General features: G+C 38.5%; 2 protein-coding genes, 1 long non-coding RNA gene and 1 other non-coding gene across 28 annotated transcripts, besides 14 other annotated features; 1 reads left to right on the top strand and 3 right to left on the bottom strand.

Moving 5' to 3' along the window:
• On the bottom strand, window positions 26692-175896 carry ANKRD12 (ankyrin repeat domain 12). Of its 22 annotated transcripts, none has more exons than XM_047437386.1 (14): window positions 175088-175175; window positions 174804-174953; window positions 130158-130295; window positions 116979-117126; window positions 108133-108201; window positions 103874-104020; window positions 100893-101093; window positions 95777-95919; window positions 90678-90825; window positions 53746-58466; window positions 48789-48887; window positions 37010-37153; window positions 33033-33128; window positions 26692-31736 (listed from the first exon to the last, which is right to left on the bottom strand). In XM_047437386.1, exons 3-14 carry the CDS (start codon window positions 130242-130244, stop codon window positions 31551-31553), a joined length of 6189 nt encoding a protein of 2062 aa, XP_047293342.1. In that variant the 5' UTR covers window positions 130245-130295; window positions 174804-174953; window positions 175088-175175; the 3' UTR covers window positions 26692-31550. The 22 variants fall into 22 exon arrangements, with proteins under 22 accessions (XP_047293342.1, XP_047293343.1, XP_005258150.1 ...); XM_047437387.1 differs by having other exon boundaries at window positions 103880-104020; XM_005258093.5 differs by lacking the exons at window positions 174804-174953; window positions 175088-175175 and adding an exon at window positions 175581-175896.
• Window positions 34598-34698, bottom strand: LOC124904369 (small nucleolar RNA U13). The gene has a single exon (XR_007066487.1). It is a non-coding gene; the product is annotated as a small nucleolar RNA U13 (small nucleolar RNA).
• Window positions 47575-48177: an enhancer, noted in NCBI's record as "NANOG-H3K27ac-H3K4me1 hESC enhancer chr18:9264498-9265100 (GRCh37/hg19 assembly coordinates)". NCBI's record gives its function as "activates a minimal SCP1, AML or CMV promoter by ChIP-STARR-seq in primed H9 embryonic stem cells {active_cell/tissue: H9 hESC(primed)}" and the evidence as "EXISTENCE:reporter gene assay evidence [ECO:0000049][PMID:30033119]".
• Window positions 175129-175178: a silencer, noted in NCBI's record as "silent region_9281". NCBI's record gives its function as "represses an Ori minimal core promoter by ATAC-STARR-seq in GM12878 lymphoblastoid cells {active_cell/tissue: GM12878}" and the evidence as "EXISTENCE:reporter gene assay evidence [ECO:0000049][PMID:35858748]".
• Window positions 175219-175618: a silencer, noted in NCBI's record as "silent region_9280". NCBI's record gives its function as "represses an Ori minimal core promoter by ATAC-STARR-seq in GM12878 lymphoblastoid cells {active_cell/tissue: GM12878}" and the evidence as "EXISTENCE:reporter gene assay evidence [ECO:0000049][PMID:35858748]".
• Window positions 175749-175798: an enhancer, noted in NCBI's record as "active region_13072". NCBI's record gives its function as "activates an Ori minimal core promoter by ATAC-STARR-seq in GM12878 lymphoblastoid cells {active_cell/tissue: GM12878}" and the evidence as "EXISTENCE:reporter gene assay evidence [ECO:0000049][PMID:35858748]".
• Window positions 175829-176178: a silencer, noted in NCBI's record as "silent region_9279". NCBI's record gives its function as "represses an Ori minimal core promoter by ATAC-STARR-seq in GM12878 lymphoblastoid cells {active_cell/tissue: GM12878}" and the evidence as "EXISTENCE:reporter gene assay evidence [ECO:0000049][PMID:35858748]".
• Window positions 175957-191412, top strand: NDUFV2-AS1 (NDUFV2 antisense RNA 1). 2 transcript variants are annotated; one of them, NR_110771.1, is made up of 4 exons: window positions 175957-176313; window positions 179167-179286; window positions 180279-180454; window positions 191221-191412. It is a non-coding gene; the product is annotated as an NDUFV2 antisense RNA 1 (long non-coding RNA). The 2 variants fall into 2 exon arrangements; NR_110772.1 differs by lacking the exon at window positions 180279-180454.
• Window positions 176289-176338: an enhancer, noted in NCBI's record as "active region_13071". NCBI's record gives its function as "activates an Ori minimal core promoter by ATAC-STARR-seq in GM12878 lymphoblastoid cells {active_cell/tissue: GM12878}" and the evidence as "EXISTENCE:reporter gene assay evidence [ECO:0000049][PMID:35858748]".
• Window positions 176529-176618: a silencer, noted in NCBI's record as "silent region_9278". NCBI's record gives its function as "represses an Ori minimal core promoter by ATAC-STARR-seq in GM12878 lymphoblastoid cells {active_cell/tissue: GM12878}" and the evidence as "EXISTENCE:reporter gene assay evidence [ECO:0000049][PMID:35858748]".
• Window positions 176621-176794: a silencer, noted in NCBI's record as "fragment chr18:9135881-9136054 (GRCh37/hg19 assembly coordinates)". NCBI's record gives its function as "represses an EF-1alpha promoter that drives an FKBP-Casp9 reporter gene in an ReSE screen in K562 erythroleukemia cells {active_cell/tissue: K562}" and the evidence as "EXISTENCE:reporter gene assay evidence [ECO:0000049][PMID:32094911]".
• On the bottom strand, window positions 178336-209978 carry NDUFV2 (NADH:ubiquinone oxidoreductase core subunit V2). Of its 3 annotated transcripts, none has more exons than XR_243808.4 (8): window positions 209880-209978; window positions 194774-194839; window positions 193289-193351; window positions 193087-193203; window positions 189996-190164; window positions 187681-187803; window positions 185770-185846; window positions 178336-178491 (listed from the first exon to the last, which is right to left on the bottom strand). XR_243808.4 is itself a non-coding variant. In NM_021074.5 (8 exons), exons 1-8 carry the CDS (start codon window positions 209931-209933, stop codon window positions 178398-178400), a joined length of 750 nt encoding a protein of 249 aa, NP_066552.2. In that variant the 5' UTR covers window positions 209934-209978; the 3' UTR covers window positions 178336-178397. The 3 variants fall into 3 exon arrangements, 2 of the variants coding, with proteins under 2 accessions (NP_066552.2, XP_016881271.1); NM_021074.5 differs by having other exon boundaries at window positions 187694-187803; XM_017025782.2 differs by lacking the exon at window positions 209880-209978 and adding an exon at window positions 195039-200639 and having other exon boundaries at window positions 187694-187803.
• Window positions 198780-199029: an enhancer, noted in NCBI's record as "active region_13070". NCBI's record gives its function as "activates an Ori minimal core promoter by ATAC-STARR-seq in GM12878 lymphoblastoid cells {active_cell/tissue: GM12878}" and the evidence as "EXISTENCE:reporter gene assay evidence [ECO:0000049][PMID:35858748]".
• Window positions 208909-209618: an enhancer, noted in NCBI's record as "NANOG-H3K27ac-H3K4me1 hESC enhancer chr18:9103057-9103766 (GRCh37/hg19 assembly coordinates)". NCBI's record gives its function as "activates a minimal SCP1, AML or CMV promoter by ChIP-STARR-seq in naive H9 embryonic stem cells {active_cell/tissue: H9 hESC(naive)}" and the evidence as "EXISTENCE:reporter gene assay evidence [ECO:0000049][PMID:30033119]".
• Window positions 209891-210250: a silencer, noted in NCBI's record as "silent region_9277". NCBI's record gives its function as "represses an Ori minimal core promoter by ATAC-STARR-seq in GM12878 lymphoblastoid cells {active_cell/tissue: GM12878}" and the evidence as "EXISTENCE:reporter gene assay evidence [ECO:0000049][PMID:35858748]".
• Window positions 216465-216634: an enhancer, noted in NCBI's record as "active region_13069". NCBI's record gives its function as "activates an Ori minimal core promoter by ATAC-STARR-seq in GM12878 lymphoblastoid cells {active_cell/tissue: GM12878}" and the evidence as "EXISTENCE:reporter gene assay evidence [ECO:0000049][PMID:35858748]".
• Window positions 217115-217184: an enhancer, noted in NCBI's record as "active region_13068". NCBI's record gives its function as "activates an Ori minimal core promoter by ATAC-STARR-seq in GM12878 lymphoblastoid cells {active_cell/tissue: GM12878}" and the evidence as "EXISTENCE:reporter gene assay evidence [ECO:0000049][PMID:35858748]".
• Window positions 217235-217324: an enhancer, noted in NCBI's record as "active region_13067". NCBI's record gives its function as "activates an Ori minimal core promoter by ATAC-STARR-seq in GM12878 lymphoblastoid cells {active_cell/tissue: GM12878}" and the evidence as "EXISTENCE:reporter gene assay evidence [ECO:0000049][PMID:35858748]".

The following is a 243933-nucleotide window of genomic DNA, read 5'->3' as shown; positions in this document are numbered from 1 at the left end:
TAATATGGTGAATTACATTGACTTTCGAATGTTAAACCAATCTTGCATTCCTGGGACAAACCCCACCTTGCATTGATGTATTATAATTCTAATGTTACTGGATTTGATTTGCAAAATTTTTGTTAAGAATTTTTGTGACTATGTTCATAATAAATGTTTTCTTTTCTTTTCTTTTTTTTTTTTTTTTGAGACGGAGTCTTTCTCTGTTGCCCAGGCTGGAGTGCAGTGGTGTGATCTCGGCTCACCGCAACCTCCGCCTCCAGGTTCAAGCAATTCTCCTGCCTCAGCCTCCCAAGTAGCCGGGACTACAATCATGTACCACCATACCCAGCTAATTTTTGTATTTTTAGTAGAGACGGGGTTTCACCATGTTGCCCAGGATGGTCTCAATCTCCTGAGCTTGTGATCCACCCATCTCAGCCTCCCAAAGTGCTGGGATTACAGGCATGAGCCACGGCGCCCAGCCAAGAAATGTTTTCTAGTTTTTTTGTTTTCTTTGTTTTTTTTCTGGTTTTTGGTATAGGGTTTCTAGCCTGTTAACATGAGCTGGAAAGCATTTCTTTTCTTTTTTTCCTCTGAATTTTTCTTCTATTTTCTAATTAGCATAGAGTTGATATTGTTTATTCCTAAAATGTTTGGTAGAATTCACTACTTGGGACTGGAGATTCCTTTGTTCAAAGGATTTTAAATGCAAATTCACTTTTTAAAATAGATACAGGACTATTCAGGTTATCTATTTCTTCTTCAGATTTGGTAGATTGTGTCTTTCAAAGAATTTCTCCATTTCACTCAAATTACAGAATTTATTGCAGAATTTATAAAATTCTTTATAATATTATGAGCCGTTCAATGACCACAGGATTTGCAGTGATGTCTACTCTTCTGCATATAATATTGATCATTTTTATCTTCTCTCTTTTTTTCCACCTGATCACTGGCTGGAGGCTTATTAATTTTATTAATCATTTTGAAAGACCCAGGTTTTGGTTTCATGGATTTTCTGTATTGTTTTCCAGTTTTCTACCTTATTGATTTCAGCTCTTAACTTTATTACCTTTGTTTTGCTTACTTGTGTCTAATTAGCTCTTATTTTTCTAGTTTCTTAACATGGGAACCTAGATAATTGGTTTGAGTACTTTCTTTTCTAATATTTTCCTTGAAGAAACTATCTTAGCTGCCTCATAAGTTTTAATATGTCATGTTTTCATTTTTAGCCTGTTCAAAATACTTTATAATTTCCCTGTGTAATGTCTTCATTGATACAGTGATTATTTAGAAGTGTGATGTTTAATTTCTAAGTATTAGGAATTTTGTGGATTTCTTTCTGTTATTAATTTCTAATTTGATTATATTGTGCTTAGAGAATAAACATTGTATAATCCTTTCATTAACACATCCTGGTCGGGCGCGGTGGCTCACGCCTGTAATCCCAGCACTTTGGGAGGCCGAGGCGGGCAGATCACGAGGTCAGGAGATCGAAACCATCCTGGCTAACACAGTGAAACCCCATCTCTACTAAAAATACAAAAAATTAGCCAGGCGTGGTGGCGGGCGCCTGTAGTCCCAGCTACTCGGGAGGTTGAGGCAGGAGAATGGCGTGAACCTGGGAGGTGGAGCTTGCAGTGAGCCAAGATTGCACCACTGCACTCCAGCCTGGGCGACAGAGCAAGACTCCGTCTCAAAAAAAAAAAAAGAACACATCCTATGGCCTCAAATATAGTCCATTTTGATAGATATTCTATGTGCACTTGAAAAGCATGTATATTTTGCTATTATTGGGCATGTTCTATAAATGTTAATGTGGGAAAATTGGGTTGACTTTGTCCATATGTTCTGTATCCTTACTGATTTTCTTTCTATTTAGTCCATACAATTTTGAGGCCAGGCATGGTAGCTCACATCTGTAATCCCAGCACTTTGGGATGCCAAGGCGGGCAGATAACTTGAGGCCAGGAGATCAAGACCAGCCTGGCCAATATGGTGAAACCCTATCTCTACTAAAAATACAATTAGCTGGGCATGGTGGCACGTGTTTGTAATCCCAGCTACTTGGGAGGCTGAGGCATGAGAATCTCTTGAACCTGGGAGGTGGAGGTTGCAGTGAACTGAGATCACACCACTGCACTCCAGCCTGGGCAACAGAGTGAGCCTCCATCTCAAAAAAAAAAAAAAAAAAAAAAATTGAGATAGAATTGTTGAAATCTTGAACTACAATTGTGAATGATTCATTTCTCCTTTCAGTTTGCTCAATTTTGCTTCATATAATTTGAAACTTTGTTATTAGGTACATAAAAATTTACTATTGTTATATCCTCTTAATGAATTGACTCTTTTGTCATTATGAAGTTACCCTTTTAGTGACTGGCAATATTTCTTGCTGTGAAATCTAGATTCGTGATATGAATAAAGCCATTTGCATCTTTCAGTTAATTAATATTAGCATGTTATACATTTTTCCATCCTTTTACTTTTTAAAATGTAGACTTTTTGGGCGCAGTGGCTCATGCCTGTAATCCCAGCACTTTGGGAGGCTGAGACGGGCAGTCACGAGGTCAGGAGATCGAGACCATCCTGGCTAACCCAGTGAAACCTCGTCTCCACTAAAAAAAAAAAAAAATAGCCGGGTGTGGTGGCGGGCACCTGTAGTCCCAGCTACTCAGAAGGCTGAGGCAGGAGAATGGCATGAACCCGGGAGGCGGAGCTTGGAGTGAGCCAAGATCGCAACAGTGCACTCCAGCCTGGGAGATAGAGCAAGGCTCTGTCTCAAAAAAAAAGAAAAAAAAAATAGACTCTTTGGAGCAGTTCTACGTTACAGCAAAATTGAGTAGAAAGTACAGAGACTTACTATATACTCTTCCCAACACACCCCCACAGCCTTCCCAACTATCAGCATTCTGAACCAGTATATTTGTTATTGTCAATGAACCAACATCCACACATCACTATCACCCAAATTCCACAGTTTACATTAGGGTTTACTCTTCATATTGTACATTCTATGGGTTTTGACAAATAAGTAATGACATGTGTCCATCATTACAGTATCATACACAAGAATTTTATACCCTAAAAATCCCTTGTGCTCTGCCTATGCCTGCTCATCCCTCTCCTTCCTCTAACCACTGGCAACCACTGATCCTTTTACTATAGTAGTTTTGCCTTTTCCAGAATATCAGAGATGAAATCACAGAGTATGAAGCCTTTTCAGTTTGGCTTCTTTCGTGTAGTAATAGGCATTTAAGGTATCTCCAAGTTTTTTCATGACTTGATAACTAATTTAATTTTTTTTTTTGAGACAGAGTCTTGCTCTGTTGCCCAGGCTGGAGTGCAGTGGCGTGATCTCAGCTCACTGCAATCTCTGCCTCCCAGTTTCAAGCACTTCTCCTGCCTCAGACTCCTTAGTAGCTGGGATTACAGGCGTGCACCACCACGCCTGGCTAATTTTTTTGTATTTTTAGTAGAGATGAGGTTTCACCATATTGGCCAGGCTGGTCTCGAACTCCTGACCTTGTGATCTGCCCACCTTGGCCTGCCAAAGTGCTGGGATTACAGGTGTGAGCTACCATGTCTGGCCGATAACTAATTTCTTTTTGGTGTTGAATAATATTCCATTGTTTAGGTATACCACAGTTTATCCATTTACTTACTGAAAAGCATCTTGGTTGCTTCCAAGTTTTGTCAACCATGAGTAAAGCTGTTATAAATATCCACGTGCAGCTTTTTGTGTGGACATAAGTTTTAATTCATTTGGGCGAATACCAAGGAGTATGGTGGCTGGATCATATTATAAGAGTATGTTTAGTTTTGTAAGAAACTGCCAAAGTATCTTTCAAAGTGGCTGTTCCATATTGCATTCACATCAGCAATGAATGAGAATTTCTGTTGCTCCACGTCATCACCAGCATTTGATACTGTCAGCATTTCGGGTTTTGGCCATTCTAATAGGCATGCAAGGTATCCCCTTGTTTTTATCCTTTTAACTTCTCTTTGCATTTTCATTTAAAGTGGGTTTCTTATAAATACCCTATAGTTAGGGCTTGCTTTTTAATACAGTCAATCTTTGCCTTTAAATATAAATTTACATTTAATGTGATCATCAATAAGGTTACGTTTAAATTCACAATCTTGTTATTTCTTTTCTAAGTGTTCCCTCTGTTCTTTATTCCTTTTTCCTCATTTACTGCCTTGTTTTTAATAATTCCATTAATCTTCATTATTGTATTATTAGCCATACAATTTTTTATTTTTTATTTTTCCATAAGTTATTGGGGTACATGTGGTGTTTGGTTACATTAGTAAGTTCTTTAGTGGCGATTAGTGAGATTTTGGTTCACCCATCACCCAAGCAGTATACACGGCACCCTATTTGTAGTCTTTTATCTCTCGCCCCCTCCCACACTTCCCTCCAAGTCCCCAAAGTCCATTGTATCATTCTTATGTTTTTGTGTCCTCACAGCTTAGCTGATATGTTCTCACATATCAGTGAGAACATACGATGTTTGGTTTTCCGTTCCTGAGTTACTTCACTTAGAATAATATTCTCCAATCTGGCTGCGCGCGGTGGCTTACACCTGTAATTCCAGCACTTAGGGAGGCTGAGGTGGGTAGGTCACCTGAGGTCAGGAGTTCGAGACCAGCCTGGCCAACATGGTGAAACCCCCTCTCTACTAAAAATACAAAAATTAGGTGGATCTGGTGGCGCATGCCTGTAGTCCCAACTACTTGAGAAGCTGAGGCAGGAGAACTGCTTGAATCAGGAGGCGGAGGTTGCAGTGAGCCGAGATCGCACCACTGTGCTCCAGCCAGTATTACCGATTTGGATGCCCTTTATTTCTTTCTTTTGTTTGATTGCTCTGGCTAGACTTCCAGTACTATGTTGAAGACGAGTGGTGAGAGTGGGCATCCCTGTCTTGTTCCAGCTCTCGGAGGGAATGCTTTCAACTTTTCCCCATTCAGTATTATGATGGCTGTGGGTTTGTCATAAATGGCTTAAATTACATTGAGGTATGTCCCTTGTATGCCAATTTTGCTGAGAGTTTTAATCATAAAGTGATGCTGGATTTTGTCTAATGCTTTTTCTGCGTCTATTGAGATGATCATGTGATTTTTGTTTTTAATTCTGTTTATGTGGTGTATCACATTTATCGACTTGCCTATGTTAAAACCATCCCTGCATCCCTCGTATGAAACCCACTTGATCATGGTGGATTATATTTTTGATATGTTGTTGGATTCAGTTAGCTAGTATTTTGTTAAGGATTTAGCATCTATGTTCATCAAGGATATCGGTCTGTAGTTTTCTTTTTTGGTTATGTCCTTTCCTGGTTGTGGTATTAGGGTGATTCTGGCTTCATAGAATGAATTAAGGAGTGTTCCCTCTTTCTCTATCTTGTGGAATAGTGTCAAAAGGATTGGTACTAATTCATCTTTGAATGTCTGGTAGAATTCTGTTGTGAATCTGTCTGGTCCTGGGGTTTTCTTTTGTCGGTAATTTTTAAATTACCATTTCAATCTTGCTGCTTGTTATTGATCTGTTCAGGGTATCTGATTCTTCCTGATTTAAGCTAGGAGGGTTGTATTTTTCCAGGAATTTATCCAATTCTTTTAGGTCTTCTAGTTTATGTGCTTAAAGGTGTTCATAGTAGCCTTGAATGATCTTTTGTATTTCTGTAGTGTCAGTTGTAATATCTCTCGTTTCGTTTCTTGGTGGGGTTATTTGGATTTTCTCTCTTCTTTTCTTGGTTAATCTTGCTAATGGTCTATCAATTTTATTTATCTTTTCAAAGAACCAGCTTTTCATTTCATTTATCTTTTGTATTTTTTTGTTTCAATTTCATTTAGTTCTGCTCTGATTTTGGTTATTTCCTTTCTTCTGCTGGGTTTGGGCTTGGTTTGTTCTTGTTTCTCTAGTTCTTTGAGGTGTGACCTTAGAGTGTCAGTTTGTGCTCTTTCAGTCTTTTTGATGTAGGTGTTTAGGGCCATGAACTTTCCTCTTAGCACCGCCTTGGCTGTATCCCAGAGGTTTTGATAGGTTGTGTCACTATTATCTTTCAATTTGAATAATTTTTAAATTTCCATTTTCATTTCGTTTTTAACCCAGTGATAATTCAGGAGCAGGTTATTTAATTTCCATGTATTTGCATGGTTTTGAAGGTTCCCTTTGGAGTTGATTACAAGCTTTATTACACTGTGGTCTGACAGAGTGCTTGACATAATTTCAATTTTCTTAAATTTATTGAGGCTCGTTTTGTGCCATATAATATGGTCTATCTTGGAGAAAGTTCCATGCACTGTTGAATAGAATGTATATTCTGTGGTTGCTGGATGGAATGTTCTGTATAAATCTGTTAAGTCCATTTGTTCCAAGGTATAAAATACATTGTTTCTTTGTTGACTTTCTGTTTTGGTGACCTGTCTAGTGCTATCAGTGGAGTATCGAGGTTCCCTACTATTATTGTGTTGCTGTCTATCTCATTTCTTAGGTCTGTTAGTAACTGTTTTATAAATTTGGGAGCTCCAGTGTCAGGTGCATATATGTTTAGGATTGTAATATTTTCTTGTTGGACAAGGCCTTTTACCATTACTTAATGTTCCTCTTTGTCTTTTTTAACTGCTGTTGCTTTAAAGTTTGTTTTGTCTGATATAAGAATAGCTACCTCTGCTCACCTCTGGTGTCCATTTGCATTAAATGCATTTTTCCACCCCTTTACTTTAAGTTTATGTGAGTCCTTATGTGTTAGGTGAATCTCCTGAAGGCAGCAGATAGTTGGTTGGTGAATTCTTATCCATTCTGCAATTCTGTATTTTTTAAGTGGGGCATTTAGAACATTCACATTCAATGTTAGTATTGAGATGTGAGGTACCATTCCATTCATCGTGCTATTTGTTGCCCATGTACTTTGTTTTTTTTGTTTTTTGTTTTTGCTTTTTAACTTGTATTTTTGTTTTATAGGTCCTGTGAAATTTACGCTTTAGAGGTTCTGTTTTGATGTATTTCCAGGATTTGTTTCAAGATTTAGAATTCCTTTTAGCTGTTCTCGTAGTGGTGGCTTGGTAGTGGCAAATTCTCTCAGCATTTGTTTGTCGGAAAAATACTGTTTTGTTTTGTTTTGTTTTGTTTTGTTTTGTTTTTGAGACAGAGTCTCACAGTGTCTCCCAGGCTGGAGTGCAGTGGCACGATCTTGGCTCACTGCAACCTCCACCTCCTGGGTTCAAGCGATTCTCCTGCCTCAGCCTCCCAAGTAGCTGGAATTACAGGCACCCGCCACCACGCCCAGCTAATTTTTTTGTATTTTTAGTAGAGACGGGGTTTCACTATGTTGGCCAGGCTGGTCTCAAACTCCTGACCTCGTGATCTGCCTGCCTTGGCCTCCCAAAGTACTGGGATTACAGGCTTGAGCCACCACACCTGGCCAAGACTGTATCTTTCCTTCATATATGATGCTTAGTTTCACTGAATAAAAAATTCTTGGCTGATAATTGTTTTGTTTGAGGAGTCTGAAGATAGAGTCCCAATCCCTTCTATCTTGCAGGGTTTCTGCTGAGAAATCTGCTGTTAATCTGATAGGTTTTCCTTTATAAGTTACCTGGTGCTTTTGTCCCACAGCTGTTGGATACAGTGAATTCTAGATTTCTCTTCAAAGAATCAGTATGTCAGTATGTTCAGTTCTTTATCCTCTATTTTAGAGTTTAACTTCCTTGTAGTTTCAGTTAACAGCCTTTTCCATCAGTTTTAATCAGTAGTACACATCTGTTCCCCTGGTCACCTGCATCATCCTGACTCATCCCAGTCACCTGCTTTGACCTGAGTCACCCCTGGTCACCTGCTCTGACTTAAGTCACCTTTAGTTACCTGTTCCTAACTGTCCTTCCTGCCAAATTACTCACCCTGCCACTCTGCTCCCTTTAAAATAGCCAATCGGAATTAGCTTAGACTTTGCGGTCCAACCCTAGCCAGTAGGGGAATGACACAGCAGTAGGCGCCATCTGCGTCAGGAATAAGAACCCCTTCCCCTCGCTTGTTCAGGTGTGCCCTCACCATTACTCCATTCGTGAGTCATACCCTTCTATAAATTAAAAATTGCCTTGCTGAGAAAATTAAATTTATGTTTGAATGCTATTTCTTTGTGGCACCAAGGAACAAGCATTTTGTTTCTAACACAGCTCTTAAGGTTATTTCTTTCATCTTAACTTTAGATAACCTGATGACAATGTGCCTAGGTGATGATTTTTTTTTTTTTAATGAAACTTCCAGGTGTTCTTTGTTCTTCTTGTATTTGGATGTCTAGGTCTCTAGCAAGGCCAGAGAAGTTTTCCTCAATTATTCCCCCAAATATGTTTTCCAAGCTTTTAGATTTCTTTTCTTCCTCAGAAGCACCGATTATTCTTAGGTCTGGTCATTTAACATAATCCCAGACTTCTTGGAGTCTTTGTTCATATTTTCATATTCTTTTTTCTTTGTCTTTGTTGGATCAGATTGATTTGAAGACCTTGTCTTCAAGCTCTGAATTTCTTTCTTCTACTTGTTCAATTCTATTGCTGAGATTTCCAGAGTATTTTGCATTTCTATTAGTGTGTCCAATGTTTCCTGAAGTTTTGATTGTTCTTCCTTTATGCTATCTATTATCTTGAATATTTTTCCCTTCACTTCTTATATCATTTTTTGGATTTCCTTGCATTGGGCTTTGCCTTTCTCTGATGCCTCCCTGATTAGCTTAATAACTAACCTCCTGAATTCTATTTCAGGTAAATCAGGGATTTCTTCTTGGTTTGGATGCATTGCTGGTGAGCTAGTGTGATTTTTTGGAGGTGTTAAAGGGCCTTGTTTTGTCATATTACCAGAGTTGGTTTTCTGGTTCCTTCTCATTTGGGTAGGATCTGTCAGAGGGAAGGTCTAGGGCTGAAGGCTGTTGTTCAGATTATTTTGTCCAATGGGGTGTTCCCTTGATGTAGTACTCTCCCCCTTTTCCTATGGATATGGCTTCCTAAGAGCCACGCTGTAGTGATTGTTATTTCTCTTCTGGGTCCAGCCACCCAGCAAGTGTACCAGGCTGCAGGGTGGTACTGGGCGTTGTCAGCACAGAGTCCTGTGATGTGAACACAAAGGACACAAAGACATAAGAATGGTACAGTGGACTTTGGGGACATGGGGGGAAGGATGGGAGGGGGCAAGGGATAAAAGTCTACAAATAGGGTGCAGTGTATACTGCTTGGGTGATGGGTGAACCAAATCTCACAAATCACCAGTAAAGAACTTACTCATGTAACCAAACACCACATGTACCCCCAATAACTTATGGAAAAATAAAAAATAAAAAAATATGGCTAATAACACAATAATGAAAATTAATGGTATTATTAAAAATAAGACAGGAAATGAGGAAAAAAGAATGAAGAACAGAGGGAACACATAGAAAAGAAATACCTTGTGAATTTAAACTTAATCCTATAGATGATCACATTAAATGTAAATTTATATTTAAAGGCAAAGATTGAGTGTATTAAAAAGCAAGTCCCAACCATATGGTATCTCTCAGCCGTGGATAACGGCATAGTATTTGGGGTGTCTCCTGGGTCCTGCAAGAGCAGTCCACTTCCTTCAGAAGGTCTGTGGGTCCTTTTGGGATTCCTGATTTATTGCTGCAGTAATTCTGGAGGTAAAATTCATGATGGAAGCCTCCACACGCTGCTCTGTCTGTCCGAGTCGGGGCTGCAGTCTAGTCCTGTTTGATCCCCAAGGCCTTTTTTTCAGAATCCGTAATATTTGGCCTCGTCCACTTTAACATGCCCAAGACACTTGGAGGGGTCAGTGGGAAGAGGAACTAAGCCTTTCCAAGTGGCTGATCTCTGTCGCCATCCTGCTACTTTCCCCAGCTCTTCAGGTAAATGCAATTTATTACATCTGACAGCTGGCTCTGCAGCTGTGGTGCAAGCAAGCCATCTCTTCTTTCATCTCAGCATACATTTCTTGAGTGACTGCTCTAACATTTATAGTATACATCTTACAACTTACCACAATGTACCTTCAACTAATATCATACTACTTCCTGCATTTTATAAGGACATACAACAGTATACTTCCTTTTCCCTCTCCCAGACTTTGTACCATTGTTGAAATACATTTTATTTCTATACACATTATAATCCTTACGGTATTTTTTGCTGTTTTGGGTACTTTTCATTCCTTTGCATAGATGCAAATTTTTATCTTTCCACTTTTGTAAAAATTACTTATTTTGCTTTTATTCTGAAAGATGTTTTTGGTAGATACAAATTCTAAGTTGATAGTTTTTTTCCCAGATATTATTTCTTGAAATCTTTTTTTATTGCCCCTTCTTTTCCTCTCCTTCTGGGATTCTAATTACATGTATGAGGCCAGGCCACTTGATATTGTCTTATAGCTTACTGGTGCTCTGTTCATTTTTTTTCAGTCTTTTATCTGTTTTACATTTTGGATAATTTTTTATTGCTATGTTTTAAAACCCACTGGTCTTTACTTTTGCAGTGTCTAATCTGTTTATCTCATCTAGTGTGTTTTTCATTTCAGATATTGTATTTTTTTTTATTTCTCCAGAAGTTTGATTTGGGATTTAAAAAATTTGTCTCTTATTCTTTGTTTGCCACCATGACTGCAATTTTGTACTTTTTGTAGAGATGAGGTTTCACCACATTGCCTAGGCTGGTCGCAAACTCCTGAGCTCAAGCGATCCATCCACCTCGACCTCCCAAAGTGTGGGATTGCAGGTATGAGTCACCATGCCTGGCCACATCTTTCTTTAATAATAAAACTTTAGGCTGGGCACAGTGGCTCATGCCTATAATCCCAGCACTTTGGGAAGCCAAGGCAGGAGGATCACTCGAGGCCAGGAGTTCAAGAGCAGCCTGGGCAACATATTTGAGACTCCATCTTTACAGAAAATTTAAAAATTACCCGGGCATGGTGAGACATACCTATAGTCCTTGCTACTCAGGAGGCTGAGGTGGGAGAATCTCTTGAGCCCAGAAGTTTGAGGTTATAGTGAGCTGTGGTCACACCACTGTGATCACTCCACTCTAGGCAAAAGAGTGAGACTTTGTCTCAAAAAACTTTTTTTAAATAAAATATCTAAATGTCCAGGAGAGGACTGATTAAATAAATTATGGTGCAGTCATAGGATGAATGTTTAAGGAAATCAGTAAGTTATTTTGCTACTGAGGCAAGTGAAAAAAATTATAGCAATTTTACTTTTGTAAATTTTTAAAAAAGTATGCCTCTGTGTGTGTGTGTGTGTGTGTGTGTGTCTGTGTGTCTGTGTCTGTGTGTGTTTCAGATACTACTAGCTGCCTAACTGATATATACTTCCCACTAGTCCTATACTAACAGAGCCTGATTTTGAGTGAGGTACCTAGGCTATACATATTCACTTGCCCAGACTCTCTTGCTGCAAAGTGCCAAGGAATCCAGTTGTGACCAATGAGACAAAGGTAAAGTTGCTGTGTTGGGCTTCTGGGAAAGTTTTAAAAAAGAAAATGAATTCAGTGTCGGAGAATGCAGCAATTATTTTGTGTTCTTGAAGATAATAGCCAAATACCAGTGATCATTATTGGAAAGAAATAGCCTGGGTTTTTTGGTTTGTTTGCATTTGTTTTAGTTTTAAGAACATCCCTGAACAGTTGAATCATCCTTTGACTGTCTACAGAAATGCACAAAGAATAAAATAAAACCATCTGTAATGTCTACCTTCATAAATATCTGCTGATGACTTTTTTTTGTTGTCTTTTTTTTGAGACAGGGTCTCGCTCTGTTGCCCAGGCTGAAGTACAGTGGTGCAATCTTGGCTCACTGCAACCTCCGCCTCCTGGGCTCAAGCTATCCTCTCACCTCAGCCTCCTGAGTAGCTGGGACTACAGGCATACACCACTATGCCCAGATAAATTTTGTAGAAACGGGATTTCACCATATTGCGCAGGCTGGTCTCAAACTCCTGAGCTCAAGGTATCCATCTGCCTTAGCCTCCCAAAGTGCTGGGATTATAGGCATAAGCCACTGCGCCCAGCCCTGCTGATGACTTTTTAAAAATTTTATTTAATTTTATCTGTATTTAATACAAGAAAAGGAATTTAATGTTAAGCTAAAGGAATTACAAAGAATTTGTTAAGTATCCATTGAAAATAGGAATTATAAGAAAAGGTTTGTTCCTAAAATTTTACTCTAAATTTAAAATGGTAGTATGAAAATCACGTGGCTAGAATTACATATTTTTAAATGAATGTTTTAAAATGAGCATAGATGTAGGCTTCCAGTTTGTAAAAATTGTTCAACTGTCTCATAATAATCAGAAAATACCATTGATGTGAGAACAACCTGCTTTTGTAAATTAAGAAAATGAAATAAAGGTTAAAAAACACTAGTCTAGGCCAAACGCAGTAGCTCATTCCTGTAATCCCAGCATTTTGGGAGGTCAAGGCAGGCAATCGCTTGAGCTCAGAAGTTTGAGACCAGCCTGGGCAACATGGTGGAACCCAATCTCTACAAAATCTACAAAAGTTATCTGGGTGTGGTGGCGGCTGCTTGTAATCCCAGCTACTTGGGAGGTTGAGAGGAGAGAATCACTTGAACCAGGGAGGTGGAGGTTGCAGTGAGCTGAGATCACACCACCACCCTCCAGCCTGGGCAACAGAGGCTCTGTCAGAAAAAGAAGAAGAAGAAAAAAGCCTTATTTAAAAATAATTCGCTAAGATAAATTTAAAAGAAGTTGTCAATCTTTTTTTAGCCTAATTTAAAAATAATTTGCTAAGACAAACTTAAAAGAAATTGTCAATCTTTTATTTTTTGAGATGGAGTCTCCCTCTATCGCCCAGGCTGCCAGGCTGGAGTTCTGCTGCCTCAGCCTCCTGGGTAGCTGGGACTACAGGGCCCGCCACCACACCTGGCTAATTTTGTTTTTGTATTTTTCGTAGAGATGGGGTTTCACCGTGTTAGCCAGGATGGTCTCGATCTCCTGACCTCGTGATCCACCCACCTTGGCCTCCCAAAGTGCTGGGATTACAGGTGTGAGCCACTGCACCCTGCCAGAAATTGTCAATCCTTAAGCAAAATGTCAACTCTCTTTTAGGGTACAAAGCAAGTATGCACACCAGAGAAAATGATTCTCGGCGGTACTATTATACATTTAAAAATTAAAAGTATACATGTGTGAATTCAAAGCATCACATTTGTCTTCTCATCTGAATGAATTACTTTAAGCAACAGAGGTTTGACTTTAGTTTTAAAGTCATTGTTTCTTATATTCCACCTGTTACTTGAAATTGCACCTGCTTTCTCCGTATTTGCAACACAAACAGGACATTTTACTTTACCAGACATGTGCCTTGAGCACAGCCATTGTCTCTTCCAGTTCCTTCCTGGGCTGTGAGTACAATACATATCTGCTGTCTTTTGGAAGCCGTTAGCATTCATAGAACCTCTCCACTTTGTTTCTTCATTTTTTGCTAGAATACATTCTTAAATTTTGTTTTCCAGGAAGGCCACATGGATTTATATGTTGCCAAAAAAAGAGAAGATCTGAATTTTAAGGGGAATAGGATTTCAGTTTCACAATGCAGTAAGCAGAATTCTAAAGTGACCTTTCCCCAGGTGTGATCTCATCCTTTGAACCTCGGCAGGTCCTGTGAAGATGATGAGATATCACTCTGTCACTATAGTAAAGGAAGTTTTGCAGATGTAATTAGTTGATCTTAAGATAGTGAGATTGTTTGGTAGGCCTGGCCTAATCACAGGAGCCTCTCACAGAGATTGTGTAAGTCAGAAATTTAATGCACGAGAATGGCCTGAAAATGGAGGCCTTGTGTCAAGGACACAGGTGACCTTTAGGATCCGAACAACCCTAGCTAACAGTCAGCCAGGCAACAGTGACTTCAGTCCTACAACTGCAAGGAGCTGAATAACTGCTAACAAGAAGGAGGTTGGAAATGGAGTTTTCCTAGGAGCCTCCAGACCAGGCTCATTCAGCTAGGTGGACTCCTTGATTCCAGTCTCAAGATTCCTGAGAGATCTCAGAGAACACAGCCATGCTGTGCCAGACTTTGGCCTCCAGAAGAGTTTTTTTTTTTTTTAGTTGAGACAGGGTCTCACTCTGTCACCCAGGCTGAAGTGCAGTGGTGAAATGACAGCTCATTGCAGCCTCAACCTCCTGGGCTGAAGCAATCCTGCCACCTCAGCCTCCCGAGTAGCTGGGACTACCAGCATGCACCACCAAGTCCAGCTAATTTTTGTATTTTTGTAGAGACAGGGTTTTGCCATGTTGCTCAGGCTGGTCTTGAACTCCTGGGCTCAGGCAATCCTCCTTGAGCCCATCTGCCTTTGCCTCCCAAAATGCTGGTGTGTCCGGAATTGGTGGATTCTTGGTCTCGCTGACTTCAAGAATGAAGCCGTGGACCCTCGCGGTGAGTGTTACAGTTCTTAATGATGATGTGTCTGGACTTTGTTCCTTCAGATGTTCAGATGTGTCTGGAGTTTCTTCCTTCTGGTGGGTTCATGGTCTTGTTGGCTTCAGGAGTAAAGCTGCAGACCTTCGCAGTGAGTGTCACAGTTCTTAAAAGCAGCGCATCTGGAGTTGTTTGTTGCTCCTGTCTGGAGTTGTTCGTCCCTCCCGGTGGGTTTGTGGTCTCGCTGGCTTCAAGAGTGAAGCTGCAGACCTTCACAGTGAGTGTTACAGCTCATAAAGGCGGTGTGGACCCAAAGAGTGAACAGCAGCAAGATTTAGTGCAAAAAGCAAAAGAACACAGCTTCTGCAGTGTGGAAGCAGACCTGAGCGGGTTGCCGTTGGGGCTGGGGCAGCCTGCTTTTATTCCCTTATGGAGCCCCACCCACATCCTGCTGATTGGTCCATTTTACAGAGAGCTGATTGATCCGTTTTCCAGAGAGCTGATTGGTCCATTTTGACAGGGTGCTGATTGGTGCGTTTACAATCCTCTAGCTAGACACAGAGTGTTGATTGGTGCATTTACAATCCTCTAGCTAGACATTAAAGTTCTCCAAGTCCCCACTAGATTGGCTAGACACAGAGCACCAATTGGTGCATTTACAAACCTTTAGCTAGACACAGAGTGCTGATTGGTGTATTTACAAACCTTTAGCTAGACATAAAAGTTCTCCAAGTCCCCACTGGATTAGCTGGATACAGGGTGCTGATTGGTGCATCCACAAACCCTGAGCTAGACACAGAGTGCTGATTGGTGCATATACAATCCTCCCACTAGACAGAAAAGGTCTCCAAGTCCCCACCTGATTCAGGAGCCCAGCTGGCTTCCCCTAGTGGATCACCTGCCCACCAGGGCCACAGGCGGAGCAGCCCACCAGTCCTGTGCCCCGTGCCTGCACTCCTCAGCCCTCGGGCAGTCGATGGGACGGGGCCGCGGAGCAGGGGTGGCACCCGTCGGGGAGGCTCAGGCTGCGAGGGAGCCCACAGGGCAGGGGTTGGGGGGCTCAGGCATGTCGGGCTTCAGATCCCGAGCCCTGCCCCACGGGGAGGCAGCTGAGGCCCGGCGAGAATTCCAGTGCGGCGTGGGCCGGCGGGCAGTGCTGAGGAACCCGGTGCACCCTCTGCATCTGCTGGCCCGGGTGCTAATCCCCTCACTGCCTGGGGCCAGTGGCACCAGCCGGCCGCTCTGAGTGTGGGGCCCACCGAGCCTGCGACAGATCCGGGAGAAGCCGGCAGGAGCCCAGAGGAAAGTTTTCTTTGTGAAGGGCAGGGCGCCCTGGAATGGGTTCGCGAGCCAGCGCCCACCTGGAACTTGCACTGGCCCATGAGTGCCATGCGCAGCGCTGGTTCCTGCCTGTGCCTCTCCCTCCACACCTCCCTGCAAGCAGAGGGAGCCAGCTGCAGCCACGGCCAGCCCAGAGAGGGGCTCCCACAGTGCAGCGGCAGGCTGACGGGCTCCTCAAGCATGGCCAGAGTGGACTCTGAGGCCAAGGAGGGCTGAGAGCGAGCAAGGGCTACTAGCATGTTGTCACCTCTCACTGGGACTATAGGCATGAGCCACTGCACCAGACCCAGTGTGTTGTTTTAACCTGCTAAATTTATAGTAATTTGTTATTAGTAATTTTTGTTTGTTCGTTTTTGTTTAGAGACTTGCTGTGTTGCCCAGGCTGGTCTCAAATTTCTGACTTCAAGCAATACTCCCATCTCGGCCTTCCAAGTAGCTAGAATTACAAGCTCATGCCACTATGCCCAGTTTATTAGTAATTTGATATGTAGTAATTTGATACTAGTGTAGCAGCAATAGAAATCTAATACAAAAAGCCTTTCAGAACTTTGAAGACTTTCCACTAGAGGCCATAGAGCATAGTTATTATCACACACTCTGGAGCCAGACTGCCTATGTTTGAATCTAACTCAGCCACTTTTTAGCTGGGTAATGTGTACTCTTCAGCAAGCTATTTAACCCCTCTGTGCCTCAGTTTCTTCAGCTGTAAAAGGGGCAGCATAATAAGAGTAATCCTATCTCATAGGTTTGTTGTAAGGATAAAATAAGTTAATATAATAAAGTGCTTATAATAGTGCTGATGGATATAACAGCAACCATATACATATAGATATGCTTGCTATTTTTTTTTCTTTTTTCTTTTTTCTTTTTTTTTTTTGAGACTGAGTCTCGCTCTGTCTCCCAGGTTGGAGTGCAGTGGTGTGATCTCAGCTCACTGCAACCTCCACTTCCCAGGTTCAAGTGATTCTCCTGCCTCAGCCTCCTGAGTAGCTGGGATTACAGACGTGTGCCACCACGCCCTAGTTAATTTTTGTATTTTTAGTAGAGGTGGGGTTTCACCATGTTTGCCAGGCTGTCTTGAACTCCCAACCTCAGGTGATCTGCCCACCTCGGCCTCCCAAAGTGCTGGGATTACAGGCATGAGCCACTGTGCCCGACTCACTTGCTATTATTATTCCATTGCCTTTTAGCATCCTGTTTTAGATGAGAAGTCTATGAGCTGATTTCATGCTCATTCTTTGTAGTTTATCTGCTCTTTCTCCCCAGATGGTTTTAGAATTTTCTCTTTAGGGTTTAGAAATGTCATCAAGGTGAGCCTAGCTAGGTATATGTCTTTGCATTATTTCCATTTGCCATTAAGCCCTGTAGACCTGAACACTCAGATCTTTATTAAGCTAATAATTATTTTTTCTTTGTCTTTGTGTGTGTGTGTGTGTGTGTGTGTGTGTGTGTGTGTGTGTGTGTGTGTGTGACAAAGAGTCTTGTTCTGTCACCCAGGCTGGAGTGCAGTGGTGCGATCACAGCTCACAGCAGCCTCGACCTCCTGGGCTAAAGCGATTCTCCCGCCTCAGCCTCCTGAGTAGGTGGGAATACAGGTGTACACCACCACACTCATCTAATTTTTAAAATTTTTTGGTAGAGATAGGGTTTTGCCACATTGCTCATGCTGGTCTTGAACTCCTGAGCTCAAGTGATGCACCCGCCTCAGCCTCCCAAGGTGCTGAGATTACAGGCGTGAGTCACCATGGCCAGCCTTTTGTCTCCTTTAAAAAAAAATTATCCTTTCCCTGTTTCTATGCACAGTCTCTGTAATGACTACTCTATTTATAATGGAACTCCTGGTTCACCTATTTATGTTTTCTTTCTTTCTTTCTTTTTTAAGACGGAGTTTCGCTCTTGTTGCCCAAGCTGGAGTGCAATGGCGTGATCTCGGCTCACTGCAACCTCCACCTCCCAGGTTCAAGCAATTCTTCTGCCTCAGCCTCCCGAGTAGCTGGGATTACAGGCATGTGCCACCACGCCCAGCTAATTTTGTATTTTTAGTAGAGATGGGGTTTCTCCATGTTGGTCAGGCTGGTCTTGAACTCCCAACCTCAGGTGATCTACCTGCCTCAGCCTTCCAAAGTGCTGGGATTACAAGCATGAGCCACTGTGCCAGGCCTTATGTTTTCTTAATTTTCCATTTAAAATTTACATTTCTTTTGTAGGAGATGGCAAGTGCCCATGGACTCTCATGGATGCTTCAAACAATCCTAATGTACTTTTTTTTTTTTTTAATTTGAACAAGTTGATTTAAAATTTCAACTGAAGACTGAATATTTAGGAACAGGCATGAGATTTTTTTTAAAAAAGGGTCGTATTGAACTGACACATAAAAGAATATATAAATATTTCTTTTATATTTTTTATATGTCATATAAAAATCATTTTATATGACATATAAAAATGATTTCATATTGGTAGCAAACAAATAGATTAAATAGAGCGAATCCTAAAACACATTCATATCTATTCAACTTTAATACCATGGTAGAATCAGTATTTCAGATTGGTGAATTTGTGCAAAAAGCAGATGAATTCCCAGATATTCTCCTAATCCAGACTGTGTAGCAATGGTAGTCTCTTTTCTCTATCCTGACAGATAGAGTTTTCTAATAGCTCTTGATTTTCAGAGTAAAAATAGAGTAAAATTATAGTATGGCCACCCAATAGATTCATTTTGCCCACTGCCCATATAGAGCCAATTTATCAAGACAGGGGAATTGCAACAGAGAAAGAGTTTAATTCACACAGAGATGGCTGCATGAATTAAACTCTTTATGGGATACCAGAGTTTTATTATGACTCAAATCAGCGTCTCTGAATTCAGAGGCTAGGGTTTTTCAGTGATAGTTTGGCAGACAAGGGAATGAGTGCTGCTGACTGGTTGGGGATACAGTTGCATGGGTGTGGAAAATGGTTCTCATGTGCTGAGTCTACTTCTGGGTGGGGCTGCAGGGCCAGTTGGTAGATCCAGGTGGAGCCATCAGTTGTCAGAAATGCAAAAACCTGGCCAGGCACGGTGGCTCACACCTGTAATCCCAGCAATTTGGGAGACTGAGCTGGGCGGATCACCTGAGGTCAGGAGTTCAAGACCAACCTGGCCAAAATGGCGAAGCCCTGTCTCCACTAAAAATACAAAAAATTAGCCAGATGTGGTGGTGCATGCCTGTAGTCCCAGCTACTCAGGAGGTTGAGGCAGGAGAATTGCTTGATCCTGGGAGGCAGAGGTTGCAGTGAGCCGAGATCACACCACTGCACTGCACTACCGCCTGGGCAACAGAGCAAGAATCTGCCTCAAAAAAAAAAAGTGCAAAAACCTGAAAAGACATCCCAAAAGGCCAACGTTAAGTTCTATAACAGTGATGTTATCTGCAGGAGTAATTAGGGAAGTTGTGAATCTTGTGAGATCTATAATAATGGCTCGTCATTTGTAGCTACCCCTTAGCAGAATTCAGGCTCCTCTCATTCTCCTAACCTGGTGGTCTTTCATTAGCTTTACAAAGGCAGTTTAGTTTGGGGGAAGAGCTATTATCATTTAAAGTATAATCCAAATTTCTCCCAAAGTTAGGTTAGCCCAAGCCCAGGAATGACTAAGGGCAGTTTGGAGGTTAAAATCAAGATGAGGGTTGATTAGATCAGATCTCTTTCACTGTCATAATTTTCTCACTGTTATAATTTTTACAAAGGCAGTTTCAATGGAGTACAAGTCTCTATGATGTTTCCCTTCTCTTCTCACTGCCAGCTCTGTTCTACACCTCAAGGACCCTTGTGTGAATGTCACCTTGTTTGAATGTCACCTTGAATGAATGACACCTTACGTGAATGTCCTCTTCCATGAATGATGATTCTGTACCTTGCATGAATGTCATCTTGCAAGAATGTTGCCTTGTGGGAATGACACCTTCCATGAATTATGTCTTCAGTGAATGACACCTTGTCTGAATGTCACCTTGCATGAACATCCCCTTGCATGAATGTCTCCTTCCATGAATTACACCTGTGAATGACACTTTGCATGAATGTTGCTTTGCATGAATGATGCCTTCCATGAATGATGCCTTCCATGAATGTTGCCTTGCATGGATGTCATCTTGCATGAATGTCCCAATTCTGTGCACGCTCTTCAAAACAGCAGCACCTTGGCCACCACTTGGGTGTTCACACCTGCAGAGAAATTCACCCTCAGAGAACAGATCCAGAGGAAGGAACCATACGGACCCTGAAAGTAGCTTCAGGGTTAACTGGGTAGGGAATTAGAGTCCGGGAAACTTGTAGCATGGTCAAGAAAGGGGCTAGAGGAGTGCGTGTGGAGTCAGTGAGCATGTTCCCTTGCCTGGCAGATACCCCATCCTGTGAGGACCTCTAAAGCACAAAGTCTAGGGCAGGGGCCCCTCCTGGTTGGGGCTAAGGCAGCTCTGCCCATACTGTCCAGTTTGCCCCAAACAGACTCTATTTACACCTACTGTCATGATGTACTTTTTAATAGAGCTTCCTTTCACTCATTAAAAATGTCCCAGTTTGGATGACAAATTCTATAGTCACTCCGCATATGTAGACTTCAGCTCTATGAAGGCAGGAACCACATCTATTTGGCGCCTAGCATAACATCTGGCACATAGTAAGGGCTAAAAAAAAAACTGCTGAATGAACAGTTTATCTTTCATCCATGTTGCTGACAAAAAGAGTCAAACTCTCCCCTAAAATATTTAAAGAGATTTATTCTGAGCCAAATATAAGTGATGAATGGCCTCTGACACAGCCCTCAGGAGATCCTGAGAACATGTGCCCAAGTTGGTTGGCCTACAGCTTGGTTTTAAATATTTTGGGGAGACATGAGGCATCAATCAATACATGTAAGATGTATGGTCTAGAAAGGAAGGACAACTCGAAGCAGGGGCTTCAGGTCATAGGCCAAATATTTTCTGACTGGCAATTGGTTGAAAGAGTAAAGTTATTGTCTAAAGACCTAGAACCAATAGATGGGAATGTCTGGGTTAAGTTAAGGGGTTGTGGAAACCAACTTCCCATGATGTAGAGGAAGCCTCTGGTAGTAGGCTTTAGAGAGAATAGATTGTAAATGTTCTTGTTTTGTTTGTTTTTGTTTTTGTTTGAGACGGAGTCTCACTCTGTCACCAGGCTGGAGTGCGGTGGTGTGATCTCAGCTCACTGCAATCTCCGCCTCCCAGGTTCAAGCCATTCTCCTGCCTCAGCCTCCAGAGTAGCTGGGATTACAAGTGCACGCCACCACACCCAGCTAATTTTTGTATTTTTAGTAGAGATGGGGTTCACCATGTTGGTCAGGATGGTCTCAATCTCCTGACCTTGTGATCTGCCCGCCTTGGCCTCCCAAAGTGCTGGAATTACAGGCATAAGCCACCGTGCCTGGCCTTTTTTTTTTGAGACGGCGTTTTGCTCTTATGGCCCAGCTGGAGTGCAATGGCACGATCTCAGCTCACTGTAACCTCCACCTCCTGTGTTCAAGCTATTCTCCTGCCTCAGCCTCCCAAGTAGCTGGAATTACAGGCGTGTGCCACCATGCCCGGCTAATTTTTTTTTTGTATTTTTAGTAGAGACGGGGTTTCACCATGTTGGCCAGGCTGATCTTGAACTCCTGACCTCAGGTGATCCACCTGCCTCAGCCTCCCAAAGTGCTGGGATTATAGGCGAGAGCCACTGCACCCAGCCTGTAAATGTGTCTTATCAGAGCTGATTCTCTTTCAGATCAGGAAAAAGGCCTGGGAAAGCCAACAGGATTCTCTTCAGAATGTAGATTTTCCCCACAAGAGACAGCTTTGCAAGACTACTTCAAGATATGGCAAAGAAACATAATATGGGGTAAAACACTTCAATTTCTTTCAGGGCCTGTGATCTGTCATGTAATGCTATACTAAAATCAGGCTGGAATTTGGTATCTTATTGTTACAAAGAGTCTTCTTTGTCAGTCTTAAGACCTGTTTTAATGTTAATGCTGGTCAGCTGGGCCTGACTTCCCAAAGGGAGGAGGGTATAATGATGGGTGTCCGACTCCACTTCCCACCATGGCCTGAACTAGTTTTTCAGGTTATCTTTGGAATGCCCTTGGCCAAGAGGGAGGGTCCATTCAGATGGTTGGGAGGCTTGGAATTTTATTTTTGATTTACAATATGAAGTTATATTTGAATTTGTCATGAAGTAGGGATCTATCATTTTATGTCTTCCAACTGACCCAGTACCATGTGTAATCATTATTGTCTGTTACACACCAATCGGAAATACTGCCTATATCATGGTACAAAAGTTCAATATATATGAATCTGTTTCAGGATTCTCTCAATTTGATCTATTTGTTCTGTACTAATAACATATTTTTTTTTGTTTAGCCCATTAGAGAATGTATATTTAAACCATTATTATTTATATTATCTGTTTATATAACACATCTGTAGAATATTTTTCTTACCAGAAGTGTTGTTCCAGAGGGCAGTCATGTCAACATGGGATGGGGGTTGAGGCTCTGGAGGAAAGAGTTTTCTAATAGCCACAGCTGTTCAGAAATAAACAACAGGCTGGGCATGCCTATAGGCATGTCCCAGCTATTCAGGAGGTTGAGGTGAAAGAATCACTTGAGCCCAAGAGGTTGCTGCTGCAGTGAGCTGAGATCAGGCCATTGCACTCCAGCCTGGGTGACAGAGTGAGACCCCATCTCTAACAACAAAACAAAACAAATTAAAAAAAAAAAGACTTAGAAAATTGTGCCTACAGTGTAAAGCATTAAAGCAAAGTGTCAGATCTCCAATTCAGGAAGCCACGGGGGAATTTAATTCTTATATAGCACCAGCAGCCATCAAGGAATTGGTGTGGGGGTAAATTTAGGTTTCCATTTAAATTTGGCAAAATCCAATCAACCAACCATATAAGTATAGTTTCTTTCCCTTCTGTTATATTTACACAGTAACTCATTGTGCAAATGTATAATGTATTTTTAGCTCACCTTTATTTTATAGAAGTGCTAAGTCAGCAGTTCTCAAAGTGTAGTCTACAGACTTTCCAATGATAGGAAAACATTCTTTATTATTTGCAATTGTAAGTGTTGCCATTTGTACCAAAACAATGGTACATGAAACTGTTGGTGCCTTAGCACAAACTGAGGCAGCTGCAGCCAACTGTACCAGGAATTATTGCATTCTCCATTGCCAAGCTCTCATTGTTAAAAGCAAAAACCAAACCAAAACAAAACAAACAAACAAACAAACAAACAAAAAAACACCACCAAATTAGCTGGGAGTGGTGGCACATGCCTGTAGTCCCAGCTGAGGTGGGAGGACCCAAAGAGCCCAAGAATACAAGGTTATAGTGAGCAGTGATTGTGGCACTGCACTCCAGCCTGGGTGACAGAGCAAGACGCTGTCTAAAAAAAATAAAAATGAATTAAAAACCCAACTTTATTTTTTTTGTTGTTGGAGGCGTAGTTTCACTTTGTTGCCCAGGCTGGAGTGCAGTGGCACGATCTTGGCTCACTGCAGCCTCCACCTCCTGGGTTCAAGCAATTCTCCTGCCTCAGCCTCCCAAGTAGCTAGGATTATAGGCATGCGCCACCACGTCCAGCCAATTTTGTATTTTTAGTAGAGACGGGGTTTCTCCATGTTGGTCAGGCTAGTCTCAAACTCCCGACCTCAGGTGATCTGCCCACCTCGGCCTCCCAAAGTGCTGAGATTACAGGCATGAGCCACTGCACCTGGCCATAAAGGCCAACTTTTTAATGTTGCTGATAAAACAGTAAAAATTATTGATTTTATTTAATCTCAATCCTTGGGTCCACATCTTTTTGTTACTCTGTTTAAAAAATGGGAGAATGCATAAAATACTTTTGTTGCATACCAAAGTAAAGTGATTGGAGAAAAGTCCTTGACTGAGTTGCAAATCTAACTGCTTTTTCCATGAGACTGACGAACTATGGTTATATAACCGAATATCCCAGCCTTGAAAGACATTTTGAAACCTTTGTCCCTTGGGCCAGGCGTGGTGGCTCACACCTGTAATCTCAGCACTTTGGGAGGCCGAGGCGGGCGGATCACGAGGTCAGGAGTTTGAGACCAGCCTGGCCAATATGGTGAAACCCGGTCTCTACTTAAAAAAAAAAAAAAATACAAAAATTAGCTGGGCATGGTGGTGGCGGGCGCCTGTAATCCCAGCTACTGGGGGAGGCCAAGGCAGGAGAATCATTCGAACCCAGGAGGCGGAGATTGCAATGAGCCGAGATCACGCCATTGCACTCCAGCCTGAGTGACCGGGCAAGACTCTGTCCCCCTCCCCGCCCCCACAAAAAAAAAAAAAAGTTTGCCCTCCTTTCATCACATGTGGGTTCTCATGTTTGGCCTCTGTGTGGCGTGCAGCCAGACTTGAGCAGGCTGCAGTTACGCACGCGTGGCTCCTTCACAGACATATTCTTGAAAATAAATGAAGCAAGCATGTCACTTTTTAAGGAAAACAATGGCAAGTGTTTGTTGCCAATGAGAAAGCCTATGCTTTCAAGTGAAAACTGGAATTTTGGAAAACTTGTATATGTCATATAGAGTTTAAGAGCTTCCCACTACTTAAACAATTTTTCTGATAAGATCACTGGTGATAAAATGTGAATTTTTTTTTGATTTTGTATAATGAAAGGTGTCAGCATTGGAAGATCTGAATACTTCAGTGAAACGTTATTTTCCAAATGATGAAGGCATGATGGTACAAAATAATGCACTGGCAAAAGATCCATTCAAAGTACAAGACAGTCAAATGAATTTTAATATAACAGAATTAGGAAAAGTTCATAAAAGCTCATGGATATGGTTTCTGATTCCACAAGGCAACTAACCTTTTAGAAACTGCTTGTCATGTTTTGATGTGGAATTAAAGAATAATGCCCATAATTATCTAAAAATCTATTAAAATATTTCTCTTTTCCTACTGCATATTTGTGATGTCATATTTTCTTTAACACCAAAAAAGCAAAACCAAAACAGATCCCGACACATTGAGTGTGGAAGCAGAAATGAAATTCCAGCTGTGGCTGGGCACAGTGGCTCACGCCTGTAATCCCAGCACTTTGGGAGGCTGAGGCGGGCGGATCACGAGGTCAGGAGATCAAGATCATCCTGGCTAACAAACACGGTGAAACCCCGTCTCTACTAAAAAACACAAAAAATTAGCCAGGCGTGGTGGCAGGCGCCTGTAGTCCCAGCTACTCGGGAGGCTGAGGCAGGAGAATGGCGTGAACCCGGGAGGCGGAGCTTGCAGTGAGCCGAAATCGTGCCACTGCACTCCAGCCTGGGCGACAGGGCGAGACTCCGTGTCAAAAAAAAAAGAAAGAAATTCCAGCTATCTCCTATTAGGCTAGACATTAAGAAGATTTGCCAAAATGTAAAATAATGTACTTTCCTAATTTTTCGTTTTGGAAATATATTTTTTATAAAAATAAACACAAAATAGGTTTACTGATTAATATTCTTTAAAATTGTTTTAATCTCTAATATAGTAAATATCAAGATATCTCACAAAGACAAAAGCTCTCAAAGTACTTTCGGAGTCCAGCGGGTACTATGACCAAAATGTTTGAGAACTGGGACCGAGGTAAATGCTGTGTAAATCCTCAAATGACACATATCCTGACACACCCCATGGAGTCCTAAGTGTGTGCTGGTTGATTTCATGCATAGATGCATGTAAATCAGCAGGACGGCTGGAAACTTGCCCACATGACCCGGTTCAGACAATTCATCTCCTTTCTAAAGTTCACTTATGATACCGGACTTTTTCATGACTATCCACCCTGTGCTTAAAAAACACACAGTATTAAGAACGACATAAATACTTGTTCTACAACTCAGGCAATATGGAAAGGGTGTCAAGAAGTAATAGGTTAATTCAGGAGGGGGTTTTGAAAACTTCTGAATGTCAAATACAAATGGCCTTACAATGAATAGAGGTGGTGCTCCTGAGACCTAAAGGTATTGTGTACCCATGTGGCCTCATGATTGCTAGTTATTAAAGGGAAAAACTTGTTTTTTGGGGTGACTTAAGACATCTACTAAATACTCTGGGACGATCGTTATCAATGTAAAGGAATTGTTAAAAGGTGAGGAAACTAGTCACTAAGAGAAACGGAAAGGCAAGCCACACACTGGGTAAAAACATCCATGATAATTGTATCTGACAAAGGACTTTTATGCGGCTTATAAAGGATTCCTACAAATGAATAATAAGAAGACAACCCAATTAAAAATAGGCAAAATTTCAAAAAATAAGACGTATAAATGGCCAATCAGCATATGAAAGGTATGCTCAATCTCTTTAATTACCAGAGAAATGTAAATTAAAACCACAAGATACCACTACACATCTAGGAGAATAGCTGAAATTGAAGACTGACAATGCCAAATATTGACGGGGATTCAGAGTAACTGGGCCTCCTACTGGTTGCTGATAGGGGTATAAAATGATACAACTGCTATTGAGAACTTTTTTTTTTCCTTTCTTTTCTTTTTTTTTTGAGACGGAGTCTTGTTCTGTTGCCCAGGCTGGAGTGCAGTGGCATGATCTTGTCTCGGCTCACTGCAACCTCTGCCTCCCAGGTTCAAGCGATTCTCATGCCTCAGCCTCCCTAATAGCTGGGACTACAGGCACGCACCACCATACCCAGCTAATTTTTGTATTGTAGAGACGGGGTTTCACCATGTTGATCAGGCTGGTCTGGAAGCCCAGATCTCAAGTGATCCACCCACCTTGGCTTCCCAAAGTGCTGGGATTACAGGCGTGAGCCACTGCGCCCAGCCGATAACTGTCAGTTTCTAATAAAGTGAAACATGCACCTACTCTATGACCTAGTGTTTGTACTCCATGGTATGTACCGAAGAGAAATGAAACAATATGTCCACAAAATAGGCTTGCAGATTCACAGGTTTATTAACAATAGTCCCAAACTGGAAACAATCCAAATACCAACAAGAGAACGAATAAACAAATTTGTACAATACACTACTACTCATTAATAAATTACGACTCATTACTGTTAGGTGCAACATGGATGAATTTCAAAACATCATGTTGAGAAACAAGGCAGACAAGGAAGTATGTATGACTCTATTTCTATGAAGTTCAAGGCTAGGTACAACTAATGTATGGTGATGGGAAATCAGCACAGTGGCTGCCTCAGGGGTAGTGACTGGAGAGAGGCATGAGTGAACTTTCTAGAGTAATGAAAATGTTTTACAATATCTTAATTTGGGTGATGGTAACATGAGTGTTTACATTTGTCAGGATTTATCAAACTGCCTAGTTAAGATCTGGGTAATTTTATTGAATACAGACTATAACAATGAAAAAAAACTGAGAAAGTTATTGATATTCTCTTGAGTGATGAGTGCATAGGTGGTGCCTTTTAAACTTGTAAACACATGCTACATATGTGATATACTTTTTTTTTTTTTTTTTTTTTTTGGAGACAGAGTTTCACTCTTGTTGCCCAGGCTGGGGTGCAGTGGCGTGAGCTCACTGCAACCTCCGCCTCCAGGCTTCAAGCGATTCTCCTGTCTCAACCTCCCAAGTAGCTAGGACTACAGGCAGGCACCGTCACGCTTGGCTAATTTTTGTATTTTTAGTAGAGAAAGGGTTTCACCATATTGGCCTATTTTCTTTTCTTTCTTTTTTTTTTTTTTTGAGACGGAGTCTCGCTCTGTCGCCCAGGCTGGAGTGCAGTGGCACGATCTCGGCTCACTGCAAGCTCCGCCTCCCAGGCTCACGCCATTCTCCTGCCTCAGCCTCCCGAGTAGCTGGAACTACAGGCGCCCGCGGCCACACCCGGCTGATTTTTTGCATTTTGTTTAGTAGAGACGGGGTTTCACCGTGTTAGCCAGGATGGTCTCGATCTCCTGACCTCGTGATCCGCCCGCCTTGGCCTCCCAAAGTGCTGGGATTACAGGCGCGAGCCACTGCGCCTGGCCTGGCCTATTTTCTTTTATGAGGACGCTGTCCATGTACAAAAAAACTTTTATTTGCAGTTATTATATAGCATTTAACCACTGGGAAAACCCAACCATTTTTTTAGTTGTACTTTTTGCTATTTTTATGCTAATACTTAATTTGTTTAAAGCCATTTTGATTAATGGAATTGTTTTAATTTGCCTCAGTTTTTTCTATGAATTCTACTTTTACTGACTGGAAATACTTTGGGTGACTATCTCTGTGGAGGCTTAAAAAAAAACTCCATTTTAGGTACAAAGACGGCTCCCAAGAAGTCACTTAAATAATGATGAATTACAAGATATTTTAACCACTAAACTCACACAAGCTTTTCCATTATTATCTAACAAAAATTTTGCCCTAAATATTTAAAAATAATTTTTACAAACGGTGAAAATGCTTCCTTTAAACTGTTTAAAAAGAGGACTATTTCATTGCGTTTTACAGAGTCAATTTCTTCTATATAAAATTTTGGGTTTTTATGTTTTAAGATATCAGAGACAATAATTTTCTTTTTGGAAAACTATGTATTTAGGTCTGCACTCAATTTCTAAAATAACTGTCTAATTGTTAAGTCCCATTCAAATGAGCTTCATGGGGTCTTTGAGATGTTTCCAGTTATGAAGTTTGTAGCATGTCTAATACAGGCAATCCTGTTCTATTGTGCTTTGCTTTATTGTGCTTTGTACATATTGGCGTTTTTTACAAATTGAAGGTTTGTGGCAACCCTGCTTCAAGCAAGTCTATTGGTGCTCTTTTTCCAACAGCATGTGCTCACTTTGTTACCATTTTTAGCAATAAAATATTTTTAAACTTATGTACATATTTTTAGACATAATGCTATTGCACACTTAATATAGTATAAACAAAACTTTTATATGCACTGGGAAACCAAAAAATTCCTCCTGACTCGCTTTGTTGTGGTATTTGCTTTACTGAGATGGTCTGGAACCTAAAGTACGTCTGAGGTATGCCTGTACTTAAAAATTCACTTGTGAGACTTCTCATTATTAAATAGATTTGAACTTGAAAGGCTAATTCTTCAAAGGCTGTTTCTTTTCCCAGGATGCATATTTCTGCAATTTTGCTAGCTGCCCAAGTAAAATTAAGTAAAAAAACAGTTAGCACACATTTCACTCTTTTTTTCTATAAAAATATAACTCTTTATTAAATAACATGCACAAATATCAACTAGTCATTAAACAGATATTTAGAACAAATTGTAAAGAAATACAAATCCTTAGGTACAATTTAGTATCTTGTTCATGATATTTGAAGAGTTTAAAAAGAATCACTGATTAAACTAACCATCCTTTTTCTTTCTGAATCCAAAACCTTTTCAGGCATATACTCCATTCCAAATTTTTTTCTAGCATTTCAGAGCTTCAGAATATCTTTAATACCAAAAGCCCTTAACTACTTATTTGATTATACATTTCCAATGAGAAGGCATTAACTTTTCTTTTAAGCTATCATTAGCTTTGAGTCTCTTTATAAAAGAAATTTGTAGAAGCATAATCATGGCAGAGAGGCTCCAGCTTTTTGAGGTACCATTTAAGAGAGTGAGAACTGTGGTTAAGACTAAAAAGCTGGGATGACTAAAATTCACCAGATTCCTTCTTGTCGCTTTTATCTTCTAAAAGCCTGTTCTGTTTGGGCCAACAGTGCTATTTCCCAGACCTCTGGTTGAACCATCAGAACAAAATGCCCTATAAACTTACCCCTCTCTGATTTTCTATAACTTCAAAGTTCAATTATCTGGTTTTTTATGATTTGCCACAGTATCCCATCCAATTTCCTTTTTAGGCAAAAGTATAAACAAACTTTGCAGTAAGTTTTCATATTAAAAAGTATTGCTTTTATAAATTAGCTTTTAATGTTCCCAGGCTTAATAAACTTAACTTCAACAGAACCAGTGCTTCGAAATCTACCCTGCCTTTCTGGCCCAATTTATCCAATAAAAAAGGCCAAAATCTCTCACCTAAATTTCTAAGGAAAACTACATCCAACCTTTATAATAAAGTCCTTGCACTGTGTATTTTTTTTTTACATGTGCTGCTTTATTGCGCATGCCAAGTACAGTAAGAATTAAAATATAAACTGACGTAAAAATTCAAAAATCCCTAAGCTTAATATGTACCTTTGCACATTTACATTCTCTCCCATTAGCTGGAATTACCAACTTGCACTAGATCACTTCATTCCTCACATATTTGCTTCACTTTTCTCTATCGGAACAGAAAACATTCAGTATTATAATTCAAGAAAGTACTGTGGAAAGTTTTGCAAATTTTACCTCATATATTTATGATAAATTGTACGCTAACCTAATTTTCCTTTCAAAAATGTCTAACAAGTTCAGCAGCAGATTTCAGACCTGAAATATTCCTGAATATTTAATTTACATCATGTTATAGGAGAAACTGGATTTTTTTTAAAGTATATTGCTAATTTATTATAAAACAGCATACCAAGTTTTATTTCAATTATAAAATTTTGCAAATTATGTTTTGCATCTTGATACAAGGAAAAAAATACAACATATTAACCTGTTTTTCATAAACATTTCAGAGATTGACTGGAATATTCCTATATTTCTTTTACTTATTTTGACTACCAAATATCTTTGATTTGCATACTTGGTTTTTATTTTAAAAGTGCAAAGGCTATTAAGCTTAAAACATTAAGCAATGTAAAAAAGTTTTACAATGATTTAACATGACCAATAAAATTTATTAAACGTATTTACATATATTCACAGATTCTTTCATAGGTGAATATTAAAATAGACATTTACAATTTCAGAATTTTCATTCAAAGGCATTTATTTTTTTCCTGGGGAAATAGGCTTTACTGTGAGATGAAAAAAGAGCTAAGTTTCTTTGTATGACTAAGTCTAAATAATATGTCCAACACAGTAAGTCACAGGTCTACTAGAGGAGACTAGTATGAAATGCCTTACACTACTGCAGGCATCAATTATGGAGAGTTAAATTATAGGAAGCATGCAATACAACTAAGCCACATCTTTGCAGTTATGGTGATGAAAACAAGCTAACTGAAACACCTGCATGCTGTATTTAAAAGTTTTCTACCTGTACACACTACTACTACACTCCATACAAACCACAACTTTGGTCCAATAAAACATGAGACAAAACAGTTTTACAGGTATTTCTTTGTACATGTTTTGACTACCAATCCCTTTATACAGTTTGACCATTAATTACAAGATTTACATCTGCACAATATGTATAAAATAAGTTATTAAAAAGGAAGACAATATTAAAACTTTCAAAAAGAAAACTGTACAATTTACAGATAATAAACTGAAGAAATTTTGTGCCAAGTTTTTCTCCCACATTAGAAACTATTTGGTAGGAATTGAACCTTTTAGTTTATTGATATATATTTTTTAATAAAACCTGAAAGAGATTTGAATACTAGTGGTTATCTTATTACTTAGAGCGCTAACAACTTCCAGCGCTGTTAGCAGATTCTCAACTTTTTAAATACCTACCAGTCTGCCAACATGCTCTAATGCAATAGTTACCTTTCCCAATATAAATAATAGTTTTCTATTAGAAACTGTGTTTGGATCTAAGATCCAAAATAATTCTCATTTTTTATAAAATGACAGTGTTTACTACATAACCAACTATAATCGAACTTTACTAACAATTGTAAAGGCATGAGTATTTTTGTCAAAAGGCAGTATTCCACAGTATAATGCTTGAGCATCACCAGTTTAGGACAATACCATCAGGAAGTACTGACTGCTATATAGGAGTCAATTCAAAGTCGTCGTTAACATCAACAAGGGGAACATAAAACTCCTGGATTTCGTAAATGCTGATAGATTTATAGGTGGCAGGATCAAGTTCCTGGAGTTTGAGCTGCCATTCTAACCTCTGGACAGCATTTAAAGCCGCAGCTTCATGTTGTTGCCTCATTAAAAGACAGGTCTATTTAAAAGAAGAGAAGAGTTACTTGATTATTCTGTTAACTTTGCTTTGTTTAAAAATTAATCTCATCCAGTTTCTTTAGGAACTAAAATGGACACATCAGGAGCATAAAAAGCATTTGAATTACAAGTCCATTTCTTTCTTTTTTTTTTGAGACAGAGTCTTGCTCTGTCTCCCAGGCTGGAGTGCAGTGGCGAGCTCTGGGCTCACTGCAACCTCCGCCTCCTGGGTTCAAGCGAGTCTCCTGCTTCAGCCTCCCAAGTAGCTGAGACTACAGGCATGTGCCACCACGCCCAGCTAATTTTTGTATTTTTCTTAGAGATGGGGTTTCACCATGTCGGCCGGGCTGGTTTTGAACTCCTGACCTCAGGTGATCTGCTCACGTAGGCCTTCCAAAGTTCTGGGATTACACGTGTGAACTGCCACACCCGGCCTACAAGTCCATTTCTGTTTTATCCTGTTTGTACACACATACCAACTATTTGTGGGTCTGCAACTTCATTTTCACCTTATACAGCACGGGTCCCCAACCCCCGGGTCACGGACTGGTACCGATCCATGGCCTGTTCAGAACTGGGCCACACCGCAGGAGGTGAGTGGCGGCAAGCAAGCATTACCACCTGAGCTCAGCCTCCTGTTAGATCAGCAACGGCATTAGATTCTCATAGCAGCTCAAACCCTATTGTGAACTGCACATGCGAGGGTTCTAGGTTGCATGCTCCTTATGAGAATCTAATGTCTGATGATCTGAGGTGAAAGTTTCATCCCCAAACCATCCTCCCACCCCAACCCATGGAAAAATTGTCTTCCACGAAACTGGTCCCTGGTGCCAAAAAGGTTGGGACTGCTGTTATAGATTTTAATTTGAAAATATTATTTCAAATTATGAGATTTCAAATTATCAAAAGAAACATGAAAATCTAGGGGGGAAAGACTTCTGAAATGATTCAAAATCTCAAATCAAATAATTTATAGATTTGAAAACTATATTCCTTTTCTTACCATTCTCCTATTCTTTCGTTATGTTCAAGCTATAACCAGACAGGTACATTGGATAGTAAGCATGAAGACCCACACTAGAAACTGCATTTTCTGTGGCAGTTTCCTCTTTCATACTACAACTAGTCCTTAAAATGGACTTGTGGTCTTTATCTTTCCAATTGTGGCCCAGTGTGAGGATTCATGACTAACCAGTATTTCCCCTCCTAATTATTTCTCCCTAATACAGCTGTAGAGTTTTTTTTTTTTTTAAGAAGGGGGAAGCATTCATTTAAACTGACTTCCAAACATACATACCTTTAATTTGTCAAATTTATCATCCACATCTTGTAACCAAGACATGAATTGTCTTGCATTAAAGCGATCCCTCACAGAAGTTTTACTGTCATCAGACTAAAAGAGAAAAGTGAGTATTATAAAATACAATAAATCACTTTAAAATCTATATGCCATTATAGTATTTTTATGGTATATGCTGCTTTCTTAGTAACGATGAAAATATATTTTGAGAAATATATAAATTGAATACTGCTGAAGTTGGTAAAACTTTTATTTCCACATTGTGTAGACAGATTGGTTATTAGAATTCTTGGGATGGTAGGTTTAATTATTAATTAAAATAGATTCCTATTGCTCTAAGTCAAAGACATTTCTCAAAAAGGCATGTTACATTAAGTACTGTGCCCGTGACATTATTACTGTATAACCAATTACAGATTTAATTTTAATGTTACAGTTTACTATCTGTAGGGACAAAAAGTATCCAGGTGGGAGAGAGCTGCCTTTGAGGCCAAAATTTCTTCCAGGACCAATATCTGCGGTGCTCATGAAGAAATTCTTTCTCATGAAGAAATTCTTTATCAACACTTAAGAATACCAGTTTTGGAATTAACAGACTATATTCAAATTCCAGCTCTGTATCTTACTACGTGATCTTGAACTAATTATACAGTTTCAGTCTTATACTCTGTAAAATGTGGTAACCTCTCTTCAGCTTGTTTTGAGAATGAAAAGTGTCTATAAAGCCCTCATCATAATGCTTAGGTACACAGGAAGCACTCAATGCAGCACTCACTCCATTACTACCACTACCAGTGCTGTCAAACTGACATCCAGGCAGCAGGTAGCTCCCACACTCACATTTTCTTTTTTTTTTTTGAGATGGAGTCTCTCTCTGTTACCCAGGCTGGAATCTTGACTCTCTGCAATCTCCACCTCCCAGGTTCAGGCGATTCTCCCGCCTCAGCCTCCCAGGTAGCTGGGATTACAGGCACCCGCCACCACACCTGGCTAATTTTTGTATTTTTACTAGAGATGTGGTTTCACCATATTGGCCAGGCTGGTCTCGAACTCCTGACCTCGTGATCTGCCCACCTCTGCCTTCCAAAGTGCTGGGAATACAGGCGTAAGCCACCGTGCCTGGCCACTACTCACATTTTTAGCAGTTATAATTTCTTCATTGGTGCCCCAAGTTAGATGTTTTGACTATTTAAAATGTTATTGTTGACTCTTAAGTATTACAAGTTTATTTATTTATTTTTCTTTACCACATTTCAGGTGCTCAAACAAGTTTATTTTGAAAAGGAAGAAGTGATAAGAGAGTAGACTAATGGATGATCTGAGCCTCTACCCAAAGAAAAGTAGACTTTTTTCCCTTTAGTTCCTTCCAAGGCTACTCCCATAGGAAATAACGCATGCTACTTGAGACCTTCTACTCTAAAGCCAGCTGTAAAAGGGTGGATAACAGTTCCATATTTAAATAAGTCACCAAAAATGCAGAAATGTTTTTAGCATAAGTTTCTCTCTGTCAAGAGAATACACCTCACATTTTGGTATCTCATCAAGCTGAATTTCTTCCCCCATGTCAGACAGGTAATGTGTGCACAATGCAACAAGGTTTGAGAGAGGCCTGTCTCACACAGTGTGAAAACCCAATCATCAGGCTTATGATCCACAAAAGGATCTCAGCAAGCTTAATTTAATCTAAAGTCAGGTGGTCTGGATCATTAAGAAAATCTGGGGCAGGGAAAATGAATTACTCAAGTTATCAAAATCCCTTTATAACTGAAAATTTATACTGTTCTAGGAAAACGCATTTATTTTTTAAATTCTCTTTTTAACCTGTATGATACTGGGCATTCCTCAACTCTGCTGTATTTGATTACCAATATGTTTTCATCTATTTTAAATCTTATCAGAAATTTCTTAATGTTTTTGTCTAACAGTTTCCCACCTCAATTTCCAGCTCTGCTATGAATTTGTTTTTATTTTTAATGAATTTAATTAATTACTTTACTTTTAAGAAACAGGGTGTCGGCCGGGCGCGGTGGCTCACGCCTGTAATCCTAGCACTTTGGGAGGCCGAGGCGGGTGGATCACGAGGTCAGGAGATCGAGACCATCCTGGCTAACATGGTGAAACCCCGTCTCTACTAAAAATACAAAAAATTAGCCGGGTGTGGTGGCGGGCGCCTGTAGTCCCAGCTACTCGGGAGGCTGAGGCAGGAGAATGGCATGAACCAGGGAGGCAGAGCTTGCAGTGAGCCGAGATCGTGCCACTGCACTCCAGCCTGGGCGACAGAGCCAGACTCTGCTTAAAAAAAAAAAAAAAAAAAAAAAAAGAAACAGGGTGTCACTCTGTCATCCAGGCTGGAGTGCAGCGGGCGCAATCATACCTCACTGCAGGCTCGAACTCCTTGGCTTAATCGATCCTCCCACCTTAGCCACCTGGGGTAGCTGGGGCTACAGGCATGTGCCACCATGCCAGGCTTTGAAATTTTTATGTCTTTTGTCATTTCAATGAGTTTTGGGAGAAAGAAGGAATCAACAGGTATGTATATATTTACTCAACCATTCTGAGCTAGAAATCAAGAGACTTTTCATTGTAGCTCGATTATAAACCTCAATTTATATTGCTCTAAAACTCATTTCTCTCTGATTGCTCAAAACTTAAAAAGATCTCAAGATACCACTGTTTAGTCCAGCCTATAAGAACATGGTTAAACTGTTAATTGCAGTTATTAAAAACCATCCATTCTTCCCTTTAAACATCTTTAAATATGAAAGTTCTAGAAAGTCCCTCAGTGGCCTCTCCAGTGCCTATTTCTTTAGTCACACAGTTCTTTCTGAAGAGACACAATTATTCATGTTAATAGCATCCTCAGATATCTCTGAACACTTTCATTTGAAATAAAAGTTGGAGACTTAAAGTTTTTTTTTTGTTTTTTTTTGAGACAGGGTCCCACTCTGTTGCCCAGGCTCGAGTGCAGTGGTACAATCCAGCTCACTGCAGCCTTGGCCTGCCAGGCTCAACAGATCCTCCTACCTCAGCCTCCCTGGTAGCTGGGACTACATGTGTGCCCCACCACACCCAGTTAATTTTTATATTTTTTGTAAAGACGGGGTTTCACCATGTTTCCCAAGCTGGTCTTGAACTCCTGAGCTCAAGTGATTGCCCACTTTGGCCTCCCAAAGTGCTGGGATTACAGGCATGAGCCACCACACCCATTCAGTGCCTTAAGTTTGAAACCTACCTATCTAGTTCAATCTTGATTTTTTTATAGATGAGAAAAATAAAGCTCAGAAGAGTCTAAAAATATTTTTCTGTGATATACCCTATTATCCTTTGTACTACTAGCTTATTTCCTTTAGAACAGCATTTCCTAGTCTGTTTTCAGGTGATAATCCTTCACTGTTTATTATAAAAATTTTAATCTTTAAATTCTTTCTTTTCTGGTTTATAAGCCATAAACAAATTCTGAAAACTAGTATGACTGGTTCTGAGTTCATGTAATTTATATGTGGCAGTAAACTTTATTGAAGATATTTCTCCAGTCTTCCACAGTTCATGTATTCCACCAACATTCAAAGTCAAACCAGAAGACTCGCTCTGTTTTTAGGACTGTCACAACCTAGAGGTGCCATCTAGCTGCACTATTTTTCAGTGTACAATAGCTTTCTAGCTGCCTGAAGGTCAGAACTAAAGGTATAAACATTCACTTTAGAAACAAATTATGTGTACCTGTAAGGGCACTATCCTAAATGTACAGGTGTTTTGTGATCATCTGCTTTTATAATAGAAACCTAATGTTTACAGTGCTTTAGAAAATGGAGGACCAGTTGATCTGGAAGTACTCTGGCTTGAAAGAGTTTTTTTTCTTCTTTGACCTTTAATGATTGTTGAGTTCAAGTTCTTTCTATGGAAATAGATTCTAAAAATAGCCAAGTTGCATTTTTTCAGACCATTACTTCTAAATGTATCAACAAACATTTTACCTGAGAGTCCAATGGTACATTGTATACTTCGGCATCCAGCAAAACAGTACAAGCACTAAATGGCAGTGTTTGATTTGCCAATGTTCTTGCAGCTCTGTAATGAACTCGCAAAACTTCTTGTTCGTTGGATACAATGAGTTTTTCCTAGTTGAATAAAGAATTAAAAAAAAATAAATTCTTCAACAAATTTTTGTTTAAGAACAGTCTTACTCTCTCGCCTAGGCTGGAGTGCAGTGGTGTGATCACAGCTCACTGCAGCCTTGACCTCCTGGGTTCAAGCAATCCTCCCACCTCAGCCTCCGTAGTAGTTGGGACTACAGGCATGTGCCATGAAGCACAGCTAATTAAAAATATATATATATATTTTTAGAGACAAAGTCTCACTAGGTTGCCCAAACTGGTTTCAAAATCCTGGGCTCAAGTGATCCTCCCACCTTAGCTTCTCAAAGTGCTGAGATTACAGGCCTGAGCCACTGTGCCTAGCCTCTTCTCACTCTGTCACCCAGGCTGGTGTGTAGGCATGATCCTAGTTCACTGTAATCTCGAAATCCTGGACTCAAGCAATCTTTCCACCTCAGCCTTCTGAGTAGCTAGTACTATAGGTGTGGACCACCACACTTGGCTAATTATTATTTTAATTTTTTTTTGTAGAAACAGGGGTCTCACTATGTTGCCCAGGCTGGTCACCATCTCCTGGGCTCAAGAGATCCTCCCCTCTCGGCCTCCCAAAGCGCTGGGATTACAGGTGTAACCCACATACCTGGCCAACATATTTTAAGTCATTTTATCTTATTCAAAAACAATTTGTTAGGCCAGGCATAGTGGCAAGACCCCATCTCTACAAACAAACAAGCTAAGTAACCCAAATTTCAGAGTAGTCTTTTCTTCACAGTAGGCTTGAGAAATTTGAGAACTCCCAGTGTTCCAAAAGTAGAAATACATTTTCTCTCTCCAAAACTACCAGTTTCTCTATTTTTAAATTATTTTTCCAAGTATGGTGGTATAAAATAGTGGCTTTTAGTGTATTTATCAAGATGTTCCACCATCACCAGAACATTTCCATCACTCCAAAAAGAAACCTGCTACCCATCAGCAGTCATTCCTTACTCCCTCCACCCCCTTCCTCTATGCTCCTAGTAACCAACAATCTAACTTTTGTCTCTATGAATTACCTATCTTGAACATTTAATATACATGGAATCACATAATATGCAATATGTGGTCTTTGGTGATTGGCTTCTTTCACTTGGCATAATGATTTCAAGGTTCATCCATGTTGTAGCATGCATCAGTACTTTATCCCATTTTGTGGCTGAAAAGTATGTTCTACTGCATGGATATACCACATTTTATTTATTCATCAGTTGATAGACATTTGGGCTTGAAGGGTGGCAGAAAACGCTACCCCAAAATATGCCACTTTGGCATAAACATTATTTTGAGCTAAAGGCAATCTGAAGTCAGCAGGCTCAAGAGTGCTCTGACCTCCCCTTTTCTACCTGAAAGCCAGAGATAAAACTCCCATGGGAAAGATGCTCTCCTGAAACCAGGAGGAAAGAAACATTCTTGTGACCAGTGACAGGGAATCAAGGCCAAGAGAATTCTGTACAAACAGACCTTGTTAAAATAACTTTCATCTTCCTTTAGCTGTCCAGTAGATTTTAGTTACTTTTCCACAGCTGCCTTTCTTTCTTCAACCTAGCATAAAATCACTCAGGTTTTGCCACGTCTTTGGCTCCCATGTGACATAAATCTTAAATAAATCTGCACATTTTTCTCCTGTTAATCTATGTCAGATGAAGTAAGATAAAATCACTTAAAATATGCTGGCCAGGCACAGTGGCTTTTGCCTGTAATCTCAATGCTCTGGGAGGCTAAGGTGACCTTAAGGCCCAGCTGGAGACCTTAAGATGGTGGAGGTCAACTTTTGCCTCCCCTACAGGCTGTTCACACTTTGAGGCTAATATGAAAAATGCTGCTATAAACGTTCACACTCAAGTTTTTGTTTGGATGCATGTTTTCATTTCTCTTGGATAAATAAGTAGAATGGAACTGTTGGGTCATCTGGTGACTCTGTTTAACTTGTTGAGGAACCACCAAACTGTTCCATAGTAGCCGTATCATTTCACATTCCTATCAGCAATGGGAGGGTTCTAATTTCTTCACATCCTCACCAGCACTTGTTACATATGTCTTTTTTATTACAGCCATTCTACTGGGCGTGAAGTGGTATGCCCTTGTGTTGGCAGTTTTATAATGAATATTTTTATAGAAATAAACATACTGTATGATGACATCAACTACTTGTAAACCTCTGACACACACAATAAAATCCTGTATTAAGTGGGGCCCAAAATTATTATGTAATATGCAGAGTCATTCTACCACAAGGTTCATAATATGACCTAGGCAATCTTCTGCATTTAGCAAACTGAGAATTCCTGGGGTCCAGCTGCAGATCCCAACCCATCCTAATATTTGCTACGGACTTGTGCCATCTGGTCCTAACTATATTCTTTGGCCTAAGTATCAATGGGGATAACCCTGGGACCTGTAGCTAGCTAGAACTTCATGGAGAAGTAAAGCGAGTCCAGGAACTCGCCAGTTTAATAACATACATCATTTTATTGGCCCTGTATGGAAGACTGGGCTGTGAGAATACAAAGAATGTGCCTAGTCTTCTAGGTTTCCCATTCTCCCCACCCCCACGTTTCCCATTCTCTCCTCTCCTCGACTCCCAGGAACTTTGGTCTTCTCCTGATGGAGAAAACAGGCCATATTATATCCAAAAATGTATTATTGCAGAGTTTTAATGTTTTTATAAATTCATGAAAAAAACAAAGAAACATGGTCCTAATTAACTTAATTCTTATATGACAAACGATATTCAAAGAGGTAGGCCTAACACTTTTGATTTATTAAGTACAATTTAAAGTGCAACTTGAAGTAATACATATCCAAAACCTTGATGCAAAATTAAAAATAGCCAGATGCGTCTTCCTAAAAAGTTGGTTGTAGTCCTGCAGAGATTAAAAGCAATAACCAAAAATCCCTCAAAAGCAAACACCATGTGAGAAATAACTTTTTCTTTTTTCTTTTTTTTTTTGAGATGGAGTCCCACTCTGTCGTCCAGGCTGGAGTGCAATGGTGTGATATCAGCTCACTGCAACCTCCGCCTCCCGGGTTCAAGTGATTCTCCTGCCTCAGATTCCAGAGTAGCTGGGATTACAGGTGCCCACCACCAAGCCTGGCTAATTTTGTATTTTTAGTAGAGATGCGATTTCACCAGGTTGGCCAGGCTGGTCTTGAACTCCTGACCTCAGGTGATCCACCTGCCTCAGCCTCCCAAAATGCTAGGATAACAGGCGTGAGCCACCATGCCCGGCCAAGAAATACATTTTCTAAAGTCAGAGCCTCTCTCCCCTAAAATAATTGAGATGTTATTTTATGATAAATGTTGCTTACCTGACAATCTAAATAGTACACTTTCGATCAGCATTCTTAATTTTGTGTTTTTAAACCCCTAGAGCAGAGCCTCTCAAACAGTGTCCTCTAAGGATAGGTTATGGGTGTGCCAATGTATTGCTTCCTCTTAGTTTCTTGGGTGATAGAGTGCAGCATGGGGAAGTTCTGAGGAAATGGGCAGGGATTCTGGCTGTAAACTTTGTTCATTTAGTATAGCATTCAAATGTTACCATTTTCTGTGGGGAAAATGACCCTTGAACAGCGTTGCTCTTAATTTGAGGTCCTCACACCCTCAAGAAACCTGAAGATAGAATAGGGGTAGGGTAGTCGGTGAACTTGGATTGGAAAAAATTATGTCTTTATTTTCACTAACTTCCAACTGGCATTTCTTTCAATCATGAATATGTCTACAAACCACAGTAGAATCATAAGTATCTGCAGCTTTGTCATTCATAGAAATCACAAATATTTCTAAATTATTAATATATTACAGATGTACTGATATCCTCCCAAATTTTTATACTAATTTCTTCTTCAAAATTCCTGGCTGGCCACAATGGCTCATACCTATAATCCCAGCACTTTGGGAGGCTAAGGCAGGAGGATTGCTTGAGCCCAGGAATTTGAGACCAGCCTGGGCAACACAGTGGGACCCCAACTCTATAAAAAAATTTTTTTTTTTGAGACGGAGTCTCACGCTCTGTCCCCCAGGCTGGAGTACAGTGGCATGATCTCGGCTCACTGCAACCTCCGCCTCCTGGGTTCACGCCGTTCTCCTGCCTCAGCCTCCCGAGTTGCTAAACGCGTGTGCCGCCACACCCGTCTAATTTTTTGTATTTTTAGTAGAGACGGGGTTTCACCATGTTAGCCAGGATGGTCTCGATCTCCTCACCTGCCTCAGCCTTCCAAAGTGCTGGGATTACAGGCATGAGCCACCACACCTGGCAAAAATTTTTTTAAAAAATTAGCTGGGTGTAGTGGTGCATGCTTGTAGTCCAAGCTATTTGGGAGGCTGAGGCAAAAGGATGGTTTGAGCCTGGAAGGTTGAGGCTGCAGTGAGCCATGATGATCACACCACTGCCAGCCTGGGTGACAGAGTGAGACTGTCTCAAAAAAACAAAAGAAAATCCCTGCAGTTGTGAGATCTGCTGCTATATGACACCTAACTGCAGTTCTGCGTAGAGATACTTCTATGACACAGCTGGCCGGAGATACTTGTATGACATAGCTGGCCAATATCAAGCAATTTTGCAGCTAGTAGTTACTGAGCCACCACACGGTAAAGTTGTTTGTTCTCGTATCAGTCAGACATTTAAAGTTGCCCTCAAGTATTATACAATTCTAAATTGTTTATTGGTCAAATACGAGTAAGATGTATCATTTTTTTATTAAAGTTCTACAAATTGCACAATTCAAGTAAGAATTTATTTTTTATATTATACTTTTAAGTTTTAGGGTACATGTGCACAACGTGCAGGTTTGTTACATATGTATACATGTGCCATGCTGGTGTGCTGCACCCATGAACTCATCATTTAATATTAGGTATCTCTCCTAATGCTATCCCTCCCCGCCTCCCTCCACCCCACAACAGGCCCTGGTGTGTGACATTCCCCTTCCTGTGTCCATGTGTTCTCATTGTTCAATTCCCACCTATGAGTGAGAACATGCACTGTTTGGTTTTTTGTCCTTGCGATAGTTTGCTGAGAATGATGGTTTCCAGCTTCATCCATGTCCCGACAGAGGACATAAACTCATCATTTTTTTTATGGCTGCATAGTATTGCACGGTGTATATGTGCCACATTTTCTTAATCCAGTCTATCATTGTTGGACATTTGGGTTGGTTCTAAGTCTTTGCTACTGTGAATAGTGCCGCAATAAACATACGTGTGCATGTGTCTTTATAGCAGCATGATTTATAATCCTTTCGGTATATACCCAGTAATGGGATGGCTGGGTCAAATGGTATTTCTAGTTCTAGATCCCTAAGGAATCGCCACACTGACTTCCACAATGGTTGAACTAGTTTACAGTCCCACCAACAGTGTAAAAGTATTCCTATTTCTCCACATTCTCTCCAGCACCTGTTGTTTCCTGACTTTTTAATGATCGCCATTCTAACTGGTGTGAGATGGTATCTCATTGTGGTTTTGATTTGCATTTCTCTGATGGCCAGTGATGATGAGCATTTTTTCATGTGTCTGTTGGCTGCACAAATGTCTTCTTTTGAGAAGTGTCTGTTCATATCCTTCACCCACTTGTTGATGGGGTTTTTTCTTGTAAATCTGTTTGAGTTCATTGTAGATTCTGGGTATTAGCCCTTTGTTAGATAAGTAGATTGCAAAAATTTTCTCCCATTTTGTAGGCTGCCTGTTCACTCTGATGGTAGTTTCTTTTGCTGTGCAGAAGCTCTTTAGTTTAATTAGATCCCATCTGTCAATTTTGACTTTTGTTCCCATTGCCTTTGGTGTTTCAGCCATGAAGTCCTTGCCCATGCCTATGTCCTGAATGGTATTGCCTAGGTTTTCTTCTAGGGTGTTTATGGTTTTAGGTCTAACATTTAAGTCTTTAATCCATCTTGAATTAATTTTTGTATAAGGTGTAAGGAAGGGATCCAGTTTCAGCTTTCTACATTTGGCTAGCCAGTTTTCCCAGCACCATTTATTAAATAGGGAATCCTTTCCCCATTGTTTGTTTTTGTCAGGTTTGTCAAAGATCAGATGGTTGTAGATATGTGGCACTATTTCTGAGGGCTCTGTTCTGTTCCATTGGTCTGTATCTCTGTTTTGGTACCAGTACCATGCTGTTTTGGTTACTGTAGCCTTGTAGTATAGTTTGAAGTCAGGTAGTGTGATGCCTCCAGCTTTGTTCTTTTGGCTTAGGACTGACTTGGCAATGCGAGGTCTTTTTTGGTTCCATATGAACTTTAAAGTAGTTTTTTCCAATTCTGTGAAGAAAGTCATTGGTAGCTTGATGGGGATGGCATTGATCTATAAATTACCTTGGGCAGTATGGCCATTTTCACGATATTGATTCTTCCTACCCATGAGCTTGGAATGTTCTTCTATTTGTTTGTATCCTCTTTTATTTCATTGAGCAGTGGTTTGTAGTTCTCCTTGAAGAGGTCCTTCACATCCCTTGTAAGTTGGATTCCTAGGTATTTTATTCTCTTTGAAGCAATTGTGAATGGGAGTTCACTCATGATTTGGCTCTGTTTGTCTGTTATTGGTGTATAAGAATGCTCGTGATTTTTGCACATTGATTTTGCATCCTGAGACTTTGCTGAAGTTGGTTATCAGCTTAAGGAGATTTGGGGCTGAGACGATGGGGTTTTCTAGATATACAATCATGTCATCTGCAAACAGGGACAATTTGACTTCCTCTTTTCCTAATTGAATACCCTTTATTTCCTTCTCCTGCCTGATTGCCCTGGCCACAACTTCCAACACTATGTTGAACAGGAGTGGTGAGAGAGAGCATGCCTGTCTTGTGCCAGTTTTCAAAGGGAATGCTTCCAGTTTTTGCCCATTCAGTATGATATTGGCTGTGGGTGTGTCATACATAGCTCTTATTATTTTGAGATACATCCCATCAATACCTAATTTATTGAGAGTTTTTAGCATGAAGGGTTGTTGAATTTTGTCAAAGGCCTTTTCTGCCTCTATTGAGATAATCATGTGGTTTTTGTCTTTGGTTTTGTTTATATGCTGGATTACGTTTATTGATTTGCGTATGCTGAACCAGCCTTGCATCCCAGGGATGAAGCCCACTTGATCATGGTGGATAAGCTTCTTGATGTGCTGCTGGATTCGGTTTGCCAGTATTTTATTGAGGATTTTTGCATCGATGTTCATCAGGGATATTGGTCTAAAATTCTCTTTTTTTGTTGTTGTGTCTCTGCCAGGCTTTGGTATCAGGATGATGCTGGCCTCATAAAATGAGTTAGGGAGGATTCCCTCTTTTTCTATTGATTGGAATAGTTTCAGAAGGAATGGTACCAGCTCCTCCTTGTACCTCTGGTAGAATCTGGCTGTGAATCCATCTGGTCCTGGACTTTTTTTCGTTGGTAAGCTATTAATTATTGCCTCAATTTCAGAGCCTGTTATTGGTCTATTCAGAGATTCAACTTCTTCCTGGTTTAGTCTTGGGAGGGTGTATGTGTTGAGGAATTTATCCATTTCTTCTAGATAATTCCAGTTTATTTGTGTAGAGGTGTTTATTCTCTGATGGTAGTTTGTGTTTCTGTGGGATGGGTGGTGATATCCCCTTTGTCATTTTTTATTGCGTCTACTTGATTCTTCTCTCTTTTCTTCTTTATTAGTCTTGCTAGTGGTCTATCAATTTTGTTGATCTTTTCAAAAAACCAGCTCCTGGATTCATTGATTTTTTGAAGGGTTTTTTGTGTCTCTATTTCCTTCAGTTCTGCTCTGATCTTAGTTATTTCTTGCCTTCTGCTACCTTTTGAATGTGTTTGCTCTTGCTTCTCTAGTTCTTTTAATTGTGATGTTAGGGTGTCAATTTTAGATCTTTCCTGCTTTCTCTTGGGGGCATTTAGTGCTATAAATTTCCCTCTACACACTGCTTTCAATGTGTCCCAGAGATTCTGGTATGTTGTGTCTTTGTTCTCGTTGGTCTCAAAGAACATCGTTATTTCTGCCTTCATTTCGTTATGTACCCAGTAGTCAGTCAGGAGCAGGTTGTTCAGTTTCCATGTAGCTGAGTGGTTTTGAGTGAGTTTCTTAATCCTGAGTTCTAGTTTAATTGCACTGTGGTCTGAGAGACAGTTTGTTATAATTTCTGTTCTTTCACATTTCCTGAGGAGTGCTTTACTTCCAACTATGTGGTCAATTTTGGAAGAAGTGCGGCGTGGTGCTGAGAAGAATGTATATTCTGTTGATTTGGGGTGGAGAGTTCTGTAAATGTCTATGAGGTCCGCTTGGTGCAGAGCTGAGTTCAATTCCTGGATATCCTTGTTAACTTTCTCTCGTTGATCTGTCTAATGTTGACAGTGGGGTGTTAACGTCTCCCATTATTAGTATTATTGTGTGGGAATCTAAGTCTCTTTCTAGGTCTCTAAGGACTTGCTTTATGAATCTGGGTGCTCCTGTATTGGGTGCATATATATTTAGGATAGTTAGCTCTTCTTGTTGAATTGATCCCTTTACCATTATGTAATGGCCTTCTTTGTCTCTTTTGATCTTTGTTGGTTTCAAGTCTGTTTTATCAGAGACTAGGATTGCAACCCCTGCCTTTTTTTGTTTTCCATTTGCTTGATAGATCTTCCTCCATCACTTTATTTTGAGCCTATGTGTGTCTCTGCACGTGAGATGGGTTTCCTGAATACAGCACACTGATGGGTCTTGACTCTTTATCCAATTTGCCAGTCTGTGTCTTTTAATTGGAGCATTTAGCCCATTTACATTTAAGGTTAATATTGTTATGTGTGAATTTGATCCTGTCATTATGATGTTAGCTGGTTATTTTGCTTGTTAGTTGATGCAATTTCTTCCTAGCATTGATGGTCTTTACAATTTGGCATGTTTTTGCAGTGGCTGGTACCGGTTGTTCCTTTCTATGTTTAGTGCTTCCTTCAGGAGCTCTTTTAGGGCAGGCCTGGTAGTGACAAAATCTCTCAGCATTTGCTTGTCTGTAAAGTATTTTATTTCTCCTTCACTTATGAAGCTTAGTTTGGCCGGATATGAAATTCTGGGTTGAAAATTATTTTCTTTAAGAATGTTGAATATTGGTCCCCACTCTCTTCTGGCTTGTAGAGTTTCTGCTGAGAGATCAGCTGTTAATCTGATGGGCTTCCCTTTGTGGGTAACCCAACCTTTCTCTCTGGCTGCCCTTAACATTTTTTCCTTCATTTCAACTTTGGTGAATCTGACAATTATGTGTCTTGGAGTTGCTCTTCTCAAGGAGTATCTTTGTGGTGTTCTCTGTATTTCCTGAATTTGAATGTTGGTCTGCCTTGCTAGATTGGGGAAGTTCTCCTGGATAATATCCTGCAGAGTGTTTTCCAACTTGGTTCCATTCTCCCCGTCACTTTCAGGTACACCAATCAGACGTAGATTTGGTCTTTTCACATAGCCCCATATTTCCTGGAGGCTTTGTTCGTTTCTTTTTATTCTTTTTTCTCTAAACTTCTTGCTTCATTTCATTCATTTGATCTTCCATCACTGATACCTTTTCTTCCAGCTGATCAAATCGGCTACTGAAGCTTGTGCATTCGTCATGTAGTTCTCGTGCCTTGGTTTTCAGTTCCATCAGGTCCTTTAAGGACTTCTCTGCATTGGTTATTCTAGTTAGCCATTCGTCTAATCTTTTTTCAAGGTTTTTAACTTCTTTGCCATGGGTTCGAACTTCCTCCTTTATCTCGGAGTAGTTTGATCATCTGAAGCCTTCTTCTCTTAACTCGTAAAAGTCATTATCCGTCCAGCTTTGTTCCGTTGCTGGTGAGGAGCTGCGTTCCTTTGGAGGAGGAGAGGCGCTCTGATTTTTAGTTTCCAGTTTTTCTGCTGTTTTTTTCCCATCTTTGTGGTTTTATCTACCTTTGGTCTTTGATGATGGGTGACATACTGATGGGGTTTTGGTGTGGATGTCCTTTCTGTTTGTTAGTTTTCCTTCTAACAGACAGGATCCTCACCTGCAGGTCTGTTGGAGTTTGCTGGAGGCCCACTCCAGACCGTTTGTGTGGGTAACAGCAGCGGAGACTGCAGAACAGCAGATATTGGTGAACAGCAAATGTTGCTGCCTGATCATTCCTCTGGAAGTTTTGTCTCAGAGGAGTACCCAGCCGTGTGAGGTGTCAGTCTGCACCTACTGGGGGGGTGCCTCCCAGTTAGGCTACTCGGGGGTCAGGGACCCACTTGAGAAGGCAGTCTGTCCGTTCTCAGATCTCCAGCTGTGTGCTGGGAGAACCACTACTCTCTTCAAAGCTGTCAGACAGGGACATTTAAGTCTGCAGAGAATTCTGCTGCCTTTTGTTTGGCTGTGCCCTGCTCCCAGAGGTGGAGTCTACAGAGGCAGGCAGGCCTCCTTGAGCTGCAGTGGGCTCCACCCACTTCGAGCTTCCTGGCCACTTTGTTCACCTACTCAAGCCTAGGCAATGGCGGGTGCCCCTCCCCCAGCCTCGCTCCCGCCTTGCGGTTTGATCTCAGACTGCTGTGCTAGCAATGAGCGAGGCTCCGTGGGCGTAGCACTCTCTTAGTCAGGCGCAGGAGATAATCTCCTGGTATGCCGTTTGCTCAGTGGGAAATGCAGAAATCACCCGTCTTCTGCGTCGCTCACGCTGGCAGCTGTAGACTGGAGCTGTTCCTATTCGGCCATCTTGGCTCCACCCCTCAAGAATTCTTAACTGTAAGGTGGCAAGACTTTCTGTAACCTGGACAGGTACACAGATGAATATATACTAGGTGGTTTCAAACGTCTTAATAGTTGAAATAGCTATTGATGTGTGTTATATTACCTGACTTCTTATTGCTAACAAATTGCTCATTGTCAATGGGTCATGCAGTGTTGTAAATTCTGTATTGTGCTTCTTTCTTTCATTTGTTGCTTCTCTTTGTAATTCTATGAATTTTTTAAATTTAAAAACATTCTGAGAAGAGGTTCTAAATTTCTTAGACTGTTACAGAAGTCCACAGTAGGAAAAAAATTAAGAACCTGTGCCAGGAAAATCAATCATGTATGAACCAAAGAAGTTATATACAAATTTTGTTTGCATATGAGTATGTATATATTTCTGTGAAGAAGGATCATAGTTTACACCACATTTTCAGAGGTCCTCAACCCTCCCCAAAGGTTAAACATATTTTTGTAAATCCAAGTGAAATGACTTATAATTCCTATAAATAACCCGATAAAGGTTTTTCTTCCTGTAATTTCACGCCAAGACTAACCATTGGAAGGCACATACTAAGGCCGACCTACGTGGACAAATAAGCATAGCCTTTATAAGTATTTTGCCCTTTTGCCTTAAAACAGCTGGTACCAAGCAATGATTCCAAAACTTGGAAAGCCAAATGTTCCACTAGGAATCTACTGCTATAGTTCTACAAATTCAACAAATAACAAGAAGTTATTAGAGACTTACATATTAAAAATATACTCAACATAAATTATAATATGGGAGCAGCTATCCTAAAATAGGCTTAAAATTTTTCCATCTAATAAACACAAGATAAAACCAAATCACTTCTCAAAATGGTTCTAAATTTTAAAAATCCACTAATAAAAAATTATAGGCCATTTTAATTTATTGCTAGAAACCAGTTATTTTTAGCATAAGTGTAAATTTAAACATTTCTTACCCTTTCAATACTGTGTTGCAAACGTAGTTTCATCCTTACAACTTCCTGTTGTCGAAAAAGCTCTTTAAGTGGATCTGACAGTGAAGGTGGTGGTGTAATCTAATTAAAAAGATATATATAGTTTAAAATATTAGGTTTTATTTACAATAATGGGCTATTCTTTTAAAATTAAACCCTTTTAGTGCATAAAAAAACAAATTCTGATGTCCTGTGAATTAAATAATACAGCACTAGTTATAGAACTGATTGTTACTTCTGTTTGGAAACATTGAGCACAGTTTAGATGTTTTGATTCTAAGGCCACAACAAATTTCAAAGAGCAAATTAGAAGGACTATGGAAGTTATTCCAGCGAGACACATTTTAGATCATCAGTAAGTGACAGCTCACAGACAAGGAGGGAAGGAGGAGTCACAAAACCAGAAAAGCTGGTATAAACATGCAGGAAACACTAGTAAAGATTAAAGCAGTTCAATTGGTATCTATATAGTGAGGTCTGTCTGCAGACATGATAAATATCAAACACTAAAGTCCTGAGTGTTACATTTAATTCTTTTATAAAAGCAGATGAAATGGTCTGAGAAATTGTTTTCAAACTTTATTACATGTAATATCCCAATGACTTTGTCTATCCATACTCCAAAAAGCTTCTGGTTCATCTCTAATTTGATATTGTAGTGTAATATCAAATTACACTACAAACCCAGAAGAGAGGTGTTTTCCGGTAGATGCTGGAGGTTAAGGAAGCTGATTCAATCTATGCGTGTAACTGCACTGTTACAATAAGATACACTGGCCGGGCATGGTGGTCCACACCTGTAATCCCAGCACTTTGGGAGGCCAAGATGGGTGGATCACGAGGTTAGTAGTTCGAGACCAGCCTGATTAAATGGTGAAGTCCTGTCTCTACTAAAAATACAAAAATTAGCCAGGTGTGGTGGCACATGCCTGTAATCCTAACTTCTCAGGAGGCTGAGGCAGGAAAATTGCTTGAACTCAGGAGGTGGAAGTTGCAGTGAGTTGAGATCATGCCACTGCATTCCAGCCTGGGTGACAGAGCGAGACTCTGTCTCAAAAAAAAAAAAAAAAAAAAAAAAAAAAAGGGACATCTTGGCTGGGCATGGTGGCTCTCGCCTGTAATCCCATCACTTTGGGAGGCTGAAGTAGGATTGCTTGAGACTAGGAGGATTGCTTGAGACCAGGAGTTTGAGACCAGCCTGGGCAACATATTGAGACCCCCATCTCAAAAAAAAAATTTAAAAATTAGCTGGATGTGGTGGTGTCTGCCTGTAGCCTCAGCAACTCAGGAGGCTGAGATGGGAGGATAGCTTGAGTCCAGAAGTTTGAGGCTGCAGTAAACTATGATTGCACCACTGCACTCCAGCCTGGGCAACACAGGGAGGCCCTGTCTCTTAAGTTAAAAACAAAACTAAAAACAAAACAAAACAAAAGATGTCCAAGAGATGGCAATAACCATCTGTGATCCCTACTCTTTTTCTACCCCTTGGAGAATTTGTATTTTCCCCCTTATTCTTGCTTATAATTACTGCCAGCATATTATGGCAAAGTAAGATATCTTAGCATGTTTTGGCAAGTTATAACACTTCTGGTTTAACAGTCAATTCCACATGAAAGTAGGACAACCAGGTATTTTCCACTTCTTGATGTAGTGCCACAGGAATCATGTAACACCATATATGAAAAGTTCTTGACAAAAATCACACCTGGCTCTACAGACTCTATAATCAGCATTATGAGAGACTGAAAACATGTTAAATAACACCACAAAGACTCAATCAGTTGAATCACAATGTGGAAAATTCTACAGGACAAACAACTTACTGGAACTGACCATTTCTCAGGCCTCTAATTGCAGTAATTCATTTGTTTAATTTCTGCGTCCTGTGAACTGCTTTAAACTTAGCATGAGTTGTAGGTAGTTTGGTGCTGTTTTAGTTTTGGAAAACCATATAGGCCTCTAGTTATTTCAAGGAATGTAGAGGACGGATATCTACTGTCTGACACTGAGGTGCCAGAGAAAGCTTCCTCAAGAGGGCAAATACCTGACCTGCATCTTAAAGGAAGAGCCAGAGTTAGAGTTAGTGAAACGAATCATGTGGGAAGAAAGGAAAAGGAGGGAGGGAGGTAATTCCCAAAAGAGGATGGCATGCAAAAACAAACAGAATGGTATCTGCAGACAACTCTAGGTTGGTGCAAAAGTAATTGCGGTTTTGCCATTACTCTCGTCGTCATCATTTCACACCATTTTGTCAAATTTGATGTTCTAAGAACTTAAGACCGCAGAAGAGATCAGCAGGGGCAAAATAATACAGGCTGCAGTCTACTCTGTAAATGTGCTTTTCTTAAAGTATGTTCCACAGAAGATTGGGCCCACAATTTCTCTTACAATTCTTTACAATCTTACAATTCTGTAAAGATCTACAAAAATGCTTCCAAGAACAAGTTTGGAAAACACTGTATACTTGTATAAATGTACCCACTTAGAAAACTCCCAATACATCAAAGGTTCTGGTAAGTTCTGCAGTGAACCTATTTTTAGATTAACAGTGCTTCCCAAACTTATTTGACCATGAAAGCCTCCCCCATTTGCACAGGAGGCATTTAAATAACATGCTGTGGAAGAGGTATTATGTAGAACATGTTAGGGTTAAGTAACAGAGAACCATGAAAGGTCTGACAGCTTGCTGCTCTGTGTGAACAGACACCATGGGGACAAGATTGTAGGCAGGGAATTGAGGAAGCAGCTTACTATTGTGTTGGTGTGAGATGGAGGAGGGAGTGAAGGAAATGGGTTCGAAAAATACTAGTGACTGGCCCAATAAACATAAACAAGAAGGAACACCTCAGAAGGACTTGAGGCTTAGTGTGAGAACGGGAGGGTGGTAAGGGACCACAGGAGGGAACAGGAAAGGAGAAAGAGAAGCAGGTCATTGGGTAAGTTCAGCTCAGTGCTGACTTACTGAGTTTCTGGAGCTTATGGACATTCAGGTGGAGCTATGCAGTTACAAAAAAGAAGCCAAGGAGAGAGATCTGGGCAGGATATTTAAATGTGGTAATCATTAACATAGATCACATACAGAAGAAAGGGAAAATCACCAAAGAGATATGGAGGTTTTCTGAGGAAACTTTCCCTCTGCTGTTTTCCCCATCTATCTTTTAAGTAAATCATGCTTGGAGATTTTCTCTTTCAATATCTGGGTCCCAGGAGTCTTGAGAATACTCGCTCCCCTGACAGCTTCTCATGGATGCACTTTCCTTTTATCACCCACTCTTGGAACCCCTCCAAGATTTCTGTAGTGTGTAATCAGTGGCCACAGTAGAGACTAGGTTGTAACAAATCTCGTTTTCCTCCCTGTTCATTTGATTTTGGAGATTTGACCTGCAGTTTTACTCCCCTTGATTTCCTCTGGAAAAATGGCAGCATTTTGATTAAATTATGATTAAAGTACTGGAAGGAAAAACAAACTGACTCTGGGTATGTTTTACCACATTTATTTTTTATTTTTGTAGACATCCTGTTGGTCTTGAACTCCTGGCCTCAAGTGGTCTTTCCACCTTGGCCTCCTAAAGTATTGGGATTACAGTTATTGTTATCAGGCCTGGCCTCCACTTTATAATTTCTAATGGGTTCTATAATTGGATTACATAAATGTGAGGGAAGATTACTTTTATAAAATGGCAATTAGTTGGCTGGGAGGAAACAAATGGATAAAGCCATATTGGAAAGTAAGAAAAAGAATGTAGGGCCCACAAGATTTTTGTTATTCTGGTCTTTATTATTTTTCAAACTAAATTTTAAACAAATGAGTTTCAGTCCAGTAAACTCAAACACACAGCATTTTATGTACAAAGTCTGGAGTTCTTATTATTAGCTTGAATAAATATGACCCTTACAGTGATTTGCAGCTGTATAAAATAACAGCAACCACCTTAAATCTATATAGTGTTCTAAAGTTTTAATGGGCTTTAGCATATACTATTTCAACCTGCCTTGAGGTAGGGGAGACATTTATTCTTGTTTTACAGATGTGAAAACTAAGGATCAGAGATGGGAAATGAATTAATTAAGATCACACAGTGGGTCTGTAGCAAAATCCACTCTGCAGTAATATATGCAAATTGGAAATCTACAGTGCTTTCTACTATATTGTGCTGTGTTTTGCTGCTTTAGTAATTCTCATTAAAAAATAAAAATTAAAAAAACTTCCCACTACATCCAGGAATATTTCTCACCTATGCTTTTAGTCTCTTTTAGAACAATATTTGACACAACTAAACTTCTAATATAACTAGACATATCCCGAGAATTGTTTCAAGGAAGTCAAACTTGAATTACATCACCTTTGCAAGAGTAAGAAAAGGTGACAGTATGAATATTACACACATTTATGTGTTTATATAGAGTCTGCATATGTATTGTAAACACATAAATGTGTCTATGTTAAACACATAAATGTGTCTATGTTAAACACATAAATGTGTTTATGTTGTTAAACACGTAAATGTGTTTGTTACATTAAACACGTGTTTAACATAAATGTGTATAAATTCCTGGATAAATTTATACAACAAATGTATACATATATAAAGTCAACAGATTGATTTAAGGCAGCAACATAATATGGTTCACCTGAAATGATTTTTACTGAAATAGTTTGTATAAAGTTCTAATTTAAATTTGTTCTTTATAGTTATACCTGTATTTGAAGCCTATGTCACTACATATTATTTCGGCTAAAATTTCTTACTCTTTAAGGGAAAATAAAGTTGGGGAATGAAAGAAACAAGAACGTTACTAGCTTTATATCTCGACTCACTGACAGATTATTTTGCTGAAATTATCTATCTACTAGAAAACTTCAAATTACGTATGTGGCTAGCATTATACTTCTATTGGGCAGTGTTACAGGTGTATAGCAAGTGATGATGTTACTTACTGTGGGAATACAAATCTTGCTTAAGGGGTTTCCATCCAGGAGATATGATCCGTTAAATGTTACATATTCGTCATAGTACTGAGGTGCTTGAGGAATCACACTACACAGTAATTTGCGTTTTTCTTCTATTTTTTTCCTTATGTGCAAGTATTCAAAATATGGATTTGCTCTCTCTGAACTGTATGGCTGAATCTCATCTAGTTTTAGAGAATCTACAATGGCTGCCAGAGATTGCTGAGTTTTCTCTTTTGCTTGTAGTAAAGAGGGACTCACTTGCACAGGCTGAGGTACACGTGACACTTTCCTTTTCCGTGGATGGTGAATTTGAGGATCGTCATCTTCAGTTAATCTTATTCTTCCTCTAGGAGATGAGGATTCACTGTCTTTTTCTGATAATAGTGTACAGCTAGCAAGAATCTGTTTGCTTTGATTTGCCATTGTATTTGCTTTGTTTCTAGTCATTCTTTGAGGGATTTGGTTTTCAGTTTTATCATCTTCGGCATTTTCTTCTAATTCTACTTTAACTAACTGACCATATTTATGCATTTCTGGTTGAGTTGACTGCTGTGAATGGTTTTCCAGACTTGATAAAATGCTTTGTTGAGATTCCTCATCTTCTATGGAAAGCAAACACTTTTCACTTTCAGGACAATGTTTTGGATCTTGTTCATTTAGGTTTCCTTTTGGCATCCCTGCATTCATTTCACATAAATCAGAATCACACCTACTCAAATGAGTTAAAACCAAACTCTCCAGTTTGTTTTCTTTTTCATGTGAAATGACCTGAGTATCAGTTGTGCTATTCTCAACTTCATGGCCACTGGAAGACTTGTAAGTTAGTTTGCTAAATGCATAATGTGTATTTAGCTGGGTAGAGGCATCACTTCCATTAAAGTCCTTTTCTGATGGTAACACAGGTAAAGTATAAGCTTTCTCAAAGTTTGGTGATGCTTCTTGAATAGTGCTGTCAGAGTACACTGGGACAAAGGCATCTGTTTTTTGAACATCTCCTAGGACAAAAGTATTTTCTGTATCTTTTGTAGATTCATTATCAGTATCTAAAGCAGAACTAATAATCTGAACTGCATTTTTTTGTTGTAAAATACCTGGCTCTTGATTAGCAACATATGACAAAGACATATGTTTAGAAATCGATTCAGCATCTGAAAGTGATTGGCTGGGGAAAGAGCAAGGCTGCTGTGGAGGCATAAAGGATGCCGGATCCTGAGCACAAGAGTTTCCTGGCAGTTCAGTCTGGCGCAGGGATAAAAAATCAGCATTTTCTTTCAATACCTTATTTTCAGAATTACAAAAACTCTGAAGAGAGGATTCTTGATCAGGTATGTTAGAATTTGGGCAGATAAAGTCTCTGGTGCTTAATGTCTCTAGTCTATCAACAGGCATCTCCCATGATTTATTCTGGATCACACCAACCTGACTAGATGGCTCTAAATGCACTGGACTGTCCATTACAGTGTTCACTGGGGCAGTATTCTTGATGAGATTTCTATCAGCTGAAACATACTTGCTGTTTGAAGCTCCAGTTGGAGAAGTTGCAAAACTGGAATGTATGTTAGATACATTTGAAAGGTCTCTTTCAGGCACATTTGAGAATACCTCAGGTTTGGGAGAAGGACTAGTATCTCCTGGCACAGTTAATAAGCTACCTTGATTGCTCTCTTCTGATATTGTTTGGAATTGTTTGGTATGTTCACAAATGACAGAAGGCATGCTACATCTTCGAACTTCTATGGTAGGTCTCCCCTCGCTTATAATTAGTTTAACATCTTCTACAGAAGATGACCTAAGATGGGATGTTGAAAGTCTGTTTGCATATGGTGGTTTAATCCGCTCCGGCAAGTCAGCCAGGCTGTCCAATTCCCTTTCATGAAGAGCAGGAGATTTGGCAATTGACAAAAAAGGTGACTGGGAAAAGGACATTTGGGATTCTGAACTCTCTAACATAAAGTCAGAGTCATACTCAACTGGAGGCCTTGGGGTTGTCACTGTAGTATGGCAGGAATCTTCTGAACTAGCAACAGAAATCATGGATACAGATCTGGAGCTGAGACCCGGCTTTTCATTTTCTGATCTAGGAGACCTGTTTAAGCTATTATCTGAAACAAAAGATGACTTCCCTAAAGTCATTACATTTTTGGTGTCAACAGATTGTGATCTGTTACTTACAGCATCTTTAGGTTGTTTCTCCTTGGTATATGCATCAGTCACTTCTGAACTCTTTGACCTAGTAAGTTCTTTATTTTTGGATTCAGTTGGTGTATGCTTTGTTTTTTCTTTATCTTTTATTTTAAGTTCTAAACAGTTTCGGTTTCTCAACCGTTCCTTTTCTTTTTGCTTAATTTTTTCCTTATGTTTTTTGTGCCACTGTTCTATTTCTAGGTCTTTAAGGCTTAGCATTCGTTCAAAACTTGTCTGCATTAAATCATCATTCACTAACCTCTTTTCTTTAGGTCGGGTATCTTTTGATGCTGGTGATGACTTAGGTTTAGGCTTATCTGCTTCAGATTTTAGTTTGAGTAAGCTATTTATTTGAATTTTATCTTTATGTTTGTCTCGTTCTTTGTATCTATCTATATCTTTATCTTTTTTATCTTTTTCTTTTCCATCTGGAGTTTTCAAAGGTTCATCTTTTGTTTTTTCTTTAAGGGATAAGGGTTTTTCATGTTGTGCTTTATTACCGTCTACTATACTTGATTTTTTTTCTTCCTGTATGTGTTTGGAGTTAGTTATATTTATACTTTCTTTATCTCTAGATTTTTCCTTTTTATCTAGCTCCCTGTCTTTTTCTTTATTTTTGCCTTTTTCTGATTTACTGTATTCACTATTATCTGATTGTTTATTTTTTTTCTCCATCAAGTGCTTTTCTTTGCTTTCTGCTAGATGCCTCTCTTTTTCAGGCTTTTCTTTGTCATGTTTCCTATCCATCTTTTCTCTACTTTTCTCTCTGTCGTCAGTTTTTTTAATAGCAGCAGTATTTTTGCTCTTCTCACCTTCTTTATGGCATTTTTCTGTGTGATGCGAATATAGCTTGTCCTTTTCTTTTATTTTATCAACACATTCACTAAGATCTAATTTGTCTTTTTCTGACTTATGCTCATGTTTTATCTTCTTTTCTTTTTCAAAGGTTTTTCTTTCCATCTTCTCAATGTCCTTTTCTTTAATTTGAGATCGCTTCTCAGGTTTTTCTTTACTTTCCTTTATATGCTTTTCTTGTTTTTCAATGTCTATTTCCTTTTCCACTAAATGAAGCCCTATAGATTCCTCAATGGCACTCATACCCAAAGAAGTAAATTCTGAGTCTTTATCTGTGGGTATGTTTTCTCTCTCTTCTTTTAGATCTTTTATTTTTTCCTCCCTAAAAGATTTCTCGCTTTCCTTTTTAATCTTGTCTCGTTCCTCTTTAAAGTTCCTCTCTTTTGACACATGCTTTTCCTTGGTTGATTTATCATCTTTGATGTTTTTTTCCAATTTTGATTTTTTTTCTAATGTTAAGGATTCATGTTCCATATTTAAAAAGAGATCTTCAGTTTCATCACTTTTAAAAAAATTCTCTTTCCAAAATTCTCTATCAAATTCCACACTCCTCTGCAGTTCTTTGGCACTATCCTTAGTTTTGTATTTTTCCTTTTCACCTTCAATTTCTTTTTTATGCTTTTCTTTTTCCCTCTCTTTATGCTTCAATTTATGTTTTTTTAATGTTTTACCTTCTTTATCCATTTTTTTCAGTGTGCAATCTGAATTTTCAAATGTTGGACTATGATCTTCATCCTTTATTTTGGCATTTGATTTTTCACCAAATTCTAAGTGGAAATCTTTCTGATGTTTGCTTTTTTCCTTATGCTTACAAGATTTTACACTTGAACTTTCTGGCAAGAATTCAGATTCTGTATTATCATACCGAACAAGATCAGGCTGTAATGACATTTCAGAACTTCCTGGTGATAAACATGTTTTAGTATGTTCTTGTTTTAGTGGTGTTGACTGTTTTTCACTTAATCCACAAGAATGTTTGGGAGATTTACCAGTGGAAATATGAAATAAATGTAATGAAGTATCATCTTTTGGGCTAAAAGATTTCCTAAAGTTCCCCTCCTCTCTGGTCTTTTCTGAACAATCTAGTCCAGTATTTACTGTCAAGTTTGTTATTCTTGTATTTTCTTTTCCTTCCTTTTCTTGCTTTAGCTCTTGGTTCTCTTTATTTTTATTCTGATTTTTCAATTTTCTTTTAACTTTGCCTTTCTGTTTGTGTTCACCTGAAACTACATATTCCTTTTTGGTTTGCATATCAGAATTTGATGTTTCAGGGATGACGGAACATGAAGTAGAAATCTTTTTATTCTGAAGAGCTTCTTCATCAGAACTTTCAGTACTTGAATATAAGACCCTAGATGGCTTTTGTTTTTTACTTTTAAATGATTTAGGATAGAAGGCTTTCTCCTGTTTTGCAAATAAATGAGTTTTTTCTGCTTCAGGTTCATTTTCTTTTCGTTGTTCTTTCCTAAGAATATGCCTATCATCAATCATCTTATTAATTTCTTCATCATCATCATCTTTGAACTCATACTCATCAAGGGCAGATGGAAGAGGTGTTTTACTGGGAAGTATCTGTTTACTTTCACAGATGAGAGAGTCTTTCTCTGTTTCAGAGTCAATATTTTCATCAACACTAGAAGGATTTACAGATTGAGCCTCTTCGGAATCTAGAATAAAAAAAAGAAAATGTGGTGTGGGTCAAACAAAACACAACTGCCAGAAAAATAATTTTTTTTTCTGAGAAAAAGATATAGCTTATACAATACATATTTCAAACAATTCATAATCACTTCAGATTTATATGGAAATAATGTAATAGCAATGTGTAAGAACTCTGATAGTGTTGTAGAACAGCTTTTCTAGAGAATATGCTTTATGGTGAGGCTCCTTTTGACACTTCTAAAAGCACAGTATATGTTAAAATCACAATATATAGTATAAAAACATAGTCCTGCAGTCAACATAGAAGCGTGTATCTCTTTGATATACTGATTTCCTTTCTTTTGGGTGTATACCCAGCAGTTGGATTGCTGAATCATATGGTAGCTCTATTTGTAGTTTTTTGGAGAACCTCCAAACTGTTCTCCAAAGTGGCTGTTTCTCACCAACAGTGTACAAGGGTTCCCCTTTCTCCGCATTTATGCCAGCATTCATTATTGCCTATCTTTTGGATAAAAGCCATTTCAAATGGGGTGAGAGGAAATTAGTATACTGAAGAGATAACCTGCACTCCCATGTTTACTGCAACACTATTCACAATAGCCAAGATATGGAATCAATCTTGTGTCCATCAACAGATGAATGGATAAAGAAAATGTGGTTCATATACACAGTGGAATATTATTCAGCCATAGAAAAGAATGAAATTCTATCATTTGTCACAACATGGATGGAACTGGAGGACAGTACTTTAAGTGAAATAAGCCAGACACACTAAGACAAATATAGCACTTTCTCACTTGTATGTGGGAGCAAAAAATTAAACTCATGGAAATAGTAGAATGACAGCTATCAAAGACTGGGAAGGGTTGTGGAAATGGGGAGATGAGAGTTAATGGGTACAAAAATACAGTTAGATAGAATAAATTAGATCTAGTGTTCAGTAGCACAATAGAGCAACTATAGTTATTTATTCCCTATTTCACCATAACTAAGAGAGTAATTAGAATGCCCTTACCACAAATAAATGATAAATGCTTGAGGTAAACCAATTACCTTGGTTTTTTACACATTGTATACTTGTAGCAAAATATCACATGTACCCCACAAATTATGTACAACTATTATGTATCCATAATTGTTAAACATTTAAAAAATTAACCAAAAATACACATATTTATATATACATTTATATACATGCATTTATATATATAATTACCCAGGGGTCTCGATTAAGGGGAAACATTAGCTACTAAAATGTTATGTAAATTCTGCACATATGCACTTTTTTTAGGAGAGAGAATATTTAACTCGAATAAGATCCTTTAATCCAAAACTGACTAAAAAACACTAACTTAAAGGATTTAATTATATAAACATCACAAATTATGTGTTTCAGAATATTTTTTGTATTTTTGGTAGAAACGGAGTTTCACAAATTGCCCAGGCTGGTCTTGAACACCTGAGCTCAAGTGATCCACTCACCTTGGCCTCCCAAAGTGCTGGGAATACAGGCACGAGCCACTGTACCCAGCACCCAGCCCTGTAAATTATCTTAAGGGAGTTAAACATAAACTGAGAGATCCATGGTTTGTCATTTGTGATCCTGATTCATCAATTTGAAGCAATGCATTCCAATTCAGATATGCCTTTTTTTCTAATGGTTCTTTTAAAAGATGCCTACTTTTTTAAAAGGAAAGAATGTAAATTCTAACATAAATAAGTTATCCTGACACTAATGTCCATGATGAAAGTGGAGAAATTTCTACAGGTGAATGACCCTCACCCTGGCTCTGGAACCTGGGCCACACATGCTCATCAGACTCATCTCTCTGCACGCTGGTTTCTCAGTGCCATCTGCAGTGACCCTGTGTTGCTCAACCAGAGGCTGGCCAGCCTGTGGGCCTCAGCAAAGACCACTACACCTCCATGATGCCATTTCACTTGCAGACCACTTCCCTTTCTTTACCTGAGCAGTCCCCAATTTTTAAATTTAATCACTCAAGAACATAGATCAACCTGATCCTGAGCTCTAGTGAGGCAGTAACTCTTCAAAAAATGTTTGTTCTGCCTTTCTTAGTAGATGACTGCTATGGTGAGAAAATCACCTAAAATCTGCAAATCCTCAAGTTCCCTTAAGTAAAAAATGGCCATGTTTATCGTTATACTAGTTGTTTTCTATTTTTCCAATTTTTAAAGTCTCTGCTATCTATAACTAAATTTAAACTTGTATTTAATAAAACATTTTATACAATTATTTCTAACAAAACGCTCTTTAAAAATTTTTAATGTTGATCATCTCAATTTATTCTCAACAGTTTATTCTTATTTGGGAAACCAGGAAGGAAAGTGAGAAATAGGTTAAGCAACTGTTAAAACATTTTATTAAAATTTTTATTAAGGCATTTTTCTTTTTTCTTTTTTTTGAGATGGAGTCTCGCTCCGTCGCCCAGGTGGAGTGCAGTGGCGTGATCGTGGCTCACTGCAACCTCCATCTCCTGGGTTCAAGCAGTTCTCCTGTCTCAGCCTCCCAAGTAGCTGGGACTACAGGCGCCTGCCACCACGCATGTCTAATTTTTGTATCTTCAGTAGAGACAGGGTTTCACCATGTTGGTCAGACTGGTCTCGAACTCCCGACCTCAGGTGATCCACCCACCTTGGCTTCCCAAAGTGCTGGGATTACAGGTGTGAGCCACCATGCCCAGCCAGCATTTTTCTTCTCCGTGAAAAAAAATTAAGCTCCATCTTATTATTTAAATGCATTTAAATACATTTGAAAGTTCTTGCACATCTCAAGGCGACTTCAGATATTTGCAACTAAGACTGTAACATTTAAAGCATGGTGAAAATGTATTTGAATTCTCTATTATCCTTAGGCTTAACTGTTCCCCTGAACCATCAATGTCCATCTTTTCTTGTATGGTATCCAAATGGAACAGCAACCAAATGAAGCAGATGTGGCTGATGCGGGGAGATAACAGTATATAGTGGAAATCCCTCCCTCAAAATCTCTTAAAAAATAATAGGCAGAGAGGTGTTGACACATGACATCTATTCTCATGTTGACATTTGACAAAGTAATTACATTTCACATGCCTAATGAGATGATTTTAAAACATCTGAATTGTACTAAATATATATTTTTAGAAAATATATTACTGTCACATATATTTCAGGAGTAGGTGATAATGATACAAAACTAAATATACCATAACTAAAAAAGAAACAAAAAACAAAAAACTTCTAGTCAACTAACCTGGATATTCCTGGACTCCTTACAACTACCTCAAAAACAAGACTAAAAACATTCAACTCATTACTTTTCCTTCCACAACTGCTTCCTCTTACTGCTTAAAGTCAGTATTCCTCACCTCCGTGGCATACCAACCAATCCAGCTATTCAAATTTTAAAATCTCAGAGCCATTTCAAACTCTCTCAATTCCTCAACTTCGAAATTCAGCCATTCAGAGTTTTGATTTCTGGAGTCTCTTGTTTTTTTGAGAGACAGGGTCTTGTTCTGTTGCCCAGGCTGGAATGCAGTGGTACAATCATAGCTCACTGCAGCCTCCTACCTGGGCTCAAACGATCTTTCTGCCTCAACCTCCCCAGTAGCTAGAACTACGGGTGTGCGCCACCATACCCGACTAGTTTCTTCTTTTTTTGTGGAGATGAGGACTCACTATGTTGCCCAGGGTGGTCTCGAATTCCTGGCCTCAAGTAATCCTCCCACCTCAGCCTCCCAAAGTGCTGGGAATACAGGTGTGAGCCACTGTGCCCAGCCTGGACTCTCTCTTAAATCCGTTTTCTCTCTATTCCCACTACTACTGTCTCAGCTCAGGGTCTCATCATTCCTTGGCTAGATCACCTTAAACAACGTGACCAGCACTATCTATCATATCTCTTCTCACCTGAGGGCTCCCCACTGTAGGATAACATAAAAACTCCAACAATGATAAAGAACTCTCAAAATCTGGACCATCATCTCCACTATTACCACCATTTTCTTTTAAGGCTAGTCAAGTGAAGTAGTGGGAATGGAACAGCAACAAAGACACCTGTAACTAGTTGTAATCAATTAGTTGTAAAGACCAATGGACTCAGAACAGCCACTACCACTATTTATTAAGCCCTATTATTAGCTGAGCAAATAATATTTGGTCTTTACAACAGGTGTTATTATCCCCATTTAAGAGACAAACTGAGCTACTAAGCAGTTTTTCCAAGGCCATCTACTAAGAGATGCAGCCCAGAGTATTTCTGTCTGATTTCACAGTGTGTTATACCATGACTCCCCTCTTTCATTGCTTCTTGCTACACACATTAGCCATAATAGTGGAGTACTTCCTCTTCCCCAAAATTCCATGCATATTTATATGGGTTCTAATCAGCTTCTCTTTATTATTTTCCAACTTTTTAGGAGATATTTCAGATTAATGGTCAGGGAGAGGAGCAGTTCAGGAATTTATACCTATGTTAGTCCAAGTGCAATGGTGTTTACAACTAATTGATCACACCCAGTTACAGATTTATTCTTTTCCTACTCTCACTGCTTCATTTAACTAGCCTTTTAAAAAAATGTATATATAGGAAGGGATTAGGGTAGTAATCTGTTGTGGGAAGGAAGACGGGAAGTAGACTTGTCTTGAGAGTGTATTTGCATTGGAATTTACTTATGTTTATTTGAAGTGGTTTGGAAGGAGGTAAAGTTAACCTCCCAATCACTCCTTGGGAACATCACTGGTTTAGAATCATTTCAAAGGTGTGTATTTTTACCACAATATCCCCAATGCATTCTGTGTATTCTAGATGAGTAAGTGCTTAAACACACACATTATTTAGCTTTCTGTAAACTTATCAAAGCATCACTTTATTAAGAGCACCATTTATAGCACCCAGGGAATGAGAAACTTTTATATGTTATATTATGTTCGGTGAAGGATGAGAGGGGTGAGAGTGTGGTTACTGAGGGAAAAGAAGACCCATTTATGGAATTTGGAAGTCTTCTGTAAGGAAGGTAACATCATTATGGTGGCTGTAAATTTCTCCTTTTGTTTTCCACATTATTCAGAAGTTACTTCCAACATAAGCCTGTGATCTACACAGAGGACTTTCGTAATGTCTAGCACATAGTAAGTGCTTAATGTTAAATTTATAATGAGTTTTAGAACTGTATTAAGATATCAAGAAATTAAGTGGGGGTGCTTATGGTGGGATAAGAGAGAAGTGTAGAAAGAGATACAAACATGAAATACAAATATATTCACTATATAATTTTGTGTAGTACCCAGATGGCAACTATCGTCTGGATAATTCATTGATGTTTCCTCTAAACTCAGCAATCTGAAGAGGTGCCAAACATTTCATCCATATGCCATGACTTCCCATACTAACTGCCATGCGGAGCACAGATATGCTATTTGATTTGCTTCCCATGCCATCCATAGCTATCATATAGCTTGCGCTTTCACACACGCACTGACTTGCCTGTCTTCCTACACTGAGCTCCTGGTTTTCTCAGCTGTTGAACATTTTTGCCAAACAAAATTTCTTATTTTATACAATGGAACCATGTTTATATAGTGGTGTTTGTATAATTATTTATATATGTACTTTATGAATATAAAATAACTGCAAACACAAGTAATAATACAATTAAGATAAAGGAGGAAATTAGGTAAAATGAATCTTTAGCCTCCTTCAGAAGCTCACTGAAAGACTGTTCAATTGTGAAGCAGAGGAAAATTAAAGAACGTATATGAAATACTTATTTCACTTAGATTGAGACACAGAGTCACTAAGTCTGTCAACATTTTGAGAAACAGCAATGAAAAATAAGGTTTTAAAATTATGGGCAAAATTGTTATGTAAATGATTTTAATAATTGTACAGCAAGTTTATGTCAATACTGAGTGCCACAAATGTTTCAAAAGAAGTCCGATGTTCATGTCAGTCTTGACAAAAATTAAGAAAATTGATCAGAACCATTAAAATTACGATCTCCTATTAAACCCCAGCAAAATCCCCACAAGCAAGTTCTTCTTCCCAACATTCAAATCACTACAGGTAAACTGTAAAAATTTGAAATAAGGTAAGAAAACACTTGAAAAAATGTGCTTTAAAAGAAACTATGGGTTGGGCACGGTGGCTCATGCCTGTAATCCCAGCACTTTGGGAGGCCGACGTGGGCTCATCACCTGAGGTCAGAAGTTCCGAGACCAGCCTGGCCAATGTGGTGAAACGCTGTCTCTACTAAAAACACAAAAATTAGGCAGGCGAGGTGGGGGGCGCCTGTAATCCCAGCTACTTGGGTGGCTAAGGCAGGAGAATCGCTTGAACCTGGGAGGTGGAAGTTGCACCATTGCACTCCAGCCTGGGCAACAAGAATGAAACTCCATCTCAAGAAAACAAAACAAAACAAAACAAAACAAAACAAAAAAACCCCAAAACTATGGAGATGCAATACTCAAAATCCAGACTCTGGGAAAATTTATCAGGGAGATTTATCAGGTTATTTCAACAGAAAATTCCAAGAACATAGGAAAGAAAGGAGGGGGAATATCTATAGATTAAAAGATACTAAGATATATTAACCAATAAAGATTTTTAAAACACATATTTTACGAGGCAATTAGAACTAGAAATTTTAAGATGATAAAAATTAATTAGCCTAAATATGATAATATTGTAGTACACTTAATCACAATTAGAAGCAGCCCTATAATTTAAAAAAATTTTTTTTTAGATAGGGTCTCCGTCCATTGCCCAGGCTGGAGTGCAGTGGCACGATCGCAGCTCACTGTAACCTTGAGCTCCTGGGCTCATGCGATCCTCCTGCCTCAGCCTCTCAAGTAGCTAGGACTACAGGTACACACCACCACATCCAGGCCATTTTTTTTTTTTTTTTGGTAGAGATGAGGTTGGCTGTTGCCCAGGTTAGTCTCAAACTCGAGGCCTCAAGCGATCCTCCTGCCTCTGCCTACTAAAGTGTTGGGATTACAGGCATGAGCCCAAAGATTTTAAATTAGTTAATAGTAGGCTCTATGGCAAAACAAACAAACAAACAAACAAACAAAATCATTATTTCATTTTCAGCATCCTTTTTGCCCAACAGAAAGTGTAACAGTCAAACATAATGAAGAACTGTCTTGGCACACTTCAAAATAGGTGTAATTAAATCAAATAAATGTATACAAAATTCATATTCCAGTTACATGCTAACAGCAGGATCATCTGACTCTGAACTTCCTATACTCAGTAACAATCAGCCTGGTGTAGTGCAAAGTCACATCGGTTCTGGCATTAGCCCTAGGTTCAAATCTCTGCTCTGCCATGTAAAAGATCAGTAATCTAGTATTAGGAATTAATACTCACAGGACTGTTTTAAGGATTAACTAATTTATGTAAAGTGCCTGACATATACCTGGCACATATACCATGCATGTGATAAATAGTAACTCACTGCCTACAAAAAAGAGACGAATGTATCATGTAAATTAAAAACTTATAAATAACATACTTTTGACATCAAATACTGCCAAATTCAATAAAGCACATACGTCAATTTTAAAAGGCCAAAGTCTAATCCCTTATTTGTTTAACATTGTACTATAAGATTGAAGACAAAAAGATTCAAGCTTGCTCCGGGCACTTATTTCACTTATTACAGGGCTACAATGGAAGTATGTGGTCCTTTAGAATAAGGGCAGTGGAAACCATCAGTCTTTCAAATAAATAATGGAAATATATAGATATAAACTTTTCATGGGCAGGGAAGGAGAGGTGCAGGGAGGCGTGAGGGCAAAGAAGAAGTAGAGTGAAACACGATACTTATTTTCTTGTATCTAATATTTCATGTATTAGTGTTTGGTGGAATTTATACTTTTATTATAAAAGTACTAGTCATAATTGACAGTTATTTGTGTAAAATATTTTCTAGCACTCCTTAGAAGGGAAAGGAAATGGAGTGGAGATAGTAAACAGGGGAGGGATACAATAATATCAACTTTGTTGCATTTGCTAACTACAATTTGATGCCAGTATATAATTTTTAAAAGTTTCTATAGCTAAGTAGAGAACTTTTCACTGAAAATAAGCATTAGTAAAAGGTTAAAATGAGTACTGTACTTATGCAATTCTATAAATTGTCTCATTCATCTATGTCCATCTTACATGTCTAGAATACCACTATGTAATGCTAATAATACATCTGTCATGACCATAAAGCTAGTAAGTGGCAGAGTTACATCTTCAAATCCAAGTTTCTCTGACTCCAAAATTGGTACAACCATCATGCTATGTTACTTCCTAGTATATAAAAGACACCAAATATATACTGTATAAACATCCAATAAAATGATGCCATACTTTGTGACCTTTCCGTAAGTATCTGAATATCTTCTACTTCTATCTTTATTTCATGATTGAGTATATTGACAAAACAACCCTGCCACAAAAATCTAGGCTCTAGAACAAAGTATTATTTTAAATGAGATTTACTAGTATTGATTTACATAAGTGTTTATGAGTTTTAAATTAAGAAAACAAAATGCTATGAAACATACTCACCTGAGATTAAAATTGAATTTCAAATGTGATTTGTGTTTGTCTATTCTTTACCTGATTCTGAGATATTCACGACTCAGACATAAATATCTTGATTTACCTATAAACTATTAATATAGTTTATAAAGAAAAAAGTCATGCCTTGACCTTAAACAATTACAAACTAGTGATTATAAACTGGTCTTTTTATTTTTTTGAGACAGGGTCTAGCTCTGTAGCCCCAGCTGGAGAGTGGTGGTATGATCACAGTGTTCACAGCTCACTGTAGCCTCAACCTCCTGGGCTCAAGTGATTCTCCCACCTCAGCTCCCTAAGTAGCTGGTACTACACGCGTGCCCCACCAAGCTTGGCTAATTTTTTTTTTTTTTTGTAGAAATGGGGTTTTGCCATGTTGCCCAGGCTGCTCTCGAACTCCTGGGCTCAAGTAATCTGCCTGCTTTGGCCTCCCAAAGGGCTGGGATTCCAGGTGTGAGCCACCACATCTGGCCAGGTATTCTTTCAACGGTAGAATTATTACTAAGAAAAAACTATCTTTACATTGGGAATGGTATTTGTTTATATGGCTTTTTTTATTCAGATGGGCTAAGTGCATAAAAAAGTCCTAAGCTATATTTTAGTGATATTTTATTTTAAAATAACATTTATTGTGCTTCTGTTATAAAACTTCATGGTAGAAAGTCACAAAAACAGAGAGATGGGTAAAAGAAAAGAATAAACGCTACCTATAAAATAATCCCACCACCCAGGAGAAACATTTTTAATAGCTTAAAGTATTACGCTTGATTTTATCTGACTTAATTAACTTGGAAATAATAAAGAGAACTTTGAAACCTTAGGCTTGTCCTCTTGGCCCTTTTAAATGACCTGATCTACTACTGTCATTTCAGAAAGCATGCTTATACTCCATGGAAAGTCCAAAATCATGCTATTATTTTAGCCTGCGTCATACTTACTGGAATTTTTGTCTCTGTTCTTGTTCATCAGCACAAAATGCCATCATATCCTCAACAGCATGACACAATGAACTCTCAGAATCGAAATCATACGAGTACTAGGAACTACTCTTTTCTTGGTAACACTCTTCACAAAGTTCTCTGAAATTTTGTTCTAAAGTATGTCAATTGCTTGTTGCTGTCATTCTGGATTTTTTTTAATCAAAATCTTGAGTTAGAGCTGGGCACAGTAGCACACATCTATAGTCCCAGCTACTCAGGAAGCTTCAACAGGAAGATCTCTTGAGCCCATCAGTTCAAGACCAGCCTGGGCAATATAGCAAGACCTCATCTCAAAAAAAAGAGTTAAGTCTCCATGTTGTTTAGTTTTATATTTTGTGTCACTAAAAAGCAATATATTTGAATAATTTTCCAGAAAAAGAATAGAAAGTATATCCAAGGATGTTTTTAGCCTTTTTACCTGATTGATGGTTGGCTGATGATAGCATTCTAGGTTTAAAATAATTCCCTTTGATCTAAAAGTAAGTCTTTCTTCAGTTAAGAGACACTTTCATTCATTCATTTTTTTGAGACGGAATTTCGCTCTTGTTGTCCAGGTTGGAGCGCAGTGGTGCGACCTCGGCTCACTGTAACCTCCGCCTCCCAGGTTCCAGTGATTCTCCTGCCTCAGCCTCCCAAGTAGCTGAGATTATAGTAGCCTGGCCAATTTTTCTTTGTATTTATTAGTAGAGACGGAAACCGGTTTCACCATGTTTGTCAGGCTGGTCTTGAACTCCTGACCTCAGGTGATCCACCCTCCTCAGCCTCCCCAAAGTGCTGGGATTACAGGCGTGGGCCACCGCACCCATCTCAAGACACTTTCTTCAATTTAAAAAACTATTTTCCTAACATTTGCATTTTGTAAGATAATGTATGTTTTGTCCATTTTTTAAAAACCATTTTCCTCATATTTCCAACATCTTTGTTTTCCACATTCTTCATATGTCATCAAATTAGATCTTCAGCAATGTCTAGTCTATTCTTTAGTCCTTGACAGAATATTTACTTTAGTAATCATATATTATCTTGAATTCCAAGGACTTTCTTGGTCTCTGATTACCCTCTTTCACTGCAGCTTTTTGTTATGGTTGGTGGATCCACTGCCCTGTGTAACCTCCAAGGATACTAGGAACTTACCCTGCTGCTTCCTACATTATTTATGTTTGAGGATCAACCGTTGTGTTTGTTCATGCTGTCCCTTCTTATCTGTCATTCACTTGATTTTCCTCAAATCTCTGGATTTCTTTTCATATTGATACAGGGGAAAACTCATTTTTCAGCAGTTTTGTGGAGAGTCTCCTCTGAGTGAGAGGCTTGTTAGTAGTGATCTCAGCTGAGGCTGGTTCCCTGAACCAGCTGACTCTGAATTTCAGAGATTCTCTGGGGCATCATTGGGAGGAACATTTCACATCTGCAGCAGGACTCTATGTCTCCTATTGAGTGGCTCCTTTGTTACACAAACAGCCCACTAACTAAAACTAATGTATTCAAGAATTATGTACATGTAACTGTTATTTATGTTGCCTAAACAAGTAACAGAAAAATGCACCTGCACTTTGGGAAACAAGTCTTTACAGCTTTCACATCCCCAAACTGATTGAGCAAGGTAGTTTAGAAACAGGAAAATAAAATATGAGGTAATTTTACAGAGTCTCTTCTAAATTTCCATTTCTAAATTTCAATTTTCTAAAGCAAAGGTTATGAATTTTAATTCTACTTTACAAAAGAAGTCATACACATCTGTTCAGAGGTAAGTATGCCAGATAAGAACTTATTTTCATTGTATTACTATAGTATTACATATTGGTAAGAGATTACAGTTAAGACTTTAAGTGTGAGATGGGAAGGAAGAGAATATAATCAATAGCTGAAAATATCTTAAGTCTAAAAGCAAAATCTACATACAAAATAAAATCAAGTACCACATCACTCTGTACTCCCCTCAATCATACGTCTTTCTACTAAATTATCAGTAAAACAGAATTTGATTCTATAATCAATCAAGAATTTTTCCTCTGAAAATAAGACTTGTATCACTACAAAAATTTTGATGTCGCTAAAGGAAACTGACAAAATTACCCAGTCTCGGCTATTCCATCATAAATATATACATTACATGGAGGTCCTTTTAACCCATGGCTAGATAAAACATTTTTCTGCAGACAGGATGAGATAGCTAAAGCTGAACTCATTTTTTTTTGTATGCATATATAATATTTTTAAGCCAAAGGTCATTTTTTGGTGTTCTGCCCAAATGTACCCTTTATGGAGAGTTTTAGTCTTAAATATTCAGCAACATCTCACTACTATAATTATGTGACAGACTCACTTTAAGTTGCTAGGCACTGGTAGAAATTCAGTTTCTAAGGAAAACACATCAAGTTAATATTTTAAACAAAAAACCTATTAGCTTTGGTATTTGCAATAAATAACTACATTTTTTGGGCAAATACATTTGAAATTTGTCTACATTTATATGAACTTCAAAGAAAGATACTTAATAGTCTTGTGTACCCTAAAGTTTAAAGACTTACATTAATTTGCAGCCATCCAGAAAACACTGCAGCTGCAAGCAGAATTTGCCATTTATTTTTCTGATATGTGTGTGTGTGTGTATATATATACATATGTGCAAGTCAAAGATATTTTGACTTATAGACACTGCTAAAAGTGATTTCTTACAGTGTATGTTAATTTAGGTATTCGCAATTTCTTTCCTTTTTTCCTCTAGGTAACATTGACATGTATTTTTCTTTTGAAAAAAAAAAAAAACTACCTGGAATTTAAAACTCTTGGGCTTTGGAGCTAGGCTGATATAATTAATTTACATCTGTATGTGTTCTGTTTGCTTAAGACAGAGGTAGAAGCAAGTTGGTGATATATACATTTAAAAAGTTTAAAAAACTAAGATTCAGAAATCTGTGTGTAAAGCACACCACATACGTTAGAAAGCAGAGGAGGAAAACTAAAGCATGCAAAACACTTGAAGTGTTCATTAAAGAATACCTCATTGCCTACCATGCTGTATGCTCAGCCCTCTGCACATAACAGATACCTAAGTGCCTATTTAATTTTTCTAAGCACTCACATCACAGGGATATGTGACAAAGGTGCTGAACACCAAACTTGATGCTTGCTGCTATTCAACAACCTCAGAAATAGGCTTAATCAAGGAGGTAGCTAATAGTCCTGCTTAAATAAAACAAGGTTCTTGGTTTACTAATGGATTGCAATTTTTTTGTACGAGACTTGAACTATTATCTAATAAATACACTGGAAGCTACTAAGACGTCATTTAAAAAGGACAAAAATAAAATACTATTTACATTTTAACTACATGTTAAATGAAAAATCTTTTATTATAGGTATACTCATATGCAAACTACTCTATAAAATGCTCTATCAAGTCTAGATTCCCGATCATCAAATTTGTTGATATATATATTTGGACATACTAAAAACACCCGATGTAACCTCTTCTTGTAGTCTTTATGCTTCTAGGTTAAAAAAATTTACTTTAAAACTTCCTAAGCTAATGCTTCTCCCTACTTATGGTGAACTGTTAACATCACATAATCCATTTGATAAAAAATTCTGGTACATTTTGACTTAAATAATTTTTTTTGGATCTCTTATTAACTATTAGAACTCCATTGTAAGTAAGTACCAACAGTTGTATTTTCATAGTTCCTGAAATATAAAACTGAGGAAATAAGTTGTACAAATTATGACAATATATTTATAATAGTACAATTTACTGTTATAACACTGAGAAAAGTAGGCTTCAAAGTCCTGGTCATTTTGTTTATTTTATGACACAGAAACGCACTCAGTAAACCAGTGGGTAACAACATACTACTGTAATTTCAAGTCTCCTAATCTGTCTTCAGTGAGCTCTAGAAGTAGCTTGCCTATTTATTAATGGAGCATTTTTCTTGATTAAGTTGAAGTATGCAAGTGAGGAGCATTTATAGGAGCCACTTAATAAAGCCAGTTTACTGACAAGGTAAGGTAGAAAATGGTGAATAGCTCTTTTGACAATGACTGGCATTTTAAACTTTGCTCATTAGACATTCTAAGTAATAAAACCAGTGTCTGGCAAAGTTGTTAACAAAACCTCTACTTTGGCAATTAATGAGTGTCAGTAAGTATGCGGGAGGGGTGTTATGTGACAAGTTACCCACTTCTCCATTTCCACGATTATGGTTTATGAGCAAGATCTGGTTTTCTGAATATGACTGAGTTCTCGCACCGTAGCAAGAAGCAATCATTTGAAGCAAACACTATTGCTGGACAGAATTTCTATAGAGGAAGGTAACATGGACTTAGACTAATGGAAAAAGGCAGAAGTTAGGGGAAAAAAGACTAAAGAATTATGCAAATTTAAAAGTGCCAAACATTTATACACAAATAAGCTGTATTAATCAGGACATGTATTCCTGCAACAATATCATAAATGTCTGATACACATGACATAAAACTGCTACTCAAAGTGTGGTCCATAAAGACAGGCAAACCTGCAAATTGTTTATTACTAAACCATCATAAAATAAAGAGCTGGTACCAAACATGGAAATCAATTACATCACAAAGCACACTACTTATTTTAGTGGACATTTTTTTCCATAATATTTTTTCCTTTCTGATTAAGGAAGCAATGTACTGACAGACATTCTGGCACAAGCTCCTTATCTTGAGGGCTGGTAACAAACAGTTAATGGAAAGGCTACTCTGAGTAGCACTGGCATAAAGCACAATGACTAATGAATAAACCACATTTAGAATGCTACGTACATGATACCCTCTTAGTTACTCCAAATTTATTAAGTTCTGAAATTAATAATCTTGGTTATTCTTTAACTTTCAACACTTAAAGTGTATCTGTCACATAGATGATGTGCTATATTATTAGATAATGCTATCTGGCTTCATATATACAAACATCTATGGGCAGTTACATGATTATATATTAGTATGTTCTGAATTTAGATTGGATGAAGTTTGGTACAGTTAAATCTAACAAGGACCTCATGTAAATTAAGTAATAAATTTTGGGTATTTTCATCAGTCTTTTTCAGCAACTCCAAAATCTTTATATGATACTTACTGATGATTTTTGTATCATTCCTTGAGGGACTTTGACCAAGCAATAATTCAGGCACATTCACCATGTGGAAAATAAATATTCTGAAAAATCAATACATAGCTGATGAACACATGAAACAATCAAGATCAGTGAAAATCAAAAAGGTTCTAGAAGGTGTGTTCTGCACTAATTAAACATGTAAGTTGAAATAAAATACCTCCCTTCTTCCGTGGGAAAATTTGTTGCAGCACTTCTTTCTAAAAGCAAGTTTATAACAAAGCTGCTTTTCATAGCTACAATTTTCAGAAGCGACAGCAATTAAAAGAATTAGTAGCGATTTTTGAGATTTCTTAATATCCAGAGGGCAGCCAAATATGTAATATTTAGAATAGCATAACAGTTAACATATCATATAAACAATTTTTACCTTTAAAATCTTATTTTCTTTCCTTTGAGACAGGGTCTCACTCTGTTGTCCAGGTTGGAGTACAGTGGTGCAAACACAGCTCATGGCAGCCTCGACCTCCCAGGCTCAAGTGAACCTCCTACCTCAGCCCCATCCCGAATAGCTGGGACTCCTGGTGCGTGCCACCATGCCCTGCTAATTTTTGTATTTTCTGTAAAGATGGGGTTTCACCATGTTGCCTGGGATGGTCTTGAACTCCTGGACTCAGGTGATTCACCCGTCTCGGCCTCCCAAAGTGCTGGGATTACAGGCGTGAGCCACTGCACCCAGCCTTAAAATATTACTCTCTTTCTCACCGAAGTTAATGCAATTTCAGCTATTATGATCTTTATTCCAGTTTAGACTGGACAAAAACGTTCAAAGGACTCTCAGTTTAGCTGGAAGATGGACTTACAAAAATTTTGAAAGCTGAAATTGACAGGAGTCAATTATGTTTTATGTTTTCTCCATTTTCTTAATCAGCTGTATCCTCAGTACCTAAGCAATGCCTAACCTATAATGAGTGCTCAAAAACAGCTGTTGAATAATTGAAAGAAGGAAAAGGAAGAAGAGGAGTTTAGATGACTCTCGAGTGTATGACTTATATGTGCAGATGAATGATGTTACACTAATTAAGATAGAACACGAAGAGGAGTGTAATGGTGGGGGTATGCTGATTTTTGAGATTTTGCTGAGGAAATCCAGGTGGAAATATTCAGAGAACAGCCAAATATGTAAGTTTGAAGCTTAAGAGAAATGTCTGAGATAGATGTATTTTAAAATCATTACATAAATGGTAGTAAAAACTCTAAGTGTGGGTGAAATTTACTTGAGAGAGTATGCAGCATGAGAAGAGGGTCCAGAAAGTAAAAATCTTGAGAAAACCAACACAGGGGTGTTTATGGAAAGGAAATGAGGAAGTTACGAAGACAAGAATCTAGGAGGAAATTGAGAAGGAAGAGTCTGGGGAGCTGGACGAAAGCCAAGGAGAACTTTGTCCCAAGAACCAAGGCAAGAGAATTTTAGGAAGAATATGGTCAACAGTGTCAAATTCTATGGAGAATTTCAAAGGATAAGGACTGAAATACCACTGAGGGGTCTGGCAGTGACAGCATGTGCAATCTTAGTAAAACTAGGTTCCATGGAGGAGTCAGTCTACAATGTACCTTAAGAAGCTTAGTTGTGAAGGGAAGGGCATAAATGATTAAATAAACGGGGATGCAGGGCAGGAGAAGATTTTGTTGAGTCTTGTAAATATATGTGTAAAAAAATTATCAATGATTGTGTCCGACTGTACTTTGACCTTTCCATCCATCCAAATCATCATCTCCTCTGCCACTAGCTACCTAAGACACGTCTCCTTAATGGCCTGGTATACATCCTTCCAGATTTCGCTCCATGCTAATAAAATTTTACACAAACATGTACGTAAACATACATACAGATTTTAAAAACACTGTTCATTTTACAAAAATGAGATATAACTATTCTTGATTTTTTGAACTCAACAATACCTTATAAAAATGTCTTCAAGTAACCCTACAACTCCAGGCACAGCACTGACATGCTTTTCCATGGCTGTGCAATAGTTTATGGTGAGGCTATACATTGATTTAATCAACCAATCCCCTAGTGATGGCTATATTTTTTGCCCCTAAAAAGAATGTTATAATAAACATAGGATACTCCCACAAGTTTGACTGCTAGATCATGAAGCATGAGTATTTTTAAGAGCATTTTTGTGATGGTAAATTTTGTACTTACACACAAGTGGACAGAATGTTATAGAGACAATTTGTCTCAGCTCCAGTGACCATCAATCTTTGACCAATTCACACCTCCATTCACCCCATCCATGTATCATTTTGAAGATCTTGTTCATATCCTATCATTTCATTGATAGATATTTCAAGTATGTATCTCTAGGACTCTTGAGTTTTGTTAGCTGTTGCTAGACTGTTTTTCAAAAAGATGGTAAAATTTGCATAACCTCCCTTTTTAACCCTTTCCTTATTAGGTAACCACTTCATAAGTTGTTGGTTTATTCTCCCACTATTTCTTTTTTTAAAATGTGTAAGAAAATATATGTATTTATATGCTTTTAAAATCTTTAAATGTTTGCAATTATCCTTTTACCCTGACAGGTGAGTAGTATCTCAGCCAGGTACAGGATTCTTATGTTGCAGTTCTTTTCTCTCAGTAGTCTATCTTCCAGTATTGCAAATCTGAAGTCCAGTGCCAACCTGACAGTATTTCTTTGCCCATAACTTGTCACTTCATAGCTAAAGAATCTGGCCAATGTATGTCAAGGGGTATATATGTGTGTTTTCATCAAATCAATCTGAAGCTCAGTGAACTTCAAAACTGATAGGCTTTTTCGGCTCAGAAAAATTTTCTTCTATTATTTGCATAAATATTATCTATCTTCCATCTGTTTTTCTCCTTTTTAAATTCCTATAAATAACTATTATACACGTTAGTTCTGTTACGTCTCCTGGATCTATTCCTTAGGTCTTTTACCTTTTCTTTCATGATTCTCTTTGAATTTTTGCTCTATGTTTTGGAGATTTATCTTATTTTTCCAGTCTAATAATTGAAGTCTCCAGTTGAATAATTTAAGTCTCCACAGTGACTATCCCCCACTTCATCAACTGAGTTTTAAGCTCAGAAAAGTATTTTTATGCTGTACTTGAATTTTCTTAAGTGCCCATTTTTTGTTGTTGTTGAAGCTGTTTCCTCTAATAGTTTCACTTAGGTGGGTTAACATTCTGTTTGTTTAAATTTATCATTCTCTCACTTTTCTAGGCAATCCTGGAGGGTTGGTAAGCTCACTTATTTTTATTGGATAGTGAAGAGGTGAAAATAGATACTAAAAGCAAAGTTGCCACCTTCACAATTTTTTCTATAGTTTTAGCTCCATTCGTTATTTCCTTCAAATATCGATGTCAATCCTTTACCATTGTTATATTTTTCTTCTTCATTCCCCACTTTCCCTGTCTCCTCTTCCTAAGTTAGTTCCACTTTTGGATGGGTGATAGTTTAGTTGAAGCCGTGATTGTTTCCTAAGTTAAACAAAAGAACTATCACTATTGCTGGTCCCTTCTCAAAAGCATAGAAAACATATAAGGCTTTTCCCTTAACATATAATCTTAAAAATTTCTTAGTACTAAAAAAAAAAAAAAGTCCCTCAATATCTAGATATTATATATGCCATTTATCTTACCTGAGTTTTCTATAAGATTTTCCCAGAGAAGAATAAATCAACTATTAAACACATATTTCTCAGTCTTGCCCATTAAAGTCTGATGAGCCTTTTAAATCATTTTTATTTTTTTCTACATGGTCTTCTTCTGTTTCTTTTCCACACAAAATATCTGTTAAAGAACCAAGGCTGTTTGGCTTTCTCACAATCTGGAATTTGCTGATTGCATACACTTGGTATAGTTCAACTTGCTCCGCTGAGCTTGGCATTTCCTGCAAATTGGTAGCTGGATCCTGAGGATGAAGAGACTAAGGTTTGATCCCTTTGATAAGGCCATAGCAGGAGTACAGTATATTCTTTCATCAGGTGTGCAAGTATATAGTATATTCTTTTTCTCTTTATGTGGTGTTAGCAACTGTTGATATTCAATGCTTAGAGATATATTAACTATGGCAAAATAGTAATATTTTAACTTTTTTTCTTTTTAGCTGGATTAATATTATAAAGATACTTCTCTTTACCTATGATGAAATTATCCAGTGACAGAGTTCATATAACGAAGGCAAGATAAATGATTTTTCTTCCTATTCAATTTTTGTTTTTGTTAACAGGCATGATCTTTCTATGTTGCCCAGGCTGGCCTCAAGGGATCTTCCCACCTCAGCCTTCTAAGTAACTAAGACATCAGGTATGCATCATTATGCCTAGCTATTGGCCTATTTTTTAAGATGACAAACTGGCTCTCTATCATCCTCTTATGATGATGAATTAATTTTTTAACTTATCATAAAGAATTAAACAAGATGGCAGACTATAGAGATATCAGACACCCACCCTCTCCAGAGTGAGCCAAAATTGCAAATAGGTAATCATACCTTGAATAGGGTATCTAGGAAGAGAACATTAAAGTCCAACAGAGAAGTCACAGGAAACTCTTGAGGCAGAGAAGGGGAAGGAACCAAGCAGCCTACTTGTCTGAGATCTGCTGGCAGCTGTGAGGGGCTCAATATTGGGCCAGGGGAAAGAGTAAGTGAGAACTTTAGTAGTCCACAACCCCATCACAAACTGCTGCAATCTGAACTACAAGAGAGCTCCTCTACCCATACCAACCCTGAAACTAGTGTGGGCAGCGATTTGGAGACCCTGCACAAGCATTGCACCAGACAGGGAACTTGCACTGGGTCACTATCCCCTTTCCCCGCCTCTGGTACCTAAGCGGCTGGAACTGGGCACCACCACGACAGCCCAGCTGTCAGGAGACTTCATCCTGCCCTGGGAACCATAGCCCCCATATCTCCACATCCCAGGAGCTTCCACTGACATTCCCCCAGTCTCCACCCAGAGGACTATAGTGGCACAGTGTTGGCTGGACCCAAAGGTGCTATGGGGTTTCTGGTACTCTAACTCAAGAGAGTATTCTCCAGGGAAATAATGGTGCACTGTACCAAAAACGAAGCCCCTGGGACAAAGGAAACTAAAGCAACAGCTTTCTAGAGCCCAGAGCTCCCTGCATACAGCTGTGAAAAGTGACCCCACCACCAGCAGCACAAACTGTGTGCTCAGCCTTGTGAGAGAGAGATCCCCCGTCGCCCCGCCACTGGTGGAGCAGCTTCTGTGCCTGGGCTCACATGTAGAGTGGGATCCCTTCTGCCGCTCCAAACACCATTGCAGGCACAGCTGTTGCTGCTACCACGGGAGGCTGGGGTGAGCGAAACAGAGAGCTGCCTGTCTAGGCCTGTGAGTGGTGACTGTGCCCCTACTGGTGGCATGGCCTTTGTGCTGGGGCCTGTGTACGAAGGGTGGATTCCTTCTCCATTCTGTGCGGCTCTGCTGAAGAGAGTGAGAAAGCCTGAGAGTTGTGTCTGGGACTGTGTGGTAACCCTGCACCACAGCCACTGCCAACACCAGCATTCACTACTTAGAATCCAGGGGATCATCCCACCACTGGCACTGCCCCTACCACGCTGGGACCTGAGAACCTGTTCACCTGCCCAGCCCACTGTGCCGTTACTGGCATCTAAGTAAGCTACCTGGACATCTAAGAATTGACCCACCTGGTCCTGCTGACACCAGTGCCAGAATATGATGGGCTGGGGCTCAGAATAAGGCATGTTCAGCCCACCACTGCCACCACTGGGGCCAAAGACTGGCCCACCTGACATGTCTGTCCCTAGCAAAACTTCACCATAAACTCCACTAACTGCACCCTAAACAACCAAGTAAATCACAGATACCAATGACATTGTTTATAGCCAAAGAAATCATACACATTACACTGCACTATCACGCGCACCCAGAATCAAAGCCAAAAGGCCCTATCCAACTAACACCATTGATATAATCTTTGGGAAGAAGCTCTCCCCTATGAAAGCAAACTCAAAAAGCTGGAAGAAGTAACTGTTACACCAGATACACAGGTATGAATGTAGGACAAAAGGAAACATGAAAAAAGAAGGAAATATGACACCCCCACAGTAATTCCTGAGCAACAGATCCCAATCAAAAAGAAATTCAAGAATCCTGGGGGAAAAAATTCAAAACTATGATACTAAGGAATCTCAGTGAGATATAAGAGAATTCCAAAGACAATACAAAGAAATCAGAAAAACCATTCAAGATAGGAATGAGAAATTTACCAGAAAGATATCATAAAAAAGAACCAAACAAAAATTCTGGAACTGAAGAACTCCTTGAATGAAATACAAAATACACTAAAAAAACTTCAACAACAGACTAGACCAAGCAGAAGAAACAATCTCAGAACTTGAAAATCGGTCTTGGCCAGGCACAGTGGCTCACATCTGTAATCACAGCACTTTGGGAGGCCGAGGTGGGTGGATCACTTGAGGCCAGAAGTTCGAGAGCAGCCTGGCCAACATGGTGAAACCCCTGTCTCTTTAAAAAATGCAAGAAATTATCCAGGCGTGGTGGTGCACACCAGTAATCCCAGCTACTCGGGAGGCTGAGGCACAAGAATTGCCTGGACCTGGGAGGCAGAGGTTGTAGTGAGCCGAGATCACACCACTGCACCCCAACCTGGGCAACAGAGCCAGATTCTGTCTTAAACAACAACAACAACAAAATCAGGTCTTTCAAAACTAACCAGACAAAAATAAAGAAAGAAAAAAAAAAGAATGAACAAAGTCTTTGTGATATATGGGATACTACAAGCAACCAAATATATGAATTACTGGTATCCCCAAAGGTGAGATGAGAACAAAAGGGATGAAAAACCTATTTATCAAAATAGCAGATGAAAACTTCCCAAGTCTAGCAAGAGATTCAGACATTCAGATGCAGGAGGCCCAGTGTTCCCCAATGCAAAAAGGTTTCCACAGCACATTATAGTCCAACTGTCTAAAGTCAATAACAGAGAGAAAATTCTAAAACACTAAGAGAAAAGTATCCAGTCACCTACAGAGAGGCCTCCCCCCACCACCATCAGACTAACAGCAGACTTCTCAGCAGAAACCTTATAGGCCAGGATATAATAGGAAAATAAGTGCTGAAAGAAAGAAAATGTCACCCAAAGATACTACATCCAACAAAATTATCCTTCATAAACGAAGAAGAAATAGAATCTTTCCCAGACAAGCAAATACTGAGAATTCATCACCACTAGACCTGCCTTAACAGAAATGCTCAAGGGAGTCCTAAACCTGGCAGTGAAAGAACAATAGTTACTACCATGAAAACACCTGAAAATATAAAACTCACTGGTAAAGCAAATACACAAATGAGAAAGAGAAAATAATCAAATGGTAGTACCACAGAAAATCAGCACACAACAAGGACAACCAAGACAAAAAGGAACAAAGAATAATACACAAAATAACCTGAAAACAACAATACAACAGAAACAAATCTTCACATATCAATAAAATTGAATATAAATGGGTTAAATTCTCCACTTAATAGACACAGACTAGCTGAATGGGTAAAAAAACATGATCCAACTATATGTTGCCTATAAGAAATGTATTTTACCTGTGAGGACACATACAGATTGAAAATAAAAGATATTCCACACAAATGGAAACCAAAAGCAAGCAAGAGTAGCTATAATAATTATATCGGATAAAATATCTTTTTTTTTTTTTTTTTTTGAGACAGAGTCTTGCTCTGTTGCCCAGGTTGGAGTGCAGTGGCATGATCTCAGCCCCCTGCAACCTCCGCCTCCCAGGTTCATGCTATCCTCCTGCCTCAGCCTCCCGAGTAGCTGGGACTACAGGCGCCTGCCACCATGCCTGGCTAATTTTTTGTATTTTTAGTAGAAACACAGTTTCACTGTTAGCAAGGATGGTTTTGATCTCCTGACCTCATGATCCACCCACCTCGGCCTCCCAAAGTGCTGGGATTACAGGCTCGAGCCACCGCGCCCGGCACGGATAAAATATCTTTAAGTCAAAAAAAGTTTAAAAAAAGACAAAAAAGGTAATCATATAATGATAAAGAGATCATTACAGCAAGAGAATATAACAATTCAAAATAATATATGAACCCAACACTGCAGTACCCAGATTTACAAAGCAAATACTCCTAGATACAAAGGAAGACTCCAATACAATAGTAACGGGGGACTTCAACACATCACTGTCAGCATTAGACAGATCATCTAGATAGAAAATAAAGAAACACTGGACTTATACTGGACTTCAGACCAAAGGACCTAACAGACACTTTCAGAACATTTTATCCAACAACTGCAGAATACACATTCTTCTCATCAGCACATGGAACATGTGACTGACCATGTTAGGCCACAAAACTAGTCTCAACAAATTTTTAAAACTTGAAATCACAGTGTATTCCACAATGGGATGAAACTAGAAATCAATACCAAAAGGAACTTTGAACACTATACAAATACACAAAAATTAAACAATATGCTCATGAACGACCACTAGATCAATGAAGAAATTAGATGGAAATAAAAAAAATTCTTGAAACAAATGAAAGTGGAGGCCAGGCATGGTGGCTTACGCCTGTAATCCTAGCACTTTGGGAGGCCGAAGCGGGCAGATCACTTGAGGTCAGGAGTTCAAGACCAGTCTGGCCAACATGGTGAAACCCCATCTCTACTAAAAAAAAAAAAAATACAAAAATTATCCAGGTGTGATGGCACGCATCTGTAGTCCCAGCTGCTCGGGAGGCTGAGGCAGGAGAATCTCTTGAGCCTGGGAGGCAAAGGTTGCAATAAGCCGAGATCGTGCCACTGCACTCAAGCCTGGGCAACAGAGCTAGACTCTGTCTCAAAGAAGAAAAAAAAAAAAAAGAAGAAAGTAGAAACACAACATACCAAAACCTGGGGACACAGCAAAAGCAATGCTAAAAAAGAGGTTTATAGCAATAAACACAAATAAATATTTTAAATAAACACTATAGTGATACACACCTCAAGGTACTAAAAAAAGCAAAAACAAACTAAACCTCATGCTAGCAGAAGAAATAATAAAGATCACAGCAGAACTAAACAAAATACAGAGACTTAAAAAAATGCAAAGGATCTATGGAATGAAAAATCAGTTCTCTGAAAAGATAAACTGCTAACTAGACTAACTAAGAAGAAAGGAGATCCAAACAAAATCAGAAATAAAAAAGGGGACATTACAACTGATATCACAGAAATACCGAAAATCACCAGAGACTATTATGAACTATATGCAACAAACTGAAAAACCTAGAGGGAATGGATACAGTCCTGGAAATATACAACCTGCCAAAATCAAACCAGAAAGTAACAGAAAATCTGAATAGACCAATTCAGTAATAAAAAGTCTCCTAACAAAGAAAAGCTGGGGACCAGATGGACTCACTGCAGAATTCTACCAAAGCATTACCACAAAGAAGTACAAAGAATTACAAATTAGTACAAAGAAGAACTAACACCAATCTTCTTGCAACTACTCCAAAAAATTGAAGAGGAGGGGATTCTCCCTAACCCATTCTACAAAGCCAGCATCACCCTGATTCCACAACCAGAGAAGGACACAACAAAAAAAGAAAACTATAGGCCAACATCCCTGATGAAAAGATGTAAAAATCCTCAACAAAATATTAGCAAACTGAATCCAATGGCACATCGAAAAGATAATACAACATGATCAAATGGAATTTATACCAGGGATGCAAGCATGGTTCAAAATATGCAAGTCAATAAACGTCATACATCACATAAACAGAATGAAGGACAAAAACCATATAATAATTTCAACACAAGCAGAAAACACATTTGACTAACAACTGATAATCAAATTCAGTAACGTTGCAGATACAAAGTCAAAATACAAAAATCAGTAGCATTTTTACACACCAATAATGAAACAGCTGAAAAAGAAATCAAGGCAATCTCATTTACAATAGCTATCAAAACAAACAACAACAACAACAACAAACAACTAGGAATAACTTTAACCAAGGAGGTGAAAGATCTCTACAAAGAAAACTACAAAACGCTGATGGAAGAAACTGAAGCAGACACAAACAAATGGAAAAACCTCCCATGCTCATAGATCAGAAGAATTAATGTCATTACAGTGACCAAGCTGCCCAAAGCAGTCTACAGACTCAATGTAATCCCCATCAAAATATCAATGTCATTTTTCACAGAAATAGAAAAAACAATCCATAAACATGTATGGAAACAAAAAAGAGCCTGAATAGCCAAAGCAATCCTGAGCAAATAGAACAAAGCTGGAGGAATCACTTCAAAATATATTACAGGGACTGAGAGAGCACAGTGTTGGTATAAAAACAGACACAGAGACCAATGAAACAGAACAGAGAACCCAGAAATAAATCTGCATATTTACAGCCAAATGATCTTTGATAAAGCCACCAACATACATACACTGAGGGACGAATACCATCTTCAATAAATGGTGCTGGGAAGACTGGATAACCATATGCAGAAGAATGAAACTGGATCCCTATTTCTCACCACATATAAAAGTCAACTCAAAATGAATTAAAGACTTAAATGTGAGACTCAAAATTATAAAACTAGTAAAAAAAAAAAAGCACATGGAAAACTCTTTAGGACATTGGTCTAGGCAAAGATTTTAGAGCTAAGACCTCAAATGCACAGGAAACAAAAAAGTAGACAAATGGGGCTATCAAACTATAAAACTCCTCCATAGCAAAAAGAATCAAGAGGGTAAAGAGACAACCCTCGAATGAGAGAAAATATTTGCAAATTACTCATCTGACAAGGGACTAATATCCAGAATATACAAGAAATTCAAGTACCTCAACAGTGAAGAAAACTCCAAATAATCCCATTAAAAAATGGGCAAAGGACTTGGAAGACATTTCTCAAAAAAGATACAAATGGCTAATATATGAAAAAATTCTCGACATCACTAATCATCAGGGAAAGGTATCAAAATCACAATGAGATAGCATCTCACCCCGGTTAGAATGGCTATTATCACAAAGACAAAAAATAACAGTTACTGGCGAGGGTGTGGAGAAAAGGGAACCTCTTTTACACTGTTAGTGGGAATGTAAATTAGTACAACTGCTATGGAAAAGTTTGGAGATTTCTCAGAAAATTAAAAATAGAATACCATCCAGCAATCCCACTACCAAGTATCCATCCAAAAGAAAGGAAATCAGTACATCAAAGGGATACCTGCACTTACAAGTTTATTGTAGCTCTGTTCCCGACAGCAAAGATATGGAATCAACCTAAATGCCCATCAACGGATGAATGGATAAAGAAAATGTGGTGCATATATACACTAGAGTACTATTCAGCCATACAAAGGAATGAAATCATGTCATTTGCAGCAACATGGATTTCATTTGCAGCAACATGGATGTCATTTGCAGCAACATGGATGGAATTAGTGAAGTCAGGCACAGAAAGACAAAGACAGCATGTTCTCTCACTCATATGTGGAAGCTAAGAAACTTAAATCTCATGGACATAGAGACTAGAATGACAGATACCAGAGAATGGGAAGGGGATTGGTGGGGGAGAGTGGGGAAGCAATGGATGTGGATACAAACATAGGGTTAGATGAAGTAAGTTCTAATGTTTGATAGCAGATTAAGGTGACTATACTTAGCAACAGTATTATGTATATTTCAAAGTAACTAGAAGAGATGACTTGAAATGATACCAACATATAAAAATAACACTTAAGGTGATGGATACCCCAATTACCCTCACTTGATCATTACACATTATTTGCATGTAACAAACTCACATGTACCTCATAAATATGCAAATGATTATATAGTGAAAAAAGGGGAAAATCATCATAATAAACTCATGGGTTTCAACATCTTTGATGGATTTCAAACCACGGCAATTTATTCTGTTCTTGAAGCTCACATTGTCCCATCTTTGGTCAATACAAAACTGCTCCAAATTGTCTCCTAACACCTTTCGGTAAGATCTTATATTAGTCTTTGATAGCTTCCCTGAAATCTGGAATTTTAAGATATTCCAAGCTCAAACATTTCCTGCCCCAGACCTGGAATCATCTTCTTCTATGAAATCTTGGTTTTCTTTTTGTAGAAAACATTTTAAGATCATAACCTGGAAGGTGGGAATGATAACTGCTATTTTAGTCATTCCTTTTAGTTATTTGTATAATTTAATTCAGAAATAATTTCACACTCACAAGAAGTTAGAGAAATAAATACTGAACACTATATATCTGTAACCCAGATTTATCCAGTTAATGTTTTACCTCCTTGCTTTATAACTTGTTCTCTTTCTATATATATGTATATATATTACATATCTTTTTCTAAAGTATATGAGTGTAAATTAAATGCATCATGGCCCTAAACCATATATATTTTAGTATTTCCTAAGACACAAGAATATTCTCTTCTGTCACCACAGTAATCAACTTCATAAATTTACACTGATATGACACCAATCTACTGTCCATTTCCTTGTTAAATGATCTAATAACGTCCTTTATAATCATTTTTCCCCTCCAGTACAGGATCCAGTCTAGGAGCAGGTATTGCCTTTAATTACCATCTCTGCGGATAATCTGGCATATTTCTACTGCCTTTATTGGTTTCTTACGAAAATTCCCATTTCTTAATCTTTCATGACACAAAACTGGCTTTATTTTTTTTAAAAAAGAGCATTTCTCATGATGATGCATTCTCAGCTGTAATACTAAAAAAGTGATGTTATATCCCTTTTAGGTATCACATCTGGAGGCAGATATGGCCATATCTCCTTCCTTTGATGATGTAAATGGAGTTCACACAGTCTAGGTGCTGCTGGATTTCTCTACCATATAATCACTGGTTTGTTTTTCCTCCACCCACCCTTTCTGATGTGAAAAGGGTATGTAAAAACCCTGCTTCTCAGTAAAAATCCACCCCCCCAAGTTTATCAGCCATTAGTCATTATTGTCTAATCATGTTTATCATGATGGGTATAAAATGATCAGTGGGAGGGGCAGGAACTGACTAGGAAGGGGCATCAAGGAACTTTCAGGAGTGATGGGAAATTTTTTTTTCTTTTTTTGAGACAGAGCATCACTCTTGTTGCCCAGGCTGGAGTGTAATGGTGCGAACTCAGCTTACTGCAACTTCTGCCTCCCAGGTTTAAGTGATTCTCCTGCCTCAGCCTCCTGAGTAGCTGGGACTACAGGCACGCACCACCACGCCCAGCTAAGTTTTTGTACCTTTAATAGAGATGGGGTTTCATCATGTTGCCCAGGCTAGTCTTGAACTCCTGACCTCAGGTGATCCACCCACCTCAGCCTCCCAGAGTCCTGGGATTACAGGCGTGAGCCACCGTGCCCGGCCTTGGAAATATTCTGTATCTTGATGGTGTTGGATTATACAGGTGGAGGCATTTCAAAAACTCATATATCTCATATATACATTATATTTAAGAATTACATCACAACCATGAATATTGCAAAAAAATTTAAACTCTAATGAAATGCATGCTTAAGTACTTAGGAATGTCTTCAACTTATAAAACATATCAAAAAATAATATGGATTGATGGATAGATATGTGATAGTGTAATAAAGGAAACAGAGCAAAAGATTAACAGCTGTTAAATGTAGTTAGTGGGTACAGGATGTTCATTATACAATTCTTTGAGCTTTGCTACATGTTTGAATATTTTCATAATAATGTATGGGGATTTTTAAAAAAGTACTGTAAGTGGTTATGTTATAAAAAGCACAAATTGTAAGTGGGTAATTTGGGATAAATTTTCCTATGGAATCATATTTGGATTTCGAAAGTATTGAGGATCTAAGGTTGTGGACAGAGAATTTAAGATGGAAGATCATTAGTGGCTAAAAGGTGGTTCTGGTGATGACGAAAACATTGATGTCAAAATAAGAGAACAGTGTTTACAAAATCATTTCAGGACAGAGTAGGGGGAAAAATTAGTATTTCTACATTAATACGTATGTTATCTCAAATGTATATATTTGAATACTTTTTTTTTTTTTTTTTAAAGATAGTCTGGCTCTGTCAGCCAGGCTGGAATGCAGTGGCACGACCTCAGCTCCTTGCAACCTCCGCCTCCTGGGCTCAAGACATTCTCCCACCTCAGCCTCCCAAGTAGCTGGTACTACAGACGCACGCCACCATGCCTGGCTAATTTTTGTATTTTTTGTAGAGATGGGGTTTCACCATGTTGCCCAGGCTGGTCTCGAACTCCTGGGCTCAAGTGATCTGTCCGCCTCGACTTCCCAAAAGTGCTGGGATTACAGGCATAAGTCACTGTGCCTGGCCAAATTAATACTTTAAATAGATGACTATTCTATCCCTATATTGTTTATTTATTCAAATAGTTCACAAGCCTTTTGTCTTTTTAAAAATCTTTATTTCCATCTGTTGTCTCTCTTAATTACTGAAGAGGTGTTTTTTTTGGAGGCAGGAGCTTGCTCTAATGCCCAGGCTAGTCTCAAACTCCTGGGTTCAGCTCCTGGAATAGCTGGAATTGCAGGCACATGCCACCATGCCCAGCCCACAAGACTTTTTAATTTTTTAATTCTTACTGGAGGAAAATGTAGATTATCTTATCTTTTGGTATATACCGTATATAGAAGATACTTAACCATATCATTAGAAAAATGTACAAACACAATGGCTACACAAGATACATAAACTTTAAAAATTATTTCTCTGCCCATTTTGGGGGCATTTAAGTCATTCTAAATTTTCAGTATTATAAGCACTAATATGTTAACAGCTTTACACACATATATATAGTCAGCACTTCTGGTTATATCTCTGCAGCACTTCTAGTTATATCTTTTTTAATTTTTCACACTTATTAACAAATTGTTTTCCAGAAAGCACTCTCAACAACAGTGTATGGTGCCAGCTTCACTCCAAGCTCACCAACATCCAAATACTATTATTTTAAAAATGTTTACCAATTTTATCGGGCAGTTTTTATTCAAGCACTTCTGTATGTTAATTACTGTGTTAAACTGAAGACTGTTCTGCAGTTTTCTAGTTATAGTCTTCCCTTCTCAAAGTATCAAGATTTTGCTGGCTTAAAAAAAAAAGCCGCAGCTGTTTCTACTTTTATACCATTAGACCATTTTAACAGTATGGCAACCTGAGTGTGCCTGCACCTACCCCTCTCTCTGTCTTCCAATCTTTCTCCTTTCATATCCCTCTTTCAGTCTGTGTTTCTGTCTGCTCTGTGTTTATCATTTTTAATTTTTTTTTGGTAAGATCTATATACAGTATTCTGTTAAAGTCTGAAAAAAATTTTATAACTTTTGTGGTTCTATCCATTTTCTTACTCATCAGTGATGTTTATGGATTTCCACTCACTTTTCCTTAATTAGATTTGCTAGATGTTCTAGTTAATCTTGTCAGAAAAGCAACTCCTGGTTTCATTCTGCTATATTGTCTAGAAATATTAGGACATTTGTTTCTTTATATAATACTTAGAAAACGTGCTTTCCAGTCATTATTATCTTGCTTTTCTCTGTGGATCTGCTTTTACTTTCTCTTCTTGATTTCTTAAGTTCACTTATTTTCATTCTTACCTAGTTTAATGAAGATAACTATGAACTTTTACTGAACACAGAACAACTCTGGTCTCGTCACGTAAGTACTAATGGTTACGTATACAATGTCTACAACTGAGACTTTCTACTTAATAAGAAACTGCATGTGCTGAAAAAACTTAAAGTTTCCAACTAGTATTCAGTATTCTGTTTCTGGTTAATTTTATCTTGTATTTCTAACAACTTTTGCTTTATATATTTTGACAGTGTTATCTAGTGTTTAAGGCAGTATACTTTTCTTATTTTTTTTCCCCACAACAAAAGCTACATTTAATTAAGAAGGCAATACACTTTTATCTTTGCTTTGTTCATATGCTTTTATTACCACAAAATTATCTTTTGTCATGCACTATTTCCTGACTTCAATTCTTTGTCTAACGTCAATACTGAAATTCTTACTTTGTCTTCAAAAGCATTTTTTTTGGTTTTGGGTTTTTTTTTGTATTTTTCATAGAGACGGGGTAAAAAACAATATTAGCCGGCATGGTGGCATGCGCCTGTAGTCCCAGCTACTCGGGGGAGGCTGAGGCAGGAGAATGGCATGAACCCGGGAGGCGGAGCTTGCAGTGAGCCGAGATCACGCCACTGCACTCCAGCCAGGGCGACAGAGCGAGACTCCACCTCAAAAAAAAAAAAGAGAGAGAGGTGGGGTTTCACCATGTTGGCCAGGCTGGTCTTGAACTCTCGGCCTCAAGTGATCTGGCCCACATTGGCCTCCCAAAGCGCTGGGATTACAGGTGTGAGCCACCACGCCCAACCCTGAGTTTACTATACTTTTATTATCACCTCTCAAATGTTGTTGTTGGTTTTAATTTTGTATTTAAATTTCAGATAATTAAATTTTTTCATTTTTCCCTTTTCAAGTATGATCTGATATTTACATTCAATTTGACAATATTTACCACAGTTATTTAATCATCTTGTCTGTAATCAGTGCTCACTGCCAAAAGTTTTTATTCCATGACTTCATTTTCTTTTGTTTATAATTTGGCAGCATCTCTTAATCAGTTGGAGTATATTTACAATTTTTGTTCAACAAGTAAAATGTTATATTCAGAAGGTGTGTTCTTTCAATTGCCTTTCCATGTGAAATATAATTTAACTATATTACATGAAAATAAAGGGTAGAACTTTCTGCCTCAAAACTATAAATGATCCATTGCCTTCTGGCAATGGCTGACATTAAATGAGTGAAGTATGGTTTTTATTCCCTCATGTGTAATATAAAAGTAGCATTACCTAATTGCTTATAGGAATTCTTTAAGATTTTACGAGGAAACAGCCATTTGTAAAACTGATGAAACTCTTTTTCACTGAATTTTGCCTGAAATATGGTAAACCCCTTTTATATAAAGACGACTTTCTTCAACACAGTAAATGTTTTTTTGTTATCTTTAAAAAAAAATTGTGTTTAAAAAAAAAAAAAAGAAAGAAATTGTCCTTCCCTGCAACAATGATCAGAATTCAACCATCTAAATCACAAAAGTAAAATCACAGAGATGACTCGTTAACACCAGGACACCGGAAAAAGACATGAAGTGTTTGGTTAGTAGCTCTGTAATTTATAATAGAATGAAAAGAAGTCAGAGTAGCAGTGGTGGTAGCTCTGCATGGGGAGAGGTTCTGCAGCAGGCTTAAAAGTAATAATGAATAGTTCAGCAATTTATAGAAAACAGAAATGGGGCAATGGCATTATGACTTCATTCACACAGGGTATATGTAGCAAACACCTAGGTTACTAACTTCATCATTCTTAGCTAGTTAGCTAAGCATTATTCTAGCTAGCCAGCATTATTCTAAAGTATTCAAACATTTTGTATATTACAAATGAATCCAGAATGTTCTATCAAATATCATGTCAAACGAACAGATGAATGTAGATTATCTGAAACAAACCTGTGTAACTTTCATCATCATCAGATAAAGGCACCTCTCTTTTTAGTAGCAACTCCAACTCCTCTGTTTCTGCTACATCCACTGGACGCTCCCCATGTTTATTAGCTTGAAATGGATTTCCACCGTGACGAAGTAACAGCTTTACTATCTGCAACAATAAAAAGCAGGAAGACTTAGTCCCTTCACAGATTGTTATCACTGCACCCATTCTCTTGATAATACTCATAGTATCCTTCTGAGTGTTACCTCATTTACTCTGCATCCATTCCTCACCATCTACTCTAAATCGTTATTCTCTTCAAGATCCATTTTCACTGACACTCCCCTATCTGATAACCTCAACTACTACAAAAAAATTTCCTCCTTAAAATTTAAACTGGGTTATTTTAGCAATTAATCTCATCATTTTTTCATCCTGTTCCATCATAAAGTCAAATATTTATTGAGAACCTATAATATCTACACTTCCGAGTTCTGCTAATAAACCCATGAACAAGAATAACAAGTTCCCTGGCCTCTTGAAATGTGTGTCTTAGAAAAAGTTTCAAAGAAGTATTTCCCTTCTGCTTTAGGCTAATATCACTGTCAATGCTCTTAATCTTACTCCATTTCCCATAGCCCAGGAATTTTAAGTATCATTAACTCCAAAGCTTAAACTTCAAGACCCTTCACTTTCATGGGTCCTTTACAGAAGGATGCTGTATCTAATGTTGTAGTCATCACTTTGAAAGGCCTTCTCTCCTTCTCTAACGAATTACGTAAGCTTCAAGTTCCACATAACCAGGTTCTGCTCTGTTAGTTATTACTTGTTTTTTCTTCATATCCTCTTCCTTTCATAGTTTTAACCTCTTTTTGGTTGGCTCCTTTTTAGAAGCCAATCTTTCCACAGTTCATATTTCTTGCACCTTAAAAAAATAATGGTATTAAAGAAATGAAACACGGACAAAACAAGGAAACTTTGCTGAAACCTATATCGTCCTACCCTAGCTAACCTTTCTTCTTCACTGTCCATCTCCTGAAAAGACATCTGCCCTTGCAGCTGTTACTTATTGGCCCTTCACTCTTTCACCTACAACTCTGCTACCATCAATCTTATGGAATGGCCCTTTTAAGACCTGAAAAGATCTAAACCAATGATGGTTTCCCTATGACTCTGTCCTTGATATACTCTCTCATGTTCTAATATATATCATCTCTTTGGAGAACTTATCCACTCTGAATGTGATGACAATTATGCGATCCATCCATTCATTCTCTTGTCTGCTTTCTCTCTCAGCCCTTTTGAGCTCCAAACCCAAACATTCAAATACTCACTGGACACATCCAACTGATTCTATGTGTATTTTAATACAAAAGCATAAAACCAACAGGACCCAAATGGAGTTCACTAAACCTGTACTATTATCTTTTATCTATTTCCATTCTCAGTAACTGGCACCAAAATTTTCCCAGTCACTGAAGCCTTGAAGCCAGAATTTGGGAGTCATCGTTAATTCTTTTTCACTCACACACATCAAAGAGGCAGCCAGGTGTTATTGATTCTGCCTCCTTACCATCTCTTCTTGTTTTGATATTTTGTGCATTTCCATTAACACTGGTGTGTTCTATCATACATAAGCCTATACCACATTCATTAACACATTTCCCCCCTTGGACTATAAGCTTCATATAAAATCAAGTCTCTATTCATCTCTGTATTTCGAGGACATAACTATGGTGTTTTCTGGTACTTAGAAAACATATCACACCTTAAAAAATACTTAAATGAATAACATGAAACAGATGAATATTAACTGCATTTACCATCAAAGGAACAATTTAAAACAAGATGCTGAAATTAGAAATTTGTAACAAATTATTTAAGAATGATTCACAATGAATAAAGAAAAAAACTTTTCTAGATTACTGCAGAAAATCTGAAATGTAATAATGTATAAAGAAAACAACTTACTCATGATACCAACTATTAACTGTTTAATTTTTATCAAATTACACATGCTTACGATTTTAAAAGATCAACTAGGTTTCCAAGTCTGCTGGTGAAGAACAGTTGTCCCTGATACTTATCTCCATATTCCAGTAATCTACCCAGGGTGAGAGAGGAGCAATTACTGGGCTGTGTAAGACTGGGGAGAGGATGTGAGAGCTAAAAAACCTTTGATCTAATAGTCGTTTCCATATCTTAAGAAGCACTTCCAGAGGTCATTGGTACTATCGATTCCTAAGCTTTTTTTTTTTTTTCTTTTCTTTCTAGGATTCTGTGTTGTATGGCTCTGGTTTCAATTTTCTTGTCTCTTTTAAATCAGAGGTGGGCAAATTATGACCTACGGGCCAACCTGGTCTGCCAGCTAAGAATAGTTTTTATATTTTTAAAGGACTGTTGAAGGAGAAGAGGAGAGGGAGGAGGCAAGAGGAGGTGAAGGAGGGAGTATGTGGCCTGCAAAGCCTAAAATATTTACTATTTGGCCCTTTATTGAAAAAAATTGTCAAACCCTGTTCTACATCAGTAACTGCTCATTTCTCCAATTTCTATCTTCCAAAATATTTGTTTCTTCTGTTCTTTGCCCTTGTGGGTCTATCCTTTGAAACTGCCCCTTACTGTCATTTTAGGGATTTGAGAAAGTAACTGAAATAAAAATCTTCTAGTCATTATAAATAATACTGTAGTGGATATCTTTATGAGCTGAAATTTTTCCAATTTTAGGCTTATTTCCTTAGACTAGAGCCCTAGAATGAGAAAACAGAATAAAGAATTTTGATATTGCTGAAAGCTTTCTATCCCCATCAGGAATACATCAATAAATACTTATTACATGACTATACAGAATCAGGTACAGCTGGTTCATTCACATATTACAAACACCCTAAATCAAATAATCAAGATTTTACAGCTCATCCTCAAATGCAAATAATTGTTCTTAAAGTTGCTTAAAACATAACAGTCAATAAATTAGAAGTAGGTAAAAATGATGACAAAAGATGATACGTATCTAAAATAGAACTAGAAATAAGGCTAGTATTAAAATGTGTATTATGGTGAGGTGCCACCGGTGGCTAATGCCCATAATCCCAACGCTTTGGGAGCCTGAGGCAGGAGGATCGCTTGAGCTCATGAGTTCAAGACCAGCCTGAACAACACAGGGTCTCTACAAAAAAAATTAAAAATTAGCCTAGCATGGTGTGCGTGCCTGTAGTCCAGCTACTTGGGAAGCTAAAGCAGGAGGATCACTTGAGCCCACGAGGTTGAGGCTGCAGTAATCTGTGATTGCACCACTACACTCTAGTGTGGGTGATACAGCAAGATGCTGTCTCAAAAAAAAGAAAAAAAAAAAAAGAAAAAAGAAGTGTTTTAGGAATTACTATACATTTACAAACAAGTCAAAAATTAGGTTCTTAGTAAGCTATGTTAATCCTCTCTATAATAATTTAGATCTGGCTACAGAACCGTTATATTTCTGCTTTTCCCATCTTAAAAAAATGCTTTATGGATGGCTGAAGTTGTCATGACTATTACTGAAAGAAAGAAATCTAATTATTTGGGAGTGGCTCAGAATACACATTAGGGATATACAGAAATGAATTTTTGGTGGCTCTCATTCTTCCTCCTAACGCACAAGTAAAAGGAACAAGGAGAAAATAGCTCTCAATAGCTCTTCAATGGTGACTCCTACTATCCTAGGCATGTTGGTAGGAGGAAAAGCAAAGGTCCCTCCCTCTGGGAAGAGACTGGAAATAGTGTGAGTCCTTGTAAGTACATGAGCTCAAAAGGTCAGCTTCTGGAAATATTCTGCAGCTATGTGCATATTTAGAAACTTGTGTTCACAGAAACCATGTCTTAGTCACAGGCATAATTCTTTAAAATTACACTTAGAAATCGGGAAACCTTTATTATCATATTCAAAGGAAAATCATTCATTCTTGGTAAACTATCAATAATATTTTTTAAAAGGGCACTATTTAAAATATCAAAGCCAGAAAGTAAGTCAGTTTCCGATAAATTCAAAGGAAAGGGCAATGTACCCTACATGTTGTCAGGCCTGATGGATTAAGTTTTTGTCATTCTGCCTATCCTCAGTCAGTTATCCATTCATCTACCTATCCATCTATCTACAAGTGCATCCATGATGGATATACTGAACATTTCTAGGTGACAAGCAGTTCCAGAGTAAATAACAGAAAACAACATAAAATGCCAGTATGCATGGTAGTACTTGCAGTCTAGTGCAGGAAACATGACACTAGACAAGAATATCAGTAAAAAATAAGGTAGTAAAATGCTATGATATAGGTTTGTACAAATTGCCAAAGGAGCACAGAGAAAAGAGTAGACCACTGGTAGGCAAGAATCAGTTTTAAAAAATTATAGGCTACATTTTTCTTCATTCAAAATAAGACTTCTTTGCTGAGAAACATGGAAAAATGCCTTATAGAAATGTAATTGAGAAAAATAGCATTTTTAATTTCTGAATTTTAGGTGTATTTGACTGCACCCACAAAGGCAGCTTTTTAATCTTTTACCCCTGATACTTCTAGACCATCTTAAATTTCAATGTGCATTTACATGTAGTGTCTTTTTTTCCTTTGAAATATCAATTTTAGATAGGTATTATTTATCATATAATTTAAAGATGAGGAAACGGAGGTTCCGAGGAGGGAAGTAACCTGTTCAAGATTACACAGCTAGTAAACTGGCCAGGCCAGAACTGCACTTGTATCTATCTTTACTCCAAATTCTATTTTTGTCTCAACTAAAGTAAAATGCCCTTCAAAAGATAGGCAATTCAACACTGTACAATTTTTACTATATATAAAGACTGCTTTAACACATCCAATTGTCTTATAAAGAATGCCTTGAAATAAAAATTTTGCCAAATTATTTAATCAACTGTCAAATTAAAAGGGTTTTATGAAAAGAAAATGCTAAATCTGACTATGAACTAATACTTAGTAGAAAAAAGGGAAAACAAAATATAGATGAGTTGTTCAAGCAATGAGTGGAATATGACACAGATCATATGACTAAGAAGTGAATGAAATTACTTTGGGTTGAATTTATATTTTGCAAATGTGTATTATTGATTTTTTTCTATCATACTTACATCTCTGTGCCCACTACTAGCAGAATCATGGAGTGGAGTGTCATCATCTAATCCTTGTGTGTTAACATCTGCTCCAGCTGCTATAAGTATCTTAGCAACATCGTAATATCCAACATTGCAAGCTTCATGCAGTGGTGTCCAACCTAAAGTTAGATTATTAATTTAACATGATTCACTTGCGCTACTTCAAAATATATGCTTTTCATATACATACCAATGTGTGACATATAAATTCTAAAACTGCACATCGTGCAAAAAAAAAGGAGTGATGAAGAAGCTACTAAAAATAAATAAGAACAATATCAATTTACTGAAGGTTCATTCAAGATAATATTACAGTTGACCCTTGAACAAGGTGAAGGTTAGGGGTGTTAACCCCCATGCAGTCAAAAATCCACATATAACTTTTGACTCCCCAAAACTTTACTAATAGCCTACTGTTAACTGGAAGCCTTACCAGTAACATGAACAGTTTGACTAACACATACTTTGTGTATGTATTATATACTGTACTCTTACAATAAAGCTAGAGAAAAATTGTTATTTAACAAAATCGTAAGAAAAATCTATTATTCATTAAGTAGAAGTGGATCATCAAAAAGGTCATCATCATCTTCACGGTGAGTAGGCTGAAGAGAAGGGAGAAGGGGTTGGTCTTGCTGTCTCAGAGGTGGCAGAGGGAGAAGAGGTAAAAGTAAAGGTGGGAGAGGCAGGCATATTTGGTGTAACTTCACAAAAATACATTGTAAATTTGTGTCTCACTTTTTTGCTTTTTCATTTCTCTAAAAATGTTTTAATACAGTGCCACCCTCCTTCTTCCACTGTTTGCTTTAGTTTCAGTGCCTGGATCATACAAGGATTGGTGTTTAAAAAAAAAAAAAAAAAGTAAAAGCAGCCTTAAATTATTGGAACCCTCTAAGGTCAATCTGTTTTCTGGCATGGCTTCTTCTGTCTTCTTCCTCATCACTTGAAACTGTTTTGGAAGCATTCAACTCCATCAAGTCACCTATTAATACCTCTGATGTGGTATCTACTAGCTCCTCAATTTCTCCAAGATCCATATTTTGAAACTTTTCACCCGCTACCTTTTTTGACATATCCACAATCTCTTTCATGATTTCCTTGACTGGTTCTGTGGTAAATCCTGTGACGTCATGACAACATCTGGACACAGTTTTCTCCAGGAGGAGAGAGCTTTCACAGCTTTTTCTTTAACAATGACAGCATCTTCAATGGTGTAATCCTTCCAGACTTTCATGACATTCTATCGGAGTTCTCTTCTACAGCGTTGACAATCCTTTCCCTGGAGTACCGTGTGTAATGAGCTTTAAAGTTCCTTATGACCCTCTAATTAGAGGCTGGTTTAGAAACACCATGTTTGTACACCACTTTAATGCCTTTGGTGTCGAAATCAATTGGTTCTGGGAGGCCAGAGGACACTAAAAGACAGCCTCCTTCCTGGCAAAGTACTTCCTGACTTCAGGAAGAAATTGATGACATCAATCCAGAAAAGAGTTCTCATTGTCCAGGCCTTCTTGTTATACAACCAAAAGACTGGCAGCTGGGTTTACCTTTTCCCTTCAGGGTTCAGGGGGCAGTCCTGATCATAAACCCAACTGTATTTACATAAAACAGGAGAGTTAGCTAATCCCTTCCTGCCCTAAATCTTGGTGCTTGCTTCTCTTCCTTACTAATAAATGTCCTTTGTGGATTTTTCTTTTTCCCAGAATAGGGTACTTTTGTCCACATTAAAAAACTGTTCAGGCAGATTTTCTTTTTTCCTCACTGATTTTCTTAATGGTATCTGGGAATTTATTTGCTGCCTATCAGTGGACTGAAGCCACTTCTCCTGTTATCTTGACATTTTTTTAAACGAAACCTTGTTCTAAAATTATTAAACCATCCTTTGCTGGCGTTAAATTCCCCAGCTTTAGATCCCTGATCTTCCTTAAAATTGTTGTATAATGACTTCATGTTTTCTTCAATCTAATCTATAGGTACGCCTTTTTTATAGCAATCTTGCATTCGCATAAAAGCTGCATGAGATAAAAGAATGTTTTACAAAAAAGTGCAACGTTTTCAAACCCACTAGCATAGCTCCATCAATGGCTTCACAAATTTCCTTTCCTTTTTTCCACTGGTCCTTATGCTGGATTCGTTCATCTTCAAATGGCAGGTAACCACAGCTGCAGACCTCAATTTATAGTACATTATCAAGCAATTCAATTTTTTCTTTTAATGTCGTAACTCTTCTGTTTCTTAGGAGCACTTCTAGTATCACTAGGAGCACTTAAAATGGGTCCCCTGGTATTATTCAAGGCTTACAGTATTCTACTAAACACGATGAAAAATATGCAAGAATCACACATTTCACTGTGGCATGCAACTTACTGGAGAGACGAACTGCTTATGTGGAGATGATTTGTGTCAGTCACATGGTGTTTTAAGCAGATAGTCCCAATATTTGAGCTCACCACAATGGTAACAGGAGGTAGCTATGCAATTATTACAGGAGTATAATATGTACTACAGTAAATTTTATGCAGCTATGATTTAATACTGCATCTTTATGTTTGTTTACATTTCTCCTGATTCTGAATGGTGCTATGTATAGCCTATGTCTGTATGCATATGTTTTAACTTTTTAGAACAGATTTGTGTATATTTTATGGTAGTAAGTGATAGAACAGACTAGTATGTAGGTATCTTTTATGCACTTATAATGTATTTAATTTTTTCCTATTTTCACTATTTCTAGGCTATGCAGTTCATCTATGAGTTTTTCCAAATTGTTCCAAATCTCAAAAAAAATTTCAAATATATTTACTGAAAAAAATCCACATATAAGTAGACCTACACAGTTCAAGGGTCAACAGTATTTCCACTGTGCTAAATTATTTGACAAAAGTATTAAATATTTAAGCTTTCCAATAAATATAAGCTTGATATAATTTTTAATAATCATTTAAACTATGAAAAAGAATTTTAAAGAGGCAAAATATTAGTAAGCTTGATTAGAGTCTTTCAGTAAACAAAAATCCTGATGTCTTAAGGGCTTTATTCTGTTGATACAATATTTTCTGGACTTAATACTTATTTTAACTAAAATAAACTTAATTACTTTTGTAATTAAAAAGTTACATGTTCACAAAAGAAATATTAGATAACTTAAAAATACAAAGAAAATAAACACTGTCCATAATCTCACCACCCAGAAATAATAATTTGAAGAATCCAACATAATATCTACTAGCTCTCCCACATATTTATAAAACTTAGATGAATAACAACCTGCTTCCTCTACTTACTAAAGTGAAAATAATTCCCTATGTCATTATACTTTTCTACAACATAGTATTGTACTAATCAAATATACCATAATTTCCTTCAACGAGTTCCTATTACTAAGGATACAGATTGTTGCTAGTTTTTAATTAGAAACAATGCTGTAACAAGTATCCTTACAACTAAATCTTCATGTACATCCATGATTAACTATTTAAAATAAATCCTTGAGAGTGGAATTGTCAGATGAAAGAAATATTTTTTAGGTTTCTGATAAATAATGTCAAGTTTTCCTCTAGAATAAATGCCATGCATTTTAAGTCTCACTCTTTAAGGTAGATACTGTATATCACACCATTCCCCACTCACAGCAAATAAAGACATAAATTCCAGGTGTATTATAATAGGGCTACATGTAAAAACAAAACAGAAACCAAATTTGAAAAACAGAAAATATAGGAATAGTTTTATGATACAGAGAAAGACAAGGCCTTCTTAAATAAAATACCAAACCAAGAACCCATAAAGCTCAATTGATATGATACATAAAAGATGAAAACTGTAGTACAATAAACACTGTAATGAGAGTGTATTCAACCTAAGCCACAGACTGTGAAAATCTTTACATATTTGATAGAGAAAATCTAGACTAAATAAAGGCTCTTGTAGATTAAAAACAGGACTAAACCAAAAGAAAATGAGCAAAGGAGTGGATCTAACAATTCATAAAATACACATAAGTTTATAATAAACATAAGAAATGTTTACCATCACTACTGATCATGAAAATCCAAATTAAGATTTTTTTCATTCTTCAGATTGTTAATAATTAAAAGTTGATAATATCCAGTTTTACTGAAGATATGAGGAAAATGGCTCTTTTATATACTCTTGATGGTAGTATGAATTGATACAGAATTTTGGGGGGGGCAATTTCCATTATTTCAAAAATCTAAAACATGTATCTCCATTGATTTAGCAATTTCACTTCTACTGAAATACTTCCATAAATATACACAAAGATGTTTCTATATAGGTATTTACTACAGTGTTGCCTACGGAATGCTATACCAGAAAATATTATGCAGCTATTAAAAATTAATGGAGTAGGCCTACCTATATATACTGTAAGAATATATAGAAATATCTGTAAGACATTAAGGCAGGTTGCAGAACTACAGATTGATACAGATGGAATGATTTCACTTTAAAAAGCCAATATATAAGTAAGTATTTGCTTTATACATATATAATAAAAATGAACTGAATGAGTAACCTCCTAAGCGTTAACCATAGTTCTATGGAAGAGAAAGAACCTGTGTGGGAGGGAGGGTAGGGTTGTGCAGTATGTGAAATTAAAGAAAATTTTTGAATTGTTCCCTACATACTTTTACTGTTGAATTATTTACAGCAAGAATGTACTGGTATGCTACTTGAATAATGAAAATGAAAGTAATAACACCACACTCTTACAGTCCTCATGGTTCAAGTTAATAAATGTTCTTAAAATACTTATGAATGAATCAACTACTTTGAAAACATATAACTCAAATTCATCTAGGGCAAAACCTAACTTGGATAAAGAACTATACAGCAAGTAATATGTCAACTAAAGTATAAGTTTAGTATATAAAAATATGAGTAATTATTGACATGGAATTGTAGTAGAAATCAGGGGTTTTATGTACGAACTCCAAAAGTTTTGTAATAAAGAGTATTTTTAGAACTCTTTCATTTCAGCAAAATGAATAAAAGAATGTAGATTAAATTGTAACCAGGATCTGTTTAAATTTTAGTGCCTGAATAGTAGGTATTGAATTACTAGTCTTACCTGCAAAATCTTTCACATTCACATTTGCCCCTAAACTTATTAATTCTTTAACTTGTTTCACATCTCCTCGAATAGCAGCCATGTGTAAAGGAGTTTCACCACGTTCATTTCTTTTATTAACTTTATCTTTCTGTCGAGATGAAGAACTGGGAGTTTTCTTTTGGGCAGGCGTTGTTTGTGATGGATGATTTGGTGTGGAATCTGTAAGAAAGAAGAAAGTTAGCAGAAGTTCTAGGCTAAATATTCTGTATACTTATTTAAATGTTTTTATTGGTAATATGCTAATCTCCTGAAACACAAGGAATGCCTTCTCACCCTAACAACCTAAACCTTGACTTGGATGATCCGTTAATGACCCAAATACACAGAGATCTTCCCTTCAGGGTTATCAAATATCATTAGCCAATTAAAAAAAATGTTTTGTCAATTCATAAAATTGGTTTAAAATGATAAAGTATCAAATACGTACTCTAAAATGTTTCCTTAATGAATGATGTGATGAACTATGAAACATTTTTCCTAGGTATGTTATGCTATTATTCTAAGACCTAGAGGAAGTGAAATTGAAGGCTGGAGTCCACACTTCTGACTCAGACAAAGCATTGGAGTTCTTCTGTTCTTATATTATGTGCAAATCAAGGTCATAACGATTTTACTATGAAAATGAAAGAGAAGAGCTACAAAAAATAAGGGTAGTCTGGAAAAGGGCCTTTAAAAACTGCTTTGCCTTGATTCTCATATTTTGATATTTGTTCTAGTTTCTATATTTAAAAAAAAAAAGTTAAATTAGATGATGCCCAAAGTCTCCTCTCCAATTTCAAAACTACAAAAAAACAAAAACTGGTTTCTTAATTAAGGATTCAAGACATATATACAGTGTTAATTAATTCTGAAAATTTACAACTATATAAAAGGAACTGCTCTAAGAGAAAAGAAATATATGGAAAATAATTTTTACCAGTTTAAAACCTGACACGATTAGAGCTCTAAGGCAATACCATCCTTTCCTCAATAAAAAAAAAAAGTGTAAGGTTCATCTTTTGGATTTTTTTTTTTTTTGAGACAGAGTCTCACTCTGTTGCCCAGGCTGGAGCGTGGTAGTTTGATCTAGGCTCACTGCAACCTCTACCTCCCGGGTTCAAGAAATGAAATTCTTCCACCTCAGCCTCCCGAGTGGCTGGATTACGGGCGTGTGCCACCATGCCCGGCTGATTTTTGTATTTTTTAGTAGAGACAGGGTTTCACCATGTTGGCCAGGCTGGTCTCAAACTCCTGGCCTCAAGTGATCTGCCTGCCTCAGCCTCCCAAAGTGCTGGGATTACAGGCTCGAGCTACCATGCCCGGCCCTACCTTTTGGATTTTAAAGTACATTGTCTCGGTAATAGTTTCCTACAGAAGTTTTTCTAGAAATTTACACTCCCAAAGAAAAGGGCCTTATCTATCTTACTCATCACTGCTTAGAAGACTTCTCATATACCACAGCGGTATTCAAGAAATATTTGTTGAATGAATAAATTTTAATGTAATCCTTATAGTCAAATTATTTGTGAAGAGAATTTGCTTGCTGAATTTCTTAAAATCTAAAGACTTATCTAATGAATAAAACAACCACAAACTCCAAGTATATCTGTATGATGGCAAACTGCTTGATATTTCAAAAGTTTTCCATTCTAATTCTATACATATTAATAGAGAGTTGACTAAGAATCACCCTTAAAAAGACCAACTGCAGAACAGTATTATAGTGTACTCCTATTTATACTAAAAAAGAAAAAAAAATTAACCCATAACAAAAGATACGTATTTGTAAGTTTATGCCTAGAAAAGCTACATAAATAAAGATAAGAAACTGTTAACAGTGGTCACCTCTTGAGGGGAGGTGATTGGAGATGAAAGACTTTTACTTTTTGTCTGTTGGTCTTTTAATTTACTTTAAGGACAAAGGTTCACGCTATTTTAAAAAATCAGTTTTAATAAATGTCTTTCCATTTAAAATATTAAATCAGACTTAAAGTCAAAGTCAAAATTTTACAGAAACAGTCAAAGTTTTTACATGGCAAAATGACTTTAATTTGGTCACAGACTTTCCCATGTTGGAGGTGGAAAAGGTAGGAGTGAGTAACCACAACGTACTCTATTTTTAAAAGCAGGAAGCCCTAAAACATTTTTTTAGCAGTGACAGATATTAGATACGCTCATGCTTTGAAATTATAATATTTAGAAACTCTTAAGAATTTAACCATGTCATCCCGTTTTTTAAAAAGAGGCAATACAGGAAAAACTCACTGAAAAATTATCTTTTTCAATGCATTTCAACATGGACTGTTACGTAACCCAGAGTCTTACATAAAATTGCTTTGAATTCAGGGCCAAAAGAAATTTTCTCCAGACAAAAGTGATTTACTTTCTTGAATCAGTCAATGAGAACTATGTAACTCAAAAATTTTCTTTTGTACTTTTAGCTGCCAGGATGTGAATAGTAATAACTATCTCAGGCCAGTTGCCTGGATTTTATCTACCTTTTTAGCTCCCTTTTATAAATTACCATGTTGTTTGGTTTGTTCCCTTTTTGTTTTTGTCCTGCTGGTAAGTCATCATCAATTATTTTTGGAGAACACAGTATATAAATAAACATACATACATGTGGCACAACACCTTAGCTGGAAATGTGACATGAAATATAAAATGACTGTTAATATACTGCTGACATTTTTCCTTATAAAAAAATTTAGATCTTAATAAAACATGGATTACACATGGTGTAAAGAGCCCTACTCTTGTATAGCTTCTACTTTAGCAGAGGATACAGATGATAAACTGTCACACAAATAATCATAAAATTACCACTGACTTACAAGTAATTCTGATTAAATCCAAGAAAGAATAAAAATTAAAAGTAGTTAAAATAATTGTTAAGACGAGACTACAGTTGCCTGAGGAAAACTAGGGATACACATTAACTCAATGATGGTAGGTATCACCTGGACTGTTGTCTCTTGCTGTCATCTGCATAAGAAGTGCCATCTGTTTTCGCTCAGAGAGTGGATAACCAAAAAGAATGCTAACTGGTGTGGATTTCTTATTTCCAGCTTCCTTTTTTGTCTTCTTCTTTTCTGGACCTTCTTTCTCTGGAATTATTAACAAATATGTAAGAATTTGAAACAAATCCAAGTACTCAAAAGCAAGTTTAAGATGAATTTTTTGATAGATGCTGTACATATATATGAGAAATGTGTACAATATATGAACTAGTAGTAGCCAGACAAAAGCACAATGGGTTTTATATTATATAAACAATTTTCTTCCTGACTGCTTTGAAAAAAATATATTCTTAATTCCACTGTTTTCAGAAAATTAGTAATACTTGGGAAATTTATTACTAGTAAAATTTTACCTTAATGACTTGTTCTAGTAAAATTTAATTCCTTGATAACAGTGCAGACATTCTTTAGTATTACATCTTTGAAACCTCTTTTATTCACTATAATTTTATTTGTAATTGCTGATAAGCCTATATAGCAATGCTCCTTCAAATTACTTCCTTAATTCCAGCAATGATTTATACAAACTTCCAACGAGCTAAATATTTAAGACAAGTCTTATCACACAGAACAACTATCGAAAAAAAGTACCAAATCATTTTATTCCAGTCATAGGATAGCTGAACATGAAATGACATTAGTCAAAGCCAAGAATGCGCAAATTAAAGATTCTGTGTGGCTATGGGTTAACAGATCTTGCAAAGATCCAAAAATTTTCAAGGACCTTTTCAAAGAGATCTGACCCATCATCAAGTTAGCTTTCAGATTTAACTATCTGGGAAACCCATTAGCAACGCAGCCTGCGTTCCCCATTAAGTGTCAGCAAATTCAGACTGAACTGAATTCTATAAGCAAGAGATACAGATGTTTGTCTTTTCTGTAAGACTTCTCTGGGAGTTAAGGCAGGTGCTCTGTGCAACCAAATGCAGAGGTCTGGCTATTACCTGTCCATCTATTTCTTGGGAAACCCTATACAAATATCTGGAATGTACTGATCCAGGTTTGAGGGTACCTGCAAAGAGGAGCTGCAAAAATAAATAAGTAAAATAAAGAATATTCAAAAATAGCAAAAATGGGAAAAGGAAAGGCTTAGTAGTCAAAATAGTGTCTTTTTTCAAGCAGATATGAAGAGCAGCTAAAATACTCTAAAAGAAAAGCATGTTTTAATCTAGCAAGTTTAGAAAACTAATTAAAACCTGATATTATTAGCAGGCATAAGAAATTAATAATTCTTCCAGTGTGCCACTTAATCAGGATACTCTGTCACCTTTATGGCTGAGAAAAATCAGAGCTCCTAATTTTAAAAACTCTGCTGTCCACAAATCTTTCAAAATTAAACATTTCCTAAAAAGTCCATTTTCTTGAATATTTGGTTTTGCATAAAAACAAAATTTCAAGACTTATTTAAATCAACTTTATTTTTTTCCAGTATAATCTTTTCATATTTATTATTTCATTATCATTAATGATCCAATTTAGCATAAATCCAATCTTAGCACAGTACTTTTCCTAACTTACGCTGCATTATAAAGCCCTAAACAGATTTTTGGAGAAGCCAATTTTTTCCTGAAGCATATATGGATTTTTTCTCCTAATTTTCTGCATATCTTGGTTCTCTAGTATTTAATAAGCAACTACAAGTGTTGTTGTTTTAATAGTTTTCCATTTGAATAACAAATCTTTAACTATAATGAATGTATTTCTCTCCTAAAATAAATATATTTAACATTGTGAAAATTTTATAGAAAATAGAAAAGATGTTTCAAAGACAAGAAATAAAATCTAGTAATTAGAGGAAACAAAAAATACTTAGCATCTATCCTCAAAATATTTTCTAAATATTGGGGAAAATTTTGCATTTTTGTTTGTAAAACAACTGCCTTTTTTGTTTTGACTGCATTTTAACACAAGGTTTTAAAAAAGCCAGTCTAACATGATAAAGTAATACATACTCAGGCAACAGTAAAAAGATACTTATATATGCATCATTAGAATGCCATGCTGCCAAATAAAGATGTAATTATTTTGGAAAGAAAGAAACAAATTGGATATATTCCAAATATTTAAAACAAAATTCGAATCAGATGCTAGCATCCAATATAAACTCTATTTTCTTTCAGTTACCATAGTCATATGTCTGAGTTCATATTCTGCATGAGACAGCAAAGTAAGAAAACAGCAGCCGGTGTAAGGCAGCTAGGATAGAGACAACTACACTGTGTGTTAAAACTGTGTTAGACTAGTATGTCCCAAAGTATGCGTTTTCAAGTTAAAAGCAGTCAACAAGACTATCTGGGATTTGTCCTGTAAAGAATTTGTTTCCTCTGACCCATCATAAGTAAAAAAATGATAATATATTATATATCTTATAAAGAGTTAGCTACTTCTCTTGTCAGGAAGGTGATTAAATAATACTTAAAAAGTTAGCTACTTCTCAAGATTCAGTACCTGCAAAATGTATTTACTTGCCCTAATAATAGACAAGAACTTTGAAGTTTAAATGTAAGTATACTGACAAATGTGTTCATTTAGCATAGTCTACTATAAACTTAAGTTCCATTCAGACAGCCTAGGGATTTTTTAAGAAAATATACAAGAGATTCACTTAAAGACTATTCAAAGCAAACAGAGAAATGGACTTTTCAACGCTCCAACATTCTTTCAAGGTTTAGAGGATCTTCAGATATACAAAGATGTTCCAGTTTTATAATGCTGAAAATTAATGCTTTCTTTTTAGGTCTTGCCAGAATAAATAGAAAGCTCAACATCTTCACATCCCAATTAAGTGTTAAGTACTTATTAAGGAGAAGAGACAAAATTGTTTTTCTTAGGGAACTTGGTTCATAAACCTATTAGTGTCTCAAAAATTAAAGAATACAACATCTTCCCACAAAGTAGTCACTATAAGAATCAAACAATGGAATCACAACTCAAATATAGATGAACATAATTAAGTCAATCCTGTTTGCAATGTACATACTTCAATTCTGAAAAAAAAATTTGCCATTACTCTCTGGTTCTAAAATATCTACGTGAATCTCCAATTGAATGTCTGCATCTTTTGATTTCCGGCAATGATACTCAGATTATGGATGGCTTCATATACATACAGCTCTTTCAGGGGCACTTTGGGTACTTAGAAGTCACCTTTTAGAAAAGCATGCCTAATTCCACAGTAACTGACTGTAAATATGCCCCACCCCCTCAATTTTGGTAACCAGGCACTACTGACTTATCAGCTCAATTAAAACTTTTGGGATAATTTTAAGAATTATTATTTGGTTCTTCCACTGCCCCTAACCCAACCCCACAAATGTATAAAATAAATAAAAAGTGTATAAAACAGGTTTACTTTAGTTTTTATAACTAAATGTCATATGCTGAAAACTAGACACTTAGACACCCAGGGACTAAAAAAAAATCATATTTTTATTTAAGCTCAGAGATAACAATGTTAGCCAATTTAAAAAAAGACAATCAAAAACATTTAACTAATTAGCTGTCACATACTAGAGAACACATTTACTCTTTATTTTAAGAGGACACAGTACTTGTATATCCTCTTGTATTCTATCTGGAGCAATTACTGACCATTAACATAAAATAACAGGTGCCATAGCTTAATAGAGAGGTTGCAACACAGTGGTAATGGCATTTCTCTAGGTAACCTGGTATTTTAATTCAGTTATAGTTAAATTTAACCTAGGCAACAAAGTCAATAACGGCTAATGAATTCAATGGAAAAAAATTGTATTAAATGTGTTTTTTAAAAAACATCACATGACTAAACGGTAAGATGACACTGTCTATTGAAATCAGTACACTTGGTATACCTTGTGAAGGGTATACAACGAAACACTTGGGGATCTTCCCATAGGAGTCACTACACTATGCACCACCAGGGGTTGACTTTCACATTGTTTTCTGCGTGAATGGTGTTCCCCACATTGTGCTGTAAAAAACTGGAGTGGAGGTATATGGCAGTCCTGCTACAAGGTTCACACATAGCTTGTGTTAGATATGATACACTGAGTACCTAGGAGCAAAAATGGGAAAATGTGGTGTCACCCACGTAGTTCATTTATTTAACCAAAGATATCTATATGCTGGTTTGAAAGTAAGTTACTTATAGTACAATAATTAATTGTAAATGTGACAGAAACCACTGGCTAAACAGGAACACCTGATAATCTAATTACCTGAGTATGTCCTGTAAGAAGATATAAGTCTCTCCCCCCAATTTTCACTTGTATGTCCTGGATCTGAATCTACAGAATGAGAAGAGACAGGAGAAGAGAAAAAAGCACACGGAGGGAAATGCAGAATTCAACAAACCAACATTTTTCAAAAGACCACCAGTTAATAAGCTATTATTGTTTTGCCAAAAGATTATTTTTAAAGTAAAGCCAAAATTATATTTAAAACACAGGTTTGGTCAACACCTAATATTTCAAATTTTTCAACAAAAATATCTTAAAGTTGGGAAATTCAACCATGCAGTTTCAATAACAGGTATTACTGATGTTATATATTAAAACACACTATCTTTTTTGAGGCTATATATTTTTTCAACTTCTGAATAACAGTAAAAGAGCCAGTACTCTATCGCTGGTTTTCTGTTTAGAACTTGTCTTACACTTTTTGTTCTATGAGTGCCAACTCGACTCTGGAGACAGTAAAACACTTTGGACTGCAACATCATCCTACACCACAGACCTTTCCACAAATTATATACACTTCAAATGGTATAAATTACTACAGTGATTACTACTGAAGACCGTCTGGAAAGAAAGTAACCTAAATCAAAACAAAGTTTATCAGTTAAGAACATGGAATTCTGGCCGGGCACAGTGGCTCACGCCTGTAATCCCAGCACTTCGGGAGGCCAAGGTGGGTGGATTACCTGAGGTCAGAAGTTCAAGACCAGTCTGGCCAACATGATGAAACCCCATCCCTACTAAAAATACAAAAATTAGACAGGTGTGGTGGCATATGCCTGTAATCCCACCTACTTGGGAGGCTGAGGCCAGAGAATCACTTGAACCCAGGTGGCCGGGGTTGCGGTAAGCTGAGATCATGCCATTGTACTCCAGCCTGGGTGACAGAGTGAGACTCTGCATTTAAAAAATAATAATAATAATATATATACACACACACACATATATATATATGGAATTCTGCCTAACAATTCATGACAGAGAAATATGAATATGGACAATTGACTTTGGCAATATGGCCAGAGCAGACATTTTTACTTATAAATATATTTTGACTTATAAATGCCATTTCAACTCACAATATTATTGTGTTCTTCATATCCTTAACTGTCAAACTTTTTTCCAGGATCACTGTTACACAGTATTCATGATTTCATTTAGGTATAAGTAACCAAGTGTTCAAAAAAAACAACTTAGAGAACAAGTAACCCCTAAGCATCGTATTTGAAAATTTTACAGATAAGCCTAAAAGTTTAGTGACGAGAAGGTTCACTCAACTGAAAGAGGAATCATCAATAACATTTAGACCAACTCTAAAGTAAACAGGTAAATGGGCTGAATGGTAAAACTTTCAATGAACACATATTTCAAAATGGAATACATTAAATTAGCAACCACAAAAATTTCATGAAAAATAATATTTGACAAAGACAAACAAAAAAATTTAAATAACCACCATAGATTGCAAAGCAAACCAGCAAACATTAAATTGTGCCAATTGGATTAAATGAATTATTGAAAGCAGATATTATTTTAATAGATTAAACCACAGTGAATAAACTAAGCTTTCAATTATATTAATGTAGTTTACCAGTTTATCCAAATCATCCTTTGGAAGTAAGCAACCACTCTGACCCCACACACTCTTTGGCTTTTACTCAAACAGGTATGTTTCTATTGGGGGCATCTGAATAGTCTATAAAGCTTTAACTCAGGAACTGGAAAATTAAAGCTTCTATTAACATTTCCCTGTCCCCTTCCTCAACTACTTCCTTTTATGCTGTACTGAGACTAGGCTGTATGAGACTACCACTGTTTATGAGATTGAGATTGATGCAAAACACTGAGTGCTAAGCAGAGCCATTCTCTCTCCCACATATGTTCCTTGTAGCGAGGCAAAACAAGTGACACTTGTATTTTAAAACCAATCTTTTTAAGTTAATACTTTGCTTGGGTTGCAAGGAAATAAGAGAAAAATACCAAAAATAATTTTAAAAGCCTGTACTGTATGTTTGAAATTTTTATAATGAAATATCAGGAAGGGGGCAGAAGTAAATCTATCATGAATAACTGCCATGAAAAAATCACCAAAGGTGATTATTCTTACTAAGCAAAGCACTAATTTTATCTATTTTAATATAGTTCCCAGAAAAATTATATCTATCTGTTTTGTTTTTAAAAGAAGCTCCTCTCCTCAAATTTGACTGAGTCACATTATAATATGGTAAACCCTTAAATGGCATCTAAAGTCTTAGGAAAATAGAACTAAGGCTGGCTGGCAGAGATTTTGTTAATAAAATTTCAACATATTCTACAGCTGCCTCTGTAGACTTTGTGAACACATCATACTGTGTTCTCTGAATTTTCTCATAACACATTATCTTTTTAAAATGCCAAAAAAGGCTGGGCGCGGTTGCTCACGCCTGTAATCCCAGCACTGGGAGGCTGAGGTGGGTGGATCAATTGAGGTCAGGAGTTTGAGACCAGCTTGGCCTACATGGTGAAACCCCATCTCTACTAAAAATACAAAAATTAGCTGGGTGTGGTGGCACACGCCTGTAATCCCAGCTATTGAGGAGGCTGAGACAGGAGAACTGCTTGAACCCAGGAGGCAGAGGTTGCAGTGAGCCGAGACTGTGCCACTGCACTCCAGCCTGGGTGAAAGAGCGACACTCTGTATCACCTTAAAAAAAAAAAAAGCGAAAAAAACTAGTAAACTATTTGCTTACTAATAATGCTAAGAGGAAACAATTATTCAAAGAAAAAAAGTGAAAGATATTCAATCTTTCTGATTATTTAAACATGCAAACTAAAATGACAAAGGACTACTGGTTTATCTCTACAGAACATCAGATTTATCAACCTAAAGAAAAACATGTCCCCCAATGCTATTTGAACTTAAAGAACATTCATATACTGCTGGAGGCTTTCTAACTAGGTATAATTATTTTGGAGAAACATGAAGAATCACAGAAATGTTTAACCCTTATAACACTGTAACCCTACTCTTGGGAACGAATAAAGAAATAACTCAGGGTATGACAAACATCACAATCTGCAAAGATGTCTTAATGGCATTTTTCATAACAAAAGAATTGTAAATTAAGTTTGAGGGCCAAGAAGAGACTCTCTCACATGTAGCCTCAAGACAGCTGTTTAACACTTTCACATTAAGAGATTTTGGCTTTCCCTTGGACACCGTTAAGACTAGGAAAGAAATTAAGTATGATTTTGTGACTGATAATGCAGGAATAAAGTTCACTTAGGTGGAAACTTTATTAATTATTAAAGATAACAAAAGTTATCAGTTACTGATTACACTTTATATATGGGGGCAGATATTATACGATACCTATACAATATTCATTCTCCTTTTCTTACCAGGAATACCCCAGTTTTGATCAGGGAAACAATATGCCCGGCTAAAAGTATGATTTTTCAGACTCCGCTGCAACTAGAATAGGCTAACTAATCAGATGCAGAAACAAAAAGGCCAAATCTCACCAGGAAAAAGACACTTTTGTCCTTGGTCTTTTCCCTCCTACTTTCTACCCAGGAAGAAGCAATAATCTTGTGATTATAAGGCAAAATGATTAAAGACAAAGCCCATGTATGAGCTAAGAGTGGCAGAGCATTAAGATGAAAAGAGATCAGTGCCTGATGGCATTACTGAACTGCTATGCCAACCCTGTACTGCCTATACCTGGCCTTCTTACTGCATTAAATTGTAAAATTCCTATGTATTTAAACCAGTGTTAGTTTTTGGTTATGTTTAATTTAGTTTTAAAAGCTAAATTTACATGCTATGTCACTTGAAGGTCACAATTCTCTGAAACTGATACTATTATATGTACTTTTACAGATAAGGAAGCTGGGACTTACAAAGAAGTCTAATTACTGGGCCAGTGCTCGTAGGGGGCTTAGGGTCAACACTAGTCAGATTCCAAAATCTTCAACAGTAAACACTGCCATGATTTACCTCTGTTACAACTATAAAATTTATCCTGTCAATTCTAGAGTAGGAGAGAATAAAAGGAAAAGGTAAAAATTAGTGATAAAGCAAGCTGATGTAGGTGTAAGAAATATCTTTTAGATAAGCAGTTGCTTTTTGCTTCCATAGGTTCAATGGGTCACTGTATACATTGGCTTAATATTCCACAGGACAAAATTTATGGGAATTCTTTGACAGAGTAAAATAATATGTTGGTGATTTGTTTAAATAAATTAATTCAGAATAAATATAGTACTACGATAGAGCTACAAGGACCCACTGGCCTGATTTCAAATTATGTTGTAATTCATTCCCTAATTTCTCCTGTCTAGCCAAGCAATTACTTTTCTAGAAAGTGTTTTCTTTTTTAAAAAAATTAGTAAGTATTAAATAATTGAGAATTTAGAAAGTTTAAGACACACTACGATATCTCGCAAAATGAAGGCTAGGAATCTCTCATTCAGTAGACAGCATTACTGCTGATTTGGGGTGCCAGTAGGCTTTCCTTGGACAATGCTATGAATACCTCTTTTAAAAAGTAGTGACTTTATAAAAGTAACATATGACCATTATCTCAAGAATTCAAGCCATACAAAAAGGACCAAGAAGGAAGTAATAAATACCCCACATCCAAGAAATAAAGTGTTAACCTCTGGCAAGCATCATTCCCAGCATCCCTCTAAACACATAAAACAACAAAGGAACTAGCAGAGACAGTAATAAATTTATGTAAGAACAAGAAAATAACATACATATGCTGTTTTGAAATAAAAGGCTTAAAGATTATTTTAATCCAACATTAAAAAAAACTAAAGGCATTGCTTCTTTATAAAAGACACTGTCTACTATAAAATATAAACAAAAATATAAAGGAATTTTAAATACAGGAACATTAAAAAGTTTATATAATCATTTTAAGAAACTATATACTTGTTTAGATAATATCAGTTAATCCCTTGCTAGAGATAAGATGATATGCTTTCTCCTTATTCCCTACCCTTTTTTCTGTTATTTCCTTACGTCAAGGTTTATAACATTTATATTTTGTTCTGTACCCAAAACACATCCAACAGGTACAGTTCCTACAGTGAAAAAAGTCTTAGTCTTAATCTTTCCATGTGTTAATATACATCATGTGTGCACGTATATACACACAGTAAATGTAAATACACAAATTACAATTTTAATGCAAATAGCACATACTGTTTCATAATCTAATTTTTTACTTCCAATATCATGATCACCTTCCCATATTACGTATTATTCTACAGCTGGAGTACAGTGGCATGATCACAGCTCACTGTAGCCTCGACCTACCAGGCCAAGCAATACTCATGCATCAGCATCCCGAGTAGCTGGGATTACAGGCACACACCACTAAGCCTGACTCATTTTTTAATTTTCTTATAGATATAGGGTCTCACTCTGCTGGCCAATCTGGTCTCAAACTCCTGGCCTCAAGTGATCCTCCTGCCTTGGCCTTCCAAAGTGCTGGGATTTCAGGTGTGAGCCACCATGCCCAGCCTTACTACATTATTTTTAAGGGTGAAAAATCTATTTCTTCATTGAATTTATCATAATTTAACAAATCCTATATTACTCAACACAATTTTCCTGATTTTTTTGCTATTATAAAGAAAGCTGAGATAAACATTCTTAAAGATAAATGCTCTCATCAGTAATTATTAGAGGCCAGGCATGTTGGCTCACTCCTGTAATCCCAGCACTTTGGGAGGCTGAGGCTGGCAGATCACTTGAGGTCGGGAGTTAACAGCCTGGCCAACATGGTGAAACTCCGTCTCTACTAAAAATATGAAAATTAGCCAGGCATCGTGGCAGGCGCCTGTAATCCCAGCTACTCGGAAGGCTGAGGCGGGAGAATCACTTGAACCCAGGAAGCAGAGGTTGCAGTGAGCTGAGATGGCACCACTGCACTCCAGCCTGGGCGACAGAGTGACTCTGTCTCAAAATAATAATAGTTATCATTATTATAATAAATGCCCAAAGAAAAAATTAGTCAGATGTTAAGAAACAACTTTTTATATACACTGTCCTATTTACCTTAAACAAAGTATTTCTATAATTTAGACCCACTAAAGCAAATTCCTATGTCCAACCCATAACCACTGGGTGATTCAGACCAAAAACAATTTTGTCATTCACCATAAATTGTATTTCTTGATTACTATTGATGTATTTTTTTCATGTATTTCTTTCCAAACTATAATTGTTCTGAACCACTTGTATTTTCTGGTCCATTTTCCCATTTTTGAGTTTCCTTTTCACACTTAGAAGATCTTTAAATACTACATATATTAAGGGTTTTGATATATGCTGTAAATGTTTCTCCCCTCTGTATCTTTATCTTCACAGTTTCAGCTAATAGTTTAAAATACAGAATACTACATAAAAAAGATCAATGTCAGATATGAAGTCTGATGCTGTATCTTTCATATGGGAAATATCACTTAATGGTACTGAATTCTACTTTTTAAAAAAAAATTATATAAAAGACACTTGAATCGTAAATAACACATTTTGTACTGGGACTAGGGAAATCCTCCTTAATGTTTTCACTGTGTTGTGATATGTTAAACCAAAGACGTCATCTATTACTAAAATTTATAAATAAAGCCTACCAAAAATATAAATACAATTGACCTTGAACCACCTGATTTTGAACTGCACAGATCCACTTACACAGGAATTTTCTTCTGCCTCCCTGCATCCCTGAGACAGCAAAATCAACCCCTCCTCTTCCTCAGTCTACTCAATGTGAAGACAATGAGGATGAAGATCTTTATAATGATACATTTCCATTTAATGAATAGTAAATATATTTTCTGTTCTTTATGATTTTCTTAAGTAACATTTTTTTCTCTAGCTTAAAGAGTACAGTATATAATAATATAACACGTCATCTCAGGTAACAGTAAAGAAAAAAATAACGTAACACACAAAAGATGTGTTAATTGACTGTTTATGTTATTGGTAAGGCTTTGGTCAAAAGCAGGCTATTAGTAGTTAAGTACTTGGGAAGTCAAAAGATACACAGATTTGACTGTGTGAAGGGGGAAAAAGGGGGTTGGCGCCCCTAGTCCCCACACCATTCGAGGGTCAATTGTGTTTTAAATCCATCAAAATTTTGTTTGGTGACAACATGTTAACTTTTCAAAAGGAAGAATAAGTGTTATGAAACAGTCTTATAGAGAGCTGCGATATCCCAACTAAAGTCCAACGGTAGAAAAAATCTAAGGGGGAAAAGTGTATATAACCCAATTTTAGACATATGAATTAGGTTACATTTATTCAATGCCTAAATTTCTTACCTTCCTAAGTAACATTTTCTCCTTAATTTTATTCTAAATAAAAGAAAAATAATCCATCTGATCTAATGACAAAGGCTCTCATGAAAAGATTATCTTGAAACTTTATTCCTTAAAAATATTAATATTTTTTGAATTTATCAAAATCCATTTTTCGAACAGCTATCAGAAATATACTCTCATTGGAAAACAAAACCCGAGTAATGTAATTTAAAAATGACTAGCAAAGAAACTTTTAACAATATGCGAGAAGAGTTCAATCTGAAATAGCTATCCCAAAGGCACATAAGCACCCTCTTCTCAGGTAAGCGATCCAGTAATTAGCTTGAGAGTATCACTTAGGATGCTTCGGGGGGAAAAAAAAAAGATTCTGAATCTCTCAAAGAAACCAGTGTAGCTTAAAATGAAAAAGCACATGATTTCGTAATCACTGCAAGACAGAGCAATCTTCAAAGTTTAAAAATGTCATGAGTGTTTAAGAACAATTTTTAATTCACACAACAGCAGTGGCAAAATACACAAAAGGAGACCTGGCTACCAAAAGCATACACTACATGATTTTCTAAAGCTATGTTAGCATAGAATGTTTCAAAAATCTTTATGAGTATTTTCAGTTTCCAGAGTCAAGATCATTTCTGAACTGACAATTAAAATGACTAGAAAGATATAGGCAGAATATAATCTATGTACGTAAACTCAGAATGGAATACTTTCTCTGAGGCTAAAACATTTTTAAGAACAGTTCATTATTAATATTTCATGCAATGACTAAAACTACAGTAAATACATACATTCAAGTTTATATTAGTTTCAAAAATCGGTTAGTTCAGGGCTAAAACACAACCTAGTAATTTATTAGATAGCAATAAAAAGAATCTCATCCGTTATGAATAACTGGGATTGGCTGATTTCAAGTATCAATTTCTGGTATATAGGAGTTTTGGGAAACAAAAATTCTATGAAAAGCACTGAGGCAGTTAGCCTCAGTGTGTGTGTGTGTGTGTGTGTGTGTGTGTGTGTAAAAATTCTATGAAAAGCACTGAGGCAGTTAGCCTCAATGTGTGTGTGTGTGTGTGTGTGTGTGTGTGTGTGTGTGTGTGTTTGCATGTTTCTAATTTATTTCTGAATCTAAAGTGCCTAAACTTCTTTGGGGTGTGACCATATGTTCACAAAAGCTCAACAACTTTTTCTCAAATCTGCATATCCCAATGCTTCCTTATCACTGAGTAATTTTTATTCATTTGAATGCTCCTCCCAAAATTAATTTCTTGATAAAGAAATTCACAATAAACATTCAAAGAGTAAGGAATAAAGAAAATTGTTTTTATCTCTGGTTAGAAATCACACTTGGCATGATAGATGGAATTCCTACCCCAAAATGATAAATCTGAAATAGTGAAATACAAATATTTCTCTATAAACTGGGGTGTCAAGAGGAGTGGTGTACAAGAAACAAAAATCAGAATTAAAGAATGGGCAAGATTTTACCAGAGAACAGCAAATTATTCTACCTGTGTCTGAATCTCGTTCTTCATTTCTTGATGGGCTAATAGTAAAAGGAAGTTTACGTTTCATGGATGATTTCTCTTTCATCTCCTTGCTCACATCACTTCGTTCAATTTTTGGAGTTTTGCTGTAGGATGCAATCTTGTCTTTACTCTATTAAAAAGTCAAATAGAGTAAAGTTATATCAATATTAGCTAAGCAATACAGTATAGAAACCCCTAAGGAAAATTTCAAACATACACAAAAAGAGATAGTATTACCTATCACTGTATTCAATGTACTCAAGACCCAGCTTCAACAAGTACATTTTTTCCTGTTTCATATTTCCCTACTCTTATTTAATAACATAATTTTATATTTATTTTTAAATATTTTACGTTCAGGGGTACCTGTGCAGGTTTGTTATGTAAGTAAATTGCATATCACTGGGGTTTGGTGTAAAGATTATTTCATTACCCAGGTAATAAGCATAGTACCTGATAGGCAGTTTTTTGATCCTCTCCCTCCTCCCACCCTCCACCCTCAAGTAAGCCCCAGTGTCTGCTGTTCCCTTCATGTCCATGTGTACTCAATGTTTAGCTCCCACTTATGAGATCATGTGGTATTTGGTGGTTTTCTATTCCTGCATTAGTTCACTTAGGATTATGGCCTCCAGCTCCATCCATGTTGCTGTGCAAAAAACATGATCTCATTCTTTTTAATGGCTGCATAGTGTTCCATGGTGTGTATATACCACATTTTCTTTATCCAGTCTACTGTTGATGCGCATTTAGGTTAATTCCATGTATTTGCTACTGTGAGTAGTGCTGCAATGAACATAGGCATGTATGTGTCTTTTTAATAGGACAATTTATATTCTTTTGGGTAAACAAAAATGGGATTGCTGGGTTGAATGGTACTTCTAATAACAATTTTAAAACAACAGTAAAACAAAATATTTTGAATAGAACCATTATATCTAGATGTAGCGCCAATGAATATGTAAATTTTAAAAAGCAATTCTGAATTGAATCAAACTGATGGTATTTTATTTAAAAAATAAAATTGGCTGGGTGTGGTGGCTCATGCCTGTTAATCCCGGCACTGTGGGAGGCCACAGCATGGGTATCACCTGAGGTCAGGAGTTTGAGACCAGCCTGGCCAATATGGTGAAATCCTGTCTCTACAAAAATACAAAAAATTAGCCAGGTGTGGTGGCAGGTGCCTATAATCCTAACTACTCAGGAGGCTGAGGCAGGAGAATCACTTGAATCTGGGAGGCAGGGGCTTCAGTGAGCTGAGATCATACCGTTGCACTCCAGCCTGGGCAACAAGAGCAAAACTCTGTCTCAATAAATAAATAAATAAATAAATAAATAAATAAATAAATAAATAAAATTATCTATATCAGTAGTTCTCAAATGGCTTCCTGACTAGCAGTATCAGCATCACCTAGAAACTTACTAGAAATGCAAAATCTCAGGCATCATCTCAGACCTACTGAATCAGAATCTCTGGGGCTAGGGCTTAATGATCTGTTTTAATAGTCCTGCCACATAATTTTGATGCATAGTAAAGTTTGAGAACCACTATTATTTACCAATAAAGAAGAAAATATGTAAGGATCACAGGAACCAAAGAATAATCTATCCAGGCCAGTAGATTACAACCCTATTTCTTAAATCAGAAAACCAGAAATGGATTTATAATTCATTTTAGAAAAAGAATGACATACCAAACAAAAATACTAAGTACTCGCCCAATCAGGTGAAGTGACCTATAGGTATTATAAAGTTCACTCCTATAATCAAAACATCCAAATTGATACAGCACATCTAAAACTGGGGTATGACAACTCCTTTGTGAGAAATGTGCTTCATACTGAGAACTAAGCCACACTGCCTTAGCAGGAGATCTTAAAAGAACATTCCCCAAGCTATGATAATAAGTGATAATTTATCATGATTGTAGAAACTCTCAAAAGCAAATGAAAAGTAGATTCAGACTATAAAAGATACCAGTTTTCAACCCAAGATGAAAAATAAAGGAGGGATGAGGAGGAAAAAGGGGCATAACAAATTAATGTCATTTTTTTTAAAGTAGCAATAAAACCAAAAGATGACTCTAAAAGAGCAAATAAATTAACAAACCTTTGGTGAACTTAATAATGAAAAACAGAGAAAAGATAAAAACAACCAAACAAACAAAAAAAAACCACTGAGATTGAGCCTGAATACAACTAGAGAGGGAATATTAAAAAGTTATGAAAGAATGCTGTTGGCTGGGCATGGTGGCTCATGCCTGTAATCCTAGCACTTTGGGAGGCAGAGGTGGGTGGATCACTTAAGCCTAGGAGTTTGAGACCAGCCTGGGCCACACAGGGGGACCCTGACCTTGTTTCTGTAAAAAAATTTAAAAATTAGCCAGGCATGGTGGCATGCGCCTGTGTTCCTAGCTACTTGGGAGGCTGAGGCAGGAGGACTGCTTGAGCTGGGAGGATTGAGGCTATAGTGAGCCATGTTCTTCGCCACTGTGCTCCAGGCTGGACAACAGAGTGAGATCCTGTATCCAAAAAAAAAAAAAAAAAAATGCTGTACTCAATTTTATACTATTAAAAAACTTACAGCCTGTAAAAATGGGTAATTTCCTTGGAATATATGGATTACTAAAAACTAGCTCATGACAGGATGACAGGAAGGGAAAACCAGAACAGACCAATTACCACAGAAAACAGTAAATCAGGCTGGGTGCAGTGGCTAAAATCTGTAATCCCAATGCTCTGGGAGGCTGAGGCGGATGGATCACTTGAGGACAGGAGTTTGAAACCATCCTGGGCAACGTGGTGAGACCTCATCGCCATAAAAAATTTTTAAAAACTAGCTGGGCGCAATGGCACACACCTGTAGTCCCAGCTACTCGGGAGGCTGAGGCAGAAGGCTGCAGTGACCTATAATCATGCCACTGCATTCCAGGCTGGGTGACAGAGCAGAGCAAGACCCTGTCTCTAAAAAAAAAGGAGGAAAAAAAAAGATAAATCCATAGTGAAATGTATGTTTAAAAAGGCACCTACTCCACAAGATTTTACAATAGAGTTTTAACCAAAAAAACAAAAATTCAAGAAGCAGGTATTTCCCATGTCTTATAAATACCAGAGCACAGAAAGATTAGAAGTTACCCAATTCATTTTAGAAGTCTAAAATGAAATTGATACCAAAAAACAGCACAAGATACAAAATTATAGACAAAAATCCACTTATGAACTTAAATGCAAAAGTCCTAAACAGACTATCAAGCCAAATTCAATTCTTAGAATATATTATAATCAAGCAGGGCTCATCTAGAGAATGCAAGGACAGTTCACTGATAGAAAACCTCTTAATTCATTGTATCAAAAGATTAAAGAAAACCCTATGATGGCAAGAACAAAGTGACAAGAATAACATCTACATTCATTCTTGATCAATTTCCAAGCTTTCAACTAACATCCTCGAGCTATTTTTTCACTTCTGCCAATGGAGCTTCAAAAACAAGGTGTTTTGCTTATAAGGTTACTTAAAATGTAGGTTTTATTATATGGTGAGACCAACAAATCAGGATATTACTGCTATGGAAAAGATTGTTACTCACAGTTCCAAGGGGTGGGGAGCATGCCATGCCACATCATGCCACTCCAGACCACACAGGGAAGTACCAGGGTGGTTGGTCAAGAGGTAAAAGAAGAAAGGTGAAATGTGAGCAAGAGCCTTTACTGTAGTTTCTACAGGAAAAAAAGTGTGAAGCAGGGTAAGCAGGCTTGGGATTGGCTACCTTGAATAATTTCAGTGGGTTCTGGGGTATGGGAGCTGTTTCTCTAATTGGTGCCTGGTTCTGGGGTGATTAGGACAGATGGCCAGTGGCCCAGAGTGTGAGAGCCCAACAAAGTTGGGGGTTTGGATGTGGGGTCTAGATAGGTCGGTCTGAGAGTGAAAGATTTGCTCACAGTGAGTTTATTATCTCTAGGAACTGGCTAGCCCTGGAAGATACAGTCTCTCAATGCTCAGCAAGGCCTCAGAAGTCAAAGCAACAGAAATACAGAAAACAAAAAGGCACAGCTAATACACAGGTTAACCAACAAAACTCCAGTAACTTGCCTCAGAAAATGAATCATTGTTACGAATAAAAGATTTAAGAATCATTTAAAAATCCCTTCTCCCTTGCAGCTACATAAGATACAGGTCTGTGCCACAAAATGAGTTAAAAAAAAAACCTATGTGATATTAAGTTGAAAGAAAACAGCAAAAGAGTATATGGAATATGTTCTCCTGTGCAATACGGTGATGTGTAACTATCATAACTGCTAACTACTTGTTATGTCATCTATAAAACTGTCCTTCAAGGCGTATTTGAACAAAGGGTTTCTTTTCTTTCAAAAGAAATGTTTTTGATAGACTTGAAATTTCTGTATTACCAAAGAGTAGAAATACTCTATCAAATTCACGAGAGGCTCATTAGCACATCCTAGGCCCATAACTCTGTTAGGTTTATTATCTTAAAATATTTCTAGAGTCTTTTTCATTTAACATTATTTTCCCAATAACTGGCAACAGCCATCACACGTAATAATGAAAGCATCAATGGTAAGAATGATCTTCTATTAATTCTGCTATTAAACAATGTATTGATAGCCTTTGTCATCTCAGTAAGATAGAAAAAATGGTAAAAGAAGTATCCAGAAAACAAGAATATATATACACACGTGCAAATATATAAACAGAAAACTCGGGAACAATATCAAGGCATACCTTGGAGATATGGCAGATTCAGTTCCAGACCACCACGATAAAGCAATTATAATGACAAAACAAGTCACACAAATTTTTTGGTTTCCCAGTACAAAAATCATGTTTACACTATGATGTAGTCTAGTAAGTGTGCAATACTATCATGTCTAAAATACATATATACCTACTTTAATTTTAAAGTACTAAATATACTAAAATATGCTAAAGATTGCATGGGCCATCGGTGAGTTGTAATCTCTTTGCTGGTGGAGGGTCTTGCCTTAGGTTGATGGCTGTTTGCTGATCAGGACAATTTTTGATGGTTGGGGTGGCTATTACAATTTCTTAAGACAACAATGAAGTTTGCCATGTGAATTGACTTTCTCTCACAAGAGATCTCTCTGGAGCATGCAATGCTGTTGATAGCACTTACCCACAGAACTTCTTTTCAAATTGGAGTCAATCTTATTTAACTCTGCTGCTGTTTTATCAACGAAGTTTATGTAATATACTAAATTATTTGCTGTCATTTCAACAATGTTTCTAGCATCTTCACCAAGAGTAGATTCCATCTCAAGAAATACTTTATTTGCTCATCCATAAGAAAGATGAGCTATTTTTCTCTTCTGCCAATGAAATGGAGCTTCAAACCAAGTGTTTTGCTTATAAGGTTGTTTTAAAAGTAGGTTTCAAGTTTGATCATGAGATTTCAGCAATTCAGTCACATCTTCAGGCTCCACTTGATTCTCATTCTCTTGCGTTTTCCAATCCCATCTACAGTTAGTTCCTCCACTAAAGTCTTGACCCTCTCAGTCATCCATGAGTGTTAGAATCAACTTTTCCAAACTCTGGTTAATATTGGTATTTTGACTTCCTCTCATGAATCACAAATGTTTTTAATGGCATCTAAAATGGTGAATCCTTTCAAGATGGTTTTCAATTTTTTTGCCCAAATCCATCAGAGGAATCACTCTCTATGGCAGCTACAGCCTTACAAAGCATACTTCTTTAATAAGACTTGTTTAAAAAGTTAAAATTATTCCTTGACCTATGGGCTGCAGAATGGACTGCATGTCAGCAGCCATGAAAACAACATTATTCTCTTTGTATGTCTCTGTCAGAGCTCTTGGGTGACAGCTCACTGACATGTTGTCAATGAGCAGTAATATTTTGAAAATAATCCTTTTTTCTTAGTAAGTCTCAACAGTAGGCTTAATCTATTCAGGAAACCATGCTGTGAACAGATGTGCTGTCATTAGGCACTGTTTTTCCATTGATAAGGTACAGGCAGAGTAAATTTCACGTAATTCTTATGGGTCTTGGCGTTTTTGCAATGGAAAAAGAGCACTGGCTTTAACTTAATAGTTGTCAGCTGCATTTGTCCCTAACAAGACAGTGAGCCTGTCCTCTGAAGCTTTGAAGCCAGGGATTGACTTCTCCTCTCTAGCTTTCAAAGTCCTACATGGTATCTTTTTCCAATAGAAGGCTATTTCATCTATACTGAAATCTGTAGTTTAGTGTAGCCATCTTCATCAAAGATCATAGCTAGATCTTCTGGATAACTTGCTGTAGCTTCCACATTAGCACTTGGTGCTTCACCTTGCACTTTTATGTTATGGAGACAGCTTCTTTCCTTAAACCTCATGAACCAACTTATGCTAGCTTCAGACTTTTCTTCTGCAGCTTCCAAACCTCTCTCAGCCTTCACAGAATTGAGGAGAGGGCCTTGATCTGGATTGAACTTTGGTTTAAGGGGATGTTGTAGCTGGTTTGATCTTCTATCCAGACCACTCCAAACTTCCTCCATATCAGCAATAAGACTGTTTTGCTTTCTTATGGTGTGTTCACTTTAACAGCACTTTTAGTGTTCTTCAAGAACTTTTCCTTGGCATTCCTCTCTTGGTTAACTGGCACAAGAGGCCTAGCTTTTGACCTCTCTCAGCCTTTGACATACCTTCCTCACTAAGCTTAATCATTTAGAGCTTTTGACTTAAAATGAGAGACATTCCACTCTTCACTTGAATACTTAGAGACCACTGAAACACAACAATTTCAAAATTGTTGTTTTAGGAAATAGGAAGGCCCAAGGAGGGGCGGAGTTGGGAGAGAAGCCAGTAAGTGGAGCAGTAGAACACATACAACATTAAGCTTGCCATCTTTTCTGCATACAGTGTGGTGCCCACAAAACAACTACAACAGTAACAAAGATCACTAATCATCATCATGATAATGAAAAAGTTGGAAATATGAAAATTATCAAGATGTGACATAGAGACAAGTGAGTACATGCTGTTGGAAAAATGTTGCCAATGAACTTGCTCAACACAGGGTTGCCACTAACCTTCAATTTGTAAAAAGCACAATTATCTGCAAAGCACAATAAAGTGAAGTGCAATAAAATGAGGTATGCCTGTAAACCAAAATGTTAATAGCTATCTGTAGGTGGTGCCATTACAGCTGTGTTGGGACATAATTCTCCATGTCTCTCTTGCATTTTTGCACATGTTGCGAGCAGACACACTAATTTCCTTTGTCCTGGACTATCTTTTCATGGGTATTTGTATGATAAACAGCCTCGAAAGACAGAGGTAGTGTCTCCCTCTAAAGCTAAGGACATACCTGTTTGCTGTCCAGTGTAATAATGTCTCCTTCTAGGGAAAAGTTCAGGCAGACTTACTGCCCATCATAAAAGATTTGGGGTTCCTACCCTGTAATACAACCCACTGCATATGCAGTTGTCATCTGCCCATCACTGCATCCCCCTTGTGAGAAGCGAGGCTCAGGGAACAGGCACAAACAATGATACTCTGGCTACTGCTATTGCTGAATAGCAAATATTCCTTCATCACTGACCTAGGAATTGTGTCTTCTGCCAGCATCCATGAAGCTAATTAGCTTACAAGTAGGGTAAAATCTCAGAACCTTCACAGTTGTTGACAAGGTAATAGGTAATTTCTATTTTCATTATTCTTATATGTATTTTCTAATTTTTTACAACAAACATGTATTATAATACTTGGATAATAAAAGAAAAAATTCTCAATAGTCACTTGGAGAGGAAATAATGAATGTCTGAACTACACTGATGACGAAAAGGATATAACAGAACTATTCAGATGGTTAAAATAATTAATATCCCCTCTCTCACATTTTATGAATTTAACCAGGTTTTAGACTATCTTAACAGAGTTTATAAAAGATTCTGCTTTGCAAATTTTAAATACTGATTTATAGCTAAAAGAGTAGTGGAGACATTTCTAAACTAAACTAGAATCAATGGGGGGAAAAGACCACAGATGAGCAGTGAAAGGTGTGAACATTCTTGTCAAAATCCTAACTATTTTAATATTTAATGAGAGGACTTTACATAAAAATTAAATTGCTATAAAATACAATTACTTAAGTTATGCTCTACTTAAATGAATTTAAGGAGTGAAATTTTGGTTTAGGTTATTTTATTAATTTAGGACCTCATAACAGCAATATTCTGTCATATTAAACTGTAAATGGGGTCTCTACTTACGTAAGAGAACTGTTAAAAAAAAATTAAAAATGAATAGAGACAGCAGGGTCCTGCTCTCTTGCCAGGCTGGAACGCAGTGGCACAAGCATAGCTCACTGTAGCTTAAAGCAATCCTTCTACTTCAGCCTCCCCAGTAGCTAGGAATACAGCTGTGTATCAACACATCCAGCTAATTTTTTTTTTTTGGTAGAGACGGGGGTCTTGCCCAGGCTGGTCTTGAACTCCTGGCCTCAAGCAATTCTCCTGCCTTGGTCTCCCCAAAGCACACATTATAGGCATGAGCCACCATGCCCAGCCTCATTTCTAAAAATGTTATGGGGAAAAACAACTTAGCAGAACCCAGAAGTTGACTTCAATGCCACTCACTATGAAAAGACAATCGGCCAGGCGCAGTGGCTCACGCCTGTAATCCCAGCACTTTGGGAGGCTGAGGTGGGCGGATCACGAGGTCAGGAGATTGAGACCATTCGAGACCATCCTGGCTAACACGGTGAAACCCCGTCTCTACTAAAAATACAAAAAATTAGCCAGGTGCGGTGGCGGGCACCTGTAGTCCCAGCTACTCGGGAGGCTGAGGCAGGAGAATGGCGTGAACCCAGGAGGTGGAGCTTGCAGTGAGCTGAGATCGCGCCACTCCACTCCGGCCCGGGGAAAAAGAGCGAGACTCCGTCAAAAAAAAAAAAAAAAAAAAGACAATCAAAGAAATACACATTGCAAATATACACATGAATGATGGTCATGCCTTCTACCCCCTACCCCAACTTCTTCACTTTGTCTTAAAAAGGAGCAGCAACATGGTCTATACCTAGCATCTTTGGAATAAAAACTACAGCCCTTCCTCTCAAGGTAAAATAAGGGGTTAAATATTCACTGAAAGACTGAGGAAAATACTTCTAACAACAGCTTTTGACATCAAACTGCTCTGAAATCCCAAAGCATGGCAATTTAAGTACAGCGCATGTTGCCTTAGATGAGCTTCTGATCCTTACCCAAACTACTGATCTTGAAAAACATACAGTTAAACAGAGACTGAGAATAAATACATCCCTTTATGTAAGCCAAAAATTTGTTAACTAGAGGAATGTAATAGTTTGTATTCATTCTTGCCATTTATTTTATAAATCCAATGATTAACAAGTATTCTTAACTTACCTAGGGAATGTTTTAAACAGAAATATGTTAGTGAAGTATTTGGTTTTTGCTATTGTTGCTACACTTTTAAGAAATCACACTTTTTCGCGCCACTGCACTCCAGCCTGGGCGACAGAGCGAGACTCCGTCTCAAAAAAAAAAAAAAAAAAAAATCACACTTTTAGGAGGGCAATATTCAGGCACTACTTATTTCGTGACAACTTTCAAAAGATACATGAAAAGTACATAGGAACAATTAAAGCTTCATTCAGTTTAGCCTCATAAATTCAAATCCAAAAAGTGGCATCAAGCAGCCCAGATGAATTTCCACAAATATAATCTTCACTATACTTAAACATGCAGAAATAAAAGTTATAATGCTTTCTTCAAATCTAACATTGCATTCTGTCCCCACATCTCCACGCAAACTACTTTCATCAAGGTCATTTAAAATGTTTCAATGGCCTCATCTTTCCTCTTAACCTCTGTTGCATTTGGCAGTGCAGACTCTCTCTTCCCTTTAGCCATTCTCTGTGGAACCTCCCTTGGTTCTCTCTCTGTCCTCCTCTTTCCTTGTCTCTTTACTCCTCCTAAAATATTTGAATTCCTCAGGGTCTATCCTCCTCCATTCTTGTGCCACTTTATACACTCTTTGTACACTCTTCTCCATACTTTCTACATATCCTCATATATTTATTTCCAATCCAGACTTGTTTTGAGTTCTTACACTCATATGCAACTGCCTACTAAACATTTCTACTTGAATGTTCCCAGGGCCAACTCAGTTCAGCAAGTACAAAGCAAACTTATTCAAAACAACCTGTTCTTTCTCTTGAATTTCCTTTCAGGAAATGGCCCAATCATTAACCTAGTAATGGAAACAAACCTCAGAATGGACCCAGACTATTTTTTCTTCACACACAAGTTTAATTCATTCAACAGCTTTTCGATCTGCCAACTTCTCTTCATCCCAAAAGCCACTGCCCACACTGCCTCCTACTTATATTTTATCAAATAGCATTCTGACTGGTTCTTTCTATGACCCTTCCCTCCTGACTCACTGACTACAGAATAAGTTCCAAGATCCTTTGCAAGGCACACAAGGCTATAATGAACTGCTCCTTGTCTAGTGCTAGACTCACCTCCTATCCTCCATCCTTCATAGGCTACATCCCAACTGAAGTTTGTTTTTCATTTGCTGTTTCTTTCGCTTATACTACCCTTTACTTTCACTTTCCTTCTGGTCAAATACGGATTCATCCTTGAGAACCCAGATTAAGTACCTAATTCTACTATTAGGCTATCGCTGAACCTGTTAAGTAGCATTCTCTCCTTTTTTCCTCCCATCACTCAGTAGTTTCATTAATGAGCTTATTACACTGGTATAGCAGTTCTCAAATTATAGTCCGTGAGATCAACTGAGGAGATCTGCAACGTCAGTATCTTCATAATAACATTTAAGATGTTATTTTTATCTTTCTCATTCTCTCAAGAGTATATATTGGGGTGAAACTTCTAAAATTGATTGTGGTTGTGACCATACAACTCTGTAAATATAAAAACAACTGAATTGTATACTTTAAATGTATGGCATGCGAATTATATCTCAATAAAGCTACTTATTAAAAATGGCAACATCGGCCAGGGTGTGGTGGCTCACACTTGTAATCCCAGCACTTTGGGAGGCTGAGGCAGGTGGCTCACTTGAGGCCAGGAGTTTCAGACTAGACTGGGCGACATGATGAAACCCTATCTCTGGGCATAGTGGTGTGCACCTGCGGTCTCAGCTACTCAGGAGGCTGAGGTGGAAGGATTGCTTGAGCCTGGGAGGTCAAGGCTGCAGTGAGCTGAGATCACACCACTGCACTCTCCAGCCTGGGTAAGAGAGCAAAATTCTGTCTCAAAAAGGAAAAAAAAATGGCCATATCAAGATATTCCTACCTAGATCAAAAAAAGACTGACAGAAACCATGGCTGAAGACTTGCCTTATAGTAAGTACTAAGGAAAATTCTTACACCAGATAGTAACTTAAATCCATAGGAAGAAATTAAGAACACCAAAATCAGTAAATTTGTAGGGAAATCTGAAACTACATAAACATTGATTTCTCTTATTTCTTTAAAAGATAACATTTTGTATCAAACAATTATAACATTCTTTTGTTGGGTTAATCACATATCTAGATGTAATCGATGTTATATAAATAACACAAAGGAAGAAAATGGAGCTATATTGAAGCAAAGCTGCTATATTTTACTGGAATTGTGTCAATATCAACCTGTAAGTAGACTGTGATCAATTAGGATGTGTATTACAATCTCCAGGATCAACATCTAAGATAATACATCAAAAAACAGTTTAAAAAAATTAGAGAAATTAAAATTGTACACTGAAAAATATTTAAAACCAAAAATGGCAACATAAAAGAGGTAACAAAAAAGACATGAAATATACAATAAAGAGCAAAACTGCACATATAAATTATCATCAGATATAAGTCATAGCAATAATTACATTAAATGTAAGTGGACTAAGTACTGTAATCAAGAAGAGTTTGCCAGTGTAATCGGGGAAAAAAGGGGGGCGAGAAGTAAAGGTAATCAAACAAAAAAAGAAATATCCGGACTGGAAAAGAAGTAAAATTATCTTTATTCACAGATAATATGATTCCATATGTAGAAAGTCCTAAGGAATTACAAATTGTTAGAACTAATAATTGAGTAAGATCACAGGATACAAAGATAACTACATCAAAAATCAATTATATTTCTGTACTAGCAATAAAGAGCCCAAAATAAAATTATCCATAGTAGCACTGAGAGAATAAGATACTTACAAATAATTTAACAATAGAATGCAACACTTTTACACTGAAAACTACAAAGCACTACTGAGACAAATTGAAGATCTAAGTAAATGAAGAGCTATTCCATGTTCATGGATTGGAAGACAATATTAAGATGGCAATACAACTCAAAGTGATCTACACATTCAATGAAAAAATTCAATAAAATTCCCTCAAAATCCTAGCAGGTACTTTTGTAGAAACTGACAAGCTGATCCTAAAATTTATATGAAATCATGAAGGACTCAAAACGATTCTGAAAAGAATACAGTTTGAAAACTTACACTTCCTGATTTTGAAAGCAGATATGGGGTTGCCTGGAGGGTTTAGGGTTGCAGTGGAGACTGACTACAAATGGGCAACAAAGACCTTTCCACAATGATGGCAATGTTCTAAAACCTTATTGTGATGATGGTTGCGCAACTCCGTTAGTTAAAAATGTCTGGAAACACCTCAGACATCTTTCCGTAAGAAAATGGCTTTTAAAAAGACTTTAAAAAGTAAACAGAAAAAAAATTCAAAGACAATGTATAAAACCAGAGATAAGGAGAGACTAGGGATAGCAAGACCAGTTAGGAGACAATTGCAGGAGTCCAAACGAAGGTTCTGAGGGTCTAAATTAAGTAGGAATGAAAAAGGATAGATATAAAAAGACAGAATTACAGGTCATTGACAATGACTAATAATAAAAATTTTTCCCTCTCTCAATATTTCTTAATTGCACAATCTTAGTAATTGTGTTTTACTTAGTAGTTGTGTGTTCACCTTAAGGAATGATAAACAATCACTTCCCCAGGAATCCAATTTATTTCTAAAGGGCATAAATGGTTTGGATTTATCTGGCATCCATATTGGTTTTTATCTTACGAGAAATCACTAAAAATACTTAATTGGGAGTCTTTTTCCCAGTTCAAAAAGTCAACAAATCTTTAGTATAATCATATACCTTTCTTCCATATGGTTTCTCTACCATATTGCTGTCACTGTCAGAATTTTCACTCTGAATTGGTTTTGTGAACCCAGATTTGGGCATTTTACAGCTGTTCAGCTAGCTTCTTCTTTTATCAGTCTTCTCATCCTGGATCTGTAAAGAATAGATATATAAGGGTTATTTGAATATATATACAATAGGTTACGCACCACAATTAGTCCAATTTGTTTTCTCTCTGTTTTCATAAGATACCTTATTTTCTCAAAGAGGCTATCCTAAGCTAAAGTAAGTTTTCACCTTATTTTAGCTTCTGGTTCTCTAAAAGAAAAGAGAATTACTTTAATAAATTTCTTCCTGTATTCTCGAGACAAGTAACATCTCCAGTTTTGGGTATCCAGAAGCAGTGAAAGTGGAAGCAGTGACAAAACGTTTCTCTTTTCAGTAGGAATCCATAATGGGAGCTCCTAATCGATGCCCTTGTAGTTTTGTGTTGGTTTGGAAGTCATTTCTGAAGACCCAACCAAGAACCTGTTAGGTTTGATCAGTAATTTTACAACACCTAATTCCCTACATTAAATCCTTCCCATTTAAAATCCCTAGAGTAGTTTATTTTCTTTACTGAACATCCTCAGCCATTTAGTCACTTTATCAAACTACTCACTGATATACTTCTATTGTACTGTAATCACCACTGTATACATTATTTTATTTCCAATTTGTTCAGCCTTCTCTTTCCTATTCTACAAGCATAATAGGTCAAACATTCTCCTAAGAGCTTATGATTATGACAAGTTTATGCCTGAACGATCCAGAAAAAATTCCAAGGGGTTTTACATGTTAAAGAGGAACCTATGAGGCTACACCTATGTTGCTGTCAGATAATCTATTACCTACATGTGGCAATTTAAAATTAATTAAAATGAAATTAAACTAGCCACTGTACTATACAGCACAGATACACATTTAAGTAATAACAGAAAGGTCTACTGCACAGCACTGGGCTAGATTGAGGCTGCTGGCCAAGGGGAGTATTACTTGGGCTACAACAAGAAGCAGAATGACCGACAAGATTACTTTGAACTCTTTCATGCTATAAATCTCCTACAGATGGATATCATAGATCTAAGTTAGCTGTCATTCTAGTATCTATGTAAATTATTAAAACTCAGACACCTTGAACAGAGTATTAGTAAAATCTGCTGTCCCGTTGGTGCTTTAAAATTTCTTTTGTTTTGATAGAAACGAAACCAAAAATCCCTTAAATAAACTGAGCTAATTTGTAAATTATCAAAACCATATTAATCTGGAAATAATTAAATCAGAATACATTACAACACAAAAAACTACCAAAGAAAAATGGTTCAAATCTTTCATTTTATAGAGGAGGAAACAAATTTGAAGAAATTAAGAAACTTTTTTGACATTACACTCAAGAAGCAGAACTTACCTTGGGGCCATTCAACCATTTCATTAACGTATAAACAATAATTTAAACATAGCACTGTCCTCAAAGCTAGCCACTGGTAAAGCTTATGGAGTTAAAGTTATGAGCCACATAAAAACAAAAAGACTGGCTCAAAAGCAAAACTGAGCTATACAATACATATAAACATCAGCCTAAGTGAGACTATGAAGATAAAACAATGTCTCCTTTGTAGATGAAGCAAAGCAAGTTGTTAGTGAACTAAAGGAGTGTCAAATATTTTTTGAGAAAATTCTACAGGGCAATATTATATTAAATAGATTCTATGTAAGGAAAAGCTTACACCATTTTTCAATAACTATTTAGAAAAATGCCAGCAGTAACAATAAAAATCACAATTGGATTCCAAAAATATTCCTTCAATCAACTAATATTAAGCATTTAATACTGAGTTAGCTTCTGGGTGCAAGATGTATACTGTAATCCCTAAAGCAATCACTATATAATAACTATACAAAAAGTAACACAAATCACACTAGGTAAATTAAAATGGAATATTAAAAAATGTACAAATAATCCAATGAAAGGCAGGAAAAGAAAAATTGAACAATGAAAAACAGAAAGAACAAAATTATAAAATGATATAGACCTAAGCCCAAATATTAATAATAATATAAAACACAAATGGCTTAAACACACCAAAAGACAGAGAATGCCAGAAAGTGGGAAAAAAACCAACAAGAAGTTTGCTTCAAATATAATAATAGGTAGGTTAAAATAAAAGAATGGAAAAAGAACCCATGGAAGTACTTGAGTTTCCAAGTGCTTAGAAAGAAAGCAAGCTTGAGTGGCTATATTAACAACATCGACAAAACAGACTTCAGAACGAAGAGGGACATTATATACTACATATTGATAAAGGGGTCAATACACTAAGACAACACACCAATCTGACATATGTATGCAACCAACAACAGAGCTTCAAAATACATGAAACAAAAACGGCCAACTGATAGACAAAATAGATAAATTCATAACTACAGCTGGAGGCTTCAACTATTATACTTTTTATTGACATAACATCAGCAAGGATTATATAAGAACAGAAAAACGCCGTTAATCAGTTGGTTCTAATTGATGTTTACAGAAATATCTGCTCAACAACAGAATACTCTTTCAAGAGCACACAGAATACTCCCCAAGATAGGCCACATTCTGTGTCATAAAACAAACTTTAACAAATTTAATTAAAACCATACAAAGTTTGCTCGTAGACAATAAAGAAATTAAACCAGGCCAAGTATGGGAGCTCACACCTGTAATCCCAGCACTTTGGGAGGCCAAGGTGGGCAGACAGCTTGAGCCTAAAAGTTCAAGACCAGCCTGAGGACAACATGGCGAAACACCACTTCTACTAAAAATACAAAAATTAGCTGGGCATGGTGGTCCGTGCAGGTGGTCCCAGCTACTCAGGAGGCTGAGGTGGGAGGATTGCTTGAGCCCAGGAGGTCGAGGCTGCAGTGAGCCATGATCACGCCACTGCACTCCAGTCTGGGTGACAGAATGAGGCCCTGCCCCTGCCCCCCTCAAAAAAATCAAACTATGTAATTTAGTGTATTAATTCAAACCATAAAAATATATGACCATCTCAACAGGTAAGATAAAATGTGTTAGCTAACATTCAATACCCATTAATAATAAACAACTCTCAGCAAACCAGAATTAGAAGGGAACGTGAATGCTTTCTCTTCTAAGATCAACAATGAGGCGTGGATGTTGGGTTCTCTTTTACCATTCCTATTCAACACTGTACTACTTACTGGTGGTCCTACGTAAGTTCAATAAGGCAAGAAAAAAAAGGCATACAACTTGGAAAGTGGTAAAACAGGCCTTATTTCCAGATACCATGATAATCTATGTAGACAAGCAAAGATATCTACAAAGAAGCTATTAGAACTAATACATGTGTATAGGAAGGACATAGAATACATGGTCAATATATAAAAATTATTTCTACATATTAGCAATAAGCAATTAGAAATTAAAATTAAAAATACAACCTACAACAACATCAGAAGTACTAAATTCTTAGGGATAATATAACAAAATATGTGTAAGAATACATGGTGAATATGTGAAAAAATTTTTCTACATACTAGCAATAAGCAATCAGAAATTAAAATTTAAAATATAACCTATGATAGCATCAAAACCACTAAATTCTCAGGGATAAATATAACAAAAGTATATAAGACTGTACAATGACAAATACAAAAACACTTTGGAAAGAAGTGAAAAAAGATCTAAATATATGGAAAGATATGCCATGCTCATGAATCAGAAGATGCAATGTCGTTAAAATGTCAGTCTCTCCAAATTGCTCTATAAATTCAAGGCAATCCTAGTCAAATTTCCAGGATCTATTTTTTTGTTTTTTATGGAAACTGACAAATTGTTTCTATAATGTATATGAAAATGTTAAGAACCTAGAAAAGTCCAAATAATGTTGGGAAAAAATTAATTGGTAGACTCACATTACCTGACTTCCATAGTTACTAACAAAGATACAGTAAGCAAGACAGTGTTTACTAATGTAAAGACAGACTTATAGATTAACGGAACAGAACGGAAAGTCCAGAAACAGATCTACACATATACATCCAATCCAACCGATTTTCAACAAATCTGTCAATGTAATTCACTGGGAAAAGGATATATTCCTTTCAATAAACGGTCTTGGAAAAACTGTATATCCAAATGCAAAAAACGAGAGAGAGAGAGAGAGAGAGAATCTTGATCCTTACCTCACTCCACAGAGAAAAATTAGCCTCAAAATGCATCATAAACCTAAATTTATGAGCTAAAACTACACCACTTCTAGCAGAAAACAAGAGTATTTTAGTGGCCTTGGATTAGACAAAGATTTCTTAAATAGGTAATGAAAAGCAGAAATTATGAAAGCAAAAAATGGATAAATTAGACTTCACAAAAACTTCTGCTCTTTAAATTACCCTGTTAAGGTGTTAAGAAAATGAAAAGCCAGCCATGCTGGCAGAAAATACTTGCAAATCACATCTTTATAAAGGACTTCTATCCAGATTATATAATTCTAAAGGACTTATATCCAGAACATATAAATAACTCTTATGAATCAATAAGATAAACAACCCAATTTAAAAGTGAGTAAAAGATTTTAACAGTTCAGCAAATAACATATAATGAATGGCAAATAAGCACAGGAAAAGATGCGCAACCTCATTAGTCACCAGGAAAATTAATAATGAGATGTTCTCACTCATATGTGAGAGCTAAAAAAAGTTGATCTCACGAAGGTAGAGAGAATGACAGATACCAGAGGCTAGGAAGGGTACGTGTGGAGGGTGGGGGATGAAGGGAGGTTGATTAAAGGGTAGAAACATAAATAGAAGAAATAAGTTCTAATGTTTGACAGCACAGTAGGGTGACTATAATTAACAACAATAGGTCATATATTTCAAAATAGCTAGTAGACAGCTATTTGGGAACATTCTGAAATGTTCCCAAAGCAGAATTGACAAATACTCAGTGATGAATATCCTAAATAATCTGACTCGATCATTACATGTTCTATGCACAGAACAAAACATCAGATGTATCCCCTAAATATGTACAAATATTATGGGTCAATTAAACGATTAATTTTAAAATAAAAAAATGAGATGTCACCCACCAGAATGGTTAAAATTAAAGACTAAGAAGACTAAATGTTGGTGAGAAACTGGAACTCTCATATGTGGCTGGAGGGAGAGAGGGGACGGGCAATGATGCATAGCGGTACGGCCACTTGCTGAATGAGAATACTTGGTGTTATCTTCATACGGCTAAGAAGAGTCCTTCACATTCCTCCATTCTCCGTGTAACAATCTTGGTGGCTATTACACTGCTTGCACTTCAATTTCCATGCCCTAAGGGCTGCACAGAGTATATTAATACTTGTTCAGGGCTACTTTCCTGTTTAAGCCAACCAGCTGCAAGCTCTACTGTAGACTTTGTTATCCAATGGCTAAATGATGCAGTTTATAGATTCTATTCTGCCTTCGAAGATGTTTCTTCCCTTAAAATTAGTATGTTCTTGCTCCTTACAGACCAAACAGTCTATGTATCGAACAGCAACTGACTTCCAGGATTAACATTCTCTAAATGTATGCTATAAGACAGTTTTCCACTCTAATTTACAGCAGTAAAATATATCTTCTTCTAAAACAAAATAACCCAGTATTCTCTTGGTGTCTTTTTTTTTAAATGGCATAACTACTTGGGATCACTCAAGGGATACTAAAAATATATTGTTTAACACCACTGCTATTTCTAAATAATTTTATTTATAATGAAGGCAAAACATTCTAGTTGCTATTCTGAGGTACCAAGATACGTACATCAAAAACTCTAGTGTAAACTAAACATCATTTGGGTAAAGAAGATGTACAGATGCCTTTTTTCTTTCTTTTTTTTTAAGTATAAGCACCTTAAGAACCGAGTTTGGGCTGGGCACAGAGGTTCACACTGGTAATCCCAGCACTTTGGGAGGCTGAGGCAGACAGACTGCTTGAGCTCAGGAGTTTAAGAGCAGTCTGGGCAACATGGTGAAACCCCGCCTCTACAAAAAATTAAAAAATTAGCTGGCCATGGTGGTATGTGCCTGTAGTCCCAGCTACTGGGGAGGCTGAGGTGGGAAGACTCCTTGAGCCTGGGAAGCAGAGGTTGCAGTAAGGTGAGGTCGCACACTGCACTCTGGCCTGGGCAACAGAGCTACTCCAACCTGAGTGACAGAGCCAGACCCAGTCTCAAAAAAAAAATAGAACAGTGTTTTGTCTGTTTTCCAACTCATTCAAAATTATAACCAAAACTAAAATTTTCTATCATTCAAAGATATTAGGCAAACAAAAATGTTCACCTATCTGTGACTCCTCACAGATAATCAATGTCATTATCTTAGCAATGTCACTAAACTAACGCTAAGTTATAGTAACAAGACCAGCAGAATCAAAAAACACAACTCAAGACAACAGCAATGATACACAGATAAACATCCTTCTTGAAAGCTGAGGTGACTGCAATACAACAAGTCTTGTCTGACAGACTTCTTAGTACAATAACTAAATTGACTGTTCAGGAAACAAAGAGTTTTTTTTGGTTCATAAATTGTCCTTTATCCTAAGGCTAACAATTTGGAGAAAATTTTATCTTAGCAGAGAGTACAAAATCACCTATAGGATGAGGCTGAACTTTGTCAAAAAGAGGTTTTGGCTGAATGTGGTGGCTCACACCTGTAATTCTAGCACTTTGGGAGGCCAAGGCAGGCAGACTGCCTGAGCTCAGGAGTTCAAGACCAGCCTGGGCAACATGGTGAAACCCCATCTCTACTAAAATACAAAAAATTAGCTGGGCATGGTGGCACCTGCCTATAATCCCAGCTACTCAAGAGGCTAAGGCTTGAGAACTGCTTGAACCAGCAAGGCAGAATTTGCAGTGAGCCGAGATAGTGCCACTGCACTCCAGCCTGCATGACAGAGACTGTCTCAAAAAAAAAAAAAAAAAAAAAAAAAAAAGAGGAGCCTTTGAAAAACTGATCAAGTGATCAAGAAGGAAAGAAGCCTTGGGACCATTTCTGTGGACGAAAAACTACTGAACACTGACAAAAGGAGGGAGAATCAGGGAGAAAATCCAATAACAGAGAAAGACAACTCAGACTATTTAGAAGATAGGGCTGAGAGAAAAAAACACCTCTAGTTGCCAATGTGGCCTAGAGGACTATGGGGAACAGAAATAATAGAATTTGCATATCTGAATGCTACAAACATGGAGACTGCACATGTATAATACAAGTGAATATCTACAGAAGTATTCCAACTACAGAAAGTCTATTTTGAGATCACTTTAGAGTCTGGCAGCATTTAGTGAGTTCCAGGCCCTCAGAATCAATGCTTTAAATGCTTTGGTCATACAAAAAATTAGGCAGGAGTGGTGACGCACGCCTGTATTCCCAGCTACTCTGGAGGCTTAGGCAGGAGAGTTGCTTGAATCTGGGTGGTGGAGGTTGCAGTGAGTCGAGATCACACCACTGCACTCCAGCCCGGGCAACAAAGCAAGACTCTGTCTCAGGAATGAACAAATTAAATAAATAAATAAATAAATAAATAAATGCTTTGGTCTGTTTGCTCTAGTCACTATCTTCCAACTTAAGTCTGACTTGAATATTCTTCATAGCAGTTTCACAAAGCACTGGGATTATTCCTCAGTTTCCACCTGTAAGACAAGAAGGGGGCAGGAGGGGCCAAGATAGCCGATTAGAAACAAGATGGCTCTCATAGAGAAGAATGACAACAGCAAGTGAATTCAGCACCTTCAAATGAAATGTCCAGGTTCTCACACTGGGACTGATTAGGAGGATGGCATGACCCACAGACAACAAAAAAAGCAGGGTGTGGCAATGGCCCACCCAGGAGCACTGGGGAGCCAAAGGAACCCCCACCCCCAGCCAAGGGAAGCAGTGAGTGATTGTGTAACCCCACTCAGGAAACCACACTTCTCCTACGGATCTTTGCAACCATGGATCAGGAGATCCCCTCATGAACCCAGGCCACCAGGGCCTTACTTAGGTCCAACATACAGAGCTGTGCGGAGTCTTGGCAGAGCAGTTGCTCAGGCTCACACGTAAACCCAGGAGTTTTACAGACTCCACCCTTGGGAATCCCAACAAGGTGAGAAATCCATCCGTATCCTCCCCTAGGAAGAGGGCTGAATCCTGGGAACCAAGCAGTGTCATTCTGCGGGCCTCACTTCCATGGCACCTCAACCCACTGGCTTTGAATTCTAGCCAGCCAGTGCAACAGGCTAGAGACTGCCTAAAATGGATGAGTTTTCAGGGGGAGGGGCGGCTGCCATTTCTGCAGTTCAGTTGACCCAGCTGTTCTAGCCTGCTCCCAAGAATCCAGGTGGTCCTGATGAGGAGGAGTCCCTCACAGGGCAGCACAGCTGCTGTGCCAGATCGTGGCCAGACTGCTCTTTTAAGTGGGACCCCAATCCATCCCTCCTCACTGGGTGGGGCCTCCCTGAGGGAATTTCAGCAACTCCAGCCAAGGTTATATGAACAGTACTCTGATCTCTCCCTGGGACAAGCCCCTAGGGGGAGGAGTGCCCAATGTCTCTGCGGTTCAGTTGACTAAGCCTTTCTTCTTCTTATTATTTTTTTATACTTTAAGTTTTAGGGTACACGAATGACTCAGCCTTTCTAAGCGGGCTGGCTCTGGAGAGTCCAGGCAGTCTGGGCAAGGAACGGTTACCCCCAATTCAGCACACCTGATCTACCAAAAAGCAACCAGACTGCATCTTTAAGCAGGTCCCTGATCCTGTCCCTCCTGATTGGGTGAGACCTCCTAACGGGGATCTCCAGACACCTTCTACAGCAGCATCCAGGCTGGCAACAGGTCAGTACTGCCCCCCCTACCCCCCCCCCACCACCCCACCGGGATGGAGCTCCCAAGGGAAGGAGCAGACTGCCATCTTAGCTGTTTCACAGCCTTCACTGGTGATATACCTACAGGTAAAGGAAAGACCAAGACAACTAGGGTCTGCAGCAATCCCCCAGCAAACTACAGCAGCCCTATGGAAAAGTGCACTGACTGTTAAAAGAAAAACAGAAAACAACAACAAGAGTATCAACAAAAAAGACACCACAAAAACCCCATTTAAAGGTCAGCAACTGGCCAGGCGTGGTGGCTCATGCCTGTAATCTCAGACTTTGGGAGGCCGAGGAGGGCGGATCACCTGAGATCAGAAGTTTGAGACCAGCCTGGCCAACATTGTGAAGCCCCATCTCTACTAAAAATACAAAAATTAGCCAGGCATGGTGGCAGGCGCCTGTAATCCCAGCTACTCTGGAGGCTGAGGCATGAGAATGGCTTGAACCCGGGAGGCGGAGGTTGCAGTGAGCCAAGATTGTGCCACTGCACTCCAGCCTGGGTGATAGAGCTAAACTCAGTCTCAAAAAAAAAAAAAAAAAAAATCAGCAACCTCAGCTGGGCAGAGTGGCTCACGCCTATAATCCCAGCACTTTAGGAGACTGAAATGGGCAGATCACGAGGTTGAGGTTGCAGTAAGCTGGGATTGTGCCACTGTACTCTAGCCTGGGCAACAGGGCGAGACTCTGTCTCAAAAAACAAAAACAAAAAAACAAAAAACAAAAAAAAAAGATCAGCAACCTCAAAAATCAAAGGTAGATAAGCCCACAAAGATGAGAAATAATGCAAAAAACGCTGAAAACTCAAAAAGCCAGAGTGCCTCTTCTCTAAATTACCACAACACCTCTTCAGCAAGGGGACAGAACTGGGCTGAGGCTGAGATGGCTGAACTGATAGAAGTAGGCTTCAGAAGGTGGGTGATAATGAACTTGGCTGAGCTAAAGGAGCATGTTGCAACCCAATGCAAAGAAGCTAAGAATCATGATAAAATGGAGGAGCTTCTAAGCAGTATAGCCAGTTTAGAGAGGAGCATAACTGACCTGATGGAGCTGAGAAACACAAGATGAGAAATTCACAATGCAACCACAAGTATCAATAGCAGAATAGACCAAGCAGAGAAAAGAATCTCAGGGCTTGAAAACTGTCTTTCTGAAATAAGATAGGCAAACAAGAATAGAGAAAAAAGAATGAAAAGGAATGATCAAAACCTCGAGAAATATGGGACTATGTAAAAAGACCAAACCTATGACTGATTGGGGTGCCTGAAAGACAGGAGAAGAATGGAATCAAATTAGAAAACATACTTCAGGATATCATCCAGGAGAACTTCTCCAACCTAGCAAGAAGGGCCAACATTCAAATTCAGGAAATCCAGAGAACCCCAGTAAGATGATCAATCCCAAGAAACATAATCATCAGATTCTCCAAGATCAAAATGAAAGAAAAAATGTTAAGGGCAGCCAGAGAGAAAGGCCAGGCCACCTACAAAGGGAAACACATCAGACTAACAGCAGACCTCTCAGTGGAAACCCTACTAGCCAAAAAAGATTGGGGACCAATATTCAACATTCGTTTTTTTTTTTTTTTGAGGTGGAGCTTCATTTCACTCTTCCTGCCCAGGATAGAGTACAATGGTGCGATCCCAGCTCATTGCAACCTCCACCTCCCGGGTTCAAGTGATTCTCCTGCCTCAGCCTCCCAAGTAGCCAGGATTACAGGTGTATGCCACCACACCCAGCCGATTTTTGTATTTTTAGTAGAGATGGGGTTTTGCCATGTTGGCTAGGCTGGTCTCGAACTCCTGACTTCAGGTATCTACCCACCTCAGCCTCCAAAAGTGATGGGATTACAGACGTGAGCCACCGCACCTGGCCTCAACATTCTTAAAGAATTTCCAACCCAGAATTTCATATCCAGCCAAACTAAGCTTAATAAGCAAAGGAGAAATAAGATTCTTTTCAAACAAGCAAATGCTGAGGGTATTCATCATTGTCTTGAAAGAGCTCCCAAAAGAAGCACTAAATATGGAAAGGAAAAACTTTCCTTTCCGCTGCCAGCCACTACAAAACACACTGAAGTACACAGACGAGTGACACTATAAAGCAACCACATAAACAAGTCTAACAAATAACCAGCTAGCATCATGATGACAGGATCAAATTCACACATAACAATATTCACCTTAAATGTAAATGAGCTAAATGCCCCAATTAAAAGACACAGAATGGCAAAATGTATAGAGTCAAGACCCATCAGTACGCTGTCTTCAAGAAATCCATTTCATGCTTGGAGGAGCCAAGATGGCCGAATAGGAACAGCTCCAGTCTACAGCTCCCAGCATCAGCGACGCAGAAGACGGGTGATTTCTGCATTTCCAACTGAGCTTTGAAGACAGTAGTGGTTCTCCCAGCACACAGCTTGAGATCTGACAACGGGCAGACTGCCTCCTCAAGTGGGTCCTTGACCCCCGAGTAGCCTAACTGGGAGGCACCCCCAGTAGGGGCGGACTGACACCTCACACGGCCGGGTACTCCTCTGAGACCAAACTTCCAGAGGAACAATCAGGCAGCAGCATTTGCGGTTCACCAACATCTGCGCTTCTGCAGCCACTGCTACTGAAACCCAGGCAAACAGGGTCTGGAGTGGACCTCTAGCAAACTCCAACAGACCTGCAGCTGAGGGTCCTGTCTGTTAGAAGGAAAACTAACAAACAGAAAGGACATCCACACCAAAAACCCATCTGTACGTCACCATCATCAAAGACCAAAGGTAGATAAAACCACAAAGATGGGAAAAAAACAGAGCAGAAAAACTGGAAACTCTAAAAATCAGAGCGCCTCTCCTCCTCCAAAGGAACGCAGCTCCTCACCAGCAATGGAACAAAGCTGGAGGGAGAATGACTTTGAAAAGTTGAGAGAAGGCTTCAGAAGATCAAACTACTCCGAGCTACAAGAGGAAATTCAAACCAATGGCAAAGAAGTTAAAAGCTTTGAAAAAAAAATTGACGAATGGATAACTAGAATAACCAATGCAGAGAAGTCCTTAAAGGACCTGATGGAGCTGAAAACCAAGGCACCAGAGCTACATGACGAATGCAGAAGTCTCAGCAGCCGATGCGATCAACTGGAAGAAAGGGTATAAGTGACGGAAGATCAAATGAATGAAATGAAGCAAGAAGTTTAGAGAAAAAAGAATAAAAAGAAACAAACAAAACCTCCAAGAAATATGGGACTTTGTGAAAAGACCAAATCTACATCTGACTGGTTTACCTGAAAGTGACGGGGAGAATGGAACCAAGTTGGAAAACACTCTGCAGGATATTATCCAGGAGAACTTCCCCAATCTAGCAAGGCAGGCCAACATTCAAATTCAGGAAATACAGAGAATGCCACAAAGATACTCCTCGAGAAGAGCAACTCCAAGACACATAATTGTCAGAATCACCAAAGTTGAAATGAAGGAAAAAATGTTAAGGGCAGCCAGAGAGAAAGGTGGGGTTACCCACAAAGGCAAGCCCATCAGACTAACAGCTGATCTCTCGGCAGAAACTCTACAAGCCGGAAGAGAGTGGGGACCAATATTCAACATTCTTAAAGAAAATAATTTTCAACCCAGAATTTCATATCCGGCCAAACTAAGCTTCATAAGTGAAGGAGAAATAAAATACTTTACAGACAAGCAAATGCTGAGAGATTTTGTCACTACCAGGCCTGCCCTAAAAGAGCTCCTGAAGGAAGCACTAAACATGGAAAGGAACAACTGGTACCAGCCACTGCAAAAACATGCCAAATTGTAAAGACCATCAATGCTAGGAAGAAACTGCATCAACTAACGAGCAAAATAACCAGCTAACATCATAATGACAGGATCAAATTCATACGTAACAATATTAACTTTAAATGTAAATGGGCCAAATGCTCCAATTAAAAGACACAGACTGGCAAATTGGATAAAGAGTCAAGACCTATCAGTGTGCTGTATTCAGGAAACCCATCTCACATGCAGAGAAACACATAGGCTCAAAATAAAGGGATGGAGGAAGATCTACCAAGCAAATGGAAAACAAAAAAAGGCAGGGGTTGCAATCCTAGTCTCGGATAAAACAGACTTGAAACCAACAAAGATCAAAAGAGACAAAGAAGGCCATTACAGAATGGTAAAGCGATCAATTCAACAAGAAGAGATAACTATCCTAAATATATATGCACCCAATACAGAAGAACCCAGATTCATAAAGCAAGTCCTTAGTGACCTACAAAGAGACTTAAACTCCCACACAATAATGGGAGACTTTAACACCCCACTTTCAACATTAGACAGATCAACGAGACAGAAAGTTAACAAGGATACCCAGGAACTGAACTCAGCTCTGCACCAAGTGGACCTCATAGACATCTACAGAACTCTCCACCCCAAATCAACAGCATATACATTCTTTTCAGCACCACACCTACTCCAAAATTGACCACATAGTTGGAAGTAAAGCACTCCTCAGCAAATGTAAAAGAACAGAAATTATAACAAACTGTCTCTCAGACCACAGTGCAATCAAACTAGAACTCAGGATTAAGAAACTCACTCAAAACCACTCAGCTACATGGAAACTGAACAACCTGCTCCTGAATGACTACTGGGTAAATAATGAAACGAAGGCAGAAATAACGATGTTCTTTGAAACCAACGAGAACAAAGACACAACATACCAGAATCTCTGGGACACATTCAAAGCAGTGTGTAGAGGGAAATCTATAGCACTAAATGCCCACAAGAGAAAGCAGGAAAGATCTAAAATTGACACCCTAACATCACAATTAAAAGAACTAGAGAAGCAAGAGCAAACACATTCAAAAGGTAGCAGAAGGCAAGAAATAACTAAGATCAGAGCAGAACTGAAGGAAATAGAGACACAAAAAACCCTTCAAAAAATTAATGAATCCAGGAGCTGGTTTTCTGAAAAGATCAACAAAATTGATAGACCACTAGCAAGACTAATAAAGAAGAAAAGAGAAAAGAATCAAATAGACGCAATAAAAAATGACAAAGGGGATACCACCACCGATCCCACAGAAATACAAACTACTATCAGAGAATACTATAAACACCACTATACAAATAAACTAGAAAATCAAGAAGAAATGGATGAATTCCTCGACACATACATCCTCCCAAGACTAAATCAGGAAGAAGTTGAATCTCTGAATAGACCAATAACAGGCTCTGAAATTGAGGCAATAATCAATAGCTTACCAATGAAAAAAAGTCCAGGACCAGATGGATTCACAGCCGAATTCTACCAGAGGTACAAGGAGGAGCTGATACCAATCCTTCTGAAATTATTCCAATCAATAGAAAAAGAGGGAATCCTCCCTAACTCATTTTATGAGGCCAGCATCATCCTGATACCAAAGCCTGGCAGAGACACAACAAAAAAAAGAGAATTTTAGACCAATATCTTTGATGAACACTGATGCAAAAATCCTCGATAAATTACTGGCAAACCGAATCCAGCAGCACATCAAGAAGCTTATCCACCATGATCAAGTGGGCTTCATCCCTGGGATGCAAGGCTGGTTCAACATATGCAAATCAATAAATGTAAGCCAGCATATAAACAGAACCAAAGACAAAAACCACATGATTATCTCAATAGAGGCAGAAAAGGCCTTTGACAAAATTCAACAACCCTTCATGCTAAAAACTCTCAATAAATTAGGTATTGATGGGACGTATCTCAAAACAATAAGAGCTATGTATGACAAACCCACAGCCAATATCATACTGAATGGGCAAAAACTGGAAGCATTCCCTTTGGAAACTGGCACAAGACAGAGATGCCCTCCCTCACCACTCCTATTCAACACAGTGTTGGAAGTTGTGGCCAGGACAATCAGGCAGGAGAAGGAAATAAAGGGTATTCAATTAGGAAAAGAGGAAGTCAAATTGTCCCTGTTTGCAGATGACATGATTGTGTATCTAGAAAACCCCATCGTCTCAGCCCAAAATCTCCTCAAGCTGATAAGCAACTTCAGCAAAGTCTCAGGATACAAAATCAATGTACAAAAATCACAAGCATTCTTAAACACCAATAACAAACAAACAGAGAGCCAAATCATGAGTGAACTCCCATTCACAATTGCTTCAAAGAGAATAAAATACCTAGGAATCCAACTTACAAGGGATGTGAAGGACTTCTTCAAGGAGAACTACAAACCACTGCTCAATGAAATAAAAGAGGATACAAACAAATGGAAGAACATTCCATGCTCATGGGTAGGAAGAATCAATATCATGACAACGGCCATACTGCCCAAGGTAATTTATAGATTCAATGCCATCCCCATCAAGCTACCAATGACTTTCTTCACAGAATTGGAAAAAACTACTTTAAAGTTCATATGGAACCAAAAAAGAGCCCGCATTGCCAAGTCAATCCTAAGCCTAAAGAACAAAGCTGGAGGTATCACACTGCCTGACTTCAAACTATACTACAAGGCTACAGTAACCAAAACAGCATGGTACTGGTACCAAAACAGAGATATAGACCAATGGAACAGAACAGAGCCCTCAGAAATAATGCCGCATATTTACAACTATCTGATCTTTGACAAACCTGAGAAAAACAAGCAATGGGGAAAGGATTCCCTATTTAATAAATGGTGCTGGGAAAACTGGCTAGCCATATGTAGGAAGCTGAAACTGGATCCCTTCCTTACACCTATACAAAAATTAATTCAAGATGGATTAAAGACTTACATGTTAGACCTAAAACCATAAAAACCCTAGAAGAAAAGCTAGGCAATACCATTCAGGACACAGGCATGGGCAAGGACTTCATGACTAAAACACCAAAAGCAATGGCAACAAAAGCCAAAATTGACAAATGGGATCTAATTAAACTAAAGAGCTTCTGCACAGCAAAAGAAACTACCATCAGAGTGAACAGGCAACCTACAGAATGGGAGAAAATTTTTGCAACCTACTCATCTGACAAAGGGCTAATATCCAGAATCTACAATGAACTCAAACAAATTTACAAGAAAAAAACAACCCCATCAACAAGTGGGTGAAGGATATGAACAGACACTTCTCAAAAGAAGACATTTATGCAGCCAAAAAACACATGAAAAAATGCTCATCATCACTGGCCATCAGAGAAATGCAAATCAAAACCACAATGAGATACCATCTCACACCAGTCAGAATGGCAATCATTAAAAAGTCAGGAAACAACAGGTGCTGGAGAGAATGTGGAGAAACAGGAACACTTTTACACTGTTGGTGGGACTGTAAACTAGTTCAACCATTGTGGAAGTCAGTGTGGCGATTCCTCAGGGATCTAGAATTAGAAATACCATTTGACCCAGCCATCCCATTACTGGGTATATACCCAAAGGATTACAAATCATGCTGCTATAAAGACACATGCACACGTATGTTTATTGCGGCACTATTCACAACAGCAAAGACTTGGAACCAACCTAAATGTCCAACAATGATAGACTGGATTAAGAAAATGTGGCACATATACACCATGGAATACTATGCAGCCATAAAAAATGATGAGTTCATGTCCTTTGTAGGGACATGGATGAAACTGGAAACCATCATTCTCAGCAAACTATCGCAAGGACAAAAAACCAAACAGTGCATGTTCTCACTCATAGGTGGTAATTGAACAATGAGAACACTTGGACACAGGAAGGGGAACATCACACACCAGGGACTGTTGTGGGGTGGGGGGAGGGGGGGAGGGATAGCATTAGGAGATATACCTAATGCTAAATGATGAGTTAATGGATGCAGCACACCAACATGGCACATGTATACATACGTAAAAAACCTGCATGTTGTCCACATGTACCCTAAAACTTAAAGTAGAATAATAATAAAATAAAAAAATAAAAATAAATAAAAAAAGGAGGGAAATTCTGACACATGTCATGTACAGCATGGAAGAACACTGAAGACATTATGCCAAGTGAAATAACCCAGTCACAAAAGGACAAATACTATATGATTCCACTTGTGTGAAGTACTTAGAATAGCCAAATTCATAGATATAAATTAGGATGGTGGTTGCCAGGGGCTCAGGGAGAGGGAATGCAGAGTCAGTGTTCAATTGGTATGAAGTTTCAGCTTGGGATGACGAAAACATTCTGATGAAGAACAGTGGTGATGGTTGCATGACAATGTGAATGTACTTAATGCTACTGAACTGTACACTCAAACACAGCTAAAGTGCCAAATTCTATGTTATGTATATTTTACCACAATAAAAAAGGCATTGCCCCCCGCCAAAAAAAGAAATCCATTTCACATGCAAAGACACACATAGGCTCAAAATAAAGGGATGGTGGAAAACTTACCAAGCAATGGAAAACAGAAAAAAGCAGGAGTCGCAATCCTAGTTTCTGACAAAACAGACTTGAAAACAACAAAGATCAAAAAAAGACAAACGACATCACGTAATGGTAAAAGGTTCAGTTCAACGAGAAGAGCTAACTATCCTAAGTACATATGCAACCAATACAGGAGCACCTAGATTCATAAAGCAAGTTCTTAAAGACCTACAAAGAGACTTAGACTCACACATAATAATAGTGGGAGACTTTAACACCCCACTGACAATATTAGACAAATCATAGAGACAGAAAATTAACAAAGATACTCAGGACCTAAATTCAGCTCTGGATCAAGCAGACCTGACAGATATCTACAGAACGCTCCACTCAAAAACAACAGATTATATATTCTTCTCATTGCCACATGGCACTTACTCTAAATTTGATTACATAATCACAATTATTAATAAAACACTCCTGAGCAAATGCAAAACGACTGAAATTACAACAAACTCTCTTAGAACACAGCACAATCAAATCAGAACTCAAGACGAAGAAATTCACTCAAAACCACATAACTACATGTAAACTGAACAACCTGCTCCTGAATGACTCCTGGGTGAATAAAATTAAGGCAGAAATCAAGAAGTTCTTGGAAACGAATGCAAAGAGACAACGTACTAGAATCTCTGGGATGCAGCTAAAACGGTGTTAAGAAGGAAATCTATAGCACTAAATGCCCACATCAAAAAGCTAGGAAGATACCAAATTAACAACCTAATGTCACAACTAAAAGAATTAGAGAACCAAGAGCAAACAAACACCAAAGCTAGCAGAAGACAAGAAATAACCAAGATCAGAGCTGAACTGAAGGAGACAGACACACAAAAAAATCAAGTTGGTTTCACCCCTGGCATGCAAGGTTGGTTCAACATACACAAATCAATAAATGTAATTCATCACATACACAGAACTAAAGACAGACACCACATGATTATCTCAACAGATGCAGAAAAGGCCTTCAGAAAATTCAACATCCCTTCATGTTAAAAACTCTCAATAAACTAGGGACTGAAGGAACATACCACAAAATAATAACAGCCATATATGACAAACCCACAGCTATTATCATATTAAATGGCAAAAGCTGGAAGCATTTCCCTTGAAAACCAGCACAAGACAAAGATGCACTGTCTCACCATTTCTCACAGTATTGGAAGTTCTGGCCAGGGTAATCAGGCAAGAGAAAGAAATAAAGGCATTCCAATAGGAAGAGAGAAAGTCAAATTACCTTTGTTTGCAGAAGACATGATCCTATATCTAGAAAATCACATTGTCTCGGCCCGAAAGCGTCTTAAGCTGATAAGCAACTTCAGCAAAATCTCAGGATACAAAATCAATGTGCAATAATCACTACCATTCCTATACAGCAACAACAGGCAAGCAGAGCGCAAATCATGAATGAATTCCCATTCATAATTGCTACAAAGAGAATAAAATACCTAGGAATACAACAAGGGAGGTGAAGGACCTCTTCAAGGAGAAGTACAAATCACTGGTCAAGGAAATAAGAGAGGACACAAACAAACGGAAAAACATTCCATGCTCATGGACAGGAAGAATCAATATTGTGAAAATGGCTATACTGCCCAAAGTAATTTATAGATTCAATGCTATTCCCATTAAACTACCATTGACGTTCTTCACAGAATTAGAAAAAAAACTACTTTAAAATTCATATGGTACCAAAAAAGAGCCCGTATAGCCAAGACAATCCTAAGGAAAAAGAACAAAGCTAGAGGCATCATGTTACCAGACTACAGGGCTACAGCAACCAAAACAGCAAGGTACTGGTACAAAAACAGACACACAGACCAATGGAACAAAACAGAGAACTCAGAAATAAGATGGCACACCCACAATCATCTGACCTTTGACAAACCTGACGAAAACAAGCAATGAAGAAAGGATTCCCTATTTAATAAATGGTGTTAGGAGAGCTGGGTAGCCATATGCAAAAAAATTGAAACTGGATCCCTTCCTTACAATTTATACAAAAATTATCTCAAGATGGATTAAAGACTTCAATGTAAAACCCAAAACTATAAAAATCCTAGAAGAAAATCTAGGCAATACCATTCCAGACACAGGCACAGGCAAAGATTTCACAATGAAAACGCCAAAAACAATTGCAACAAAAGCAAAAATTGACAAATGGGATCTAATTAAACTAAGGAGCTTCTGCACAGCAAAAGAAACTATCATCAGAGTGAACAGACAACCTACAGAATTGGAGAAAATTTTTGCAATCTGTGCATCTGACAAACATTTAATATCCAGAGTCTACAAGGAACTTAAATTTATAAGAAAAAAACAACCAACCCCATTAAAAAGTGGGCAAAGAACATGAACAGACACTTTTCGAGAAAAGAATTCATGCAGCCAACAAACATGAAAAAAAACTCAATATCACTGATTAGAGAAATGCAAATCAAAACCACAATGAGATACCATCTCATGCCAGTCAGAATGGCGATTATTAAAAAGTCCAGAAACAGACGCTGGCGAGGTTGTGGAGAAAAAGAAATGCTTTTACACTGTTAGTGGGAGTGTTAGGAATTAGTTCAACTATTGTGGAAGACAGCGTGGCGATTCCTCAAAGATCTAGAGGCAGAAATACCATTTGACCCAGCCATCTCATTACTAGGTATATACCCAAAGGAATATAAATCATTCTATTACAAAGATACATGCATGTGTATCTTCACTGCACCACTCTTCACAATAGCAAAGACATGGAATCAACCCCAATGCCCATCAATGATAGACTGGATAAAGAAAATGTGGTAAACATACACCACAGAATACTATGCAGCCATAAAAAGGAAAGAGATCATGTCCTTTGCAGAGACATGGATGGAGCTGGAAGCTGTTATCATCCTCAGCAAACTAACACAGGAAAAGAAAACCAAACACCACATGTTCTCACTTATAAGTGTGAGCTCAACGATGAGAACACATGGACATATTGGGGTGGGGGGGGACAAACACACTGGGGCCTTTAGGAGGGAGGGGTTGGGGGAGGGATAGCATCAGGAAGAATAGCTAATGGATGCTAGGCTTAATACCAAGGTGATGGGTTGATCTGTGCAGCAAACCACCACGGCATATGTTTACCTAGGTAACAAACCTGCACATACTGCACATGTACCCCATAACTTAAAAGCTGAAGGAAAAAAAATTGGCTGGGTGTGGTGGCATGCCCCTGTAGTCACAGCTACTCAGGAGGCTAGAGCAGGAGGATGGCTTGCACCCAGGAGTTTAAAGCTGCAGTGAGCTATGATTGTGTCACTGCACTCCAGCCTGGCAACAGAGTGAGACCCTGTCTCTAAAAAACGTTATAAATAAATAAATAATGTAGGTAAATGTTCTCACTGCAACAAAATATATGAGAGATAATGAATGTGTTAATTAGCTTGGTATAATCATTCCATATATATATATTTTATATATATATACACACACACACACATCAACATATCACATAGTACCCCGTAACTATACACAATTCTTTTTTCTATTAAAAATAAAAAGAGGTCAGGTGCAGTGGCTCACACCTGTAATCCCAGCACTTTGGAAGGCCGAGGCGGGCGGATCACAAGGTCAGCAGATCGAGACCATCCTGGTCTAACTCGGTGAAACCCCGTCTCTACTAAAAATACAAAAAATTAGCCAGGCGTGGTGGCGGGCGCCTGTGGTCCCAGCTACTCAGGAGGCTGAGGCAGGAGAATGGTGTGAACCTGGGAGGCGGAGCTTGCAGTGAGCCGAGATCGCGCCACTGCACTCCAGCCTGGGTGACAGAGCGAGACTCTGTCTCAAAAAAATAATAAAAATAAATAAATAAAATAAAATAAAAACAGAAATAGAGAAAAAAAAGGACAAAAAGGGATCAAAGTTAAAGTCTGTCTACAAATCTTTCACAACTAAGTTTTCAGATATACTTAGTTTTACCATGGCTACATACTGGGCAATAAGTACTCACTCTTTAAGAGCTCAGTTTTACTAAGGTATTGGAGGTCATGGAGAAGGATAGCTTCCCTCTGACTGAACTAAGGTAAGCAGGAGTTTTTAAAAAATTTAAGGAAAACAACAACAACAACAACACACACACACACAGGCCAAGGCAAGAGGATTGCTTGAGCCCAGGAGTTCAAAACTAGCCTAAGCAACATAGTGAGACCTCATCTCTACAAAAACAAAAAACAAAAACTAGGGGAAACCAAGGAGAACAAAATACACCAAAACTGAGTGATGGATGAATACTGACTACAGATTAAATTTACCTGAAATCTAAACACAAATGCAACAGGCTGACAGTTTATAAAATGATTTCTTTCATTTCAACCCTATCTAAACTGACTTTTAAAGACGATCAAATTGTGTTGGCACTGTTTTTAGCTTTGATTAGGTGCTCCTTGATTCATATTAACTGCTTCTAGAACATTACAATTTACTCTCAAATTTAATAAGCTGTTCTTTTAGGCTCATAACACTTGATAACGCAAACTTCCCTGGTTACCAGAAGCAAGAAGAATACTTTTTAAAAAAGATACAGATCCCTAGCTTCATTTTCAGAGCTACTGAATCGGAGTATCTGAGTAGAGTGATAAAAAAACACTTTTTAGAAAGCTCCATCAGTGCTTGCCAGGGGACTGGGAAAATATGGAGTGACTGCTTAATGGTTACAAGGGTTTCCTTTGGGCGATGACAAGTGTTCTGGAATCAGGCAGTGGCAATAGCTGCACATCACTGTGAATATACTAAAAAAACCACTGGATTATATACTTAAAATAGTTTAAGCTGGGCACAGGAGTTCATGCCTATAATCCTAGCACTTTGGAAGCCCAAGGTAGGAGGATCACTTGAGGCCAGGAGTTTGAGACCAGACTGAGCTGGTGAGAACCCATCTCTAAAAAAATTGTTTTTTAATTAGCCAGGTGCCTCAGCACAGTCTGTGGTCCCAGCTACTCAGAAGGCTGAAGTGGGAGGATCACCTGAGTCCACGTAGCTGAGGTTGCACTGAGCTGTGATCACACCTCAGCCTCCCAAGTAGCTGGGACCACAGACCCATGCCACCACACCCAGCTAATATTTTGTATTTTTGGTAGAGACACGGTTTTACCATGTTGCCCAGGCTGGTCTCAAACTCCTGAGCTCAAGTGATCTGCCCACCTCGGACTCCCAAAGTGCGGGGATTACAGGCATGAGCCACCGGGCAAGAGTAACAAATATTTTAAAATGAGCTGCGTGTGGTGGTGGACATCTGTAGTCCCAGCTACTTGGGAGGCTGAGGCAGGAGGATCACTTGAGCCCAGGAGTTTGAGGCTGTGGTAAGCTATGGTCATGACATTGTACCCTAGCCTGGGTGACAGAGCAAGACTCTGTCTCAAATAATTAAAAAAAAAAAATCTGAAACTACTATACATGTATAAAGAAAATGAACAATTAAATATTAATAAATGGATGGTGAAGGGCCAGGCGCAGTGGCTCACGCCTGTAATCCCAGCACTTTGGGAGGCCGAGGCGGGTGGATCACGAGGTCAGGAGATCGAGACCATCCTGGCTAACACGGCGAAACCCTGTCTCTACTAAAAATACAAAAAAAAAAAAATTTAGCCAGGCGTGGTGGCAGGCGCCTGTAGTCCCAGCTACTCGGGAGGCTGAGGCAGGAGAATGGCAGGAACCCGGGAGGCAGAGATTCCAGTGAGCCGAGATTGCGCCACTGCACCCCAGCCTGGGCGACAGAGCAAGACTCCATCTCAAAAAATGAAAATAAAAAAGTAAAAAAATAAATGGATGGCGAATAGAAGCCAGATTTCTTGCTGTTGGGGTGGTAGGTTACAGACAGACAAGTCAGAAGGTGGCTAGAATGTGGTAATGGATTACAGCTGGAAATATGAATATAAACTCTTGTTTACTTTAATACAGACACAAACTTACATATAGAATTATAGATATGTATATAGAATTAGTAATATACACATATATTTCCTTACTATGTCAGCTGGAGAGAATCCACAAGCCGCAACAGCCCAGTAGCAAGAAGCACACCTAAAATGCAGATCTTGGTTATTAACCTTTCTCAGTAAAAGGAGAAATGGCTGATCCTAGGCCAAGGCAGGAAACAAAAGATGAGTCTGGATAATCTTGCACTCCCAGAAAGGAAGTACTCAATAAGTATACATAAATAATAGTGATATGTCAAAGGCATACAGGTGCAAAGTGAAAGGGGTCCCAACAGACAATGCCAGAAAAAAATTGAAAAACAGAATATAGTAGTATTGGATTATAACCCAAGGTATCAACATCTACAAGTCCACACTGATTAGTAAAGTGAATAAATGAGAGACATTGAGTAAGTCTTCCATTAAGAACTAAATGAGAGAGAATGAGTAAGTCTTCCATGAAGAACTGCAGATAGTTTATGCAGACATCTCCTCTCTAGGAGGAAGAGCATGTAAGTGTGGCCTGGGTAGAGTGACTTTCTTCCAAAGAATACAGCATGGAAAGAGGAGAAAAAAAGAGTAACTGTGCTGTAGAGAAACCTGACAAATACTATTATCAGCCAGGTGATCAAGGTTAATGCTAATAGTGCTAAGTCATGTTGATAGTATGTACCCTTGATAAGATGTGATAAAAATGACATTTTACCTCTGTGATCCTCTTCCTCAAAGCCATAACCCCAGCCTAATCATGAGAAAAACTTAAGACAAATTCTAATAGTGGAGCATCCTACACTTACCTCACTGTACTCCTTAACACTGTCAAGTTCATCAAAAACAAGGGAAGTCTCAGAAACTGTCATGCCAAGAGAAGGCTAAGGAGACATGATAACTAAATGTAATGCGGTATCCTGGATGGGACCTTGGAACAGAAAAAGGACATTCAAAAAACTAGGGCAATCTGAATAAAGTATGAACTTTAGTTAACAATCATTTATTAATATTGGTTTTTTATTTGGGACATATGTATCATCCCAATGTAAGATGTTAATAGAGGCAACTGGTATAAAGGTACACAGGAAACCTCTGTACTATCTTCACAGTTTTTCTGTACATCTAAAACCACTCTACTAAAGCAAGAAGTTTATTTTAAAAAGTTTCTCAGGTAACTCTGATGGTTTGGAAGCCATTAAGCAACGACTCCATCCTCTTCAGAGAAAACATCTACATCTCTAGTTACTTTACCTCATATTGACTTTGTGTCACTCACAGCCTTTATCTCTACCTCAAATCCTGCCCCCATCCTGGTTTCACGTCTATATCCCATCTCAGTTTGACCACTTAAGTTCTTTGACTTCTCATGATTAAAAACCTTTTCTACTCCACTTAAGCCACTTACTTTATTTTTGTTTTTCAGAATTTTTGTTAATATCTTTGGTCATTTTTCTGCTGTGGCAATCATTTTCCTATCGATTTGTAAGAGGAAAACCGATGCTGTCATTTTTGTTGCATATTTTTTAGAACTGTGATTAAATATACATAACATACTGAGGCAAAAGAATCGCTTGAACCAGGGAGGCAGAGGTTGCAGTGAGTCGAGATCATGCCACTGCACTCCAGCCTGGGAGACAGAGCAAGACTCCATCTCAAAAAAAAAAAAAAAAATACATATATATATATATACACACACACACACACACACACACACACACACACACCCACACACACCATAAAATTTACCATTTTAACTATATTTAAATACAGATGGTCCTCAGCTTACAATGGTTCGACTTACAATATTTGGACTTTATAAATGGTGCAAAAGTCATACGTACTCACTAGAAACAGTACTTTGATTTTTGAATTTTTATCTTTTCCTAGGCTATTGGTATGTGGTAGTATACTCTCTTGTGATGCTGGGCAGCTCCCAGTCAGCCACACGATGACAGGGGTAAACAACCACGAGATGATCAACACTTTATTATAAAATAGGCTTCATGTTATTTTGTTCAACCGTAGGCTACTGTAAGTATGCTGAGTACATTTACAGAGGCTAGTCTAAGCTATGATGTTCAGTAGACTAGGTGTATTAATGCATTTTTAACTTAATAGTATTTTCAACTATTGTTTAGTTGGGATGTAACGCCATCCTAATTCTAGAAGCACGGTTCAGAGTTCTGTGGCACTGAGTAACATCCACACTGTCATGCAATCATCACTACCATCTATCTCTAGAACTTGATCATCTTCTGTAACTGAAACCCATTTAACAAGAAAACTCATTTCCCACTTTTCCCAGCTCCTGGTAATCACCATTCTTTCTATCTCCATGAACCTACTCTAGGCACTTCGTGCAAGTGCAATCATATGATATTTTTCCTTTTGTGTGACTAGATTATTTCACTTAGCATACTGACTTCAAAGTTCTGACACATGCTGTAGCATGTGTCACAATTTTTTTTCAATGCTCTCTACACAGCCAATACTTTCCTTTTTAAAGCTGAGTAATATTCCATTTACGTATATACCACATTTTGCTGAGTGGATATTGGGCTGTTTCTACCTTCTGGCTATTGTGAATAATGCTGCTATAAACATGGGTAAACAATGCAAATATATTTTTGATGCCTGTAGTTTTCTTGATAAATCCTTCCTTTGCTTTTAGATATAAAGCTTCTCTAGCCAAAGATCAGAATACATTCAATCTTATTTCAACTACTTTTGATGTTTAACTCTTTTCATCCACTTACCTATAATGCCAATTTTTATTTTTAAACCACACTCTTACTCCTTTATATGTTAATAACTAAATCTCTTTTCAGGCTTTCTAGTCTGTTCCACCAATACTCTGTCTTTCCATTCTTGTATCAATACTGTACTGTTTTTATTGTACAGCTTTCTAATACTAATTTTACTCCCTCCTCACCGTTTTTCTTTTTCAAAATTATCTTAATTCTCACCAAATGAATTTCAGAATTAATTATGACAAGGTAAAAATGTTGGCATCTGGGACAAAAAAAATATAAAAATTAAACCATATAAGTATTAGGGGAAAAATCCTTGGATAGAGAAAGCCTTTCCAAAATGTGACATAAAAGTCAAAAGTCTTTTTCTTTTTTTTTTTTTTTTTTGAGACAGAGTCTCACTCTGTTGCCCAGGCTGGAGTGCAGTGGCGTGATCTTGACTCACCACAACCTCCACCTCCCCAGTTCAAGCGGCGATTCTCCTGCCTTAGCCTCTCAAGTAGCTGGGATTACAAGCATGCAATACCATGCACAGCTAATTTTTGCATTTTTAGTAGAGATTCGGTTTCATCATGTTGGCCAGGCTGCTTTGGAATTCCTGGCCTCAAGCGATCCGCCCACCTCAGCCTAAATAAAAATTTAAAATTTCTACAATGTAAACATCATAAACAGAAATCAGAAAACAAGTGAAAACATTTGCAACACATATGAAAAAGAATAATCCAAGAGGTATAACAAATCAGTGAAAAACAGAAAAATTACAAAAAAAATCAGAAGACATGAACAAAGAACAAAAAACACAAAAGTAAACATACAGAAGTATGCAAACTCATTCACAGTTTTGAAACTATAAAATAATGACATGACTTCTCACTTAAAAGTCTGACCAAGATTAAAACTGTTGGCAAGGGTTTGGGAAAACCAGCATTTTAATCCACTGCTGATGGGGATAAAAATTGGGATATATTCTCCTTGGAGAGGTATTTGGCAGAAACCATAAAAATTTAAACGCACAGTCTTCTCTTCTAGTAATTCTACTTCTGGGATTATCCTACAGGTGTACTTACACAAATATGTAAAGATAATATAAAAAGACATTCAAGGAAGTGTTACTAGTATGCCCAAAACACTGGAGGGGAAATCTACATATCCATTTATACCTGGTTAAACAAATTATGGCGCATTTTTATCCTGAAAATTATCTTCAAGCATTTATCCTTTGTGTTACAAACAACCCAATTATACTCTTTTAGTTACTTAAAAATGTACAATTAAATTATTTTTGACTATAGTCACTCTGCTGTGACAGCAAATACTAGGTCTTATTGATTCTTTCTACTTTTTGTACCCATTAACCCTCCCCACTTCTCCAAGAAGCAACTTTCTTATTTTTTAATCTCTTCTTTTCTGAAGAACTTGTAAATATTAGGGGTGCCTCAGCATTTTAGGCTAGGTCTATTTTTATTCACTAAGCCATGGTACCTAAATGTGTGAAGTTAGAAAACCTAATCCAGTCTCATGGCTTTGAATACCACTAATAAGCCACTGATTTCCAACTCTGTATTTCTAGTCCTAGACCTTCTCTAAAACTCCAGATTTGTGTATGTAAATACCCACTTGACATCTTCACATGGATATCTAATAGGCATAACCAAACCAAAAAGGACTACAGAGAACTCTTTTCTGTTAATCTTCTCTATTCCAATAAATGCCACCAACATCCATCCATCACTTAAGCCAGAAATTCAGAAATGCTGATTCCATCTCTAAAATATACCACAAATTAAATTCATGTCTTCCCATCTCACTTGCTACCATCCTAATCCAAGCCACCATCATCTCTTGAATAGACTATTGCAAACACTTCCCAAATATCTTCCTGCTTACATTCTTGTCACCACCTCCACCTTATACACACCCCCATCTTCTACAGGCAGTAGCCAGAGTGTGTGTTGTTGTTGTTTTTTAAGAGACGAGTTTCACTATGTTGCCCAGGCTGGCCTTAAGCTCCTGGGCTCAAGCGATCTGCCCACCTCGGTCGCCCAAGCAGCTAGGAGTACAGGTGTGTGCTTCTGCACCTGACTTGGAGTAATCATTCATTCATTCATTTATTGAGACAGGATCTCGTTCTGTAGCTCAGACTGGAGTGCAGTGGCATGATCATGGTGCACTGCAGTCTCAAGTGATCAATCCTCCCACCTGAGCCTCCCAAGTAGCTGAGACTGCAGGCACATGTTACCACATCCATCTAATTTTTGTATTTTTTGTAGAGACAGGGTTTTGCCATGTTGCCAAGACTGGTCTTGAACTGCTGGGCTCAAGTCATCCTCCTGCCTCGGCCTCCCAAAGTGCTGGGGGATTACAGGCTTGAATCACTGTGCCCAGCCGCAGAGTAATCTTTTAAAACTAAAAATCAAATTATATCACCGCCCTGCTTGAACTTTTTCATTGGTTTCCCATTCAAACTAAGCTATGTGTATACAAAGCAGAATTAATGGAAAAGACACATGAAGAATTTTCAAAACATTTAAAATCCTCTTAGAGCTAGAAGACTGATAACATGCAGAACTAAGTAGTTACAAAAAAGAACCAATACAGAGTATGAACATACATGGGTTGAAATAAAGAACTCTTCAGATTAGGTATATAATAGATAAGCCAAAGAATGAATTAGTGAGCTAGAAGAACAAGTAGAGAAGACAGTCCCAGAAGACATCAGGAAGGGATTAGAAAAAAACAAAATATTAAAAGTTAAGAGACATACAGAAACTAGAAGTGACAAAATCCATACAACAGAATTCCTGTAAAGAAAAGAAAATGAAGAAAACAAAGTACTTGAAAAAAATGACCAATAATTTTTCCATAAAGAGAAGAAAATGGAGAAAACAAAATATTTGAAAAAATGACCAGTAATTTCCCCCAAATAAGAAAAGGTGAAAGAACTCAGATTAAATTGTCTGGAATACATCCTGGGACACACAGTAGGCTCCTGACAAATTCAATATTTGATAAATGAGTAAGTAAACATGAATCCAAGGGCCAAACCAGGAAAATGAACTATACACAGACACATTACAACGAAACTGAAAAAGACAAAGGATTTCAAAATGTTCTAGAGAGGAAAAGAAATCAAACTGCCAACAGAACTTCCCCCAAAGTAACATCAGAGATAAGAAAACAATGTAGTAATATTCTCAAAATGTTAAGGGGAAACTATTTAAAACCAAAATCATTACTCAAACTAAGCTATTGGTGATACTAAGCTATCAGCTATACCTGAGGGTTAACGAAAAATATTTTCAGACATCAAATGGCTTTAGAAGGACATGTAAATACCCTGTTTGAAAATCTGCTTTTGAGTAGGCACTCAAATAATAGAAATAAATCTATGGGCTGGGTACAGTGGCTCACGCCTGTAATTCCAACACTTTGGAAGGCTGAGGTAGGAGGACTGCTTGAGGTCAGGAGTTGGAGACCAGCCTGGGCAACATAGTGAGACCCGTCTCTACAGAAAAATTTTTTAAAAAAGAAATACATGAGGACATTATGTAACATATGGGAGTAAGAGTGAGTTTATAATCTAATAAGTCTATTTCATACAAAAAGAAAAAGGACAAATATGTAAAAGAATACCCCTATCAATCAACAAGGCTTTTGGGAAAGGGTAGGGGTCAAGGAGAGGGAAAAAGCCCACAGGAAAGTGAGAAAGCATTTAAAGGACTTATCTGGCTTAGAGGGAAAATATACATTAAAATTAAAAAACTGTAGAAAATGAATAGAAATATAGGTCTCAATAAATCAAATGGATGCCTTTGAAAACAAATGAACATTCAATCTATGTGACAGAAGGCAGAAAAAAATTTTTTTAAGTGTGGTAAATAGAATGTAGATAACTTCCAATATATATATATTACTACAATAAATGAAACTCACTAATCAAGAGTCTGTAAAAGTGGATAAACAGAATCCAGCAATATACTTTAAAAAAAAAAGCAGACCACTAAAGAAGACCAAAAACGGTGAAAATAAAAAGACAGGAAGAAGATATACCTGGAAATATAAACCCAGGCTGGTAGATGGCCTGTTTTTTAAGGACCTATTTATGAATAATTGAGAGTCCTCCTGGTCTGGACTTTTACTCAAAGAGCCCAGTCTTGGCTTTCTGCCATTCCTGGGCCAATGGATTCCACTACTACATTAAAGCTCACACACTAAAGGTATCTTTTTATTTTCCCTATAGGATAAAGCTTCAACTTCTGTTCTCTGTTATGACTGTGTTCTTTTTCATTTCAGGCACCTGCAGATTCCCCTTTCTTTAAGTGTTTTATTTTTATCTAGCTTTTCCATATTTGAAAAAGAAGGGGGCATCTCCAGTCTACCCTTTTGTCCAGAAGTCCCTAAAACATGTACTTTAGATTAAATACAACTGAGAGCAAAGTCCAAATTATTTTTTTCTTTTTGTTTTTTAAGTATTGAGACCAGGTCTTGCTTTGTTGCCTAGGCTAGCCACAAACTCATGGCCTCAAGTAATCCTCCTGCTTCGGCCTCTCAAAAGTGCTGGGATGACAGGCATGAACCAATGCACCTGGCCTAAATTACTTAATTTCATCATCTATATTATGAAATGATAAAGTTCAATAAAAAGGCTATGAGAAGTAACTAAAATTATACCTTAGCACAGACCCCAGTGCATATAAAATATTCAAATTTACCACCCACTTTGTATTCTATCTAGAGAAAGTAAAGAGAGAACTCTGAGCAAGGAATGCAAGTTCCTAACTTTATTTCAGTTCCAGCTTCCACTGAGCTGCAGCCGCTTTCAGGGCAAAAACGCTTTCTTCGAAATTGATTTGAGAAAAAAAGACAACTAGCAAAGGACCATATCACAGTACACAATTTTGAATGGTCCTTAAGGGTCATTCAGTTAGGAAAGTGACCATCACTTTTTATGTAGTGTGATCTGGGAGCGTGAGGTCCAAGATTCTATTCTGAGATCTACCAAAGACTTTTTGGTTGACCTTCATCAGTTCTCAGTATTTCTGTTTCTTCTTGAAAGTAAAATTAAATTAGATGACATTTAAGATCCTCTCGTTCCAAAATTCTGCTTCTTAAATAAGAGGTTTAGAATGATTTCACTCCAAATTCTAGTATTTTTTCTATGAATGCAAAATGATAAATTATTAGATGTTTTCTGCTGTTTTCCTCACATGCAAAAAATAAACCATTAGACATAAACACTAAGTAATTCCTACTTAAACCGAACAAGCAGCTTAATTCCCTCACATTTTTAAAGTGGTTTTGAAAAAAATACTGGAAAAAGCCTCGAAACAAATAGTTGTGCTTCTGAGATATTAACTGGACTTCCCTCCCTGCCTTAGCTATTTAAGCCATTCAAGTGAGAATTCAGTCTATAAAAAGGGAACATGCTCTCTTTATCATATTTTCCTAAAGTAATAGTTAATTTTCACCACAATGTTTTCTGGCAGTTATTCCATAACATTTTCCCACAAAAAGCTCATGGTTGCATTCCAGATCAAGAAATTAGCATCATTTTTTTTTTAATCACAAAATTGGCTGGGCGCGATGGCTTACACCTGTAATCCCAGCACTTTGGGAGGCCAAGGCAGGTGGATCACGAGGTCAAGAGATCGAGACCATCCTGGCTAATATGGTGAAACCCTGTCTCTACTGAAAATACAAAAAATTAGCCAGGTGTGGTGGCAGGTGCCTGTAGTCCCAGCTACTCGGGAGGCTGAGGCAGGAGAATGGCCTGAACCTGGGAGGCGGACCTTGCAGTGAGCCGAAATCACACCACTGCACTCTAGCCTGGGCAACAGGGCGAGACTCCGTCTCAAAAAATAATAATAAAAAATAAAAATAAATTTTAAAAAAAATCACAAAATCACAAAATTTAACCACCAACAGCATGCAAAAGATGAAGAAAAAAGTACAGGCATCTACAATCTTTTACAATAAACTGTCCTCAACAATGTCCTTAAAACAATGTTCTTAAAAGTCCTTAAGGAATTTTTATGGTCTATTTTATAAAGTTCTCTAAAGTTTTAACTTTAGAATGGAAATGTACTGCTTTTATCAGCAAAAAAAATTCTTTTAAAATAATAACATAGATCCATTTCTACTTGGTTTCCTCTGGAGTCCTACAGCGTTCTGGGTAGAACTCAAGAGGAAGTAATACATGAGATGGCAGGTAACGGAGTGCTTCAGACAGTGGTAGACGAAACGAGATAAAAGGTACTTACATATTTTCTAACTCTAAATCCAGAATAGGGAAAGAAGCAAAAGATTTAGGACACAAGCTCAATCCAGTAAACAAAGGATTCATTTTTTATTGGTGCTGCTAAATATTATACCTTTCGGGAAACTGAGCCTGACAAAGAATTCAGAAGACTATACAAAATAAATACATTACAGGCCAGGCACGATGGTTCACTCCTGTATTCCCAGCACTTTGTGAGGCCGAGGCGAGATCACCTGAGGTCAGGAGGTCGAGACCAGCCTGGCCAACATGGTGAAACCCCGTCTCTACCAAAAATACAAAAATTAGCCGGGCGTGGTGGGCGCATGCCTGTAGTCCCAGCTACTCAGGAGGCTGAAGCAGCAGAATGGCTTGAACCCAGGAGGTGGAGGTTGCAGTGAGTCCAGATTGCACCACTATACTCCAGCCTGGGTGACAGAGTGAGACTCCGTCTCAAAAAAAAAAAAAAATAAAATTTAATAAATAAATAAATAAATCATTACAAATAGTCGGTTTGCTTTAGCTATATGTCTATTATTACTTTCAAAATTCCACAAAGGTAAACCTACAGGATAGAGTTCTATTTAGATAGTCCAATTGCCTGAAATAATAAACAACCGGTATCTACTAATCCTAGCCAAATCTAGGTAAAATACATTAGAAGGAAATTAGGAAAGTAAAAAATAAGCACTATAAAACTTGGGTTCTAATTGTAACTTGAAATTTCTAGTAAACTCTTTGGCTTTCAGTTTCCTCATTTTAAAATGATGTTCATTCCAATTCTAAAATTCTACTATTCTTTATCTCCCCCAACCATCGCTTTCCTTAATATAGATATCATGAAAAGTATGTTCAATAAACACTAGTCTAAATGAACTAATTCTCCTTAAAATGTCAAGAAAAATGAATTAAGTCTGTGATGTTAACTTATTTAAGTGTGGGTATTTCCTTTAGCTATCATATCCTAGTTTGCTCATGCAATTATTCTATCACTTAGCATTTATTAAACACTTACATGTCACATAATGGAACTAAGATGAACAAAACACAATCCTAGCCTGAAGGGAACTGACAGTTTTTAACAGAAAAAAGACAATTTAGTTACCATGCAGAATAATAAATGCTATGTAAGCAAGCACCCAATTTGGGTGCATGCGTACGGAGGTAGGGGTAGGGAATTTCAAGAAGAGGGAACACTAAAATAGAGTGTTGAGGATGACTCTGAGGCAGGTAGATATAGATGGGGCTGGTGTGGGAGGAGGATAAGCATATGCACAGGTGTACACACATGCCCACACACAAAAGCAGACCACAATGAAGGAACAGCAAAAAACTGAAGCAGAGTGGGACAGAAAATGAGGCTGAAGCAGGAAGGGATCTCATCATGAAGCCCCTTGTCATTGTGTAGTCTGTTCTTTATGGTAACAAAAAAGGCTTCTAAAAAAGTAGTGACATAATTCGAGTAGTGTGTTCAGAAAGGTGCCCTTGGTGAAACTCTGGAAGATGGACTTAAGAGGAATTACCTAAGACACAAGGAGACCACTTAAAGCACAATGACCAGATTGTGGCGGGGGGAGGATCACAGGGGACAGGGGTGGAAGAGTAAACAAGAACAAGAAGCCTAGAATGAAACCTAAGTTCTGGCTCCAGCAATAAATAAGTAAAATTGCTTTGGAAATAATTTAAGCAATTAGCATTTATCTGTTGTATTTATCTTCTAATAGTAATAAATAAACACCTCAAATTTTTAAAAAATAAAATTTTCATTACTTCATTAAATATTTACAAGACTTTAAAGAGATGTTTTTGACAACATGAAACATCTGATTGTAAAGGATCACATTCTAACAATACATTTAGAGTTTGTAAATAAATATGGGCAGTTATATTTACAATTATCTATTTGCCTAGGGTATCTTATACATACATACATACGTGTGTGTGTATATATATATATTTTTCCCTCCCTCCAGAATTGTTAAGGTAGGTATATAAAATATTCATCTGCAATTGAGAGGGTTGGCACAGATGACTTCTAAAGGTCTGAGATTTTTTAAATGAGTTGCTGAGTTTACTGACCTTCTGGCCCTAACAGGTTCTAAATTGCTGCAACTTCCATAAACCAGTAGAGGGCTGCAACAGCTCAGAGAAAATGGTTAGCCAGCTTTACTTGCATTTCTGGCACTGGGAGCAGAAAATACTACCAATGTTGAAAAGTAGAATCTAATAGCCACTGTATTCACTTCACTGTCAATAGGGAAAAAGTTTACAGGTTCTAAAAGGATTCTAAAACCCTGAAAACTAGAAAAATTCATAATTAAGAATTCTGCCATCTCCTTTCTCTTCTAGCAAAATGGTAAACTGTTTGAAGGCCAAGTAAAATTTCACAGAGTAAGTACAGTGAAAAAGCCAATCAAAATGAGTTGGCAATTCACCACTTCCTTTTAGACCTATTGCTCCACACAACTGATCTTCCTAAAATAATTATTTTGTTTGGTTCCTCTCAAATCTATACTTTATTAGTTTTGTTCTGCATACAGTGAAATGTTGAAGTTTAGCTTTCACTAGATTTCTAGGTACATTTCTACTACATACATAAATCTTATTTTCAACTCCTCTAGTCACACTGCTCTCACTACTATATACGATGTGCAACAGACTTAAGATGGAAGAGGTCAGGCTTCACTGAATAGGTCACAGTTGAGATGAACAATGAATAAATAAAAGGATTTAAATAGGTCTAGAGAAAAAGGAAAGTTCATCATGCTATTTTTTGTACCTTTTAAATTATCTAAAATATTCTAAATAAATTTTTTTGTATTTTATTTTTGCCCCCTCTGCAGCCCCCCACAAAAGATAGGCTATTGCAGCCAATCTTTGCAACATATTATAACAATTATAAATAAGGCTGGTGCTAATCTTAAGTATTGCTCACAGCTTAACCCCCAAAAGTGCCCTATCTCACTTTTACTGCTTTCTATAAAAATGACAGGCACGTACTTTAGCCTTAAATGAAAGGATTTTTAACTACTTAAATAATCGATATAGTTTTAACAGTGGTACATAAGATAAGTGAGATTGGGATAGGTCATTAAGAAACCAGAATAGTTTACAATAATCACTGCTTCTGCAATATAAGCCTGAGATCCTAAAAAAAAACTACGTCCAAATTCTTGATGCAGTTGTGGAGAGCTGCAAGTTGTGTCCCTACAAGACAGCAATCCAAGTAATAAATAAAGTATTTCTAACTTACATACAACATCATTTCCACCCTGATCCAATAATATGACGGGTAATAACACTGCTCAAATTACAGATTAAAATTGTCACTTCCATGACTATACCAGGACTGAATTGTTTAGGCCTTTTAGTCTTGAACTGCTACGTTTTTCTTTATCCTGCTCACTCTCCAACACAAACCTACCTCTTATAATATACACTAGATTTCAGAACAACTGTATATTCCAGGGCATTCAAAGGAAAACACACTTTAAACTGGTTTAATGTAGCAGTATATGTCACTGGTAGCTCTTCTGACCAAAGTCACTTAGAATTATAAACTGTTTTCCCTGCCAAAGCATGTTGATGAGAAGGAGAAATATGGTAATGAGGGACCAGAACAGAGTAATTTCACTGTATTCTAATAGCTGAAAGAAAGTAATGTGAAAAGGCTGGTACTCTGAAAACTCCAACATCAATGCAAAAGAATAAGCGTGTATTTGGTTGGTTTTTAATTTTTTTTTATTTTTATGGAGATGGAGTCTCACTATGTTGGCCAGGCTACTTTCAAACTCCTGGCCTCAAGCAATCCTCTCACCTCTGCCTCCCACAGTGATGGGATTGCAGGTGTGTGCCACTGTGCCCAGCCAAAACTCTTTTGTAGATGGAGTCTCACTATTTTGGCCCAGGCTGGGCTCAAACTCATGTTCCTCCCACCTCAACCTCCTGGAGTAGCTGGAATTACAGGCATGTGCCACTGTGCCAGGCTTGGTTTTATTTTTAAAATAGAACACTTTCTGACATATAACCACACAAATGTTTTTGAATCGGGGGAAAAAAAGGCAAATGTCACTGATGGTGCAAATGTTAAGCAGGTTTACTAAAGGAATTACATTATAAAAAATAACCCCTAAAAAAGAAATTAAGGACTCTAAGAATCTAAGAGTTCTACAGCAAAAACTGAACCTACATTTCAGTGATTCTTGGCCTTTTTGAAGAGACCTATTTCAGTGCCTAAAACACACAGGTCCTTTTCCCTGAACTCATATTCACCAAAAAATCTACAACTTCAAAATATACACAGAACCTCTTCCTAATTATGCATCTTGGTTTTAGGTAATTACCTCTTCTTGCTAGATTTTAAGTTGCCCATAAACAGAGAATGCCTTCTTCAGATATGTGCTTACAATTGGGGTCTAAACCCTTAAGAACCTTTCTAAATAGTTACCTCCTATTTAAATTCTATACTTCTAGAATTACTTTCTAAGAAAATGTGTATTATATCATTTCCCACCTTGGAAATTAATTTTTATTAAGCCCCTCATCCTAGTAATTGTGGCTGTTCTCAACTGCTACCCACTTTTAGTCCCAGTTCATCCTCTTATGCCAGTCAGACCACCCTCTTGCCACTGGCACTGAGGTGATTCTCATTCATTCAATAAACATATGCTAACCATTTACAACGTGATGGAATAGAGAACAAGACAGAATGATTCGTGTCTTTACATGGCTTACCATGTTCCTTTCCACAGCAACTAGAAAGCAATTTGGATGATTAAGGAATAATACTATCCTCCTATGTGATTATGTGTGTATTTTGTTTCCTGAGTGTGAATTCTTAAAAAGACACATACTATAATATTGCCTTCACTTGTATCTTCCCGAATCCCTGCCTCAACAATGCTAGATGTAATGCTGTACCTAGAGACATTCCTCTAAAAACTGTTAATTATGTAAATGTTTAAAACTTCACTACATCCAGAGTCTGGCATGGTGGCATATGCCTGCAATCCCAGCTACAAGACAGGCTGGGACAGGAGGATTCCTTGAGCCCAGAAGTTTGAGGCTGTAGTGAGCTAGGATGACACCACTGCACTCCAGCCTGGGCAACAGAGCAAGAACCCATACCTAAAAATAAAACTAACAAAAACTTCATTATATCTATGATACTTGTTCATTGTGGTAAAACTGGAAAATTCAGAAATAAAAAGATAAAAATTTCAAATACTTTCAAATTCAAGAACCCATTACATTTTCAGACTGAATACTTCATGACTTTTCACTTTTTACTCCTTGTAAAAGTCCATAATCATAATTATTGATATATTAGTATGATACACATATTAATATGTATACATATTTATTACATAATGTATGTATTACATACATACAAATACATACATAATTAATATGATATGCAAATTACATATTTTCCCCTAAAGTTTCTAAATTTATCATTTTATCTTTTCTTTTAATATCATCATCTTTGAAGGTGCAGTTTTGAAAGGAAGCAATATAGTCACCATCACTTACTAGATATGTATAACTTTAAATGATTTAACTTGAACCTTAGGTGCAAAATGGGAATAAGATAAACCTCGTTAAGATTTTTGCAAGTATATGTGGAGAACCTATAATCAACTATGGAGTAGTTGTAATTATACCTCTGCCAGTCTATTAGCACTTCATAATGAATACGACTCAAGTGTGAGACTACATGTTTCCCCTTATGCTCAAAAGATTCTGTTTTCTGCTACTCCCACCCTAACATCTGAGTATACAAAAGCTATAGGGAGGGGAAATTCTTAGACTAGGAGTGTGAATGGAATAATAAAAGAGCATAAAGAGTAATCACCCCAATAAGGTAGTAGTACTTTGGACAGAGCCTATTCTTCTGGGGTTTTTGAAGGGACAATGGTGCTATAAAATAATATTTGTAACATATAGAAGATTAATAATCACTAATATATAAAGATTATGCAAAAGGAGGTTGGAGAATTAATAACCTTTTTATTATAATCTTTAAACAATAGCATACAATAATTGCATGCTGTAAAACCCTAACAAAAATGTTAAAATATTATTTAAATTATTGATTGCTACTCCTGGAAGTTTTGAGTAAGAAAAAAAGAGAAAAATGGCCACAGGATATGATGTGTCAAGTCACAGTAGAGAAAATGCAAATGATTATTTCCTCATGCATTAGCTAATGTAAAATGAAAGTGGTAATATAATTTTTAAGTTTAATAACACAAATATAGGTATGTAAGTATCTATGTAAGTATAGATTAATTTTCAATGGGGCTTTCCAAGAAAGAGCACTAGTGCCTGAAGGAAGAGGAAGAGCTTCAAAGGGTGAAAAAGGACAAAGGAAAGAATGAGTAAGCCAATCTGCTGTCAACCATTCTTGCTTACTTTCAATAACATGAGGACAAATAGAAACACACTAAAGAGGGCGGTGGTGGTGGTGGTGTTTGGTCATATTCAACTGCAGCTTAAAGAGAATGCTCCGCAGAGAGTGGTGGCTCACGCCTGTAATCCCAGCACTTTGGGAGGCCAAGGTGGGTGGATCACGAGGTCAGGAGTTCAAAACCAGCTTAGCCAACATAGTGAAACCCCATCTCTACTAAAAATGCAAAAAATTAGCCAGGCGTGGTGGCAAGCGCCTGTAATCCCAGCTCCTCGGGGAGCTGGGGCAGGAGAATCGCTTGAAACCAGGAGGCGGAGGTTGCAGTACGCCAAGATCATGCCTTTACACTCCAGCCTGGGCAACAGTGTGAAACTCCGTCTTAAAAACAAAACAAAACAAAAAGAATGCTCTTCACTCCTGAGATGTTTTTACAAATCCTGGAAGATAAGCGTAATTTCTGAAGGCTCAATAACCACTACTGGATGATCACGTCAACTATAAATATATTAGTGAATTGGACTGATCTTAATCAAGAAAAAATTTCTCAAAGTAACAGACTTAACATTTTTATAACTTATAAATTTCAACTTAAGTTCTTGAGTAAAAAAGACCCAGTTAGAGATATTCTGGCAACAACTTTTTGAAGTGTTTTCTTAACTCGATATTTAAGATATCTACACTTACATGTAACATACATGAAAGTATCTAATAGTATCTAGCGTACAGAAGCTCAATAGAAGTTCTTTTCCTTGATTACCAAGTAACTTCCAAGTAGTGAGAATTAAACTCTGGTAGAAAGGATTTATTTTAACTCAGAGGTTCCAAGACTACTATAGAACACTGGAATGCAAGCCAAGGCTTTATTCCTAGTTACAATATTCTTGTGCAAATTATGGTAGGAAATGTGTTATGAAATTTTAATTTTCTTATCTAATTGTCTTTATCATCATTAACCATTACAACTAATTTTTTTTTTTGGAGGCAGTATCACTCTGTCTCCCAGGCTGGAGTGCAGTGGCTCAATTTTGGCTCACTGCAACCTCCACCTCCTGGGTTCAAGCAATTCTCCTGCCTCAGCCTCCCAAGTAGCTGGGATTACAGGGGTGCGCCACCACGCCCAGCTAATTTTTTGTATTCTTTAGTAGAGAGGGGGTTTCACCATGTTAGTCAGGCTGGTCTCAAACTCCTGACCTCAGGTGATCTGCCAGCCTCAGCCTCCCAAAGAGCAGAGATTACAGGAGTGACCTACTGCACCTGGCCCATTACTACTAATTATTAAAGCTGTATAAGGAATGTTTTTAATGTTTACCTCTACTCTGTTTCAGAACGGGTAAACAGAATAGAAAGTTGTGTACAATATGAATTTGGTGGGAGAAAATAGAAGTGCATGTCTCTCCTTTCTCTTCCTTTAGGTTTGCTAATGCTTCTCTTTCATAAGTGAGTTTCAAAGGAATCTAACATTACTCCAGATACTTTTAACCTGGATTCAATCCATGGCTCAGTATCATCAGATTAGCTGACAATCCTTGTTCTGCTACTGAGCTGTGAGGTTCAAAAGAGAATCAGATGTAAAAAGCACTGTGTGAACTACAAAGCACTGTAATTTTTAAGTTACTATTTTTCTTTTGAGAGTCAATATAGCTATTTCTAGGCAGAAAAGAGAGCCACAAATGGTTTTTGTTCTCTATTAGAAGTCAGAATGCTGACAAAACTCCTATGTAGGAGTAACAATCTGAAATCTGAGAAGCTATAGAGTTCTATTGTAACTCTTTGCTATTGTTACAATAAGAGACTATATAGCAAGGTAAGGTGGCTAAGACCTGTAATCCCAGCTACTAGGGAGGGTGAAGCAGGAGGACTGTTTGAGGTCAGGAGTTCAAGACCAAGACCAGTCTGAGCAACATAGTGAAACAAAACAAAAACAAACAAACAAAAAACCCACTATTTATTTTAAAAGGTTAACAATTCCCCAATCTATGCATATTATTAGAGATTAATCTTAATTGTCAAAATAAGATAGTTAACAGACATAAGGTAGTTAAAAATGTACTTATTGCTAACATTTGTGTTATTTTTTCCCAGTTATGGCCTGAGTACACACTGAAAACCAGAAAGGTAAACTATTACATATTTTGAAACAATTTTAGCCCAATAAACAGATGTTAAGGAATTGGCCAAAGATGACACAATTTTTAAATTTTTAGAATTTTTTTTAAAGCCAAAGAAAAAGAAATGACTTCCACCCTGTAACTTTCAGCTTCATAATCTACCTCCTTTAAGTTGGAAGCATCTCCATGTTACAACTGAATTTTCTAAGGACTTATGTTTGAATTTAAGTTTCTTACAATTTTGGAGGATCGCACTAATCAGAAAACCTGGTCTTGGATACTGTTTTCTAAGCTGGACAAACTCAGCAGATTTTCTATTGCTGGCTCTATTCCCTTATGAAAATCCTAAATGAGTTTGGTTAGCTTTTTCTTCAGTCACTGTGATGAAAGAATGTCTCTTTAGAAGCATGATATCAATAGCAAAGTGGAATTTGCTAGGATAGCCTCATATTATATGAACAACCATGGCCCTTTCTGTATCTGGTAAGAATAATGTGCTCTGACAACTAATATAAAACCACCACCACCACCACCACAGCAACAAGTATATCAGCATCTCATAAAAAGGGTTGCTGGCCTATGTTCTATGATTCCCATAAGGTACTTCTTTTCTTTTTTGACCACCCAGAAGGTAGAATAGCTGGCCCCCAAACATTTTTCATGAAATCTGAAATTTAAGAATCCCCGCCTTCAAACTCTTCGAAAACCAACACTCTTAATTAGAGGCAGAGCAATGGTTAATAAAACAGGATAATGAAATCTATTATTTAGTATGTAAAATCTATCCATCACATAACTCTTCACAGCCTCAGTTTCCTCTCCGTTTTACAAGGTTATTATGAAAATTACCTGAAATGTTTCACTTAAAACACAAATTTGCATATTCTAAGTGTTCAGCAAATATTATCTATGATTATTAGTACCTTTATTTTCAAGACTATAAAAACTCCGATAATCTATGTAATACTACAATACTGAGGTTGGTTTCCAGGATTATCAATTGAAAGCACTAAGAGGTTTCAAACTTAACAGCAAAGGCAAACAAAAACTGTTTTAACATTTCTGAATATTTCAGATATACCAGATAACACGAACTATTCAAAGCTGAGTTTTTAAAGGAAATCATCTCCTCCTTTTGCGTACCTGAAAACTAGCAAGAGTCAAATAAATTAACATTGCTACTAAGATTACTTTCACTATTACTTTTAAAAAGCCACTGTCTGTTACAGAAACAGATTATGAATGCATGAGTATACATGAGAATATTTTCAAAGGCTAAAGAAACTTCATATTCTCCAGGGAAAGTCAGACTAATAACTGCAATATTTAAAATGTTCATAAGCAGCTTAACTAAGGTTAGAACTAAGTGGGGATCAGAAAATGTATCTACAGGAGTTATCTGTAAAACAGCAGAAGATGAAAACAATAAAGGTAGGGCTACGCAAAAATCCAGGGATCTAAACACCTTGTTACACTTTAAGAATTGTATTTTCTTTAAAAATAACATCACCACGTTGTATAGAAGTTTACAGTGTACAATGTGCTTTCTAAAGCATTCTCATTTGTTCCACATGAAAACATTAAATTATGCAGGAAAATTACTTTTGCAGGTTAAGAAGACAAGGCTATTATTTTTGTATTTTTAAAGTTGCAGCTGATAGAAGGCAAGGTTCTGAAAGTTAATGCGATATGTCAAAAACCACTGTTAGGAAGTGAGGAAGTGATAAATCAAGAATTTAAACCCAGGCCTTCTCACTTATATTTCAATGTTCTTTCCACAACTCCGTAAAACTTCTAAAGAAAGAGGCAAATTAGCATCTTCACAGAAAGAAACCTCTCGGCCAAACCACAGACTAGTTTTTAACTAGCTGCAGACTAGCTTTAAGTCTTTTCACCTTATTTTCTCATGTGTAAAAATAAAGGAAATGAATAAAGAAAATCAGAGGTCCCTTCCTGTCCCAAGGATAAATCTCAACACTGCACCCTTTACAAGGCACAGGCATCTTACAAATACATGTTTTTAGCAACAAATTCCAAGTCAGAAAGCAGTGTCAATAGCTCTTAAGCAACCTACAGCAATTATTAGACAAATTCTTCACGCCCATCTGATACACGTTACTTTAACATAACTAAGTCTATATACAGAGAGCAGTAGAAACCTCTTATGAACTATGATGGAAATGATTGCATTAACCATCCTCTTTTTGGACTGAAATAATGCTCCTAAAACGTAAGAATGGTTTAAAGAAAAGTTTACGTGTCAGCTAATAGCAAGAAATCAAAATGATATTTTAAAAATCACTTATTTTTTTTTAAGAATAAAAATCTCTTCTCCAACGAAGTGTTTTCCAAATATCCTACCATTTCTCCAATCTACTTCAAAAGAGTATCAGTCATGGTTTTCAACTTCTATAGGGGAAAAAGTAATATCGACAGCTTGATAAAAGCATCTTCCTTTTAAACTCATTCTACCAGCTGGACACTAGTCTGCAAATAAAATTCAGGCTTTTTTCCCCCTTGGGTATTAACAAACCAGTGTAAGTCTGCACAATGTATTTTCAGCTAAATTCTTTCCTCGTCTGAATATTTTTGTTCTCTTCACTCCTCCTCAAATATTCTTCATGGAATACACACCCAGAGATTTCCACTTTCCCAGTTCTGCGTAGTTCATAAAACTATTCCGATAACTAATTCTTACCAACTACTATGAAAATTATGAGATTATGAAAACTATACAAGATTAAGAACATTAAAAGTATCCTACATAAGTACACTTAACACTCATTTTCCTTCCATTTTAACACCTCATCTGTCTCTAAAACACATAACGAGTTAAACTTGACCTTAGCCAAGATGCCTGTAGAGCTTCAGAAATTTATTCAGTGCCTGTATCAAATATAAAAGATCCTTAAGTAGTAAAACTTTTCTCCCCTTGTCTATAATCTCCAGGGGTAAACATTTCAAATTTTTAAAGGCTCCTGCTTTTAACCCAAATTAAAGATTTTTCTCAACAAGACTGTTAATATAACGACTTCATCTTACACGGTGGACACTATCCTCATTTTGCTTTTAAGCCACTTGGCACCAATAGAGCATATGTTCTGCCAGTTCTGAGCTAATCTCCAGGAAAGGCTTTGTATAACGATTAAAGAAACTCAGATCAGTGCCCAAGATTTTTAACGGCCTACTTGAGCATATGTTTTTTTGTTTGTTTGTTTGTTTGTTTTGGTATGTTTTTGCGACGGAGTTTCGCTCTTGTGGCCCAGGCTGGAGTGCAGTGGCACGATCTCGGCTCACTGCAACCTCTGCCGCCCGGGTTCAAGCGATTCCCCTGCCTCGGCTTCCCAAGTAGCTGGGATTACAGACATGCGCCACCACGCCTGGCTAATTTTGTATATTTAGTAGAGACGGGGGTTTCACTATATTGGTCAGGCTGGTCTCGAACTCCTGACCTCAGGTGATCTACCCACGTCGGCCTCCCAAAGTGCTGGGATTATAGGCATGAGCCACCGCGCCCGGCTGTGCATATGTTTTTAATACACAGTTAATTTACGATAAAATAGCTATTTCACTAGCCTTTCTTTATAATTTACATAAACCATTCTAAAATGAAAACGAAATACATGACTGCAGATGCAGGCTCATTTCAACTTTAGGATTAGAGGTAATTCCGAACCATTACATACACAGCACTGGATCTGCAACACACTTCACCTTAGTTCGCAGTTTAACCACGGGTGTCCAGTGGAAATTACAATCCCGGTGACTACACTGCTTTAAATGTTTCCTAAGGTTTCAACGAGTGCAACAGTAACTTCCTATCCCAGACAGCGTCTTACTGTTATTACTAAAACAGCTGTCAGCTAAGCTTCGCATACCTCTTTGTACAACCGTTTATTCAACGCTTTGGGATCTGTAAGGATGCGTCACTCCACATCACTCCTCAAAACGAGATCTAAGAACCTGACGTGCTCCAGGGGTCTTGAAGCATCACAAGTGGGTACTTGAAAAACGATGACGGGAACTGCCTGTCCAATGCGGCAAGGTTATTTTACACTGGCATTTAAGACAGAACTGTAGAGTGGCTGCTCTTTCCCCGGACACTACTAAAGCAGCAATTTCCCCTTCTTGATTTCATCCACCTCTCCCAGGACCCGGGTACCTCCGACGCTCCCGGCCCGAGCGGCCGCGGCAGACTCCCCGGCGTCGGCGCACGCTCGGCGGCTGGCGGCGGGAACGCGCGGCGGGCCGGGCGCGCCCCCGCCCCCGCGGGTCCGACCGCCGCACGCCAGCGGCGCCCTCTCGGCCGCGCACACTCACACTCGCACGCACACGCTCCTCCGGCCCCGCCATGTTCCGGGAGGCGGCGGCAGCCCAGCCCCGCCAGCCGCGGTGAGGGGCGCCCGCGACGAGGCCAGCTCGCGGCCCTCCGCCCGGCCCCCGCCCCGCCCCGCGCAGCGCCCCCGCCCAGTTGGCGGCTCCCACCTGCGCCGCGGCTCCTCGCGACGCCGGGAGGGGCGGCGGCGGGCGGGGCCCCGGCGGACCCGCGCCGGGGGGCACTAACGGCCTGTCACTGTCAGGCGAGCTACGGCTCGGGCCAGGCTGGGCGGGCGGCGCGTCGGGACCGGGGGGGGCGGGCAGGGCGCGTCCCCTACCTTGCTCTGGGGAGGGGGAACGGGAGCAGCGCAGAACTGAGGGGATCTCCTCCCTGGCGCCGGGGACAAGCTCGAAACCGCGCCCCTCCTTCCTCCTTTCCTGTCGCCACGCCCCCCTCACCCGTACGGACCCGAGGCAAGGCCGGCGCAGGAGGCTTCACCCCCGGAACGAGTGCTTCGGCGTAGCCGTCGCTGTCGTTGTCTTCGTCGCCGCTGCAGCCGCCTGTAAAGCCGCCGGAGCCGGGCTTGAAAACATCTCCGGTCTCGGTCCGTCTCTCACCACAGCCTCCTCGCTCCCAGGACAGCGTCGCCCCGCGATTGGCTGCGACGCGAGCACGTGACACCCGCGGACACGTGACTACCGCGGGCACGGGACGGGCGGCGTGACCGCCCCGCCCCCCGGCGCCCGCCCCTCCTGCTGCTCAGCCAGGCTCCGCGAGCCGCAGGGCGGGGAAGCGGGACGTACCAAGCGGCAGGCGGCGGAGGGGTGCGGGCCGGAACTCCGCCCTTCGTGCTGGTCGGTCTCCACGCCCCACTCGGACTAGTGTCACCGCCTCCCCGCCGCAGACACTATCCGACAAAGGAGGGGGAATCAAAGGCTGGGCGAAGAGGCAGGGCAGGCGCCGGTGACGCTGCTGGGCAAGCGGGCTCTGCAGTAGCATTTGTGGCGACCGTGGCAGTGGCTGTGACTGGAAGCTTCTGGAAATGGCGGCGATGAGGACCCCCACATAGGGTATTCACCTGTTATTTTTACACGGGGTGGGTGGACGAGCGTGATCCAACTCAGGCAAAATGACGCTGCGACCGCAGCCCGAGGACTAGGCGAAGTTCCCCCGCTAAGCCGGCGGCGGCCGTCTGGCCCCGCACCAGGCCGGAGAAGCTGCACCTACGCCCAGAGCCCGCGGCCCCCCGCCTCAGGTGGGGCCCTGGGCCCCGCCCCGAAAGCGCGGTAGCGTGCACCTGCCCTGGCACCAGGGGGTCTAGAGCGCGTCCCCTCCCAGCCACGCCTTCCAGTGGCCTTTTTAAAGAGGAATTCAGTGCACCCTCCCACACGTAGTGTTGGGGATTTGAGAGGGAGCTGCTCAGGTACTAGGAAGGGTGCCGGAGGAAAATTGACCGTCGCAGCGTGGCAGCAGCGTGTACTCACTCCCTTCTGGGCGCGTTATTTACGTAGAGGTTAATCTGCAACAACAGCGTCTGTTTATGACTTAGTGCATGCAGTTACAAGTTTATGTTACACTGTCCTTTAACGTCTTGATGAACTGAGGGTTCAGGTGTGATCACAGCAGATGAAGTGACATTCAGACCTGACAGGGACGGCGAGGTCCCATCAAATTACTATGTAAAGCATAAACCTGCATTAAAGATCAGGAGTTTTTCCTTTCCTGGGTTCCTGATTTCTCCCACCTACAAATCTTTAGGGTCAACAAGACTAGAAAAAGAGCACCTTATGGCTAGAGGTGGAATAGTGTTACATTTAACTTGGTTATTTATGATGTGAAATACAAAGAAAAAAACAGTCGCCTATGAGAAAGTCAGGAGAGCTCCAGGGTAGGACATTTTCATTGTTACTTTTTTGTGCCACTTGGAAAATTAACTGTTGTTTACCTTCTCTCAATTAAAAAAAAAATCTTAAAGACATACTTAAAAATAATCGTTATAGCCGAGCGCAGTGGCTCACGCCTGTAATCCCAGCAATTTGGGAGGCTCAGGCGGGCAGATGGCTTGAGCCCAGGAGTTTGAGACCAGCCAGGCAACATAGTAAGACCCTGTCTCTAAAAAAATATATGAAAATTAACCAGGCTGGTGGCGCCTGCCTGTGCTCCCAGCTGCTCAGGAGGCTGAGGCCAGGGTATTGCAGTGAACCAAGATCACACCACTGCACTCCAGCCTGGGGACACAGCCTGTCTCAAAAAAAAAAAGCATAATTACTAGTGAATAGTCTGTTTCAAGTACAGGTGACTTTGAGAAATCGAGGATTAGATTAATATAAATTATTCATGCATTAAAGCTGGCTAATGCAAAACTAATGTACTACAGCTAATTTCTTAAATACACAAAAGGGTTTATCCTTTTTTCTAAGTTGTAATATCCATACCACTGCAGAGTACATAATCATACTTCCAATCCCTTCACCCAATTATTTTTTGTATACTTGCAGTGTCAGAATAGCTAAGGATAATGTCAAGTGTTTTGGACCTTTCTTTTTTAAAAATGGTAATGCTTAAGCCGGGCGTGGTGGCTCACGCCTGTAATGCTTGCAGTGAGCCGAGATCCCACCACTGCACTCCAGCTTGGGAGACAGCGAGACTCCGTCTCAAAAAAAAAAAAAAAAAAAAAAAGGCTTCTAGAGACAACTACCATATCCTCCTTAAACCTACAGTGTGCTTGAGGTCTTACCAGTTGGAAATACAGTAACAATTATGTGTTTTAAATAATGTTTAAAGGGAGCACTGACAAAGTTTATAGAAAGATCATGTTAACTTAAAACTTGGCTGTGGCTAAAGATGGGAAAGCAAAACATTTGTAATTTAACCAAATTTTTACTTCACAGTAACCTGATCTTGATAAAAGCGATCTGGAAATTGAAAATGGGTGACACTAGAGTAACTGTTAACTAGATTATATAATGATGTCTTCACAGCCATAGATAGAAGACTTTAAAATGGTCCTCTGTCATTATGACATAATACTTAGAGCTGCAAGTTGCTACGGTTAGCATGAGGATGTACACAGAGCAGAATAAACAAATAAGTTTACGTAGATTGGAAGTCCATATTTTATTTCTCTAGTGACATATTTACAGTTCAATATAAATTAAAGGCCTGCTTGTACACCAAATCCAGGTCCCTTGGGTGGTTCAGTCAAAGAGGTAAGACCTCCAGCTGGCTCACAAGAGAAGCGTCCACTCCTGAAATGAAAAGTAATATTAAACTATTAATGATTAACATTTGTAAATTTTTACTTAAATTGTAATGGTTACCTCACAAGAGCCCAGTTAAGTAACTATTTTTACCCTAAGAACTAGCATAGATTATTTAATTCAAACATTTCAACTGATGCAAGATTTTCTCTTCCTAAATTTAAATATGGAAAAACATCAGACTTCACCATAAACATAAAAAATACAAAAGTAGCCCTAATAATAGTTCCTATTTACTGAGCAGTATGCATACACTAGCTCATTGAATCCTTACGATGCCACAAGACAAGTGATACTGGCTTTATTTTACAGTTAGAGAAACCAAATTTGGGAGATTCAGCATCTACCCAAGAATCAAAGCAAAGAACTACGGCAAAAATACCCAACCCCAGAGAACATTTTTAAAAACCATGTTTTAATAAACTAGAGCACTGTATTTCTTTTTAGAGTTGAATTTTATTTAGATCAAGATCCACAGTCACAGTGAATAGAGGGAATACACACACTTATACATTGTATTTGGAAATAGAAACTGGATTCCTTGAGGAAATATGATTTGGGACAATGTCCCTTAGAAGCAGCGAAGTCAAAATCAGTTTGTATTTATGTATTATAAAGACTATATTAGTAGTAGTAATTTTCTGAAAAAAGTTTCCAAACCAGGATGGCCATAGCAGCCACAAAAGGAAGCAAACAAGAACAAGTCCTGATGGAGCAATTTATGAAGACAGGCAGCATAGAGGGAGAAGAACCTGTCTGTCAACCCCACACACGCTTTCCCAGGTAATTGCTCACCTCTGCCCTGTCTGACCTCTGTTTCTAGAGCCCAGCTCAGACTTACTGTATGTCACCCCTCCACCACTATTCCCTGGCTTTGCTAATTTACCTGTTCCTGCCACAGATTTACCTAAAGAAAGAACTTGTTCAGTTTATATCTTTTCAACCCCCTCTGGCTTTGCCCTTCACATTGTGTCATCAATCCTTTAAGTCTGTTCTTTAGAGCCCTAGGGAATCATTTTTTATTGGAGCCAGGAAAGTGACACCACATAATATAAGATCTTTCAAGATGTCACAGCATATAATACAAGTTACTAAGTAATGAACAATTATCTACAAAGTCAGAACTTAGTTAATATCTTTGGATTATAGGTCTTGTTCACTACAAAAACAGATAAAAAAGCAGTCATTGTATACTGTAAGAGCCTGAAACTTGTAGAGTAAGCAGCAAAATGATACTTAACTTTAAAAAAAAGACAACAGTATTATATTTTGCAATTTTTAAATTTATTTATTATTTTTGAGACAGGGTCCCACTTTGTCACCCAGGCTGGGATGCAGTGATGCAATAATGGCTCACTGCAGTCTTAACCTCCCAGGCTCAGGTGCTTCTGTCACCTCAGCCTCCCACGTAGCTGGGACTACAGGTGTGCGTCACCATGCCTGGCTAATTTTTGTATTTTTCGTAGAGACAAGACCTCACCATGTTGCCCTGGCTGGTCTTGAATTTGTGGGCTCAAACAATCTGTCCGCCTCAACCTCCCAAAGTGCTGGGATTACAGGTGAGCCACTGTGCCCGGCCTGTAATTTTTTATGTTGCCTATTGATAGGCACCACTGCTGCTCTTTAAATGTCAATGAAATTATTTTGGAGAAACTTTCTTCACCTTTACTAGGTTTCTTCTTACGGTTTAAGCTCAGCTACCTCTTCTTTTCTGCCTAAAACTTTTCTCTTGATCAAATATCAGAATGGAATATGATTTAAAAGTTTCATTTTAGACGTCTCCTGAAAGCTGAGCATTTGTTATCTTAAAGCCTCTTACCAGTTTGGATAGATATGGATCTTCCAAAATTAATGAGCTCCTTAATATCGACACTGTTTATCAACATAAAGGATCAATTTAGGAAGATTATAAAAACTGAAGTTTCCGGAACAATAAATGGGAGAATTAATCGTAAGTACTTCCTGAGTTCTTCACAGGATTATAGAATTTTATATATGGAAGTAATTTTAAAAATAATCTGGTCTAGAGTTTCCTAAAGTTTGTTCCATAAAATTACAATCCCATGGCATTGTATAGAAAAACGGGAGTCCCAGTGATCCAGTATGTCTGGCTGTAAACCTCCCTTCCTCGCCATTCACACAGTGTACCTTAAAATACTACAAAGGCTACAAAAATCCTCCAATAAAGCCTATAATTTTGTTTAATCTACTAAAAATGTAACCCCCCCTTTCATCTGTAAACATGCCTCAGAACACTCAAGAGGCAGTGAGCTAGCCCTATCCACTCACCTGACAGCCACAATTTACACTAGTGTTTTTCACTTACTAAACAAAAAATGATTTTCCTGATATCTCATGCTTAAAATGCCATCTAATAATTACATCTTCACTAAAATTTAAAAAGTATGGTTCGTCAGTCATTCCAACACTATACGTATGTGTACCATTTTAACTTATTTGCTTTCTAGAAAACTTGGCCTTTCTGTAAACTTTCATGGCTTAAAGTACTTTACATAGACAAATTACTTTATAAAAGTTTAGTGCTTTTTACTATTGCTGAGATATATCCAGCACTGTCCCTACTTTTAGTATAAAAAACCAAAAGTGATGTTATTGTCTAGAGTCATCTACCAACCGCATTGGAACTGTAGCCTAGCTCTAAATATGAAGAATTAAAGTTGGATTTAAAATGAGTTATAAACTAATCCATACTAAAAAATTTCTACCTATTAGTAACCTGAAAACAAGTTTAGAATTTTTCAGTACTTTAAATTCACTGAAAATAAGAACAATCTCAGCACAAAAATATTTAGTAATGTCAAGATTAAGAGACTACAGCTGACCCTGAACAACACAGGTTTGAACTGCATGGGTTCACTTGTACATGGATTTTCTTCAGCCTCTGCCACCTCTGAGACAGCAAGGCCAACCCCTCCTCTTCCTCAGCCTATACAACATGAAAATGATAAGACTTGTACTATGATCCACTTAATGAAGAGTAAATATATTTTCATTATGATTTTAATAACATTTTCTTTTCTCTAGATTATGGTAAGAATACAGTCAGTATATAATACAGACAACATGCAAAATATGTGCTGACTATGTTATTTGTTAAGGCCTTCAGACAACTGCAGGCTATGAGTAAAGTTTTGGAGGAGTCAAAAGTTACACACAGATCTTCAACTGCATGAGCAATCAATGTCCCTAACGCCCATGGTGTTCAAGAGTCAACTGTATTATCTTACCACTGCTTTAATATTTTCAGTGGTCATTCACCAACGATAATACAAAAGCAGTTTTGAACCACATATAGACATCAGTCTTTTACTAATTTTGGCCAGGGTAAGACCTGGCAGTGGTACTCAGGAATCAGTTACTATTGAACCAGTTTAATTCCTCTCGGTTTTTCATTACAGAGACGCACAATTAGTACCTCTTTCAAAGAGCAGAGATATTTATTATTAAAATACCAATAAAAAAGAATTAGACAGCTTTGGTTAATTTAGAATAACTATAACTATATTATGGTTATTGCTATCCCAGTCTCTGTCATTATCCTATATATCCAAGATATTGGGTAAGTAAAGTGAAAAGTTCTTGTTTTCATATGCTGACAAGACATTCTAGTATTGCTATGTCCAAATACAAGCTTTATATAATACAGCATTGGTGGATGCTTGCAATTATTGAAACCTAAGTAGACTTTTGTCTGCTTTTTAAATAAGAGGTAGTAAGTAAAAAAAGAGATTCGGACACGAATAATTTTGAAGTATTTGGCTCAAATCCAGAACACTGTCAAGAAAATCTCAGCGAAAAACTATTCATGATTACTGATAAGTAACATCCCTATTATTATCAGATGTTGTTGAAAATGCTTAACTGAGTACTTAGTTCCTGCTTATTGTTAAAATACAATGTTATAGTACCTCATATTACAAATAACAGATTTTAATTTCACCCCGATAATGTCATCCAGATTTATAACTTTAAATACTACCCTTAGTAACTGATGAATCCCCAATTTGTGTTTCCAGCCCTAACCTATTCCCTATATTCCAGGTTCGTATCTACCTATCAGCATCATACCATGGATGTCTTAACAGGCATCTCAAACTTACTATGTCTAAAACAAAATTTGACTTTTCTTCCCCAAACTTGCCCTACCACAAATCTTCTCTATTTTCGGTAAAGGAACCTCAGAGATGCTCAAGCCAAAAAGCTGAAAATCACTCATAAATCCTTAGTCCCACATATCTACTAAATTCTAATCTCCACATAGCAACTATGGCAGTATTTTAAGATTGCTCATTCCATTCCCTACTGAAAACATTCCAACAGTTTTTATTATATTTAAGATTCAGCCCAGATTACTTATCTGGGCCCTTATCTCCTCTGACCCCTTCCACTGCTTTCTTGCTTGAGCACCTCACTGCAGCCATACTGTTACCTTACTTTTCTTCCAGGACCCTGATACATCCTCTTTCCCCTCCCTGGAACATTGTTCCTTCAGCTCTTTACATGGTTCCCTCTAGCTCTTCATTCAGGTCATGGCTCAAATGTTACCACCTCTAAGCGGCCTCTCCTCACTAAATTTACTCCCTATCTATCCCCTAACACCTGCTACATTTTATTGTGTAGCCTTTTTATCACTCACATATTACACTAGTCATCTGTCTCCATCACTAGAAGATATATGAGAACTTTATCTTGTTCATAATTGTATTCATAACCTAAAATAATGCCTGACACACAGCAGGCACTCAAAAAAATTTGTGAAAAAAATTACTGTTGAGTATTTAATGTAATGTGACATAACAAAGTAGACAAAGCAGGTATCAATTTGTGTGGCAGGAGAGTAATACTAGATTAATATGAACCATAGATCCCACAGTTCACAAGAAGCAAAGCAGAAGATTCTAAACGCCAAAGTGGCCGGGCGTGGTGGCTCAAGCCTGTAATCCCAGCACTTTGGGAGGCCAAGGCAGGCAGATCACTTGAGGTCAGGAGTTCGAGACCACCCTGGCCAACATGGTAAAACCCCGTCTCTACTAAAAATACAAAAATTAGCTGGGCATGGTGGTGGCACGTTCTTATAGTCCCAGCTGCTCGGGAGACTGAGGCAGGAGAATCGCTTGAGCCTGGGAGGCAGAAGTTGCAGTGAGTCGAGATCACACCACTGCACTATAGCCTAAGTGACAGAGCAAGACTCCATCTCGGGTGAGGGGAGGAGTGGGGGGGAGGAAGCCCAACACCAAAGTTATGACTATAGAATTCAAAACATCTAATCAGAAGAGAGGGGCCATCTAAAGAACCCAAGTGGATTTCACAAGGAAATCTGCACTTGAGATATTCTTTAGAGTACCCAAAAGGTGAAAGAAGTTATGGGCTGAAGTACAAACCTAAGAATAGCATGAATTTATTTTAAAATACCTGAATCCTAAAAAGCAGATGAAGCTTGTGGAAAATATTATGAAATTTGTACTTTTTGGGGGGACAGTGTCTATTTAAAGCAAGAATAAGTAAGGGATAGGAGCACTAGCTAAGAAAGATACTGTAATGATAGATGACTAAAGGTTTTACTTCAGTTGCCTCCATAAAGGAGAATGATTTTTCACCAGGGAAATGATTTACCTCCTAAAAAAAGGGGTATACCCAAGAAAGTGAGGAATTAGGAAGAAAATGCCAACACTCTTTAAGCAAATTCAATTCTATAGGCTCAGGTTGTTAAGAACAGTATACGTTTCTTAGAAAAGAAAGTAATGGTCAACAGGGGCCAGCTAGCATTTACTAAACTTAAGTTATCCTGAACTGACCTCATTTTCTCATTAAGTAGGGTATTATTAGTAGTTTTAGAGAGCAAACTCTAGAACCACTCATACCCTCTTAGTAATTCTACTTCAGGGAATTGTTATTTATAATAAAGCTTAAGAAAAATATTTTAAAACGGGAGTAAGAGCACATCACAGCTGTTTTAAAACATTAGAATACCGTATGGACATCAAAAACTCCAAATGTGCTGAGGGAAGAAAAAATTTATATACATAAACAAAAAATTTGAGGGATTATGACTAAAACCATGAGAACATTTGCTAGTATTAAGAGAGAATTTTGAGTGATTGAACACATACATGGAATAAGGGTTTGTTTAAAAGTGAAAATCCAAGTTCATAACTGAAAGGAAAGTAATTAATGTAACACAGGTATGGGACGGGAGCAACCTGGATAAATAGTGAACAGAAAAAGATCTAGGTATTATGAAGTGCAGTTAATTGTGTAATGTCTCTGAAGTAGGAGTTGATATAATTAGGCACAATTATTACAAGCATAATGTCTGGAACAAAGGAGGCAGTCCCACAATGCTCTGTGCTGCTCAGTATGTATCTCAAAATACCATGATTAGGCCGGGCACAGTGGCTCATGCCTGTAATCCCAGCACTTTGGGAGTCTGAAGCGGGCAGATCACGAGGTCAGGAGATCGGAGACCATCCTGGCTAATACAGTGAAACCCCGTCACTACTAAAAATACAAAAAATTAGCCGGGCGTGGTGGCTGGCACCTGTAATCCCAGCTACTCGGGAGGCTGAGACAGGGGAATCACTTCTACCTGGGAGGTGGAGCTTGCACTGAGCTGAGATTGTGCCACTGCGCCACTGTACTCCAGACTGGGTGACGGAGTGAGACTCCGTCTCAAAATATAAATAAATAAAAAAGACAAAAAACCATGATTAGTTTAAGCATCACATTAAAGCATTAAATAGTCACTAGCCAACTAGAAAACCCACAGAGGGAGACCAAAGCTATGTCATATGAGAAAAACAATGAAACAATTGTGGATATTCCATCTGAGAAAAAGATAAGGGGAAGACAGGGTAGCTATTTCAAGTAATTGAAGAGCTGTCATTTGGAAGAGGTACTAAAATTATCTTTTGTTGATTCAAAGGGCAGAATTGGATTTTTAGGTAGAAATTAGAGGGAGATGGTCTTTGGGTCAATCTTCTATCAGTATGAACTTTTAAATAATGGAATAGATTTCTATTTGTAGTAAAATTTCCTTCTCTATAAATATTCAGGTATCGGATGATTATCAGACAGGGTTTTAGAAAAAAAATTATTCTTGCTCTAGATGAGATTCATATAGATAATACTATCCAAAGCTCCTACCAATTCCTATGAACTTAAGGTATAAAATTTTTTAAATCAAGTTTATCTGAAAGATTAATTTAGGTGAGCCACTAAAACTTCCTATATATAAATAAAGCATACCTTGGCCCTGGTTTTGGGATTTTGCCAGCCTTGAGCTCATCAATAATTTCTTCAATATCCTTAGCTGTCAAATCCTCCTGGAAAAAAAATTAACAATAGTCATATTTAAATTACTTTCTTTTATATCGATATATTTATAGAGACAAGGTCTCACTATGTTGCCCAGGCTGGTCTCCAACTCCTGGGCTTAAGCAATCCTCCTACCTCAGCCTCCCAAAGTGCTGGGATTACAGGTATGAACCACCACGCATGGCACAAAATTACTTTCTACGGCTGAAATCTGTAAATCCCTAATGCCAGTGATTTTATTGTCTGTCTCAGCTCACAAGATAGTTACCAAGGCATCAACAATTAAGTAACTCCTATATATAGTACACACTGCTAAATATAATATGCAACAAGAGCCTGCAGCTGAAGAGGCAATACAGAATATTGCTCTGAATTGAAACATATTTGCATTTGAGTTCTGGCTCTATCACTTACTAGCTAGTAATCTTGGACAAGTTACCCAGCCTCCCCAAGTTTGTTTGTTTATTTGTAAACCTAATTCAGCACGTTTTTGAGGATTAATGAGAAAATATATAAAGTAGAACAGTGTCAACGTACATACTAAATAAATGCTGTATTACTGAAGAAACAGTAAGGTACAAAGTAGCTGTAGTAACTTGTTAAGTAGATGCCTAGTATCTATCCCTAAAGATCTAACTACTGCTAACTGAAAGAATACCTATCTCAAACAAACCCATCTACAGGCTACTATATTTAGACTTAACAATGCTTCACACAAAGCCTTGACTGTCTAATTCCTATTTAAATCAAGAAATAAGTACCCAGACGCCAAATTCTCAAGGAAAACCAAAGAAAGAAAGTGGAACATCAAGCAAACTTTGCTTCAGAGTTTCAAAGCTTAGAGGGGCAAGGGACCCAGCCAGCCCCAGAGAGTCTAACAAGAGACCATGTAAGCTACACAAAGTTAAGGTCCCCAAAAGCTTTAACCTCATTATAAGAGTAAACTGTCCCTCAAAGAAAACTGCTAGTCTGGAACCTTTCACACCGGAGGAACAGAGGCCTAGGGTATAAGGAGAGGGGCTTTTCTGGGGCCAGCAGTACTGCCAGGAGCAGGAGAGAAACAAAGCAAATCCCTTCTTAAAAGAAAATCTACCTTAAGTACAGTCCCTCCAAAATTTCCATAAACAAATTTCTAAGAAATATGAGCTAACAAGGTATCTTGAATGAAAACGGTGATATAATTAGGGTAGCAAGCAATTTTTAAAGAAATAACTAGAAAACGCCATATATATGGATATTAAGAACATTTTTAGAAACTTACAGGTCAAAGAAATCAAAATGAAAAACAAAAAAAAAACAGAAACGCTCAATCAAAAACAAAAAAGACTGCAAAACTTGTGAGATCCAGCTGCAGTACTTAGAGGTATGATACCATCTCTATAAAATTTTTTTAAAAAGCCATACAACATATTAGTATAGCTGCATACATATATAGACACAATTTATGATAATGGTTATCTCTGGGGATAAAAGGAAGAGAAAAAGATTTGGGATGGAGTATTTCACCTGTATCTGTAGCTTATTTCTACAAATGATGATGATGATGATAGTATCTGAAGTAAAATGTGGCAAAATATTACTCTCAGTTAAGTCCTGATAGTTGGCTACACTAGGATTATTTTCTGTATTAATATCCAAATTATTAAATTTTTCATAATCTAAAGTTTTAAAATTTGTCTTCTGAAGTTAAATGCAAAAATGTTTAAAGAATTTTTTAAAACCTGGATATTTATGGTAACCATTTCTTCTAAATGAGTAATTCAGAAACCAACATCTAAGGACACAAAATCAAATATTTAAAATGTTTTAAATATGACATCATACAACTTTAACTTGTATTACCTGAAATACTCACATAGTAATTGTCATTTATTTGAACCATTGGTGCGTTCACACAGGCCCCTAAACATTCCACTTCTATAAGAGTGAAAAGTTTGTCAGGTGTAGTCTCCCCAACCTTTATTCCTAAAAATACAAATAAACACTCTAAGGACCAGGTTATATTTTAATAGTCATTTGGTTTAAAAAAAAAAAAAAGAATTTTTATAGAGGTATATTAAAAGTTTAAGACTATTAAGTTTTTTAAAAAGAGGCCAGGCGCGGTGGCTCACGCCTGTAATCCCAGCACTTTGGGAGGCTGGGGTGGGCAGATCACGAGGTCAGGAGATCTAGACCATCCTGGCTAACATGGTGAAACCCCGTCTCTACTAAAAATACAAAAAATTAGCCAGGTGTGGTGGCGGGCACCTGTAGTGCCACCTACTCGGGAGGCTGAGGCAGGAGAGTGGCGTGAACCCAGGAGGCGGAGCTTGCAGTGAGCCGAGATTGCGCCACTGCACTCCAGCCTGGGCAACAGAGCAAGACTCCATCTCCAAAAAAAAAAAAAAAAAAGTTTTTTAAAAAGAAAAAAATCCTAGGCCAGGTGGAGTGGCTCCGTCCTATAATCCCAGCACCTTGGGAGGCCGTGGTGCGAGGATGGCTTGAGCCCAGGAATTTGAGACCAGTCTGGGCAACATAGGGAGACACAGCTCTACAAAAAAATTAAAAATTTTTTTACAGTAGTAAAAATTTTTTACAGTAGTCATGATTGTGCTACTGTACTCCAGCCTGGGTGACAGAGCAAGACTCTCTCAAAAAAAAAAAACAAAAAAAAAACTCTATGTAATTTTAACATTCAAGGAAGTTTTTAGTGGACTTGTTCCTTTAAAAGCAATCAAATTTCAGAGGACTTATCACCAGTGTTTACTGTTATACAGCAGTGCATCAGGCTGTATTATTTTCATTTTGATTGTAATAATTAAACTACTAAAATCACAGTCACATTATCAGATTTGGCAAAGACTCAGAAAACTCCTAACGTCAAAGATTATCAAGGGATGTGAAGAAAATGGGTAGTCTCATACATTTAGGGAAGGCATTTGGGAAAAATACGGTAAAGTCTGACCCTACAATTCTACTTCTTGTAAACTATCTCAGCATACAACAGGACAAGTACGCAAAGATGTGTGTGTACATCAAAGTAACTGTTTGTAAAAGAAAAATGAGGCAGGCCAAGCATGGTGGCTCACACCTGTGATCCCAGCACTTGGGAGGCCAAGGTAGGAGGATTGCTTGAGGCCAGGATTTCACAACCACCAGCCTGGGCAACATAGCAAGACCCCTCTCTACAAAAACAAACAAAAATCAATTAGCTGGGCTTGGCAGCATGCACCCATAGCTACAGCTACTTGGAAGGGTGAGGCAGAAGATCACTTGAGCCCAGGAATTGGAGGCTGCAGTGAGCCATGATCCAGCCACTGCATTCCAGCCTGGTGACAAAGTGAGACCTCAACTCAAAAAAACAGAAAAAAAAAATGAGGCAGACATATATATTGTGCTGTAGAAATACAGCCAAAATAAAGTCTAAAAAGCAAGCATACATGTAGTACATTTATATATTTAATAATTAAAATGATATAAAATCTACAACTAATATATCCAATTGTTATCAGGATTTATACCTTGATGGTGTTGGGGGTGGGGGGGTTTGAGCCAACTTCAGCTGTTTTATATATTTCAATACCACCCAGCTATTTTTACAACATGCACATATTATATTCAATAACAAAATATTACTTCATTTGACATATATAGTTAGAAGTGTAGCAATGGCAGTTTTGTAGGGGAAAATGCCCATTTACTTTTAAAATGCTAATTTACTTTTCAAATGCTACTGTAATAACATCTGTTTCAAATTTCCCTTCCCAAAGCATTCTTACTATGCTTGTATCTTATTTGTTCCATGACTTCTTTAGAAGAATATAAAGACAATAATGGGTCACTTTTTAATATACCACATGCTGTCATAGAATAGTAAGTGAAACAATTTTCTAAGTGAAACAATCTTCTAAACAACGAATATTTTATAACTTCTACAAGCATTTCAAACATACTGATTAAAAAAGAAAAAATTAAAAACTCAGCTTTAACACTAAGAACTGAGGAAGAATACCAAATAGGAAGAAATAAAGATGTGGAAACACAGTAACACAAAATATTACTAGGTAAGTACAGATCCAATAAGATGGCAGAAGTTGGAAATTTTAGATAGAAATGTACCAAATCTAGAGAGACAATTCTACTTTTTATCAGTGTTACAAATATCATGTATTCCCTACCAAGCTTTTTCTGAATGGCCTCCAGTATGCTGTCAGAGTTTCGAAGCATGCAGGGTGTAGTAGTGCAGACCTGAATGTGATACTTTCCAACTGGCTTTCGATTATACATTGTATAAAAAGTTGCTACTTCATATACTCTCATTGGAGGTACTTGTAAAACTTCTGCAACCTAAAATATTAGGACATTTAAAAATAAGATAATTACAGTGTTAGTAATGGAGCTTTAATTATGTTGTACAAAGTATAATTTCAATATTGTCTCAATTTGGTAAAAACAGAAAAGTTCTTCAAGAGCAGAAAACATACTTGTCTTGGATAACTGGGAGATATAAACTCTTCAATTTTTGCAGACAATGTACTTACACTTAAACCATACAGAGCCCGAAAGTTAATGGAGTTAACAGCACTTCCTCCTTCTACCCTACTTCTCACCTCTGTAAAAGGATATTCTTTTTCTCTAAATCTTTAAGTATTTCACTATTAAGAATTTCTACTTTGATCATGTCAACTCACATTTTATAATCTGTCTAAATGGCAAAAAATTGATGGCCAAACCCCAATAAAAGAAGCAATTAGATTTTTTAAACTCTCACCAATTTTTTCCAAACAGCCTACATACAAATGGTACAGCAACAGAAAAAAAGGTTGAAAATCAAAGCTCACTATTGGCCCATATTTTAAATATGTAAACTCAAAATTTTATATCTCTACATATATGTATACACATATTATCATACACAATCACACACTCCTCTCCCAGAATCCAGCACACTACTTCTATTTCATATCACAATACTCTTTTGAAAGTTGAATCATATAGTCTAGTACTTTCTAACCCTTCACGTCAAGACATTAATAGAAAACAATTGTTTTGACATTCTGGTGTTCAGGACTAAGGGGATCACTAACTCAGCATCTTTTCTTAGGGCAAGTCTGTTAGGGAAAACGAGGATTTCTAGCTGTTTGCCAGGGCTGGTCCTTGTCTATCGTGATTTATAATTCTGTCTACAACTTTCTAGGTGACCTATTATCATTAAGACTTACTATCTGGCATTCTTAAAAATTATAGATATATCCATATTCTAATATAAAAGAAGAGCGGGCATTTCAGACAAGTATGTTAACTTTCTCATATTAGGAATTCTAAAGGAAATATATTCTCAAAAGACATCTAATCATGGCTCACTTGTGACAGATAAAGTAATTGTGCTATTTCATTCGGCAGTTCTGAATCAAGGACGTATCCCTGAATCTGGGGAGCTCTCTATCAAAATATACATGCTGGAACCCTACCAAAGGAATAATAAATCTGGAATGAGGCTCTGACTGTCTAATTAGGAAAAGACTCCTTCCTGGAATTCTGCACATCTCCCTACACCTTAGTGACGGTTAAATAAATAATTATTAAGCTTCTGGATATTTTTTGTTGTAAGGTTAGGTGTTTCATGGGTTGGGGGGAGGGGCAGTAACATTAAAATAAAAGTCCCAAATGTAAAGTGCAAAGAATCTTGAGTCTATTCCCTATACCCTACACTTCCTGCCTTTCCCCCACACAAATCCAACCCTAAATATAATAGGACAATATATAAATACATATTTTTTAAGAGATAGGGTCTCACCATCTTGCCCAGGCTGGTCTTAAGCTCAAGCAATCCTCCCACATCAACATCCTGAGTACCTGGGTCTACAGGCATGCACCACCATGCCTGTCTTATTTTTTAAATGTTTTCACTTTCAGTTTCTTATTTATTTTTATTTTGCTCTGCTAACGTGCCACTCAGCAAGATTTCCAACAGGCTTACCATTACTAAAAATATGATTTTTTCAAAATAATAACATTATAATTAGAAACATATACCTAAATCATTATAAAGTTGGCTATTTTAATTTAAAAAAATGTTAAGTAACTTCCCAAGAAATACATAATTTATCGAAGAAATAACCACCTATGTTTACTCAGGATAGTAACTCACTAAACTTGCTTTATAATATTTTTCATAGGGAAAAACCAGTGTTATAGTACTATACAATGCAAATAAAATAAAATATCAATAAACTAAATCTAAAATTTGCATTTAGGATTCTATTAGATAAATTGAGGACATTCCTATTCTCTCAGAAAGATGATTGTCTAGCCTAAGAGTTATAACCAAATTAAGTTTAGAAAGTGGTAAGAATGAAGTACAACAAAATCTCTGTTATAGTCAGTCAAGTAGAAAATGCACTGATTTAGAAATGAATTCAGTCCTAGCACTACCGCTCAGAAATCATAACTTAATAATTAGAAGAGGTCTACCTGGTTCAAAACTTTCATTGCCAATGAGGAAGTTCAGAGAAAAATCAGGTGTCTTAGTTCTAAGTCAAAAATATTTTCCATTATATAACACAGCTTAATGGTTATGTGATTCTCATCAGAATCAAATAGTATGTGGTTTGTGTATGGCACTTTATAAATGATATGCTGTAATACATCACCACACAAATGTAGTTATTTGTATTAACAGGATACGAATAAACTTGAAATTTGTATTACTGCTCAAAACTATTAGGAAAAATGAATATTATATGAATAGAGTAACTTTGAATAAAATGGGTCATCCATAGCATTTCTATAGGTCGTTGATTCCAAAGTAGCATAATCAAATTGTATAAATATCACCTATTATACAGATTTTTCTTACAGCCTACAGCCAAAGATGTAAAATATTAAAAATTTTCATACTAGTGAGCAGATCTTCTTTTCTGTAATTCTAGTGTTTAAATATTACATTAATTTTCAGAATATCTTGACACTAAGTTATACACATTTGGAATCTTTTATCTTTGACCATTTCCTTCAAAAGGAAAAAAAAAAACACATACCCTCTTTCACCATAATGCCTTCCTTATTTCCTGCAAGGTTAGAAATCACCTCTATGCATTAAGGGAATGAACAAAAACACAAAGACAATTCAAGGAAACATACAAATGGCTAAAGGGCTCCAAAATCCTAGATTCTGACACTGGAGATGATCAGAGTAATTTCTATAAAAGGAAATTATCATACACAATCTCTTCTCTTTTAGAACTAAGGCAAAAATGAATCCAGTACCTTGTTCATAGCAGAGATGGGCAACCACCCATTCTGCCTTTGGGCTAAATCCAGGACTGGAAGAACAGCTGCTGCTTTATGGCCTTCTGGATAGTTTTTTACAATTGCCTCTATCCTCTGTATAAAAGAAAGAACATCATTTTATACATCTAGAAAATATTACCTATTTGGTAAATTAATTATAATGTTAATTTAGCCATACCTTATAGTTTTCTGGTGTGAAATCAAATGGAGTATCAGGGTTATTCTCAGGAGTATCTCTGTGCTACACAACAAAAACAGTTTTTCAGACTTATCCAAATTCTCTCAAGTGTGAATGACACTGTACATTACTATACTATTACTTATTGTTTAATCTCTCCATTTTAATTCCAACATGATATATACCACCCTATCCTTCCATCAAAAAGAATGTCTAAACACACATTTGATAAGTATGATTACCAAAGTAAAGTTAGCAGAATTTAAAAATTTACAAAGGACCATTTAAAGAATAAGAGAAGTACCTTTAGGACCAAAAAAACCCAAACAACAAAAAGTGTTATCCAGCTTCATTAGAGAGTAAGATCTTCTGATAGAATTACCAAAACATTACCAATTATTGGAAGCCTTTATGAAATTAAAACACAAAATTTTAAATGTGAACATATGTGTATTTTCCCAAAAGCAAGGTTATCAGATTGTCAAAGGGATCTGGGATCCAAAAGGGTTAAGACCCATTACTTTAGGAGGGTACAAAAGGACCATCTTAAAAAAAAAAAAAAAAAAAAAAAAACAGCACCATCTCTTTCCCACGTTTTCCATAATAGCCAACAGCAAGAAGCTTTATCTCTTCTTAAAAGAGCAGAAGCAGGCCCTCTTCAAAAACTGACAAGAAATGGCATGTCAACAGGAAATCAAATGAGTCACACTGAGATTAACACTTACGATCAATTAATGTTATGTATGTGTGGTGAATACAGAAATGAATCTCTTGATATGTTAACTCTCGGAGTTCTGCTTTTTAAAGGACATAAGCCAAAAGAGGAAAGAAAACAGACACTCTGGACAATGATCTCAAATATGTGGCCAATTTGATGCTTGATATATAGCAGGAAGCTACTTCTTACACCACTAACTCTAAATCATCACACAAGTCCACTATATTGCCTTTATACTAGATTAATCCCTGAAAACAGCACCTTGTCAGAAAAGGGAGATATAATATCTTATCCTTTCCAAATTGTGCAACTAATCTGGGGAGTTCACAGACTTCTATTTATAGTTAAAACTCCGGAAACTAAAAATATAAAGACCAGCTGCTAATCTAGTTACTACATTACTAAAATCCATGAGTTTCAAACTAGTGTCATTTTGGGATTCAACAAGTTACAATCTCCAAACTCTCAGTAAGCCAACATGACTGAGAACCCAAAGTGTGATGAGAATCAGGTTAGGGCTCACACAGTAATTTCACTGGAAATAAATTCTTATTCCCAGAGTTTTCCTGATACTAATTTAAACTCATGAGGTTCAACTGGAACCAACATCTTTTGAAATGTAGTAAATTCAATTAGCTGTATGTAAATTCTCACGATGACCATCATATATCAAAGACAATGGTATTTAAGATATTTTGGATTTTTACAATGGATTTACCCCAATTTCCAAGTCTTTTCTTTCCAAAGAAATCTAAGTAATTACTTACCACAAATAAAGCTCCTCCAGCTCCATTTTGCATAACTGTCTTATGCAAATTCCTTACATGTCTTCCCTAAAATTTAAAATTTTAAGAAAGTTTAGTAAATCATAGCCTTAAAAAATTTTTCATAAAGAAATACTTTAGGATTCATAATTTACAACAATGGAATCAACTTATAAAAGATCTTAAGAAATATGGTATTCTACCCTATCCATCTCTATTTCAGGAGAGTTATTTTACAAATGGAGATTCAAAGCCAAGATTCACCCACCTAACATCACACACACGAGTCAATAGGAGAACCAGGACAACCCAGATCTGCTGACTTGTGTACCTTCCTGCCACGCTCTGCTGGCATGCATTTGGAGAATTAATGTACTATTAACTTCTTGACTTTCACTTTTGTCTGAATCAACTTGGATGCCAGCTTTCACTTAGTGTGAACCTTCATAAACATGTTTTCATTCTGTACAAATGAGTCATATACTCTGTACAAATGAGTCAACTGTATCCTCCTTCCTTTTCAATCCTTTACTAAATTAGTTCTGAAACTCCAGCCGTAAAAAGTAGTTTCTGGCCGGGTGTGGTGGTTCATGCCTGTAATCCCAGCACTTTGGGAGGCTAAGGCAAGGAGATCACGAGGTCAAGAGATCGAGACCATCCTGGCCAACATGGTAAAACCCCATCTCTACTAAGAACACAAAAATTAGCTGGGCGTGGTGGCGCACGCTGGTAGTCCCAGCTACTCGGGAGGCTTAGGCAGGAGAATCGCCTGAACCTGGGAGGCAGAGGTTGCAGTGAGCCGAGATCGCGCCACCGCACTCCAGCCTGAGCAGCAGAGCAAGGCTCCGTCTCAAAAAAAAAAAAAAAAGTAGTTTCAGAAAGCTATTTATGATGCTATGCGGACTGACAATGTTCAGTTGCTTTGGAAGGAATCTGATTATTCTCTCAGCTGCATTTCATTTCTCTTTGCCCTCTTGCTCCTACCCTCCACTCCTACCCTGTCCCCCGCCCCCAAGTATTTCAACTACTGTTCTGGATTCCTCCAATTTCTGAGTTCTACTAACCACAGACGGCAGAACACTGGCTGGGTTAAACCAAGCATGGAACTAGCAAAGAGTTGGACAATTCAAAGGCAAACATAGAAGAAAGTAAACGGAGTAATATAACACAATAGTATATTTAACTTTACCCTAGGTCCAAATGATATTTCAGTTGAAGAAATATTAATAAATAAGTTTACATGGAACATCTGCTTTAATTAACAAGAAAAGACTAAGGTACAGGATGTGAGACACACGTACAAAAGATGGGAGTGATAAATATCAATTTCAGGATAATTGGAAGGCAGGGAGGGATACAGTCAGAGGTGCACAAGGGGGCTTTGATTGTGTTGGTTTTGTTTTGAAAAATTAACTGAAACTAAAATTTAGAAGACAGTCACTGTCATCTTAGCTCAGAAAATTTTTTTAATCGAGTAACAATTTTTGAGTAACATCAGTGAGTTACTTAACTAAATTCTGAGAGAAAAGACTGTATACTTATAATAAAAGGATTAATTTTAAGAGTAGGGAAAGTATTCAGTCTTCTCCTAATTTCTGAACACTAACATTTTCTGTTTATTGGCTTTTTATCCACTCCTTGCAGGCTGTCCTCAGGGCTCAGTTCACACTCCTATCTTCTTTTCTCTATAAAGCCTTTGCCTCTGAGAACTCATCCATTAACTTGACAGTGATGAGTCTTAAATCTTACACACATTTGATGACAAGAGGCTAATAGCCTGAAGAGATCATAAATGCACTTAAAAAATGAGTAAAGATCATGAACAAAAGTTTCACAGAATTCAAACTGCTTACTAGTAACTAAAAACATACAACTTAAAATAACATTACTAGTTATCAAACTACCAAGTATCTTTTTTCTTTTAAGATAGCATTCCATTCTGTTGAGCATATAGAGAAACAAGCACACTTAAAAATTCATATAGCCTTTTAGAAAGCAAATTACCATGATATATGGAAAGCCTAAATAAGTGTCTTTTTTTTTTTTTGGAGACGGAGTTTCGCTCTTGTTGCCCAGGCTGGAGTTCAATGGCATGATCTCGGCTCACCACAACCTCTGCCTCCCGGGTTCAAGCGATTCTCCTACCTCAGCCTCCCAAGTAGCTGAGATTACAGGCATGTGCCACTACGTCTGGATAATTTTTTGTATTTTTAGTAGAGACGGGGTTTCTCCATGTTGGTCAGGCTGGTCTTGAACTCTCGATGTCAAGTGATCTGCCCGCCTCAGCTCCCCAAAGTGGTGGAATTACAGGCGTAAGCCACTGCGCCTGGCCCCAAGTGTCCATTTTTTAATTTAGTAATTCTAACCTAGGTATTTTTCCTGCAGTACAAAATGAGGATAAAGCTTTACATGAAAACATGTTGTTCCTATTATGTTTATTGCAGCAAAAACACAACCTAAAAACCCAATCTGAGCAGGTTTTAACTAAATACTAATAATTCTGACACTAGAACGTTATGTAGCTAACAAAAATATGTCGTAAAAATAATCATGTAGAAACTGGAATCAGGGTTAAACAAAACAAAAAAAACAAAAATGCATAAATTATCATCCCAATTACATTAAATACAGACACTGATTAAAAGACTAGAAGGCCATAAATAATTAAAAGTGCTTATCTCTTATTACGATGTTAATGAAATAAGGGACTCTTATTTTACATTTTTTATATTTTTCTCTATTTTCCAAATTTCCTATTAGCATGGATTAACTGGCCAAAAAAATCCTACTTAAAATAAAACACTCAGCAGGTATAAGAAAAACTTATCTCTATTGTAAAACCTATTTCTCCTTCTAACCTCCTTGTATATCAAATTAAATACCACCAAATGTCTAAATTAAAATAGCTTCCATTTTGGATTAATATTTGATCCCTTTCTCATTAATCCAGGATCTGTCATGTACTTTTACTTAAAATAAAAATATAGAGATAATCTTGAAAATTATTCTTTAGGCTTATGTTGCTACATATTGGAAAATCTATTCTGAGGCATTCTCTTGCTGACTTGTAAAGCTCTGGATACGCACATGAGTTCACAGACATATTTCTAAAAGTGGTTTGAAGTCCAAATCGTTGAAGACAGACTACTGATTGAGAAGGGTCAGGATAAAGTAGCTAAACTCTAGGAAAAAAACAGACTTTCAGATTTTTTGTAGTTGTTGAGGCCTTGGGTTTAGATTACCATTCTGCCACTTACTAACATCTGACCTAGAACAACTCACTTAATTTTTTTTTAAGCCTCAATTTCTGTACCTATAAAACAGGGTTATCTTCTTATTGGACTATTTTGAGATTTAAGTAAAGTTTCTCTGAAAGTACTATATAACCTGTAAAGCATTATCACCTGCTTAACTGACACAAGGATAAAACATTTAATAACTAAAAAAAAAAAAAAAAAAAAGATCCAAACAACTGCATTTTAAAACTACACCTATTTTTAAAAAATTGTGCTGTTAGTTGACTTTATCAAAGAGTTACTGTCAAACACAACATACTGCCAATATTCTTGCATTTGCACATAATTATTTTTTCTTTATATCCATATGTATAATGCTTATACTTTTTCTAGTAAAATTATAATGTATTTGATGGTTAAAAAACCATCTACTTCTCCACTGAAATTAATTCATAAATTTCTCTTTTAGTTAAAGAAAGTGGGGAAGGAGGAAGAAATAGGCTGGTAGAAAGATTTCCATGGGTCTTAGGTTTGTGCATTTGGTGAGCAGCAGCACTGAACAGCTTTTGTTTAAGACCATCTTTTCTATTATTTTTGTATAAAATACCTTCTCCTGGGGCAAAAGTTGAGTGAGTTTTCTTACAGACAGGGTTTCCCAAGCTCAAGGTCCCTTAGCAGTGATGCACAGCACTCACCTAGGCTGTTCCATGTCACTCCCATTGTAGCAGGACAAGCCACAGACAAAACCCCTCAGACACTGAGAAGGAAGGGCTTTATTCAGCCGGGAGCTTCGGCAAGACTCTTGTCTCCAACAACCGAGCTCCCCAAGTGAGCAATTCCTGTCCCTTTTAGGGGCTCACAACTCTAAGGGGGTCTGTTTGGGAGGGTCGTGATCGATTGAGCAAGCAGGGGGTAGAATGGAACAGAACAGGACAGGGATTTTCACAGTGCTTTTCTATACAATGTCTGTAATCTATAAATAACCAATTAGGTCAGGGGTTGATCTTTACCAGGCCCAGGGTGTGGCACCGGGCTATCTGCTTGTGGATTTCATTTCTGCCTTTTAGTTTTTACTTCTTCTTTTTTTGGAGGCAGAAATTGGGCATAAGACAATATGAGGGGTGGTCTCCTCCCTTACCGTGAGATATGAATGTCAAAGGGAACTGACATGAAGTTCATGCTGCCTACTGACCCAGGATGCTGCCTCCTGCCAGCATCCATGAAACTGAGGCAGGTTAACTTGTTAGCTTACAAATGGGGTAAAATTTCAGATCTGTCAAAGTTCTTAAGAAAGTCAATAAAATCTAGAAATGTGCCAGTTTCCATTTTTTACTGCTTTTTCTATCAAAATATCTCAACAGAGACATCATAAAAGAAACCAGTAACAGCTGCTGTCTCTAAGGAGAGGAATCAAGATCTGGAGTGGGAAGAAAATTTAGTCTTTACTGCCAGGCAGAATATTAAACACTTTCCATGAAATACATCTCTTAATGCTCTCAAGAAGCATTAAATACCTATCAAGTACCTATGTACCTATGAAGTACATACTGTTATTATTCTGTTTTTACAAATGAGGAAACAGGCTCTGGAGCTGAGCTTTTAACTGTTTTGTTGTATTGTCTCTCCATATGTAGAGTATTTATGGAATATTAGATAACAGTGATACATCCCACTTTCAGAGGTGTTAGAATGTGGAAAGTTAGAAGGTGGGATGTATCATGGGTTAACATATATAATATATGCAACATATATTTTTTATCATAATACATATTCTTGTATCCCTACTCTGTACTGTTATGTATATATACTATAATATGTAGCCTTGCTTACTGTTTGAATTTTTTGCCATTATATGTATTACATTTAAACTTTTAAAAACCAATGAAGGGCCGGGTACAGTGGCTCATGCCTGTAATCCCAGCACTTTGGGAGGCCAAGGCAAGCGTATCACTTGAGGTCAGGAGTTCAAGACCAGCCTGGCCAACGTGGTGAAACTGCATCTCTACCAAAAAATACAAAAATTGGCCGGGTGTGGTGGCGCACACCTGTAGTCCCAGCTACTCAGGAGGCTGAGGTGGGAGAATCGCCTGAACCTGGGAGGTGAAGGTTGCAGTGAGCTGAGATCACACCACTGCACTCCAGTCTGGGTGACAAAGTGAGACCCTGTCTCAAAACAAAAACAAACAAAAAAACCCAATGAAGTCTTTAGTTCTTTCCCTGTCTTACTATCACCACTATTTCAGACATTATTTCATGTCTGTGCATTACTGTAAGTCTTCTGGCTGATCCCTTTTTCTCAATCCAAAACATCCTGTCTAATATCACCAAACTAATTTTAAAAGTACCATCCTTCTGGCCAGGCGCAGTGGCTCACGTCTGTAAACCCAGCACTTTGGGAGGCCAAGGTGGGCAGATCACAAAGTCAGGAGTTCGAGATCAGCCTGGCCAATATGGTGAAACCCCATCTCTACTAAAAATACAAAAATTCACCGCGTGTGGTGGCGCACACCTGTAGTCCCAGCTACTTGGGAGGCTGAGACAGGAGAATTGCTTGAACCCAGGAGGTGGAGGTTGCAGTGAGCTGAGATCGAGCCACTGCATTCCTGCCTGGGCGACAGAGCGAGATTCTCTATCAAAAAAAAAAAAAAAAAAACCCTTCTGATGCTGAGTGTGGTGTAAAAGATGACCAACACCAAACACGTTCTAGTATATGAAATGTCAATTTCATCATTTCTAATAAACACATTTTCCACATTCTAGCACCTCTGAAGGTGGGATGTATCACTGTTATCTAATATTCCATAAATATCCTATGTATGGAGAGACAATATAGCAAAATGGCTAAAAGCTCAGCTCTAGAGCCTGTTTCCTCATTTATAAAAACAGAAAAATAACGGCATGTACTTCATAGGGTTCTTGAGAGCATTAAAAGATGTACTTCAGGCCGGGCACAGTAGCTCATGCCTGTAATCCCATCACTTTAGGAGGCTGAGGCGGACGGATCACCTGAGGTCATGAGTTCGAGACCAGCCTAGCCAACATGATGAGACCCCATCCCTACTAAAAATACAAAAATTAGCTGGGCGTGGTGGCACGTGCCTGTAATCCCAGCTAACCAGGAGGCTGAGGCAGGAGAATCGCTTGAACTCAGGATGCAGAGGTTGCAGTGAGCCCAGCTCGTGCCACAGCACTCCAGCCTGGGCAACAGAGTGAGACTCTGTCTCGGGGGGAAAAAAAAAAGATGTACTTCATGTAAAGTGCTTAATATTCTGCTTGGCAGATGGTAAGTACTGTATTAGTGTTGGCTATCATTAGCTATTATTATTAGAAGTACTATGTGTCAGGCACTAAGCTTTTTACACATTATTTAATTCTTAAAGTTTCCTGCAAGGTGGGTATTATTCCCAGAAATTTAAATGAGTTATGAAAACTTCTCAAGGTTAGGTCACATCACTAATTATTGGCAGAAATTATGTTAGATCCTAGGGCCAGATGATTACAAAGGCCATGACCTTATTATTAGCCACCTGACTGTTTGATGACATCAAAGCTTTAAAAGAACATAGTAGGTCTAAGAAACCAAGGAGTTTAAGGAAGAAAATCAGGCCTCCATATATACAGGCAGGCAGATAAGAAATGAAAAGCCCTGCCTCCTTGGCTTACAATGCTCCTGTTAAGAGAGAAAGATGCAAGTTATTTAATCTTTTTTTAATCCTTGCCACCCTTCTCTTCTATTCCTGCAAAAAACCTGAACGTATACACACTAGCATAACATTTGAGCAACTTAATTTCAAAGTCCGAAGTCGACCTCTTCAAAGTTGTATAAGAAGGGCTGAGATAATGTTTATAAAATAAAAGAAGCTGGCCAGACACGGTGGCTCACACCCATAATCCCAGAACTTTGGAAAGCCAAGCCCCATAGATCGCTTGAAGCCAGGGGTTTGATATCAGCGTGGGCAACATGGTGAAACCCTGTCTCTACAAAAAATACAAAAGTTAGCCAGGCATGGTGGCACATGCCTGTAGTCCCAGCCACTTGAGAGGCTGAGGTGGGAGCATCGCTTGCGCCCAAGAGGTTGAGGTTGCAGCGAGCCATGATCATGCACTGCACCCAAGCCTGGGAGACAGAGTGAGACCCTGTCTCAAAAAAGTAGTAAGTAAACAAACAATAAAGAAAGAAACAAACTAAATAGTGAAGATAAACTGATAAATCTTAGCTCTCGGTTTTTTTCAACTGGCATAAACTGTTATTCATCCCTATCAAGTTACAGGTGGCCTGAAAATGGCTTTGAAAATTGTTTTTTTGGTGTGTTTAAAGAATATCACCTATTTTACATTCATTGTAATGTCTACGTCAGACACTTTCAATAAAGGAATAAAACATTAAAAGTTCTCATTAACATCTTTACACTACTTACTGGGCCATTTCAATTTTGTTTCACTTTGAAATAAAGAGGCATTCCAGGACCAGGCTTAAAACTGGAAAAAACAACCTAGCTAGGCTGGAATGATTCAAAGAATAAGCTGAGTTCCCACCCACCCCCTTCTTTGAGTACAGTCTAGTCTTTTCTCTAGAATCTAGCTTCTCATTAGACTCTGAAATGTCTATACCTCAAGAAATTCCAATTGAGTCCAATTGAAAATCCAAGTAACTTCCTTTTTTTAAGAAGAAAAGCATGCAACCAAGTAACTTTTTTAAGTAAATAAGATCATAACCTAATATACAGCTCAAAATTAACAGTGGGTTTGAATTCTAGCTTATTTTTTTTTCAGTGTTTCAGAAGGAAAAGAAAAGATTTAAGCAGGCCAAAACAGTGACTGCCTTTTCGTTGGAGTCAAGTAAACTTGAGTGCCTCTGTGTTAAGCTCTTCTACATACTTTTTTTCGTCGATTCCTAAAAAATCTGTAGTGAGTCATTATTTCCATTTTACATTTAGAGAAACTCAGGCTCAAAGACAGTAACTTGCCCCATACCGCACAATTAGTGACAGACCTGGATTTTGAGCCCAGGCTCTTTCAATCTAAGGGCCCTGTGCTCTTTCTACCAGCCTTTCCCTTTTACTGTCACTGGCAATACCAATAGCTCAAAATGACAAAAATTAAAGTTTTATATTCTCCCCAATAGGATTCCTTAATTGTCTTTTCATGGGCTCTACTCTTTTTCTGAATTTCTTCTGTTGTTCAAACAATACTACCATCCAACGAAGCTCACTTTTCAGTTCTATCAGACATTTGCATTATAAATGCATCCAGCTAAGAGAAGTTAATAAGAGACTAAGAAGCTGTAAGACAAAACTGACAGAAGCAGTAATCTAATTAGTCAGAAAGACAAGACTAAGGTCAGGCAATTCAAAAACCCTTCTTTTTTCCTTTATTAGAGGCCAACTAAGGCAAGGAATATACCTTTTAGATGATCCCTAATATTTACAGATTAAATCCACCAAGATATCTATTTGCCTGTGCAAGAGTCACAGTGCACACATGAAACATCTCTAGTGAATCCAAAGTGGTCTGAGGTCCCTCCGTGCCTTCCTCTCACTGTTCACAACATCTGCTGACTTGTTACCTACAGCCTCCCCTATTGCCAGCTCAAGCAAGAAAACTGAAACCTCCTAAAAAAGTCAGGGTCTGCAATACATTCATTCAGACTAGGTAATTTTACATTTAAAAAAAATCCTTGAGGCTGGGTGCAGTGGCTCATGCCTGTAATCCCAGCACTTTGAGAGCCGAGGCAGGTGGATCACTGGAGGTCAGGAGTTTGAGACCAGCCTAGCCAACATGGTGAAACCCCATCTCTACTAAAAGTACAAAAATTAGCCGGGTGTGGTGGCACGCACCTTTAATCCCAGCTACTTGGGAGGCTGAGGCAGGAGAATCGCTTGAACCCGGGAGGCAGAGGTTGCAGTGAGCCAAAATCACGCCACTGAACTCCAGCCTGGGCAACAGAGTAAGACTCTGTCTCAAAAAAAAAAAAAAAAAAATTCCATGAAAAACAAAAGTTTTTCAGTGCATTTTATTTTAACAAAGTTGATGCTGGGTTAATAATTGTGAAATCTATTTCAAGGATAATCATAAATACAAATGCTTACTCTATGTCAGATCTCATGCTATAAACTACAAATCTACACTATAATCCATTTATTCCTCTCAGCAAGCCTACCAAGTAGGTATTATTATCTTGTTTTACAGGTGAGAAAATTAAGGCTCAAAGAAGGGGGAAAAACTTTCCCTAGCTCACACAGCTAAATAAATGAAATGCCACATACAGATTTTCCTGACTTCAGTACATGCCTTAACCACTAAAATTTAAGTTTTGCTGTATTTTCAGATAGAAATAGGAGGACTTTTACAAACATCCTCCAAATAAAGTTCCATCAGTAATTTACCTAAAAATGTTAATTCAGGTTAAAATGTAAGTAATTTTTACCATACTATGAGAGAATTAACAAATGTAATTTGGCTAAATTTTATATTATAGAAAAGCTGCATGAAGAGCCCAGGTATTACAGGCACTGTGCATTACAGATTAAGATAACAGCATTAATGATTCCAGCCATCTTGACCATATATTAAAGAAAACATTCTTTAGATATCTAAAATCCCACATGGATATAAGCAACAACCAATTGTTCTAAGGACAAGAATAATTTATAGAAATGAAATGCCCATCCAGTGGACCCGGGGTTCAGTCTCACCTCATGCACTTCAGTGTCTTTGTATATGTAGCTAGCTATACCTACAGCATTATCTCAACTTACACCTTCCACTCATCCATCATGACCAAGGTTAACCTCCTCCTCTTACCCCTTTAAAGCCCCTAAACCTCCATCTCCTACCCCTTTAAAGCCCCTAAACCTCCATCTCTTTTCCCTAAGCAAAGTGAAATCATTTCCCTAGTCTGCTTACACTGGTACACCTTTTATTATTAGAGTGCCTATTAAATTTAAATCTTCACCATACATAGTGATTTCCCTTAGCAACTTCAATTGTTTGAGCAACTTCAGAAAGGTAGATTAAAAACAAAACAAAACAGGACTTGCGAATAAACCCAGCCCTTACTACTGTGTGATCTTGGGCATTTATTTGTCCAGCAATCTTCATATATCTCACACATAAAATGGGGTAACACCTAGCAAAATATCCGACAGATAAAGCCACCTTCCCCCTAACCAAAATGTGTGTAAACTGTCTTTGATGTTTTGTAATGAAAGACATTTCCTACAACTGATTTATAACATGCTTCCTGAACTGATTCAAAAACTAGTGACAAGGTTCCTCATTGGAAAATCAGACTGACTGTCACTCAATAGGTTATACAGCATGGGCAACAGACCTGTAATTTATTACTCAATGTTCTGAGCACTAAGGTACTAAACAGTGCCCAAAGAGAAAGGAAAGTCAACTTTTTATTACTTTGAAATGGAAACTGAGTTCAAGTCTCTAATAAAAAGATCCGAGTCTGCAGTTTGCAATAGTGGCCTACTGAACCTCACTGCATAAACTAAAGTTTGTTCATTCTCTCTCTCCTTAAACTGCTAATTTATGGCTATGGCAGGCAGAATAATGGTCTCTCAAAGATAACCACATCCTAATCCTGGAAACCTGTGAGTATTAGTTTACACAACAAAAGAGAATTAAGGCTGCTAATCAGCCGACCTTAAAATAGGGAGATTATCCTGGATTATCTAGGTGGGCCCAATGTCATCAATCACAGGGTTCTTACCAAGAGGCAAGGAAGGATATGTGATGAATGCCAGGAGGGTCGAAGTGATGTGATATAAGAACTAGACTTGCCTTTGCTGGCTTTGGAGATGAAAGAAGGGGCCAAGAGCAGCCTCTAGAAGCTGGAAAAGCCAAGAAAAGACATTCACCTCTAGAGCCTCCAAAAAGGAATGAAGCTCGGGCTACACTTTAATTTTAGCCCACTGAGACCTGTGTCACTTTTAACCTACAGAACTGTAAGGTTAAAAATATAATGTTTTATGCCACAAAGTTTTGTGGAAATTTGTTACAGCAGGAATAAAAAACTAAATGTTTTGGGGTGTTTTTCCTACATTAACTTCTTTAGAGTCCTTTGAGTCACAATGGAGATACACTGGGACATTACAAAATCAAGTTTAAGAATCTCTAATGGAATGGGGAAAACATTTCATTGTACAAAACTTAAAATTTGGAAGGAAAAGTACCACCACACAAGATGGCATACTTCTAGTATGGCTAAGTAGACACTGTCAGGGCAAACCACTGAATAATAACTATAAACTCTGGACAAAATATTTTATAAAAACAAAAGCTTTCTGAAGGCACTGGGGAACAACCAAACAGGCAGACACAGAAGGGGAGTCTACATTCATAAAAAACCAATGAGGTTTTTGTTTTTTCTTCACATCTTTTAGCCTGAAGGCAGGCCTCAGTGAGAGTTTGGAACAACAGACATGGTAAAGTGGGAAATCCTAGAAAAGGAAGAGCCAGAAAGGGGGAGGGAGCCCTATACATTCTGTATATAAATTCTACGGAAATCTCTGGCTGAACCCTGAACCATGCATGTACATGCTGCAGACTCCAAGGAGCCTAGCTAAAAGAACGGAACCAATATTTGATCTGCTGCCCACAAGGGATATGGATAGCAACAACAAAACACACTATTTGGAGGAATAAAACAGGATCTAGAGCCTCTACAACGTATCATTCACAAAATTCAGCATACAATCCAAAATTGTTCAACATATGGGAAACAAACAAAAAAGGAAAACACATTTTCAAGAAAAAAATCAACTAAGATTACCAGACACAAACTTCAGGACAGCTATAATCATGCCTAAAGACATAAAGGAAAATATCCTCGATGAATGAAAAAATACACAATACAGATGGGTCGCTGACTTACAATTGCCTGTCTTGCAAATTCCCAACTTTACAACTGTATGAAAATGATAAGTATTCAGCATGCTCCTCGATTAAGTCCAGATAACCCCACTGTAAACTGAAATTTACATACTTTCAATTTACAATGGGTTTAATCAGGATGTCATCTCATTGTAAGTAAAGGAGCATCTGTAATTGAAAATGCCACCACAACCCTCTCACCTTCGAAACTACAATAGCAGCTTGGGAATGAGGCAGTGATAAGTTCTAAAGTGGCATCAACATTACAGAAAAACCATGGGCAATTACTGAAGAAGGGAATAAACTTATTCTGATTATCTATTACTCCATAATTTATAACTTTTAGTCAATTACTACAATCACCTATGAGGTATTATCTCAGTTTACAGAAAAGAAAAATGAGGCTCAAAGAGATTAAGATGGCTCAAGATCACACAAACTAATACTTAATTCTAGCCATATTTTAAGCAATGATGAGCTGAAAAGCCTCGTCAAGAGAATGGCAGCTAGCAAAGCAGAAATTAGATTAGGCAATTTCTTTGAAAGCGTAAATAATCTTTAAAGGTTTCTCATTTAGGAAAGGAACTTAGGTAGACTTTTCTTGTACTTTTCTTGATACTTGCTAGGTTTAATGTGAAATCTCACTACTTGTGAAAGGTTAGAAGGGCCTGGTTGTATAAGTAATAGAACATCCTCACAATGGAATGCTATGTAGCATTAAAATGACAGTATAGAAATGTCTACTGATAAGGAAAGCTGTTCAGAATACATTACAAAAGAGCAGGCTACCAAACAGTATAAATACCTTTCCATTTTTGTAGAAACAAATTGTCTGTAAGGTCTGTTATGTGTAGACATCAAAATGTTAACAATGGTAATTTCCAGGTTGACAAGACAATGGATGATTTTTATTTTTTGAGCTTACTCTACTTGCTAGTCTCAGTATTGTTTTTTCTACACACGTATGACGTGTGTAATAAAAATTAAACTTATTCATCAACTCAAATATTTATTGTGTACATAGTGCATATCAGGTACTATTTGTTTAAAAAAGGGGGGAGGGTGGAAGGGGGAGGGAGAAGGGGAGACGGATGGAGAGAGAGAAGGAAGGAAGGAGGGAGGGAGAGAAAGAGAGTTCCAGAAACATTAAACCTGGATTACAATGGTCCTCCACTACCTCAAGTTGTTCTTTTTCATTAAAACTGCTTTTCAATTTATACTTCTAGCCCCTTTGCCTCAAAAACAAAAGAAACAAAATCTACAAGCACTCTAATTTCTTTTCTTTCTACCATGTCTGATCCTCATCATCTTTCACCTAGCATTCTGCAAGAGCCTCTTATCTACTTAGTCTCCCTGTTTCTGGGTCCAAATCAAACCCATTCCACCCTCAGTCCTATCCAGTGACCTATCCAAAACAGAAACCACATCTTATTCCTCTACTTTAAAACCTTTCACTGACTCCTGACGGCCTCTAAAATCAAATTCTTTAGTATGGCACGCCAGGAGCTCCAATATCTGGCCCCTGTCTCTCCCTTATTTCATTTGGGAACACACCTTACCTCCAACAGCAGAGGGTGGCTTCTCATACATACCGATCTTTTTCTTGCCAACAAGACTTTAAGTTGTCCTTTCCACCTAGAATACCCTCGGACCCCATGCCCAATCTGTTAGTATTACCTTCAGGAAAAATCTTATGCACCTTGAAACCACATTGGATGACCCTATTCATCTCTCTAACACTGTACTTTTACATTGTCTCAACCTTAAAGTTCCTCTTACATGAGACTATCAATTCCAAAAGAACGGGAACTGTCTAAATCTTTTCCTTATCTGTAATATGAGGAAAAAGTAATACCAGCCTCAAAAATGAGATGTGGAATGTAGATATTTAACTCGGTGCTTGGCATACAGAAAACAGTTATCAAATGACTATCATTATTATCCACACTGTTAACTAGAGCTCAGCAGTGCATGACGTACAGTAAGACTTCAAATGTTTATTGAAAGACTGAACTCTGCAAAAAGGAATATTCCCATTTTACAACTGAAGAAACTGAGGAAGATTAACAGCACAAAGTCATAGAGCCACAAAAGGCAGTTAAGCTAACATCCAAACTCGAGTCTAACTCTAAAGCCCTGAATTCATTCTCAATGAATATACACTAGCTCCCTCTTGCTGAGAACTGACTTAACCTATTTCACTCTTAGAAAACAAACAAAACTAAGGCTTCTTTCCAGTATTACTTGTGTAACAGGCCCTGTTGTTATAATCGACATTTCTGGAAATCTGCATTTTTAGATTAACGTGAAGGAGTGTTTCAACTTCTCTGCAATTCAATTTCCTTGCCTACCATGAGATGTACTTGGATCTCAAAAAGATCATTTAATCTCTAAAATCCTGTGGTTCTTTAATTGGGTGCTGTTATTTGCGGCGCCGTTCTTTCAGAGTTAGTTTGATACCGTTTATTTAGCCAGCATTTCCGATATGCAAAGCACAACTGCAGTAAATCAAACATTGGCCACCCTTTTCCAGCCCTAATGAAGTTCTCCCTAAGCCTTCACGAAGCAAGCCAGAGCTCTCCAGTATGCTGCAACCTAAAAGCATCGAGGTCACTAGGCTTGAAACGAGAGGTGCCTCCTTCGGAGCGACGGTCTTCGAAACTGATCTGGCCAGAGCAGGCCTAGATTCTGCGCTACAGCAAAACAGCAAAAACAAACAAACATATATATATATATCACCAAGCAGCCCCTCTTTTCTGTCCTCCTCGACCAAACTAGGAGTACACTTCCCAGTATGGCAACCCTCCCTCGGGGCTTCTCACGGTGGGGCTGCAGCGGCCTCCCTAAGAGGGCTAAGGCCGCAGTGTCCTTGCCGCCGCCTGCAGGCCCGTGCAGAGCCCAGGGCTCTCCTGCGCCCAAAACTAAGGGAGACACGGAGAGCAAGAGAAGGGCGGCGGCAGCGCCGGGCTCAGCTTGAGCCTCCTTACCCAGTGGGCGGTGAGGCCAGCCGCCCGGGCCCGGAGCGCCGCGGAGAAGAACATGGCGGGCCACACTGTTCACCTTCCCCAGCCGCGCCAGGCGAGAATCCCGAGCGCGCCCAGGGCGCACAGCGTGCGCGCTCCCGACCCCAGGCCTAGGCGACCCGGACGGCACGCCGCTCCCTTCGCCGAGGGGCGGGGGCTGACGGGAGGGAGCGAGGGCGCGCGGGGGCTGCTGGGGCCCTGTGGGCGGAGACTTCCCGGGGGAGGGGCGGGGACCAGTCCGTGCTCGGAAAGGGAGGTGTCCTACGGGCCGCTGCAGGGGTCCCGGCCTTGAAAAGAAGCGTCCCGGAGCTGCACCTTGGGCTCCTGGGTAACGAAGCGCCCGCCTGGATTTATAGGGGTGAGCTTCCCTCATGGAGAGCCTTGTGAGGATTAGCCACCTCCTCTTATATTGCTGTTAGTTAAAAATAAAGTCGGGTTGCAACCCACTATAAATCTTATTCTACATGTTACGAATTCAAGACACAGAGGGCTGCTATCCAGTGTGCTAGCCATAGACACCAAATGTCTTGGTTCCCAATCTTTTGCATTAGAGATATGTGCGACATATTTAGGGGTTAAATGGTATGATGTCTGGAATTTGCTTGAGAATAGTGGGGAGCGGGAGGTGAAAAATAAAGCAAGTTGGCCGTTAAGTAAGGCCATAGAAGCTGCATGGTCGTTCTTATTTACTATTCTCGGTACTTTTGTACATATTAGATATTTTCCATAATAAAGCTGAAAAAAAAACCCACTTCCTTCTTCATGTTTGTTTGGTTATCTCTGGAAATTCCAACAAGTATTTATTCAGTAACAGCTCTAATGTGCACAGCACTATTTCCTGGTGTGGACTTCCTCTTGATTTTTTACGTCACTGCCTTCTTTTCTGGAGTGTCACGTCCTGTACCCACCCCCTTCCTTTTGCCCATTTTCTTTGCTATAATAAACTTGTGAATAATTTCTAGAACATTCACAGCAGCACAGGGATTTTAAAAATTTATCCCTCATTAGTTTAAAAACTCAGAAATATTCCATTGCAACCCCTATGAATCATATTTCGCAAATCACAGAATTCAAGACACAGAGGACTGCTGCCCAGTGAGCTAGAAATAGATACCAAATGCCTTGGTTCCCACTCCTTTGCCTTATATTTTATGTTAGTTTGCCTCTCCTAAATTAGCTTCAGTATTTCCCTTTAAAAGGAAAAGACAGTCTGGCCCTTAATGTAAATGTATTTTGTTATAAAGTTACCTAAATACTTATACACCTGGCCGGGCGCGTGGCTCACGCCTGTAATCCCAGCACTTTGGGAGGCTGAGGTGGGCAGATCACGAGGTCAGGAGATCGAGACCATCCTGGCTAATACGGTGAAACCCCGTCTCTACTGAAAATACAAGACATTAGCCGGGCATGGTGGCAGGCGCCTGTAGTCCCAGCTACTCGGGAGGCTGAGGCAGGGGAATGGCGTGAACCCGGGAGGCGGAGCTTGCAGTGAGCCGAGATCGCGCCACTGCACTCCAGCCTGGGCGACGGAGCGAGACTCCGTCTCAAAAATAAAAAATAAAAAATAAAAATACTTATACACCTAACACTATTGTGCACATACTTACTGTTCTTATACAACTAAAGCCAAAACATGTCACAAATACTTGATGGATGAGATAGACATTATATGGATTCTTTTTGAATCTGTAATGCATGCTTTTACTGGATTTTATTAGGGCATTCTCTGACTCCCAATCCAGATTAGTCCTCAAGATACCGTCCCAAAATATGCCTGCCCGCACTTTCACTACTACATTTACGACCAGATTATAACCTCCATGGATGGAGAAACCTGCCCTTCCTATATTGTTTGGTTCAGCAACTTGCACTATACTTGGCAAGTAGAAGGCATTCAATAAATATTTGTTGTCTGAATGAAAATCTTGCCCATAGTGCAAATATTCTGCCTACCTAAAAGGGTTAGAATTATGCTCATTTCTATTTGTCTTAGGTCAGAATTATGCTTGTTTCTATGTGTATCGGTGAGAGTGCTTTTCGCTACAAGTAACAGGAGTTCTAACAAGTAGATTAAAGGATACTGGGTTCATTTTCTCACATGAAAAACAATTCCAGAGGTAGAGTAGCTCCAAGGTTAGTTAATTCAACCTTGCTCAAGGATGTCTTCAAAATGTTTAGTGGCTTCCATCTTTTTACTCCAACATACTCAGCCGTGACTCCTATTATAGACACAAGATATCTGCAGCAGTTCCAAGTATCATGTACAAATGACAACATTCCAAAGAAGAAAAAGAACTCTTACCTCTAAAGTGTCCCAGATGTTCCTCCAGCAGCCTTCTTGTCTCATTGGCTTACAAGACATAGTGGTTAAGAGGGAATACTCTAGAATCAGACTACGGGGGTTCAGCTGCTGCTTTCTAGCTGCGTGACTTTAGGCAAGTTAGTCTCTCTGGGCTTTGGTTTAATAATGGTACCTTCCTCATGGCTTTATTAGGAGAATGTGAAAGGAAAATAAATCTCGGGACCCCCAAATCACTAAGCCAAGGGAAAAGACAAGCTGGGAACTATGTCAGGTAAACCTACCTCCCATTTTTTTCCTAAATAAGATAGCTACAAAGATAAAAAGCTACATACCTCCCTCACAATTTGCCCACAAGAAAATTCCTTACGGACAAAGTACAGACAGATCTCGATGTCATCCCTCTGAGGCTTGCGTGAGACAAGAGCATATCTGATTGCTTTCTCTGCCCTATTGTTCATGTAAAAATGCAAATGCACTGAGCCAGACTAAATTTTGTATTCAGTGGAGGGCTGATCAAGGACTCAAAAGAATGCAACCTTCTGTCTCTTATCTACTTAGGATTTGGAAGCTCTCCCTCAAGTTGTCTCGCCTTACCGAAGTGAACAGATGTACATCTTACACATATTGATTGATGTCTCATGTCTCCCTAAAATGTATAAAAGCAAGATGTACCCCAACCACCTTGGGCACAGGTCGGCAGGACCTCCTGAGGCTATGTCAGGGTGCGTCCTTAAGCTTGGCAAAATAAACTTTCTAAATTGATTGAGAACTATCTCTTTTGGTTTACAAGAATGAAATTGAAGTGGCATCACCGTCTGGAGTAAATATCCAGGGTTCAGCATCTCCTGCCAAGAGGATTAAGGAAAGGGACACATGTGGGTGGGTTAAGGAGCGGAAAGTTTAATAGCCAGAAGAAAGGGGAGAGGAGAGCAGCTCCTTGTAAGACGTCTGAAAAAAGGGACATGGGCGGACCACAGCAGATTTTATAAGCAGGTTTGAGGAGGCAGTGTCTGATTTATGTAGGGCTCACAGATTGGTTTGACCAGGTGTAACGTTTATGTAGCAAGGGGAAGGCTGGTCTCCCAACCCTAATCTTATTATACAAATGGGCTTTCCACTTGGGCAGTGCCATCTAGTCTGCTCCTTACTGTACACGTTGCTGGCAAAAAGAGAAGATGGGGCCGCCACTTTGAACATGCCTCATCCCAGGTAGTATATTCCTATGGGCACAACTGCCAGAATTCACCTGTGCAAGCTCCTAGTTTGCTTGTCTGTCTGCAGCTCGATTTTACAGGCTGCTCTTTGTTAGAAAAGAAAATGATTGGCGGCTGCTTTTTATTAAAAGGGAAACCTTACTGAGGACTCCCATACCCTCACTATCTGCCTAAGCAATTTCTTCTTAACTCCTGTATCGAAATGAGTTGATACCTTTTAAAGTTCTTTAAAAAGTACCTAGCACAGAGTAAATGCTTAGTAAGTGTTAGCCTTCATCATCATCATCACCATCATCAGAATAGAACATTACAATATTAAGATAATTAAGCCACTAATCAGAAAGGAGAATGGAAGGGCTAGTTTGGGGCCCATTAGCTCCTGAACAAAATAGCTCTGCCAGCAAGGAAGGGGCTGAAGAAGTAAATCTAGGTAGGCAACTAACGGGATCATCCACAGTAGACCACCGTCTTTTTGAGTTCATGACCTATAGAGAAAGTGTATATCCCACTGGTGCCTGACACTAATCAAGGACTTACCAGGTGCCCCCAATTTCTATTACCTAGGAACAGAACCAAAAAGTGCAAAGAGTAATGTTTAAAACATTAAGGATGTGTGCTAAGGGAGTGTCTAACCTGTTAACACCTTCTTGAAGATGTTACAGAAAGTAAGATGCTTTTAGTTCAATTCAACTTTATTTCAATTCAACTGCCAGTAAGTGTGGCACCACACTGTTCACCAAGTCAAAAGACTTGTTAATGTCCAGCATGACTTTGGCTTATCCTTAGCCCAAATATTTATTAAGTGAGAATGTCAGAATGGATATCTTTTACACCCAGTAACGTAAGTTAATTTCTGGAGCCACTCCACTTATAAAGTAGCCTCATGTGCAATCAACTATTCTCAGAGTCCTTAGGATAGAATTGTGGGGGCTGTTTGGAAAATTCCTCTTCTTCCTCCCACTATCAAAGTCATTATTTCTGGACACAGACCAGCATGGACATCGATGATTTCAAGTTACTGACCTAACCCTACAAGCTTGATTGAAATTGGCTTGATTATGTAATGAACCCATAGTGAACATCATGGCTGCCTGGTTTGATATATTCCACTATTCTAAGTTGGCACTAGTACCATAAGCCCAGGGAAATTGGCCCTAACTATAGTGGTCAAGCCATTAAATAAAGAATGTGTGGGTGTTGGGGGTGGGGAGTGAGGGACTGGAGGCTGGGGGAGCTAGAATAAAGTCTACAGGGATGACCAAATGTGGGAACTTTGACTCTCTCATTCTTGATTTCTTAGCCATTTAAACCATCACACATAGGCACTATCAAGGACGTGGTGTAATGAAAATCATGAGCTTTGTAATTGGATTTGAATTCTGACCTCGTCACTTACTCGCCTTTGTGAAGCTTTGGTTCTCAGTTTCTGAAAGTATAATTAGAACATTAAATCATTCAGTTTATGGAAAATGATGAACATGGTGCCTGGTACACAGTAAGAGTTCAGAAAAGCTTTGGGTTTTTGTTTTTGTTTTTTGTTTTTTTTTCAGTATCTAACAACTTGTCTGCTCCATCTATGGAACACTTTAGTCAGGCTTTCTAAATTGTGATTAACTCCTAAGTCACATCCTACTTATTAAAGCAGCCACAGGTAGATCGTGCACTCTGGCTCTCAGCATGCCCTCACATAACAATACTGACGTGCCTGCCTTGCTGGGTTTTCTAATGAAAAATGTGAGCTGCAGGCCCAGTCCTGCTTTGCAGGGAAAGGGAGCCAGTTGGTATAAAGTCAAAACTCAATGGAAGGGAAAAATGGGATAAGGTTACTGCTGGGTGAGAGACAGAGAGAGAGAGAAGTATTTCCAGCAGGAAATTGGAGCATGTAAAGAAGAATGATCCGGTCACATTGGTAAACTGAAGTGTTAGACCCATTTCACATTGAGGTGAGGGGGGACGTGAGGTTAGCGAGTGAGTTCTGCATGATTCTTTCAGATTCTTCTCAAGTTATTCTTGCATATTCGAGACCAAAAGGGAAAATGAAAATCAAAACAGCCAGTAACTTAATTACATAGACTTCAAGAACAGATTGTTTTAAAAAAATAATATAAGCAGAACGTCACCTAAGCCATTATCAGATTCACATCGCTCGTTACTTCCCCAACATGGGACTGATCCTAGCAGCTTCTGCAGCTGAAGTGAAATTTTCTATCAGAATTTGATCCATGCTTCCCTAGCAAGTAGTCAAAGTAATTAAACAACAATGAATGTAATTCTTGCCTGATAGATTTGCAAATTGCTGATCACTGTTGTTGGTAATGTGTGGAGCTACATGCTCTCATTGGTGATGGTAGGAGTGTGATAAGATCAGCCTCTGGAGAGGGTAATTTGGCAATATGTGTTCGGTTTCTTAATATGAATTTATCCTAAGGAAGTAACTGAAAAAGTATACAAAAATGTTTATCATGGTGTTATTTGTAATACTGAAAACCTGGAAGCTATATAAATGACATCGGTAGAGAATTTATTAAATAACAGTACAGCCATACAATGGGATATTGCTCTGCAGATTTAAAAATAATAATGAAAATATTTATTGTAAAGAAAAGATGCCCATAATGTGTGGCAACTTAATAAAAAAAAGATTACAAAACATCACATATAACATTACTACATTTTCTGTATATGCATAGGAAAAAATATGGAAAGGTAAAATGTTAATGAGAGTTCTCTCTGAGTGATGGCATTAAAGGTAATTTTCATTTTTTTCTTTATGCTTTTTGTATTGCCTGATTTTATTTCAATTAACACATGCTACTTTATGGTAAGAAAAAACAAAGCTATGTTCATTTTGAGAAATAGTCTAATAAAGGAAAAATAAAAGTGAAAAATTGAATAATTCTCTTTTATATTCATTTCTTTTTAGTGGATATAAACCTCTTTAGAGTATACTTCTTTTGATTGCTATTAATTTTTATTCGGGTTTGAATTTAGGGTATTGAGGAGTGTGGGCTGAGAAGAGGGAAATGGGCCAGTTCTTAGACTCTTCGGGCAGTTTTCATTCTAGACAGAAGAAATAGCTCTGGACTCCCTCCCTCAGGCTGCTTCTTAAAATCCCTGTAAATATTTGAATTCATGTCTTCCTTGACCAGTTACAAAAATATTCATGTAAAGTTTCTTTAAATAGTCAATTTTCTTGCACGTTAAAATATTCCTTGACTAAGAAAAATCATATTGCATCTCAGTGGTTCATTTGCTGTGTATGCTTGTGTGGTGAGATGTAAATAGTCTAAGCTGTATAATGAAAGAGTGGTCGGAGCAGGATGAAACTGGTCAGAAAAGACTTTCATTTATTCATTTACTATGCAAATATATGTTCAGCTCCTCTTATATGCCAGGCACTAGGGCACTGGAGATACAAAGGCAAAAGACATAGCCCTTCCTGGGAAGACCTTACATGCTGGCAGGGAAAAGATTATAATACGAGTGTATGTGCAACATGAATTGGGAACTTAGAGAGGAAGGAATCCCAAAGTCTTACTGGGGATGTCAGATGTCACAGGGCGTGTAACACTTGAAGGTTACACAGGAATTTGCCATAAATAGGGTTTCTTGGAGGTATGTTTTCACCTGAAAGAAATGAAAGATAAGCATTGCTATAGAGCAGTTAGAAGGTCAAGGTGGCACATAACAAACCTAAACAGATTCTGATAATAAAGGTTAGAGGAGTCGTTGTTCCCCTTCTTCCTCTGGGGCCCACTTCCTGCCAGGTCATTTCAGTGCATAGTAACAGAGGCACATGATGTTGGTGCGGAGGCTTTCATCGTCCTTCGTGGATGCTTTTGGCAGGGCCTTGCATACTATGTGTGTGAATTGTTGCGTGCTAATGGCAAGATGACATACGACAGAACTTTCAAGCCAGATAATAAGGGGCTTTGCTATGAGAGCAGTGGAATGACAGGAACTATTGTGTGGATTCTGAGATAGCCTGACTTGGTGGGTCCTGGTATCAACATTTTAGAGAAGGAAAGACTAGAAAACATCTTGTCCAATCTCCTCATTTTATAGGTTAAAAAATAAAAAGTTACTGAGAATGCCAAGATCTTAGCAACCACCTTCTTCATGAATAAATTATTGAGTGTGATAGTTTTGTGTAGTGGTGCTCTATAAACCTTAATGGGAAGATTCATTTTGCTCATCTGGCTGGCAGAGAAGTCCTGCTTAGTTACCTAGCTCTAGCTCATGTGTTTCTTATGTTTATATAGTCAAAGGTCAAAAGCTGACTAAGAACAGACGAGTTCTTTCCTTTTGCATCATTTTTCAACTTTTCAAAGGGCTTAAAATAAACTATCATTTTCCACTATTTACTTAAGGGATTTGTTTTGCAGTATCCGTAGTTCTTGGTAACCTCCCCCCGCACCCCACCACTACCACCCCATTGTACTTATGAAGTGCACAATCTGATTCTTACTCATCTATCAACATCTAAGGAATGCTAGTGTTAATATGTATGGTTTAAGTCACCCAAAACGGAATAAGAATGTTGAATTGGCCAGTAATGTTTGTGACTTTCCACAAATATCTTACATGTATAGAATCAGGAAATCACTCCTCCTAAGACAGAGATGATAGACAAATTTATCAAAGGAAAGAGAGTCTGCCCTTACTTTCTCAGGGACCATACCTACAGCAGGGTGTGAAAGGCTGGCTTCTAAGATAACCATAGCAGGCCAATTTGACTTTGTGTAAGCATGTGACGCAGGGGAATGGAAAGTGGTAGGGCTAGCATCATTTAATAAACATGTACAGTGGTTACAGAAATTCCAAGTTTAGCTAAAGGCCTCCAGCAACAAGTGTCATGGTGTATCTAAATAAGAAGAGTCATGAAACGCAATATGAAATTATCTATTAAAAATATTGGCCAGGCATGGTGGCTCGTGCCTGTAATCCCAGTATTTTGGGAAGCTGAAGTGGGAGGATCACTTGAGGCCAGGAATTTACCATCAGCCTAGGCAACATTGTGAGACTCCGTCTCTACAAAAAATTTAAAAATTATCCAGGCATGATGGCATATGCCTGTAGTCCCAGCTACTTGGGAGGCTGAGGTGGGAGGATTGCTTGATCCCAGGAGTTTGAGGCTGCAGTGAGCTATGATCATGCCACTGCTCTCCATCTTGGGCAACAGAAATGAAAGCCTGTGTCAAAAAAAAAAAAAAATCAGTTTACTCCAACTGAGGCTTAATCGGGTTATGCAAGTAGGCTATCTTTGTGAATATTGATTTTGCTTAAAAATAAGAGAACCACTCAGAAAATCTTTGTCATTTTTATGGAATTTCCCAGGAAAACAGTACATATATGTACTGAAAGAAAGCTGGAAACGAAAGAGAGAAGGAGAAAGAAAGAGAGGTGGGAAGGAGGAGAAAGAAGAAGAAGGAGAGAAAGAGAGAGGAAAAGAAGGAAGAAGAGAAAGAATGAATGAGGGTAAGTATTTTAGTTTGAAACCAAGGAGTAATTTCTCTTAATAAATGAACTTCCTTTTCTTTTTTTTTAAACAATTTTGCATGTTTAAAAATATTTATTTTTTTCCTTCACTTTTTTTTTTGTCAATTATACTTTTTTTTTAATACTTTAAGCTCTAGGGTACATGTGCACAACGTGCAGGTTTGTTACATATGTATACATGTGCCATGTTGGTGTGCTGCACCCATTAACTCGTCATTTACATTAGGTATTTCTCCTAATGCTATCCCTCCCCCCTCCCCCCATCTCACAACAGGCCCCGGTGTGTGATGTTCCCCACCCTGTGTCCAAGTGTTCTCATTGTTCAATTTCCACCTATGAGTGAGAACATGAGGTGTTTGGTTTTCTGTCCTTGCGATAGTTTGCCCAGAATGATGGTTTCCAGCTTCATCCACGTCCTTACAAAGGACATGAACTCATCCATTTTTATGGCTGCATAGTATTCCATGGTGTATATGTGCCACATTTTCTTAATCCAGTCTATCATTGTTGGACATTTGGGTTGGTTCCAAGTCTTTGCTAATGTGAATAGTGCTGCAATAAACATACAAGTGCATGTGTCTTTATAGCAGCATGATTTATAATCCTTTGGGTATATACCCAGTAATGGGATGGCTGGGTCAAATGGTATTTCTAGTTCTAGATCCTTGAGGAATCGCCACACTGTCTTCCACAATGGTTGAACTAGTGAACTTCCTGTTCTAACCAGCATTTCATCTGAGGTAAATGCTAAAACAATGGACACATTCTTAAACCCACTGCAGTCCCAGACTTGTAGGAGCTTACAAAATTTTATAGCTGTCCTTGTGTAGTGAGGACAATTTTACACAAATTTTCAGAGGAATTTCCTCTTCTGCTGAACTTTGACTCTGAATCTCTGTGGACACTACTCCCCAGAGCATATGCAGTTCCTAAATGCCTGCTGGTTGACCTCACTAGATAAACCTAGATTCACATTCTATTTGCACAATGTCTGGGCTCTAAAGGCTCATCCGACCGTCCTGGCAAGTGCAGATTTTACTGGATACAGTTTCTGTTTGTCCACATTATAGGTTTTCTCAGATTTGCATTTTGAAAAGTATTATTGAAAAATGAAGATAGGCAGGGCCAACAGGGGGAAAGCCTTGTTGACATTCATTTAATCAAGTATTCCTGAAATAGGCTGGGCGCGGTGGCTCACGCTTGTAATCCCAGCACTTTGGGAGGCCAAGGCGGGTGGATCACAAGGTCAGGAGATCGACACCAGCCTGGCCAATAGGGTGAGACCCCGTCTCTACTAAAAATACAAAAATTAGCCAGGTGTGGTGGCACACATCTATAATCCCAGCTACTCAGGAGGCTGAGGCAGGAGAATCGCTTGAACCTGGGAGGTGGAGGTTGCAGTGAGCCAAGATCATGCCACTGCACTCCAGCCTGGGCGACAGAGGGTGACTCTATCTGAAAAAAAAAAAAAAAATCTTGCAATAGTAAATTTCCTCTTTTTATGACCACTTTCTAAATTTCATAATATTTTGTTAAACGTGTACCCTGGGACATGGGATAAGAGGGATAGATTTTGTCATTCACTAGACCATTCCTCAATCCCTTTAATGTTTTCCAAGTTTCTTTCATGTGTCAGGGAAGGGTACACTGAGTATTGAAGATGTCAAGATATTGGATATAGTCTTGCCCTCACGGAGCTCACAGTCTAGTTATTAGTACATGACTGGGTTCATAGTGGACTTGTCTGCTAAAGAATATGAAATTTATAACGAGGCACAGTGGCTCACACCTGTAATCCCAAGACTTTGGGAGGCAGAGGTGGGTGGATCACAAGGTCAGGAGATCAAGACCATCCTGGCTAACATGGTGAAACCCTGTCTCTACTAAAAATACAAAAAAAAAAAAAACAAAATTAGCCGGGTGTGGTGGTGGGCACCTGTAGTCTCAGCTACTCGGGAGGCTGAGGCGGGAGAATGGCATGAACCCAGGAGGTGGAGCTTGCAGTGAGCTGAGATCGCACCACTGCACTCCAGCCTGGGTGACAAAGAGAGACTCCGTCTCAAAAAAAAAAAAAAAAAAAAAAAAAAAAGAAATTTATAACCCCAAACTCTCCTATTCATGGTCTGCCCCCTCTGAAATCTGATATTTGTGTTGCTACAGAGCAATCTTTCAACTTGTTTTGTTGTCTTGGGAATAATACGCATTCAAAATAACAAATATTATTCAGCACCTATTATAGCCAGGCGGTAAGAACACATGATAGGCAGACTTATAAGATGGGTTGTGGTAGAATTTTAATGATGTAAATATGAAGAGAGCACATGAGGTCAGTGTATCACTTCTATGTCTGAGTAAGCAAGGATAGCTCTGAGAGGCCACGCTTTCCACTAGAATCAGAACTTGCTTTGAATACAGATAGAAGATAATGATGTTCTCAGAAACATGATTGATCAAAGAACCCTATCATATCCTTTCTTACGTTACTTCCTCTTACCAGCCGACCACTTTTGCTGAAGATGATGCTTTTCAGACAGAAGTCAGAGAAAACTGTGTGACTTAGGCATCATCACCAGGGATGTTAAGCAGGCTGGCCCATTGCAAGAGCCATGGAGTGTACGTGAGTGTGTGTGCATGCATGTGTTCCAGAGAGGTGGGGTGCAGGGGGTGGGATGGAGAGGTCTTCAGGGTGTCAGGTCATGTTTTCCCTCCTGGAGAATTGGCATTACATCCAGGGTGATGAGAAGAGAGGTTCAAATAATTCCTGCCTAAGGTTTGATGGGTCCTAGAGACGGTGTGAGTTAAAGGGTGAGGACGAAGAAAATAGCCTGACAATGAGAAGAGAAAGGCTGGAAAAGCTGTGGAGTAGAAAGGGTCCAAAGCCAGATTTCAGTGCTGAGGCACTAAACATGCCAAGACCCATGCACCTGGGGCAATAATGACCTCCTGGGCCAGAGTAATATTCACAATGCTGAACTCCTGGTAAGGTTCGGGTGCTAACAAGTTAAGACGGATGCTGGCCAGTATGCCAGTGTTTTCAGCCCTGACTCCAGGGGTCTGCCAGATAGCACCAGGAGTACATATCTGTTGGTGTCCCAGATAGTAATTGCTACATAGAATCTGCTGAATGTTCTATTTCCAGGACTCACACGTATGAGGCTAACTTTGTATTAGGCCTGTTAGAAAAGAGAGGAGGTTACAAAAAACACAGGAGCTTTCTGGGAAATGTGGCTATTTAAATCACAACACTTGCATCAAATGTCCTTAAACTGACCAAGAAATCTAGGAGACAAAATTCTTAAGCTGTACATTTCTCAAACAAACAAACAAATAAAACAAAACAAAAACGACTTTCCATATCTTTGGTCTGACAGATAATATTTTTTAATGATGTAGGCTTCCCAACAGTTTTTAGAATACTGACAAATAAAAGAGTGGCTAACAACTATAAATCAACACAGAGCTCGATTTCCTTCGGCAAAGCTGGAGGAAGGCTTAAGTCATTCCACAAGCCCCATTTCTGTCAGGCAAGGTCCAGTGAAGTCCCAAGGAAGTGACTATGGTTTTGTTGTGGCCTCTTAACCTCCTAAACCCTCCCAGCTCTTAAATGGCAAAAGCCAACATGGTGAAACCCCATCTCTACTAAAAATACAAAAAATTAGCCAGGTGTGGTGGCGGGCGCCTATAGTCCCAGATACTCGGGAGGCTGAGGCAGGAGAATGGCGTGAACCCGGGAGGTGGAGCTTGCAGTGAGCCGAGATCGCGCCACTGCACTCCAGCCTGGGCGACAGAGCGAGACTCCGTCTCAAAAAAAAAAAAAGAAAAGTCAAAAAATATGGGTCACTTTTACTGCTGCAACTGGCTCCAGCTCTAGCCACTCAAACCAAGCCTGCAAGGGGCCTAGTAACACTGGGGAAGTGCAAGTGTTTATTTTTAAGTAAACAACTTTTTTTTTCTGGTTTAATCAAAAAGCCTTTTATAAGGTTTTGTTTTAAACTATATGCAAATATTGTAATCTCTGAAGAATTTAGCAAAGATTTATTTTTTTCTATTTCCAGTCTCTTGACAGACACAGCCTTGCGTAAAAGAAAGCTGATTCTAAGAGCACACAAATCAGCAAACACATTTTAGTGCATAAATTCGACTGTGGAGTTGTACCTTGGTTTCCTAGTTTCTGCTTAAAAAATAATAAAAAGCAGAGTTAGGTGCAGTTTTCAGTAGATAGCCTCCACTGTGTGAACCAAGTCAGATTTCAATTCTTCATCTGAAGGTACTGATTGATGTCGTCAGACGCTTTCCCTGACGTAGATCCCCAATCCAAGGGCCAGCAGGTGAGACAGAAGCAGAGATGGAAGAAACACCTTCAAAAATTCTTTTTAGAAAATACACCCTTTTGGCCAGGTGCAGTGCCTGTAATCCCAGCATTTTGGGAGGCTGAGGTGGGGGGATCACTTGAGCCCAGGGGTTCAAGACCATCCTGGGCAACATAGCGAGATCCTGTCTCTACAAAAAAAAAAAAAAAAAAGGTAGCCAGCCACAGTGGTGCATGCCTGTGGTCCCAGCTACTTGGGAGGCTGGGGCGGGAGGATTGCTTGAGCCTGGGAGGTGGAGGTTGCAGTGATCCATGATCATGCCACTGCACTCTAGCCTGGATGACAGAGGGAGGCCCTGTCTGAAAGAAAGAAAGAAAGAAAGAAGGAAGGAAGGAAGGAAGGAAGGAAGGAAGGAAGGAAGGAAGGAAGGAAGGAAAGAAGAAAAGAAGAGAGAGAGAGAGAAAGAAAGAAAGAAAGAAAGAAAGAAAGAAAAAGAAAGAAAGAAAGAAACACCCTTTCATCATAACACGTGTTGTTCACGCTGAGAGATGCTGTGTGCTTTGTATGTTTGTTTAAAGAAGTTATCTTCTGGGAAGTGCTATGGTTTGAATGTTACCCTTCCAAAATTCATCTTGAAACATAATTCAGATTATGGTTGTATTAAGACTCAGGGTTTTTGGATGTGAGATGTGATAAAGTCATGAGGGCTTCCCCATCAAGATATAGATTCATGCCTTATAAAAGGGGTGGAAGGTACTAGCTTAGGCCCTTTTGCCTCCTATCCATTCCGTTATGTGAGGACACAGTGTTTGTCCACTCTGGAGGATGCAGCAACAAGGCGCCATTGTGGAAGTGGAGACTGGACCTTCAGCAGACACTGAATATGTTGGCACCTTGATCTCGAACTTCCCAGCCTCCAGGACTATGAGAGTAAGTTTCTGTTCTTTACGAATTACCCAGTCTGTGGTATTTTGTTACAGCAGCAGGAACAGACTAAGACAAGGGGATACTTTCAGACCAACTTGACTAATCTGTGTCCAATCTGAGTTTTTCTTCAAAATGCTTTCAACTTCTCTCAATGTGATCTTCCTCAGGCTGAAAGCTGTTTTTTTGCTCCAGTGCGATCAGTGACTATTTTCAGGGTGTCTGTGAGTGAGCTTCATGCTGGGCATCAAGTAATGTTTTTTGCATGTCATGACTGTAAATGGAAATTGAAGTTAGAGCCCTGCTCTATCCCCATGCTTACTAGTGTACAGTTGCACCCACAGGCCCTGCAGGTCCTCCTCCTGCAGCTCCGGAGCTCTGCAGCTCGGTGGTCAGAGGGCAGAGAGGAGGCTTGTCAGGATCTATGGGGAACAGCAGCAAGAGTCTAAACACACCACTGTTATTTTTTGCAATATGCTTTCACTTATTTATTTATTTATTTTTGAGACAGAGTCTTACTCTGTTGCCCAGGCTGGAATGCAGTGGCACAGTCTTGGCTCACTGCAACCTCTACCTCACAGGTTCAAGTGATTCTCCTGCCTCGGCCTCCCTAGTAGCTGGGATTACAGGCACGCACCACCACTCCCAGCTAATTATTGTATTTTTAGTAGAGATGGGGTTTCACCATGTTGGCCAGGCTGGTCTTGAACTCCTGACCTCAGGTGATCCACCTGCCTCGGCCTCCCAAAGTGCTGGGATTACAGGCGTGAATCACCATCCCCAGCTGCTTTTATTTTTTTTAAATAAAAGTGACATAATATTCAGATCAGGTCCATTTTGCTACCTTTTTAAATTACTTTCCTCCACTTTTCTCCCTAGAGACAATAACTAATAGTTTCCTTTAGTATATGATTCTCTTTATTATTTTCTATGTATCCATTATCAATATATATGGTGTTTTTACAATTAAAACAATTTTATCACACTATGGAAATATTTTTGCAACCTGCTTTTTTTTCTTCTCAATGATTTTTTTGGTGATCTTTGTTAATAACATCAGTACCTAGAGACCTGGTTCATGTTTTAAACTGCTGGGGATTTTTTGTTTGCTTTTTCTTGCTCTGTTGCCCAGGCTGGAGTACAGTGGCACAATCATAGCTCACCGCTGCCTTGAACTCCTGCGCCCAAGGGATCCTCCCACCTCAGCCTCCCAAGTAGCTGGGGCTACAGGTGCACACCACCACATCCAGCATCAACTGCTGATTCAATGTTCTTGGGAATTTTCACTTTATTTTTCATTTCCCTATTGATAGACTTGTAGATTGTTTCCAACTTTCTATAGATGTCATCTGTGCAAATATTTGCAAGTTTCTATAGAAAAAGATTTTCTGGGTCATAACATACATTTTTGTTAGGTATCAGTAATTCAATATCAAAATGGCTGTACTAGTTTTCACTCCCACTACTAGAATATGTAAGTTCCTATTTTCTACATCCTTTTCAACATCTCATATTGTCTGGATAAATATTGTAGATAATCAGATGTACATACCATGGTATCTCATTTTAATTTTTTTCTCTAATTACAGTGAGGCTGAGCACACTTTTGTGATTTTGGTGATTTTGTTTTCCTTTTCCGCTTCCTGTTCACATTTTTGCCCATTAAACAAAATTTTTTTTGCTTATTAAACAAAATTTTTTTGCTTATTAATGTTTCCCTTGTAACTAATACTTTGTTATACATGTTATACCTTTTCTTGGTTCTGTGGCTTGTATTGTAACTTCAATTTTAAATTAAGTTTTTAATTTTAGTGTCATCTCTAAAATACAAGCAAATTTATAAATCTTTCCCTTTATAGGCCAGGTGTGGTGGATCAGGCCTATAATCCCAGCACTTTGGGAGGCCAAGGAGGGCAAATCACTTGAGCTCAGGATTTGAGACCACCCTGAGCACCATGGTAAAACCCTGTCTCTACCAAAAATACAAAAAAAAAAAAAAGCCAGGCATGGTGGTGCATGTCTGTGGTTCCAGCTGCTTGGGAGGCTGAGGCAAGAGGATCACTTGAGCCCAGGTAGCAGAGGTTGCAGTGAGCTGACACACTGTGAGACCCTGTCTCAAAAAAGAACTTTTCCTTTATGATTCATGTCTTTTCTGTGTTAAGAAAATTTGCTTAAACTAGTCACAATAACAAAGACATGGAATCAACTGACATACCTATCAACAGTGTATTGTGTAAAGAAAATATGGTACATATATACCATGGAATACTATGCAGCCATAAAAAAGAATGAAATCTCGTTATTTGAAGCAACATGGATACAGCTGGTCATTATCCTAAGTGAATTCATGCAGGAACAGAAAACAAGATACCACATGTTCTCACAAATAGGAGCTAAACATTGGGTACACATGAACATAAAGATGGGAAGGAACAGTAGACACTGAGGACTACTTGATATGGGAGAGAGGGAGGGGGGTCGAGGGCTCAAAAGCTACCTATTTGGTACTATGCTCACTACCCGGGTAATGCGATGATTCATACTATCATGCAATACACTCATATAATGAACCTGCACATGTACCCCTTAATCTAAAATAAAATTTGAAATTGGCTGGGTGTGGTGGCTCACACCTGTAATCCCAGCACTTTGGAGGCAGAGGTGGGGAGATCGCTTGAGTCCAGGAATTCGAGACCACCCTGGGCAACATAGGGACACCCTGTTTCAACAAAAAATAGTAATAATAAAATACCCAGGCCTGGTAGCTCACCACACGCCTAGTCCCAGCTACTCCAGAAAGTAAGGTGGAAGGATTGCGTGGGCCCATGAGGTAGCGGCTGCAGTGAGCTGTGATTGTGCCTCTGCAATCTAGCCTCAGTGACAGAGTGACACCTTGTCTTAAAAGAAGACGTTTTGCTTCATTCAAGGTCATGAAGATAATCTTATAATAATATAAAGTGTTCGTTTTATATATTTTCTACAGTTCTATCTGTAACTTACCTGTGAATAGTGTCCGTTATGGATCTAATATTATTTATTTAAGTATAGGAAGCCAATTTTTTCTATGCAGTTATTTTTACAATGGAAATATCTTTAATGGGTCTTTCTGATGATAGAAGTAATGATCATTGTTAAAATTCAAATAATAATTGGATGGGCATGGTGGCACACACCTGTAATCCCAGCACTTTGGGAGGCCGAGGCTGATGGATTGCTTGAGCTCAGGAGTTTGAGACCAACCTGGCCAACATTGCAAAACCCTGTCTCTACTAAAAATACAAAAATTAGCAGGGCGTGGCTGTGCATGCCTGTAGTTCCAGCTACTCAGGAGGCTGAAGCAGGAGAATCGCTTAAACCCAGGAGGTGGAGGTTGCAGTGAGCTGAGATCACACCACTGCACTTCAGCCTGGGCAACAGAGCAAGACTCTGTCTCAGAAAAAAAAATATATACACACACACACACACACACACACACACACACACACACACACACACAGACACGCACACACACACACACGCACATATATACATACATACATACATATATATATATATATATATATATATATATATATATATGTATGTATGTAGAGAGAGAGAGAGAGAGAAATATATTAAAAATCACCGGAGGCCAGGCATGGTGGCTCACGCCTGTAATCCCAGCACACTTTGGGAGGCCAAGGCAGGCAGATTACGAGGTCAGGAGATCGAGAAGATCCTGGCTAACACTGTGAAACCCCATCTCTACTAAAAATACAAAAAAATTAGCCGGGCATGGTGGCACGTGCCTGTAGTCCCAGCTACTCAGGAGGCTGAGGCAAGAGAATCACTTGAACCCGGGAAGTGGAGGTTGCAGTGAGCTGAGATCACGCCACTGCACTCCAGCCTGGGCAAGAGAGACAGAGCCAGAGCCAGAGACACCCGGAATTACAGGCGTGAGCCACCTCTCCTGGCCACAAGTTTTCTTTCTTTCTTTTCTTTTCTTTTTTTTTTTTTTTGAGACGGAGTCTCGCTCTTGTTGCCCAGGCTGGAGTGCAGTGGCACGATCTTGGCTCACCGCAACCTCTGCCTCCAGGGTTCAAGCAATTATCCTGCTTCAGCTTCCTGAGTAGCTGGGATTACAGGCATGCACCACCATGCCTGGCTAATTTTTGTATTTTTACTAGAGACGGGGTTTCTGCATGTCAGTCAGGCTGGTCTCGAACTCCCAACCTCAGGTGATCTGCCAGCCTCGGCCTCCCAAAGTGCTGGGATTACAGGCATGAGCCACTGTGCCCGGCCCCACAAGTTCTTTTAGTATCACATCTAGTATGCCAGGTACATCTCACTAAATGTTTTCAAATTAAGACCATCAGTATATCCTCTTACAAATAAATTATTTTAAATTTTGTCATAGAAGTATGCAAGGAAAAACAACCAGTTCTTAGAAAAGCATGATATAACTTACTTTCCTAGAATGTGAAACGGGAAATACACGAATTACTCTAATTTGGAGGTTCTACGGAAGGAAGTCATTTATTGCATGTTGCCATCATTGAGAAACAGATGATTATCTTTCTCCTGCACATGAATACCATCTTTCAGTATGTTAATACTTGCCATTCTTCATGAACTTCATAGTTAAATTCTTCCATGTGTACATTAAAATATATTTGATCTGTGAATTAAAAAAATTATCAATACCACACATAGACTACATTTATCAGCCCTTAAGATGAGAGTCCTTTTGTTTTCTGCCCCTAGGTCCACTTTGATGTCAAATGAACACTGATGGGGTTATTCAGTTTTTATGTAGACATCCTACAATAGATACAGTATGGGTTTTTGCAAATATATTGAGTCATTACTCATTTCTCTTCCAAGGTAGTTTAAAATGCTTTAAATGATTATTCAGTATAGAGTTCAGTTATAAATTGTGGTACTGTATGAAGAGATTTGGAAGAGCTATATAAGGATTAAATCCTTCACCTCAAATATAGTGATATAGAGAAGCTAAAAAATAAGATACATGTCTTATAATTTTGCCTTGTCTCAGTTCTGTGTCTTCCCCTTTTGACACAACCTAAAACCAAATTGCCAAGAAAAGGAAACAACTACCAAAAAGCACAGCTGGTGCGTTAGTGGGACTGAATTCACGGCACCAGTCACTCATGAATTTGTGTAGACACAGGTGGATCTGAAGGACTTCTCTTCAAGGCACATGCAGTTTAGCCAGGCACTGACCAGCTCCAAATTCTCCTTGACCACTTGCTACCTGAATACTCAAGGCCCACTTGCTGCTCAATCCAAAATTCACTCAGGCCACTAGACTGTTCTACTACCTTAACATGTTAAGTTTGGAAAGCTGTTTTCCTCGAGAACACTCCCAAGGAGAAGAGCAAATACTGCTCATATGTGTTTCTGAAACAACTTCAAGCGGCTTTTAGCAGGCAAAAATTTTCCATCGTGTGGGTGTTTTTGGTGCCATCTGAGAGATACTGTGGTTTTCAACCAGCTTGGTGCTATTACTACAATCACTTTACCTGACCTCTTTCTTTAAACAGGCATAAGACAAGGCTGAGCTCATACTTTCAGGAAAGCCACTCTGCCACCTAAGCAGAACTAACACTGTTAGAAGAGCATGCAAATTGTAATTTAAAAAAATCCATAGGCCAGCAGTTTCTTTTAACCACAGTGGCTTTTCTCCCCCTCCTGCTCATTCTGCTGATATAGCAGCATTGGTGTGCATGGCAAAGCTTTAGCTTTCTGCTCTAATTTGCTGTTCCTCTGATGAGAATTGTGCATTTGAGGATGCTTTGTTTCGTGTGTGTTAAGTGTTGCACATCCAGCTGGATTTTAAGTTTCTGAAGGCATGGACCCCCTCCCTTTTATCCGTCTCTTCTATAGGACCCAATATGGTATTCTATTGTAGGTGCTCAATTATTGTATGTTGAATGAATGTATGATTGAATCAGTGTGTGACTGAACAGATATTTCCAGTCTCCCATTTTATAAACTCAACAGTGCAAACTGGATGGGATTAATTTTAATCAGAAAGAAAGGTGTATGGCAATGCAGAAATAAAATGATGGTGAGAATAAGAAATAAAGATGAGATAAATATAAGAAATATATTTATATATTATAATCAGTTTAATGAGAAATAAAGATGAGAATAAGAAACAGACTAAGGGAGGAGCTAAAGAGTTCACTAATTCCACAGTAAAGGTGGTTTAGATGTGTAGATGACTGAATCTATGCAGTGGAGTATATATATATGTGTGTGTGTGTATACATATAATATGTATATAGATTTAAATACGTATGTATTTATGCGCCAGCATGGGCAACATGTCTCTACCAAAAATACAAATTAGCCAGTCATAGTGACACGTGCCTGTGGTCCCAGTTACTCGGAAGGCTGAGGTGGGAGGATTGCTTGAACCCAAGAGGTGGTGGTTGCAGTGAGCCAAGATTGCATCACTGCACTCCAGCCTGGGTGACAGAGTTGAGACCCTGTCTCAAAAATAAATGAATAAAATAAATAAATAAATATGTATTCATGTAATTATCTGTATACTTTATATATTATATACATATCTACAATGCATGATATATGATGTATGTATATGCATATATATTATATATGTGTATATATGTACGTGTTTGTGTGTATAGATGTGTATATGTGCATACACACACACACACACACACACACACACACATATATATACTTTAAAGAATTTATACCAAAGTTCCTCTTAGAGAACTGTCTTTGTCTGGAAAAATGCCTTGATTAGCCACTTGTGGGTGGAAAGACCCTGGGGCCACTGGATGAAAGAATATAAGATAGCAAAGTTATAGCTAAACCACTCCACATCTAAACATCAACAATAATTTGTGAGTGGGAGTAGAACAGTCAAGAGAAGAGAGGGAGCCGGGCGCGGTGGCTCATGCCTGTTATCCCAGCACTTTGGGAGGCCAAGGCAGGCGGATCACTTGAGGTCAGGAGTTCGAAACCAGCCTGGCCACCATGGCGAAATCCCGTCTCTACTAAAAATATTTAAAAAATTAGCTGGGCATGGTGGCACATGCCTGTAATCCCAGCTACTCAGGAGACTGAGGCAGGAGAATTGCTTGAACCCAGGAGGTGGAGGCTGCAGTGAGCCTAGCTCGCACCACTGCACTCCAGCCTGGGTCAAAGAGTGTAACTTCCAGAAACTGGTCTCAAAAAAAAAATTAAATTAAAAAAATTAATTAAAAAAAAAGAGAGGAGAGGGGAGAAAAATTAAAGATACAGATATGGGATTGTACAAGCCTTTGCCTTGGGAAAGTGGTTTGGGATAAATCAAAGAAAAGAGGTTGAGTTCCAGAACGAGATTGTCCCAGAGCAGAAAAGGATGACAACAGCAGAAGTAGACACCAAGAGAGGCGTGCATTCAGCAAGAGCAGGATTGTGGAACTGGAAGTGAACATGTGTCTGCAAAACCTCAGGAATTAACATAAACCCAGGGAAATAATTAGACCCCTCACAGAGCTTGGGAAGAAGCCTCAAGCAAATTTTAATTAAATCTTAAAAGGTACTCTTATCGGCCGGGCACAGTGGCTCACACCTGTAATCCCAGCACTTTGGGAGGCCGAGGCGTGTGGATCACCTGAGGGCAGGAGTTCGAGACCAGCCTGGTCAACATGGTGAAACCCCGTCTCTACTAAAAATACAAAAATTAGCCAGGCGTGGTGGCAGGCGCCTGTAATCCCAGCTACTCGGGAGGCTGAGACTGGAGAATCGCTTGAACCCAGGAGGCGGAGGTTGCAGTGAGCTGAGATCATGCCATCACACTGCAGGCTGGGGGACAGAGCGAGACTTTGTCTCAAAAAAAAAAAAAAGGTTGCTCTTATCTCAATTTATGTCTCAGAGTTCCTTAAATCCAGATTTAGGGCAAGTAATTTGGAAACCCTCTCTTCCTTCCAACCGATAAGTTTCTAATACTATCTTCTTAAAGCCCAGAGTTACAAAACAAACAAAAGCAATAAAATGAACAAATAAACAAAGCCCACATCCTCTTTCAGGGGTTGTTAGCGATGGATATTTGACCTGGGAAGACATCACAAGCAACCACAGTCCTGATTCCAGTGCCAAATCTGAGCAGGCCCAGCACTCCACACAGAACGTCCCTGATTCAAACTGGTGCCCAACAGGCCTTTCCTCAGTAGCATGGCCAGGTTAGGGCACCAAAGGGTTAAACTGTGACAATGTGGCAGGTTGGTAAAAATGTTCATAACCTGGTATTGAAATCTTTTCACCTTTTTCTCTGGGGCTATTTTAGTTAATACATGAAAATGCCAGGGTAATTGTTACACTTCTCTGATGCAGATGGTTATTGTTCCTGTTTTACAAGTAAGAGAACTTTAACATAAGCTTGCTCAGCATGCCCAGAGCAGGATTCTGAGTGAGGAATTATGATTTCCTAGGCTGGGCTTGGTTCACTGGACACCATTGTCCTCTACAAAGGGTTTATTGTGAAACGTTTACAAAAGCACTTTTAGGAGGAGTTCAATGTCTATTTCTATCTTGGTGAAAATGTGGGTGAATCTGTGTGAGTGGTGGTAGAGTCCCCTTGCAGAAGGGAGAAGGGAATGAACACTGGCTGTGTTCTTACCGTGAGCCCGGGACCAGAGCTCTTTCCTTACGCTCTCTGCACTTTCTGAAAGATAAAGCAGCAGTGACAAACTCTGGGTCGATGTAATATTCTATAACTTAATAGGACACGTGCAAGATACGCATTTGTCAAAAAGCATCAGGCAGGGTGCAGTGGCTCACCCCTGAAATCCTAGCTTTAGTAGGCGGAGGTGGGAGGATCACTTCAGCCCAGGAGTTTGAGACCAGCTTGGGCAACATAGGGAGAATCTGTTTCTACAAAAAATAAAAAAATTAGCTGGGCGTGGTGGCATGTGCCAGTAGTCCCAGCTACTTGGGATGCTGAGGTAGGAGGATCACTTGAGCCTAGGAGGTCAAGGCTGCAGTGAACCATGAGGCACCACTATGCCTGGGTGACAGGGTGAGACCCTGCCTGTAGAAAGAAAGAAAGGGCCGGACATGGTGGCTCACACCTATAATCCCAGCACTTTGGGAGGCTGAGGCAGGCAGATTATGAGGTCAAGTAATCGAGACCATCCTGGCCTATATGGTGAAACCCCATCTCTACTGAAAATACAAAAATTAGCCTAGCGTGGTGGCGCGCGCCTGTAGTCCCAGCTACTCAGGAGGCTGAGGCAGAAGAATTGCTTGAACCCGGGAGGAGGAGGTTGCAGTGAGCTGAGATCACACCACTGCACTCCAGCCTGATGACAGAGTGAGACTCTGTCTCAAAAAAAAAAAAAAAAAAAAAAAAAAAAAAGAAAGAGCATCAAACGGCACAGTTAAGATTTGTGCAGTTTGCTCTTTTTAAATTTTACCCTAAAGGAAAAAGAACTATCAGCTGAGGGCAGTGGCAGTGCCTGTAGTTCCAGCTACTGAGCCTGAGACAGGAGGATTGCTTGGGGAGTAGTTCAAGTCCAGCCTGGGCAACATAGTGAGACCACATCTCCTAAAAGAAAAAGAAAAAGAACCATAAACAGATATTGAATTCTAGTTAATTATATGGATGCTGAAGTGTTTCATTGTGAAATATTATGTTTAAAACTAACTTTGAAATGCATCCAAAAATTAAGATGGATTGATGGACGGTGAGAGGGATGGTTAGATGGATAGAAACGTGATCAAGCAGGTATAATAAAACATTGCTTGTGGAATCCAGGTGATAGACACCTGGGTGCTTATTGTGTAATGCATTCAACTTTTATGTTTGAAAAATTTCCTAATTAAATATTAGGAAAATAGGCTGGGTGTGGTGGCTCATGCCTGTAATCTCAGCACTTTGGGAAGCCGAAGCGGGTGGATTGCCTGAGGTCAGGAGTTGGAGACCAGCCTGACTAACATGGTGAAACCCCGTCTCTACTAAAAATACAAAAAAAACCAGCTGGGCGGCCGGGTGCAGTGGCTCATGCCTGTAATCCCAGCATTTTGGGAGGCCACAGCGGGTGGATCACCTGAGGTCGGGAGTTCAAGACCAGCCTGACCAACATGGAGAAACCCCATCTTTACTAAAAATACAAAATTAGCCAGGTTTGGTGGCACATACCTGTAATCCCAGCTTCTCGGGAGGCCGAGTCAGGGGAATTGCTTGAAACTGGGAGGCGGAAGTTGCAGTGAGCCAAGATGGCACCACTGCACTCCAACCTGGGCAACAGAGCGAGACTCTGTCTCAAAATAAATAATAAATAAATAAATATTAGGAAAATAAAAATGGTACTGATAGTTCCTACTTATCTGGCTGCCACAAAATGTGGGTAAAAGGTCCTCTTGAAAATAAACCAGCTACTCACGGTTGAAATTTCTATAAAGGTATCTTTTCCTTTCTCATGTGCAGTGCTCTCCTCTTTGAACTGCTGTTGAGTGCTTTGCATGCTTTACTCATGAGTAGTGGTCCCAGCTACATTGGGCACTGCTGGCCACTTCCCCCTTATGGAACTTTCTCTTCTCTTGACTCGTTAGACACCACACTCTCCTGGTTCTTCTCCTACCTCTCCGGTAGGTCCTGCCCCAGCTCTTTAACTACTTCCTTCTCCTTTGCCTTTTTTTTTTTTTTTTTTTTTTTTTGTCAGATAGGGTCTCACTTTGTTGCCCAGGCTGAAGTGCAGTGGCGTGATCACAGCTCACTGCAGCCTCGTCCTCCCCTGGCTCAGGTGATCCTCCCACATCAGCCTCTCGAGTAGCTGGGGCTACATGTGTGTGCCATGATGCTTGGCTAATTTTTGTATTTTTAGTAGAGATAAGGTTTCACCATGTTGCCCAGGCTAATCTTGAACTCCTGGGCTCAAGCGATCTTCCCACCTTGGCCTCCCAAAGTGCTGGGATTACAGGTATGACCATGGTGCCAGCAGCCTTTATCTATTTTTAAGAGTAGAAGTTTCTCTGGGCTTGGTTCTGGGTCTTCCTTTCTTTTCATTGTACTCTTTTTCCCGAGATGGTCTCATCAGTTTTCATGAATTTTAGTACCACCTCCCAAAGCAATCAGCTCCAGCATAAGGCTCTCTTTTCAACAACACTCTTACATTCAAGTGCCTCCCTGACATCTCCACTTGAATGTCTCCTAGGCGGCTTGCCCCTAATAAGTCTACGTCTAAGCTCCTGATGATGCCACCTCCCCAGTCACCAAAGCTGTTCCCCTCCTGTTCTGCATCTTCATGAGTGACAAACCCACGCGCTCTTTATCAAGCCACACCTTGGAGGCATGTCCTTCTCCCTCACTCCCCTCACCCCATCCAACACCAAGTCTAGATGTTTCCCTTTCCTGTCACCGCCTCAGCCACTGCCCTAGTGCCGTCACCACCATCTGTCCCTAGAGCATGGCAGGGGCCTCTGCACTGATTTCCCACGCGGACTCCCACTCCATTCTAACCCAATAGAAACTGCCAATGCCATCTTTTAAAAAAATAGGTCTGATTATGTCTCTTCCCTACTTATAACTCAGCAATGGCTTGCCACTGATCTTAGGATAACCACAGAGTACTTAAGATGGGGAGCAAGGCCTCTCTTGCCTGGTCTCTGGCCACACACTCCTTTGCATCGTCTGCTCTGCCCACATGAGCTTTCTTTCAATTCTTCCAACAAACTAAGCATTTTCCTACCTCAGGGCCTTGGTATAGAGGAGTTCCTGTTCTTGAAACCGTTCCTGAAATCTTTCCTTGTAAATCCCTACTCATCATTTGGTCTCAGCTTAAATAATATTTTTATTATTATTATTTTTAGATGAAATCTCACTCTGTCACCCAGGCTGTCGCAGTGGCGTCATCTCGGCTCACTGCAACCTCCGCCTCCCGGGTTCAAGAGATTCTCCTGCTTCAGCCTCCCAAGTAGCTGGGATTACAGGCGTGCACCACTACGCCTGGCTAATTTTTGTATTTTTAGTAGAGATGGGGTTTCACCATGTTGGCCAGGCTGGCTTCAAACTGCTGACCTCAGGCAATCCACCTGCCTCAGCCTCCCAAAGTGCTGAGATTATAGGTGTAAGCCACGAGACGAGCCTAAATGATACTTTTTGAGAAAAACTTCCTGACACACCCCTCCTCCATCCTAATTATGTCTCTTTCCTGCTAGTGTCTCTCATAAAGCCTCTTCTTTTGTTTCCCCGTAGAATTAGTAATTATGTGTCTTTGTGCTTTTTTATGTAATGTCTCTCTCCTGCTAGACTCCAAACTCCACGTAGGCAGGGAGCCTGTCTGCTGCTCTCAACTTTGGACTCAGCATCGAACATAGTCCCTGGTGCTTAGAAGATGCTCAACAAATACTTCACAATTGAATGAACACATGGCTATGCTGTCATAGAATTTGAAAGGTAATGGACAATGTGATAAATGAATATGGCATTAGGATTTAGCATGGGCTGGAAGCAGAGGCTCAAACCTATAATCCCAGCACTTTGGGAGGCTGAGGCGGGCAGATCACTTGAGCCCAGGAGTTCGAGACCAGCTTGGGCAATATGGTGAAACCCAGTCTCTACAAAAAATACACAAAAATTAGCTGGGCGTGGTGGTGCTACCTGGGAGGCTGAGGTGAGAGGCTTGCTTGAGCCTTGGAGGTCCAGGCTGCAGTGAAACATGATTGTGCAACTGCACTCTAGCCTGGGCAACAGAGTGAAAGCCAGTCTCAAAAAAAAAAAAAAAAAAAAAAAAAAGATTCAGCATGAATAAGACCTATATTGCCATGCTCCCAGAGCTGTTATGAAGAACCCATTCCACATTGGGAGTGAGAGCATTACGGGTGCTCACAGTCTGTTCTGGGTTACTCTTGTCCTTCTGTGCTCCTCTTCACGCCCTCCAGCTCATTCCCCACGTGCAGATGAAGAAAAAGCAACAAAGAGCATCTAGTACATTGAATGCCTGGTAAAAAGGCATCCTCTTCCTCATCAACATGTATGGAGCATTCATGGGTACAGGCTTCAGGCCCACAGAAATGAAAGGCAAATAGCTTGAGTCGGAATCAATGATTAGTTCTTCCCCGGCTCTGTGACTGCGTAGATGTATGGTCTTACATGGAGAAGTTTGTATCTTAGAGTCTCTATAGATGCCCCACCCATTTCATACATCTATTAGGAATACGAAAGGTGCAGAGGTAAGTGAGAATGCTTCTTATGCTATAAACCTGTGAACCACCACATGGATGTGAGTTACTGTGTGGTGTAAAGAATAACAAAAAATATTAGATATACTGGTTTTGCTGTTTTTAACAACTGAAAGTGCTACTATTAGGTGTCTTACTAATTGTATTCACAGTAAGAATAATGAGCAACTTGATCTTTCTACTTTGAGAAGAATGCTTAATTATAGATAAGAATAGGTAGAAGTGACCTAAATTCAAAAATATTTCCAAAATCAGCAATTCATGGTCAAGATGAACTTAGCACTTAAATTATGTGACTCATTAGTAATAACTTTCTAGGTTGTGCCATACTAAAATTCATGTTTTTCTCTCATAGTTATGTATTATTCTATAACAAAACACTTTTATTTTTCTGTTTGTAAAAGTAATATGTATTCATAAAGATTCAGATGATATAAAAATGTCATAAATTAGCAAGAGAAAATCATTTATAAATGTCTTCTCTTTAGCTACTTCAAAAAATATTATAAAATAAGTAAAACTTCTAAGTTAATATAAAGAAATTTTATGAACAAGCGTTACCTGTGGGGATTTTAATCTCTCATACATGTGGTTATTTCAAAAGAATATGATCACATTGCATAAAATGTACATTTTTGTTTATGATACATTTCTAACTTATCAACTATTAGTTCTTGCAGGGAAAATGTCTTGCCAATATGTACTTGAGAAGACCATCCTTTTCAGTTGAACAACAAGAACCAAAATGTTAATCAAATATGTCCAGTGACTTTACAATTTGCAGAGCAACTGAGAAATATAGAAATTGGGCTGGGCATGGTGGCTCACGCCTGTAATCCCAGCACTTTGGGAGGCCGAAGCGGGCAGATCACGAGGTCAAGAGATTGAGACCATCCTGGCCAACATGGTGAAATCCCATCTCTACTAAAAATACAAAAATTAGCTGGGTGTGGTGGCACGTGCCTGTAGTCCCAGCTACTTGGGAGGCTGAGGAAGGAGGATCACTTGAACCCGGGAGGCAGAGGTTGCAGTGAGCCAAGATCGTGCCACTGCACTCCAGCTTGGGCGACAGAGTGAGACTCTGTCTCAAAATAAAAATAAAAATAAAAATAAAAGAAATATGAAAATCGTTAGTAATGGGAATGATGTGAGGAACTCAGTATTTTTAAGCTGTTAGATGGTAGGGGGCGAGAGATAAAACCTTCACGGCATATGCTTACCTTGTAGATCATTAATAAATACAGGCAACACTATGGCTCTGACTTTACACAGCAACAGTTCATCTACATTGCCACAAGGAAGTAGCCAGGGATATTACTAATTTTAAATACCAGCCCGTCAGCAAGAATGAAGCTGAAATTCAGGGCTGTTCCAAGAAAGGGCAGAAACATGCCAGGAGCGCTGAGTAAACTTTCAGTCTGAATCCATGTGAATTACTGGGGAGTCCTGGATTTCGAAATTCTTTTGCGGTTCACACCACCCACGTGTCAGTAAACAGGCTAAGGCTAAGGCTACTCCTGTTCTATATTGCCACCTAGTGGATAATGATACCCGCGTTCCTTCGTGCATTTGCTTCAGAGAGACTTGCCCTAGTTAGCAAACCAGCTGATGAATATTATTTGAGACACAAATGAACTAACCTTTGAGTTTGTTTCCTTTGGACTTTGAGATGTCTGTTTACTGAAGCGAATGTGGCATTTCATCATCTTCGATCAGCCTGTAGGAAAAAATAAGCAGCATTTATAAATGGCATCTCTTCAAGAATTAAAAATGCATAAAGGTGGTAATATTTCCACTGAGTAGCCGTCAGTAATTAAGTTTTTAAATTTCTCTTTTTCTCCTTCTCTGTCTTTCCTATTTACTTTTGAACCTTTAATTACTATACTGTGTCATTTCAGGCAAAACAATGCTAGACCCAGGCTTCAGGTTCCATTGTTGTAGAAACAACGTATTAGTGGATCCTGATATCAATATGAGCAGCATCAAAAAAAGGAAAGATCTATTTTATTTGTTTATTTATTTATTTGAGACGCAGTCTTGCTCTGTCACTCAGGCTGGAGTGCAGTGGCTCGATCTCGGCTCACTGCAAACTCCGCTTCCTGAGTTCAAGTGATTATCCTGTCTCAGCCTCCTGAGTAGCTGAGACTACAGGCACGCACCACCACACCTGGCTAATTTTTGTATTTGCAGTAGAGACGGGGTTTCAGCATGTTGGCCAGGCTGGTCTCGATCTCCTGACCTCGTGATCCGCCCACCTTGGCCTCCCAAAGTGTTGGGATTACAGGCGTGGGCCACTGAGCCCAGCCTAATTTTTGTATTTTCAGTAGAGACAGGGTTTTGCCATGTTGGCCAGGCTGGTCTCAAACTCTTGACCTCAGGTGATCCGCCCGCCTCGGCCTCCCGAAGTGCTGGGATTACAGGTGTGAGTCACCACACCCGGCCAGATCTATTTGAAATGATTTGAAGAGGCCAGGCGTGATGGCTCACACCTGTAATCCCATCACTTTGGGAGGCCGAGGCGGGTGGACCACCTGAGGTCAGGGGTTCGAGACCAGCCTGGCCAACATGTCGAAACCCTGTCTCTAGTAAAAATAGAAAAATTAGCTGGGCGTGGTGGTGTATGCCTGGAATCCCAGCTCCTTGGGAGGCTGAGGCAGGAGAATCGCTTGAACTTGGGAGATGGAGGGTGCAGTGAGCCCAGATCACACCATGGCACTCCAGCCTGGGTGACTGAGTGAGACCGTGTCTCAACAAATAAATTAATTAATTAATTAAATAAAAAATGATTTGAAGAACCTCTTTACTGTTTTCCACTGTATGGTCCCACTTACCGGAGATATCTAAAATAGTCAAACTCATGGAAGCCAGGAGTACAATGGTGATTGCTACTGGGGAAGGCTGGGGAAGGGGGAATGGGGAGTTGTTCAAGGGGATACAATTTCAGTTATTAAAGATGAATAAGTTCTAGAGATCTGCTGTGCAACATTGTGCCTATAGTTTACAACATTGTATTGTACACTTAACCTGTGAAGAGGATGGAGCTCATGTTACGTTTTTACCACTTTTTTTTTTTTAAAGATAATTAAGGAAGACTATGAACAAAAATAAAAAAAGAGAAAGATTAGACTAGAATCTAAAATGTCAGAAGGGGCTGGGCATGGTGGCTCATGCCTGTAATCCCAGCACTTTGAGAGGCTAAGGTGGGTGGATCACTTGAAATCAGCAGTTCGAGACCAACCTGGCCAACTTGCTGAAACCCTGTCTCTACTAAAAATACAAAAATTAGCTGGGTGTGGTAGTGCATGTCTGTAATTCAGCTACTAGGGAGGTTGAGGTGGGAGGATCACTTGAACCTAGGAGGCGGAGGCTGCAGTGAGACAAGATTGCACCACTGCACTCCAGCTGGGTGACAGAGTGAGACTCCGTCTCAAAAATAAATAAAATAAAATAAAATAGAACAAAATGTCAGAGTGCTTCTCACAGGTAGAGTAAGTGTTGCTCTGTGAAACTTCTGTTGCACACATGTGTATTTGTGTATACTGAGGCATGATGTAAAGGGCTTTTCTTTCTGTAGGTCAAGTTCAAAAATGTTTAGAAGCTTCTGTTCTATTGTTCTAAAAAATCAAACTAAAGCTAAAATCCTCCTTGTATTTCAAATGAATTAGGTTTTCTTGTATATAAACAGGTTTTTATATATAGAATGATATATTCTATATATATATTCTAGATATAGAATATATCATATATATATATTTCCTTTTTTTTTTTTTTTTTTGAGACAGAGTACTGCTCTCTCACCCAGGCTGGAGTGCAGTGGCACTATCTCAGTTCACTGAAGCTTCTGCCTCCCAGGTTTAAGTGATTCTCCTGCCTCAACCTCCTGAGTAGCTGGGACTACAGGTGCCCGCCACCACGCCTGGCTAATTTTTGTATTTTGAGTGTTGGTCAGGCTGGTCTCGAACTCCTGACCTCGGGTGATCCACCCGCCTCGGCCTCCCAAAGTGCTGGGATTACAGCGAGCCACCATGCCTGGCCAGTTTCTAAATATTTCTTTCCTTTCTTTTTTTTTTTTGAGATGGAGTTTTGCTCTTGTTGCCCAGGCTGGAGTGCAATGGTGTGATCTCAGCTCACTGCAACCTCCGCCTCCCAGGTTCAAGCAATTCTCCTGCCTCAGCCTCCTGAGTAGCTGGGATTACAGGCATGCATAACCACACCTGGCTAATTTTTGTATTTTTAGTAGAGACGGGGTTTCTCCATGTTGGTCAGGCTGGACTTGAACTCCCGACCTCAGGTGATCCACCCACCGTGGCCTCCCAAAGTGCTGGGATTACAGGTGTGAGCCACCGCGCCTGCCCATATTTCTTTAAAAGGCTGTTAAAATGCCCAAGGTAGTAAATGGGATGGAATTTGAGGCACATAAATGGGAACTCTATGCTCGCCAGTCCAGTCTATTCTTTTCTCTTTGATGCTGGGGTAACATATGACTGATCTCTGGAAGTTCCATCATGATGACGCAAAGCCATTCAAGCAAGACAATCCTAGTTTTGAATTTCAATGCAGAAACTTGCTAGCTGAGCTTCAGCATCCTAATCTGAAAATGAGAAGCCAATAGGTGATGTGCCCACCTCATGGTAGGTGCTCAACATAAGTAGCTATTAGAAATAGCACGAGTTGCCAGGTGCCACGGCTCATGCCTGTCATCTCAGCACTTTGGGAGGCTGAGGTGGGAGAATCACTTGAGCCCAGGAGTTTGACACCAGCCTGCACAACATAGGGAGACGCTGTCTCTACAAAAAATAAAAATTAGCCGGGCACAGTGGCTCACGCCTGTAGTCCCAGCTACTCAGGAGGCTGAGGTGGGACGTCAAGGCTGCAGTGACTGATGATTGCACCACTGCACTCCGGCCTGGGCCACAGAGTGAGATCCTGTCTCAAAAAAAAACAAACAGAAAGAAATAATATAAATCACTAATTCACAGATACCATTTAAATAGTTGCAGGAGCCTTCATTGCCCTAGATTTCTATATCTTAGAACTGTAAATATCCCTAAACAATTTAAAGCCTACAGCTGAGCCTGAACCCCAACAAGGACTTTTTTTGTTTTTGGGGCAGTCTGGCGAGACCCTTAACTCTATTCTCTTACTCTGTTTACAACTATGTTATTTATTACCAATCTCAGTGGAACTGCTTTCCTTCCTTGTGTAGAGCCTTACATATTTCACAGAGCACACGGGTCCCTGGTAATTTTCCTTCTCGAAGCAGGGCACCCTCCTGCTGCCCAAATATCAGGACAGTGTTCTGCGTGAGTGGGACGGGCCTGGAGAGGAGTGACGGCCTTCCCTTCCACGCGGTCTCTCTCCTCAGTCGTCCCTCTCTGCTTCCTCCTTCCTTCGCCCACCTGCTGCAGCTTATCCCAGAGGAAGTGGAACTGACAAACCATTGCTAAAAATACCCCCAGCTTGCCTCCTCAAGGGGGTGTCCCGTGAGGAAATGAGAAAATGAACGAGCAGTCTATAAGACCAACGAGGGCTACAGAAACACCAGAGGCTGTTTTTATGTTATGGATCCACTTCCAGTAACATTAGGGGCAGGGACTTGGTGAGGCAACCATGGCCTGCCCCTTACCAGCTGTGTGGCCTCAGGCAAATCATCAAACCTTTTGAAGCCTGGGTTAATTCATTTGTAAACTGGAAAATAATACCTACCATTCACAGCGTTCTTTAAGAATCAAAGCACACAGGCACTGTAGTGGAGACCTTGAAAACATCCTACCTACTATAAGTGATCCATAAATACCAATGGTTGAGTTTAAAAAATTTTTAAATTATTTTATTTATTTTTTTTAGGGAAGGTCTTGCTCTGTCCCTCAGGCTAGAGTGCTGTGGTGTGATCATAGTTCACTACAGCCTCGAACTCCTGCCTCAAGCCATCCCTCCGCCTCGGCCTCACAAAGCGCTAGGATTATAGGCACAAGTCACCGTGCCGGTCCCAAAGGTTGCTATACTCATATCTCCTCAGATTTTTTTGCCTTCGAAGGACCAGAAAAGTGGTGCTCAAGTTAAAGTTAAAAAGTTGAAGTTGGCCGGGTGTGGTGGCTCACGCCTGTAATCCCAGCACTTTGGGAGGCTGAGGTGGGTAGATCTCCTGAGGTCAGGAGTTTGGGACCAACCTAGCTAACATGGTGAAACCCTGTCTCTACTAAAAATACAAAAAATAGCCAGGTGTGGTGGCACACGCCTGTAATCTCAGCTACTCAGGAGGCTGAATCAGGATAATAGCTTGAACCCGGGAGGCGGAGGTTGCAGTGGGCTGAGATAGTGCCACCGTACTCCAGCCTGGGCAACAAGAACAAAACTCCATCTCAAAACAAAACAAAACAAAACAAAAAAAGTTAGTTTCCCTTAAGTTATAGTTAAAATGTTATGCCCTTTAACACCCGTGAGTTGTGGGGCAAATGGATGAAAGGCAAGAAATTTGGGGCAGAGGAGCCTTCTTGGTACAGACTCTCATATCACATCGTGTAAATTGCAGTGACATTGCACTGTATTGGGTGACTTTCCGTACTTGA

Source organism: Homo sapiens, chromosome 18, assembly GCF_000001405.40.
Source record: "Homo sapiens chromosome 18, GRCh38.p14 Primary Assembly".
Taxonomy (NCBI): domain Eukaryota; kingdom Metazoa; phylum Chordata; class Mammalia; order Primates; family Hominidae; genus Homo; species Homo sapiens.
The sequence above is the reverse complement of the archived record's forward strand: the minus strand, read 5'-3'. Positions and strand labels throughout refer to the sequence as shown.

Bases quoted from the DNA above. Each gene is read 5' to 3' on its own strand.
- NDUFV2 (NM_021074.5), bottom strand. From the start codon at position 209,933: ATGTTCTTCTCCGCGGCGCTCCGGGCCCGGGCGGCTGGCCTCACCGCC. The intron at 190,165-193,086 runs GTACTGGATTCA...CTAATATTTTAG, and splicing joins CCATCTCTGCTATGAACAAG to GTTGCAGAAGTTTTACAAGT. The intron at 185,847-187,693 runs GTGAGTATTTCA...TTTTTTTTCCAG, and splicing joins AAATAAATGACAATTACTAT to GAGGATTTGACAGCTAAGGA.
- ANKRD12 (XM_005258093.5), bottom strand. From the start codon at position 130,244: ATGCCCAAATCTGGGTTCACAAAACCAATTCAGAGTGAAAATTCTGAC. The intron at 101,094-103,873 runs GTGATACCTACC...TCTTTCTTACAG, and splicing joins AGCAAGAGACAACAGTCCAG to ATTCCACACCAAATCATCCA. The intron at 37,154-48,788 runs GTAAGAAATGTT...TTATTCAACTAG, and splicing joins TGCAACACAGTATTGAAAGG to GAAAAACTCATTGTATCCAA.